This window comes from Lontra canadensis, unplaced genomic scaffold, assembly GCF_010015895.1.
Source record: "Lontra canadensis isolate GAN:19392208 unplaced genomic scaffold, GSC_riverotter_1.0 scaffold52, whole genome shotgun sequence".
NCBI classification, from domain to species: Eukaryota; Metazoa; Chordata; class Mammalia; order Carnivora; family Mustelidae; genus Lontra; species Lontra canadensis.
This window is the reverse complement of record NW_022631046.1, coordinates 5,063,018-5,351,375: the sequence shown is the minus strand read 5'-3', so window position 1 is coordinate 5,351,375 and position 288,358 is coordinate 5,063,018. Positions and strand designations below refer to the sequence as shown.

At 38.8% G+C, this 288,358-nt stretch overlaps 2 protein-coding genes across 8 annotated transcripts; one reads left to right on the top strand and one right to left on the bottom strand.

The window, feature by feature from the left end:
• Positions 1-124,199: 124,199 nt before the first annotated feature.
• LOC116877445 (translation initiation factor IF-2-like) lies at positions 124,200-125,222 on the bottom strand. Its single transcript, XM_032874154.1, has 3 exons — positions 125,161-125,222; positions 124,859-125,119; positions 124,200-124,790 (listed from the first exon to the last, which is right to left on the bottom strand). The coding sequence occupies exons 1-3, from the start codon at positions 125,220-125,222 to the stop codon at positions 124,484-124,486; spliced, it is 630 nt and encodes a 209-aa protein (XP_032730045.1). The 3' UTR covers positions 124,200-124,483.
• On the top strand, positions 124,602-247,590 carry ATP2B1 (ATPase plasma membrane Ca2+ transporting 1). 7 transcript variants are annotated; one of them, XM_032874195.1, is made up of 22 exons: positions 124,602-124,707; positions 179,787-180,212; positions 198,975-199,172; positions 204,957-205,211; positions 205,303-205,428; positions 209,230-209,370; positions 211,884-211,922; positions 212,670-212,831; positions 214,725-214,939; positions 217,367-217,609; positions 218,963-219,204; positions 221,704-221,941; positions 226,336-226,515; positions 227,277-227,364; positions 227,732-227,838; positions 234,535-234,726; positions 234,990-235,203; positions 235,642-235,853; positions 239,502-239,609; positions 241,538-241,720; positions 242,112-242,198; positions 247,120-247,590. In XM_032874195.1, exons 2-22 carry the CDS (start codon positions 180,005-180,007, stop codon positions 247,429-247,431), a joined length of 3,750 nt encoding a protein of 1,249 aa, XP_032730086.1. In that variant the 5' UTR covers positions 124,602-124,707; positions 179,787-180,004; the 3' UTR covers positions 247,432-247,590. The 7 variants fall into 7 exon arrangements, with proteins under 7 accessions (XP_032730086.1, XP_032730089.1, XP_032730090.1 ...); XM_032874198.1 differs by having other exon boundaries at positions 242,112-242,263; positions 247,120-247,242; XM_032874199.1 differs by lacking the exon at positions 247,120-247,590 and adding an exon at positions 244,729-244,755.
• Positions 247,591-288,358: the final 40,768 nt, after the last annotated feature.

Genomic DNA, 288,358 nt, shown 5'->3' with positions numbered 1-288,358 from the left:
AGTTTGCACTCATCACAGTAATCCATCATTTATGAATTACTAGGAGCCACGTAAATGTCCCCAAAATGACCACAACTCATTGAGTTCTCCTAAAAATAGGCATTTGGGTGCCAGGAGTTGATTTTGTAGGCAGTTTGTGATGGCTCTAACCAGGCCAAGGAATGCCTACATTTATCCTAAATCTATTTTTAGAAACCAATTGTCAAAACAACCCACAATGTGTGTCTCTGCTGGTGAACTCCATAAACAGATGTCACTTTAGTTTTCTATCTTAAAAAAAAATACATCAAGCACCTTTCGCTAGCTGCCAAGGAGAACATTACAGAGAAGCAATAAGTAATAGGTAAGCTCACCCTTAGCTTTTGTGTTTAAAAGGAATCAGCTTTCCAGGATGTCCCATTTCCATTCCTTGTAATGCAAGGCCTAAATGTCTTTGTGGCACATTTCTTGTCAAGATTCAAAAGTGGACCTTGAGATGGGATCTATCTGGGAAATATCCGATCTATGAAAATGAGCCCCCAACCATGTTTATTGACAAGTTTCCCCAGTAGCTAGCTCCGTAATGGACCATGGAACCCTAAAGACAGATTCTTCTACCCTCTCACATTCTACCTTTATAAATATGCCACGTAAAAACAGTGTTTTGTCTGTGTAACAGGCTGCTTGGGGAAGGATGTGTGGTGTTAGGAACGGCTGCCACGTTTCCTCTCAGCAGAGTCATACGCTGTGTTAGCAACCAGAGCTGTCCTCTTTTTTTGATGGAATCAAAATAGACACATCATCCAAGAATGAAGATATCTGTGGTGCCTGCGATTAAAGCTAACCTCATTTTCAGTCAGGTGTCACATTCCAAGGGGAAGATGGTCTCTGATGCCAGCTTGTGGCTTCAGGAGGCTATCCGCTTGCTCAGTAAAAGGCTCCCAGGTGAAGATTTAAAGGATCTTTATAAACAGATCCCCAGATCCCTAGGAAAACAATGTGAAGTCATCTGACAAGGTACTGGGTTATGACAACAAAACAGCAGATAATTTTTTTAAAAGAAGTACATTTCTCCCAATGTTTTCTAGCATCTGATTAGAAATTATAGATAGAGGAAATATTTAAACGACCCCTACTTTGACAGTGAATAGACTTGAATTTCCATATCCTAGAAGAAACCAATTTCTTTGTTATGTTTGTGCCCTGGAAAACTTAATCCAAAAGACATTGTTTTCCTGAAATCTTATATGTCAGTACAGCTCAGATCAGTAGGGCTAAGATCAAATAACCTCTCATTCCTTCTCTTCAGTTGTATTCAGAATTGCAAAAAAGTTTAAGCTCCAGATGAAAGGGAATAGTATTTTGCAGCATCAAAATAAACTGCCTGTTAAGTACGATCTCTTAAGTAGTAGAAAATTTCTATAAGCTGGGATATGTGTTACGTGTGACTCAGAGACTGTCCATTTTCCACCAATCCGGTTTTTCGCCTGCTGTTCTGAGGCCATAAAGTCTCAGAGGGAGGTCCTCTGTAATTTTATATGGAATTTGATGACTTAGAGGCCCATGGCAGGAATTATGGAGAGGGAGTTTTCTCAATTCCACAGCTCCTGTAGAGAGACTGAAGCTCATTATCGGCATCTCGAACTAGTTCATTTTACAAGGTCATAAAATAGCAGAAGCTTTGTTAACCCTTCAGTTTCACCCTTTGGGTCAAGTATTCTAGACACCTAGATTGTATATTCAATGTCACTGGGTCGAGAGAAAGGAAGGCTGCGTATGCCCAGAATAGTGGAGGACAGAGAGTAGGAGATCAGAAGTTTTTCCTAGTTTTTCATGGAGACCATCCTTCAAGCTTTCCCAGGAAATAAAAGGCTTCTAGTGAGGGGAAACAATAGACCTGAACAGCAGGAGTGTTTGGGACGGGAGCCAGAGAGCAAGAGTCACTAACAGAGAGTGGTAATTTGGAATGAATTGCTGTTTCTGTTGTGAAGCCCCAGGACGCAGCTGGTGTACTGGCTAACCTGCGGATTTGCAGTGACTGCATTGAAATGGTAATGAAGTTTTTATTTTATGATTGCAGATGTTTGCGGATTATTGTTATTAAGCTTATTAGTGTAACACTACAAATATGAGATTTTTATTTACTTGGTCTCTTATTTATGGGAGCTTTGTTAAAGTCTTTTTAACTCAAGTCAGGAAAACAAAAGCGGGGCAATAACCAAACAGTGCTGAGCCGTCAGGCAATTGTGGAGTGTGTGTGTGTGTGTGTGTGTGTACCTATGTGTGCCAGCACCCTTAATGTAAAGCTCTTCTACATTTAAGATAAATCCAAAGGTTCCCATTGTGGTTGTACCTTAAGTGATGTTTTCAACTAATCTGTGCCCAGGTAAAACAATCCATCATTAGACTAAGTGTGGTCACTATGCCTGGTACGGTTGTTGGAATGCTCAGCCAATTCTGCCATTTTTAAACTTAACTTCCCCGTGCCTCAGTGTCCAACTCTGTAAAATCGAGGGTAAAAAAATGCTACCTTCTTTCTAAAGTCATTGTGAGATTTAAGTGTGATCATCTGTACAGAGCACTTATCAATGAATGTTAGCTGTTACCTAAAACAATCTTGACGTGGAAGCACATTTAAGCATTTTATTCAAAAGATTGGGACAAAGAATTCTGTTAGAAACTTTATTATCTTGCAGAGTGATCTCTCACATCCAACAATTGAAAGAAGGTGCACACATGTATTTTATATGGATAACTAGTTGTCAAGCAATAAAACAAATAATATTCAGTTATTTTACTGTTAGGCATAGTATGATCTCTTTTAATTATTCAGATCTGAAGAATCTTGAAATCTTTCAAGATATTATTATTGGTGAATACGAGGTAACATAATAGTAAGGATCAACAAACAAAGTGTTTACGATTCCAGTTATAAAAATTCCAAATGATTCTGTTTTCATTATAGTTCTCTTCCTAGCTTGTCAGAAGGACACAGGAAATATATGGGAAGAGAAATGAGCATCTCCAAGGAATTCAATTTCTAACTTGCTAAAATAATTTCCTTAGGTTAGAAAAGTCGAAATCCCCCAAAATATGCCATCTGTAAAAATAAATTCATTACCATTATCCATTTCAAAATGAAAATGATTACCAGTTGAATGATTAAAGAGAAGCTTCTTTCATATTGACTCTACAGCAATTCCTGCCAGTATCATGATCTGATGTTGATGATTTAAAACCAATTTGGGACACTGATGAAGAATCCTGGGATTCACAGTCAAATATGTCTGGAGTCTAGTAGTAGTCAATAAAGTTGACAACTAATAAAAGTTTTTAAGTGGATCTATCTTCTGTAATTTTCTAAGAGTTGCACTAAAATAGGTTCATGGTCAGAGATTAAAGAGTAAGGGCTTAAGATATTTTTTAAGGTTCCATTTTAAATACTATGTTATGTATTTTATAAATTGTATGTTTACCTTAATGCGTTGATAACCTATTTCCTTAACTCAAAATGGCTCCTAATGACTCTTGAAGCAATAAGAAAACACTGTGTAGATTATAAAGCATTAATTTGAAACAGGAAAATGTCAGGAAATTGGAAAGCAAACCAAGTTCTCAAGTACATTAATAGTCCTGAAGGGTAGCTTCCATTAGGTTGGTTTCATGGTGTCTTAAACCAGCATGCACCAATACCATAGGCTGTCATTGAGAAGACTTCTCAATGTATAAAAACAAAAATAAAAACTTTGTTTTTATATAAAAACAAAGTCTTCAGAAATTACATTTTATATCTCATTATTATAACTTAATTTCTTAAAATTTAAATAATTCTAAGTTCAAAAACAATTCACTTAAAATAAGTTCCCTTCTGTAGTGGAGATTTCTGCAAATGGAATTTGTAACCATAAGTATAATATAGCCTGGAGCTGCCAAGGACCACCCCGTAGAGAAAGACTTCATGAGATCACTGCCAACCCAGAGGAAGGTTGAGGCAAGAGATGGAAAGACACAGATAACTGTGACATCATCTGAGGCCTCCAGAGTCAGCCATGCCTGGGCTTTATGATTCTGCAAGCCAGTAAACTCTTTTTATGGCTTATGCCTGTTGGAGCTCAATTTCTGTCACCTATGACCAGGAGAATACTCGCTAATAAGCCACCATGGGGGCTTTGGGGGAAATGCTTCAAATTTTATTTGTCTCTTGCAGATTCACAATGTGCACCAACTTGTTAAAAGATCTGAGAAAACCTGCTGGAAAGGAACTTGTTTCTCTTTGTTAACCCACTGCTTCCCAAACTTAGTTGATGGTAGAGTCTCCTTTTATGCAACACCTATGAACATCTATTTCACTGAGCACAGTTTGGGTTGTGATGGTCTTCTAAGGCATGGAGGGAAGAGAGTTGTCAGAAACGACCCCAGCAGTACTCCAGAGACTCACTGAAAAGGAATTCATCAAGCGAAGTAACCTCTAATAGATGAGCAAGTCTAAGTGGGGAGGGAGACAAAGGCTGGGTCTTCTCTATGCCCTACCCTCCTTTCTCTTTAGCTCTGAGATAGGAACAGTGGAGACCATCATCATCTCTTTAAATGGCAAATTACAAGGAGCTCACTGTAACCTGCTAATCCTTCCTCCGCCACTCTGAAATCAGTGGGTTTTCCTGACTTTATCCCTCTCCACAGAATCTCCACCACCTGTGAGATGAAGATATGCAGGCTATTTTAAACTTCTTCATTGAAGGTAGCAAGAAAACTCATCTTCCAGGCTTCCATCATATTTCCCAAGCCTGCACTGACAAACTTCAGCTTCTGAGATGGGTCTCAGCCCTCTTAAATTCTGCCAGGTAATGGCCATCCTTTCTACGACCATTCAAGTCCAAAAGCTTGAGACTCAGGAGAGCCCCTGGAATAAGTTCCAGCCTGAGTGCGGAAGACCAGCGTCTCACTTGGAAACAGAGGAGGCAAATTCTCCCTTACGCTGCTTTTGTTCTCTTCAGGCCTCCCAGGGATTGGATGATGCCCACCCACGTTCGGAAGGACAATCCGCTCTCTTCATCCACTGATTCAAATGTTAATCTCATCCAGAAACACCCTCAGAGACATATGTAGAATAATGTTTAACCAAATATCTGGGCACATCTGTGTCCCAGCCAAGTTGACACATAAAGTTAATTATCACAATAACAAAAATCACATATGCTTCTGTTTCACTAAGTCCTGAGGGTTTGTTCCAAAAGCATGAGCCCTCTGGGAGTTGGACAGTCCCTTCTCCTCATCATGGCCTTCGACATCACCTTAGTTCAGCAGTTACCAGCCTTGCTTGCCATCAAAATATAGAGTATTATGAAAACATGGATTTCTAGGCTTCCATTACAATCTGCTGAATGAAAATCTCAGTCTGAGGCCCATCATAGATCAGAATATGAGATAGAGGCCCATTTCCAAGGGCTTTTAATAATCAACCTCACTGCTTTACTTTTTTTTCATTTTTTCATTTTTTTATTTTTTAAATATTAATTCCAGTATATTCCAGTATATACATTCCCGTATGTTAACATACAGTGTTATCTTTGTTTCAGGTGTACAGTACAGTGATTCAACACTTTCACACAATGCCCAGTGCTTCTCACAACAAGTGCCCTCCTTCATCCCCATCATCTATTTCATACATCCCCCACCCACCTCCCCTCTGGTAACCATCACTTTGTTCTCTATGATTTAAGAGTCTGTTTCTTGGTTCATAATACTCTATATTTTGATGGCAAAAAAAGGAGAGCCTTTTTTTTTTTTGCTTTGTTCATTGGCTTTATTTCATAAATTGCACATATGAATGAAATCATATGGTATTTGTCATTCTTTGACTCACTTATTTTACTTAGCATTATACCCTCAAGATCCGTCCATGTTTTTGCAAATGGGAAGATTTCATTCTTTAGGACTGACTAACATTCCATTGAGTATATATACCACATTGTCTTTACCCATGCATTTATCCATGGACACTTGGGCTGCTATGATTTGGCTGTTGTAAATAATGCTGCAGGGAAATAACCTAATAATATAATATAATATAATTATATTATTATAAAATAAATAATAATTAAAGTACAGAGTCACTGGGTGCAGCGAAACCAAAAGTCAGAGCAAGGAATTTAGTGGTTTCCAATAATTTATGTCCCTGTTTCTCACTCCTTCTGGGTTTTGTTTTCCTCCTGCCTCCCCCACCCTCATTTAGTAGGGAACCAGGAAGATAAAGCCATTTGCTGAGTTACTAATGTACGGCAGGAATCAGACTATGTATTTTATATGTCTTATTTCACTGTAATCCTCTAAATCAACCCTGTGAGAGAAAAAAGGGGTCTATTTTACAGATGAGAAAACCGAGGCTTAAGAGAGTTATGTAATTTTACCAAGAGATTAATTGTTGAAAGAGCTGGAATTTAAACTGCAACTCATTTGATTTTAAAAAACCGTACTTTTCTCAACACATCATATTCTATGATTAGTTTAGGAATACCAGATGGCTCCTGATTGGAATGGATTAAAGATTCAGGAAAGATAACGTTTAAAGCCTCTTGTACTGGTAAGCAATCAATAACAGGCTCAACTAGTTAACCAGATGTAGAAAGAAAGGGAGATGAGTGGTTTTCCACTCTATTTGGAAAATCCGTAACATGCTTTGGACAGCATTGTTCAAACACAGGATCAGGCTCATGGGGCACCAGACACTTTTATGAAATCTCCAATGTCCCTGTTCTACATCTTCATTTAACTTAATAGGTACTCAATAAAAGAATCTTGAACAAACAAATGATGTAAAATTTACACAGTACTTTTATTTTTTTAAAAGATTTTATTTATTTATTTGAGAGAGAGAGAGTGAGAGACCATGAGAGGAAAGAGGACCGCGGGAGAAGCAGACCCCCTGCCGAGCCGGGAAACGGATGTGAGACTCGGTTCTGGAATCCAGGATCATGACCCGGAGCCCAAGGCAGTCACTTAACCAACTGAGCTACCCAGGCACCCCTTTTATTTTTTTTTAAGGGAGTCTTCAATAACTTCTTGATTTGTTTTCACGCTGAGAGTGAGAATACCAGACATTTGCATAATCTATACCTGCAAAGAGCTCTTTAGTATTTGCCATTCAGTTTATTTTATCTTAAGATAAAAGGTGAATTAGTGTTAAGTATTTTAATCAGCAATTCTGAAAGGCATCAGAAGCCTCCATTTCTGAATAACATTAAAAAAATGCCTGTTTGGCTGGAACGCTATCGTTCTGAAGAATATTCTTACTTAAGAGCCTTGTATATTTCATCATTTGGGTGTTCAATAAATGTTTGCTCCCTGATTGACTTTGAGGAGTAGAAGTATTCTCTAACTAGTGGGAAGCACTAAAACTGATTGTCATAGACCTTGTGTTCTGCTCTTATTCCATCTTAAGGAAAAAAAAAACCAAAACCTTATATTTGGTAGTATAGCAATCAAGAAACACAAAAGTTCAGGTTTGGAAAGCTATTACTACTTAACATGCACATAAACAAAATATTACTAAATTGCATACAGTATGAATCTATGATAATGAGTCCAAATTAGTATAAGTAGAACTCGTGAAAAAATGTACTATATCCCCTAGAACCTGGAAAGTCTGGAGGATATCGCTACTGATTAATAAATGTATTCTTCTGCCATCAACTGTGTGAATAATTTGGCTAATCTGGCAATTTATGGGTTGTAGTGAAATGTCAAACACTTCCTTAGGCTCAAAAATCCTATGTGAAGTATCAGCAAGGATACAAGTCTTAGCCAAAAGTAGCAATCATCAATGGACTAACTTTGTGCTCTGTAGTTATTTAACATGTAAACATCTTGGTAGATGTTACAGTAGATCTCTGTTTCTAAGCAAGTATTCAGCATTGTTGATCCTTGACTTTATTTCTCCTAATTCAAGAACTAATTTACTATTTACTTTCTTTCTTCTCTCTCTTGCCTTCTCTTTCTCTCTTTCCATCCTTCCCCCCAACTTTTCCTCCTTCTTCCCACTACATCTCTCACTCCCTTGTTGTCTTTCCATACAAATTTCTTGAATCTCTATAATAGACCAGATCTATACTAAACCCTAAAGATACAATGATGAACAGTATCCCTGAATTTAAGATCCTTACAGAAAAATGAAGGTGACACAACATAAAAAGAGATAGAACTCCAAGTAAGACTCACTGATTACCTAGTGAGATTAAAGGAAGTTATAAAATATTACCATAGTAGAAAAATTCAACAAGTCATAGCAAAGAATAAAGAAATTCCTTCTGAATTTAAACTTAACAGGTGTTCAATAAATTGAAACTGATGAAAACTTACTGAAATTACTCAATTTCTAAGACTAACTACTTTAAAATGGGAGAAATTCATAACGCAGACATTATGATATCCAGGTCCTTGATGTACCTTATATTTGGTTATCAGAAATACTTTATTGCTTAACATATAACAAAGGATTTTACTAATACTTTGTGTAACCATATTTGAGCATTATTTATTGCATTAAATACTTTTTCTTGAACCTAAAAGGTACACTAAATTATTTTCTGGATTCTCAACTCTGCTTTTATTATACCTGTAAGGAAATTTTTTTTTCCCACAGTTAATTCATTTAACAAATAGTTACTAAATACCTCCTATCTGCTAGATACTATGCCTGTGATTAAAAAAACAAACAGACATGGTCCCAGCTCTCATAAAACCTATATACTGGTAAACAGTCTCAAAGTGTAGAATATAAATCATTGGCAAAGTTAGAGTTTCCTTCAGAAAAATGCACTCTATAACAAACTTGGCTAGAACACCAATCTCCCAGTAAATAGGGCATGACTGCCTCTGCTGTTTCAGACTCACAGTTCTGAAACCACAGAGCACAGGCTTAAAGCAAAATGGAACTCAGTTCAAATTCAGCTCTGCTCTTTCTTGGACTTCATGACTCCATCCATAGAATAAGATTTGTAATTCCAACTTCACAGGCATATTGTGAAAATTAGATCATGTGTATACAGGGAGTAAGCACAGTCAGGGTATGTGTCCTTGTAGTAAACACCCAGAAAGTGGTAGCTTTTCACACTGCTACTCCTTCCCTTTGTATCCTATTCTGTAACTAAACCAGTACATTCAATGGTAGGTCCTGTTACATTTGTGTATTTATGATTGACTGAGGGCTATCTGGAATTTTTTATTTAAATTCCTTGGTTTGTAAAGTTTTTCTGGATTATAAGAACTACGTTCTTGCTTTAATACTGAGGATTATGCAGTCTGAGGATAATGCAGTATTTTTGAGTATAAGAGATTCTGGACCCTAATTGAAGGTTGCTCAATTAGTAAATATTTGAACCTATGATTTTTAAGGGGTGTGTGTATGTGAGAGAGAGAGAGAGTGAGTACGTAAATATGTGAGTGTTTTAGAACATTTCAGCATCTCACTGCCAGGATTATGAATGTGAATTTAAGTGATCAGTAATAAAGTTGTTGATGTAACAAGTCAGAATCAAGTCGAAAATGGATTAACTCCCAGGAACACATTCTGATATTAGTGTAATTACTAATTAGAATTCATAGGAAGTGTTCTCTGTGTCTACTGGTAATGGTTAATTCCCTAATTTAACTTTTCCCCATCCATTAAAGAAAACTGTAATCAGTTACTAATTATGGATCACTGTATTCCAGTTACGACTTCACACCACTGACAACTTGCTTCTCCCTTTCCCAAATCATTTGACTTGCTTCACCATGTGTTTGATAGTGATAGAAGGATCACTTAAAATTAGTGTTGGAGTGTGAAACATTTACATGAAAAGAATTGTAGTCTTAAGGCAGTTAAGTTATGAAACTTATTTGGTAAATGTCTAGGAAAAACTAATTTGTGGTAATATTTTCACTATTGTTTACATTATAGAATTTACTGCTTTTTGTGTATATGTTCACATGTCCCTTTCTTTTTATTTCAAGGAAATATTTGTGTTAAACATAACAAAATTTAGTCAATTATAAAATTGATTAAAGGGAAATCTCTAAAATGAATCTAGCATTTTCTTCCTAGGAACAAATATTTAGGAATAAATCTTTAAAATCACATTTAAGAACCTTTTTCCAAACAATAGGATTTCTTTTTCCATTCCACAGATGATTCTATTAGCCAGAGCAGCCACATGTCTGCGTTGATTCTTTGACTCGAGATTCACATTTCATGGATGCTCAGGGACCCTTTTATTCTTAAATAAACAACTTTATTGAAAGATGTATTACTTGTAAACCTGTATCATAAAAGAAACCTTTTCATCTTTTGACCTAACCTTCTCCCACCTTCACTTCCTTCACAAAGAATTTTTAAGAAAAAAGGAGGAAATAGGAGGGGTGGGGGTGCTGGGGTATAATCTTAAAAGAATAAAAAAGTGGTTTATCTGGCAGACACGCTACTAATCTGGCATCTGAGTGGACAGACTGTATCTAAATGTTTTCTCTTACCAGTGACACTTACAACAAGTTTAAGTAGGCACTTTATATGTGGAAGGCATGATTATTAACTCTGAGCAGCTTAAATATAGTGTTTGGCAGGGTTTTTATTTTTTAAATAAATAATTTTAAAAATATTCCTGCAAAGAAACTACAAATGAGAGATCTCTTTTTTAAAGGCTGAGGGAGAAAAGAACATGAGGGGCCCATGTCCAAGAATATGCTCAGAGATTAAGCCCTGGAACAAGAATTCTGTTTGCGCACGCGCACGCGTGTGTGTGTGTGTGTGTGTGTGTGTGTGTGTGTATTTGAATGTCTTTCTGTCCTTACATCTCTCAGTTTTAAGATTTTACTGTTTTTGTGCTTCTCTAACTGGTTTCCCACCCTCAATGACTACATCAACCAGTCATTGGCAAAGCTAATTTTCCCTTCTTTTGCCATATGCTTCTGAAGTGTGCTTTACCAGTGCATCTTACACAAGCCATAGGCTTCATTTCTTGTCCTGAATCTCGGGGTTGACTCTACTGAAATATGGCAGAGTCGGAGGAATGCGTTTGATCTGATGATCCGGAACCCCCAACACGCATGTCAGCTTGAAAGTAAGTCCATACAGCATAGTTGCAAGAGAGATGGAAAGTTATGTATGTTGTGGTGTTTTGTTTTTTTTTTAAGATTTTATTTATTTATTTGAGAGACAGAGATCACAAGTAGGCAGAGAGGCAGGCAGAGAGAGAGAGAGAAGAGGAAGCAGGCTCCCTGCGGAGCAGACAGCCCGATGTGGGGCTTGATCCCAGGACTCTGGGATCATGACCTGGGCCGAAGGCAGAGGCTTTAACCCACTGAGCCACCCAGGCGCCCCTGTTGTGGTGGTTTTTATATAGACACTCTGAAAAGAAATGTCTAACTTCCACCACGTCCAAGACAAAGGTCAAAGGAACGGTAGTGCCTCATCAACTCCTACACAGTCAACAAACACTTACCGAGCCCTATTAAGGCTCCAGATACAATGCTGAATCCATATATGGGTTGAAGAAACAAATGAGGGCATGTTCTACTTTCTTGAATTTTGAACTCCCGTCCAACGGAAAGGATAGGCATGTAAACATGCCTAACTATAAAATAGAATGAGTCGTAGTAAACTATAAGTTTTGTTTTTTTTTTAAGGCATGGGGGTCTGCAGAATAGAATATCCTATCCATTCATAAATGTGAATATCCTCCTCACCCCGTTTGAAAGGCACTTTGGCCCAGTGCATGATAGGAGTGTTTCTCAAACCTGGAAACTCTCACTAGTAATTGTGGGTAGACTTGGCCAGCAGTGTCATAGGTACATTCCTCTCAACAAACACCGTGACAAGTTTGTTTGGTTTGTTTTTTGCCTCTGAGAAACAGTGACAGAGATGAAGCACTAGGTCTGTGGGTCTGTGGGTTGGTAGTTCCCATCTTCAAGTAGTCATTTAATTGAAAAGATTTTTTTTTTTTTTACTTATTAGAGAAAAATGTGGCAAAGTTTTTCACAAATATATTCTCATTAAATGTCAATTTGTAAGTGGTAACATGAAAAGTGGCAGATGATTAATTCCTGATACGGTCAGTGGCACTGGAGTAATCAAAGTTTGGGAGACATTCTGAAATACCCACGGGTGGATGTTAGGGAATTTCAACATCTCCCAGTGTTCTTGGAGTATTTTCACTGAGCCTTGTGCGTGTGTCAAACTGGTTGGCGATATACCAAAATCAGAATGGATTTATACCAGTAAAGTACTAACAACAGAGATAGGTTTTCTTAGAGAGCAAAGATACCTATCTAGTATTTTTCAACTAGTAAGAGATGAATTTCAGCCAAAGGAAAGAGAATTTTATCAGCTCTTGCAAATTGTGGTACCAAGATTAATGCCGGATAACTTTGATTTCATTCCTTTTCCAAAGAAGCTACTTTTCAGATGCAAGTTTCAAGCTTTCTGGCTGAGTTTCTAATTCTGAATGTTTGAGAAGGATTCAAAAATGTAAAGTTATCTACAGAAGGGAAAAAAAAAAAAGCACCTAAGAGAAGTTTTTCTAGTAAGAAGTTTAATAAGCAGTCACTTCGATATCATAAGATGCAATAAATTACCATTGCCTTAAGTTTTTAAGCACTGGATAATATTACCCCAAATCAATATAAAAATTATTTATTATTATATCACTACATGATCCAGCAATTCCATCTGTGAGTGTTTACCCAAAGAAAATGAAAACACTAACTCAAAAAGATATATGCACCCCTGTGTGTATTGCAGCTTTATTTACAATAGCCAAAATATGGGAGCACCCCACGTGCCCATCCATAGATGAGTGGATAAAGAACATGTATATACTATGGAATATTACTCAGCCATAAAAAAGAATGAAATCTTGCCATTTGCAACAACATGGATGAACCTAGAGGGTATAATGCTAAGTGAAATAAGTCTTCCAGAAAGACAAATACTATGATTTCACTCACATGTGGAATTTAAGAAACAAAACAAATGAACAAAGAATAAAAAGAGACCAAAAAATTGAGGTTCCTGACTGGCTCAGTCAGTAAGATATGCAACTGTTGATCTTGGATATTACTTACTCCAAGTCCCACATTGGAGTCAGGGTACAATCTACTTAAAAACAAACAAATGAACAAACAAACAAAAAACAGACTCTTAAATATAGAAAACAGACTGGTGGATACCAGAGGGGGATGGGTAGGGGGATAGAGAAAATAGATAAAGGGGATTAAGAATACAGTTATCTTAATGAGCACCGAGACATGTATAGAATTGTTGAATCCTTATATTATATACCTGAAACTAATACAACACTGTATGTTAATTATACTTGACTAAAAAAGTCTAGTGAATAATTATTCCATAAATTCTTCTTGAATTCCCACAGTGTTCATTATGGCAATAGTGAGAAGGCACTCCTTGTTTTGACATTAAAATCACCCTAATCAACCTAAGAACTATAATCATGTGACACCCCTACCCTATTCTACTTATGGCTGCCAACCACACACTTACGTGCAGCTTGTCTCTTCAAGTCATTAGTCCAAAGGAGCTGCAAGAAAAAAATTCACAATATGACTAGAGCAAAATACACACACACACACACACACACACATCCCTGGTATGTTGAATTTAAGTTGGCCCTAATGAGAAATAACTTTCATACCTTTGAATCTTTCACTAATGAATACTTTAAACACCAATCGAACTCTTGCTAAAATCCATCTGATGCATTATAAATGCACGTATGAAGGATATTACCTACTCATTGATCTAGGTTTTTTTTTCTTTTTAAAGTTTATCTAATCAGAATTTCATAATCCTAACCATTAAATAGTATGTGCACTTTCGGTGGTTATCAGTCTACACAAGAGGGTGAAAATTCAACAAGTTGGTGGTGTATTAGGATTCTCCAGAGAAACGGAACCAATAGGAGGTATCTACATCCATATATACAGCTGAAAATGAATAGATATAGATAGATATAGATACAGATATCTTGGGACTTCTCAGCCTCCAAAATCATGTGAGCCAATTCATATTTTATATATATATATATAAATATGTGTGTTTATATATATATGAGGCTGAGAAATCCCACAATCTGCCATCTGCAAGCTAGAGAACCAGGAAAGTCTACTGTGTAATTTGGTCTGAGTCCAAAGGCCCGAGAACCAGAAGCTCCGATATCTGAGGACAGGAGAAAACGGACGTCCCAGCTCAAGCAGAGAGCAAATTCTCTCTTCCTCCACTGCTGTGTTCTGTTCAATTGGGGGATAACCGCTCACGCTGGGAGGGCAATTCTTCTTTATTCAGTCTTCTGGAAACAACCTCACAGACTCGCCCAGAAATGTTTTACTAGCTTTCGGGCATTCCCTAGGCCAGTCAAGTTGACACAAATCCATCTGACACGCATCACAGGTGGCCCTGTCAGCCTCACTGACAGCATCACCTCTGACATTCATTTATAGCCTTTTGTGGGCCTGGCACTGTGCTAAGTGTTTTATTTGCACGATCACAGTTAGTCCTCTCAGCATAATGTGACAGGTGATGTATCATAATCATTTCCATTCTCCAGATGAGGAAGCTGAGGCTGAGGGAAATTCAGCAACTTGCCCACAATCCCAGGGTGAGAGGAAGAGCAGACGTTGAACAGAGTCCTCTCTGATACCAAAAGACTATGCCCAAAGCCCTAAACCTCTAATTATCCATTTCCAACTTGAAAACGGGTCCTTGGCTATTTCAAAACATTCTATATAAAACAGATATGAAAGTCAAGTGATATTAATGACATTGGTTAAGTAAACAATGTGATTTGTAGACTCTCTTGAATTGAGAGTTTTCTTTTATGATTATGTATATCTTGCTTTGTTTTACAGATGAAACTGAGATTTAGTACCCCCCCCCAAAAAAAAATACCTTTATGAAAAGCAGTTGGTCAGAAAAGCCATCTGGCAAAAACAGTCACTCTACACCTTCTTTCTTCCCAGGACCTAATGGGAAAGCATTAAATTGACCTCAACTCCAAGTTTCCCAGGGTTTGGCAGGCCGTCTCTTAGTGAAGGGTGGTACGACCACACAAGCCATCCAAACAGCTGCTCTGGGACCGGGCCACTCAGGGTGTGGCCGTTTGGGCTGTTGTGGATGGTAGCAGTGAGCAGACTCCAAAGCCAGGTTCTTGCAGGAGTCTCCTCGGCGTCCAGGTGGTCAAGGGAGGTCTCGGCATTTTCTTTCAGCCCTCTCGCCTGTCCCCCGCCTTTATCCAGAAAGGTTGGTTGGATAAAGGGAGGCTTCCACTCCCAACTAGGAGAACAGCTGAGGAGGCAAAATGCCTCCCAGTGTGGGGGAGTGCCAGGCTTCCAAGCAGCCATGTGCCTATTTGCGGGAGCACTTGAGTACGAAACGGGCCTGTCAATATACATGTCAGTGTTCATCCCACTGCTGTGACTCAGCTGGGAGCGCACTCTGCTGTGGGGGTGGGCCTGTCCTTTCCATTCCTCTCAGGATTTCCTGTGAGTTGAAGGATCACGAGGAGCTGCCAGAATGGGCATGTGCAGAAGGCAGGTAAAGTTGGACATCAGTAAGGAACGAGCACTCTGGGTTTTTTTCGGGAGTGGGAAGTCAAAACCCAGCTATTAACGCAGGAGGTTCACTGGGGAAGTCAGAAAGGAAAGCGCACTGGCATTCCCATTAGGCAGAAAAGGACCCACGGAGAGGTTAGAAGACCCGGAGGGAAATAGAAGCTGAAGAACTTTTCCCACTTACACACTAATGATGTTTATCTGCACAGAGCCTGCTTTTGTGTTAGTGCTTTATATACAATTTAGGGGCCATTAAATTTTAATTCAAGATAATTCATTAGAAATGTAATTTATATTGGAAGTTTCAGAATAGTAACTCAAACATTTCAGAAACCTCTGTTTTTACTTACACTGTGTTTTGCCTCTACCACAGAGCCAACAGCTCGGATACAGTAACCCCCCAAAATAATTGACTCCTACCTCCAACCTTGCTTCTGAATATTCAAACACACAGCTGTGGGAGTGAAGTGAGAGGCAGGAAACCTGACAGTGAAGAAAATCTCTCTGTTTCACATAAACTCAGGCGCTTTGGGGGTTGGGAGAGATGTGTTTTCAGGAGCGTTAGACACACTTCTTCCGTCCTAATTGAGAACGTTGTTATCAGCAACCTGTAATTGCCAATGCCAAATTTAAATATTCAATTTAAATCAAATAGGAATGAACAAAGAAAAAAACTCAAAAACCCTCTAATGGAAAAAAATCTTCAAATTCTTAGATTATCCATATCAATTTATATCCCTACCCAGATACTGCATTTTCGGTTTAAAATAAAGGAATCGCATCAATTTAATGATGTGTAAGGACGTCAGTGGGAATGGACATTAGAATCGTAAAGATTACAGTCAAATCTAGACCCCGTCCATTCATATGACATTGGACAAATCATTTATTCACTCTAAGCCTTGGGTGATCGTCTGGAAACTGAGGACAAATAATTCCTACATAATACATGTAATAGAGAATTGAAGTCTCCACCAGTTTGTAAACGTCAGGGGAGTAAAGAATTTGAGGTTTTGTGTTTTTCCCATCAGTTGCTATATCTTCAGTACCTAAGATTTTGTATAGCATGCCAGTATTTGTAGAATGAAGGAATGACTATTATGTACAATAAAGGAGATCCCATATGTGAATGTCTGTCACAGTTAATTCATAAAAATTTTTCCTTCGATAACTCTACCTTACTCCATCTTCATTCCCACCTATTAATTCAAATGTTTAAGGCTGAATTTTGTTTAAGGCTGAAAATTCTTTTGATTCAATTCATATAATAAGTTCATCTTCTGGTGTCCTTACATATCTACACTAAGAATTATCTTTGAGAACTTTATTCTCTTTCCTTATCAAAGCTATTAGCAAGTGCTGTTAATTCAACCTCCAAAATATATCTCAGATCGGTTCACTTCTGTCCAAATCTACTGCCACTGTCTAATCTAAGCCACGATCCCCTAAATGGACCTTAGTAATAACCTCGCATCTGGTCTCTCCAGTTCCACTGTGTTTCTACAGTCCATAGCTGGGTTTCCAGTCTTGTCTTGTATCATTTTCTCTCTTGTCTGTGTTCCACCCATCCAGACTTCCTTTCCTTTCCTCACATATCAATCTCTTTCTGTTCTTAAACCTTCATGCTTGTTGTTCATTCTGCGAAGGACTATTCTTACCCTGACTTTTCTATCGTGGTTCCTGTAGGCCTACCAGGTTTCTGCTCAAACACCTCTCTTCAGAGATACTTTCCCTCTTTACCACATTTTCTCTCCCAGTTATTTCCTATAACACCTGGAATAAAATCCAAACTCCTTGCCGATAGCCCAAAGCATGATCTAACCATGCCCTGCCTGACTCCTTCAACTCATCCTCTGCCACTCTGTTCCCTGGTGCCACCTATGTACCTGACCCTCTTCCCACCGTCCTCACTCAGGCTGCTCCAGTCAGGACGGAAGTAGACTTTACAAATCATATTAGAAATCAATATAAAATTGGAATGATAGCAAAAATACAGTAAAAGGTATAAAGATAAGAAAGCAAACAAAACAAATGAAAATAAAGGATTAAAAAAATAGTAGTGAGAAAACAGGAGAAATGGAAGACTGACAAAGGAGACGAACATTTGCATAGAAGGAGTTCCCAAAAAGAAAAAGAAAAAAATTTAACAAAACAAAAATATAAAGTTACAATTTAGGAAAGTTTTCTTAATTTTTTTTTCAATTAAAAGTATTTAACTTGGGGTGCCTGGGTGGCTCAGTGAGTTGAAGCCCCTGCCTTCAGCTCAGGTCATGGTCTCAGGGTCCTGGGATCGAGCCCCACATCGGACTCTCTGCTCAGCAGGGAACCTGCTTCCTCCTCTCTCTCTGCCTGCCTCTCTGCCTACTTGTGATCTCTATCAAATAAATAAATAAAATCTTTAAAAAAAAAAGTACTTTATTTTATTTTATTATGTTTTGTTAGTCACCATACAATACATCATTAGTTTTTGATGTAGTGTTCCATGATTCATTATTTGCATATAACATATAACACCCAGTGCTCCATGCAATACGTACACTCCTAAACTCAGAAAATGTTCTTTAAATATAGATCTGAGTCTCTATGTTTCAAGGGCACACTATGCCATGACAGAAAAAAAATTAATTCACCATAGTTAATGATTAGTCTTATGTTGTTAGTATAATTATGAAATACTCCAAATACAGAAAGAAATGGACAGCCAGGCAAAACTATCAAATTACTTACAAAGGAAGGAAATTATGTTGGCTTCGGAAATCTTCACAGCAGTTATAAATACCAGGAACAGTGAAGCAATGCCTGCAAAATACTCCACAAAGAAAGGGTACATCAACAATTCTATATTCAGCCAACATGTCCCTAAAGAATAAAAATTTCAGAAGTTTTAAATATACAAGAATTCATGGAATATTGTTCTTAGGGACACTTCATAGGGAAACTACCAGAGAAAAAATTTCAATTCATCAAGATATAATGGGGAAAACTACAGAAAAAAAAGACTGTTAGTGACCCTTGAATATATTTAACTGTACAATTAGAACTATTATACAAATTGCAGTTTATGGTGAAGGAACATAATGTAAATTGTACACTGCCTGATGATAAAAAAAGAACTCAACTTTTTTTTTTTAATGGGAGATAAAAGAGAAAGAATGTGAGTGGAATAGTAAATCTCCCATCTGTAACAGCCACGAGTCAAGCACTATAATTTAAAATGGACTTAGAAGCATATATAACTCTACAAAAGAGAACATTAGAAAAGGTCATTGAATAAAGTTGGGGAGGGAAAGAGAGGGCAAAGAAGTAGAATAGTAAACAAGTTACCTTTATCATTGTTCATAAAGGGAAACTAATAAATTTTTTTAATAAATTTTTAAAGATTAGGACTTAATGGTATATAAAGATATAATTATGAAAATATTAAAATAAAAAAATGTAAACCTCCCTAAATCCCAGCCAGACTTCCCACTGAAAACAATAAACAGACAAAGCAAACAGGTCGTGTGGTAACAGGCCTTATTAAAGAAAGTTATGAAGAGAGGGGCACCTGGGTGGCATGGTCGGTTAAGTGTCTGACTCTTGATTTCAGCTTAGATAGTGATCTCGAAGTCCTGTGATGGAGCCCCATGTAGGCCTCCTTGCTGAGTGTGGAGCCTGCTTAAGATTCTCTCTCTTCCTCTCCCTCTCTCTCTGCCCCTCCCTTCCACATACATGCACTCTCTCACTCTCTCAAAAAAATAATAAAAGTTGTTAAAGAGAAACGTGATATAACAGAATAACAAAATTAAGACCAAGCATTTTTGCCTATCAATAAGTGTAACTTGTCTTGATTCATCTATTTAAAGGAGAACTTTTACAAACTGAATCACAAAATAGAACCTACTTCACACCAAATACAATGAAAAAAATCAAAGATAAAGACTTAGAATAAAAGAGTGGTCAAAGATCTACCAAACCAAAACAGATAATATAAAGCAGAAGTCATCATCTTTATATCAAACTAGTGGAAATCAGAACAAATAGCTAAATAAGACAGAGAAGAGAATCTAATAATACCGAAGCGTGCAATTCCCTATAAAGATATAGCAATTGTGTATATCTATCTGCCAAAAAAAATCAACATGTAAAAACAGAAATTAAGGAGTTTTGGTTTTTTTTTTTTTAAGGTTTTATTTATTTGAGAGAGAGAGCAGAGAAGGAGGGAGGGGCAGAGAGAGAAGCAGGCTCCCCACTGAGCGGGGAGACCAACATGACATGGGACCCTGGGATCATGACCCGAGCCAAAGGCAGACACCCAACCAACTGAGCCACCCAGGCACCCCAAAATTACAGGAGTTATAAAGAGGAATAAACACAATGCTTATCTTGGGGGACTTCATTTCACCTCTCCATCACATGACCAATCAGATGGACCAACAGCAAAACCTAGCCTTGAGAATAGCATCCAGGGACAAGGTAACCCGTGGCCATAGGGAGCACCATTTGCAAAGGGAGTGGTAACATACACAGCCACTTCCGGTTCAGTTTTAATTTCAATCTGCACTCAAGCAGCATCCTGCTGACACAACACATTCATAAGAAGAGGAGAGTTTCCTTTCTTTTCATGAAGCTTAGTAACCTTGGTTTCTGGGACTCCTTGTTTTGGAAAAAAAAAAAAAAAATCACTTCCTGATGATTTCTCTGCTGAAGAAAAATCTGATTAAAGACATAATTAGGAAATGAACATGCTTTAAATAAAGTTAGGCAAGGGATCCTTTTTTTTTTTTTTTGCTTTGAATTCAACTTAAGATTTGAATACATTGTTTTTCTATTCGAGAATGCACAAGGGAAAAAGTAAAACACTATTGCTTGCTGGGTTCTTCTGATAGGTGCTCAGTATCACAAAGACCACACAAACCATGTGATGGTGACAATTACTATGGCAACTAATACAATTTTCAAATTGAAATCCCCACTGTGAAGCCTGCCCACACAAAGCTCTGAGCTCTGGCATTCACTTCCACTTCGATGTACAGTGTGCAGATCGGGAAGCCCCTGCCATCTTGTAACCACAGTGAAGAAAACTGCTTTCATTAACTCTGCTACTTTATTTTCAGTTGACTATTTCACATGTCAGTATTCCATTCAAAACTGGAGACCAAAGACTTGGACGCCCAGTCTAGAATATTGCATCTAGAGCCTGAAGCAAACATGATATTAAATTAGCAATCCCATCCATATGTTTTCGCCTCAGTGCACTCAGAGCCATGAAAATAAGTTCATTAAAAATAACTCTTCTTTCACATAGTGGATTTTTTTTTCTTCTCCCAAACCAGATCGTCATTTCAATCTGTGTGACTTGATTTTCTAAAATCAAGTCCCTCATCTCCAGAGGGCCTTTCCTCAAATAAATGCCACGCAGAAAAGCTGATCCATGATTAAACTGTAAAGGATTCTGTTTAAATTTGGTCCAGAATGTCCCTGTTTTGTTTTCAGAGACAACAGAACTTGAGGAATCTTTCAGCTCATAATCATTCGCTGAGAAGGAGAAGCTCAATGTGGAGATCTGGCCATTTGGGAAAAGCTGGAAAGATGGGGAAAGTGAAAAAAAGCACTCCTTCCCCTGGCAACGGCACCCTCCTAATTGGGGAAAGAAGAAGTCACTGCACTGAATCCTGTTGTGTTCAGCAAACATCACTATGTGATTTTTTTTTCTTCCTGCTTTTGCCTCAGAAGAAACAGGAACTTCTAGGGCAAGAAAACCAGAGGAAGTGACCCACATCTTCTTAGCAGGACAGGTGCAGGAAAAAGGCAAACTAAGGTCTCTTCAGCTAGGACATACAAAGTTAGGACATGTGAATCCACTACTGAGATAGAAATTTTCCTCTGACAGCAAAGACGTCATCATAACAATCACAGTTAACCGGCCAACACTCACTGAGGGCTTCTATGTACCAGGCATTGTTAAAAGCGTTTTTCATAGACTCATTTAATCCTTACTTTCAGTGTACTGCTGTTGTCTCCGTTGTACAGATGAGAAAACTGAAACATCGAGGGCAAAACGTCTCTTGAGGTGTAAGGTAGAGCCACTATTAAACTGAGGCAGTCTGTTTTCAAGTTTTAGATCCTGAAGAGATGTAAGGTATCTGGGAAAGTATACAGCATTTCCCTTGAGAGTTTGTTGGCTTTCAAGTTCTGTATACAAGAAAACAAAACAAAACAAAACAAAAAAACCCTTAATTTGTAAAGGTATGTTTGACGGAACTAGTGTTCGATGGGGTTAATTGTACAGTTGAGGGAAAATGTCTCCTTGTGTGTGCTCAGACTAGGGGACCAGGAGAGTTAGACTCCCACAGCCAGCCTGTGGCCAAACGGCGAGAGCAGCAGTTTGAAAGATGAGTAAGCCTAAAGTTTATAAGACGGGAGAAAGTGGCAAATGGAGGCAAAATACAGTCAGCACATTAGTTCTGATTTATGGCTGGGAAACACTGGCCGTTCAGACAGCTACCATAGCCAGTAAGTTCAGTTTTCTGTCCATGAAAACCTTCTCTTTCTATTACTGCTGTAATACAGCAGACTTAGCCGCCTAAAATGACACCGATTAAGCACCTTTTAATTGAGTAGGTCAGCAGTCTGCTATAGTTCTCACCAGAGGAAGAAAGCAAGCTGTCTGCAGACTGCATTCTTTCCAGGTATGCTAAGGGAGAAGTCATTCTTTGCTCATTTGGGTTATTGAAGCATTCAGTTCTTTACGGTAGTAAGACTGAAGCCCTTGTCTTCTGGCTTCTGTAATGGAGGTCCATTCCCAGCTTCTAGAAGCTACCACATTCCTTGTCTCCTGGCCCCCTCCTCTGTCTTCAGAGCCAGCAATGGCAGTTGAATCCTTCAAATTTCTCCACTCCCCCACCCCCACCCCCGCTGCTGTTTCATCTCTCTGACCCAAGTGGGAAAATCTCTTCTTTTTTAAGGACCTATGAGAATAGGGCGCGTGGGTGGCTCTGTCGATAGGCATCTGCCTTCAGCTCAGGTCATGATCCCAGGGGATCATGGATCCTAGGTCCTGGGATTGAGTCCGGCATCCGGCTCCCAGCTTAGCAGGGAGCCTGCTTCTCCCACTCCTATTCCCCATGCTTGTGTTCCGTCTCTGTGTGTGTGTGTGTGTGTGTGTGTGTGTGTGTCAAATAAATAAATAAAATCTTAAAAAAAAAAAAAAAGGACTCATGTGAGTAGATTAGGACAAGACAATCTCCTGAACTCAAGATCTGTATGTTTAATTGCACCTGCCAACTTCCTTTACCCTGTAAGGTAAAATACTCACATTTCTACAGAGCTCTACATATTTATATCTCCAGGTCCAGAGATAAAGGCATGAGTGTCTTTGCAGCACATTATTCTGCTGCCACGCTTATGAATAGGAACCATGATTGGAAGGTTTTATTTGTTCTTCTTTTTTCTCTTTAACAGCATTATCGAGGTAAAATTGATGTACGTTAAACTGCACATCTTTAAAATGTTCAATTTTATGAGTTTTGACATATGTATATAGTATATACCCATAAATCCATCACCACCATCAAGATAATGAATACATCCATTATGCCTCAAAGTTTCCCCATGACCCTTTGTAATCCACCCCTGCCTCCTCTTTCTCATCCCCAGGCAACCAATGATCTGCTTTCTGTCATTACAGATTCATTTTCTAGAATTCATTTTCTAGAATTTTATATAAATGAAATAACCCAGTAAGTATTTGGTAGGGGAGGGGTCAGAGGGGGTTGGCTTCTTTCATTCAGAATGTTATTTTAAGATTCATCTGTATTGCGGCATGAATCATACTACTCTATGACCTAGCCCTTCCACTCCTAAATGGTACTCGTAGTGTTTCTTCCTGAAGCAATATGTTAGCAAGAAAAAACGCAGCTCTTCTGATCTCCAATCCAGCTAAGAGACAAGTACAAATCCCAGGATAACTTAGATACTTGAAATCTTTGACACTCAAACAATATCCTATTCCATCAGTCAGTTTTTGCTGTGTAAGAAACAAACTGCCCAAAACTGAGTGGCTTAAAACAAGAGTCATTTTTCTGTGAATGGGTGATTCACGGGAATTGACTAGGGGCTGATTCCATGTCTCGCTCAATGTCTGGTGGTTGCAGCTTGCTGTCAGTGGATGCTGGCTGTCAGTAGGGTGACACAGATGAGTGGTCCCAGGTCTCCAGCAAATTTGTCCAGGTTTATATTCGTTTGGTGGCAGTCATGGGGTTCCCCAGAGCAGCAAGAAAGGCAAGCCCCAATGAGCAAGGGCTTTTCAAGTTTCTGTTTGCATCACATTTGCTAACGTCCCAATGATCATAGCAAGTCACATGACCAAGCCCAGAATAAAGGGTGAAGAAATTCACTCCACTTGATGGGAGTAACTATGCAGAGTCATGCATACAGGTGTGGGAAGATTTCTTAACCTTTTCTGTAGTCTACTACATGTATGTCTCTTCTTCCTTCATTACCTCTACTTCCTCACTACCCATTCATACCTTAAGCCATATTTCAAATTCAATGTCCTTACCCATCACTCAGCAGCATCTGGTCTCTCCTAAGTTACCAATGACCTTCTTGTTTTTTGCTAAATCGAGGGAACCCATTTCACTCACCATCTCACTTGGCATCTTGGCATCATTTGACATAATCTCTTCCACTGGCTTTGATGACACTACTCTTTTCCTGATATCCCTCTTAGCTATTTCTTCACAGGTTCCTTTATGTAATAAGTGTTTAACATAATTCCTGGCTTAAGACATACATTTTAAAATTGGTTTCCTGAGTGAATGATTAAATGCATAAATAAATAAGCAAATAAAATGGGATTGTGTTCCTCTACCCACCAATTAATTGTTGCAGTTTGCCAAGCTACAGTTACTATGTTCCTGTGTCTATGCTGATGACTTCCAGTTTTGTCCAGATCTCTTCCCCGGACAGGCATGTATTTGGAAGTTCTACCAGAACTACCTCCCACTGGCACTCCAAACTCTACCTATCCCAATCTGATCTTACTAACCTCACTGCCCGGACCTACTTACTTTTCTTCCAGATTCTTCCACAATCAGCCCAATCACCCAAGCCAAAAATCTGAGTTGTCGTCCTATTGGTTACCAAGTCCTGTTGTTTCTTCCTTTTGAAATCTGCCCCCTTATCTCCAAATGATTGTTTCTGGTACATTTATTTAGGGCCTCATTAGTCCTCACCTAGACTCCTACCACCACCTAACTCAGTGTTTGCAAAATCTCCCTGAGGGCAGGAAGTACGTTTTACCTGGCCTGCCCCAAATCTTCCAAGTCAGAATCTCTCAAGAAGGAGCCTGAGAATCTGTATGTTTAAAAAGCAGTCCAGACAATTCTTGTTATTGGAAAATTGGGGGAAAACCTGTCCTAATTTGCCTCCCTGACTGCAGAACTGCCTCCCACCCTACAGTCCCCTCACCACAGCATTCCCAGAGTGACCTGGGAATTTAAAATACAAACTTAATCTTAACATGTCTTTGCTTAAAACATTTCCATAGTTCTCCGTGGTGTATAGGATAAGATTCGCATTCTTTAACAGAGCTTTCCTATCTTTTCACCCTTATCTTTCAGTCCTCCTCTGTGATGGCCCCCAAACCTTAGTCTTAACTCTTTCCTAAATGCAGCTTGCCTGCCCTTTCCCGCCACTGCACCAGCCATCCCCGCGACCTGGGTGACTCATCTCCCCAAGCCTGTCTTCACCACACGCTTAGATAACCCTTAAGGGAGAAAGGCACTCTTCTGAGCTCTTTGGAAATAACAACTCGCATATTCATCCTTACAACCCTGGGATGGGTAAGTGGTGGGTACTGTTATAATCCCCACTCATGGAAAAAAGCGAGGGACATTTGCCCAGAGTCATGCGCAGTTTCTGGCAAAAATCAAGACCTGAGCCCAGACAGCCTGACTGTAGGATCTACACATTTAGCAACCATGCTCTAGTGCCTCTGCTTCATCTGGTTAAACCCATTCTTATTCAAAGCTCAGTTCACGTGTTCATGCTTTCTGGAAGGCTTCTTAGATCCCCCAGTCTGAATTAGCCTTCTGGGCTTATTTTTGTCACAGCGCTTAAAGCACTATACAGTTAGAGTCTCTTTTCTTGTCTTACAAACCAGACTGTACGTTCCTTAACAGAGGGCGATGCATTTTTTTTGTCCCTAAACCCTAGCATAAGGCCCAGCATGAAGGAAGTACTAACTGTAGGATGAATTTAAAAAAAAAAAAAGAATAAATGAATGAGTGAACAAATGCATTTATTAGCTGATAAGGAAGCAACGGGAGATATCAATAACAGACCATCTGAAACTTCTGCTCCTGAATCAAGTCATCTGTCCATGATTTCGTGGGGCTTTTCAATTTTTGGCATACGAGGTGGCCTACCTTGTATCAAAAATAAACTCTGGAGTCTTCTTACAAATTCTACAAATTTTCGTGGGAATTCAAATTAAACGCATGATTGGACATTGATTTACTTAATCTACTCAGTAGATTTCTTTTATTTCTCTGTGTCAAGCATGAAAGTTAAAACTATTTCTAGACCTTTCATCTTAGCTCAGCTTTCCCCTTAATTTCTTCACTCCAAAATGTTGAACAAAACAGGTCCCTTTTTGTGGTTGGAAAGTTTGGCTTTACATAGAACCTTTCAACACACAACTGTCAGCACCTGATTATGGGTCATTTTTTAGCCTCTGACTTTCACTTCCTTCCTTAAATAGGTCTTTCAGATGAATCATCTTCAGCTACTCTGTGATTATGCAGGGAACGGTATATAAATGAACAGGATGCACTCAGCTCCTTCCTACCTTTATCCTTCTGGGCTCGGATTTCAGGGGTTCATTTTCATTCAGTAAAAAGTTGAATGACTTCTGGGTGCTGGGTTTTGTGCAAGCCGTCAGTTCATTAGGATTTGCAACAAGAGTGAGAGGAAACAAAGAGCTGAAAAAACCCACATGCACTCGTTTTCGGCCTTTTAGCATTTCTGGTTTGAAGAGAAATTTAGTGGGAAAGAACTTAAATGAGCTCTTATAATAGTTGTGCAATTCATTTTCTGCACTCTGTGTCATTATTAAAACAGGTGTGTGTGTGTGTGTGTGTGTGTGTGTAAAATCACTCAACCAGCCCGGTAGCAGAGCCCCATGGCTATTCAAAAATTTCTTTCTCACCCTATACCATGAATACGTCATCGAAGTCATTCCTATAATATACATGCCAACAATTGCAGCTCTCTACTTATTGGAACACTTCTGGAAAACAATATATTTTGGCTGTTACCATCTGTATGCATGTCCATGAATATTAATGGGAAAGAATCCAATTTTTTCCTATACAAGAACAAGAAAAGTCAAAGGACCAAGATCTACAATAATGGAAGATACTAGAATGGAGTAAGGAAAGAGGAAATGTAAATAGGAATTCTTGTCTTCCATATGAATGACATCCTAAATATGTATGATCCTGACCTACATTTCTACAGTGGAAGGCTGTTCCCCAAGTGAATCACAGCAGTGCTTAATGTCCTGCAATGGGACATATGAGGTGTAGAGACTCCAGAACCCCGAGTTGAGTAGGTAAGCGATTAAAGCAATCATATGCAGGACCTCAGATTCAGTTGGTTTTTAAGAGCGATTTTGTACCTCCATAAAGGTGCAGAAACTACTCCTGTAAGTCTTTCCATCCTGCTGAAGAAGATTCTGGATTTGTGCAGCTTCTTCCCTCCCTCTATGTTGTGAGAAGAGAATGCTTTGGGCCATTAGTGATGGAGAACCATCAAAGAATGGACAGAGAGAACATTGCCTCAGAGGTGGTAGGAAGGAGGAAGGACTTACAGAGTCAGTTCTGATAGAGAGCAGGAGAGGGAGGGTGGACAGGAGATGAGGACAGCCCAAACTAGGGGAGAGGAATGGTTCCGAAAAGAATCTAAGAGTGAGGGTAGCTATGGGGCGTGAAGGCAGCTTACATCAAAGAGAAGAGGGGAATTTTGAGGAAATTTTCCAAGAGCTCTGTGTACCCTTCCCAGTTTTTGAGAGATACAAGTAACGTGTACAGAGATTCATTTTGTGCTATTGGTAGCTGATCTACTTTGCACACGATGGTGCCCTGACATTCATGGCTCGTGGCTTTATAAACATTGAACATCCTTCATTGCAGTCTTAGGAAAATCACCTTCACCAGCATCTGGCCAGCAGGGTTTGCTGCCTCTGGCTGACTTGATGAGAACCCCGTGCAGTCTTCAGGCTGACTCATCCGACACGCGGAGCACATTGCCCTTGCTCCTTCCCCAACTTCATTAACTTTGTTTTGTGTCCCTCTTGGTTTACAAATGGCATAGTAGGTTGTAATGTCCTTGATACCAAGAAGTGTTTCTTTTTTATCTTTATGTTTTGTGTTTTATCAGGTGGGAGACCTGGGAAGTGATGAGATATTCAGTTAACTAATCAACCAATTAATTCTAGGCTACATGTGAACTTTTGCTAAATGAGACAGTTAAAATGTGTGAAGACAAAGCCAAGGATCTTCATTTTTGTTGGTGGCATTTCTACTGTTACCACTTTCTGATGATCTCATCAACTATATTCTGATTCTGCAATATATGTGGAATCGAAGAACTAGCATGTATAGGTGTTCACTGATGACTTAATTGCTACCACTGTCCTTACTGACCTTACCAAAGTAGTCCCGTTTCAGCATTATATTGAGAATTCAGTGGCTATTACTACTTTTTTTTAAAGATTTTATTTATTTATTTGACACACACACAAACAGAGAGAGAGAGCTAGAAAGGGAATACAAGCAGGGGGAGTGGGAGAGGGAGAGGCAGGCTTCCCGGCAACCAGGGAGCCCCGGGCGGGGCTTGATCCGAGGACCCTGGGATCATGACCCGAGCTGAAGGCAGATGCTTAACAACTGAGCCACCCAGCTCCCACTGGCTATTACTACGTTTTAACACCACCGAACATCCCACTAACTTAAAACACTGTTCTACCAGGAAGTAGTTTTATAAGTAGCATTAATAACACATGTTCTTCCACCATTCTTGTCTAAAACTTAACTAATAAGCCATTTTTAATTCTCATCATTTTATGAAGGGGCCCGTGAGATCGTAGCTAGGTTCACATACTACGTGTTTTGATTGTCTGGAAATCCTTGTTGTCTCTTAGCTATTATCCATCTATGGAAAAACCCTACCATCTGTGGATCCAAACTAGCGGTGGGCTATGGGCAGTATACAGTACTAAGATCTCATGGCTGGGTGGGAGCACCTGCTGAGACTCTAGAGGGAGGGCACTGTGGTCTAGTAACTGTGGGGAGTTAAAAAGGAGAACATTTGTTCTCTGACAATGAACTTACATACAACATGCATGACATAAGTTGCTGTGATATGAAATGACAAACATTTTTGTTTTTAATCTACATCCACACACTTCTCTGTCATGCATTCCCAGACTTGCATTTTCAGCTGTGTGGTTGCTAAGTGAACACACATGGCCAGATAGGTTTGTTTATGACCCAGTAAACTGGAAGAGTCAGGTTGAGATGACAGGCACGGGCAGGACAGTGGTGAGTGGCTACGCAGCATGTGGTAGGTCCTGTGCCCTCACTGAGCCTCCATTTCAGAGAAAGAGCAGATGTCTACCTCTTGAGTGGGTTGGGAAGAGGAAACTGGGCTAACATGTGGAAGTGCCTAGCAGAGAGCACTCCATAACCATGGCTTCTCTTTCCATTTTGCATTTTACTTTGACCTCTGACTCCTAGCTCACGGTAAAGCCTGCACCTTTTTGACAATTCTGCTTCTCAGATTAAAAAACAAGAACAAAAACAAAAACAAAACACAGCAAGGGCAGGTTTCCTATGATATATACCCAGCAGCTCCACATACTGTTTGCTACAAAGGCATGAAGCCGTACACACAAGCAACAAGGAAGTAGCATTAAATGTATTACTACCAAGAGCTGTTCAGATATACATATAAATACTTAGCTATTTAAAAGATACAAAGAGGGATAAATTTAAAAGAGAGGAAGTTTCTGTAGAACCAGGACATGTAACTTGAAAAGATACTGTAAGTAAGGTCTGATGAAGCAAAAATGTTATAATGTTAATTTTGGATTATGATATAATACACAAGTAAAAAAAGAAAATCTGGGAAGCATAGGAATACAAAAAGAAAAATGCATAAAACCAGCGATAAACTCATACCAGATATAAACTCTGTTAACATTTAGGTTTTCCTTCCAATGTTTTTCTTCATATACAATCTATATTTTTACCTATCTTGAACTATACTATCTACATGGCTTTGCATCTTGCTCTATTCTCTTAGGTTATGTAATAAGCCTTTTCCATGCTATTAAACATTTTCTGAGGAGTGTTTGGCTGGCTTAGTCGGTGGAGCATCCAACCCAATTTCAGCTTAGGTTATGGCATCAGGAGTCGTGGGACTAAGCCTTGCATCAGGCTCTGCACTCAGCATGGGGTCTGCTTGGGATTCTCTTTCTCTTCTCCTTCTGTCCCTCATCCCTCTTCTCTCTCTCTTCTCCCTCTGTCCCTCATCCCTCTTTCTCTCTAAAATAAATAAATAAATCTTAAAAAAAAACAACATTTTCTGAAATCATGGTTTTTAATGGCTGCCTGTTATGCATAAGATACATGCACAATTACTCTGAATTTGACCACTTACCTATTATTAGTCATTTGTATTAATCCAAATTTTTCACTTTTAACAGAATTTTACCTGGTGAGAATGATGTTATTTTAGTTAAAAGTAACATTTTGACCAATATGACACAAACGTTATAGAAGGAACAATGAGGAGAAAGAGTTGAAGGGGAACAGCTCAAAATAGAAAGCCAACATGGAATTATGTTATCTTTAATATGCTGTCAGAAAATACAACAATTCAATTGTACTTCTAAGTAAGTTAAAAACATCTTAAAGAAGTCAGAGAGCATTTACTTACACCATGGAATAGATAGGAATTAAACAGTGAAGAAGGCTATGTTCTTTCCTAAACACTGATGAATGTGTGACTTGAACTGATTCTTGCTGTCATACTCGGTCTCTGGAAAGTGTCCTCTGTAATAACAAGATGCCGTATTTAACAAACACCAAATGGCAGAATGACATCTGGGTAATAAAACAGATAAGGAGGCCATCTCGTGCGCAAGTTGAGCTCAAGTGAACTCTGGCATGACCATCAAAGAGTGTGAGGAGAGTAGGCAGGAGGGGAAGGGCAGAGGGAAGATATCTTCCGTTCCAAACCATATCGTTTCATCTAACTGAGTCTTTCCTGGTCGTCGTCTTCTCCAATGTCTCCCTTCATCACAAGCTCTACACACTGTAGGTGTGCATACACTGTCCGTTCAGAGACTCAACTAAGTCATAACAGGACAAGGACCCTTTGAAGGACAAATTCAGTATTCATGATTGTCACACCTCCCTCAGCTCTTTTGTGAAACACTGGACAGTCTCTTCTGGTGTAGAACGAAAAGGTTGAGAAGACTATTGGATGTGGTAAAATAGCACCCCATTTGACTTCCTGAGGCCCACCAATTAATCTGTCCTTGAGGCGGGGGTTCTCGTCCCTTATCTTCCCAATCTTCTATTCATCAGTCTTACAGGAGGCAGGTCAGGCTCTCCTAGACCCTTATTTTTAATATTTATTTATTTATTTATTTTGAGAGAGAGAGAGAGACAGAGAGCATGAGAAGCAGGAGAGAGAATCTCAAACAGACTCACCTGACGTAGGGCTCAGTCTCATGACCACCAGATCACAACCTGAGCCAAAACCAAGTGTCAGATGCTTATGTGACTGTGCTGCTTTGGCACCTCTCTGGCTCCCTTTGGATTAAGAACTTTAGTGTAAGCTACATTCCTTTGTAGGATCCCTTGGTTTCTGATTGAATCTACTGTCTGTATAGCCACCTCCTCCATCCATGAAGGAGGCATCTTGCTCCTTTCTGTGAGGAAGGAACATGTGCAAAGATATAGGGAAAGAACTGTCTGGCACAAGACCTATATGTCCTTAGCTCATTTTAGACAAAATCAGATGCCCTTGCCATGTTTTCCCAGGGTGGAAAATGGCAGGAGAGTTTGAGCTGCTCAAACACTTCTTGCTACTTCCTTGGAGTTGAGGGAGCAGAGGATATGGGAAACAGTGTGGAGAAGCCAGTGCCCCTGGAACATCCAAAAACATGGAGATCTCCTTCCAGGAAAGTCCACTTTCCATAGGCAGGACTGCACAGTCCTGTATCAACCCCAAGACCCACAACCATGCATTAGTGTCCCCTCTCTCCATAACACTTCTCAGGAGCTTGGAACCTGATCCACTGGTTCTTCGTCTAGCCTTTTAGTTACAACAAAATGCACTTTCAGAGTTTGTTCTCCTCTCCAGGCGTAACTGAAGCTTTCCTCCCTATACCATATCTTTTTATTTAGGCAAAAATCTCATTTTGTGGATTCACAGAACATGTTTACATGTGAAAAACAAGCTCAAGGGGAGTCTGGTACACTTACAACTCTTGAAGAGAAGTATTTATGGCTTAGCAGGAATAATAATGTAGTGCATATTTAATGAGTCTTTAGCTAGATGCCAGAAATTCTAAGTGCCTTAAATCTTATATGCTTACTATACATTATATAACTGACTTATCCCAGTATTTCCAACATATCAAGATTCCTTCTAACACAATTTATTCCCATTTCATGGAAGAGAAAGTTGAGGATCACACAGAATACATCATGGAGTCAGGACTCAAGACCAAAGCCACGCAACCCCAACATCCATGCTCTGGCCTCTATTCCATATGGTTTCTTGCTCTGGATAACTCTCTCATCACTGTCTCTGGCACTTCCCTGTCAGGGAGGGTGGCATTTTCGGACATCCTGCAATGAGGACGTAGCCACCTCACAATATGATACTTTAGTCCCAATAATTTGGCAGCTCTGAAATCATTGTTTATCAGCCTGGCTAGACTAAATTTCCATGCTGGTCCCCTTTTTAAAGTGGGCGTGGAAAGGGAAAACTATAGAACCATCTTTTGACTGCCATCCTAAAAAGTAAAATGGCATTTTGAGTAGTCTTTCCATTTGCCTAGCCTTTGTCTTGGGAATGAAAGTGCTATTTTCCATTGAAACCCTCCTTTCACTTTGCTGCCCCATTTCCAGATCAGCTAATATGTACAGTGAAAGCCACGGCCCTTGGCTGGACCACAGGATGCTGCAAGCTCCTCTTACAGCCCTCACTTCCTTTCTCCCTAGTTGTGAGTTCTCACTGCTCCCAGAGCACCTGCCATCCTTCCCACTCTGCTCATTCCGCCTCCACCCTGGCAGCGCCAACCACCTCAAGGACCACTTCACTCCTCTGCGCCACCTTGGTCCCCGGGCACCCTTATCAGCCCTCAGTCAGCACCCTCTTCAGTCATACTCACTTCACCAGCCCGCCACTTTGTAAATCATCAGAAGCCCATTTTAAATTCATGGATTGCATGTCTCCCCATCTCCCCAGCCAGAAAGTAAGGTCAGTAGGGATCAACATTACAGTCTTCATATAATGCAGGTGTTAATTGCAAGGATGCTGATTCAGGAAACAGATTATTTGGTGCCTGGCACAAGTGAGCATCTATATATTATAACTTCCATACTAATCTCGGTAATTCTTATTTTGGGTGTTTTCATTCTTAAAAACATGGGCACATGCTTAAAAGGTATTGAACTATGACAACCCTGGTACAATTGGGCATGAATTAAGATAAGAAGCCAGAGAAGACTAGTTCACTTTAAAGCAATGATTCTCAACTGGGGATAAATATCTGGAGACATTTTTGGTTGTCACAACTTGGGAGGTCAGGGATCTAGGGGACAGAGACCAGGAAGACTATTAAACATCGTAAAATGCACAAGAGAAACCACCCCACCCCGCCCCACCCAACAAGGACATATCCATCCATCTCAGGATGTCAGGAGTACTGAGGTTGAGGAACCCTCGTTCAGAAAGAAGAGGGTTATCCCGAGCATTGCCCAATTTGGGGGGCAGTTCATTGTCCTGATGCAGAGAATGTTGATTTTATTTTTAAGGTTGGTGTCTCAATCACTTTAGCTAAATATACTGACGTGCAGCTTGTTTCATCTTTACGTCCAAAATGACAAGCTCAGCTTTTAAAATTATTTTTAATAATGTTTTTGGATGCGGTACAAATCAGTTTTCCAATTCTTCAGTATAATCCTCGGGTTAGAAGCGTCCTTAGAAATGATCTGGTTCGGGGCGCCTGGGTGGCTCAGTGGGTTAAAGCCTCTGCCTTCCGCTCAGGTCATGATCCCAGGGTCCTGAGATGGAGCCCTGCATCGGGCTCTCTGCTCAGCGGGGAGCCTGCTTCCTCCTCTCTCTCTGCCTGTCTCTCTGCCTACTTGTGATCTCTGCCTGTCAAATAAATAAATAAAGTCTTAGAAAAAAAGAAAGAAAGAAAGAAGAAAGAAAGAAAGAAAGAAAGAAAGAAAGAAAGAAAGAAAGAAAGAAAGAAAGAAAGAAAGAAAGAAAGAAAAAGAAACAAAGAAAGAAACAAAGAAAGAAAGGATCTGGTTCAACCCATTTACTTTGCACATGAAGAAAGTGAGGCCCAAACTGTTCACGTGGCCATTTCTAATGGAAGAGGCAGGACCAGATCTGAAGTCCCCTGACCCATATTCCAGCGCTCTTTGCAGTATCACAGGACGCAGCCATCATGTAAGTGAGGAGCAAATTCTTTTTCGGGAGATTATTTCTTTCTGAGCACAGATTTTAGACTCTCTGTATCCAGGGACTGTGCTCTATTAACTCGATTCACTAATCTTAAGTCAGAAAATAATGGCCAGAGTAATAGATGCTGAAACATTTGTCCTCTGAAGAAACAAGATCAAACACTAAAATTCCTTTTTGGAAATGAAAATTCTAAAACCATCTGGCATTTTTGACTTTTAAACTCATTTAGGTAATACATTTCAGAATATTATCTGGTTTGCTTCAAGGAATTATGTTTTAAGCCTTTACCTTTGTTAGATATTAGTGATTATTTTCTTGGTAAATAGATTACTATTATGAGCATTGAGATAAGGAAATCATAATAAAAATATTTCAAAAATAATCTTGAAATTTTGTGTTCTATGTAATTAACTCTGGTTTTCACTTCATTGCCAAGGTACTTACTGGAATGGAGAGGTTAATTAACTTATTTATAATCATGCAGTATATTATTGGTAAAGAAAGGACTAAAGTACTTATTTTTTCTGTTTCAGTTTGATTTGCTTTGTTTTGTTTAGCAAAATAAACCGCCCTTAAATGACGCATTCATTGGAATTCCGAGTTTGTTATTCAGCCTACCTCTTGTATAAGGGGTGAGAGCTTCTGAGCTCTCAGACAAATGTGAAAGAAAATGAGTAATAAAAGTTGATGTCACTATTTCTTAATACTAGCTATTGAGCTAAGTTAATGATGTGAAGGTTACAGATGAAATTATACCTTTACTCCCCACCATTCATATTTAAACTTGTGCCATTTGTCCCAAAGAAGGCTCAGTGGAAATGCGTGGAGAGATTAGCTTCAATCGAACACTTCGACTCAAGGAAAAACATAAAACAAGGCTCTGCTAATCAAGAAAAATGTCACTAGTTCCTATTTTGGTTGAAAATAAGGAACAGAAAGGAGGGCAAGCAGACTGGAACTTCTTGCAATGACTCGGCTGGGATTTATAACAGAAGGAGGAAGTTACTTTCCAGAAGTTATGTTTGAAGTATAAAGAAATGTGTCGCCAGCATATGAATACCAGACAGGCTGACAGCACTCTTAGAGGTAGAAACGATGTACAGAATAAATAGCCACTAAATGTAGTGACAACTTTGAGTGACAGATGAAGAATAAAAATCAACAGTTTTTCTGATAACATGTCAGGAGACAAATGCCTCCTTCCTCCAGAAGAAAAAGATATGTACGCTTATGAATGCAGGCAGCCTCCCATCTGGTGAACTCTTTTGCCCTTACAGAGTTATAATTTGGGCCCAAAAATGGAGCAATCCCTTTGTAGAAATTGTTACCTTTTCACTTCATTGAAGGTTTACAGCAGTTTATTCTGACTGTTTCTGCTCAGTTTTAACAATGTGTTTTATACTAACATTGTCCTGTCTGCTGCGTAATAAGAAACCCAAGAATAGGCCAGGCATTTTATCTTCTGTAGACTAAAAGGCCATCGTAAGTTCAGATGTTCTACTCAGAGCCAATCCGTATGAGTTCTTGTACCAAAGATCTGTAACATTTTAGAAATCATCTCTTATAAAATCATAAGACAATAAATTTTTGTATCAATTTAACTTTGTCAAAAGTAAGTCAAGATGATGTTATAGAAAAAACTTAGAAATTATATAGTACATGTCTATGTCCGGCAATCAATAAAGTCTTGCCTTTGCCAGCAAAAGAAACTTGAATAAATATTATTTAAACTTCCCCCAAGAAATTTCTGGTGTGGATCAAAGAGCAGAAAAGAAAATAATGGGCCCGTACCTCAGGCTACTATATGTGTAGGTCCCCGGGATAATGGAAATCCTGTGGTGACAGCCTCTCACCATGATGGCGGGTGTCTTCGATGATATATTCCTATAAACGTCCCTCTGAGCTTGGGGAAGAAAATGTCAATTATATAGTATGATGTACTGTGATCACTTTTAATTATCCTATGCTATCTGAGAAAACTTGAATCTAGTATTAGACCAATATCTGGTTTCAGCTAAGGAGAAATGGAATCTGTTTATATATCACAAAGATCTGTGAGTCCAAACAAATGAAAGAAAGCCTATTATGGAGTTATCTCCCCAGTTATGGGAATTCTCCAGCTATACAGAAGACAGTTTTGATAAGTATCTCTCAGGGGACCTTTTCTATTTTTTTAAATAATTGATTATGGCCATATTAACATACACTGTTATTGAGGGGATTCTCACTTCTGCCAAGATATTCCAAGAAATAAGTTGAAGTGTTACTTTCATATGCTATTAAAATGCACTATTTCTGCATTGAGGTTTCATATTATGCATCATGGCAATTACTGTTCCTCTTAGTGAAATGATCAGAAATGCACTTTGCCCAAATTTCAGTTTCAATATTGGCACAATGTCAAAACTTTTCTTTCAGAAACAACAACAACAACAACACAGCAACTGATGGTTGTTCTTTTATGTTTAATATTCGAGTTAAAAGCAAACAATGGATGGACAAGGCAGAGCCCTTGCAGAAAACTCACCTCTTTGTCCTCAGAGCTTCCCTTTCCTGTCTCATCTCCTCAGCTAGAGTGATTTCTCTTTGATCTTTCCCCAGCTCCCACCTACTCTTGTCTGCTTAGCCTTCGGAAGGACAGATTTGTTTCACGATGTTCATCCTCTTCCTGACCTTTGGGGCGCACTCACAGAGCCCACATTATGATGTCTTCAAGTCTAAAGCTCAGTGTGGATGTAATTTATTGAGCATTTCCCACAGGCTGGGCCCCATGATAAGTACTCGATAGCCATCATTTCATTCAAATGTCATCACAACCCTCTGAGCTATGCTATTCCCTTTGGCCTATGAAGAAACCAGAGCTTAGAAAGGAAGGGAACATGCAGGTAGAAATTCAAAGTCTGGATTCAAACCCAGATCTACTCATTTTTGCAAGAGAAGGATGAACTACTCTCTCCCTTCCACAAGGTAGACACTGTAAGAACAAAGGGCTCGTTCAGAATGGAGTTGAGTATGTACCAACTAGAAGTCTCTAAGGTTCCATTTGTACAACCGGTGAAGAAAGGCCTTAGGGGAAAGGGAGCCAGCAAAGTGACCCTTCTTTTGATCTCAGCAAGCATAAAGGGAAAAGAGGATGGAAAACAAAGAAGGATTCGACTTTACAAAATGTTGAGAATTACTGATTCTGCAGAGGGAGAAACATAAAATATGCTAGATACTGTTCTATGTACTTCATAAATATTTGTTCATTGACTCCTTATAATAACCTATAAAATGGATATTATTGCTATCTTCACTTCACAGATGAGAAAACTAAAATATAAAAATGTTGAATTCCTTGCCCCAAACATGGGATTAGTAAAAACAAAATTAAGATTTAAACCCAGGCCATTTGGCTCTAGACCAAGTACATAAGCATGGTACTATATGGCTCCTGACAAAAAATATTTTCTTCCTTTTTGGAGGCTTAGACCAGTGCTTCTCAACATAAGGTCCAAGATCCCCTGGGACCCTCAAAATTTTCAAAGAGGCTTTCAGGTTCTCTTCAAGAACTTTAAAATTTTATGTTAAGTTCTCTGCTGAAGGGAGGTTTATGCTGTAACTGACACAGTTTTCCCCATTCTTTGGAAAGGTTGGTTGTTAAGAGTGACCTCGTGTTCAGAGGGCCTCAGATTCAGGATCTGCCAGCCAGAGAGAAAGGAGTAGACAGGACTGGTATGGGCAGTAGGATCTGATACACTATTCACCCCGCAGGCCCTCCTCAGTTGGTGTCCATTTCGTGAAGGCATTCCCCAGTACTCCCAACTGCATTTGCTCTCTCACCACGCGTTGTCCTGTGCATGTACCTCTGTTGCGGTCCTTCACTCGTGATGACAAGTGGTACCAAGCTCTTCATATTGACCAACCAATTTCTCTACTGAAACTGCTCTCGGAGTGCTGGATAGACTGCTGGTCATCCCTCTACCCTTTTATTGTAATAGAATCTCTAATTTTAGCTGCCCAGAAGACACACTGCCCAGAAGCTGAAAGACCACATTTCTCGGTCTTCCGTGAATGTATGAGTGGCCCCATAGGACTGAGCTCTGGCCAAATGAGGGGTAAGCAGAAATGTTGAATGAGACTTACAGAAAGTTTCTTTTAAAATGAGAGGTCCGTGGGACATACTGATAAAGGGGAGTAATGCATGTACGGGGCCAGAATGTATGTGAGAAGCCTCTGGGCCCCCCATTCAATTTTGCTATGAGCCTAAAACTGCACTTTAAAAGAAATGCTAACCGAAATGAGTCAATCGGAGAAAGACAACTATCATATGATCTCCCTGATATGAGGGAGAGGAGATGCAACATGGGGGGTTAAGGGGGTAGGAGAAGAGTAAATGAAGCAAGATGGGACTGGGAGGGAGATAAACCATAAGTGACTCTTGATCTCACAAAACAAACTGGGGGTTGCTGGGGGGAGGGGGGTTGGGGGGATGGGGTTATTATGGACATTGGGGAGGGTATGTGCTATGATGAGTGTGGGGAAGTGTGTAAACCTGGCGATTCACAGACCTGTACCCCTGGGAAAAAAAAATATATGTTTATAAAAAATAAAATTAAAAAAATATATATTTAAAAAAAATAAATAAAAGAAAAGAAATGCTAACAATAAAAACTTTTTATATGAGAGGGGTGCCCATCTTTTCCTCCTCCCCTTCTTGCTGCTGACACAGATGGAATGGCAAACTTCCATCATGGACCATGAGGTTCCCCAGGGAACAGAAGCCATACGCAGCAGAAGAGCAAGGGAAAAGAAGCTGGAGATCTTCACCAGGCCTGCACTATCCTCCCCCGCCCCTGTCTAGACTGCTGTATATATGAGAGGGAAATATACTTCTTTCTTCTTTCTTCATTTAACTGGAGGCTACCATGGATTTTCCTGCCGTATGCACCTGGACTTGATCTTCAGTGGTGTGGAAGCACAGAGATGACATTTATTGGTTCTTCATTAAAATATGCAACATAGTCTCAAAAGGGCAGGTCCAATGGAAAAGCATATTTATTGAATGGAACCTCAGAAACCACTCAGCTCTCCACTGAGATATGCACCAAAGTTCCCTCCAGCCTTCTTGCCTACATCTAATTAAACTCATTCAAAATTCCATAATTGGGTTTTTTTTTCAATCTTTTTTGATTATAGGTTGCACAATAGGAAAATATTTAATTAAAATCCTTTATGAATATTCTGTATGCTCAAATATAATTTATTAGCTTTAGAATAAAAGGTGTTATTAAAGTATTGTTTTCTGTCTTTTATTGAAAACTTAAGATTTGAGCTCGGATTAAATCAGCTTTGGAAAAAAGGGCTAAACTGAAAACAAGTCAGCATTTGCAAGACATTTTCTGTAAGAAAATTCTCTCCGAATCTCAAACTTGTGAGTTACAAGGAAACTTTTAGAAGACAACGTATTTGTAAATTAGTGGGTAAGCCTACCTATAGACAAATCAGTACTGTACTTTTTGGATTTGGGGTGACTATGAAACCTTGGGCTATTCTTTAAGCATAACTCATCAGTTGTTCCACTTTTATCAATTTCCATCCTGTTAAAACATTGACCGTTGTTTTAGCATTCTTAAATAAAAATTTTATTGAACTCCGAGAGAAATCTGATGCATATTTTAGACTTCCATGTTATACAGGTTAAAAAAGAAGTAAGTCTTTATATATGTTAAGTATATAGAGTGTAATAATTATAAAACCTCTGCATTCAAATAGAAAATGTTCATTAGTTCAGTAATATTTCTTTTGCAACTCTCACAGAATGACCCAAAAACCTGTATTTTCAAGTTTTAACCAGTGTTGTCTAGTGAGAGCTTTAATCGATAATGATCATTATTCAGAATAACAGAGTCAATATCCATTGAATATTTACTATGTAGTAGGCAGCATTTGAAGAGCTTTACTTAGTTCATAAATAGAATGCTGAAATTCAAAAATAATGGCAGTATGCTCCAAATGATACAAATAAAAAACAGAGAAGAATTTACGATTCAAATCCAAGTGACTCTGACTCAATCCAGTGCCTTTCCACAAGCATGCACTATGCTGTCTTCTGTTAATGACAGGGGACTATAATTTCATTCTTTCTGTCCTTACATTATTTTTTCAAAGAAAAGTTAATCATGTTACTGCCGAAAGATTTGTCAGCTGATTTCCCAGAACCGTGAGAAATTTTAAGTCTTACTAGCATATGGGTAGTAGTACAGTCATTTAGTCCATGTAAGTGAGTAGAAAGGCTTGCATGATCCAAATATTGGGTTCTGCCTGATTTGACTACTTTTATATAAATGGAAAAACAACTTCATTATGTAAAAACTGTACCATCACTACCATTATTTATCTTTGAGCTTCTCAAGAGCCAAGGCAATTCAAAGCAAATATGATGGGCTATATAATTCTTGTATCAAGACTTTGAGATGAAAAAATTTCTCTGAAACCATACTCTAAAATAAATGTATCATATTGGGTTTATGAGAAACATAACCACCACTGTCTTCACTATCAGTTTTACAGCAAAAAGAAAAGTGATATAATCTGCTTGCCTTTGGGGTCATGTCTCTATGAAAGCCAACAAGGCAACAGTAAAGTGTGGTTTGGCAATAGTGATTTTTGCAGAGGTATCACAGTTAATATCTATAAATATTCTATAGGAATAAAATTTTCATTTAAGAAACAGTGACACTAAATGCGTAAGAGGTCAAAATACCAAGTTAACTCAGTGAAGCCATAAAATAATGTAGTCATCCAGATTTTTCCATGATGTCTATTGTCCAAATTAGCTCAGCATTTCTTCGAGTCGTAGAGTATGGCACAAAATTACACAAAGTCTGTGTATTCGATCTTCCCTTTGAGCTCAAAAACCTTCCCAGCTATTTATACATCTAAACAAACCATTCTTTGGCTGCCCAGCACCACATTCCCTTCATATAGCTGAACACGCAGTAAAAAATCATTATGTCTACGTGTCCATTGGTCCTTGCCAGCTCCCAGCTCCTCCCCAGGCCACAATCCCAGAGACCAGCAGCTATAAAGTGCAAGGAAAAAGCCACCTGAATTGACCTATTTGTTGAAAGCGCTCCCTCTCCCCACTTACAGCCACAGGGCCCTGAGAGCGCCCAGAAACCATCCTCCTAGACGGTTGTGCTAAGAACTGCCTTCGCCTGAGCATTTGCTCTGTGAATGAGGTCATTTGAACAAACACAGCAGAGTTGCTGTGATGAAGAGTGTCGTCATTTTCCTCATTAACACATCACATAAAACAGAATTACATATGGTCCCTTCTAAGGAGACGTAATTAGACATTTTAAATTCATAGTTATCATTACACATTCAAAGATCAGCAGCAGCAGCCTTAGCCTGGATATACTGAGGCACAAAGAGAAAGCAGAGCACAGAGAATCGCTTACCTAGTTTACATAGGTACTGAGAAGCTTAATGCTTCTAAAGCACTTGAACCGAAGACAGAAAGCATTATCTTCTTACCACGACGCTGTCAACAGACGTCCATATGGTCCCATCTTCCATTAATTGGACTTAGACGTTGTATGCATTTGATGATTATGATAATGGGTGATGTGATTATAAAAGCCCTTCCATAGGGCATTTTGTCCACAAATAAAATTGTCTTTATCCTATAGGAGAGAACTTTTCTCGGCTTGAAACAATTTTTGTCATCAGTGGGTTACAAACCGTGCCTTAGGCTTGTGGTGTGCAAAAATGTCTTTGAGTCTACTGCCCGTCTTAAGAGGTTTCTTTTTAAAAAAGAGAATGTAGCCTCCATTTGTACCACATGACACTATCTTATCTATTGTCTAGACTGTGTTACCAGTTCAGATCCTTTACTGTTGGGTGAGTTGAGTTTAAAGGGAGATAAAACAAAGCTACAGTTACACTATGTAAGCTGATCTGGGAAAAAAAAAAATTAACAAGCAGTTTACCTACCACGACATTGTGCCCAGTACTTGTGTTCATTTTATTTAGTTATAAAAATCGTATACAATTGATACTCAGCATGAATCTGTGAATGTTTGAATGACTTATTTTTTTTTAAGAACAACAAAGAATCAAAATTTTATGAAGCTTGTTATAGAAGTTCCAGGTTATGCGGCGCCTGGGTGGCTCAGTTGTTAAGTGTCTGCCTTCAGCTCAGGTCACGATCCCAGGGTCCTGGGATCGAGCCCCATGTTGGGCTCCCTGCTCGGCAGGAAGCCTGCTTCTCCCTCTCTCACCCCCTTGCTTGTGTTCCCTCTCTGTCTCCCTCTTTCTGTCAAATAAATAAAATCTTAAAAAAAAAAAAAAGAAGAAGAAGAAGAAGTCCCAGATTATGAAATAAATAGAAAGTTTTCAGGGCTTTTTTTTTTTTTTAACAGTAGTAAAAAATTCTTTAACAATCAGTAAGGGAATAAAATCTGCAATATCTTATGACATTTTCCTATTTAATTTTCCTATTAAATTTTGTATTAAAATCTGAGAAAAATTGCATTGCTTGCAAATCAATTTCCATATAAGAGCTATACACCATTCAAGCTTTTCGTTGCAACCTACTATTATCGCTAAAGTATTTCTGTTTGAAAGTTCAGCATGTCGCAGCAGTTGACTTCCCCAGTGCCACAACCATTCTAATAGGAGGTTAAGAGTTGAATTTAGGTGTCCCTTTAAACAGAGCAGATATCGATGCTGTCCCATATAGCTCAATGAATAACTGATGTAAAACCTCCTTGACTCCTTTTCTCAGCCACTTTTGAAAAGTGAAAGTCAGCCCCTTCTGAAAAGGTGATCCATTATCTTTGCACTGTAAGCAAAAGACAGATACAGAAACCCTCACAGCTCTCCCTTCACCAGCCATCAAAAGAGAGATGAAAGATCAAGAAGATTGATATTATCTACAGCCTGTTCCGTTTTCCTCAAAATGAAAAATACACAGTAGCTCAAAATGAGAACAGGGTAAATCCTATTACTTTCCAACGAAGTAGCACACTACAAAAAGAAATGGAAGGGCTTTTTGTTCTGTTGTTTTGTTTTTGGAAAAATATCTGCATAAATCCAGTAAGATTTTTTTCAAAGAGTTTGAAAATTTGAAAAACTCAAGTTAGCACAATAATTAAAAGATAGCAGCCCTTGATATATATGTAACTATCTGAGGACAAATACTTAGATTTTTCAGTAACACTCATAACTTTGCCTACATTTTTTTTTTTAACTTCTATCAGTTAAATATTCAGAAAGGAATCATGGGGTCGGATTGGAAAGGAAAGATTAAAATTGTGGAGGGGGGCGCCTGGGTGGTTCAGTGGGTTAAAGCCTCTGCCTTCAGCTCCATCATGATCTCAGGGTCCTGGGATTGAGCCCCACATGGGGCTCTCTGCTCCCTGCTTCTCTGCCTGCTTCTCCCTCTCTGCCTGCCTCTCTGCCTGCTTGTGATCTCTGCCTGTCAAATAAATAAATAAATAAATAAATAAATCTTAAAAAAAAAAGTTTTAATTTCATTAAAAAAAATAAATAAAATTGTGGAGGGAAAAAAATCCTCATTTCTTTCAAAAAACCCTTAACTTGTGTACAGTTCTGTGTGGAATCTTCATACTGGTATTGGTTATCATTTGTCTCTCATTGCTTTTTAAAACATACCTGTAGGATCATTCTTATAAAATATTTTCATAGCTACAGAATCTGTTTGTTTTTTTTTAAGATTTTATTTATTTATTTGAAAGAGAGAATGAGAGAGTAGGAGAGGGGGTAGGGTCAGAGGGAGAAGCAGACTCCCTGCTGAGCAGGGAGCCCGATGTGGGACTTGATCCTGTGGCTCTCAGATCATGACCTAAGCTGAAGGCAGTTACTTAACCAACTGAGCCACCCAGGCACCCTCTCCATCTGTCTTATACTTCTCAACTAACTCAGATTTATTATTTACTGTAGGTGGGTCCATAACTCATGAAATATTTCATCCTTTTTGATTTTTTCTTTTTTTTTTACCTTTATCCCCTATTCCCAACTTTATTAAAAATCCATCCATCCAACATTGTACTTACACAGACACCCACAGCCTAGCTAACCAACTGATCCCATTGTGTTGCTGTAGAAGGGAGGTTTTAGAATTTATTAACATTCCAAATCATGCAAATGAAGATTGTTTTACTTCTGGAAGGATCAATCAGTGCAGCCCTTATGTGTCATGTTTAATGAAAGCGAAAGCTCCAGTTCATCTAAAAATGAATAAACTGAGCTTGGGATCCTAGATTACTTCCTTACCCATCAAAACAGACCACTATGATCTGCAAATCTAAGAAAATTCAAAAAATGACTTTAATATTAAGTTTAGTTTTCTACAGTAATCCACCATCCATCATTTTATTTTCAGGTTTTTAATCTTATACAGTGTGTCCCATAGGGCTGTCACACCATTTGGATAGCAAGCAAACAGAGCTATTGTTTTGTCAAATTACTCAATTAATATTAGTACCACAGATAAAGAACCAATGGTGAAAAAGGAGATAAACTTCAGTATCTACTGGTATACTTCTGTTACATTCACCATCAATTATTTCAGTCTTCATTAATTAGTTATATGAGACACAAACATGTGTTCTTCAAGGAGTTGGCCTCATTATAATTACATAAGTATGGCTTCATAGGGACCTATTCAGCGTATTATATGACTCACGTGCAAGATAGTTTGTAATGATTCCACTCTTTATTATAACCTCACTGTATTGCTAAACCTGAATCCCATAAGTCGGGGAATGACAACGAAGTAAAGTTTTCTCAATATAAGATAGATTACTTTGGGGACAAAGAGAAATAAAAGAATCCTGGGAGAGAGTTCGGGATAAAAGAGCATCAAGCGTCATCATTTTTCATCTGATCTAATGGCTTCGTTATAAATTTAGCTGGACACTAACAAACTTTGAAACCTGATGGCAGGTAATTTTTATTCAGCCTTCAGCGATAAGCTGGAGTCATTGCTCTTTTTCACTTTATTAAGTACACTCCAGATGTAGGTAAATGACTTTTTAACTTGTCCAAGCACCCTTTAAGCTCTCAAATAAACAAACAAACAAATCGTAGGTCTTGCTCCAGTTTTAGAATCATTACATTGTAAGTATTACCAGTTAATAGAAAAGGCAATCGGTATTTTTTAATGGGGGTGGGTGCTCTTTAAGAAAATAAGACTTGTCTAGATATTTCTCAAGTCACTCTGTGTCATCTAGAGTCTACTCACAACTTGTATTTAGAGCACTGCCATAGTCAAAATCACAATGGTCCAGGCTATATCATGACTCTTAATGTCTTCCTGCACCAAAGGGAATGAAACTTTATCTCAGAGGCTGGGCTGTAAATGATATCAGCCTCCCTGACTTGGGATACAGCTCTACTGAATTGTTTTCTCTGTTGAGTATGACGCACACCGAAGGATAAAATTGATTGGTAGCTTATAGGAGGGAGTTGTAAATTTCAGGTTGCTTCACCAAACCTCGGAAATTCTCTCTGGAAGTCAAATCCCCTTTGATAGCCTCAGCTACCAATGATTAGCTGGAAGTTTAAAATGTTAGTAAGTTGATCCTAGAAGACCAATTAAACTGGTATTTATTTTTCCTTTTTTGTCCATGAAACCAAAAAATTAAAATGGCTCATTTTGGACTCTCCACAGAAAAATTCATACGTTCTCAATTTATTTTAAATATTTTAAGGTGGTACCCAGAGATACTACTATGTATACTATATACATATCAGATAATCCACATAAAACAATACCCATATAACCATGTTAAAAACACACTGCATTTTGTCCCCAAAGAGCCAAAGAGAACAATATCCAAACTTTTTAGCAGATTTTACAACTCCCTACATGTTTTGGCTTTTGTCTTTGCAGGTTTGTGCTTTATTTCATGTTTTATTCCTCCTCACATAAAATCCAGCCCATTGCTATCTCATTCCTGCAACCGTATGTAACCCTCTTTTCACCATTCCCTCTTAAGAGTCAGAACGGTCACCTTTCTTCTCTTTGAATGGTGGGTTACTCGCCTCTTGGAACTCAGCTTAAGTACCTTCCCAGTCGGGCCCTTCTCCCAATAATCTATCAGAAGTGGGAACCTTCCTTGTTAGCTTTCATTTCAGCCTCTTGTTCGTGTTTCTCTGAACACTTACCATACCATGTCCCTTTTCCATTTATTTGCCCTTCATCTGATCACATGCTCAACGGGAAAGGAATCAAAACGTCTTGCTCTATACTGTATCACGGGTACCTATCACTGCCCAGGCTCTTAGAAAATTCATAATAAACATTCCTTCAATGATGCCGGAAAGCAGGTCATAAGAGGAAAACTACCTTTTTCTTTATGTTGAGATGCAATTTCTTTTTTAACTTGAATGCTGAATGGTAAATGGCGGCCTCTTTTACAACCATAAACACCGAAGTCATTCTGAAGTAGTTCATTCCATAAAGTTAGTATAAACTGTTTCAGGGACTCCTTATCACCAATGAAATGAAGTCTGAGTTCCTGAGACCAACACAGAAGGCCTCCAGAACCAGCCTCTGCAGCCCTGCCCAGTGCTATGTCCCTCCATCCCCTGCTCCCCTCGTCTTGCGCTGACAACGGCAGGCTGGGCCAAGCCCTCTGCCTGGGACCCAGTGGGCATTGGACACATGTTTGATGAATCAACTCCTGGCAGCTCGCTGCCACACCTGCCTCTTTTGGTGGCATCAACTGGCCTGGGGAACTAGTCAGAGACCAGGACTAAAAAGATCTCCATATGGCATGTTAGGGATTAAAGTCTTTATAGCAATGAGAAGCTGAAGGGGCTCTGTGCAACGCAGTGACCTCAGGAGAGGACTGCTCAGAGGAGAGTGCCATGTGCATCCCTCCCCTGTCAGCCTGACTTCCCATGTCTCTGTGTGATCAGCTCTGAGGGCGACTTAGCCCACCATGAGGGTCAGGAGCAGACTCTGGAAAAGATTTCTAGTTGGCAGTTTCCCCTTGAGTTACATCTTGGACACTTTCAGTTCTGTCTTTTATGGAGCACATAAGTTTTGAGTAACTTCCAAAGCCACCCAAGTAAAAATAAATCAAGAAGGATCGTGTTTTACACTCCACTTCCCTGCGTGTCCTGAGACAGGAAAAAAGCCAGCTTGGGGGTCTGTATCTTTCCAAGTCGTTTGTCTGTGGAGCACCCCTGAACTCGCAGGGCTTTTCATTAAGTCATATTTTCCAAAGTAAAATAAACATAGGAACAAACAAAAACCTCCCCTTTGGGGTACAATTTGGGGTACAAGTAGTTCTGAACTTTATGTCCTTTGTTGAAGTATTGTCTACTGATCACGTGTTTGCTAATGTTCGTGTTGGTAATAGTTACATGTATTTGAATAAGAAATGCCAGGGTAAATTTTATTATCATCATCAACGAACTCAGGAAAAAACTTTTTTCTAAGAGTCTTTTGATAATTTCTTGATAATAAATATGCACTAAATTTATCATGGATTGCTTATTTCCTGTGTGGTAAGGACAGTTACCTGATGTCTGGGCTGCTTTTTCAATAGCTTAGGTATTAAAACTTCTTTGCGACTGAGTGTCAGCTGGGATCAGTTTTTGCTCATTTGTCGAAAATATCTCAAGCTAACTTGACAGCGTAAACACAGCGTATAAAAAAGAGGAAGGTACATGGTTCTTTAGAGATAGCAGGCAGCTATGCAGTGGTGATGCATTACATTTCTTCTTCTTTTTTTTTAATAAATTCCTACAACTTTCATAAAATCTGCATTAAAAATCAGAGCTTTCCAAAACCTCATGAAATAATCTGCAGGTGCAGGCACGTCGATATCCTCCAAGCCAAGGAGAACAAAGTTACCATCCAAACAGTTTCCATTTTGGAATGCTCTAACATCCGGGCATCCAGGCGGACACAGTATGGGTACACCTCAGCTCTGCACACTCAGTGCTCAGAAGCGGACCAGCATGAACGAGAACTAGAGGCAATCAGGCATTTGCAGGAGCGGGCCAGGCACCATCTGGGCTCTGTAGGAGGACTGGTGGGGGAAAAGGAACATGAAGGCATATGCTACGAAAGTACAGATTGTAAAGAAGGGTGGCACCCTTGTTTTGCAGACAAGTTACTACATTTATGTTGCAAAACAGCCCTCTAAGCTTTGGGAGAAAGGAAACACTGTGGTTTCAGGTTAGCTGCGTTGCAATACTCTATTAACACCCAGGGATGGGGATGGGAGAGGGAGCGTGCATCTATTCTAGCCCGGGAGGTATAAATAAGTCTTCACGGGTGTAAATCTCTTCACCGTTGAGTAAAGACTCTTCGGGGAGGAGCCATGTCTAAAATGCCTCCTTCATTCCCCGCAGAAATGCGATGCTGGGCATGGGAGAGGGGCAGAAGCACTGTGTTTGGGACTCAACATCTGGGTTTAATTACCATCTGTGTTTTCCTAAGAAAGTCAACCCCTCAGACTAACTTCTCATCTACAGAAGAGAAAAGGGGTGGTGGTGGGGGTGGGGGGCACTTAATGCCAACCCAGCCTGGTTGGGTTTTTTTTTAGGGTTTTTTGTCAGAATTCATAGATGAATGTATGTGAAGAGGCTGCATAAGCTGGAGAAAGCTGCTGATGTTACACCTGGAGCACAAGAGCTGCAAATACTTGTTGATACACTGGTTTCTTGATTAGGATTTATTCATGACTCATCTATGGAAGGATTCCTTTCCATTTACTTCAGAGTTTCATAACCTCAGCACTATTGACTTTTCGAACTAGATGATTCCTCGCCGTGGGGGGAGGAACAAGAATGGGAGGGTTGCCTGTGCTGATTCCCAAAGTTTACAAATGGAACATCCTACTATGTCTACCCGTTAGATGCCAGTAGCAAACTGTCTGCCCCACCCCCACCCCCGCCAGGAGTTGGGACAACACTAAATGTCTCCAGTCATGGCCGAATGTCTTCGGGAATAAGGGTGGGAGGGCAAAATTGTCCTCCAGTTGAGAACCACTGATTTAATTGAGAGACAAAAATCTGAAAAAAGCCCTGTGAGTTTTGTTTGATCTACCCCCGACCATTAATGATAGCCAGTGGTAGTTATCTGTGATAACTCTATAGAAGGCACTTTGTTAAGCTGTTTACCTCTATTAACTCATTTAATCCTAGAACAATGAGGTGGTTCAAACAATCGTCACTTTACAGATGAAGAAATTGAGGCTTAAAGGGTTTAGGTGATTTGCCCAGGTTCAAAGTTATGTAAAGGACAGCTTTGTGTCTGGATCCTGCTCTGTAGGATTCCAGAGTCTTTCCTCTTAACCATTCCTGCTATGCTTTCTCACAAGAGATAAGATGATCAAAACAGCCTCACTCTCTGCCGAACATTTGACAACACTTGCTGGGGCGAACCTGACTCTAGACCTCAGTAGGATTAAGCATGCAGCCAGCTAAGGGCTATCGCTGCTTGGTAAGTATTATTCACATGAGCCACAGAACTAGGCAAGGCAAGAAGAAATCAGGCACGTCGGAAGGAGGAGAGGCAGCAAGTTCTAACATATTCATGCTTAATCATGTAATTCCATAGAAATGAGTTTTTTGTGAGGAAATTATATTTCTTTGTAAATAGTTATAGTTTTTACTTTCATGCCATAGAAAGAGATGAAGCTGTCCAAAAGGAGGCAACATTGGTAAGGATAAGCTAACCAATATGCATCCTGCTTGATAGATACGAGTGCCCAAAGCTTTTCTATGGGATCAATAAGCTCAGGGCAAATTCTATTACTCATTAAGCACCTTTTGCCAGGTGCTTAACAGAAATTCACAACCAGGGACTTAATATCTGAAATCCAAACTCTTTCAAAATACAGAAGCTGCCGCATTATTATTCCCAACTTCTGGATCCAACCATGTAGGCAAGGTAAGCAATATGTGCCAAGTCACAGAAGTCAAGAGAGGGCAAAAGAAAACTTTAATTACAGAATGATGTACACTCAGATCATCCCACATGTCCTGTCAATCATTAATGCCCATAGAAAGAGTAACCCGGGGAGCGAGGTATTCGGTGTCTCAAGAGATCCAACACCAGTGGAGGACTCCTTCGTAGATGACCATGGACAAGATCGCAACTGCTAATTCACAACAAGGAAGCCTGATTTCATTTCCCTCTGACTTCCACCCCAAAACCAACCAGAATTCCCAGTTTCTGCCATTTGATAAACAAATGTTTTTCCTTGAGTAATCATCTTTACTCTTAATAATGGGAGAAGCATTTCTGTCTACCAATCATAACACATGGTATTCCCACCAGGGGCAGAGGACCTGGCACATAACCCACCAGAGCTTTAGTTTGAGCACAGCCACGCTAGGGCACGGTTACCATCTTTTTCTCAGCTTCCGCACTCAGCCTCCCGTTGTCCAGTGGGTTCACACCACACCGCCTCCCTTGTACCTTGAGAGGGTGTTGGGGAAGCGCCTGACCCTGTGCCTGCTCCCCAGAAGATGTTCTATATGTGGTAGTTTTATTGAACTGTGTGGACCACCAACATGTGATTCAGACCAAGCCTGAGGTGCTAAGTCAGGACTTTGTCCCTTACAAAGGATGGAATCCAACCCCATTTGTTTAGGGAAAACAGAGAAGTTATTATCTTCCCTACATGAAAAACTTCAGGCATGAGCAGAACTAAAGTACACTGGGATTCTGGGACCCTCCCAAACCAACAACACAGCCCTTTTAAGTTACAAAGAAATTTCTCCTGTATTGTTTAAAAAAAAAAAAAAAATTTTTTTGAACCCTAAGAGGTAGGCAAGACAGGTGTTCTCTCCATTTTCTGGATGCTAATTAAATGATGTCCTCAAGGTCTCTCAGCTAGTAAGTTCCACGGCTAGTTACCAATTGACCCCAGGAATCCTGAGTCCTAAACAGTGCATTTCCCAATATAGCATATAGCACCAGGCAAGATCCTTATCCTCAAGACACCCAATTAATAGTGAAAAGGGACAAAAAGAAACTGATGTCCTTAAAAGCCCTTTTTTTGTGAAGAATTATACTGTGTTTTGCGGGGTTTTTTTTAAGATTTTATTTATTTATTTGACAGAGAGAGATCACAAGTAGGCAGAGAGGCAGGCAGAGAGAGAGGAAGAAGCAGGCTCCCTGCCAAGCAGAGAGCCCAATGCGGGACTTGATCGCAGGACACTGAGATCATGACCTGAGCCGAAGGCAGAGGCTTAACCCACTGAGCCACCCAGGCACCCCTATTTTGTGTTTTAATACTACTACTTCATTTTCTTTTTTTAAAAAAGATTTTATTTATTTCGGAGAGAGAGAAAGAGGGAGCCTGGAAGGGGGGCGTTGGTGGGGAGGGAGAGAGAGGGAGAGGGAGAAGGAATCTTAAACAGACTCCATGCTGAGCACAGAGTCCAACGAGTCTAAGATTATGACCTGAGCCAAAACCAAGAGTCGGATGCTTAACTGACTGAGCCACCCAGGCGTCCCTGCTTTATTCTCATAAAAGGAATTCTACAGGACTGTTTTCTGGAACTTCTACTAAGAGTATGCACAAAGGAGAATTTGACGCTTTATTTTGTCCCAGCCATAGTAAACAGAAAAATGGACTAAGGACCATGTCATTATGACCAGTACATTACCATCACATGCTATCACCAGCAGTAATCACAGGTATCTTATCTAGGCCCTGTGTGTCTCAAAAGCAAGAACTCCATTTTGCTCACCATCATATCCCTGACACTAAGCATAATTTGGTTGAATTAATGGAAAACAAGTCCGAATGAGTCATAAAATCTGAAGAATGAGTAGAGAAAAAAAATGGAACTCTGGAGACTTTTAGGAGGGCCATGACCTTAGATATTACTCTTTTTGAAAATGTAAAGAAAATGAATTATCTCTTGAATTCTGATTGGCTATAAACGAAGATGACTAATTGACAAAGGATTATGGTAGAGCTGAATGAAGTTTCAATAGAATTAACATGGAAAGGTACTGCTCTGTCACCTGTGCTGTGGATCCCATCCCCCTCCCCCATCTTTGATGGCTTTCTGCCATCAAATATCCACTCTTCACTTGGAGGTTTACTCAACAAAAAATTATAGTCTTCAGCCCCAGTTATAAAACAATCCCGTGTCCTCCATGTATCCCCCTATAAATAACTACTGCTGTTCTTCCTCCCTCTCAGAACCTGAAGTCTAAACTCGTGATCTCCCCACTCTTTGTCCCTCATTCATTTTTCATACTGACTCAGTTTTCACCACCTCTATTCTGCTCAACTTGTCCTGATACCATATACCAATCTCAGATCCTGAAGCATTCTTTTTATTCCTTATCTTAGTTGACCTCTCTCTGGCATTTGACATTATAAACTAGTCCTTCCTTAAAACTCTCCCCTCTGAAGGCCACATTCTCTAGATTTTCCCTGTTTACTCTTTCTCACATAGATTAGCTCCCTCGCTACCACCCTTCCTCCTAAATGCTATTATTCCCCCAAGTTCCATTGTCAACAACTTTTTCTATCTATATACTTTTTTTTTTTTTAGCAAATCTTATCTATACTTCAGCCTTCAATGACTATCAAGGATTTAATGTCTCCAAATCTTTGTCTCCACATTCCTGAGCAAATCCACCAACAATTCCGCTGCCCACAGGCGTTACAATTTCAACATGTCCCAAACCAACTGTACTGGATCAAATCCCACCAACCTTCACCTCACTTAACCCCTGTCCCCGTGAAGACCAGTATTATCCTCTCCATTGCCCAAGTTGGAAAACTTCATCATTCCAGAGAGTTCTGCCAAATCCTCTCTCCACTTTCTAAACATTTCTTTTATTTGGCCCATTTTTCCCACGCTCACTGACACTCTCAAACTTTTTCCCCTAGTTGTTATGAAAAAATTCCTTACTCGGTCCATGTGTAATCCTACCTGCTCACCTGCCCCTTTTTCCCTATCACCACCACAGATTCATCTCTTAAGTAGCTGTCAGAGTCCATTCCAAAAACCACATCTGATCAAGATATCTCTGTGCCTAAAATGTTTCAGTGGTTCCCCATTGTCTTCAGGATGAAATTGTAACTCCCCACCATGTCTCTGTTACAAGGCCCTTCATTGTCTGCCTCCAGACAACTTCTCCTGCCTCACCTCACAGACGCTTACTTTATCTCTGTATATATAGCTTTAAGACAAAACAGGCCTTTGACAGGCACCTACTGAATGAGTAAATGAATGAATGAATTCTGGGAAAGCTGTCTTTAGATCTGAAGAAATGTTATAGGGCTTCTTTTTATCTTCAACAAATAATAATTTTTATATAAAAATTAATTCCATCTCTCCTTTGTTTTGAAGCTTAACATGTATCATCCAAAAAGTAAGGTCTTAAATTGGCTACTCTTTTTAGGAAATACATCTTCTAAAGAGAGCATTTAATGAGGTATTTTAGAACACCCTCCCAAATATATGTGGAGTTCCTGAACTTATAGAAGAGCTATGTTCCAAAAATTCTTTTATAACTTGGTTCTGTGAAGTTTGGAATGCGTTTTCTCATAGAAACAATGTTTTATATATTTTATTTAATTTAGCCTTAAACTATTTTAAAAATGGTTTAAGTAGTACATAATAAAATACACATGTCATAAGCTTTTAAAATAATGAAAGAAGGCCTGTAGCAATATATATGGCCCATGGAAAATAATTATATTATAAATCCCATAAATCTACACTATCCCAAAACCAAGTAGAAATTTAACTGAGAATCCTATCAGCTAGTGCAGTATAAAACAGAGAAAATAATGAGGGCTTATTCCTCTTTTTTTTTTTTTAAATGTTTTATTTATTTATTTGACAAAGAGAGAGCACAAGTAGATGGAGAGGCAGGCAGACAGAGAGTGAGAGAGAGGGAAGCAGGCTCCCCGCCGAGCAGAAAGCCCAATGCGGAACTCGATCCCAGGACCCTGAGATCATGACCTGAGCTGAAGGCAGCGGCTCAACCCACTGAGCCACCCAGGCACCATTTATTCCTCTTTTTTACCTCGTTTTTACTTTTTTAAGCCTCTTTTTTGCTTCTCATTGTCTAATCAAATGGCATATACTAATTCAGCAAGAGAGTTTTTTTGGTACTAAATTCTAAGAAGAAATTTTTGACAAAGAATCTTATATAAGGAATGTTTAATAATCAATAGGCAGAGATGGTTTCATGTGACCCATCCTCAGAGTGACCAATGATAAAACTGATGACATTTGATTATGTTCCAAAGAAGGCATTTTTATAAGTAATTCAAGTAATATATACCTATCCTTCTGATGCTCTAACTTGATATGGAGTCAACACTAGTCATAACCAGCACATATCGCTTAGAATGTGTGCTTCATTTAATCTTCACCAAAACTCTACAAGGTCAGTACAATTACTGCCATCTCCATTTTACGGATAGGAAAACAGGCAAAAAAGTGAATGACTTACAGACTTCACATAACTATGTCCCCTTTTCTCTCTCGTGTATTCATGATCTCATTCAGGATTTTAAAGGATGTTGAACAGGACAAATTTTGAATTTGAGCTTTCTGTTGACCTTAAAATGAGTTGGTCTACTCTTACCTTTCCAATGTTCTCCTACTTTATGTTCCTCCTTGCTCACTGAATTTCTTTATATGCATCTAACCAACCAAATTCTTTCCCCACATTAGGTTTTTACACTTGGAAAAAACCCTCTCCCAAGAAAATATTTTACCTCTTAATGGTACCTCAAAAGTCTTTATGTGACTGATGCTTTCATATAAATCAGGTCTCAGCTCAAAAGTCACACCAGTCCCTCCTTGGCCACCCAATCTAGAGAACCCTACTCAGGCACTATCACCAGCTTTTATTTTTAATCATTTATTAGGAGTTCATTTATTCTCTTTTCCCAACCTCTAGAACTGTGCTAACAGAAATAGTAGGTGAATCAAGCCACTTATGCAATTTTAAACTTTCTCATTGCGGCACCAAAAAATGTGAAAAGAAACAAAGCTAACTTTATAAATTGTATTTAACTCATTATATCTAAAATATTACCATATCAATGTAAAAACAATAGAAAATTAATGAGATATTTTGCATCCCTTTTTTCATGTTGAGGATTCAAACTCCGGTGTATTTTACACTGGCAACACACCGCACATCAAATGAGACACGTTTCAGGTGCTCAGTAGTTTCGCATGGCTAGCAGCTACCATATTGAACAGCGTAATTTAAAATGTAAACTGTTGCTCACTGGTGTATTTCCAGAACCTAGCACAACAGTGCCTGGTTCTTCATGTATTCAATACATTTTTAGAATAAATGAATATTGAATGCGTGGGCTCTAAGTATTCTGTGTCTTAGATTGAAAGAAGACCCATATCCTATGGGTGCCAAATTTGCATGTGACAAAGATTAACATTTTCTTGTATAATCTTAGGTGAATCAGTCAAATTTACTTAGCACTTGTTTTTGTTTTTTGTTTTTTGACCAAGGAAACAAATACGTGATACTAGATAGCCGGACACGATCTCACAGGTATCTCCCTGACACTATCTCACAGGTACCTCTGGTCCTCCAAAAGCCACATCCTGTCCTGAGCAACATATAAATGTTGCCTTATATACTAGAACAAGAGGACTGGACAGATGTAATTAAGTTTTAAGACTTCAATGAAGCCATGGGGCACCTGGGTGGCTCAGTCTGTTAAGTGTCTGCCTTCGGCTCAGGTCATGATCCTAGGGTCCTGGGATTGAGTCCCACATCAGGCTCCCTGCTCAGTGGGGAGCCTGCTTCCCCCTCTCCCTCGGCCTGCCTCTCTGCCTACTTGTGCTCTTTCTCCCTCTGTCAAATAAATAAATAAAATCTTAAAAAAAAAAAAAAAGACTTCAATGAAACCCTATCTTGGAGATGGAGAAATTATCCTGAATTATCCAGGTGACCCTGAACATGATCATAGGTCTCCTTATAAGAGGGAAGCAAAGGGAACTCTAGCCATAAAAGAGGAGAAGGTAATGTGACCCTGGAAGCAGAACTCGGAGTAGCACAGCCACAAACCAGGGAACACCAGTAGCCACCAGAAGGTGGGAGAGGCAAGGAACAGGCTCCCTGGGAGCCTCTTGGGGAGAATACCACTCTGCTAACACTTTGATTCAACCAGGGAAACTGATTTCAGAAATCTGGGCTCCAGAATTGTACAAGAGTCAATGTGTGTGCTTTTAAGCTCATGGTAATTTGTTACAGCAGTCATAGGATACAAATACACCCAACGATCTTTCAAGCGACCTCCATACTAAACAGAACTAGAACTCTCTGATGGCTTGCCAAGATAGCCCAATCTCCACTCCTTCTGTATACCTGTCCCTTTGCAATGTGAATTAGCAGCTGCTGTCCTTAAGAGTTGTAGCTGGTTTCTCCACTCTATCTGTGCTTTGACCAATAGAATGCCATGGAAGCAACATTCTGCCAGCTCCTGGTCTAAGCCTCAGGAGGTCTTGCAGGCTTTCTTCTTCTTGCCTGGAACTCTTTGCACTTCCGTGTGAATAAGCCTGTTCTAGCCTGCTGGATGCACACAGGTGTTTCCCAACCTGACAGTGAACCATCTGTTGGACATGTCAGTGAGTCATCTTAGGCCAGCCAACTCCCAGTTCACCTGCCAACAACTGACCGTCGACAAATGAGCAATCTTTATGTAGACCAAAGGAACTTCCTAACTGAGCCTCACCCCGATTGCCAAACTATTAAACTGGGAGCCTGTCAAATCTTTGTTGTTTAAAACTACTAACTTTTGATTGAGGTAGCTTGTTATCCCCCAGTCATGAACAAATATATTCCCAGAAAGCATATTCCTTCTACGTGTGTTCAGGAGTTTGCCAATAAAAGAGCAGTTTGTAGTCTCCCCTGGGTACACCACCACCAACTCCATTTCCTACTGGAACTCTACAGAGCTAAATTTTTCGTGCAGAAGCAACATGTCATCATATCGAGTATCTCAGTGAATACTTGATTAAGGTCAACTACTCATCATGTGTTACAGTAGTGGTAATACAGCCCTAGAATTTCAAGGTAGGGGTAGCTGACCTAAACATTTAGTAAATACCTTGTTTCCTGCCAACTACAATTTTGAGTGACATTTTAAATCCTTTTTGCCCAGGAAAAACAAATTACTTATAAAATACACCTCTGATAACTGTAAGAACTAACCTGTTGCGTAGGTAATTAGTCTGATCAATCTGAATCCTGAAGAATAGCTATCAAAAATCACCATTCTAACATTGGCACATGTGATAGGAAATTACATTTTCTGACAATAATTAACCACTCGTTTCAGTTAGTTCTTATTCTTAGTCCTAAATAAGAATAAAAATATGTCACCAGAATAGAGGAGGACGCTAGTATCCTCTTTTCGAATGCTGGGAGATATGCACGCAGTTTATTGGGGTGATACGGTGATATTCAGGTAGGCAATTAAGAGACACCAGGACATGACTTGTATACCAATGTTTCCAAATAGAAATCCAGTGAAAAACGGATACTTGACTACCAGCCCAGGCTGCAGACTGTCCCAGGGGCTTGCTAAAACACCTGTAAAGGCAAAAGAAAGACAAATTGATGGCAACAAAAACTATAACTGACAACCATCCTACCACCAGAAACAGAAAATTCCATTAACTGCAGGGACGAGGGAGATGAATCGTAAATCATAATCAGCAGCCACACTGAATAGAGAAAGTTGACAACATAAAGAATATAGGATGAGCTTTCTTTCACTGTTTATCATGCAGATCAAAGACTCCATATCAGTACTTGCCAGAATGCCAGGCAGTGGATGCCATTCAGGACTCAGATAACCTTTGGAAGGAGACATTGTGCTATAGACCCCAAACTGGCCCTTGTCATTACCTTCCTTTCTTTGGGGAATGAGACTCCCCAAACACAAAAGGTGGTGTGTGTGTGTGTGTGTGTGTAGAAAGAAGAGGAAGAGGTGGTGGTTACAATAGATAATGCAATGCATGCTTGAAAATACAGCTTCAACAAAGATAGTACTATGGGCAGAAATGAAGATAAGAACAATCCTGGGGGCGCCTGTGTGGCTTAGTTGGTTGAGCCTCTGACTGGAATTTTTGGTTCAGGTTATATCTCATGGATTCTGGGATCTGGCTCTGCGCTCTGCAGGGAGTCCGCTCAAGATTCTCCCTCTGCCCTTCCCCCCAACTCGGGCACATGCTCACTCTCAATCTCTCTCAAATAAATAAATAAATCTTCAAAAAACAAAACAAAGAAAAAGCCAATCCTGTTAGTGAAATATGGGGATTCTAGTTTTGATTTCCCCCCCCATGTTCAAACAAGTCTTCAAACACAAGATACTTTGAGGGGCATAGAATCCATCTCAGTCCAGCCAACCTACAGCACTTAGAATCTAGGACTTGTGAACATTAATTTGCTCCCCAACTAGAAATCTAAAAAGACAACTGTACTGACAACCAATAAGTCATAAATCAGATAAGAAACAAGCCAAAGACCCTATCTGTTGGCAAACACCTTGTAACGGGGTGAGTAAGCAGAAAACAAACATGAGGGCATATGACATTGTTTAGCACAAGGGAAATTCTTGTCACAATGAAAGAGAAAGAAAACTTCTAGTGTTTTAAGTTAGATAATGGGAGATAAAAATTAAAAAAAAATCCTTTGAATTAGGATTAGAATTCAAAAGGGATGATAAAAAGATAATTGGGATAAGGTGATATTTAAATGATACTAGAAATGAAAAGACTGAATTTAAATAGAAGGCTGTAATAAACCTTCCTCATTAGCAAAACCAAGACAAAAAAGATACCAAATTGGTGACCTGAAGGTCAAAATTTAGGACGCTTTTTCAAAAATGAAAAGAAAAATTGTAGAAGATGGTAGTGATAAAGTCCAGAGAATAGAAATTCAATAAATTGCTAAATCAGTATTATTAAAGAATCCTGAACCAAAAGAGCAAAATCAAAATCGAAAATGTAACAGAAGAAAATTTTAGTGACTGAAATGAAGAACTCAGTCTTCAAATTTAAAGGATTTGTTTTGTATTATAAAAATAATTAAAAAGGAACCATAATAAGACATGTAGCAAATTTTTATTACAAAGGTGAATAAATTCCTGTAATTGTTCACATAGAAAGAAACATTTATAAAAATGGAATAAAATAATTTGGCTTCAGAGTTCTGTGCAACATTGAGTATCTTAAGACAACAGGGTGATATTTATAGTTTTGAGGGGCAAACCTTGTATCAGCCAAGGACTCATTCACATGTGGAAGTAACAGAGGAAATATAGTAAATATAGAAACCACATGGCTTAATTTAAAAACCCAAAAAACAAAACAACAAACAAACAGAAACAGAGAGTGGGGACTAGCTGTTAGCATTAAGTCAAATTAAACATGGATTTATTTAAATAATTATAATTATTGCATAAAAGTAAAAGCAAAATATCAAAAATACTTATTAATAGAAAACAATTCTACTGACATTTAATAATCTATGTTTGTATTCTTAAAAAAACTAGGCAAGTTACTAATATATATCCAGATATATTTATAGTATTATTTTTTATAAAACTAAAATATCTGAATCAACATGAATATTCATCAGAAAACATGTGGTTAAATAAATTGTAATATATCCATGTATTAAATAGTTTAAAAGAAAATGTAGGTCTAGGGCACCTGGGTGGTTCAGTGGGTTAAAGCCTCTGCCTTCGGCTCGGGTCGTGATCCCAGGGTCCTGGGATCGAGCCCCACATCGGGCTCTCTGCTCTGCAGGGAGCCTGCTTCCTCCTCTCTCTCTCTCTCTGCCTGCCTCTCTGCCTACTTGTGATCTCTGTCTGTCAAATAAATAAATAAAATCTTAAAAAAAAAAAAAGAAAATGTAGGTCTATATATTTATTGAAATAGACACGTGTACATAAAATTTTACACATGTATGATTCCGTTTCTTCATTTAAAAATGAGTGTGTGAGAGAACAGAAGAAGCTATCTTAGCATATGTATTGCTAAGTGTTAGCAGTATTTATGTAGAATATGGATGATGATTTGTTTTCTTAGTCATTTTCTGCTTTCTCAGAATTTTATGTACTGCACAGCAAAGCTACATAGACAAAATTCTTGAGAGTATCAAGAAAATCTCTCAGAATTTTTTTCAAGACTTTGTTTACCACATCATGTATTTTGTAAAATCTACTTTTTCTAACCTACCAGCACTCAGATTAAAACTCTGTTATTTAAGAGACTATACTAAGAAGCAACCTACAACTTAAACAGATAGACACTTGGTAAATAATGACAGTGAGAACCCACCAACTCAAAACATCAGATGCTTTCTATAATGTCACATAGAGGCAAAGTCACTACTGTAATTTATTATTTAATAAAAGAATAAAAAAACAACAAGCGTCAAGTTCAAGAATTTAGAACATATGAATCAGAAAAAATAAATAATAGATTCAAAATTATTTCAAAAACGATGAGACTAATTTCTTGTGAATATAATACAAGAAATATACAAACCGACAAAATTAGAAATGCAAAAGAGATACTATAATTGCAGAGAATTTTTGAAACTATATTATAGCATGTACAACTCTGCATTAGTTACTTATAAAATCTTGATAAAGTGAATTACTTTTGTGAAAAATACGAAGTCTAAGGTTAACCCAAGTCATGGAGAAATCCTACCAAGAAGCAAAAGAAAGAAAATGTTTGAGAAACTATTGATTTCCCAAAAACTTTGCTTGTTTTTTTGTTGTTGTTTTTTTGTTTGTTTGTTTTTTGTTCTTTTTTAAGAAAAAGCTATTCCCATGTTATATAGGCTGCTTCAAATCATAGAAAAGTCTGGACCCACTTCATCTTCTGGTAGCATAACTGTCATAGTAGAGTGTCAGTTTGTGAGCAGTTATTGCGACTCATCAATAAATATGTGTGCCCCCATAACTCCTCTCTGTTGCACTGTACTCTGCTCTCAAGTGACCCAAAATTGATGTTCATTAAGGTATATAAAACCCAAAGTCATCGTTGAGATTTATTATAATCCTTTTTAAAAAATAAATGACGTATTTCTTCTACAGCAAGTTTTGGGTGACGGTTTCGTCACTGTATAAATTACTAAAATTCATTGATTTCCAATGGATAACAACATATAGTCTGCCTAAGAGAATCAAGCTAAATAAATAAACTGCTTTTTTTAAGTTTTTAATTTTAATTCCAGTATAGTTAACATACCGTATTATATCAGCTTCAGGTGTGCAATCTAGTGACTCAACAATTCTGTACATTACTCAGTGCTCATCATGGTATGTGTCCTCTTATCTCAACCCCCCAGCCACCTCCATTCTGGTAACCATCATTTTGTTCTATATCATTAAGAGTCTGTTCCTTGGTTTATCTCTCTTTTTTTTTCCCCTTTGTCCATTTGTTTTGTTTCTTAAATCCCACACATAAGTGAAATCATACAATATATGTCTTTTTCTGGCTTATTTCACTTAACATTATACCCTCTAGATCCATCGATATTGTTGCAAATGGCAAGACTTAATTCATTTTTATGGCTGAATGAAATTCCACTGTGTATATATATCACATCTTCTTTATCTACTCATTTATGAATGGACATTTGGGCTGCTTTCATAATTTGGCTGTTTTAAATAATGCTCCAAAAAATATAAGGGTACCTATATCTGTTTGAATTAGTGTTTTTGTATTCTTTGGGTGAATATCCAGTAATGCAGTTCCTGAATTGTAGAGTAGTTCTATTTTTAATTTGTTGAGGAACGGCCATACTGTTTTACACTGTGACTGCATCAGTTTGCATTCCCACCAACAGTCAACAGGGTACTTTTTTCTCTACAGCCTCACCAACATTTGCTGTTTCTTGTGTTTTTGATTTTAGCCATTCTGACAGGTGTGAGGTAGATTTTCATTGTGGTTTTGATTTGCATTTCCTTGATGATCAGTGATGTTGAGCATCTTTTTGTGTGTCTGCTGGCCATCTGGATGTCTTCTTTTGGGAAACAGCGGTCATGTCTTCTGCCCATTTTTAAAATCAGATTATTTGTGTTTTTGGTGTTGAGCTGTGTGAGTTCTTTACATATTTTGGATACTAACCCTTTATCAGATATGTTGTTTGCAAGTATCTTCTCCCATTCCATAGGTGGCCTTTTAGTTTTGTTGATTGTTTCCCTCGCTGTGCAGAGGCTTTTTATTTTGGTAGAGTCCCAATAGTTTATTTGCTTTTGTTTCCCTTGCCTCAGGAGACAGGTTTTTTGTTTTGTTTTGTTTTAAATAAAAATTTTCACATGTTTGAGTATGTTGGTCTACTCAGGCTGCCATAACATAATGCCACACACCAGTGGTTTACACACCAGAAATATATTTTCTCTCAGTTCTGCAGGCTAGAAATCCAGCATCAAGGTGTGACAGAGATCGTTTCGGTGGGACCATTTTTCCCTGTTTACATCCTGGCAGTATCCCCACGTGTCCTTTCCTCTGTGTGCATTTGAAGAGAGCAAGCTCTGTGACTTGTTCTCCTCTTATAAGGCTACCAATCCTATCAGGTTGGGCCCAGCCTCATGACCTCATGTAACCTCCCTCAATACCTGATCTCCAAATACAGTCACACTCAGTTTTAGGGTTTCAGTGTATGAATTTGGCAGCAGGGAGAGACACAGTTCAGTTTGTAACACTGGGTAACTTCCCCAAAGTACGATTTTGCATAATTGACTTTTCTGCCTTCTCAGTGTTCTTACCAAACTAAGAGAGAATAATGACGGACAGTCTCAGTGAACCCTGAAGCAGCTAGGAATCCATAGTACAGGCTTAGCAGAGAGCACGCACCCCCTAAGTTACTATGAGTAACATATTACTACCTGTTTGCAGAGAGTGACTCCTGCAGAGAGCCCCTCCTGCCATCTCAGCTTTCTCGGTCCCCCAGATCTGATCATGCCAGTTATGGGTAGTTTATATTAAGCAATGGTTCTGTTAAGGAAAGAAAAGTAAAGAAAAATGTGACTAACTACAGATAAGTTTTCTGTATCAAAAAAAAAAAAAAAATGAAGAGGGGAGCCTGGGTGGCTCAGTGGACTGAAGCCTCTGCCTCCGGTTCAGGTCATGATCTCAGAGTCCTGGGATGGAGCCCCGCATTGGGCTCTCTCCTTGGCAGGGAGCCTGCTTCCCCTCTCTGTCTCAGCCTGCCTCTCTGACTACTTGTGATCTCTGTCTGTCAAATAAATAAATAAAATTTTCATAAAAAAGATACTTGAAGGATTCTTTATTAAATATTTTATTTATTTATTTATTTATGAACATTTAGACATGTATTTATTTAATAATATCTATTTATAATATTTATATAAAATATTACATATTTTATATATTATGTATTATATATATTATTATTAAATAATAATATTGACCCTGTTGATATGTACCTAGGGCCTTAAAATTCATAAATGTTAGGGGCAACTGGGTGGGAGTGGTCAGTTAAGTGTCCGACTCTTGGTTTTCATGATTCCAACAATTAGTAAAGGAGAATGCATTTTTCTGATTTTCCTGCATTTCCTATTCTGAGTGTATTTTTTGATAACGAAGTATTGATGAAGGAAAGTTCTTCATAGGAGAATTTTAACTAACAAATGTGAAAGGAATGACAGAGTCAGAAAATCCCCATTTTGCAACTACTGGAATGTCTTGGCTGGCTCAGTCAGTAGAGAATGCAACTCTTGATCTTGGAGCCATGAGTTCAAGACCCACATGGGCTATAGAGATTATTAAAAAAAAAAAAAAAAAGACTTCCTCCCATTTTTTAACTACTGGAAAAGAAAAAAACAAAACCCCTCATGGTTGATGAAACCATTAAGGGAGCTTTAAAAAATAGCAGATCAGGATATCACCATGAGAATAACTGAGCAAGCTCAGCATCATTAAACTGGGACCATCAGACATGTGCCTCATGCAGTAATGTAATTGGGATTACACACTGCCACCTATGAAGTATTTCATCAAAAATAAATGATAATAATAACAATAAGTAAAATTGGACTGAAATCCAACCAAGTTTCTAGATCAATCTACCAATTATAAGAAAATGTGGGAAATAAAAGAACAGTTAAATGACATGAGGAAACAATCAGTCAAATTCAGATTGTGAAATAGTCTACAAAGCCAATGACAGGTTTTTCCTCAAACAAATGGCATTTTTAAAAAGGCAGAGGGGGAACAAGTGTTGACTTACAATGTGTGGACTTTGTTTGGATCTTGACTAACAAACCCCACTACAAAAAGTCACTTTTGGGATGTCTGGGTGACTCAGTCAGTTAAGCATCTGCCTTCGGCTCAGGTCATGATCCCAGGGTCTTGGGATAGAGTTCCACATCTGGCTTCTTGTTCAGTGGGGAATCTGCTTCTCCCTCTCCCTCTGTTTGCCCCTCCCCCTGCATGTGCTCTCTTTCTTTCTCTCTGACAAATAAATAAAAATTTGTTTAAAGTAACCTTTAATGTCAATTGTACCTCAATAAAAAATGTTTAATATAAAAAGTTATCTTTGGGGGCACCTGGGTGTCTCAGTTGGTTGAGCATGTGAGTCTTGGTTTTGGCTCAGGTCATGATCTCAGTATTGTGAGATTGAGTCCCACATCAGGTTCTATGCTCGGTGGAGAGTCTAGTGGAGATTCTCTGTCTCTGTCTCCCTCTACACTTCTCCCCACTGATGCTCACTCTCTCTCTCTCTCTCTCTCAATGTGTCAAGTAAAAATAAGTAAATGTTTTTTAAAAATATTTTTTGAGATGACTAGGAAATTTTAAATATAAATTGATACTAGATATTAAAGAATTGCTATTTTAATTTTGATAAGGCTGATAATGTTATTGTGTTGAAAACAAAAGAAAAACCTCATATTTTTAAAAATATATACTGAAGTATTTATGTGTGAAATTATATGATGTTTGGAATTTGTTACAAAATACCATAGCAAAAAAAAGTAGAGGGATGAACAGAGAAGTGAGATATAAATAAAATGTAAGGACAAAATGCTAATGATTGTTCAAGATAGACAATGGGTACATAGACAGTCATTCCAGTCTTCTATTTTTAGGTATGTTTGAAATTTTCTATAATAGAGCTTTTTAATGCACATTTATCATGAAATATGTCTGAGTAAAATAAACCTAAAAATATTAATAATGATTACCAGTAGATGATATCTCTGAATTATGGAATGACTAGTGAATTTTGTTTCCTTCTTTACACTTTTTTCCAACTTAATTTTCCACAAATATCACAGTTATTTCTATAAGCACAAAAGCAGGCAATTAAAAAAAAATGTTGGGTTCTTGATTAGGGATATTGGCTAAGTCTCTTCTATCCCCTGGCATTGCACTGTCTAGCACTTAACAGTATTACATCATGAGAAGTTATATTATTTTTCTTAGACTCAATAAGCATCCCTGAAGTAGTGGCCCAAAGGAAAACCATCTTTCAAATTCAGATGTTTCTGATATTAGAATTTAACAAAAGTATTACTACCTGTAGCATAGAAACATCCTGCAATGCCTATGTGAATTAATAAGTACCTAGAATATAAATATCAAGGGACTAAGGAAATAGGATCAGTCATCCAAGGACTATGAATGTTTTAAATAGAGCAGAGGACAAATAAGCACATTATGAATAGGCTAGTCTTACTAGTTAGCTGAGTTAAAATTGAAACTAATATTTATTATGGGATACTTCAGGTTACTCAGAAAACCACCTCCTGAAGTTAACAGAATTTTATGAAACTGATCTGCATTTCCATGTCTGCTATTAAGTGTCTGGATTTGTTAAAGGAGCCAAAATATTAGAGTGTAAAGGAATCAAGTATTTACAGCCCAGATCTCTTATAAATAATGATGTTAAGGGAAGGGATTGGGAGGACAGGTGAAATAGGTGAAGGAAATTAAGAGGTACAAACTTCCAGTTAAGAAGTAAATAAGTCATGGAGATGAAAAGTACAGAATAGGGAATATAGTCAGTAAGATTGTAGTAACTTTGTATGGTGACAGATAGTGACTACACTTATAGTGGTGAGTGTTTCATAATGTATATAACTGTTGAATCACTATGGTGTATACCTGAAACTAATATTATATTAAATGTCAACCATACTTCTCTTGAAATTTTTTTAAAATAAAAAACAGTTGTCAAAGAACCTCCAATTAAATACGCTAAATAATAGATGTGATTTACCTCTTCCCAACTCCCTTAACCACCCTAAATAAAGGGAGTAGAAGGGCATAAATCTATAAGCACGAAGACAGCTGAAGCTGATAGATAAGTGGTTATTGACATAGAACAGTGGGAAAATCCAGCAATATGTACTTCAGGATCCCCGAAGGATTCAGAAATGGAGACACATGATACCTCTAGAAAAGAAGGTGTCAGTAGGGCTGACAAAATTGGTCGAAAGTCTGCATAAGAAGGATATCTTCTCCTCAACTCCAAATATCCACAGAACCATCCCTCCCTGACTCCAGGAAATAAAGTTTTAGTTACTCTCTAGAGGGGTTAATTAGAAAACCCCAAGTTTGGGGGCACCTGGGTGACTTAGTGGGTTAAAGCCTCTGCTTTCTCATGATCTCAGTGTCCTGGGATCAAGCCCTGCATCGGGCTCTCTGCTCAGCATGGAGCCTGCTTCCCCCTCTCTCTCTGCCTGTCTTTCTGCCTGCTGGTGATCTCTGTTGGTCAAATAAATAAATAAAATCTTAAAAGAAAGAAAGAAAGAAAGAAAGAAAGAAAGAAAGAAAGAAAGAAAGAAAGAAAGAAAGAAAGAAAGACCCAAGTTTGGGGAGGGGGGCGGAATCAGGTTCACCTAAGGACTGGGATACAAGGCATTGAATAAAACTCTAATTACCAAATGTGAGATTAGAATTTGACACCGAGCTAAACTATCATTCAAATGGAAGTGTAGAACAAAGAAATGTAAGGTCTCCCCAAATATGTTGATCTCAGAAAGCAGCTAGAGGAAATGTTTCATCAAAATGAAAGAATAAACAAAGAAAACTGAAAATGTTTGCTCCAGAAATGCAGCATAGGAGAGAGCTGCCAAATGACAGCTATATGACATGCCTGTTCCAGACTAGGGCACAAGGTCTGTTTTAGGCTTTTTTAGGCTTGAAAAAGGATGTCTTACCCAGGAGAGGAGAAAAGAGAAAAGGAAACTAAAAACTGATCTGAGATTTTCTAATATCTTGGGGAAAATGTATTCTTCTGGCAGAGAAGCTGTAGATAAATTAACAAAGAGGTACACAGAAAACTAAGCAAAAGGAAAAGTAAGATAAGTATAACCTCTAGGGAATATAGTCAGTGACATTGTGGTAGCATTGTATGGTGACAGATGGTAGCCACACTTGTGGTGAGCAGAGCTTTAAGCATAGAGAACAGTGTGTTGGTTCTTAGCATGTTTGCCCTCACATTCATTCCTCACCTGTCCCCTCTTCTGCTCTGCTCTGTACTAACCAACAGGCTATTTTTCCCAGAGTCCTTTGTTGGAGTTGACCAATGAGAAATATTTATCAGAGATGTAGAAAGTAGATAGAAGAGATTGGACATTTCTCCTTCTCTGCCTTGAGGATCATTTCTTGCAGCAACTGTATCCCCTCCTTGACTCCATCTACCACTAAAAAACCCATCCTGGTTCCAGCTTCCCTCTGGTAACCCAGGTCACTGGACTCTGATAACATCACCTCCTCCTGTCCTCCAGCCATTGCTAATCTTCCACATGACAATTTTTATTTTCTTGGTTAGACTCTGACTGATAAAAATCATTGTGTTGATCTGCAGTTCTCCTTGGAGCAAGAGATAGTTGATATTTGGCCTATGCGTCTTCTGAGGTAATCAGCTTTAGTAATTTTTTTGAAACTTAAGTTTATTAATTTTTCCTAGGGAGATAGTGGAGAGGGGGCAAGGAGTTCATCTGAGGTGTGAAAAAGAATTTTTCATTGAGGTAATCAAAGGGCCTCTGTAAGTACTTCCATCAGGAGATAGAACCCAGCCACCCTCTTCTGTTTAGGCCAGTGGTCCTCAACCTAGCTATCCATCAGAATCATCTGGAGAGTGTTAAAAATCACCTCCACCATAGAGATTCTGATTTAAATAGTCTAGGATGAATATATTTTAGAGCAGTAGTTCCCAGACCAGCAGCATCAGTATCACCTGGGAACTAGTTAGAAATGCAAAATGTGGGGCCTCACTCTAGAATTACTGAATCAGAAACGTGAAATGGGCCCAGGCCTACCAGATAACCTGAGGTACTTTAAGAACTGCTGTTTCAAAACTACCCAGGCAAGTCTAACGTGCAGCCACATTTGAGAACCACTAGTTTAGGCATAGACAATCAATAAAATCGTAAGTTTTATTAACTACATATTTATTAAACACCTACTGTGTTTTTTAATTTCCTGCTACTCAACAAAAAGCAGAAGTTGAGATTATTAAAATTTGAAACTATACAGAAAGATGATATAGTAAAAGAAAAAGTTTAAAAGTCACAAATCTTCAGCCATGCAGAACATGAAAAGAAAAATGAATCGAGAAAGTTCCTCTTTCTGAATTAAAAATAGCTGATTAGATAATTAATGTACTTCAACAATAAGGCTGAGGTCCACTGCAGGATGCCTGGCCAGGCAGCTCACATTTCTCCAACTTGCCTTCAATTACACCACCTAATACCAGTAATAGAACAAAATCTTTACCGTCAGAAATGACCTTACATATCATGTAATCCAGCATTTTGCAATCAGTAATTCATAGACTCTAGGGCTCACAGAGGTTCTCCGCAGTGTAGCAATTAGGATAATTTCAGATGCAATCACAGCAACTCCAACTCAAGCTAGCATAAATAATCAAATGTATTTCTTGTTCATTTAAGGCCAATAAGTAGAAATAGCTTCAGGTGCAACTTCATCCTGTGGACTCCAAATCCATTTCCCTATGATTCTTTTTGGATTCACTCTACTCCTTACATCAACTTTGACTTCGGACTTAAGCTCCCTCATTGTTACAAAAAGGCTACACCCATATCAAGCCTCACATCAGGATCCTGTACCATCCAGAGAAATTGTCCCTCCAGATAAATCCTGAGGAAAAAAAACAAAGAGGATATTTTCTCTTTTCAGGAAAAAAAAAATATATATATATATCTGTATATATATAATATAGATATAGATATTGTGTGTGTGTGTGTGTGTGTATCAAGTCCCATGAACCCGCCTGGTTCATATATATATACACACATATACATATACATATACATATACATATACATATACATATACAGATGTATATGAACCAGGAGAGTTCATGGGACTTGATCCTGGGGGTCAGGAGGATTCACTGGGCTTTGGTCAATCAGGGCCCATCCCTAGAGCCAGGGATGCAGTTTCTTCTTCCGAGACAAATGGAAAACTAGGATACTGTTGCCATGGAAGAGTGCAATGAGTGCCAAGAAGCCAAAAATGGCAAATGTCTGCTATGCGTGGGAGAAAAGGAGTGTTTTTAAATTGATAAGTGAAATAATTGTCCAGATGTTTTGCCTTAATTAGAAACATCTTAGAGCCTCTAAGAGTTTACTAAATGAACATTCATGGCACTCAATGGGGATCAGATGGATATTCTCATGACTCATCTTGTCGGTTTACTATCCAGATCAATGCTACTAGTTGAATGTTTTACTTGTTCTTCAGCTTAAATTATTTCTATTCTTAATCACTTGTTGTGTAATGTAACACCATAAAGAACCACTGATTAGAGACAGAAAGACATCCATGTTGCATATGTTGCTCATGTTCACCCAGCACCCTCTGAGGATAGCCCCATAATTTCTTCTGGGAAACCACCCGTACCTCTTTCTTACAGTATAGATACCTCTCTCTCCTAAAGCTGGGCAGGGAACATGGAACCCAGATCCGGCCAATCCAAATCCCTTTCCTTGGACTTTGAATCCCACCCTAGCCAAGGACAGAAAAGAATGACAGAAGCTGATTCATCTTTATGATGATACACTGATAAAACTATGAAGTATCTGTGGTCACAAGATCGAAGAACGTCAAACACTCATGCTCTTTCTCATACCTGGTCCTTCAGTCTCCTCTGATGTTTAAGTCACCCAAGGGCTTTCCAGTCAATTCTCTCTGCTTGAGTTTTTGTGAATAGGTTTCTATTTTTCGCATCATATAATCCTCATAAGAAGAATTAAAATGATAATTCTGAAATTTTTCTTCAGGATGGTCAACACTGAATTCATAAATTTCACGTCTGATCAAAAAATGTAGATGCAGGGGCGCCTGGGTGGCTCAGTGGGTTAAGCTACTGCCTTCAGCTCAGGTCATGATCTCAGCATCCTGGGATGGAGTCCCACATGGGGCTTCTTGCTCAGCAGGGAGCCTGCTTCTCCCTCTGCCTCTGCCTGCTACTCTGCCTGTGCTCACTCGCTCTCTCTCTCTGACAAATAAATAAATAAAAATTTTAAAAAAAACTTTAAATCACATCAACATACCTCTAGTACTTTAAAAACCATTGTTGAAAAGGAAAAATATAGTATCGTATCCAATTTGACCTATAATTTCTTAGGAATAAGCATCTTCTAAACGCTCAATGTATTGTTTGTGGGTAAGTGCTTGGAAATAGCAGCTTGAATCCTTCTCTTTTATCCCATCATTTAGAAACAAAGACAAAAATTACAAAAATAAATGAGCTCTTTTTTGAAGTGAAATGTAAGAATTCTAAGTATAGATACAAAAGCAATTTTTAGTTAAGATTTGATGCATAATGAGCAGTTGAATTTTACTATAGGTTTCACTATCCATTCACTCCAAAGTAAAACATGACATATTTTTTTGTTCATTAATAAATTATGCTTTTTCTCATATAACAAGATTCAAGAAAATTAAGCATTTTTAAAGTGAAATGATATATTTAAATATATAGTGATAAATCCACAATGTGTATAAAAAAAAGAATAGGGATTATTATTATTATTATATGATAGTCTTTAAAGACAAACTGATTTGAAAGTTTCACATGCCTTTAAAATCACTTATCATGTATCACATAAATAATATATATATTTTTTAATTTCTAAGGAAGTTCAGTAGATTATATACTTCGTTGAAAGGTGCTTGAGTAAAAAAAAAAAAAAAAGGCTGGGAAACACTGATATACCTCTTTACTTGACAGAAACCAGAGAGGTCACACAGATAACCCTGAGAGGTGAAAGAGAAGCAGGGTTCCTTAGAGTCTCAATGCCCTTCAGACATCTTGCTTCCCGCCATCAGAAATCCTCTTCGGTATCATAGATTGGTGAATTCTCATCAGCTTCTAGGCAATTGGTTACTATAGCCATCTCCAACCCATACATTTCTATGTCATTATATATATGTCGGCTTATGCGCCTCCAGATGAGTCTTGATGCAGGCATTTTGAAGCTAAAATTTAGAGCAGTGACCCAGAACTCACTGCCTGTAAATTGGTTTTGAACATTCTCAATGTTGAATGATATTGCTAAATTAAGGGTTCCTAGATCTGAGTTCACAGAGATTGAATATCTAATATTCCATAGAGTTGGAGTCCTGACTCCCCTTCTCTAATTCTCTGCTAAAAGCTTGCTCTCACACCAAGGCAGACACAATGGCCAGATCTTAACTTTCTGTGTGTTCCCTTGGTTGTTTTGTTGCCCAAACTCGTGGCTGTTGAACAATTCTGCCAACTCCAGCTGTCTCTGATGCCACTGATGTGTAAATTTCCGAGAACTTGGGACCCCATGACATTGAAAGACTGTAAGCAAAAAAGAATAATTCAGAGTCCCTGGACAAAATTGTTCCCCTTGTTAAATCAGCTGCCCTGATAAACAGGGGAGGAATAGCATTAGAAGACTGAAGAAACTATACAATCAGACCTTTAAGATACTTCATAAAAGTTTTGTGTTAGCTCGAGCTAGAGCCTTATCTGACTGCCATAAACATGTTAAATGTCATGTGGTTAAGAAAATCTCATCGTAGACAAAGAGTTTCTATGTTGCTTCAAATAACCCAAAAATCCCAAGATCTTCAGCTACAAAAATTAATTAAGCCAGCAAACAAATAAAAAGGGGAAGAGTTTTCATCACTGTCATATCTGCCAATGTGCTCCAACCCTTTGGTTAGAATTCCTGATATACGTTGTTTTTGAAATCACAGCCAAAAGACAAACTTTTCTTTTTTTTTTTTAATTATTTTTATTAACATGTAATATATTATTTGCTCCAGGGATACAGGTCTGTGGATCATTAGGCCCTCACTTCACAGCACTCACCATAGCAATGTACATAACCTTCCCCAATGTACATAACCCACCTACCCTATCCCTACCCCGCTACCTGCCAGCAGCCCTCACTTTGTTTTGTGAGACTAACAGTCTCTTATGGTTTAAGACACACTTCTCTTGAACACTCTGCAGCCTGGCCTAACCTTCAAGTGTGCTTCTCCAAGTCCATGTCCTATCCTGCAATGCAGAGATAAGCCTCTTGTTCCTCTCTACCTGCTTCCCTTCTGATCAATAATGCCTTTCATTTAAATTCCAGAGCACTGCACTGGACAGTTTTTCACCCCTCAACAAGTCCATCTTTGTTCCTCTGTCAGCATGCAGTTCAAAAGAAGCCGCCAACATCCCCCTTTTGTGATTTATCCATGTTTTACCTGACAGTTAGGTCCTTATGGCATCTCACAAAAATCTGCTTAACAGATAATATCCCTGAACTGTGGTATTAATACCAGCATGCCTCTACATGCAGAGTTCTAGTTCAAGGTGCCAATCTCACATCTTCTTTGGCTACAGTAGAAGCATGAAATTCAAAATCTCTATGAAAGTATGCCTTAGAATCAGGCTCACTCTATAGGTTACTGTCTCTCTACTGTGTAGTAAATACTGTGGAGGAAATAAAATCTCCCAAGATTTTTCTGCTAAATGAGTTCTGTATTTAAGTTCCCTAAGACCACCAAAGAGCCATGACCATTAAAAGAAGTAGGGTTGGGTATGGTCACCATGATATTTGCCACTCATAGGGTGTTCATTCTTCAGTATTCCTATCTTGGTGACCTAAGCGTGGAAGTTAAATGTTAATTGAACCCGCCTTAATCAGGGGATGTCTATGCTTCCTTTTTTCAACTCAAAACTCAGCTCTCTGATCCTTGAAGTTAGAGTTTTTGTCAGGGAAAGCAATAGGACAGACTCAGATTATTCATAAATATCGTGGAATGTATGGAAGACTGATTGGAGCATAGGTAATGCAAACACCATTCTAGAAGGAAAACCACATTTCTGGAAGAGGGAAGCTTTCAGGGAGCAGAAACTCACCAGAACACAGAAACTACAGAAAAGAAAGATAGAATATGCTTCAGACATCTGTGAATAGCAAAGTTAATGTCTGTGTTTCAGCAAACATTTGGAATTACAGAATAAATACTTGTTTTCAGGCTCTACTATTTGTCCAGTTTTTCTTTCCTCCTCCCCTTTTCTTCCTTCTCTTCTATAATCCAGGATTAGATAATATTTTATTGACTTTCATCATTTTAAGTCAGTTCATGTTTCCCTTCCCTTGACTCTATGAGTATCAACAATGGATTGCTTCTCTGATCACTAAATGGAAACTTTATCTTATAAGTGCAGAAACCTTTTGAGTTTACAGTCTTTCACGAAGTCCAAAGTAAATGAGTTGTTTTATTCACCTAAAAGCACTCAAAGTAGTAATGCCGTTGAAAATCTTAACAGATATTTTAAAATTATAATATACCTCTGTACAATGGAATGTCATTTTTATCAAAATGTTTCTGGATAATTAATGTATGAATTTGTTATATTTCATACTCTTAATCCACATGATCACCAAATAAATAAAATTATTTACCCAGGCATTTTGGATTTACAAAGAGAAAAACAAGCTATACCTTGGATACAATTGCTAATAAATTGTCCTGGATACCCTATGTACTCAGTGCATTTTAGCTGATCAGCAGGCTGGCGGATGAAGGTCTATCTCTCTCAGACAGCTGGAGAGGCATAATGGAAAGGCACTGGTCTAGGAGCCAGAAGATCAGATATCAGCTCTGCTGTGTCCCTGGGAAAATCTCTCAGCCTTTATAACTCTCAGTGTTTTCATCTGTAAAATAGGGTAAAAATATCTTCTGGCCTGTCCTGCCAGATTATTAGAAGAGTCAGAGGAGACTGCATGGGAAAGCATTTTGTAAATGCCAGGCATTCGTAATATAATTTGACTTAACTAGTAATTGATATTCTCCTGCTTGAAAACCACTTTTTCAGAAACTAAGGCAATTAGTTGTGGCATTTCACGTATATCCCAAAGCTAAATTTGACACAAAAACATCAAGTTCAAAGGCCCAAACCATGTGTCCTGTCCTTAGGCCTGAAAATTATTCAATGGTTCCCAAAGCTGGGGTCAGTCAGTTGGTGCCTCAGGATGGTAGCAGCAGCCTCCCAGTGACACTCGGCTCTATCTGGGGACCAGTTTTCCCCTGACCTCAATATCACTGTGTTTCAGCTGTCATGTGTTAAAAGCTGGTTGATAAGAAAAATGAGGCAGGGACAAAGACCTGGGGCTCAGATACTCTAGTCAGGTTAAGTCACTGTTGGGAGTTGGGAAACATTTTCAGCTATGGTTCTCATGTTTATTTAAATTGATTTTAGCCTTAAGGTAAAACATTAACCTACTTTAGGAGCGACCAAGTTAGAGTAGCAATGTAGTTTCTCAATTCAGTTATGAACTGGGCCCGCTATGTACGTAGCACACGAATGAATATGTTATCGCTTTGTCACCTCGGCATTCAATCTGGGTGGAAGTTATTTTGCAGAAGGTCATAGCCTCATCTTATGTTTGTTCCATCTTTGATGGATGAAGGGATGCATCTCTATGAGAATGTGACTGATGGAAAGGAACCAGCTTCAACATTAGCATCAGGAAAGCATTCTCATTTTGGGTGGTTAAAATTTCAACTTTCAATCTTCAGATATCAAACATCAAAGAGAGTTTTCTATAAATAAGCTGATACTTTTCCCTGCCACTGCCACTCCACAGCCACATTAGATCTAGAAGCAAAGACATGGGCACAGGAGTTTTGCTGTTTCCATTAACAGGCTGGTTTGTACCTCTAGATAAAGATGTCTGGGGGAGTCCAAATCTCATTTACCATGAGGCTCCTTTTTATTTTTCCACTTGCCTTCTGTATTGTATAACACAACACAGGTAAACAGCATAGATTCCCAGGCTGAGAGCAAGCAGTAAACTAGCCCAAGTTTATAAGAAGTCAAGCAATGGAGAAGCAGAAATTGTAATTAAACCCAGGGAGCAGGAATGTAAAAAAATACTATGTTTTAATTAGCTCTACCTCTTTCAGCCTCCTGACAGTTGTCCACTTATCCTCTACTTCATTACCAAGAGCTTGTTCAAGTAAAACAATTTAAAAAAATTGGCTTTTTAAACTTTTAACTTTCACTGAGAATTCTAAAAACTAATTTTATCCATTTATTTCAGGCTCTTCTCCTAAATGTTTTCTTATTCCTAGTTATTCTTTATAAGTGACCAAATAGCAAAGTAAGTCAAATCAATAAATCAAATACCATAGACAGAAAGAGATGTAGGTCAAAGGGAACAAACTTTCAGTTTTAAGAAGAGTAAGTTCTGAGGCTCTAACATACACCATGGTGATTATAGTTAATAATGCAATATTATTGAGAGTTGCTGAGAGTAGATCTTAACCATTCTCATCATCCATTAAAAAAAAGAGAGAGTGAACTCTATGAGGTGAGGGATGTGTTAATTATCTTGATGCTGAGAAACATTCCAAAATATATACGTCTATCAAATCTTCATATTATATACCTTAAGTACATACAATTATATTTGTCCCTTATTCATCAGTAAAATGGGGAATGGGGGTGGGGGGCAATACAGCTGACCTCTGAGTATTAAAGTACTGGCCCCATAATCACAACTTCACACAGTTGCTTATAAAATCTACTGAAAATTCATCCTGTAACTATCTTTAAGTACATGGGGCCTTAAAACATTCTAAGTCAGATCCCAGATGTTGTTTGCCTTCCAAGTAATGACTTTATTTAACATCTCTGATGGATGTTGAGGGTTTGTTTCTTTTTTTTTTCAATTCCACAGAATAGGGGAAACACAGCAGTTACAGTTCTGTTCCAGTACATTGTGCTACTAGTTGGCCTCAATCCTGACCTAGACAGAACATCTAAAAGCTGAAAATTAATTTAGAGTCTATTCCAGGTCAGGCCTTGGCATCTTTGCTGAGAAGACCTATTAATGCCAACTTCAACAGAAATAAACACAAGCCCATTAAGAATTGGACTAAGACCATCAGTCATTTAACATAAGACAAATAGCAAAGCCTATCAAACCACGAACTTACCAACTCAAAGCGGAGTACAATTAGCAAATCCAAAATGTCATGGTGGGTAAGAATCCATTAAAAGGTATAGAGTTTACACGTTACCAACAAAGAAGTCAATATACTATTAAAGTAACAGACTAGAAAACTCTAAAAGTAATGATTTTATGATACAATTTGAACCAAAAATGCTTCTAAGTAACATATTGTTATTTAGGACATTTCACTAAAAACTCTCCTATGTACTTGGCACAATTTAAGATACGCACAAAGATACATTTCTGGGTTATGTGAAAACGTTATTATCCTAAAAACAACTGTAAACTAAAAACATTAAAACACAAGTAGTAATCTACTAGCTTAATTTTTTAAACACTTTCAAGTATATTCATAGATGGAGAAATGTGTAAGGTTATCAAGTAAGTACAGGATTTTCTTGACAGTAAATCCTAGCAGAATGAAGCTCATTTATACTCATTTTTAAATATCTAAACCACTGATTTAAATTAGCAAACTATATTATAGAATCATGATGCAAGCATGTCCTTCATGGTTTATAAATAAATATTTTAGACACATCTTTGAATCCACATGAGAACTGGATTAGAACACTACTTTTCTGGGGTCTGTCCCACCTTCAGAAGGGGCAGGTCCAGACTAAAAGTCTGTCTTATGCAGCTTACAGATAGGGACACTAGTGTTTTCACTTGGACAAGTAATGCTTCTGGTGCAAGGCGCACTGATATTTCAACATGTGAGTAAATGATAAGGGGAATGAGGCCAGGACTGGGCAGGGACAAAGCTGGGAGAAACTGACCCAGCTATAGGACTGGTACCCAAGGAGGTAGTCTACAGTCAAATGACCAGTCCAAAAGGGCACAGTGATCTTCGTGCTTGGCTGCAGCCGTCATCAGTATCTGAGATCCACTGAACAAGTAAATTCTGGCAATATGAGGTTTTAGGCACTAAGTGATCTGCTGAGACAGATGGGTCTGTCACCATAGAACCTGAGTCCAAGAGGAATGATCCGTCATACTTGGGATAATTCAAGAAGTTTTGATAAAGGAACTATTCTAAAATGTAGGACTAAGCCAAAGGGTAAATGCAATACCACAATACCCAGCTAGGCTGTAACCATCATAGGCTAGGCAGGGTGAGGAGTGGGAGCACCTTGTGGAATCTGGAAGCAGAAGACACCTAGAGAAGGTGTCACCTCCATGGAAGGAGGTAGACAGCTAGAGGTAACCCCAGAGGGAAGGAACTGGTAACATAACAGCTCTTATCTTATCCAGTCCCTCCCTGGGATCTCCCACCAGGGCTCCCCTTTGACCAAACCCAGCTAGAAGTTGGAAGACAAGGATCGGTGGGTCTACATATGTCAGTATGGGAGTGAGGGAGGGGGAGAGATTCAAAGTGGAAAAGGGTGAAGAAGGGTCTGGCAGGACAAACAGAAGAATGACAGCGCACCTGGGAGGGCATTCTATTTCAAACAGCATCCCCCAAAATATCTGAGAGTCTGGGGATGAGGGTCCAGTTTCTGGAGAAAGGGGTCAGCAGAGTGAAACAGGATACTGGAGACTGAGTCAAAAAAAAAAAAAAAAGAGAGAGAGAGAGAGAGAAGAGGGAAAAAAAAAGGTCAGAGGAGGACTCCACCCCCATAGGCAGTCAGGATGCTAAGCAGAAAACCAAGGCAGAAGTATGCAGGCACAAGTTATGCCAGGGGCGTGGGAGGAAGGAGAAGTCTCCAGGCATGCTGGAGGACTGCCTACAGAGCAGAAAACTCATTCTACATCGAATCCACTGATATCTTTGGCATCGAGTGTCCATCCTTCCTGGGTCAGAATGGACATAAAGACAAGTCAGGACTGAGTCTGTCTGTGCCTGGGAGAGCATGGGAAGAAAGGAGGTGACAGTGCCATTGAAGACTACATCACAAGGATCCTTGTAGGTAATGGATGGTACTTTCAAATTGGAAAAGGTGAGGAGAGTAAACAACGGTGTGGGAAGAGCTGCAGCCGGAGAGATATCCTGACCTTCAGCCGAGGAACAGCGCCTGTTGTAGGGGAGGAAACCAAGGGAAGGAAACCAAGAGGACATGTCCCTGGACCTCGCCCTCCAACCTGCTCACACCTCCTGGAGGATTACCCATTGAACAAACCCAGCCAGAAACCAGAGAACCAGGTGGGCATGGGCCACGCTGGTCAACTTTGTGGGCCATAAAGCAGGATGGAGAAGGGCAAGCCGAGCGTGTCACAGGTTAGCAGAAGATATCCAGCCCAGACTTACAACATAGTCTTGGTGAAAAATGACGAGGGCCTCCCCATGAGATACCTACTGATGACAAAGGGGAAAAAAAAATCATAATTTCACAGTAGAGAAATTAGCAGACTCCACCTTGACAAAAGTAATCAAGTTGATATCACTGTTAATGGGGCCAACTGACAGCACATGCCTCCCTACGGGATTTACTGTGCAGAACACACATCACGTCCCTGTATGCTCGCCAGAAATGCATACCTGAATCCAATTGTGAGGAATCAGCAGACAAACCCAAATTGAGGGACAGTCCATGAAATAATTGGCCTGTCCACGTCAAAAATGTAAATGTCATGAAACAGAAAGAAAGACTGAGGAATTATCCTGGAGAAAGTTGGCTGGAGAGGCAGGACCACTGTATGCTGTATGTGATACAGGATCTTCTTCGGCTGTGAGCAGATTATAGGACAAACTGGTGAAACTTGAACTACATATTAAATCAGATAACTATTATATCGATGTTAATGTCCTGATTTTGATTCTTGGACTGTGGTTCTGGAATAAAAGTCCCTTGTCTTTAGAAAATATACCATGAGGTATTGGGGGTAAAGATGCTCATGCCTGCTTTCAAACAGTTCAGAAAGAAATACAGAGAAAGGAAGGAAAAAAATATCACAAAACATTAACATTTGGGGAATGTGGGTGAAGGGTATGTGGGAGTTCTTTTACTATTTTTCGCATTTTTTCTTTAAGTCTGAATTATGTCAAAATGAAAGAAAAAAATAAAAATGATGAGAACTCTAACTGGACCAATAGCAGTGGGGCTAGAGAGGAGGCCATATACAAGGAATATGTGGGAGGTAAATTGAACAAGATGTAAGTGATGAATTATATGGGAGGGGTCCACGGTAACCACGAGATTTATGGTTGTGTTCACTGCATAGAACAGATGTCATGATTTTGATACTTTTAATGTGCCCTAGCCATAAAATCCAAATATCTATTTCTATAACTTATTTATTTTATTACATCGACGTTGGATTGGCATGTTCAATTAAGTATTAGTAAACCTAAAACAAGATCCTAAATTTCTATCTTATTAATAGTAATAAGAGATTAATGCTTTTCCCAGGAGAAGCAAGCAATTGTAAATTCACCCAGCACAGAAAGAAAGAATGCCCCTGGCAAACCAGTCTTTCTTCTCCAATCTCCCCCAGGGTACAGGAGCCAAAGCTCTTTCAAAATAGCATATGAACATTTAGAATCCAAATGTAACTCAGACCTATGAGAGAGCTGTTAGCTGGAACCGACAGGGGAAGCAAGCTGTGAGAGAGAACATTCCAAACTCTTCTATCCTCATGGAAAACATTTTCTTCAAGTTCAGAGTTGAAAAAGAAGGTCACATATCTTATAGGCTTCCATCAATCACTACCGGGCCTCAGTGTAAGCAATTAACACCATTTCTCTGACCCTCCTGTGTGCCCTATTGCAGCAAACAAGGCCCAGTTGTTTAAGGCATGGTTCATTCAACAAATGTGTACTGGACGCTACCATTAACATCAGCCTTATCATCAGTGTCAGATAACCTACCCTCTGCAGGAAACAGCATTAAGCATACTGCATTTCTGCCGTATTTCTTAAGTTGGTGTAAGCTTTGTGGGACTAATTGTGAATACGGATTTAAATGTTTAATGAATGTGTTATATCATGTCTGTTTTTATTCCTCACAGACCTAGTAAGATGTTAATTATTACTAGAACATCTGTGGATTCTATTGAACAACTAGCCACTAGTACCTAGGAAGCTTAGCCGCACCCACAATCAGCGATGGGGCTGAGAAGGGAAAAACACTGAGGTGAAATAGGCAATTGGTTACTAACTGAGGTTATTTTGAGAAGCTCCAAGAAGGTATCATTACCCATAAATTCTGCTGTATTACCATTAAAACATCCCTGCCTTTGAAATAACCACACCTACAAAGGTCTCCATTAAAATACCACTACCTGGGTGCCTGAGTGGCTCAGTGGGTTAAGTGGCTATCTTCGGCTCAAGTCATGACCTCAGAGTCCTGGGATCCTGTCCCCAATCGAGCTCCCTGATCAGCCTGGCGTCTGCTTCTCCCTCTGCCCCTCCCCACTGCTTGTGCTCAGGTTCCCTCTCTGTCTTGCAAAAATAGATAAATAAAATCTTTTAAAAAATAAAGTGTTAACTACCCTTAGGTATGTCGATAATAGAGGGTAAATCAGTTTTAATATTTTATGTTTATTTTATTTAATATTTAGTATTTTATTTAATATTGTAACATTTAATATTTAGTCGATATTAAATACTGTTAAGGGCAAGGGTAACATAGAGTATTTTGGGGTCTGAGGGTAGAAGATTTTGAGATGGAGGAAAGAGCCAAGAATAGGGAAGTGCAAAGTCCTAGGAAAAAGGAAATTTGCCTACTTTACAGCTTTCGCTCAGGCCAGCCCTGGAACTAAGGTCATGAGTGTATGGGTGTGTTTTCTTTAACTTTGTCCAGCAATTTTTTTCCAAGGCCACAATCTACATCCCCAAAGTTAACACAAACACACTGTATCAGAGAGAAAATTGAGGAACAAGAATGTGGAGACTCAAATAGTTACTAAAAAATTCAGAGCACATGCCCACTGACATCATCCTTTGAATATGGAAAATAGCACCAAAATCATTAAGTAACCAAGGATATTTGCTTATCTTCCCTATTTGCTTACCTTCTTATGACCTGCCATTTCCAGCATTCCTTCTCTATCAAAAACAAACGTTTGTGTTTTTTTTTCTAATTGCATAAAAAGACATCACTGAAGTCTGTGGCAGTTTGTAAAAACCCCTTCAAGTGTGGGGCTGAACATCTTCAATTAATTTTCAAAGGACATTTTCTTCCATGGAAGTATGTTTGGGATTTCAGGACTCCAAGCATTATACCTTCAGCCTTATTTTCAAACTGAGCATTCTTCTTTCATTTCTCTCATCATAGAGAGTGTGCCTATGGCAGCAGCTCCCTGGGACCCGTGTCTGATCACAGCCCACAGGCCAGCAGGAGGGATCTTCCAAGCCAAACTCCAGAGGTAAACTGGATGTGCATATTCTCATGAACACCACTCTGGGAAAGAGCTCACATTTAATCACTTTCAAGTGCTGCATCTCTTGCACTCTGATAACTTCCATTTTAATTTTCTTCTTTAGCAATCAAAAAAAGAGCAAAGGAAAACTTACAATCATTTTCTCCTCCTACTTGGCCCCTGGAACTGTATTTCTCAACTTTTCCTATCTTGACTTTTTCCTGAAAGCAGATAAACCCTTAGAAATACACATCTTGCCTGAAACTAATATAAGGTTATATGCCAATTCTACCTAAACAAAAATGGTTTAACTTTAAAAAATAAAGAAGAGAGATGTCAATTTTATAAAATCCAACAGCATCCATTTCTGGTCAGGTCCCATGTATACAAAATGGTGTGATGCTTTCTATCTCATAGGGTCATGGTACTAATGAAATTATATCATACATGTTGATTATCTTGGACATAGTAGATGCTCAGTAAGTGGTAGCTATTGTTGTCTAAGACCTGCATTTTTACACTTGGCAGATCAAAAGCAGGATAGAGCCTGATTGATGGTGAAAACATCACTGATAACAGTGAGACTGTGTACGCCACTTTACAACGTACAATATATTTTTACATCCGGGATCCCACAGTACCCCCATGAGGTAGCTGGAATGGTATTGTTGTATTACTTCTCTAGTGTTGCGAACAAATTGCCACAAATTTAATGAACTAAACAATACAAATTGATTATCTTACAGTTCTGTGAGGCAGAAATCCAACAAGGGTTTCGTCAGGCTAAACAAACATGTCAGCAGGGCTGTGTTCCTTTCCGGAGGCTCCGGGAGAGACTGTTTCCTTATTTCCTCGGGTCTTTGGCAGATTTTAGTTCCTTGCAGTTGCAGGACGAAGGTCCCCATTTCCTTGCTGGCTATCTGCGGAGAGCAGTTCCAGCTTCTGTAGGCTGCCCCATTCCTTGGCTCATGCCTCTCCCCTCCTCACAGCCAGCAACATTAGGGTCAGTCCTCGGATTTCCTCCTGCCTCATCTGTCATTTTTCTGATTTCAGCCAGGAAAAGTTTTCTGCTTTAAAGGGTGTATGTGATTAGATTGGGCTCACTTGAATAACCTTAGAGAATCTCCCCATCTCAAGGTGCACATCTGTAGTTACATCTGCAAAGCCCTTTTTATCATGTAAGGTAACATATAGACAGGTTTCAGGGATTAGGACATGGCCATCTTGGAGAGGGGTGAGGGGTTGATCATGAATTTGCCCTCCACAGTTATCATTACCCACATTTTACAGAGAATGAAGATCAAAGATTTAGATAAGAGTCTTGCAAGGACACACAATAAGTAGCAAAGAATGGATTCAAATCCCAAAATTGCTTTATTCCAAGCCCAAGTCAGTGTTCTTCCAATAGACTATCTTGTTTCTGGAAGGCAACTCAGCATTTACCCTCTTGCATTTTTCCCCCTTCCCCACCCCCATGTAAACCCACACTTTCATTAATTATATTTCAAGCTGGCATTCTTGGGGAATTAACACACTTTCCAAAGCTTCATGGAGAAGCCAAAGTTCAGAGGCATTCCTACTCATGTTGTAATTTTTTCCAAGGCTTACACCATGTTGGAAGTATTATTTGCCAGCAATTGGACACTTTCATCTACAACTGTAAAACGTTTCCTGATTGGCTGAGTACTAAAGGAAGTTTGTATCATAGTATATGTGGGTTATTTCAATTTTTCTCAAAACATATACTTAGAAATTTGATACCAAAATGTTTAATATTCATTTAAGACAGTACCAGTCACTTTGCATTTTCTAGAAAATATCTCTAGCCGTTTTTCTTGTTAGTGAAATTTAGAAGCCTTTGTTTTAGGGACACCTGGGTAGCTCAGTTGGTTAAGCTTCCAACTCTTGGTTTTGGCTCAGGTCATGATCTCAAGGTCCTGGGTCGAGCCCCTCTTCAGGCTCCATGCCCAGTGTGGAGTCTACTTGTCCCTCTACCTCCCCTTTTGCCCCTCTTTCCACTCATGCTCTCCCCTCTCTCTCTCTCTCTCTCTCTCTCAAATAAATAAATAAATAAATAAATAAATAAATAAAACATTTAAAAATATATAAATAAATAGATTAACTTTAGTGTGATTTCAGTCAACTAGCAAGTGTTTATGAAGTCCATTAATAAATACAGGAATGTCAGTCAGTAAACAATTCAAGGGAATACGTGATTAAGTGGCAAATTGTGGGGCCCAGACTGTACTTTGAGACTGTCTTCCTGAAATACAAGAAGATTCTTCTGATTTGAAGAGAAGGTGCTCATTAAAGAAAGATGGACAATAAGTTCCGCTTGGTTGTATGCAGAAATCATAAGGGACCCTTAAAGTCTGATCACCATCAAACATATACAAGGATAATCATAAAATGAAGGGTTTTATTTAAAAAAATCCTGAGCTATAAAAGTCATTAGCTTAATGCATTTTGAAAGAATTATAAATAATTACAAAATAAAATTAGTAAAACTCATTTTTTAAAAGGACCAGGCCTAGGAGTAGATGCAGAACAAAGAGACTTTAAGATTTTTGAGACTTTGAGGAGGAAAGTGGGACTAAGGAAAAGTTAATGTGACAACAGTAACTAGTCTGAGCTGTAAGGTCAAGAAAATAAGGACAGGGAAACAGCCAGGTGCTTTCCCACTATCTAAGTCTGTGATAATGAAGGCAGTGTATTCTTACAGTTGATGAGCTCTGGGAGCAGACAAATGGTTTAAATCCTGGCTTTGTCTCATACCAACTGTTTGTCTTTAGGCAAGACACTTGATGATTCTAAGACTCAGTTTTTTCGTCTGTAAAATGGGGGCAATAATCCCCCTCACTGACTTGTCATATATAAGAAGCACATAGCTTCTGGCACATAGAAAAAACTCGATTTTCTTGTAGCTGTCATGATCATCATGACTATTAAGAAGAATAGCAACGGAAATGGAAAGAGAAGAGACAGAGGTCATTTTGAATGCAATGTGATGAGGACACAGTAAAAGACTACAGACTTTCTAACTGATCATGGAAGCTGAATTATTGAGGAAGTTGGTGGGGCCTGAAACCTGCCTCGAACTGGACCTTCACTCCAAATGCATCGCCCTCAATCAGTTCTATCCACAAAAGGCAAAATAAAGTCAGAACCATACTCAGAAGACTTTGGATTTAACAGCATTGTCCAATAGAACTCTCTACAGTGAAAGAAGTCGTCTTTATCTAAAATGTCCAATATGGTAGACACTAGCCACACAAGCCACATGTGGCTATTGAGCCCTGGAAGTGTGGCTGGTGCAACTGAGAAACTGATTTTTTTAAGTTTAACTTCATCGTATTAATGTAATTGACAAATCTAATTATAATTCCATTTAAACAGCTGCATGTGGCTAGTGGCTACCTCCCTAGTACTAGCACAGCTGCTATCATATCCCAGACAGTCTGAAGGCACACTGGGTATTGCCAACTGCTGGGTCTGAATACAGAAGATATATTTGAAGGATCTTCTCAAAAGTAGGAGTAAATCACAGCAAAAGCTGAGTTCAGCCCTGATTATCTCAGGGCCAGGAAGTTCAACTCCGCATTTAACAATTCAAAGATAACTATTAAATATGTTCACATTATCCAACAGTTTACATAAATTTGAAGGATGGGTAGAGAAAAGGAACTGAGTTAGGAGATAAGAAAACATGGGAGACACTGAAGACAAAAGACCATCTTCCAATCAGAAGAAGTTTGGGTCCATCTGCTCCTCTCAGTCTCTGGATAGAAACAGAGCTAATGGTGAAGGAAAAGAGAAGTAGTTCGATTTCACTTCCTCTTTTTGCCTTCCCTATCTATTCTTCTACTTCACTTCCAAACTTAACCGTTGGACTAATTGCTTCCCTCTCCTACCTCCTTCCACAGTAGTGATAACACAGAAAGAAACGGAGGCATTTTGGGAAGCTTCTTTTGTCTTTCATCAGTAGAGTAGAAGAAACAGAACTGGACAGATCAAGAAAGTGAACTAAAATTTGCAGTTGAAACAAAGGCTTCAGCTGATCTCTAGGGGAGCACTTCAGCTAGAATGGCCCTAGCAGACTTGTCCTGAATTGAGGCAGAGAGGCTCGTCCTTTGAATTCTTCCTGGCCCCAACATCAGTCAATCACTGAATGTAGGCTTTCTCTAGGGAGTACTCATAGACTTGGACAAGACAGTTGCCTTTGGCAGGGGACAATGCTCAGAGAGAGAGGGATTCCTGGAGAAGACACTGGCTGTTTGTCTCAGCAACCAACACTCCCACCAATGGACAGACAGAATGAGACCATATTGTGGTGAGGGCCAGAGGTCCATCTGGGCAGTGTGCCACAGTAATCACTAAGGGTCTATCCCTGACTTTGCCATCAGCAACTGCACATGAATAATCCACTGAGCTTTCTTAAGCTCTCATCTCCTTATCTGGATGCAAGGGAAGTGGAAGAGCTGAGTTCTAACTGATATATTTGGCACTCTGGCTTTTTATTTTAAGATTTATTCTGATTTTCTATTTTATTTACAAATTTGTGGTTTTTAAAGTGATATTTTCAAGGCAGGGCAAAGAGGGAAGATTTATATGGAAATTTTTTCTGATTTTCATAGAAACAGATGGTTCTATCAATATACTGCTTCATTTAAAATAACCTCAAAGTCAGTACTTAGTTTCCATAAACTGAGAATTTCTGACTTCCTTCGCCACTCTGCATCTTCACAAGGTGTCTGAGTTTTACTCTGCGACCTAGCTTTGTCACTGCACTGTGGAATCTGTCACTTTTGATCACATTTTGTGATCATGAGTTATATCTATTCACCTTTAAACAATGCATACATACACACACATACACACAAAGACTGACTTTCACTGATGAATCTAAAAAGGACTTAGGAATACAGTCTTACCAGTGTCACTGTGATTGGGTGGGACTGCTTTTTAACCATCCCTTGGGAAAAAGCGTATACGCCACTCTTAAATGTCTCCAAGGAGCTCTTTAAGGTTGTGATATATCCTTTATTCAGTGATCGGCAGTCCTCACAGTGAGGAAGTTCTTTTTGATATCTAACCCAAATCTCTTCTACTACAATTTCAAACCACTTCCTTTTCCATCCCTACTGAATTAGGAAAGAGGCTGGTAATCATTGTCACCTGCTTCTTTTAATTTTCAAATGTTTAACTTTGTTAGAATTTATTTAGACCTAAACATTCCCCCCATGTGACATTTTATCCCACTTAGCTAATGTCTGCTTTTTAACTCTTGAGAAAAATCATTTAATCTTTTTAATGTATTTTCTAGCTTTATATATTCCATAAACTATGGAGACCGAATTTAATGAGTCTTTAAAACACCATGAATGATGAAGTCTTTGTTATTTTGGGGGTTTGGCACCGTTACAGTCTAACATGGGTTAGCTTTCACGTTGCCTTACACTATCCCTACATTAAAAATGTATATCAGATTGTTTAACCTCAAGGAAGAAGCAGTTTTCCCACAAGACCTATTTATAAAGTAGGATAGTATCTTCCCTTATATGGGAAGCTAATGTAAACTATTAATGACATGTATCAGGTGCAAAATGTTCTTGGTGCTAACTCTTTCCAAATAATATTTAAAATAACAAGACTTGTTTGGTCTGTTAGAGTTTGGTTTTGAAAGACAAATATTTTAAGTCTTACAAGTCAACAATCAATACTGGGAAAGTAACTGTTTTCCCTGAATGCAGTCTTCATGACATCATTGGCTACCATGGATTTCTTCACATGGTTCTTTGCATGCGACAGTCTGTGGCATGTAACATCTTTCCTGATATCTACAAAATCAGAAGAAAAAAATGAACGGAGCTGCTTAGCAGATTTTTCTCTTAACATATAAAGTTAAAAAAGAATTATCCACAAGTTCCTGGGTGGCTCAGTCAGTTGTGTGTCTGGCTTTGGCTCGGGTCATGATCGAGATTGAGCCATGTGTCAGGCTCCCTGCTCAGAGGGCGTTCTGCTTCTCCCTCTCTCTCTCTCTCTGATCCTCCTTCTGGCTTGTGCTCTCTCTCTGTGTTTCAAATAGATAAATAAAATCTTAAAAAAAAAAAAAAGAATTATCCATGCAAAGATGAAAAAAATCTCAAATTGTATATTTTGAAGAACACATGAAGAAAGTATAAAAAATTATAATTTACTTTCTACCTGAATGCCAAATGTGAAGACAGTGTTTAAACAGTGGTTCCCATATTTTATATAAAACTATACTGTATACTTCATAGAAAGTGAGGATATCATGTATGCTTGGGTTTTAGGATACAGCTCCCTTTTACAGACCTCTGCTTGGTAACTTTACCACCTCCTTCTAAAAGTTGGCTACCAACAAACACATGTCAACAGGAGGGTCTCGTGACAGTGTAATTCAGGTAACCTCTGGTTAGTAGGTTTGATAACTGGCACCTCTGCCTCTAGGATTCTTATCACCTGACCTTCTCCCAGTTTTGACTGATGAGCACTGGGCTGACCCACCTGCTGCTGCTGTTACCAGTTTCCACATGTACCAACTCTATCTACTGGATGAGAAGGGCAGCTGAATGGTTATACAAAATCCCTTTGCACAAAAGTATCATCCCCATTTCCAACCAGCTGTACATCGACCCACAAAGAATGCTTTATACTTTGGTGGTAGGTGTTTATATGCATTAATTTATTTAATTCTACAATACACTTTTGGTGTTTTACTATTGTCACTCTTCTACATCACAGACAATTAATTTCAGAGAACCACACAACCAGTAAGGGGCAGAGACAGAATTTAAATAGGTATTTCTGACTCCAGTGCACAGGTGTCTCCCATAATTCTCTGAATGTCTCCTCACCCCATGTTTAGGGAGGATAGTTTGGTGGTTCAGAGTCAGGACCACGGACTTAAATGGTCTAGTTAAAAATCACTTCTCCGTTGAGGACCTACTTGGCATCTCTAAACTTCAGTTCATTTATAAAGTGGGTATAATGATAGTATATAACTCATAGAGTTGGTATAAGTGTTAAAGGCACTAGTATGTCTAAAATGTTTATAATAATTCTTGCCATGTAGTAAATGCCATTAAATTAGCTCTTATTATTTTATTTTTATCATACTGTAAGAAGATTCTACTGAAAAGCAAATGAGATACAGGGAGGAAGAGGGGTAGTAATATACTAATTCAATAGTCTGTTGTACAGTCTCAAAATTGGCAACTAGTCACTCAGTAAGTAGATCCACAGGGAAATGGAGACACTGGGCAAGTGTGTCAGACTATTGGGCAAGGGAGGTGCAGCAGGTCACAGTGGACAGTAAATACGGAGCAAAGGATGCTAGAAGCCTAAGGAAAGTCAAATCAACAAGAAGAAAGCACACAGATTCTGCTTTAAAATTTTGCTGAAAGTCATCTCTGGTTGTATTTTATAGTATGCTGTCACTGGCAGCTTTATAGTATCATTTTTGGTCCCTCTATTTTAGATACGACAATTGTCTTATGTTGATTCACTACTTTCCCAGAATGCCCATTTAGGACCAAAAACAACAACAACAACAAAAACAAAAAACACCTCTTTAACTCAGGCATGCTAATGGAATTTTGAACATTACTGTTCATTTGTATTTAACATTAGATATATGGGGGAATAATTATAAAACTACGTGGAGTTATAAATAGGACCTCTATTAAATCTAGGCCTTAAATATTCACTAGTTTCTAATTTGGGTCAAGATCTGGTATCTGATAAAGTCCATAGTATGTTTGACAGCATTCCAAGTATCCTTTATTCTTCTTGATTTGATTTTCAACTTCTTTATTTAACATTCTACTTCTTTGTCAGTGCCTCAGAGAACAGTATCCTGCCTAAGTAGCAGACTTCATGGCAGCTTTCAACTCTGTATTGTGCCTGGTACTAAGATCTTAGAACACTCTAATCATCTTGTCACATTTTTAAAATTAAGGTGTTAGTGGCATGATCAAAGGCTGGGATTTCATTGAGAAATCTACCCAGGATTTACTCTGACTCTGACTCTGTGTACGTACAAGTCGCAAACATATAACAAACTTTATTAGTTTGCCATTCATTGTTATGCAAAAAATTGTATTACGCAGAGGAAAGGGTCATGAAAGTTCCTAAATCATAAGAGTAAAGATAAATCTATGTATAGCTTCAGTCCTCTGTTGCACAGAGAAATTCAGATTTTCTACTACCAGTCCAAACAACCAACTACTATGTTAGAATAGTAGGAACCTGAATGCCTACTTCATGACACGAGACCAATGGGAGTATACCATATTGTTATAAATGCTTTGTGAATGTTTAATGGTGTCTAATATTCACTCCTTTGTATCCTTCCAATAAAACAAATCCTGAGTATGCTATAATTGCATGTGTGTTTGTTAGTGTATCAAAGATACAATATTAATTTAATCCATTTTTTTAAGTTTGTAATAAGCCTCACAGTAATTATCTTTGTGCTAGCACTTTGGTAGATACAAAGAAGTAAAAACTAAGATATTTCAAGTGTATGTGGCTGTCACCATTTACAAAGCGTTTTCAGTGAAAAAGTTTCATTTGTCATCCATAAGAATCCTGTGTGCTAGCTTGAATAGGATCAATATCATTTTCCTCATTTTAGAGTTAAAAATCAAAACCAACTAACCAAGGGGGAAAAAGTTACAATTATTTGCCTAGAGTCACAACTAATAAGTTGCAGAGCTGAGACCCAAACTTTGGTCTTCTGTCTCAAAAAATAACTGTTTTCTGCTCTTAATTGGCCTATAGGTTCATTGCTGTGGCAAGAGGTTCACAGAAACGTTGCCTTACAACCTCTTGAAATAAGACAGACAGTAAATAGGAACATAGTTGCCTGAATGAAAAGACAGCAGACATTCATCACGTGAGTAAGAAAAATCCTGGTGGCTTCTTTTGGTGGGAAAGGAACACCTTCCTAAGAGTTGGCATTTCATGGGTTCCAATGCTTCGTGTATCCCTAAAGTGTGTAGAGACAGATGAGGAAAAGCCTGGATTGCACAGTGTGGCCAACACAGGTGAAATTGCAGCTTTAGGCATCTTGTGGCTGGGCACTCCCAACCAGGCTGGTGTGCCAGGGGAGAGGAAGGAACATATTGGAGAGTAACAGGTAGTAGTGGGAGATAAAGCAGAAGAGATGAAAAGGTTTTAGAAAGCTTTATGTGAGGCAAGAAGTTTGGCCTAGATCCACCAAATCACACTGAGTTGGAATAAAGGGAAAGATAATCCAGCAGCATGGTGTCAGGTGAATTAGAAGAGCCATCAAAATAAGGTAGGCACAGTGAGGCTTCACATTAGGAATAACACTGAGACATTGATAAAGAAACCAAAGACTGTTCGGTACATGGTGATGAGTATGTGCTAAACGCAAAAAACACAGGACAAACCCGGATGGTTCCAGTTACCCAGCTCGATGATGGTGCCATTGACTCAAAAGGAAAGCTAGTTGGTAAAGCTACCTCGGAGTGTATTGAGGACTAAAGGGGAATATATTGATAATGTTTGCAAAATGGCTTCCCTTTTACTGAAAACAAGCAAGTCTCTTTAAGTTGAAGACAGGGGAATGATTGAGCCATGATTAGTTTGAATCTTTTATAAAACATCATAGTTCCTACTGTATCCTTGCGCAATAACCCTGAGGCATATTTTGAAAGTTTTGAAATTTGCCATTGGCAATGGTTTCAAGAACATATAGACCAGACCGAGTACCAGAGGCTCTGGATGGAACTATATTTCCAAGGATTTCTTCTTGCAGAAGAAAGAAGAAAAGAAATTCACAGATATCAAGGACTGATATGCACAAGCATTATGTATGCGGGGCATCTAAATTTTTCTTCCTTTCCACAGCCCTAGGGAGCTCTTATACTCACCATCAATAAGGATGTTAATGGTGTGGAAATGGAACCTGAAAGACGATGAGTAAAGTCAGAATGGATGGAAGTGTGAATTTAAACCTCAGTCTTCTGCTTTTTTTTTCCTTTTTTTCTTTGTATTTGGAAAAGAGTATCATTCTTCCTTAAATACATAATGAAAAAGGGAAAAAGACCGGCTATAAAGTGTCCTTATAAAAGAGAAAAGGAGGAAAAGGTATAAGATAGAAAAAGGACACCACTATCTTTAAAGTGCAAAATCATATGTAGAAAATAAGATTAATTTTAAGGTAAAATAATAAAATATAAGCTAGATAAGTTAACACTAAAATGATATCAAAGAAAGATGCATTCAGTGGTGTAACATTATTTTTAATCTATTACATGTTGACACAGAATCTAAAAATGATCTCATATCCTGTGATAACATTAAGGGTCCTTCCTGAGGTTAAAAAAAAAGATTAAAATAAGTGATAAAATGTTTTAATCTGAAATTTTAATTTTCCCATATTACATAGAAATTGTATATGATTTTTTTCCATCTCTGAGTGTCAGACGCCACATTTTGCCTCTCTGCCTCAGCAGACGTGTTACTCTCTCCAGCTCATACCTCAGACTAGCGCCATCATCAAATCACACCTCAGGAAGTTCAAGAACAAAAACTCAGGGAACTGCTCACACAAAGGAATACGCTTGACCCATCCAGCACTCCAGAAAACAAAAATGTTTCTTTCTAATGGATGAATCACAAGACAATAGGGACCGTCCCACAAAAGAGCCAGATTCTTTTCTAACTTGCAATTTTAAAGCAATTTCATAAGCACAAAAGATTTCAGTTAATGTTGGGTGTAGGAGAAGAAACACTTCACAATAAAATCCCTCCCTGAAACTTGACTCACTTTCAGGAGACTTCCATGTTGGCCACGCATCAGAATCACCCATGAAGCCTTAAGAAAACACTTGAAACTCTCAAGGTACAGCCCGGGCTTCTTGACCTGGGGAAAAAAAAACAAAAACAAAAACAAAACAAATCAAAAAAAACTCCCCAAGTGATTCTAATGCATGAGTGAGATGGAGAATTCTGATACAAGCAATACATAAATAGTTCTTGGTGAGCTTTCTCTGAAAGGAGTTAGTCAGGATACGGCCATACAAACTTAAAAAAAAAAAAAAAGTGCCCCCTTATAAGAAGGATTGGACCACTAAGAAGAGTTACCTCGGTTTTCTTGCTCCTCGAAACAGCTGTTGCTGTACAATGTGCTCACCTCCGGGCTATTCCCCTTTCAGCAGCTGCAGTAAATTCCAAGCATATTTCCACTGCAAACCAACCCAACCTTTGAATCTAAATCCCTCCAAGTCTTTCCTAAAGTTTAACTGTAAATGTTCACTTCGGTTTAACTTTCCATTTGCCTTATATTAGTCAGCTGGTATGGTTTAAACATTTATAGATAGAAAAGTTCAGAGAGGATCCATATTTTATTGCGACCAAACGTTTACTGGGTTGCTCATGCTACCTAGTATTTGACAACTATGGACAGTTGAAAATAATTGCTGTCAGGGAATCTTGGATTTTTCTTTTAAAAAAAAATGACAGTGGAACATATCCAATATTTATCGGGACTCTACCGTTGCTAGATGCCGGGATATGCACTGGGGATAGAATAGCGGCCTTTATTTGCTCGTATTCTAATCGGAAAGCACTCATTCGACAAATGTTTATTGAATGAGAGCAAAGTTGAACAGGATGAACTCTCTGCCTTCTGGGACACCACAGTCTCCACGAAGAGGCAGACATAAACAAAAACTTTCCCTACGGTGTATCAGGATAGAAGTAATTACAAAGTGCCATGTGATCCCAAAGGAAGAGCAACCTATATGGGGAAAATGAGTAAAGGTCTTTCAGAGAAAGTCACATCTAAACTGGAAGAATGTATGGAATTTTCCAAGCACAGAAGAGAAGGAAGAGGATTCCAAACAGAAGTACATGTGCGAGTCTCAGAAACAACAAAATCATGGCACATTCGGGAAAGAAGGAAATGAACACATGAACACAAGACTCACAGCCTTGGCACCTCTCTTGAGAACTTCATCAGACCTGTAGCTGTCCGTCCCGTTGACTGGCCTCTAGGCAATTCATGGGCAATCACCAAACAAAAAGGCAGAGTGAGAGAGAATCTGCTCTCTCCGCCCGCCTGTCTTCGAGCTGGAACATCCTGTCTTTGGCCTTCTGACTCTGACTGAACTTCTACGATCAGCTCTTATGCTTCTCAGGCTTTGAGACATGAACTGGGATGACACCGTCAGATCTCCTGGTCTCCAGCTTGCTGACCGCTGCTCTTGGGACTTGGCCTCCATAACTCTCTAAAGCAATTTCTTATACTAAACGTATATGTACATGTATACATGCGTGTATATCCTATTGATTCTATACCTGTATGGACAGTTGAGGAATACAGTAAGAAATCCATAAACAATCCATAAACAAAATGGATGAATTAAAATGCTCTGTGTAGCTAAAATATGACAGGGGGATTAGAATATGAAGCTGAAGAGACAATCAATAATAATAACAAGAGGGGTGTCTGGGTGGCTCAGTCCGTTAAGCAGCTGCCTTCAGCTCAGGTCATGATCCCAGGGTCCTGGGATCGAGCCCCACATCAGGATTTCTGCTCAGCGGGGAGCTTTCTTCTCCCTCTCTCTCTTTGCCTGCTTCTCTGCCTACTTGTGATCTCTGTCTGTCAAGTAAATAAATAAAATATATTAAAAAAAATTTTATTTACTTGACAGAGAGCACAGGCAAGGGGAATGGCAGGCAGAGGGAGAGAGAAACAGGCTCCTCGTGAGCAAGGAGCCGGATGCAGGTTTTGATCCCAGGACTCTGGGATCATGACATGAGCCCAAGGCAGACACCCAACCAACTGAGCCACCCAGGCGCCCTGTCAAACACTTTAAGTGAACCCCCTCATGAGAGATGAGTACTTCTTTTATCTTCATCCTACAGAAAGTCATTGAAGTTCAGAGAGATGAGGTAACTAGAAAGTCACATTGTAAATGTTTTGTCTTCATTTCCCAAGTAGAAATATCTTTTTCATTACTTCTGTTCTTTCAAGTCAATCAGTTAACCAATTAAGCAACAAGAACATCATTAGCTTGCTCCCAGGTGCCCAAGGTGATTTCCTCTAAGGAAATGAAGACCCTGATGGTGAATGCAGGCATCTTCCTGGCTTCAAGAAACACGAGGTCAAACCCATTCCAAACACACGATGCCTTTGGACAGCCATTCTATTCTTCAGTTCTGTAACTTGTTATTTGCCATAGAAAAAAGTAATTATAAAAGCAAAATAACTACTAATTACAAGCAACTGTAACTAAGGAAAACTGAGTTCAGTGAAGCATTTTAAACCATGTGTTCCAGTTCAGAAATGTGGAGTCCTGCTCATTAGTAATGCGGGAATTATGTTTTACACCAAAAACTAAAAAAATCTGTCCCAGTAGAGTTAATTTTTAAAAAAAAAAGAACAAAACCTTCCCCCCCCCCACACACACAAGCCATCTAGATTAGCAACTTGGCAAACTTGTCCTGTAAAAATCCAGGTAGGGGGGCGCCTGGGTGGCTCAGTGGGTTAAGCCGCTGCCTTCGGCTCAGGTCGTGATCTCGGGGTCCTGGGATCGAGTCCCACATCGGGCTCTCTTGCTCGGCAGGGAGCCTGCTTCTCTCTCTCTCTCTCTCTCTCTCTCTGCCTGCCTCTCTGTCTACTTGTGATCTCTCTCTGTCAAATCAGTAAATAAAATCTTAAAAAAAAAAAAAATCCAGGTAGTAAATCTTTTAGGCCTTGTGGGTTATATAGTCTCTATCACAACTGTTCAGCCCCCCTGCCATGTCATGAAAACAACCGTAGACAATAAGTGATGGATGGATGTGCTGGGATCCCATAAATCTGTGTTTCCATAGTGGCTGGTGGATTGGATTTAGCCTAACAGTTGTAGTTGCCCAATCCCTGATCTAGAATCTTAAGTATCATATTCCCAGACTAGAAAACATAAGCAGGGAAAGATAAGCTACTTGCTCTGATGCGAATTACTTTTTGATCAAGTCTAATCTGGTGAATACTAGGACTTAGGAACAAGAATGGGTTGAGAAAGGTCGATGCATGCCATCATAGTTACAAGATCAGGTACCAATATCTATCATAAATAAACAATTGCCAAAGATTCAGAGCAGTTACCACTTTATGACAGGAATCCATCATTTTGCTTATCATCACCCTTCATCGGCAGGCTCTTAAAAACATTATGTATTTATTCATTTATTTATTTATTTTAATTTGACAGAGAGAGCACAAGCAGGTAGAGTAGCAGGCAGAGGGAGAGAGAGAAGCAGGGTCCTTGCTGAGCGAGGAGCCTGACATGGAGCTTGATCCCAGGACCCTGGGATCATGACCTCAGCCAAAGGCAGTTGCTTAACCAACTGAGCCATCCAGCCTCCCCCTCTTAAATATTATTGTTTCCCTCACATAAATTCTATTTTCTTACAGGTATCAGCCTGCCCTGAACAGAGTGGTTATTTCCGGACAATTATTGTGACAAGTAAGCCCAGGCATAGAAAACCATTGGATAAAACTACCTGCTAATTACTTTTTAGGTTATTTCTAATTATTTACCCAACTCCTAGCCAGAACAATCCATTAAATGAGAAATTTTCCCAGCCCCAAATTTCAAGTTTGTTGATTCAAATTGAGTTCCAAATCATAATAAATTGCTCTGGGGGATCTACAGCACAAATCTGACAAATTGTCTTCCCAGGACCCATTTCTGAGGATCAAACCTCCACCCACCTACGTGGTTCCCATTGGTGCTACATAAAAAATCCCATCCCAAGCCACCATTAGATAGTTTTGTATTAGTTTGCTAGGGCTACTGTGACAAAAGTATTACAAAAGGGATGGCTTAAAGAACAGAAATGTATTGGCTTATAGTTCCCAAGGACTAAATGTTTAAGATAAAGTTATCAGCAGGGTTGGTTCCTTCTGAAGGTGTGAAGGAGAGTCTGCTCTGTGCCTCTCTCTTATGGTTGTCTGCTAGCAGTCTTTGGCATTCTTTGGCTTGTAGATACATCACTCCATCTCTGCTTTCATGTTCCTAGGGTGCTCTCCCTCTGTGCCCATTTTTTTCTGCATCCAAATTTCCCCTCTGTGTAAGAACACTAGTCCTGTTGGATTAGGATCCAACCCAGTGGCCTCATCTTCACTTGATTATCTGCAAAGACCTTATTTCCAAATAGTCACATTCACAAGTGCTGGGCATAAGGACTTCAATATTTTTTGTGGAGACACAATTCAACCTGTAACAGGTCCCGACATCTCCCAAGCTGGGCCAAGAAGAGTCCTTCTGGGGATTTTTAGAAATAGAATTTAGACGGTCCAGATGGCTGAAGGGGTCATATGTAAAACTGAAGAGCTATTGGCAAACATGTTTTCCACCACACAGGAAAATCTCAGCAGCAGCAGGAGATAATAAAACTAACACACACAAGGGGTGCCTGGGTGGCTCAGTGAAGCAGCCAACTCTTGATTTCAGCTCAGCTCATGATCTCAGGGTTATGAGATTGAGCCCCATATTGGCTCCACACTGGGCATGGAGCCTGCTTAAGATTCTCTGTCTCAGGACACCTAGGTGGCTCAGTTAATTAAGCATCTGCCTTCAGCTCAGGTCATGATTCCAGCATCCTGGGATTGAGTCCCGCATTGGGCTCCTTGCTCAGTGGAGAGCCTGCTTCTCCCTCTCCTGCTGTTCCCCTGGTTGTACTTTCTCTCTCTCTGACAAATAAATAAGATATTAAAAAAAAAAAAAAAAAGATTATCTGTCTCCCTCTGCCCCTCTTCACCCCACTCTCTCTCGCATATATGCTCTCTCTCTCTTTCTAAAAAAAAAAAAAAAAAAAAGTAACTTACACAAGAAATGCAAAACATGGAGTTGATGGCATTTGGGTCCCTGGTGCCAGCTAGGGACTGTGTCTACAGTTCAACCTCAAACCCTCTACCTGGATATCCATATACATCCCGGGGATCCAAGTTCTTGTTCTCAAATTGGAATTGCTGTATTTCATGTGACAATATATTTTAATAGAGCTCCAGGCTTGAATGTAAAGTGGTTTCATCCTACAATTCAGGTGTATCTGGACAGACCTAGAGAACATGTAGGGCAGAAATTTTAGTGGGTTCTTTATTTGAGAAGTGAGAAGTCTTCAGAAAAAGAGACCATTCCAAGAGCAGAGAAAATCAAAGACCAATCAGATAGCAGTGCTCACTAACACTTTTCCTCCAGGTCACCCCATAGAGTCCTGAGTACTATGAAGGGTAAAAACTGAAAAGAAGAGGCATTTTATTAACTGAAACCTCTACAGGTCATTGAGAGTACCCATCAACCTCATTATCGTTGTTTGTGGCTTTCACAATGGCAGGACAACATAGCCATCAGCCATCCACATTGAACAACAGCAACATTGAGCAGCCAAAACAGGATGATAAGATTCCAACACCCATGACTTTATGAGTAGGGGTGACATAATTGCCACTTTTGGTGGGATCATCCCAGTGAGCCCAAGAGAGAGGAAATAGAGAGCCCCACATGGTATTTGGGAGGAATAGTTCCCAGTTTCATGTAAAAACATTTCCTAGGGATGCCCAGGACTATTTGAAGAAATGTATGAGGACTGGAATTCTACAAAGAAGAAAAGAAAAAAAAAAAAAAGCAACAGAGGATTCTTGTTTTATGACTGTTATTGTCATCTCACTCTTGTCCCTCATTTAGTTTAACCCAGACAAGAGTCGATGGAAAAAAATGCGTATTTTTCCAAGAAATATTGAAATAACTTTTTCTATATTTTCAACTAATCTAGAGCATTTATGCCCTTACCAGCTCCTTATATATTTTGATTATAAAGTAAGACCATTTTGGCATCTAATTATAAAAAAAGTCACAGTAATATTTGTTAATGTTTCATTTGAATGGTACCATAGGTTTCAAAGATAAGATCTAGACATTAGGAAATCTGCAATGGCAACTTTTGACCTTTTGTTGGTTTTTGATTACAAAAGACTACAAAAGAATGTTTTTAAAAATTATAACCAAAACATGAGTCATAAACCCAATAAATACTTAGGTTATAATAAAGTATTCCTTCAATTTAAAATGTCATTTTAAACCATACAATAAAATGTCACATAACTAAAACTCATCATTTTAATTTCCCTTAAAATTGTACGAACGTTAGTAAACAACACATTTTTTTTTCATTTTACACATTCATTTTTTATACATTTATAAAATCAATAATATCTTATTAACACTTCAGGTTGACTATGAGATCTTGTTAACACATTATGCTGGAGTTTTATTGTTATAAGAATTGAAGGAACCTTCAAAAGCTATCTGGTTTAGGCCTTAACCTCCAATACAGAGTCATTAAATTTTAATTTCCCAAGTGTATTTGCAGAATACAAGTGCCACCATTTTTTAAAAAACACATGTTTTTTGTTGTTTTGATTTATTCAGTAAGAGGAATAATTTCCAGGGTCAACTAAATTTGGAAAAGTCTTGGTTAATCTTAAACAGGCTTCATAGCTGATCTTCAGATAATCTGTTCTTCTGAAATGTAATTTATTCTCTTTGCCCAAATTTCTAGCAGCAGAAGGTTTATGTAGGGAATGGGTTAACATTTGGAAGAAAGTAACATTCCTTTTCTGGAAAAACCACCTGGCAGATGCAGGCCAAGGATGTCCCCATAGGGCAGAGCAAACATCTCCCTCAGTTCTTTCTTTCTGAACTGCTGAAAGAGATCGACAAGCAGGTACATGCAGGAACGGCCAATACAGAGAGACCTTCTTCCCCCATCCCTGCACATATGCCTCAGCCTCAGCCCTAACTTAGTTTCAGAGAATTAAATTTAAAATCATATAAATCGGGGTGCCTGGGTGGCTCAGTGGTTTAAAGCCTCTGCCTTCGGCTCAGGTCATTATTCCCAGGGTCTTGGGATCGAGCCCCACATCTGACTCTCTGCTCCGCAGGGAGCCTGCTTCCCCCTAGCTCTGTGCCTGTCTCTCTGCCTACTTGTGATCTCTCTCTCTGTCAAATAAATAAATAAAATCTTTAAAAATAAAATAAAATCATATAAATCAATAAATTATGTTTATCAACTTAAAACTATGCCATACACTATAGTAGTGTTATTATTATTTTGAGTTATAAATTATTCAGGAAAGAATTTCTGGAACCTGGGGGATTTTTTTAAATAATAGTTAAAGTACACTGAGACAAAAAAAGAAAATCTTTACTCTATTTAAATTACAAACTGGATCATTAAAATAATCTTTGAACAACCAAAGGGTTATTCATGGGACAGATCAGTGCATTAGAGAAAAACCTATTTGTATTTCTTGCCATAGGAACTTGATGTTTGGAAAGTTAAATATACATTTTCTCAAATGTTTCATTTCTTTCCCTACTTTGTAAGCATGACTTCTGTACATAACAACACTTGTCACTTGATTATCAACAACTGCTTACATGAAACCACTGTGTAAAATGTGGTTAGAAACTATCAAGAAAACAGGAAAAAAAAAAACTTCCTATTTTTCGGTTTTATGGGGAAAAGAGTGTGATTAACAAAATAATGTATTTTAAAGTAACCAGAATATTGTTGAGACAACTAAGTCCATCAGTGACTGTTTGAGAATGTACTATAATATTTTTTTGAATGAGGATCTTCTAAAATCAGGTATTTTGTTATATGAAGAGTTGAACCTATGTATGTTGTAACTTAAAATTACCTTCTAATTTTTGAAGCCCTCTCTCTATCCTGAAGAGTAGGAGGGATATAGATCAACTAGGAGGAAAGAGTGGAGACTCATCAATTGGAAGATGCAAACTGAGAAAATAGAAAATTCAGAAAGAAATTTTAAGCAGATTTTTGAAAAGAAGAAGACTTCTAGAGGGAAAAGAATAGAAACAAGGAGGAAGAAAAAGAAAGAGGGTAGAGAATAAAAGTAAAGAGATTAAGAATAAATCTTTATCAAATATATGTTGTCTTAGCTCTTTTATCTTCCAAAAAAAAAAAGAAGAAGAAGAAAAGAAAAAGAAACTATTTTGAAGAAAAAGTTGGCTACATTGTGAAAAACACAAACTGTAACCACTCAAGAATTACAGAACTGAAACTCTTCTGTCACCACAGTAACCCTTCTGCTTCACAGTAATATGCCCTGAGAGGCATTTCTGGAACATGGTGAGTCCCCTGTTATCTGATCTGCTCTGTGATCCCATGGCTCACTTCCTGCTCCTTCCATCATTTCATGGCCCTTGTCCACAGGGGACTACACTAGACAGAATGGTCTCCGAACACTGGAAATAAAGCTTCGGAAGTAGAAGATTCCAGGTCTATAGGTAGCATAGGGAGAAAATGGGAATTCTGTAGCCATCAGTGCAATGACGAATGTAGGCAGGTGTCAGTGATGGGAGGTGAAGCCTCCGTCTCAAAGCGACACTCCACAGATAACTTATTATTTAAAAAGGAGAAAGTTCGTCTTTATTATGGAGAAATCTGGCAGTTGCCATCTCCGTCAGGTAATCAAACTAAGCATCTCTGCCAGTGGGGCAACCTGACATTCACCTCTGTACTTTGTCCCTGCCCAAACTATTTTAACCTAAATCCTGTCGTGAGGAAACAATTAAACAGAGAATTTGGGACACTCCACGTGACAAGTGACCTGACTTTTCAAAAAAGATAACAGCATGAGAAACAAAAAGTGGGAAAATTGTCCTGTGCATAGAGGAAGGATACAATACTCAAATGTTAGGCATGAGCCTAGATCAGTTCCTAGATTAAAAAAAAAAAAAGCTATAAAAATTGGGGGGCAGTTACAGAAATGTAGATATAGATATTATATTAGATGATGTTATTTCTTAAGTGTGAAAGATTTGTTACGTAAGAGAATATCCTTATCATTAAAAAATGCAGGTTCAATACATTTGGAGGCGACAGAGTGTCTGCAATTTACTTTCAAAATAGGTCACCAAAATCTGTGCATGTGCATGTGTGTGTGTCTCTGCGCATGCGTGCGTGTGTTTAAGACATAAATCAAATGTGGCATGATAACAATTGGTAGACTAGGTAAAGGGAATACAAGTATTCGTTACACTATTCTAAAAGTTTTGGAGGTCTAAAAATGTTCTAAGTAAAAAGTTGGACAGCGGGGGGCTATGGGGAAATTGTTGGCCTTGAAATCAGAGAACCTAGAGTCTCAGGCTGGTGTTTTCCCCTTGGGCAAACCATTCTGAGCAGGAGAAGGGTAAACTCACTGATGTACCCCTATAAGAGAGTTGTAAGGATGAATACTGTGCACAAAGGGGTGTTTGTAAACTCTAAAGCACGTCGAGTCTTACCCTGGAGTCCAAGGAGAGAAGACAGGGTTCCATGAATTTGGAATTGAGAAAAAAACTACATCTTTGCTTTCAGGAGACTCTAACTGAAATGTAACGTTTCCTCCAAGTATACACATAAGCATGAGTGAACATGTCACGTGTCTAATACGGGGTAAGAGCTCAACAAATGTTAGCTCTGTTATCATTATGGTTAATGTTTTTTAAGTTGCACAAATGCAGGTCATGAGAAGTATGAGTCAGTCACGGAGCTCTTACAATCCTGCATCCGCTTTTTCCTTCCACATCCAAAAAGACACACCTACTCTGAGCCAATACTATGGGACAGATGCTTTATCACTGACTCATGCTTTCCATGGCTCTCATTTGTGCAACTTTAAAAAATACATTTTAACAATAACAGAGCTAATTCAATGTATCCAAAATGGAACTCCTGGTCTCCCCAACAGGACTGAAAAAAAAAAAAAAAAAGAAAAGAAAAAAAAATCTGCTCACCCAGAGCCTCTCCCACAATGGTGTTCTATCTGTCCAGGTGCTCAGATCAAACATGTTGGAATCATCCTTGACTCCTCTTTTCTCCACTCCACCTCTGCTCCTGCAAGAAATTCTGTTGGCTCTCACTTTAAAATACTTCTAAAGGTCCAGCCTCTCTGACCGAAGCCACCATCCCCTCCCACCCAGACACTAAAACAGGGGCTCCCTCAAAGTCTCTTTGCATCTTCTCCTGCCCTCTTTCATCTGCTCTCTATCGAGTTCTCCTTTTAAATATGCTACATCATGTCATTCCTCTCCTTAAAATCTTGCAGTGCTTTCCATTTCCCTCAGAGTAAAAACCAAAGTCCTTCCAATAGTCTCAAGAACATATGTGATCAGATGTCCCCTCACTTCCGTGGCCTCAACTCCTACTGTCTCCCACCACCCCACCCACCCACACTGTCCTAGACACACTGGCTGGCTTCCTCGTGGTCCCTTCAACATACCAGCTGTGCTCCCAACCTGGGACATTTGCATTGCCTGTTCCCGCTGCCCTGGAATGTTTTTTCCCCAGATATTCATGTGGCTGATTCCATCATCCACATCTCTGCTCAAGTCACTTCCTTACTAAAAGCCTACTCTGACGTTCCTACTTAAAATAGCAACCCACTTCATGTTGCCTAACCGCCCTTACCCTGTTCTACTTTTTGTGTCTATAGTGCTTATCACCTTCTAACAGATGAATAATTTATTTATATGTTGTCTGGCTCTCCCTGCTGGATTATATGCTCCACTTGAGGCAAAGATTTTTGTTGTTGTTGTTTACTTATATATCTTTTTAAAGTTATGTTTTCATTTTTTACTTTTGTTGGGTTTTTGAAATTTTACTGTGATAAATCCACATAACACACAATTCACTAGGTTAATCATTTTGAAAGGTACAGTTCAGTCATATTAAGCACTTTCTTATTATTACACAGCCATTGCTAACCTAAAGTAGGAAAAGGTCAAAATGTCTAAAATCCGTCCTGTGATACCCTTTAATAGAAGTGAGGAAGAAAACTCTTTTAGAAAGACATAGGGTTATGTCATTCCAATTTACTTCCTCCCAGTCTCTAGGAAACACCCCCAGATTCTTTTGTAGAACTGCTCATAAGCTAAGAATCAGGCTACACTGGGGTTCAGAGCAGAGCTATGAGCAGTAGTAAGGAGGGACCCCTCCACACCCCTGAGAGAAGCTGGGTGAGGGGAGAGGGGGAAGGACCAGAGCTAGTTGGGAATGGGAGCGGCAACAGGAGCAAACATCGGTCACTGGGGAGGCAGCATGAGCCAGGAAAGGTGGGAAGGTTGAGAGGTCCAGGAGCTTAAATGGGTGTACTTTTTTTTTTTTTTCAGGATTTTATGTATTTATTTGAGAGAGAGAGAGCACAAGCCAGGATGGGTGGGGGGAGGTGGGCAGAGGAGCTGCAGTGGGAAAGCAAGAAGCAGTCTTCCCGCTGAGCAGGGAGCTTGGCCCGGGTCTCCGTCCCAGGACCCCAGGGTCATGACCAGAACCGAAGGCAGATGCTTAACCCACTGAGCCACCCAGTTGCTAAACCCTGGAAACATTTATTTATTCCTCCTGCTCTCCAGGGCCATTATTCCAAGGAAAGAGGAAGCACAATTAGATCAACTCAATGGACTCTCTCTATTTTTAAGTAAAGTTCCAGCCACGAAATGGGTCCTAGAAGGTCTGTGTGTCCTAACTCATAGATATCTCGTATTCCAACATTTCACACTGGTTGAATCTTTCATCAGACTGTGGGTGAAGTCTCTCCATGTGATTAGATCTGAAGAGTTCAAACTGATTTCCGATGGCTGTTGAACAAAGTGATACTGTCTCCTTCATGTCGCAGACCCTTATTTCTCGTCTGGTGCTTTTATTTTTAAAAGCTTCTCTTGTGACACCTAGATGAAAAGCTGTAGGATTTGGGAGGGTAACGGAGTAGGAGATTACGTGGTGAGAAAATTCTGCTCTCATAGGCTCTTTCAACTGGCCACAGCCCAAACTCACAGGCAGCACACAGCGTCTCAGAACCTGAACGCCATGGATCTCAGAAGGTTCACCCAGTGTCCCCCTTCTTTCAACTGCTTCAAACCTCCGGAAGGATTGATACCTCTTCTTACCTAGAATATGCTGGTGTATCTTCTAACTGCTCATCGATATCCCTGGGGGACGCTTGTCCCAGAGTTTCTCCCTTATCTTTGAGGACAGCAGCCTACACCCTGCAATCATGTGGCTAAGTAGGTTTTAGTCTTTGAGCAAATCAGGGAATTTCTCTAAGATTTAACACTGTAATCTGTAAAATGAGGAAATTATACCAGATCAATGTTTACCATATTATATGCTAAGGAAATGGTGGTTTTGTGTGATGATTAACAGAGATATTTCACAAAGCAAGATTTCACAGCAAATGAAACTAGGTATATATTTGATACTCAGAGCACATCAATTTGGACCAGACTCAGTAGTAGCCCTAGTGTTCAGTAGCTAATTCCCATATTGGATAGAGCAACTCTAGAACAATCCCTGTCTATCGCCTGGAGAGAGCACTTTGCCACCCCGATCAAATAAGGTTTTGTTAACAGGGGAGAAGAGAGGTTGGAATGGATATGAATAGAGGCAACTAGCAATGACTATTACATCAATGCAATTACTAAAATTATTACTGATTATCTTGAATTGTCTAAAAAAGAGAAATTAGGTGGTTTCTGTTTAAGAATGCAGGGAAGTCCACAAACTATTATAAAAGTTTTCTGTACAATTAAACTAAAAAGCATTTTTTGTTCTTCAGAAAACTCAGCATCACACATGGACAACATCACACAGGGACTCGGTCCCCAGACAGTACTCACTTAATAAATGTTTATTGATAGCCTTATAGTATTTTTTTTTCAGTTCCTTCAGTAGCCTTTCTCTCTGACCCCTGGGTCTTTGCACGTGCTATCTGCTCTGAATGGAATAGTCTCTCCTCTAGTCCCACTTTCCCATCCCTAAATCTCGTTGACTCTAAGTCATCTTTCAGGTTTCAGATTAAATGCTATTGCCTCAGGAAACCCTTTTTCTAACTCTCTCTGTAATTATATCATATATTTTCATGGCTGCCTGTCATCTACCTATCATTATGTTCATTGTACATTACTATAATTATTTCTTTTATTGTCCATCTCCCTCACTATATTATATGCCCCACAAGGTCTAAGATCATGTCTGCTTTTGCATAGCAGGATCTAGCAACTGTCTGCCCCATGTTTAATATACACATTCAAATGGATAAATGGAATACTGTGAAGAAAGGAAATTGAAGACAGGCCTAACATAAATGAGTAATACTGCATTGTGGCTAAGGATACTACAGAAGCATGAACAAGATGCTAAGGAATATAAAAAAGGTGAGTTTAGCCTTAAAAAAATGTGTTCACCAGGTAGTCAAGGTGGGTAAGAGCATTTCAAGCATAAGGGATAATACTCTGGCAAAACAGAAACAAAAATAAACAAAACAAAAAACTAATAAAATCCCGAATCAAAGAAACTGCAGTGGAAGAAGGTGATTGGAAATTCAAGATATACTTTTAAAGTAAAATCAACAAGATTTGTTGAGGGATCGGTTATGAAAGTTGAGGAAGCAGAAGGTGTTCGAGAGGACTTCTACAGCTAGATTTATGATAATACCATTCATTAAGTAGCGATTAAAAGAGAAGTAAATGTTTCAGAAGACTAGAACATTAGCTAAGCTTAATAGAAACAGAGTTTTAGGCTGGAGAAACTTTCGGGTCTAGGGGTAGGAAACCATAGTTTGACATAGAAGACATATTTGAGAGAATCTATGGAAACAAAGATAATTGAAAACATGGGCACAAATGAAATCGGGCTCAACTTAATAAACATCCACAAGAACATGGCCTGATTATAAAGTAATACAATTGCTTCTTAAAAAAAAAACCAGCATCACTTAAACATCCAAATGAATGATGCTTCTTTCAAATGAGTCACCTCAGGAGGCCCTGAACTCATGCTGGCTCTGCTTCTATTATTGCTAAAAATATATTCAACATTCCTTTTTGGGCCATCCTTTAAAAAGTGAACAAGATATTCTTTTGAATATCCTCAGTATTGGGAAACCTTCCATGTTTCAGGATAAATGTGATGGGGGGAACAAAACAAAATTCAGGGCCAAGTCTGATGAATAAGGGGAATGAATGATCATATTGTATAAAATCACTTTGGCTCAAAAGAGAAGAGTAGCAAGTAGCAAGAAAGATTCTTACATGACTTATATCTGTATCTTAAAACAATTTTAATTCAACAAATATTTCCTACCATGTCTATGGGCCAGGCACTGTGTTCATATGTGCACAATAGCGAAAGGGAAACTCCTGATGTATTTTGAGCAATAGCACATTTAAATAAGCATTATTTGAATAAGTATTCAGCTTCCACAGTTGACTCCTTTGAAAAAACATATTACTTAAAAAAGTATTCTATCTTCCTCTGCCTCCCAAACTCCACATGTATCTCTCTTTGGCACCATATTCATGTGATGCCATTAGTAGCCCTCCATGTCTGTTTGCCTCACAAGACGATAGGATTGTCTTATTCAGCACTTAGCACAGTGCCTAACACAAAGTACTGGTTAACCATTACCTATTTATTGAATAGGGAGAGAGTGAGTGAGTGAATGCATCATTTTAAGACTTCAAATTTCCGTTCGAATGAACCGTCCTCAGAGAGCCCCTTCTTAATCAGTCTACCTAAATATCCACAACCACCTTCCCCTGTCAGTCTCTGCCTTTTCCTTCTTTTTTATTTCATAGTGTTTACATATATATTGAAATTATATATGTACTTACCTGTTTGCATTTTATTGTATGTCTCCCTCAGTAGGACATAACCTTCATGAGAGTAGCAGCCTTGCCTGGGTTTTTCACAGATGCATCCTCCAGTGCCCAGAATAGCGCTGATACAATAGTTTCTTTTCAGATAAATATATGCATATTTCAGCTACACATTGCTATGTAATAAATTACCCCCAAACTTAGTGGCTTAAAACAACAATCCTCTTATTGTGTGACTTTGTGATTGTATGGCTCAGGAATTAGGGCAGGGCTCAGCTGGGAGATTCTTCTGGTAACTGAGGAGCCTCAGTGATATTCAGCAGGTGGTTGCATTGGGCTGGGGTATCTAAGACAGCTTTTCTCACACTTCTGACTCCTTGGCAGGGATGACTGGAAGATTGGGCTTATGTTGGGCATGATGACCAGCATGCCTACACATGACCTCTCCAACATGGTGGTGCCAAGGCAGTCAGACTTCTTCCTTGCTAGTTGAGAGGTTCCAAAGTGAGCATTGAAGGAGGTACAGGCAGAAGATGCCAGACTTCTTTGTACTTAGTTTCAGAAGTCCCACCCTGTCATATTCTATTCACCAAGCATGTTGCTAAGTCTCACCTGTGTTCAAGAGAAGGAGAATTAGACTCCATCTCTCAAAGACAGGCTTAGCAAGGAATTTATGGCCATGTTTTCATCTTCTGTATTGCATGAAGGGAAAAAATTACTACGTAAAATTGGGTGGGATCTAAAACAAAACACTGATTGCTAAATGAACCAGACATAAGTAGCCAAGATGAGAAGAAATTACTACCCAGAATTGTTTTCTCTACCCACAGAAAGTTCAAACTCTTGGAAAATCATATCTACTAAAACTTGCAGTATATCGACCACTCTGCTGAGCATGTTATATGCACTCTTATTTAGTCCACACAAACCACCCATCTGAGTGGATATTACTGTAATCACCCCCATTTTACAGATGAATAAGCCGAGACACAGAGACATCAAGTAATTGGTCAAAATTACCCAATTAGGGAGTGATAGGAACAGGTAGTTCAACTCCAGAGCCCACATTCTTAACCCTCAAACTATACGCCTCTTGAAGCAGGCATCATAATGTATCTCAAGGCTGATATTTCTCCCTAAGAATGAGCTGGAAGGAACTATTTTAAGAAAGAGAAAGGGGCGTGAGTTTTAGAATCAGCCATGTCATAACCCTACCTCTTCCTAGTAATAACTGTAACTCTGGGTGAGTTATTTAACCTCGTTACTCATCTGTAAAATAGGACTGGTGATATCAGTTTGTAGGATACAGTGAAGATAAAAGTGAATATTTTAAAGTACCTAGAATAGAGCCATCACTTAGACTTTAAAAGTGTTAGTTCCTTTCTCAGCTACATAACGAGTGCCCTACTTATAGGGGAATCAATCCCATCGTATGTCACAATTTTTCAGAATTTCTTCTGGCATAATTAAATATTTATACCAAGAGGAAAAAAAAAGAGAGAGAGAGAGAGAGATATTCCAGAAATTTAGATCTATCTGTCTCCCTTAGCTGGTGCCATTTCTGCCCTATCTAGTGTGGACAATAGGATCGATTCTAACAAAAGCAAGGTTGCCACTGACAAAGTAGTAGGGAGCTGTCAACACAATTTTTCATAGGCAATAGAAATAGTTTTAGAAAAGGCTGACTTTTTAGTTAAAATTAGAATGAGAATGGCCTATAAAATAATATTGGAAAGAAAAATGTTCTAGATTTAGTATCCAGTTCCATGTTCTACTAAAGTATCATGGGATGGGGAGGGAATTGTGGTATTAAGGGCATCAACATTTCTAACTTTTGCAATCTTACCATGATGCTTTGCATGAATGTATTTTATTACCAATAGTCTATAGTCACAGTTTTGTAAGAAAATTTTCTTCTCTACAGCTAAAAGCACAAGATTGGCATCCAGCCACTTATGACTGTTACGTATAATAATTTACACTACTATTTTAAGGCTTACATTAGCTACTTGCCTGACAAATAACAAAGAATATCGATTGCATTTCCCATGCTCAAATTCCATATTCTCTGAAAAACTTTGAGAAATAAGCTTGAGTGCAAGCATACAACCCAAGTATATAGAACATAAATGCACCATTAGAGTAGAGAAGAAGTAGGATAGCTTGCAGTAACCTATGGGAAAAGCTTGTAACTAACAGAAGAAAGAAGAGGGAACAGTAGCTGGAGGTCAAGTGCAGAATAATTTAGCATAGAGCCTGGACTAACACATGGCAAACACAAAAGATGAAAACATTCTTCAACTCTAATAATACTATATTTATAAGCACCTCATTTGAAGACCGGAACTGGGGTTTTGTATCCTAGAGTAGGAAGATATACTCTAAAGCCGTAAGATATAATTGTAGAAGTAAGAGAAATGGGCAGGGAACAAAGTCTGATTATTCCAATCTTCTTGAAAATTCTGAAGCTATTTTTTACAAATGGGGAGACCAGCAGAAGCCCTGGGATCTTGAAGAGAACAGATTTCAGAGATAACCTGAGGAGGATACATGGATGACGGAGGACACTGCTTAGGCTCTGAGAAAGGAGTCTCTGAAGGTGAAATTGCGCTGTTGACACAGTGTTAGGTTGGGGGACGGGCAATTAGGAAACGAAGACTTCTATGGCCAGTGACTTACAAAGGTGGCACAGATCTCTGTTAATTATACAATAAGTGCATTTCTAAAAGCCTCCTATCAATTAACCAGTGGAGACAAATTAAAGGGATAATGGTTTACCCTTTGCCCATTAAGTCACTACCACCAAGTGCGGCGGCCAAACAAGAAAATAAAAATCAAAAGAAAGTGGGCTTTTTTTCATGGATGGTATTCAAATGCTGTAAAACTCTATGACTCTTTACAGTCACGGAAAATTTTACAAATGATTGCACTAAGAATTTTTGTGATGAGCTCACGTGCTAAATGAGATACAGTGGGAAAGCTACAGGGAGGAAAGTCTGAAAGTCACATGTGTATCCATACCCTGAGTCATCATTGTGGCAAGAATGCAGACTGGCTGATTGCTACACATCCTGGCGGGGTTCTGCTGTTGTTGTTGTTTTTCTTCTTTTGGGGGGCCAGAAGAGTGACACACATTTGCACAAGGGCAAATAATGAATGGCAGCTCAAGTGTAATAGCAGAGCAGGCGGTTTTGGAAGGGAAGTGTTATGAATGTAAATGTCCGCGGCTCTTTGTGTGTTCTATGATTTGAGACCCACCCAAAGGGGTGCCTGTTCTCTGACCAAAACTGTCTCCTACTTACTGAGGTGTGTACGGTTCACACCATCACTTATCGCTTTCGGTTTAGAGGTGGAAAGGAAGACCCTAGGTCTGTTGGTAAATGAAGCCAGGATGGAGAACCAGTAAGAAGGGGTCTGGGCAGCACAGAAGGGTTTTGGATGCAAAAGATGATACAGAAAGGTCAGTAGACAGGAATGGGAAGGCACCCCAAATAGTTCTTCCTAATATTGTCTAAGAGTTTGGTGCAAAGAGAATAAAAGTTTCATATTTTCTTTTTGTTTTTTGAGATAAGTTTATCTTATTATTATTCTTTTTTTTACCCATAATATATTATTATTATTATTATTATTTTACCCATCCCAGGAGTTTGATAATTTTTGTCTTTTTATCTTACTCACTGAATTGGCCATTTTGGCCTCAATTATTTTCACTGCCAGAGATGTGTTTTGTGTATTTATTATGAAGGCTTTGTTTCTTTTTGGAAAGTAATTCTGCAGTTTGGCTCCTTTCCAGATCAATTCTTTCGAATCACCATTAATGGAGATTGACTTCGACAACTTTCAGCTTTAGATGGAGTAAATGCTTTAATCTACAGAGATTTATATCAAATCCACAATATATTTTTATCTAAATCTTTGGAGTGGTTCACGTAGAGTGATTATTAGAACCATATGTATATGCTATAGAAACTTTTATATACATAGAACTTTCAAATTTGTTTTATGTACATATGTATATGTGTGTGAGACAGAAAGAGACAAAGACATACATTTGTACCTTTTAAAATTTAATTTAACATCTTATGACAATCTGTCTACATGGCTACTCTTGTCTAGATGAGAACTTATATCTACAGGATTATTGAAAAAGCCCCATGGGCCTGTATAAGTTACTAAAGAAATATGAGGAACCTATAGATTTCATTTTTAGAGAAATTATTCATTGAACATGATGCGCTGATAGTTTAACTTTCTAGTAATACAAATATAAATAGGACTTTTCTTAGAATTATAAGGGTCCTTAGAGATCACGGAATTCCAAGTTTCCACTGAGTGCAAAAATCTCTGACATAATCATGCAGATTTTGCTTTAAGAATTCTCATTTCTAGAGATGAGGAACTCACAGGTTGTTTTTTTTTTTAATTTTAATTTTATTTAATTTATTTTTTTGACAGACAGAGATCACAAGTAGGCAGAGAGGCAGGCAGAGAAGGGGGGTGGGAAGCAGGCTCCCCACCAAGCAGAGAGCCCAATGCGGGGCTCAATCCCAGGACCCTGGGATCATGACCTGAGCCAAAGGAGAGGCTTTAACACACTGAGCCACCCACGTGCTCCAGAACTCACTGTTTTGTAAGCAGATGCATTCCAAGCCTAACTGGGAATGAGTTTGAATTATTTTTTTTCCCCTCCAATTTAATTGACTTTGGAATCCTATAGAGTCCAATCCCTTAATATTTCCCCTCACCTCCACCCCCCAGGACCACTTCCCTCATTTATGTTCTCATCACTTCCACTTGTGTTCCTGAAATGGCCCAGCCTTCTGGGAGAGTTGTCCCCATTCCTTGCAATGATTAATTCGCAATGCTGTCAGAGTAACTTCTTAGAACACAAATCTGATCCTCTCATCCACTGCTTAAAACCAGACTTCTTGGCACTATATTAAAGACTCTGATGCCAGCCAACCTCATTCTCTCCACCCTCATTCTCATATCCACCTTTCAGTTGTATTCCACACTCCAGCCGTTATGAATAACCTGTAGTTTGTAAAGAGCTAGCATTTCCTCATACTTCCCTATCTTTGTATCTGTTATTCTTCCTACCTGGAGAGGCTTCTACTCTTGTCTCCTATGGCTAAGTTAATTTCTAAAAATCCGTGTTGATACAAAAGTTGTGTATTCATCCTTCCTGATGGACGCTACAGACGAAGGGCTGATATGCAAGATCTATAAAGAACTCCTCAAACACAACACTCAAAAAACAGATAATCATGTCCAAAAATGGGCAGAAGACATGAACAGACACTTCTCCAAAGAAGACATACAGATGGCTAACAGACACATGAAAAAATGTTCACCAGCATTAGTCATCAGGGAGATTCAAGTCAAAACCATGCTGAGATACTATCTTACACCAGTTAGAATGGCCAAAATTAACAAGACAGAAAACAACAAGTGTTGGAGAGGATGTGGAGAGAGGGGAAACCTCTTACACTGCTGGTGGGAATGCAACTTGGTGCAGCCACTTTGGAAAACAGTGTGGAGATTCCTTAAGAAATTAAAAATAGAGCTATCTTATGACCTTGCAATTGCACTACTGGGTATTTACCCCAAAGACACAGATGTAGTGAAAAGAAGGGCCATCTATATCTCAATGTTCATAGCAGCAATGGCCACAATTGCCAAACTGTGGAAAGAACCAAGATGCCCTTCAACGGACAAATGGATAAAGAAGATATGGTCCATATAAAAATAATTTTTAAAAGATATGTAGAAAATTTCCCTTACATTTTCCCCCTGCTTTCCTTAATCTGTTAAGCATCAAATGAATTTATAAATAGAGTATATATAATATGGGGATTTATTTATCAGTGTGAAGCATCTACTTAGGCTGCTGTTGATTTTTTTCAGAATGAGTTCTACCTGCTACATCACAGATACACAAACTATTCAGCTACTTAAAAGCTGTTATTTTGTTATAGTGCTGAAAGTAATGTAAAGTAAGTGTTCTCTCTCTGTTTTCGACCTGAGCGGATAGGGTTGTAATGAATTCACTGACTTGCTACATGTCTTCTTAAATCCCAACAATAAGGTGCCTGAAATGATGTAACAGATTTTATGGCCTCCAAAACGTTTCCGGTCATTAAATGTCTCTATACCTTACTTCTACCCTGACTGGCCACATGTAATAACTTAAGTAATGACAGCTTCTAGAATTTACTGATAAAGTAGTACTTCTGTTTATTATTTAGGTTTCTAGATATACATTTTAAAGCCCAGTTATGAAGATTAATTAGAAAGTATTTTACTTCACAGTAAAATATTTAATTAAACTATTCTTTCCTTACAAATTCCAATTATTACTGATTTATTTCTGAGTTAATGAAGTACAGCATTGCTACATATTTTACATGTATATCTAACTGTTAACTCCCAGTGCATTAGCAGTCATCAATCTGTCTTTCAGAATCTTAGAAATCATCATATAGAGTATAAATTTATTATTGAAAGTGCTCTCAGGGTTTCTACAGTGCTATTTTTGGATTTAATGTCAGAGGGCAATAGCCTCATTATTTTGCTTAGAAATTTGTGGCTTAGTTTTTGCCTCTATACGAAGGATCTCATAGCCTCCATCTATAAGCAGCTTATCCAGTATGTTAATTTTTTAAATGCTGCTCAAAAAAAGAGGCTGCCTTCTTCTGATAAACCCCAGACTTTAATAACACGTCCTCTGAATTAATTCCGTAAATGCAGTACTAAAGTTCAGCACAGCGGTCTGGGCTTTTTAATTAGCTCGCAGCTGCACGGCCGGGATAACATTTCTTGTTGAGGAGGTAGCTTGGTGTTCATTATTTCGGCCCCTGTTCAGAGTTCAGTGGTCATTTTAAGCTTTCTTAAAGAATTGCTTGTCTTTGTTTTCAGGGAATGACCATATATCTTTGCTTAATCATTACCCAGAAACACTTACCAGTGTTCTTGCCATGACTGTACAGCCATTGATTTGGCCTGAGTGTAACAAATGGTGGCAATCTTCTAAGCATGGAAGGATTCTGTAGGATCCAAAAAAATCATCTGAGTTATTTGTTTAACTAGTATATAAGTCACATAAATGAAACCTAAATCTCAACTCCTTTACCACTTTAAAATTCTTTACATTTTTAAATGTTCCTCTTTAATGATGAATATGGGTTATAAAATTTAAAAATTCTTTTGAAGCTGTATAAAATTTAACTATATTTTCTACAGTTTCTAGTCAATTGTATTATTTTTGCATGCCCTAGAGAATATGAAGACTTAATAGAAAGTGTAGCAGATTATATGGGACAATGAAGAATATTTAACACCTGTTCATCGAATGAATGCCATAAGAAACTAAGCAATTTAATTTCATTCTCATGGCAACACTAAAAATCGTCCACAATGTAGTTTGTCACCCATGTAGATTGTCCCCTATGTAGTTTTACATAGGGGAAAAACTAAAGAATCAGAGCAGTTAAGGAACTTGCCCAAGATCACACAGCCAGTAAAATTCAGAACTGGGGCTTGAATCCAGGCCTGCCTTACATCAAAACTTGGGCTTTTACTAAATGTTATATTACCTCCTCCTCAAAGCCAAGTTTAAGAGTAATCTTTCTTATAATAATCTTCCCAGTGAATTTTAATTCCCTCAGCACGAAATCATGCAGTATGTACTATACCATCACATGTTTATATATTTCTTCAGAATTGTTTTTCTTGCTATTTCCGTAACTTGTCAAGGCTACTAGACATCCGTATTCCCTAAGTCCAGGCACCATATCCTCTACTTCCTTTTATGCCCTCACAGCAAGAACTACTTGGAACAAATCATATAACCTTTTACACTGGTTATATCGGGGTGTGATTACACAATTTTTCACTTTAAAAAAAAAAGATTTTATTTATTTATTTGGGGGGGGAGAGGCAAAGGAAGGGGAGAAGCAGGTTCTTCCCTGAGCAAGAAGCCGATGGGGGGCTAGATCCCAGGACCCTGGGATCATGACTTGACTCAAAGGCAGACGCTTAATCGACTGAGCCACCCAGGTGCCCTCTTTCACTTTTTATACTGTACTTATCCTTATTGTTTGAATTAGAAAGAAATATACAGGGGAACCAGGGTGTCTCTCTTAGTTAAGTTTCCTGCTTGATCTTAGGTCAGGTCTTGATCTCAGGGTCATGAGTTCAAGCCCCACATTGGGCTCCATGCTGGGTGTGGAGCCTACTTTATTTTTAACATTTTATTTATTTATTTGGTTTATATTAACCTACTGAGCCACCCTGGGGCCCCTGTGGAGTCTACTTTAAAAGAAAGAGAGAAAGGAAGAAAGGAGAAAAGAAAGAAAGAAAGATAGATGTAGGTAATTATCTATACCTAGTATTTAAAAAATCTAATGGTAAATGTCCAATGTGGGAGATATTAGGCAAAAAAAATAATAGGAGTATACACACTTATATCACACTACATCTGGTTTTCTGTTTGAATTCTTGCAGATTAGAAAGAGTTAAATGTGAGAGGCAGCTTTATTATTTTTCTGTTTATAATAGTAATGGATAAGGTTCCAAATATCTGGGAAAAGATGACTAAGGCTCAAAACAGGAGGAATATGAAGCTATTAAATATCTAGCATTTTATCTTTAAAGACATGAAAGGAATTATAAAGGATAATGATAATATGTATCACTGAAAGGGATAGCAAGATGTATGGAAAATAAGCATTAACATGGTGATGGAAAACAAAGATACACCATATTTAAGAAAATGGGAGAAATAAAAATGTTACAATCTGTAGTTAGACTAGAACTACCCCACAAAATATTATCATGAATACAAGTCATATATGAATGCTATTGTATCAGTAGAATAATGATAGCTCAAAAGGGATTTAACATGACCAAATCAAAATTATTAAATCCTGATCCTCTTTTGGCACATTTAGTGTAGACATGATCTTGTAGTCCTATAAACAAGGTACAATTACTTGGGAAAAACAAGTTTGCTCTGATAAACTCTTTGTTCAGTGGTGGTGTGAACTCATATAGCTTGCATTGAAACAAGGCATTTGAGAAATGTAAAAAAAAAAATTAGATGAATAAAATAAGAAATAAAATGATAGTGGACAAACACACTGAACTCTAAATGCTGGGATTATGTATGATAGCAGCAAAGCAAAAAAAGGGGTTAGAATTTGGAACTGGGAAAGCCAAAATTGCCCAGAAATAGGGAATTTTGACAAGACGAGGGAATTAGCCATTAGGACATTTTTTTTTTTTTCTGAAACGGGCATAATTAAAGTTCAGGATGAGCCGATGAGGTCAGAAACTAAGCAACAAGCAAGCAGAAGTGAGTATAAATAGATGGAAGAAGTAAGTCTATTCATTGGGTCAGAAATTAGTAGGCAAGCAGCAGATTAAGAGGACAGAGTTACTGGAGTTCAGGGCAAAGAGTGAGAACCTGGAGGACATAAGTTCACAAAGAGAAAGGCAGGAAAATAAATGGTCTGCATGTGGCTGGTAGTCTGGAACCAGAAAACTCACAATAACCAGGCAGGTAGAGTAGAAAGAATTTCTACTTTGTCAAGTTGTCTCCAGAAGTTTCTCCATCATTACCATAATTTCATAAATATTTAAGTATTTTTAGATCGCAAGAGTAGAACTAGGAAGATGCATCTGACCAGATGTGGCTTATTGCCAAGTTTTCATGGTGATAATAATTTAGCAGTTTTATCTCCAAAATTGCAAAGTTGGTGCTCCATCCCTGTCTCTACCCCAAAAGAACTCCTTACCTGTCACCTCAGGCCTATATCTTAAAAACCACCTAAGCTATTTTTCATTTCATCTAACTATGATTTGAAATTGCTTTCTCTCTTTCAACTCCCTCACTTGATTATTCTTTTTCTGATGACATTTGCCCACCTACGCAGTTATGGCCTCAACTCAACTCAATGAGGTATTTTCCTCGAACTAATTTCAACCGTGATCTAATGAATCCACCATACACATTCCTTAATAATATCTGGAGCAGATTTTAAAAACTTTTGTGGACCTTTCAACTATACAAACGTAGCCCACTACCGTTACAGAGTTGACTCTCCATCTGAGTCAACGGTAACTTCCTTCTCCCCATGACTCTTTGCATTTTTATTTCTCCTCTTCTCTCCCTTCTCCAAGCTATGGCTCTTTCAGTGTTGAGGATGGGGAGTAAGGAGGAGAAAGAAAGGACAAAATCTTTTTTCTTGGCTAGACCCCACGGCAAGCCTGTTTGGCAGTTGATGCCTTCAGCGTGGCTGGTGTCCAAACACTCACTCTCTTATAGGTACATGTGGGAGTTTTTGGAAAAGCCCAGCAAGGCCGATGGTAGGAACTGGTACTAGCACATCACTGTCTAGAAGGCAGAATTTTTGGCTTTACACAGGGTTCAGTTCCAGTTCCTTGCTTCACTCAGGTCTAGCCACATCCCCTCTCATTAAAACTTCACACTAACATTGATGACTTATTTCCAGGCTGAATAGCCCCATGGGCTGACATCTGCTTATTATATACTGGCTATTCTATCTTTGAGGTCTGTATTCCCAGCACTGTAGGTTTCACTGCTGCTGCTGCTGCTATTGCTGCTGCTGCTGCTGCTTCTTCTTCTTCTTCTCCTTCTCCTTCTCCTTCTCCTTCTCCTTCTCCTTCTCCTTCTCCTTCTCCTTCTTCTTCTTCTTCTTCTTCTTCTTCTTCTTCTTTCTGGTACTTTTTGGTATTCTTTTCTTTTTTTTTTTTTTGTACTTGTTTTATACTGTATTTTGACATTGTTGGCTGTATTTCCCCCAGTATTGGTTGGCTATATGCACCCCCTGCCATGCATACATGTACACACGCATTTGAGGAGTGGGGTTGTGTAACACAGGAAATCTGATCCAGTAGATCTGAGGAAGGACCTTGAGACGGGATTCTGAAAAAATGTATACCAGATGAGTCTGTATTATGCATTGACTTGTGTCACTTCCTAATTCCTCTGTTGGAGCTGTAGCCCCTAATGTGATTGGATTTGGAGAAGGCATTTAGGGAGGTAATGAAGGTTAAATGAGATATTAAGTTTGGACTCTAATCCCATAGGACTAGAGTGACTGGAAAAGGTCTTTTTCTTTTTCAAAGGTCTTTTTTTCTTTTTCAAAGATCTTTTTCTGCATGTATACACACAGAAGAAATGTGATATAAAAACACAGCAAGAAGGTGGCTTTCTACAAGTCAGGAAGGGAGGCCTCACCAGAAACCTATCCTTAAAGTACCTTGATCTTGGCCTTCTGGCCTTCAGCACTGTGAGAAGGCAAATTTTTGTTGTTTAAGCCAACCAGGCTGTGGTATTTGTTAGGGTAGCACCAGAGAACTAATACAGCGTGGATATCAATGCCATGTCCATCCCTACTGAGAAGCTCTGTTCCAGACTCTCTTGAATTCTTAACAACTGTAACCGCAATGGGAAACCCCAACTCTGAGTCACCAGAGAATATCATGCAAACCTCAATTGCTGTAAAATCATACTCTACATTTATTTGGGCCTCGGATAACATTTTCTCTATCCTTTGCTTATCCTTTAGTTTCTTTAATCTTCCCAATCCAGTCCTTAGCCTTACTCAATTCTGGCTGATCACCATAAGCACTATTATATAAGGAATATTAGGATGCCATTTATATGCCTATGTCATCCTTCCTCTAAACTTCAATTTTTACTTTTCCTTCACAGTTTTTTTTTAATGCCTCCTTCTACACCAGAGAAAGAGATGTTCTTTTTATTTTCAAGGCAATACCCTCTATCCACTTTAGATCCTACCTTCATCTGACCTCTGCACCCGCTCCCCAGCATTTTCATCTTATCTCCCATGCCCTCCTTTTCTCTGCCATCAAAAATACATAAGTCAAAAAGCAGAAAATTGACTTTCAGTAGCTTGGTTTTTGGTGACTGATAAATTGGCTTCTTTCCAACATTTCTATCAGTAAGAGAGAAAAAAAAAATGACACTGAAAGAAGTTCCCTGGAGTCACCGGAATAAAAGAGCAAGGCAGTGGATATAAATTTAGAATTCATCGTTGGAGAGGTGATAGTTCGCTTGCTTATTCATTCATGTCAATCTATTTTTATCTTAAGCACCAACTCTGTGCCTGGTTCTGTTAGTTTGTATAAATGGATAGATGAACTATCACCTTGGTGCTAATGCCTCTTAAATAGACATTTTCTTTGTTTTCCTACCTTAGTAAGCTAAGAGGGCATTTGTCAGGGTCAACTACTGGTTAATGAATAAATGAATGAACGACACTGGTCTTTTCTTCAAGGGGCTGAAGTCATGAAAATAGGTGAGCTCTATAGAAGTTAGGATAGAGAAAAATGCTCAAATATAGGAATTTAGTATTGGAACTAGCAAGGGAAAGAGAAGGAAGAACTAATGAAGGACACAACAAAAGAACATTGTAACAATGGAGAGAAAAAGATGATAAGGTGCTTCAAAACTACCTAAAGGAACTGTCCAAACCGTGTTTTCACTGGATCCACTCTGAACAGATTTAGTCAGAAACTCGGTATGGCCCCGGGATCTGCACTGTTAAGCTCATACAGGTGATGCTTCTGCACATTCTAAAGTCATGAAAAACAAGAGAGTCCAAGAAAAGGTGGGCAACAATGAAAAACTGTAGAAATATAAGCACTGAAAAACCTGGGAAATGTAAGATTCTCCCTGAATGTGAAAAAATCCAGCTGATTTTCTTACTATTAGCATAAAACGATAGCGAGGTAAGCCCATACCAGGGATGGTGGGGCAGAAACTTGTGAGCGTGGATCCTTGATGGCTGTGTTGGGCAGCTGAATCCGTCATACCATCACCTACCTCTGGACTTCTAATGTGAGAATAATAAACCCCTATTCATCAAAGTGAAGTAAGTAAAGTGAAAAAGTACAGTTTAATTTGCAGTACATTTATTTAGTAGTAAGGGATAAAGAATGAATGCTTATGAGTACCAATGACAACATTTATTGGGCATTGACTATGCATAAGCATTCTGTTAAGAGCTTTGTATAAATATCTCACCAAGACCTCACAACAGCGCAGTGATACACCATAACTCACCACTATTAATGGAAAAATAAATGAGCTCCTCATATGGAGGTAAAGAATATCAAAGGTAGTAAATATATGTTTCATGGCTAATGAAAGGATAGGAATATAATGGATGTGGTGAACTTGTTAATTGCCAGGTACTTTTCCGGACATTTCTCCTGCCCATCTTCTTTTGCATTAATTTAAATCCTATATGTCTTTTGTGGCACAAGTCAAGTCTAAATCCTCTTTTAGGAAAACCTCCTTAACATTTAAGTATGAGCTTTCCCTTTCTTGATCTTTGGGAACTTAAATTTAGGACCACACTCTATGACCTAGATTATATAATATTTGGGGTAGAAAAAATGCCTTATAACTAGAAGAGTACAGGGTGTTGAATAACTCCTGTCAAATGATGACAACTAACCATTTTGCATTTTTCACCTATAAAAATTTTCCATTATGTGACTTGAAAATGCTCATTTTAGGCTTACCCGAAGTCATACTTTGTTTAACTCAGCAAACGTAATTAATTTGTTACTAATAGATAAGAGTTCTCTGTGGTTTTCAGCTAAGTAATATTTCTCTCGACATCTTTCTCTGGTGATCCAGGTTAATGGAAACTGGAGAAATACAACTACTTTTTATGAAGCATTTAATATTTCTTCTTTCCTGCCTCTTTATATGTGTCAATTCTCTCCAGCATTTTGCAATGCTCAGAACTAATACATTCATATATGTATAAACTGGAGAAATTATGTGCTTTTAAATACATGCTGCTGTTGATAAATATTTTGTCCTACTGCTAGATGCTTGTGACAGAATTCTTGGGGATAAAGATCTTAATGTTTCCTTTTACTCATAATTACATTAAAGATTTTAGAAAACCGTCTCTATGAATTATACATGATTAATTCATGTTGATTCAATTGACATATCAGAAAATAATCAATAGTTTAGATTTGCTCCACTAAATGGAATATACTTTAATAGTTTGCAAAATATACTATTTTGAAAACATGGCCTATCTTCAAATCATGTTAATATCCCAAATAGTGACTTGCCATAGGATTTAAATACCTTTATAAATTTTGCATTGTAACTAAAAAAAAAAGATACTCAGATATTCAAAGTGTATTAAAAGAACTTTGTAAAAGTATTCAACAAAAATTGCATTATTTTATTGTTATTATGCACTGATATATCTTTAGTTCAGTTAAATCCATGGGACAAGTGAGGTCCAAGATTAGAGAATATGGCTATATCTTATACAGAAGCATCTTTGAATTCAATTAGTTCCCTTTTAGGAAGTGCTAATTAAGCAATATCTTTTTGATTTTTACATTGAGAATTATGTCACTAAGGTGGTCTCGGTAATGAACCTTTCGGAGATAAAAATGAATTTCCTTATGTAATGTGTACAGTTATTTCCGTATTGTTTTCAGGCTCTTTTGCTATTTGAAGAATGAAAATATAAAAACCAAGTTACACAGTACAATCGTCTTGACTATGACAGTGAAAGTATATCAGTGTGTATGACTCACATTTCATTAAAATGCATATAAATATGTTCTAGGATATATATGTATATAATCTCCATAAATGAAAACTCTTTGGAAATCACATCTTAAAATGAAGATGCTGAGTAATTTTTCATGACCACAACACTTGAAAAGCATATATTTTATTATTTGGAATTGGAACAAACCCACAAAATGAACACATTCTAGTTTAATCTATTATCCATTTTGCTAGTGTACTGTACCGATGATTCATATATTACTTTGTCAAATTCTTGATTAAAGTAGGATACATAATTCAATTTTCTATTACGACTTCCTTGGAGGAAAATTTGGACAAAAGCCAATGATTCTTAAATTTCTCTAAGCCGTTTTGAAAAGTTAATCTATTCTTCTGTTACGAAGTCTTGAAATAGTGTCAGGAAGGGCTAGTCTACCACACCAACCAATTCCTTAACAGTGATTAAAGAAAGGAAGAACTGTGTCATTTTGCCCAAGGGCTAATTTTGCATGTCGAGGGCACAGCTCAAAAGATAATGTCTAACCTGGCAAGATACATAAATTGATGGAAAAAACCCCCATCTTTAACAGGGTTAACCTGGAGTTTTTTGCTTATGACACTTTTTATGTATTTTGTTTCTAAGCCTTTATAATATTTCAAAATAAATGCTACCAGAGAGTGAACACACGTAAGAAAGTCTTCTGCATCGCCTGTATGCTTTTAAGAAGACGTTACAAATATTACATTTTCCAGTCCTGGAGTTAAGGGAGGTGACTCTTCAGATTTTATCTCTTTGTTTTGATTAAGTGATACTGAAAATTGCACTTATAAGTTTCCTGAAAGAGCGTCGATGGTTAATTCAAATAGAGGCGATTGGAGGAAGATGGGACACGCTGTCTAAGGCAAGATACGAATCTTTACATCCATGTGTGCATGTTTGTGAAGGAAGGAAAAGCCATTTTATTCTCTAAGTAGATGTCTCTACAGGTAGTTTCTTTTTTATTAACTTGCAAAATCTCTCTTAGTTTGGAGCAAAGCAAGTTACCTTTTAGCATCTAAATCCCGCACATTACCCCGTGTTTTTTCATTTTTCACCCACACGAAAGAAGGGTGCAGTGTCGAGATGCTACAAAGTGAACTAAAAGAGCCAACGGCTGGGTACAGGGAGAAAAGGCAAACCCAAAAGGAAAACATGGGGGTTTTAAGCCCGGATCCTAAGGCACGCCAGCGTTAACCCCTTGGGCGCTGCAGCGGGGATCCCCGGTGTCTCGGGCCCGACGGACAGGAACACTGGCGCCCCGCCCCCGTCGGGGTGGGGGGGGGCTCTCCTTCTCAAGGAGGGAGCAAGCTGAGGCATTTCTGTAGTTCGGAGCGTGCGTCACGACCTGGGACAGGCAGCGAGTCCAGTACGCAGTGGAACAGAGACGCGGCGAGGAGCCGCTCAAATGTACGCTGGCGCGCGGTCAGCCTGAACCTGTCCTCGCCAGGGGCGCTCGCCCTCGCCCGCCCGCCCGCTGGCCCGGCTCCCAGGCTCTGGAGGGGCGCAGGCCTGAGGATGGTTCCGGCGAGGCCTCAGGTGAAGAGTGCCCGCGTCCCACTGCGGCACTCACCGCTGTCCTGCCTGCACACTCGCGGTACCCTCGCGGCCCCGCGCCCAAACAGCAGCTGTGAGTGACGGAGTCACCGCCCCGCGCGCCCAAGCCACCCCCTCCTCCCCCGCCGCCCCTCCCCCGCCCCGATACGTCATGGAAACACGGACGTCAGAGATCCTCAGCCAATCGCAGGCAGCAGCAGGAGGAAAGGAGCGAACGGGAGGGGGCGGGGGCAGCGGAGAACCGAGGCTCTCGGGGAAGGAAGAGAGGGAGGGGCGAGGGGAGCCGTGAGTCCCCCGCCCCTCACTCCGGACACCCTTTCCCGACCCGGCGGCAAGTTCTAATCGCCGGTCGCGCGCTCGCCAGCCGGGGACGCGCTCGCCGGGTCCTCCCCTTAAACGCCCTCTCCACGGCGCTCGGGTCCTAGTCCCTGTCCCAGCCGCGCTTCCTCCGCGCGCGCGCGCGCTTGCCCGCCCCCAGGCTCCCCGCGGGCTGCGTCACGTGACCGCGCCCAGCCAAGGCGGCAGCAGCGGCGGCGCGAGCTTCGGCGGCGGCGGCGGCGGCAGTGGCAGCGGGAGCAGCTGCGCCGCCAGCGTGGAGCGGGAGGCGTGTGGGTGTGGAAAGAAGGGAGCGCCAGACCGGAACGGGTGAGCGTTCACCTCCCCCTGCCTGCCCGGGCAATCTTGCTGGCCACCCGGTGCAAACGGGCCCCCTGCCCAGAAGCTTTGCGCATCTCCCTCGTGCTCGGCCGTCCGCCCTCGGGTGGCCGCGGCCCCGCCCGGAGCGGACAGGGCTGCGGTGCTCACGAAAGGGGCTGCACCCCGCCCGCCGCTGCTGTTGCGGACGGCGGCGTGAGGCTGGCGGAGCTGCCCGTGCTGAGCGCGGCGCGCCCTGTGTGCGGCTCTGCGGAGCCGAGGAGGCGGGTCCTGCGGGGACGCGGGCGGCCACTCGGCGGGTGCCGGGCTCTGGGCGGGGGCCGGGCTGGGCGCCGCCTCCTCCGCCGCCGCCTCCTCGCAGTGCAGCGTGAGTAGGGAGCCCCGGCTGGTAGACGCTGAGCCTCTGGGCTCCGCGGTCGCCTCATCCTCGAGGTGTAGCCGCACCTCCGCGTGGCGCCCCGAGCCCCGCGAGTCGGCTGCGGACGAGCAGAAGACCGAGCCCCCATTCTCCGTGCTTCCCGCTGCCCCCAACCGCTCCCTCCCACCCCCCGACCCTCCCGCAGCCTCCCCTGCCCCCCCCCCTCGGAAAATGGTTCCTGCTGCCGGGCGAGGTGAGTGGCGGCTGCCGCCCGCCCGCGGCGGTGGTGGCGGGTCAGGTCACCTGCGGGGGAGGCCGGGCGGAACGCCGAGGTCTGGGTGTAGCGGCGGGGGTCCTGACCGCTGGGCGCTCAGCGGACTGCGGCGCAGTCCCGAGAAGTTGGCGCGGGCGTTCGGGGCGCCCCTCGCAGGTTGTCTCCTGCCGCGCCCGCCCTGGGAGATCGGAAAGGTGAGCGGGTTCCTCGGCGTGCGCCTCAGCGCCGGGTCCGGCCAGGAGTCCCCGCCCAGAGCCCGAGGGACGGGGCTCCGTGGGGCTTCGTGTCTACACCCGCTGCTCTTCGGCTTCTTCCAGCCGCCTCGGCCGAGCCATAGCCCATCCTGCTGCTGGCCGCCCCCGCCCCGGCGTGTGGTGACCTTGAGGGCAGCGGTGCCCGGCACTCTTTCCCCGCGCCCCGGGAGGGTCACCCTCTAATCCCCTACTGGCCCTTCGCTGGCTGAGGGCGGGGGCCCCTCGTCGGCCCCTCGCTGGGGCTGGTTGAGTGATGCGTTGTCACACTGGACGGTGATTCCTCGGGAGTTAGCCGCCTCGCTTCTCTCCTGGTGTCTCCTGCCTGGCCCCCCCAGGATGTTCACGGCTGCTTCCGATTCAGATTTTTGGACTTAGTTGAAAAGGAAAAAATAACAACAACAACCAAAAAACCCGTGCGTCCTCCACTCCCTCTTTGGAAAGGGTCAGTAGAAGGAACCGCATTATAGTTGCGGGGGCGGAGGGTGTGCTCCCTTTATCCCATCCTGCTGGAGAATCCTTGTGGTAAGCTAGTTAGCGACCCCTGGTTCTGCGCCGCGGTCACTAGCTAGGTTGGACTCCGTGCGCATTTCATTCACCAGTTTTCTGCGGGACTCGCCGCGCTGGGAGTGCTCTCATCCTGCGCTGTGCAGCGGTGCTGGGCGCCGAGCGCGGGGGAGGGGGGCAGGGGGTCCTGAGGGACGTTCGCGGGGGGGGTGTCTCTGAATCTGGGGAGGGCTGGACCCTACTCCACACACGTATTTTTACCCTTCCCTGGGGTTAGAGCGCAGCCAGCAGTCACCTTCGGCTGTTATGCATGCTACTTTCTGGGTTTATTAATAATCTAATGGCTCGTTGGTTGGTATCGATTGCTGTTCATGATGAATTAGTTATATGGGTGTTTTTTTCGTATGTGTATAGTTATATGCATATGTCTGGACTGTCTTACAACATGGAAGCCTTTGTTGTGTTTAACCTCCCCCACCTGGGGACAATCTTATTTTAAAATAAAGCTCTTGCTCAACGTGGGTGTATTTTATAATAGAAGTACTTTTAAGGATCTGCTTTGTACGAGGCTGTCCTCGAGCAGAGGGTGTGTAACCCTTTGGATGGTGGCCCACGTGAGTCAGTAAAGGGCCTTCACCGCCTGCCCTGCTGCCAGCCTTCTCCAGAATCCCTGTCCTCGCGTGTGGTAGAGGCGGATTGGGGGAATTAGAGGGATTGGAGGAGAATCTGCTTTTTGTACTTGTGCGTTTCGTTTGGGCAGCCCCCCCTTTTTTGTTCTTTTCCATCATGATGCGTTCAAATTTGAAGTAAATAGAAACGTTTTTCTTACAAGGAATCTTTATAAAAACTAGTGTGTGAAATGGGCTTATTTAACCATGATTTCAGGGGGGCGTTTTAGTTTCTACCTTGCTTTGGATGAGACAGTTAAATTGCTGTAATTAAGGGTGGAACTCTGTCCTGATTTTGGTTTGGGTGTAACTGCAAAGATCTTTGAAAAGTAACTGTTATTTCCTACCATATAGTCTGCAAAAGTGAGTCACAATCGGGTGAGTTGAGGACAGAGCGCCACCTTTAATTTAAAATTTCGTGATTTTTTTTTTTTTTTTATTAAAATGGTGAAAATTCAGAGTATGCCTTCTTGATTTTTATGGCAGCGGCTATCATTAGGACATCCCCATTTAGATGCATAAGGTGAAATTGTCTGTTTTTCTGCATTAGTGGGGGATTCCTGCAATTATGTGGGAAGTCTTGGTTTTTTTAATTGAAGCTTGAGATTTAATGTAGAATTCTGAGATGAGGTGAGAAACTAGTTTTGATTTGTGCTTATATGATCATAGTAGTAATGATAGTCTGGAAAAGAAATAAGGAAATAGCTGCATTGTAAATAGATATTTAAACCTACCTATTGCCACCAAATCGAGGTACCTACCAGCGTGATAGTGGTTTTACAGTTTCTTTTGAGCTTTTTTGCTATTAACAGATTCTGCGGGGAACATCCAAAATATCTGTAAAATTATTAACCTTGAGTAAGGTTATAGTAATCTTTTTGCTTTTCATTTTCCAACAGCCTGCCTTTTATGGCTTTCCTGCGAGTTTTATAATTACTTGTTTTTAAATGATACAAATTTGAGGACTTCCAGCAGGAGTACATACATTCAAAGTTACTGAAGACCATGTTGGGAAAAGTGGTTTCTATATATGGCTCCTCTCAAATGTAGTTTCATACAAAAATAAATGGAGTTTTTAATGCTTAGAAAATAAAGGCTGTAGCTGACAGCTGAATTGGTGAGATTTCCTTCCCTGGCCACTTGCTCCCTTCTGTCCCCCTTTCTCCCAAATAAAAAATTTAAGGTACATTATCTCTTTAGGCACAGGATACTTTCTGATAATTGTGACTACGGATATAGCATGAAGAAACAAAAATTTTAGCTCTCAAGGAATGAATGTGTCCAAGTTACCAAATACAATTTTCATTACTGACCACAAGATATTATTGCCCTTCTATCTGCGTTTAAGTTTTAATTGAACACTTAAGATTTCTTCATAGATCACTATGCAGCATAAGCTATTAAGTTATAGATGTTGTATTAAGTTAAAATCGAATTACAAATTTGCTTGAGATGAAGAGTGGCTTATACTTTTTCAGTCTGTGGAATATGGCCCCATGTTCAGGACATTATTTGAGCAGTTAGGTTGATGTATGCAGAGTAATTATACACAGTTGTGCATAATTTGATAGAAACTGTGATTTGTGGGTTAAATGCCTTTGTTAGATATGTTTAACTTCATTTTGAAAGAAACAGTCTTTTATCATGGGAACTGAGTTGTATAGCTAAACAGGTTTTAAGAAGAATGGCCCATTACAACTATCATTTTTTTCTGTACTAACAACAAAAGTGTTTGCCCCCTTTTTTCGTACTTTGTTACATATACAAGCAGTTGAAATTGGTTGTTTTCACTTTTTTATTCTTGAATTTTGTAATGAATGAGCAAAACAATAAAGGAATAAAAATATCAGGAAGCAGAAACTTTTTAAAATTTTGCACCTTGATTAAGACCTTACTTGTCCAGTTGGAAGGAAATACTATTTTCTAGAAGGTAAGGTGATTAAATAAAAGGGTACCACGAGTAGCTTATTTTAGAATATATAGAATCTTTGGTAACATTGAAGGCAAATGATTCAGTGGTTATGAGAAAAATTTTTTTAAAGATAAAAAAACTTTAAAAGATTTATTTTTTAGCGTTTACAAATGTTTTACATAAACATACACATACACTTGCTTTGTTAAAAATTTTTATTATGGAAATTGAGAGAATAGTATACTTAGTGACTAGTTTTGACAGTTATCAATTGGTGGCCCATCTAATTTCATTTCTGTCTTTATGCATGAAATATGTCATTTATAAATGGGGACATTGGTCAGGTAACTGAAATGAATTCATGTGTATTTTATTTGTAATTTACGGAATACACAATAATGCCTAATATGTAGTTGAAGCTGAAAGGTAATTTTTATGTTCTTCGTTGTTTCTATAATAGTCTGTTTTACAGCAGGCTCCTAAAGACAGTGTCTCTCAAATTTTGCTTGTTTAGTAATAATGCTTTTGTTTTATAAAGTTCTTTACAATATTTCAGAATATGTAACATACTGCCTTATTTGAGTCTCATAACAAGTAGACCTGTGAGATGAGTAAAAAGATAGTTGTACTTTCCCCCCATCCACCCCAGGTTAGTAAAAAGGATTTGTCTAGGCCCTAAGGTCACATAGCTAGCACTTAGATTAGCCAGAACTGGACCCTAGGTGCCTTCTTGCTTTTATTCCATTGCTCTTTCCATTATACATGTTTTTATGTGCATTTGTGAAAGTTACATAGGTTTATGAAAAATCGGTTTCTGACCAGAGTAAATTTAATACTCAGATACAGACAGGTTTGTTTATACTGTGTAAATGTAATCTATTGCTTATATTTGGCATAATGGAAATAGTTCATACCCTGATTTACTTATTAACAGATGAGTAAAATGAATTTGAATGCATATGAAACCTTATATTTTTAATATTGTGAATTGGATTATCTTTAAGTAAGGAATTTTGTTTGCAAAGACCTCTTGGTCTTTGAAATGATTAAGGTTGTCTTAAATCTTGTGTCAAAAATAAAGTGGCCTGTACTAAAAGTTTCTTCTTTCAATTTCGGCTCTAATTTTTTTAATGCACTTGTTTTTCTGCCAAACATATGTATTCCATAAATCTTTTTGAAATGTTAATTTGTAATGACATTTAGTTTCCAAAGTCCCCAAAGGAGGAGATTTTTAGTTCCTGAAATTCAAAAGCTTTCTATAAAGCTCACCAGGAAGGTAGTGGTTCTCCAGCATCCATGGGCCTGAGGATCACCTAGGGGAGTGACTGACAGGGCAGACCTCTGGCATTGCCCCTGCAGTCCCGATTCAGCAGATTTGGGGTGGGGCCCAGCAGGCCGCATTTGGAGAAACATCTTCAATTTATGACCAGGTTAAAATTATATGATGTGGTAGAGATGTAAAGATTTATTTCACTTTGTGCACAGAGTTAGTGCTTTCAAATAGTTTTGACTCTTGTACCCAGGCTTGATTTGTGATTGGTGGTTTTTGTGACGATTGTAAACCTGGTAAATTGAAAATACTTTTGTTATCTGTGTTCACTGTCTTCCTGTAGAAGATCTGTTTGTGGTTATTTGTTAAGTTACTTATTAATCTTTGTGAACTCTTAAAGAATGTTCTTCTCTTTTTGTTTTCATGCCCCCTGTCTGCCATTTCCAAGTGACTTGAACATAGGGACTTATTTTGGTAAAAATAATGAATCCTATGTCAGTGGAGAACTGAATATTTGTGCTTTAGTCTGGCTCTTACATTTTGTTAGAAGGAAAAACTTTAGATGTTCCTTCAGACTAAAAAGACATTAATTGGTGGATAAGTGGTGGTCCTTATCAATTTCAGTTAACAGGTAGCTGTTCTTCAAAAGCAGCAGGTTAGTGCCTAATGACTTTTCAATAATATTAATGATATAAAACTAATTGATAACTTATTCTTCTGGGCATTAAAACAGAAGTTACTGCTCTTTTACTTAGATGCTAAATAACAATTTATTTAACAATCTGCTCTGAGGTCCAGTTGATGTAAACTGGTTTGACTTTTTAAACTATTTTATCTAATACTATATGCCACATGTGGATTATTTAAGTCCTAAAATAGTTGTTTCTGCTTCATTATAACACTGTAGTAAATAGCCTTTATTGTATTTAAAGTATATTTTATGATGAAATTAATTTCAAAGTAAATCCATTTAAAGACTGTGTTGAACATTTTTTTTGTTGTTTGTTCCAAAAGCTTTGGCTTGTTGGCTGTGCTTTAGGATATATTTAGGAATCATGGGTTATAATTTACAAATGACTATGGAAATCGAAACTAATAAAGATTTCTGGCAGAGAGATCCAGATACACTATGGGTAAACTTTTCACCGTGTTCTTTTGAAACTTTTTTTAATTAAATTTTTCCTAGGATAGTGTTAACTATTTTAAACAGTATGCCGTGTTTTTAGTTAACTCTTTGGTGAAAATATTACTTGGTACTTCTAAGTGCAATAACTTCCAACAGTATGGTATCCCAACCTCTGGAGTAGCTGCTTTGTATTATTGTCAGCTGGGCCTCTGGGGGAAAGAATAAAGGTAGTTTTGAATGGACCAGTGCTTGCTTACATTGTGAAATCTGAGATTATACTGCCTAACTATAAGCTGTTATGACTACTGTAAAGACCTGGTAACTTTAGAAGGAAAAGTTGTACTTTCTGAAAAATAGATCTGAGAAAAGATTTGATTGTTTAAAAGATGCTTTTTAAATAACTCGATTATTAACAGTGTGAATTTATTGTTCACTGTACTAACTCAGTGAATTTGCTTCCAGAAGGAAATTAAACAGTCTTCTACTCTCAGAACGCTCAGATCTGCTGCTTTAATCTATCTTTCATATTTGTGCCAGAACTTTTTTTTTGTTGTTTTTAAATAGCTTTCCTGCTGTCCTTTCTTCACTAAAAATTCTAACGGTTCCTCATTTTTCTCTTTATCAACATGCACCTTAGCTCTGAAGGCCTTTTATAAAATCGCTCAGTATTTTCCAAAGCGTGTTTTAGAACACTGGCTTCAAGAAATATTAATGGGGGGGTTCTTTAGGGGAAGAGGGGCAAAACTAAAATCCAAGATTGCTGGTTTCTGCAGTTTTCCCATTTGGTTCTTCTCCCATCCTTTGATATGTTAATAATGGGTGGAATCTGTGTAAATGTGTTTAATGCTTTGCTCCCTCATTTCACAGAATCCCTTTCCCTGGATTATCCCACCTGTTACTTTTCTATATTACCTAACAGGATCACCACTTTTCTGCATTACTTAATGGGATTAGCACTTTGCACACCTCCAGGGGGTGCTATTCCCATAGGTCAAACTGTTAATCACCTTTTTTGGAGTTAAGAGCAGTGCTGCAGTAACTTAGTGCTGACTGCTGCCCACTGCGGGACAGTCACGGAGTCTGGCCATCTTCTGTGTCCACGCTGCTCATTCCTTTTGTTGTGACTTCATTATGTTTTTCCTTTCACCTGATGGGACCCTTGATCTTGTTTATCTAAGTGTTCACATCCTTCGAAACTCAGCATTAGTCTACCTTTCTCCGTCATCACTCATTAAGTTTTTTGTCTGAATTTCTCTGTGTAGCCTGGGTCATACACTTCCATTAATTATAAATCGTTTTTTGTCGTAGTCATTAATTTCATTTGGAGGTAATATAGAGGAGTTGAGGTAAGAACATGGGCTCTCCGGGATACATAGAACTTTTTCTAGCAAATGTCCAGTCAGCGTTTTTTGGCACATTGATTAAGGACTTAGGTATTGTGTGGCTTGCGTTGTTAAGGTAAAGCAGATAACATTGAGGAATTTTTCTTGGTGAGTTTCTGAAGCCTTTCTAACCTTTGCAGTTTTAACTGAGGTGGACTCATAGGACAACCTGTTTTACTTTCCATAGAAAGTTGCAAGGACAGTAGAATGTAGTATAGGAAATCTTCCATTTCTTAATTTCATTTAGTAATTAATTTGTCTCTTAGGTTTTATTCTGATTGTAATGAGTCATTATACTAGCTAAAATTCATTATACAAGTAAAATTTGTATCTTAAGATGACCAGTTTCATTTTTCTGTTAGTTCTTTGACATCTTTTCTTTCATTGGGATGGAGGTTCTTACGACGTATTTGTTGGATCTGTAGTCCGTTAGCCTGTTGCATGATGTGAAACACCATAGTTTGAAGCATATATTATGGTTTAAAGTTTAAACTTTGATATTATTGTTTTGCTCTTTATTGATAGAAATACCGTTGGGACTAAGTTCTTAAATGTATGTTTGCCGAGGGTTCCGATTTTTGAAAGAGTCCTTTTCTATGAACTGCGAATGAACTGTTTGCTTGTGACCTGGTGTGGGATCATTGTAGGCATCAGGAAGAAGGGTAGATATATGGTCTCTGTTAAAGTTTAAAGCGTAGTGTAATATGGTTATTCTTCTAACTGCCTTTCTTAGGTCAAGAAAGGAAAGCCTAGGGGCGCCTGGGTGGCTCAGATGGTTAAGCATCTGCCTTCCTAGAGCAGGTCATGATCCCAGCGTCCTAGGACGGAGTCCCTGGCCAGGCTCCCTGCTCAGCGGGGATCCTGCTTCTTCTCCCTCTACTGCTCCCCTGCTTGTGCTCTTTCACTCTTTCCCTCTCAGATAAATACATAAAATCTTAAAAAAAAAAAAAGAAAGAAAGAAAGAAAGAAAGGAAAGCCTGTATTTGACTTTATCAGTTATGTTAAATGCTTATAATACATGAGTCATAATTTCAGACATTCAGGCAATTGATTTATATAGATAGTATGTAAGGTTATATTAAAAAACACTTGAGAAAAGTTGCTCTCTAAAGCTCATTCATTTTCCAGTGACTGTTTTTCCAACCCTTTTAAACTGTGTGGACTTAATTGTTGGTAAGGGATTATTGTAGAAGAAACTTAAGACTTGCTCCTGCTTTAAGCTGGCAGTAGTAATCATACTTAAATTTCTGAGAGGAGCAAAAAATGAAATCTCTGAACGCAGAAATCAGTGAAACCAGGAAAAGTTGAAATGGGTTAGGGTATGCTGTTTTCCTATGGGGACACATGTGGATGACGTTGGCACATACTCCATGCTGCCCTGCTAATTATCTAGGCTTATGCAAGATTTTCAGTTTCTTTGCTATCATTCTTCCTTACTTAAGCCTAAAATTAAAGGAGTGCTGCTTGAAATACTCTCTGTTTACAAAGCGAATCACAAACAGGGGTCTTTAGACAATCCCGACAGCTGATACCATTGTGGAGAGCTATAGAGTTAGGAGGGCAACAATGCAGGTAAAGGACTGACTACAAGGAGGGTCAATCAGTGACATGGGACTGAGATGACGGCAAAGTCTAGGAAAAGGAGATCCCCTAGCATCAAACTCTCTGAATGTCTGGTACCTGAAAAACAAACATCAAGCAGACAACCCTCCCCTGCTTGCAGAGTGGATTCAGGGTAAAATGTCAGTTCTCCTGCCTTTGGGGTCAAACTCTGCTGTATTTTTATATGTAATTGGATGCTGGAACCTACTGCATCCACTTTTGCCTCTGGACCTCTTGCTGCCTCACTCCTTTTGCTAGAAACACCCACGTGTCTTAGAGCCTGTGTGTCTTTTTTTTTTTTTTTTTTTTAAGATTTTTATTCATTTATTTAAGAGAGAGAGAGAGCACAAGAGCGGTAGGGGGAGGGGGAGGGCAGAAGGAGAGAGAGAAGCAGACTCCCCACTGAGCAGAGAGCTTGATGTGGGCTGGACCCCAGAACCCTGGGATCATGACCTGAGCCAAGGGCGGACACTCGGTCACCCGAGCCACCCAGGCACCTTGAGCCTATGTGTCTTTTGGTATGTGTGACTGGAGCTAAAACTTCTGATTTGGGTTTTTACTCTATGATGTTATGTTTAGATTTCTCCAGATTTAAATTTGAGTTTTACCTTCAGCAGTAAAAAGCCAGGTGACCTTGCGTAAATCACTGGGTTTCTTCGTTACCTTTCCCAGAAGTGCAAAATACAAGGTCGAGGAGTTTTATTAATTTTTTTCTTGAAAGTTTGGACTTAAAAATTTTTTATGGCTATTGTAGATCTTCTCTTCCCACCCTACCCCAAATTTTCAGCCATTTAATTCTTTATTCTTTCAGATTTGCCTTCTAATTTTGTCTTTTAACCCGTTTATCAAAATTTGATGTTTCATCTGTGATATGCTGTGTTTCATTCATGAAAAATTACCTAGTTTTTCAATAAATGTATTTATCTAAGACTTCCAGTTAAAGAAATGGAGTATAAGTGGCATTTAAGTCTGCTCCCCACTGAAAGTATACTAAAATTTGAGAACTTGTTGAGTTTACATATTTATGTTAAGATTCCCGGCTGCCTTCCCTCTCTTAGCTTTTAGGCTGCTGGCCAGAGTTGAAGTGTCTTTTCTGAGGATCCTGACCAGCTCCAGGGGTTGGGGGAAACTTAAAGATTCTGGCATTGGCTCTGTGTTTGTGTGAGGAGTTTGTCTGGAAAAAAAAAAAAAAAAGTCCCAGTCTGATCACCCTGCAGTGAACTCCATAGTCAGAAAGTCCCATATGTGAGTTCAGAACTCCTCTGTAGTGTATTTGTCCTATTTTTTCTTTCATAATTAAAAAAAAAATTGTTATAGCCCTATTAAGGAGTGATTCACATACAGTAAAATGCACATACTTAAAGTGAAAAACTTGTTACATTATATTAAGGTGAACATATCACCATGGTCAGGTTAATGAGCACAGCCATTCCCCTAAAAATTTTCTTGTGCCTTTTTGTAATCTTCCCTCCTTTCTCCTTTTCTGTCTCCTTCCTTCGCTAGGCAATCACTGGCCTGCTCTCTGTCATTATAGATTAATTTGAACTTTCTAGAATTTTTTTGTGAATCATGCAGTGTGTGCTCTTTTGGGGCTGGCTCTCATTCAGCATAGTTATTTGAAATTCATCCATGCTGTGTATATAGTAATAGTTCAGTTTTGTTATCATTGATACAAGGATTTGCCTCTGTGGATGGATATACCATAGTATGTTTGTCCATTTACCTGTTGATGGACATTTTGGGTTCCAATAATATATAGTGTCCATTCAGATCTTTTGTCCACTTTTAGGTTGTTTGCCTTTCTATTAGAGTCGCAGTTTCTTTGTATATTCTAGATAAAAGTTCTTTAGGAAACATTCCTGTTTGTGTTGGGAGTGGGAGGAAGAATGGTGATGATAGCCATTGATAACACCTAGAAACGAAAAAGCAAGCAGGAGCACTGTAGTATTATTTGTAGAGGTGGGCTTGGGTACTAAAAGAAATGACACCTATTCCCCATTGCCTCTGAGTGGAAAATGGAGTAGGGGAACTAAAAAAATGCTAATATTAAAAAGAAAAAAAAGTCTTGTAAATCTTACTCTAAATGGATGGTATGCACACATATGTTCGTCAGAACTAAAATGAATACATACATGGACTAAGTTTATTTGTGTGGACAGCCCAGGTATGCCTGTAAGTCAGTTCTTGTGTCTTGTTTACCATATTTTGCCACTTAGATGCAGAATTCAGTATTACTTTGGGTAAAAGAATCAGTTTTTACAAAAACATAAGTGAGCAATGTGGAGTTGACAAGAGACTTCATTTCTTAGGCAAGTCTTCCTCTACTTTGCAAGGTCAGATTCCCTATTCCTTTATTAGGTAGAGCAGTTTGTCGCTATCTTTGGTTTCTTGAGTTTCTCAGGGATCTTCCATACCACCACCACTCTTCCACACACAACCCAAGCAGCTTATAAAAACCTATATTTTTCTCCCAGATGGTTACATACAGTACTCTCCCTATCATAGGGGTCTGGTATGTGATTTTTCCATTTCTTCGTCTGGATAAATGTATGTTCTTAGTGTTGAGAGTACAATCCCATGAAATGTTGATATGTGAGAGACTATAAATCTGTTAAGGAATACACTTTTGTAGGTGTGTCTTAAGGATTAACCATATTTCAAAATTCTGCTTCATTAATTTCCTGTCTTCCCTTTGAGAAACTTGGTATTTGACTGAATTTCTTCCTCTTGCTCTTTTTGGGAAGGAAGTAGAATCTCAAAGGGAGATAGCAATCATCTCTTAAGAGAGGCTAGAATTCAGAAAGAAAGAAAAAAAAAAAAAAACAAAACTATTTTTTTTTGCCAGGGTGCCATGAAGAATAGATCAGCTCTAAAATACAGTAATGACTTTGACTTAGAGAAAGGGAATTTACAATTATTGAATAAAATGAACACCTGTGTACTTGCTTTCTACCCACCAGGTTTTATTCTATACAGTTAATAAAAATTAACCTATTTAAATCCATGGGTTTTGTGGGATTTAGGGGCAAGGTATTCACTACTGAAAATGGAAAGGATTATTAATGGTTTTAAAGGGAGATCCTAAAATACAGTGACTTACATAACTTTTACCAATTTAAGATGTAACAGCACTGAGGTACAATGTCTGGGGAATGTAGACTAATGTAAAAATGAAATAAAATCACTCATGATCCTACTTCTGTTTATTTTTGGTCCTTTAAAAATTTGTATACCTATTAATATGCTTAAGATAATGTAAGTATAATTGCGTGCTTTTAAGAAAACTATCATTTTTCTCGTCATATTTTTCATTCATATCATTTTAATGACTGTGACTCCATTCTGTTGTCTAATTTCCTTGTTATTAGATGTTTGGGTTTTGAGATTTTTCTCTTATGTTAAATAATTCTCCAATAAACACGCTTATCTTTATCCATGATTATATCCTTTGTAATTATTGGGTTTAAAGGATTTTGGTAGTTTGTTATCTCTTCATTTAAATTTTTCTTCTAACCTGACTTTCTGTGAGGCTGGTTAGGTATTTGGGATTCTTTGTCTTTTCTTGCTATGTGTACAGTTTATGTCATTCACTCCTAGGTCTCTGCTTTACTTTTTGAAATTCTCAGAGCACTTTTAAAATTTCATATTTTGTTGTTTACTTTTTTGGACACCTCTCTGTGATGTTCACTTTGAGAGCTGGAACTGTTAATCTTCTGTTGCTTCCTCCTGGCCAGTGCCTTATACCTGTGAGGGTCATCATGACTCTCGAATGAGCATCTTGTGTCTAGTCTTGAGCATGAATCCACTGACGTTGGGCTCCAGTAAAATGCTTGCTTTGTTTCTTCTTAGAAAGTGTGATATACTTGTGGTGAGAATTTATCACAAGACACTATTCCTTTGAAGTTCAGTTAAATATGTCAGCTGAATGACCCTATTGAAGATGAGAAATATTTTGTTTTAACTGTACTATATAAATTTAATTCTTTCTGAAATAGTTCCACCATTCCTGCTTCTAAAGAGTAGGATAGATTTTGCTAAGTGGAATAGAATACTAAGAAGCCCATAGAGATAGATATTACTTTTATTTCACTAAATGCCAATGATACATCATTTTTCTAAAATGCTTCTTTACAGATTAATGTATTTTTTTTTAATTAGAGAAGAAAACTACAAAAATTTAACCTTAAAGTTTTAAGTGCAAATCTGACAGTGAATGTTCCATAGTGTTTAGGAAGGTGTCCTACCTAGCAGGCTCTAGTTATGACATTATATCTGAGATTTTTTTTTTTCTTCCTCAGCCTTTTTAAGATTTAAGATTTAAAATTTAAGATTTTTTTTTTCATCCTCAGACTTTTTAAGATTTAAGATTTAAAATTTAAGATTTTGGATGAATATATCCTTTCAAAAAATATCTATGTGTTCACTGTGCTAGACAGTAACAACTGTGACCTACCAAGACACGCCATTATGCAGAGCTTTAAGTCGGCCTCAGCCAGTGTCCAGTGTTCCTTCTTGGTTTCTTTTTTTATGCGGTGATTCATCAGGTGCTGTGTGCTTCCAAGGAACCCGTGTAAGTGTGTGCACATGTCTGCTTCCTGATCTTTGATCTCTTCCTATAAAGAATGAGGATATATTGTTTCCAGTTATTCTTACACAAAGAAGAAAGGCATTTTGGAGTCTGCTGTCACATTTTCAAACCTTAATAGTTTTGTTGCCGTTGTGGGCTATTTTTAGAACTCTTGCTAGTGATCTCTGTCCTTGTGTCACTATTGCTTTTGGAGGTTTTTTTGAGTTGTGCTGAGCTCTGCTTGTAATTCCACATAGAGCCAGGCTATCAGTTCTGAATTGTGTCATAATCTTGGACTTGCCCACACTGTCTCCATTCTTGACGATATCTGTAGATTCAAATGGAATGTTTCGCCAAGGGAGGCTATATTGGTGAAGGTCTATGTCCTGCAGAGAGGGAAACCTTTTTTTGAGATTTTTTTTGGCCCTGTCTCTCCACAATGTATTTTCAACACTAGGTAGCCCCATAAGGTAGATGCCCCAAGGAGTTGAAAAGGAAGAAATTTTGTGTGGTTTTGGGGGTATAGAGCAATGATAGTTCAGCTGAAATTTGTATGTGTACAGAAAGAATTTTGAAGTCATCATTAAAAGATGCTAGATTATGGTGGTGTTGAGAACTTTATGACAAGCTACAGAAGTATGCAAAGGAGGAAGAATAGGACAGTGGATTGTAACTTCTTAACATTTAGTAGCTATGTATCTATCTATATGTATTTGAATGTTAAAAGTAGGTGTTATTTTTTTCTCTTAAATACAGCCTCTTAATTGCTTGGAAAAGTTATGTGTGTAAAAGGATAAAAATGTACCAGAATAACTTTATCATGGCATTCTATAATGTTGAGGTCAGCGAGTAATGGCAGTCTTGTTGTGGAATGCCAATCACTGGGCTAATTGCTGTCCAGAATGCCTCTGAGAGGGGAAGGAATGAAAGAGGAAGGAGACTAGAAGAATGGCGAGAGGTGTGGAGTCATTTCCCTCCTAGCCTGAAGGCTATTATTTATCTGGCTTCCGGAACCATGTAAAACAAGCGGAGAACCAGGAAATTGGCTGAGGTGGCCTCTAAGAAGCCAGAAGTCCCTGCATCAAAATTCCCAGAGCCTCACCTGCTTGTAGGTGTTTACTGGGTGTGTTCCCTAGCATTTTACATTTTACATTTTGATAAATGGTTTCCCAGTATACTACAGATGAGAGCAAAATTGGAAAAACTGGACAGGTTGTTTAGAGGCAGGTGTAAGTATCCCAGGAAAGAATTGAAAATTGACATTTGACAGTGGAAAAGGAGATTTTTTAAATGAAAGAGACGAATTCACAAAACTTAGGAAGAACTAGTCATGGAAAATTTGGTTCAAAAACAACAGCTCTGTGCTGGTCTTCCCATCTAGGCTAGTCATCTTTTAGGACTTCTTATGAAACTCCTTTGTGAAGCCTTCCCAACCTGTCCAGAAAATTAGATGCTTCTTTCCTGGCACCTACTGAATTTACGTGTGTCCAGTAAAACTGAGTGCTCTGTGCCGCCCCATCTCTGCTGTCAGAGTGATTACCTTCATCATACCAGCAGTTCTTACTGTGTACAGATATGGCCAGCCCGCACATTATTCTGTGACATACTTTGTACATCCCACTCCCCTTGCCTAAATTCCTCACATTACGAAATACAGCTCTTCTTTCAGTTCTTTGATGAACCATTTCCCCAGCTTCCCTAGGCAAGGTAATTTGCATGTCTGTGGGCCATTACTTTGTATTAAGTAAATGTTTCCTTGAATCTGAAACATGGGTTAGGAAATAAATCGATTTAATAACAGTTGTGGGGGAGCAAAATGAAAAATACACAGAAACACTTTCACTTACTGATGGAAGCATATTATAGGACAATTTCACTTTATTCAATATAGAAAAATTTGAGTCTAAGCCTTTTCTGAATTACAAGTCATGTCAATCATTTTAGCCATTGCTTGAGGATAACAACATGGTGGGGTACCTGGGTGGCTCAGTCGGTTAAGCATCCGACTCTTGGTTTTGGCTCAGGTCATGATCTCAGGATGGTGAGATGAAGCCTTTTAGACTCCTCAGTAGGCATGGAGTCTGCTTAAGATTCTCTCTCTCTAAAAAAAATAAAAGTAAATAAATAACAACATGGTCACATGTTGCTTTTTATAACCTGTGGTCTAAGATCTTAGCCTCCTTAACATCTTTGCAACTGACTCGTAACTTTGAAATTTAGTGAAGTATATAGGTTTTGTTTGCATTTCTTACTGATTTAAACTCAAGGCCTTTTTTTTTTTAATCTTTATGTTTTTAGGTTTTTTTTTTTTTTTTTTTTTTGTCCTTCATGTAATAGTAACTTGGAGTGCTAATGCATTAAAAAAGAAACACTACCCTTTTCTTTGATAATTGTGTGATTTTTCTGAGAGGTGGCAAATTCTGTTCCTTTTAATTGCTCTGCCTGGTGTGTGACAAGCAGTCTGTGTATAAACCAGCTTTTGCAGTGTTACTTTTTAATTATAGATTTTTGAAAGATCTTTTAAAAAAGCAAAAATTAGGGACTCAAATTCCCATCAACTCAACATGGAAAAAAGGGTGGAGTTAAAATTCTTGGAAGTAGAAAGAATGATTCCTGAAATATATTTGAGCCAGGTAAATATGGCCTTTCTAAAGTATTATTTATTACCTGTATCTCTTTGCAAGTCCATAGATAGAGTTCTTCAAGGGAATGAGGTCTAGGTTATTTCATCCCCAGCACTCAGCACTTGGTACATTGTAGGTCTTAAAAAGAGCGGTACTCTTCAGTGATTACTTGCCAGTTTAATTATGCTTGACTTTTTAAAGTTGTCCAAGAGAATTTTGTGGTATGTTGTTGGAAGCTTTTTATGTAAAATATTTAAAGTTATTTCTTTCTAAGGCTAAGTTTCAGCTTAGGGCAAATATCTCATAACCTGATTCTGCTGCATAATTAAGGGCTTTTGACATAAAGAGTGGGAGCACTCAGTTAACAGTCACAGACTTCAGACCACTGCATTAGGTAAAGAAAATGGACTTGGCTTACAGGCTTTATTTGAGGTCATGAAAATAAAGCATCTCAGGACACCTGAGTAGCTCAGTTGATTAAGCTTTTGCCTTAGGATCCGGTCTTGATCCCAGGGTCCAGGGGGTGGAGCTCCGCACTGGGCTCCCTGCTCAGTGGGGAGTCCGATTGTCCCTCTGCCCCTCCCCCTCTGCTTGTGCTCTGTCTCTTGCTTTCTCTCTCTCAAATAAATAAATCTTTAAAAAAGAAAAAAGCATCTGATTTTCTTTTATAGTTAAGAGGATAGATTGTGTCAGAAGTGTGTTGCGCGTAGCAGTTGGTGTCATTTATTTTGTATAGCAGCCCTCCAAATAAGCTGAAGACTCCTTTTCCCTGTAGGTAGACGTGAGTCAGTTTACCTGCCCAAATGCTGATGGCCAAGAAGGTATGTGGGCCCAACTCCAACTCCCTAGTCCCCTCACTTTCTGCTGTAATACACTGTTGGGCTTTGACTTGTTAACAGAAGTTTAAAGTGACGTCAAGAGGTACTTTTTTTTTTAATTAAAATGTTTTTAGATGAATCTTGAAGTGCTTATCTGTTCACCTAAGGTTTGATGAAAAATGTGTAAGAGGCTAGGCATTCGGTTTATTCTTACTCTGAATATTGACTGCAAAAAGCCAAATTTAAATCTTAGTTTGCTTAGGTTGTGGGAAGGTGGTGCCATGGATTTAGAGTGACAAACAATGAAGACTTGGTATCATCCTGATGTCAATTAAGCAGGAGGTTTTGTGCTACCAGCAATAGTGGGAGGAAAGAGGAATTGTTGATGGAACGTGGTATATCTGATGCTATCTAGGAAGAAAGTTAAGGTCTATAGTAGAAAAATGTTAACCCTCAAGATCCAAGAAAGCGCTGATGTCAAATCAAAACTAATAAGTGATAAATAATGAGTGGTTAAAAAAAAAATGTTTACTAATTTTTTGAAACCTAGTTCTGTTGAATTTGTGTCACGAGTTTGAAAAACTCATTTGGGCTTAGGATGTTGACATTCTGAATTGATACTGGAAATTCCATGTTAAAAAATACCTTTCACGGACACTTGCCTCAGTACACGAGTTGCTGTGATACAAATTTTCAACCAGTGTCCCTAGAACAAATAGTGCGTGAACCATCCACCTTATTAATGAAACTTATTTACAAAGTTATTCTTGATGATCTTTAAAAAAATAAAGCTTTGCTGCCATTGAGGATATTTTCTTTTAAGAGTGACCTAGGCTCTAAAGGAAATTTAGAATAAGAGTGCTTGAAATGTTTTTAGTATTGGCAGCCTTATTAGAATGAGATAAGGTCAACAGATCTTGGTAAAAAAATAAATACTTTTAGGCTATATCTATTCTGATGCATATGTTGATAGATCAGTTATTTTATGGGCATACTGAATAGTAAGCAGCATAAAGGGCAGAGTCTGGATTTATTAGATGTTCAGTAAATGCTTATGAGAAAAGAATCCAAATATTCAGAAAAGTTCATAACTGGAATTCCTATCCGTTTCATGCTTACACTATAGAAAGTCAAGTAGTCAATATGAATTGAATGCACAAAGTGAATTCCGGGTTTGTTATGGGATCAGTACAAAATGCGGTGTAGTGTATCACAACTTCTGTGTTTATATTATTCTACAATGGCATTTAGTATTTAGAAAACAGTTGCTTAACTTCTGTGTACATAACACTGTGTACACTACCTGAGGAAGGGTAGGAGATGAAGATGAGGTTCAAAAGAAGTTATCTCCTTAACTGGTTTATGAAAAGCTAGGTAAGATAGATGTTATCTAAGTACAAAGATAGCAGAGTTAATAGGTAGGGATTAGAATTATGTTGTGTCAAGCGTAGTTTCAGGTACCACACTGGGTGCTGGAGTCAATCTTGCTTAAAGTAAGTAGCCCCTGTCCTATATAAATGGAAGTTTATTGTCTTTCAGTCTTATTTATTATAAATAGTGATGCTAAATGAGCAAGATTTAGGATTAAACGCTTTCATGAACTTGAGTAGCCCAGCTCTTGACCTCTGACTTCTAATCTTTGTAGGTCACATCCCTGTTCCGCAGTTTGTAATAGTTGTGCAAAAACTTGTGTCTGTCTTCAGATATTTTATAATCTAAAAGATTTGATAGGCTCTAGCTGTTCCTTTATAGGTCACTCAGTTATCCTCAGTAATGAAGAGTAATATGAAGTGAGCCCTCAGTGGTCAAATGAAAGAAAGTGCTAGAAGTTCATCCTCTGCTACAATAAACAGATAAAAATGACCTTCTCTGAGGCTCTTCTTCTCCTTGGGTTAGATGCTTGCCAAAGATTTTGACCTGATGATGTCTGTAAGAAGGTGGGTGCCTTTGGGGGCTTATTACCAGAGCTTCTCAGTGGGTCAGCAGTATGGTCCTTGTTTTCTTCTCCTTACTTGGAAGAACAGTGTTCTTACAAGTTTTTAGACGTTTTTTTAAAACACATCGGACTTAGTATTCTTCATATGACTAACTTGATAGAATGATCTTGCATACACTGTGTGAGTTTTGCCTCCTTATTTTGACATCTTTCAGTGGTTTCCAGATAGGCGAAGCATTTTTGTTTTTGTTTCAACATTGTAAAAGCAAGTATTATCATAACTTGTAATACCTAGCAAATGGAATTGCTGTAACATTTATTTCAATCTGTTGAATTTATTCCCCAGATATTAGTATTTTTCTCTCTTGGCAAATAGAGTATATGGAATAAAGCTTAACATTTCTTTTATTCAGGTGCCCCAGTTATATAATTTTTATCATCCGTTCTTTATTGGATCATGTACATTAAGAGGAAGAATGAGCTAAATTTATGCTTTTCCAAGGATGTTTGGAATGTATTTTTAAAGGGGGTCTCATTTAGAAACCTGACTGCTTCTTTAAATTGGAGCAGAAATTTTCTCATTAAATAAATATTGAGGTTAAGTTCTAATTAATGAGAGTTTTATACCATTTTAGAAAGGCATTCTGTGTGGTAGTATCTTTATAGGAAAATCATGATATTAGTATTAGGTAGGTGAGGAAAGGACTAGGTGATCAGATAGGCCACTTTCTTGACCTCATTACCTAATATGTTCAAAGAGGCTAATTTGTATTTCCAGAAAACATAAATGACCCCAGAGGATATAATGTTAAAGTAATTATGGGTATACGGGTATATGGTAGAGACAAGTTTATGTTTTTATTTGGGTGTCCAGTTGTTTTCTCGTAGTATGTGGGTGGCCACTGTAGTGGCACTGGCCGTCCATTTAGCTGATGTAAATTTGCTACATGGATCTACGTGCTCACACACATCACACATGGGGAACATGAAACCCTTCCCAGTCATGTACTGCTTCATGTTGGGATAGAGCATTTACACACTATGCACCCGTGTAGGCAAAGTAAAGCTCGTGGAAATGGCCTGTACCTGGAGAGTGTTCTTGGGCTGGTTTGGTGGTTTATGAGTGTGATCGGTTAGCTCGTGTTCCTTTATTACATGTCGGTAGTTCTTAATAAAGACTGTATTCAGTGAAGCACTGTTTTTGCTAAAATTTCCTTTTAGGAGATTATTTGGAAGGTTTAATTATGTGCTCCATTACATTGGATAAAAGAGGAACTACAGTTGTGATTTTTATACCTTAACTACAAACTAAAAGTGAATGTGCTCAAAAGCGTATTTGTTATCTAGCATTCAGCAGGAGGATAGGGGACACGAGAAAGGGCTCCGGTAAAGAGGAGACCAAAGTCAACCTGGGATGGATTGTAGATATTGGAAATAGCACCATTTTGTACTCAGAAATAGACTTCTAACAGCTTAAGCTGGTATAGGCTTCTGGTTTATCTTCTCATGGGAGTTAAGGTATAAAATAGTCCTTCTTATCTAAAAAGGGTGAAAGATTGAGTTGAAAAATGAGTTTTACAGATGCTTAAGGGAATTTCAGAGAATTTTCTTTTAACAGTGTCCGGTGTTTTCAGTTCATACTTGGAGAGAAAAAGCATTAAAATTAAATATTGCTTGAAGTAAAAGGGAATATATTAGTCTGGTAGGGCCACTATAACAAAAATGCCAGAGTCCGATGACTTAAAAAAAAAAAAAAAAAAAAGGTTTGTTTTTGTTTTTGTTTTTGTTTTTCATCAAAATTCTGGATGCTGGAAGTCCAAGATCAAGGTGTTGGCAGGTTTGGTTTTCTCGTGAGGCCTTGTTTCTTAGTTTATAGATAGTTGACTTGCTGTTTCCTCTTGTGGGTTTTTCTCTGTGCTCACATCCCTGGTGTCTGTTCCTCTGATAAGGACACTAGTCCTGTTGGAATAGGTTCCCACCTTTGTGACCTCATTTAACCTTAATTACTTCTTTAAAAGCCCTATCTCCAAAGACTGTCACACTGGGGGTTAGTGATTGAACATAATGAATTTGGAGGAGGCACAATTCCGTCCATAACAGGGAACACACAAATAAATTGACAGTTAAGTGTTACTTTGTTGAAGAGGACATGGCTGTCAGGCTTAGCATGTGTCAGAATCACCTGGAAATCTTGTTCAAACACACTGCTGCTCCTCCCCGCCCCCACCAGGATTTCTGATTTAATAGGTCTGGAGTGGTCTGAGAATTTGCATGTCTACAGGCTCTTAGGGATGCTGATGATGCTGGTCTGGGGACCTTAGTTTGAGAATTCGTGATGTCTTATCTTCCGTTTGGATTGAGAGAATTGCTGAAGAATGCCCCTGAGATAGAAGGAGCAGCCTTGGGGATGGGAATGATGAGATGGGCTGCAGTGGGAAATCGAAGACCAGTGAGAATGTTGAAGAAACTGTTGGTTTTGCTTATCTGCTATTCTGTTTACTCTCAATTCAGTGAATTAAAGAGATGGTGTTTGATTGGAGGTTGAAAGCAAGTACTTCTGTTGTCTCTTATGGCAGGAAAACTGACTTCAGACTTCGTAAGGAATTCAATTCCCAGAATATTTATCATCTCCTTCAAATCTTTGCTGAAATGTCACCCTCTTGATGTGGCCTTCCCTACCTACTAAATTGTATCTACGAATTTGGAAGACTATCCCAAGAGAAGAGGGCAGACACTATAATGAAAAATCTAAATTGGGTCGAGTGGTACCTGAGGCTCGGAATTTAGTGTTCACTGTGTTTAAACAGACTTTTGTGTTAAAGTCTAGGCAGTGCATAAAATTAGGCTATGCTTCAAAAGTTCATTTTTGTTGGTATAGAACTTGAAACAAATTTTCCCATAGAAATGGGATTATAAACAGTTGATCAACAGAATTCTGAAATGAAAGCTCAGTTGCTAGTACTACTAGTCTGAGATCTGGGAGTCCCCACTACATTATTATAGGGTAGCAGGCAAGAGGGAAAGAGAGGGAGGGGCACCAAGTTACCTTCTCCTATCCAATTTCAAATGGACCAACAGAAGATTAAGCTTTAGATAGTGAACAGGAGTTCTATCGTCAGGTGCTACAAAATAACCAACATTTCTTTTAAAAAGTGCTCTCCTCTTGGCATTGCTGATTTTTGCTGAATAACAAGAACAGTCCTAATTCATATTATAGTCTTATATGAATGATCAGTGCTTCCCTCATACTTAAAGATTCTTGTATTGTAAGAAGTGTATAAGCAATACATGTTATTGGTGTGTGTGTGCACATGTTTCATATATATGAATATATATATATGAAATTGTGAATTCATACTGATCGCTCCCTTCCAGTCCGTATATGTCGTACTTCTTTGCCTTCCCCCCATTCCATTTTTTGGTCTCTCTTTCCACAGAGAGAACTCTCCTGTCGTACACATGATATAATTTGAGAACTTCTGTCTTCATACTGCTGTGATAAACACAAGTACTAAGAGAAGTTTAAGGTTTGTTTATACTCCCTTCCCCTGCACCCAGACTCTAAGGTTATATAATAAAAATAAAACTGTGCCTAAAAGTTACTTGTATTAGGTTCTCCCCTACCCCTTTCAGTGTGGCCATTTTACTCATTTAAAGTACAGTTGGGTTTTCCTTCACTTACGTTTCCAGTTTTATCTCCTCCCCAACCCTTTTTGTTTCAATTTTAAATTTTGAATATGTAGAACATTAGTACGCTTTCAGAAGTCAAAACTACACATAAAAAATGTATACTCGGGGCACTTGTGTGGCTCAGTTGGTTAACCGTCCGCCTTAGGTTCAGGTCATGATCCTGGGGTCTTGGGATCAAGCCCCGCATTTGGCTTCCTGTTCAGCAAGGAGTTTGCTTCTCTCTCTCCTGCTGCTCCCCCCACTGCTCATGCGCTCTCTCTCTCTCTCTCTCTCTCTCTCAAATAAGTAAATAAAATCTTTTTTTTTTTTTAAGATTTTATTTATTTATTTGACATAGATCACAGGTAGGCAGAGAGGCAGGCAGAGAGAGGAAGGGAAGCAGGCTCCCTGCTGAGCAGAGAGCCCGATGCGATGCGGGGCTCAATCCCAGGACCCCGGGATCATGACTTGAGCCGAAGGCAGAGGCTTTTAACCCACTGAGCCACCCAGGCGCCCCAGTAAATAAAATCTTTAAAAAAAAAAAAATGTGTACTCAGAATTCTTTTTTTCTTTCAGCAGTCCCCCCCTCCTTTGTGCAAGTAACTAATTTTCTTGTTTTTTGGGTGTATTCTGTTTATTTTCCCCAAAATAAACAGACTTATGTATGTTTTCTTATTTCTTCTTCCTTAATACAAAACATGGTATATGTTTGCGCTCTGCTTTTTTCCCCTGCTTGATGTATCTTGCATACCCCTCCATGTTGGCTTGCAGAACTCTTCCTTTTCTTTTCTTCTTCTTTTTTTTAATAGCTGCATGATTCTCTGCTGTATGTGCTCTTCTCTATGCAACCACTCCTCCTGTGTTTGAACATTTAGGTAGTTTCCAGCATTTTGAAGTTATAAATAATGCCGCAGTGAATAGATCTGTATATGTGTTTTCCTGTCATTAAGGTATATCTTCAAAGTAAACTTCCGGAAGCAAGATTGCTGAGATGGAGGGTAAATAATAGTATTTTTATTAGCTATTATCGGATTCCTTTCCATAGGGATGTGCTATGTTCTGCTTATTTATTACTGTTTAACAAACCCACACCAAACCTAATTGCACAGAACAGTCCTTTTTATTACAGTCCTAGATTCTAGATGAAAAATTTGGGCAGGGGAGAGCAGGGTATCTTGGCTTTTCCGCACATGGAGGTTGCACTGCGGCGGGGGGGGGGGGGGGGTCTGTCATCACTGGGTGATAGGGCGGGACTGTGATTATATGGCAGCACGTTTCCTCAGCCGGGACTGAGGTGGCTGAGGTTGGGCTCAGTTCAGACTGTCAGCCAGCACGTGCACATGTGGTCTGTCACAAGTGCCGCTGTAGCTTCTTCACAGAATGGGCAGCCTGGGTTGTCTGAGCGTCTGTCAGTAGAGTGAGCCTTCCCGGAGAGCCACAGGAGCTATGTGCACTTGTATGACTTGGCTTGGTGTCCATTGGTGTCGCTTTGGTGGTATTCTTGGCGGGAGCATCCCCAGAGTCTGCCCTGTTCAAGGGTAGGAATGCAGACCCCACTTCTCCAAGGGACTGGTGTCAAAAATTTGGAGTTGTGGGGTCCCTGGGTGGCTCAGTGGGTTGAGCCTCTGCCTTCAGCTCGGGTCATGACCCCAGGGTCATGGGATCAAGCCCCGCATCGGGCTCTCTGCTCAGGGGGGCCTGCTTCCCTCCCCTCTCTCTGCCTGCCTTTCTGCCTACTTGTGATCTCTCTCTCGCTGTCAAATGAATAAATGAAATCTTAAAAAAAAAAAAAAATTGCAGTTGTGTTTTAGAACTGCCCCACAATCTTCTGCATACACTCCTGGTGAATTCATTGTTTCCCCGGAGCCTGCCTAGATAGTGTTATTTCCCAGCTTTTGAATTTTTGTGAATATGTTTGATAAAAGATGGTATTTCACTAGAGTTTTCATTTGCATTTCTCTTATAGGTGACGTTTCCCTGTTTTTAACGGGCTCTTTTTATATTTTTGGGAACTGTCTGTGACTTTTGCTCATTTTTCTATAGGAATTTTTTTTTTCCCACTTAAAACATTTCTTTTTAACTGGGGAAGTAGCCCTTTGTGACCTTGCAGATACTTTCTCCATGTTTATTATTTATGTCTTGACTTTGCTTAAGTTGTGTTTGCCATGTAGAAGTTTAATTTTGTCGTCATATTTATCATTCTTTTTTAATGCCTCTGAATTTTAAGTCATAGTCAGGAAGCTTCTTACATTCCAATTATGGAGGGATTCACTTAAGTTTTCTTCTGGTTCTGTTTAGTTTTATGTCTTTGATCCATTTGGAGTTCATATGGTATTAGGGATGGATAGATAAAACTTTACATTTGTCTAACTGTCCAGTTGTCCTGACACTATTTATAAAACATCTCATCTTGGCTTTCCCTCCCTGTCAAGTAATCTGAGTTACAACCATTATTATATACTAATTTCAGTGTGTAATTAGGCCTGTTTCTGGACTTTCTTTTCTAGTCCTTTGGGCTTTTCATGTATCAGTACCTCACTCTTTTATTCATAGAGGCTTTACAGTATGTTTTAATACCTGGTAGAGTTAATCTCCCTATCATAGTTCTTCCTTTACTGTGGTTTCCTGACTATTCTTGTGTGTTTATTTTTCCATATAAACTTTAGTATCAGTTTGTCTAGTTCCAGAAAAGAGCTTATTGTTTTTATTAGGATCACATTGCATTACACATTGATTTAGGGAAAATGGAAATCTTGATAACGTTGAGATGTCCTAATCATGACTAAGGGATGTCTCTCCAATTCAGGTCTACACTGCTTTCAGGAGTGTTTTTACAGGATTTTTTTTAAATGTAGATTTTGAACATTTCTTACATTTATTTGAGTATTTTCAATCTTTTTTGGTTGCTGTTGTAATGGGGTTTGCATCTTCTACTTGGTTATTAGTTATGTATGTGGAAGGCATTAATTTTAACCCTTATTCATTTATTTCATTGTTAAGTTAGGGGTTTTTTTAGGGTTTTTTTGTTGTTGTTTTTGTGAGATTTATTTATGTGAGAGAGAGAGAGAGAAAGCAAGTGGGAGAGAGAGAGAGTAACCGTGACCAGGGGAAGGGAAGGGGTAGCGGGGAGAGGCAGGCTCCCCACTGAGCAGGGAGCCTGAAACGGGGCTCGATTCCAGGACACTGAGGTCATGACCTGAGTCTAAGGCAGACACTCAACTGAATGAGCCACCCAGGCGCCCCATTAAGTTAGTTTTCATTGATTCTTAGTTCTGGAGTCTAGGGTCTTCCAGATGTATTATCATGTCATGTATAGAGATTGTTTTACTTTTCTTTTCCCATTCTTTGATTATTTTGTCTAATTAATTGGCTGATACCTTCAAAATAATGTTAAATAGTAATGGATGTGGTGGGCATTTGTATTTGACCATATATTGAATGACTCTAGTATTTACCCATCAATTTACTGACCTTAGGATCTATATACATCATGATCATGGTAAGTATGCATTTGTTTCTGCTTGCTATTAGCTTTTCTAATATTGGAGTATTCTTGCATTCCTTGTATAAGTATCATTTTATCATGGTGTATTTTTTCCTTAATGTGGTGTTGGAGTCTGTTTGAAGAAGTCCTAAATAAAATAACCATAACCAGGGTTGCCTGAGTGGCTCAGTCGGTTAACCATGTGACTCTGGATTTTGTCTCCCAGTCATGATCCTCAGGGTCATGAGATAGAGTAGTGTACTGGTCCCTGTGCTGGGCAAGGAGCCTGCTTAAGCTCTCTCTCCCTCTCCTCCTGCCCCTCCCCCCTGTGTATCCCCCCCCCCTCTTTCAAAAAAAAAAAAAAAAAAAAAAAAAAAAAAATTTGTAAGTGATACTAGTGTGTGGTCTTATTCTGTCTTTATTAGGTTTAGGCATCAGTTTTATACTTGCTTCATAAGAAACTTGGAAGTTTTATTTTCTAGTCTCTGAAACAGTTTATGTAGTCTTGGGATGCTGAGCTCCAAAAGTTTAGTGGGATTGCTCTGTGAAACCCTCCGGACCTGGTGCTGTTTTGTGCAAAGTGGTTTTTTTTCTGCTGTGGTCAGTTTTGGTAAGTTGTGTTTTCTTGAGGAAGTAGCCATTTCATCTAGGTTTTCAGATTTATTTATATAGAAGTCCTCAGCCTTTTTTTTTTTTTTTTTGAAATTTTTTCTGCACAACGTTGTTTCCTTTGTTGTCATTTATTTAGTGTATTTGTATATTTTCTTTACTTCGTCAGCATGTGTAACACATACATTCTGTTATTTTAACCATGTTCTTACCTTTGTCTTTGTTCCACAGTTAAGTCTGTTGAATGCTCAGCATTAGTTCTTTTGCTTATGCTCCTTCTGTTATCTCTTGGATCAAGTTCTATCTTCCAGTAAATTCTTTAGTAAAGTTATGTGTATATAGTATTCCTGGGTTCTTCTACATTTGAAATTGTTTCTTTCTTTTTGTAGACTTAATATTTGAAGGAAACCTTGGCTCCTACATTGTTAATTTCTTGAAAATATTTTTTATTTTTTTGTACTTTTATTTGAAGTCTAATTTTATTACTTTTAAAGTAATTTGATATTTCCCCCGCCCCTGAGGATTTTTTCACTTTGTCTTTAAACTTAAGTATTTTTACTAAGACATGTCTTGAAGTAGATTGTTTTGGGTCATATTTCCCAGGTATACATCGATTGCTTTCTATATGCTTATTTAGATTTTTTTTTTTTTTAATTTCTGGAAAGACTTTTTGGGTTATAATTTTAAGTATTTTTCTCCATTGTTTTCGTAAATGACTCCAGTTATACAGTGTTGGACCTCTTGGACGTATTATGTTTCAGACACTTTTTTTGAATCTTTTTATTCATTCATCTCATTTTCATTCCTTTATTTTCCTTCCTTCCATGTCTCTTGTTAGATTTTCATTCACATCCATTCTTCATCGAACATTTTGTAATTTGTTGTTCATTTCAAAAAAATTTTTCTTTTTTTTTTCTCTTATTCCATCTCTGAGCTTGATCAGTTCTCATTGCATTTCTTCCTGGATTTTTGTTTCATTTCTGTTTTTAGTTTTTGTGTTTTAGGTTGTAGGTAATATTTGTTTTTAATATCAACAAATACTTGCTTGAGGGTATTTAACTCAATTTGAAGTACTGCTTTACAGTTTTCTATTATTTCATGGTTTTTTTTGGTGTGTGTTGTCATTGTTGTTTTGTGGAGTGAATGTTTGTCAGCTGAAATGTTGTGATTTGCATTTTTTGTTTCCCTTCTCCGGTAGCTTTGTATGGAATTGGTTTGATTTTTTTTCCCCGTCCCTATTCCTAGACATTTTGTGGACAGGGTTCTTAGTTTGTGAATGCCTTCAAGTCAAAGAAGGGAAGTTTTTTTTTTTTTTCTTTTCCTTTTGTTTTTGTTTTAATGGATGATGGTAGTAGTGAAGAAATTGGGTGGGAATTTGTATGTCTTTTTCTCTGGTTTTTGCAGGATCCTTAATTTTCCCTTCTTTTCTTCATTGCCACATCTCCCATGATGCACCTCCCTTCTCTTTTTCTCTGCCTCATCTTCACAAGCACTGCTTTCCTTGAGCCTGCATTTCCATTGCTGGTCCTATTCAGTCTCCTCCTAGGTAGCTGATGATATCGAACTTTCTTTTTTTCTGGGTGATTTTTTTTTTCTGTGCTTCATCTGTGTCCTCTGGTCCCTTCTCTTTTCCATTGTGTCTCTTAAGCGTCTCCTCTCCTGTGCCTTGTAGCCGTAGTTTGCAAGGCACTGGGAGCTCTGTTGGATTTGGTGTTTATTTCTTTACTTTGTAGGTAATTCAGAGTTTGTGGTATTCTGTCTCCTAGTAATGCTGACGGTTATGTGGTTTTATTTGCACTCTGTGATTTTTGTATTTTGAGAGAGAGATTGGTATTGAGGCTGCTACCATTATCCTCCTGACTTAGACATTCTAGAGGAGCTTTTTAAAGTTAAGATTCTTAGGCCTGGAGACTGATTCTCCGGGTATGGAGTGAGGCCTAGGACTCTGTATTTATATTGAAGTTCTTTAGATTATTCTGTTACACAGCGAGTTTTGGGAACTGCTTGCCTTTGACCGCACATCACCAAACGTGTTCTGTAAAAGGATCAGATGTGAAATATTTTAAACTTTCGAGTGCATGACCAGTCTTTATGGCATTTTTTTTTCCTTTTTTTTTTAAATCCCTTAAACCTATTTAAAAAAAAAAAGTACAGTTCTTAGCCTTGGGCCTTGCAAAAACAGGCTGTAGGCAATTTAGGCTGACTCCAGTTAAAGAACATCTTCATATACCCTCTTCTGAGCTTGGTTTGAAAGTTCGAATAGTGTTTACTTTTCTCTGAGAGCCTGAAACAAGGAGTTGTTGTTGTTTTTGTTTTAATGGTGTAAGCAGCTTTGGATCTACTTAGGAGTGTAAACCAAGGCAGGGGTGGAAGTAGCCATATGCAGTGGGAAGTGTCAGTGTGGGTGGTGCTGGGTAGCTGCTTCAGCAAGGGAAGAATTTGATATATAATCCCCGTAAAACACCTGATTTGAGGGGCGCCTGGGTGGCGCAGTGGGTTAAAGCCTCTGCCTTCAGCTCAGGTCGTGATCCCAGGGTTCTGGGATGGAACCCCGCATCAGGCTCTCTGCTCAGCAGGGAGCCTGCTTACCCCCTCTCTTTCTGCCTGCCTCTCTGCCTGCTTGTGATCTCTGTCAAATAAATAAATAAAATCTTTAAAAAACAAACAAACAAAACAAAAACCACCTGATTTGACAGAATACTGTACTTCGATCACTGCCTCATGTATTCACCACAGCACGTGTGTAAATGCGTGAACAAGGCGCCTTTGAAGAATATGTAAATTGCAGATGTTTTTTTCCAGAGTTGTTTGAATTTTAAGAATTTATGCCAAAATTATTTTGACTTTTTGCACTGCTGATACTGAGTTTTTCTGGCAGGATACAGGTTCATTCGCTTCTTAAGGCAATTCTTGATTTGTGTTAGTAAGACAGACACAAAATAGCTTCCTATTTCCCGTGACCGGAGGGCATGCTCTGAGTCCTAGAGCTGTTATCATATTGTCTTAAATGGATTGGAGAAGGTACACGAAATCTTTACTGTATCTTCACCACTTCTGATTCCCTAGCAGTACTTTTAAACAGGCTTTGATGTGTAAGACTCACGGCAGGAGCAGAGATCATTCTGGAGGGTAAATAATATGAATGCCAACATAGAGGTGAGGAGGAGTAAGGCTTAATTAGCAGGCTCATTATTCATTGAGCCATTTCTTCATGTCAGTTACTGACAGGTTCTTTTTCCACTCGCTAGATGAAAACAAGAAATGGAGGTCAAACGGCCACTTTTTTTAAAATAATGGCTTTTTTAAATCTCGAGAGTCACATCATTTAATCCTGTGTTCTATGAAGGGATTGATTTCCATTTTAGAATCTCTTTGCTTTGAAACATGGGGTTAAAAAAAAAAGCACTCCTGTTAGTCACCTTTATTTTTGGTCACAAGTCACCCTATTTATCTACATTATTCACTGATGAAGTCTTTCACATAAACTCTTACTTTGTGTGGGAAGGTGGGGCAGTTAGTAGGTTAGTAATTTTGCCTGGTGCAATGGCCTTAACTCCTCACTGTTTCAGAGATGTTCTATTTCCACTTCCTCACCTAATGAGAAAAAATGGATAAAACTAGTGAAAAGTTTCATTACCTCTCCCTGTACCAGGGTCCACTTTTAGAAGATGCAAAAGTAATCTCAAAACACATATCAAAGCATAGCTCATTGTAATTAATGATCAGACTCTTTGCCATGGCCTGCAGGCCATATACTCTGTGCACGAGCTGCGTTGGCCTTCCCTCTGTCTCTCTTGGGCATTTCAGCCTGGTTCCTACCTCAAGACCTTCCTGTTCCCTCCACCACAGATGTTCTTCCTCCTCACTCCTCACTGAATTGAAGCTGTTTTGTCATGGTTGGTGACACTCTCAGATGCAATTTGCTACCCACGTTAAAGTAGTGCCCCTTCTTTGCACACTTTCTTTCAGGCCCTGTCATTCTCAGAAGACAGAGGAGACCCAGAATTGCTAGAATTCAAGGTTCATTAGGACAGGAACATGGCCCTATACACTTCTGATTTCTGGGTTCCCAAAATATTGCCCGGCACTCAGTAAGCACTCGTTTGGAGGAATGAATGGAAGTTTTTACCAGTCTGTGTAATTTTTATTTCAACTGTAATGTTTCATTATTGATACGAACAGCAGTGTAACTCCCCCACCCCATTCCACTTCTCTCCGTGAAGGGCTAATTCAGCGGGAAATGTAGCGGGTGTCACCTCTTATCTACGGCATCTTGATCCATGGGTTATAGAAGTAAAGTTTTTTAAAGGAGGAACATTTCAGCGTAAGGATAAGTACATAATAGCCTCTCTGTAACTATAACTAGGAAAGTTGTTTTCTAATCAGTTACCTTTTTAAAAATAAATTTTTAATATTCAGTCCTCTGAATTAGGTAATGAAGAGTTGCATATACCTGTACTTTTCTTTGATTGCCAGAAAACATGAAGATGGCTCTTGTCTTTTAATAGTATGGTTTGTGTGCTTTTCCATAAGAGTGTCTGTATTTAGATTTCTTTAGAAATGACACCGTGAAGTTTCCTTGACTCTTGACTCACACAAAGAGGGAGCTCTTCTGGTGCTGAAGCAGCCCAGTGTCGCATGAATATATAACCAGGTCTTCTGAAACTGGCTGTTTCTTCAGTATCAAAGACTTCTTCAGGCAAATAATGCTTTTCCTCAGTTGGTTTCTCCAGGAAATGTTGAAGGTCCACTGCTGCCTTCCCTCCTTACTTAATATAATGGTAACCAGGCAGGGTTAGGTTGAATTTATAGCGAACTAAAACCTTAAGTTTTTTGTTTTAAGGTTTCTCTGTTCTGTATCTATATATGGCTTTTCTCCCCCTGAAGAAGTCTAAGCACAGGATCTAACATTTATACACTTTCACCTTGTTTCCCTTTTCTGTCCCACACACAGCATGTGTAGTCTTCCACCTAGTATGAGATCTTGCCTAGTTGTGGCATTTGAAAATTGTGTGTCTTTTATGTTTTCATGTAGGTTTTTGATGGAAAAACAGTGAACAGGATGAACATATAATTTACTTGATAGTCTACTCCTGGTGAAATTATGAATAGCCACATCTGATTTTCTGATAGAGAAGAAGAAACGAACACTGGTGGGGTTTGGTACCAGGAGTGATAAGTAAGTACAAAAAGAATTGAAGGAACCGCTTCATGTATTTTCAAGGAAGTGTAAGTAGTATTCCTTCCAGTACAGTTTTCCTTCGAAGATAGTAGAGGAAGTACGTTCGTTCTGTGGCATTTTCAGTCTTAAAATGAGTACAGCGTAAGTTTCGTTATATTCTCGGTCCTGCATTCTTCCATTTAAGGTATGGTGAATCAGATATTGCCATTAGTGAGTTAGGAGGAGAATATTTGAAGGGCTAATTAATCTCAGTTGGAAACTATTTCTTAAAATGTTCATTAGTGTGCTAGAAAGATTTGGGGAGGGTATAATCACTGCCTCCCACTTCCCAGCGCACAATTGAAATTAAACTCCTGTGGATAAATCACTCAAAACAGCTCAGAAGCGGGGCCCTGAATCCATGAAAAATACAAGGTGTTTAATATCCTGTGGGGTCTGTATTCAGTATCATTTGGCAGTGATAAAGAAAGCTTCTATCTGCTGGTTCTTGTATTGCCTTCCTGGTCTATTGGGTGTATGAAGTAGTTGTTACTATTCAAAATGGTGAAATACTTTTCCGACTAGTGCTGTGATTGGGAGGTTTGGTTTGGTTTGGTTTGGTGGTGGTGGTGGCGGTGGTGTTTGGTTTTGAGTGTTGCTTCTGAGTATTTCTTTGATCCATAATGGATAGTGGTTGTTGCAGAGTTTTCTTTTAAGGAGAGATCGTGATTCAAAACCGTAAAATACAAAGCAAAGCAAAAACACCTCACTTTGGTTTCTGTTCTATAATAATAATAATAATAATGAAAAATGACTACTGTGTAAATCTGGGGATTATAATTATTTTAAAAATGTGAATTTAGAAGGGTAATTACCTTAAAAATGTGGGAGCCAAAAAATTTTGTTTTATGTGTATGTGGCAACAGGTATGAAAATGAGTAAGTTGCATCTGTTTGCTACTTTTATACTTCTGGTCAAGTAAATGTGGTGTCCTAGGGAAGACTTGGTGTTTCCCCAAACTTTGTGTACCACTTTGTTACTCTTTTAATGGAAATCGTATCTACAAAACAGCCAAGTAGAAACACTCTTCTCACTTAAAGATTGAAGTATAATAAATGCTTATTTTTCAGATCTTTTCCAGGACATTGTAATTTTTAAATGAGTGTCCCAAGTCATACACAGTTATATCTGATGCTGACACACAGCCTGATGAAGTAGATCACCAGTAATTGTGCCCACCATAAGTTGTGTAGACCGTGTCTGTATTTCTTTTGCTGTGCGTCTGTGCTTCTCGGGTGAATTCAGGAACTATTTATTGTTGAGAGTCAGTGGAATACGTTTGGTTTTAGCCTTTTTTTTCTGTACTTTCTAGAACCTCCTGAGAGCTCCTGCAGTGGGAGAGGGGAGACTGGGAGGTTCTCTATCCTTGCACTTCTCTCTCTATCCCCAGTACCCACCCACAGCTTGGATTTCGTGTTTTACATGCTAGACACCCACAAGCAATGGGTTAGCTGCCTTAGAAGTCAACAGCTGTTAATGAACCCCCCTCCCCACAGTGAAGAAACGTTTTGATGATGGTAAATCTCTGAGGTTGTAAAAGTAACTCTTTTAGCATATAGATTTAAGTGTTCTTAAAATCACATTTTCTGAGAGCCTGTTATCATTTGTGAGATGATTATACCTAAAATTGAATCCTGGCTGGGGCGCCTGGGTGGCTCAGTGTGTTGGGGCCTCTGCCTTCGGCTCGGGTCGTGGTCCCAGGGTCCTGGGATCGAGCTCCACGTCGGGCTCTCTGCTTGGCGAGGAGCCTGCTTCCCTTCCTCTCTCTCTGCCTGCCTCTCTGCCTGCTTGTGGTCTCTGTCTGTCAAATAAATAAATAAAATCTTAAAAAAAAAAAAATTAAATCCTGGCTAGTTAGGGCTTCTGAGATAAAAGTAGTATCCTCCCCGCCCCAGAAGATAAATAGTATACCTACCACTAGAATCGTAATGGAGTCTGGGCAATCTAGAAATGGCTTTTTTTCTTACCTGTTTGTGATGTTGATAATCAGTGGTTGGATCATGTGAAATATTTTGATGATCATGAACTTGTGGTGGCCACTTTTCTGCAGTGTGGTAAAAGGTACTTCATTGCTTCAGTTATAAATTACCTAACAGTGGTTGGTGTATCAAGTGAGTATTTGCGTACTTTTCCTAGCATGATAGTTAAATAGTACTCTGTTCATTCAGTGAACATTTAAGTGTCTGCCTTGTGCCAGACGACACTCCGCTCTATAGGTAAAAGGTGCATGTACTTCTTAGAAGGCTCATTGTTAATATAGCAGTAACACAGATATTCTCAAAGTTCAAAATAACATCTTTGAAAGAGTTCCTAGTCATGCTACTTTCAGAATAGAAGTATGTCATTCTTCAGAATAGATGGGTTGGATATTTTGACTTTGAAGGAGATAAATTGGCATTTTTAGGTAATAGTATTCACTGTATACTGTTACATACATCTCTTACTTGTGAAAAGTGAGAGCATAAGCCAAATTGCTGGAACAAATTGAGGTTTTTCTCTTCTTTGAAGAATTTTCTTCTTGGTAGGTAATCTGGACATTACCTTTCCTTTTTTAGCCTGTTTTTATATTTTTGTAACATAGTATGATTTTTTTTATCATGAGCTTCAGTGAATATTGATTATAATGAAAATTCCTGATTTGTTAAACATACGATCCTTCAGAATTAAAATTCCCAGAGAATCTTAATGCTCTCTAGTTGTTTGTGCTGCATTTTTGAGTGGGTGAACATCTCAGGAGAAGTCAGGTACCATGCCTCCATGGATATATATGCACAGATAGGGTAGAGTGGTGAGAAGCAAACCACACTGGCTGCGTGTGAATTCCACCTTTGTTATACAAATTACTTAATCTGCTTCAGTTTACTCAACTGAAAAATGGAAAGTAATAATACCAGTCTCATAGGACCACATAGTAAACCAAAACACTGCGGAAGTATTAGTTATTGTTATTATCTTCATGATAATCATTCAGCTTCATGTAAAATTGATAGCACAATGTTCTCTATATAGTAAACATTCAAAATTGTGTGCTTTTTCTTTTACATTTGGCAGTAAGCCAAAGAGGTAATACTTTGAAGTGTTTTTGCTGTCAGATACACTTCCAAAGTATTTGGTTTTAATGCTACCTGTGGCCAAAGGTTCCCTCCCACCCTTGACCATCCATCCTTGTCTTCCTCCAAATCCTGTATGTTTATTTTGCATTTTCTGGCCAGTTCTGACATTTATAATGAGGCATGCAGTTCTGAGCCCTGTATAAGCTTAATGCCCATTTTTTTCCCTCCTTCCTACCAAATTATGAATAACCAAAGGTGAGAAAAGAATCAAATGATGTATATTCACTACATTTATGATTAAATAATTGTATAATTATAGTTTAATATATATCTCCTCCAGAAGAATGTGTTCTGTGGAGAAAGGGATGATTCTGTCTTGTTCACTACTGTGTCCTCAACATCTATCACTCAGATACACCTTGAATGAGGAAGCAGTGTTTGAATGTCTGTTCTTTTCATGCCAATCCCAGCAAGGTCACTATACTCACCGAGGAGTTACGCAGTGTATAGATAAAGAGTTAGAAAAACCCACCTTTGAGTGCTTGAATACATGAGAAACTAGGTATAGGCTGTTACCTATTCTGTACTTCCTAATTATATTTTGAAGGGCGTGGAGACCCAGTGCTAGATATGACACCCACTCTGCCCCTGTTATTACTCATGCCATATTCATACTATTGGCATTTCTTAATGTGTGTCATTTAAAAGTTCCCAATCATTTATGCTAAGTGAAATAAGTCAGAGAAAGATAAATACCATATGATATCACTCATATGTGAAATTTAAGAAACAAACAAATGAGCAAATGGGAAAAAAAAAAAAAAACACGAGAAGAAACCAGTGGTTACTCGAGGGGAGGAGGACGGGTGAAATAGGTGATGGGATTAAGGAGCGCACTTGTGATGAGCACCTGGTGTTGTGTGGAAGGGTTTAAATCACTATATTATACATCTAAACTAATATACACTGTATGTTAATTGGAATTTAAATAAAAGCTTTAAAAAAAAAGTTCCCAATCATGGCTGATATGCATAAGGCCAGTTCTGCCCTTAATCATGGAGATGGCTTTCCTTAAGCTTTGAATTAAATTTACCCTAATAAAGAACAATTGCAACCAACTTTTAGGGAGAAATTTTGGATGCTTGTGAAAGATGTGTTATGCAGGATGTTAGACTCATTCTTTTTTAATCTTCATGCCAGCCTTAAGGGGTTGATAGCAACATATCTGATTTTATTTCTAGACATGATCTATAACTCTTATGTATGACAGAGTCTGCAGTTCAGTGTTATAGAGGGAATAGGAAGGATAAATATGGTAAGATTTGGAAGGAAAATATTTAGCTACTGATTGGATATTGGGGAGAGTGAGAATTAGGGGTGCTTTTGAGCTTAAGTGGTTGACACTTTGAAACAGGAAAGAACAGAACAGTGTTTCCTAAAGTATTCTGTGAAACACTGGTTCCAGGAGATATTAATAGGTGCTCCATGGAAAAAAAGAGTAGTTAAAAATAAGTTCAGGAAATACTACATATAATATTTCCCTCTTGTAAATTCACAAATGTGCAAGGCTATGAAAAGTCTCACTAAATGGAAACCTATGTACTGTGTTGACCTTTTCACATCATAGCTATCAACCTACTATAAATTAGCCTTCCCTAAGACACCAGTTCAGAAAAGGCTGGTCTAGAGGAATTTGGTGTTTGGTAATAGGAATGGAGCTTTGAGGTTTGAGCTTGAGGTTAGAACTAAAAATTAAATTACCATCAAGGTTTTGGAGATGAGAGAGAAATGAGACTTGAAAGTATAGTTTCATAGGCACACTGAGTAGAAGCAGGAGAAAAACTTGGAAAAGAAAATACTAATAACCATTTGTAACCCTGACCCCTAAAACTGTTACATTCCATGAGGGTCTTTCCAATAAAGGCACAACTGTTCTGTGTACCAGGCGTATACAAATACCATACTAGAGTCTATATAATCCATAGTAGTCAGATAATGAGGACACAGGCAGTGTTTGTATTACAGATCTACAGTCATAAATGTGAGTGCTGGTGAGGTCAGAGTAGCAGACCCTAGACTTCTCTAGGATGGGTGCAGAAGCAGAAAGTGAACAGCAGGGCCAGTCAGAGCGGAAGGAACACCCAGAGATAAAGGGGTGGAGGGAGAGAAAACTAGAAATTGATAGGCAGCCACAGGTGTTAGATAAGAAAGGAATAAGATCATAACAACTCCATTTATACATAAGAAAATGAGCCCAAGGAATGAGAGAAGTGATTTGCTCAGGATTAAATGTTAACACAGCAGAGTCAGGATTAGAATCTTGTCCCTTCCTTGTTGCCTTTTTGTATTCTAGAGATTTCAGAAAGGAGGAGACTACTAATGATGGTGTTGAGGTATCTCCTCTTCTGCCATAATGAGGATTGACGGTCCTTCAAAGGGCCCTCCCAGGTTGGGGATTGTATTAGCCCTTAGTAGTTTTACCATGGCAAAGAGTCTGAGATTTTCAGGTTTTGAAACCCAGTTCATCTTAACTGTAATAATTGATTTTTGGGGTCAGACTCATATTATCAAGGCTCATGAGATTGATATAAAAATCACAATGTCAGTTTATTTAATTTATAGTAAAGCAAAACCAGGCCTGCGTTGGCAAGCAGATTCCCAGAGTCCTGGCTAGCACGTTCTCTTCCCTATAGATTTACCACGTGGGAAGCCACATTATAATTAGAAGGTTGCTTGGTGAGGATATAGGCACCACAAGTAGTATATAGTATGTTTGGAATGTTGAACGGAGTCAGGCTTTTTCTTAACCTCTCACAGACCAGTTACTTTCTCTGGCAGTTGGAGTCAATAATAGTATGTTGTCTGGAGGGTGTTGGGAGGATTAGGTAGAGTTATATTGTAAATTGCTTAGCTTAGTACCTGGCATGGGTGTTCTACTCTAATAACTAATATCAATGTTATAATTCTTCACAGGATACAAATACTATTGGAATTTCATTGTGGCTTAAAATACAGTGCTTAATGAGAAAGGCTACATTTTCTTTTTCTGTTCTAGTGATGTTCTGTGCCTGTGTTTTCCTGGTTGACCAGTCCATTTCTGAATGTTACGTGTTTTTTGTTTTTTGTTTTTTTCCCTCCATGAAGTTAAATGGACTTTTTCTGTCTAGCTGTGTCAGATCTTGAGTTCTGGGTTCCATTTTGCTCTTTTTAGGATGCTTGATGTGGATGCTTAGCTCGATCAGTTCGATCGAGCCATATGAAACTGCTGATACTCTACTGGTTTTCATCTATAAAAATAGCAGTCTCATATGGCTTAATCTAATCTACTAGTTTTAAAAATTTAAAAATTTAATTCCTCCCAGATGGTCGAAACAGTTCTTATGATGAGAGGCAAAGTCTGTTGACAATGTATGAAGCCTTTCCTTTCAGTGCAAACGGCTGTACCATTATGCTCCTTTTCTGGTGATGATGTTCTGAGAAAGTTCTGTTATTTTATGTGTGCTTGTGTCTTTTGTATAGTGTGCTGTTTTTTCTCTTTACGTTTAGGTTCTGCCTTTTTTTTCTTTTTTTCTTTCTTCCTGCTCAGGCCAGCACTGAAGGTATGAGAATGATCATTTGTACTTGATTGATAGTTTTCATAGTGCATTTTAAAATTAAAGTTATTAAGATTATTAAATCAGTGCTTGCTGCTCAATATACATTTTGTTCATGATATATCCTGGATCATAGGTATTAATTTTAAAACTGTTCCTAGTTTTGGTTAAGGACATTGTGGGTCAATATCAGAGTTGGCAAATTCCTTGTTAACTGGAATTTTAATATAATGCTGATCGATCAAAGTCAGAGTGCCTAACAGTTGAAGAGAAATTCTTCAGTGTTATATTCTTAAATAACATCCTAAGCATTTAGGAAAGAAAATAATCTGCAGGTTACTCTGACAAATTAGCTCCTTTTCTCCTCTTATTTTCTGGTTCATTTCTATTTATTTAGTGTGTGAATTCTGCATGGTTATAATAATTGGATAGATGTGTATTTTTGTGTTTCTCCATGAGTATTGTGTCACAGAGGGTTTTCTAGGTTGGTGTTTAATTTTCTTAATTGTTACTTTTAGGTCTCTAAGAATCTTCAACAGTTAATCATCTAATTTTAATTGTAAGAAGAAAACCCTTCCCTCTCTGGGGTGTCCCTCTCCTATTCTTTTTAAAAATAGACTAAATCTAATATGCGATACAGCCCTCTTGCTTTTTAATTCTTAAATACCGTTAGATGTCATTAAATGTTAGGAAATCACATTGAAATATTGAATTAAATGTCTCTGTTCATTTAACAGATGTCTACTATGTGTCTTCTGTATTGGTGGGCTAACTTAAATATTGAATAATATGTGCTGAATATGATAGTTTATTGGAAACGAATTTAAAATCTCCTACTGCTAATTATAACAAATAGTTATAGTTTATTGAGTGTTTACTATTAAGTGCCAGGCACTAAGACACAGGGATGATTTTAAGATATTTCATGTATTAATTCATTTAAACCTCTAAAAAATGAGGAGGGTAGATGGTGTTATTCCCATTTTACAAATGAAGAAGCTGAAACACTGGGTAAATTGCCCAAGGTCAATCAGCAAATACAGGAAAGTGCTGGAATGAACATCTTAGACGTTGTGGCCCTGCCGAATAGTTACTGTTCGGTGGTGATCTGGGCATCCACTTGAGTGCTGGCGGAGTCTGTGTCTCTGGAGTGGACATTCCCATTTGCAGGCACCCACATGGGCCTTACTGAAGGAGAACTCTTTTCAGTGCATTGCCACACATGCTCCAGTGTAGTTTCCACAACAAGGTGATGTTGCTGTAGTGGTCATCAGGAGACAGAGAAATGAGCGAAGAACCATCCTGCCCTCAGAACTGACTGTTCAGTCAGAAGGAAAGCCATGCACACAGGAAATTGTGATAGTCCACACTGAATCCTGTAGTATCTGAAAAAGACTACAGATGCAGAGAGAAATAGACTAATTCCATGTAATGGGATCCCAGCAGAGAGGGCATTTTAACTGTTCCTTGAAGGAGAGGTTCATAGAAAGGCAAAAGAAAGAGGCCAGCTTTTCTTAGGGAAAATTCATTAGGGAAAATGACAGTTAGAGACTGCTATTTGAAACTTGTCCAAAGCAAAAAGGAGGTAGGGAGTCTGAGAGCAGTATGGCAACAAATGGATGAGACAAGTTTGCAGATTTGGTACAGGACATCCATGCAGAAGCTGTCCCCATCCACGCCTCTTCTGTTGAAGACCTCTGCAGAAGGGAGATGCTCATAGACTAGACTCTGCCTGGGATCTTTCACTGTCTTGAAAGTACTCCTTCCATCTAGTCTCCTCCTTTGTCCCTTCATTTTACTTTTTGCAATTGCTACAAAAGGAAATTAAACATGTTTCCCACCCCAGCCCCATTCTGCCTCAGTTTAGATGTATGCCAGACAGTGAAGCCTTTCTTGAGGCCACATACCCCTTTAACACTTTATCCTTTGTGTATTCACCAAATCTCTTGTGATGCTCTCTCTGTAACACTTAATTCTGTTTACTTATATACTCGTCTTTATCCCTTATTTAGTCGGTAAACTTGAAGAAAAAGTCTTGGACATAGGGCTTACTGAGACATGTTTGGGACTAACAGGAACTCCACAGAGAAGAACAGGTTTGGGACAGACTGTGATAAGTTTAATATTGGTGGTTGAGTTTGTGCTGTAAGATACTCTGATAGAGATGTCTGTTAACAGTTGAAAACACAGGCCTAGAGCTTGATCAAGGCCTTAGATGTAGGTCATCCTGTGGTATCAGCTGCCAAGAGGGAAGAGAGGTCTGTGGATAGATCCCGGCATGATAACCTCACTTAGGGCATAGTAGTGATTTTAAAAAGCCAAGGAAGGGCACCTGAGGGCAGCCTTAGTGGGACCTTTGTTTTGGGGCAGGGACTGGTGGGAACATAGGACAGCTGACTTAGTGGGGAGCATGGCCCATCACCCTGCACCCGTGGTCAGGAAACTCCCCTGGAAAATGAGAGAATCTGGTTTTCACACCCATACAGATCTCTCCCCTAACTGTCTGAGGCAGGTGTGGCTCCCAGCTGACCTTCACTCCCAGAGTTCAGAAGGCCCAGGGCGCCTACATTTCATCGGAGAGAAAGAAATCAAGGAACAATGACTAGAAGGAATGAAAAGAGAGGAAAGGGAACTGAAGCACAGAAAGAGGTTAATGTACTCTGCCCATAATCACAGCAAGTTGTAGCGAGAGGAGCCCCTATAAGTGAGCCCAGTCCTGGACCAGGGCTCAGAAGAGACCGTTGAGGACACAGCTCTTGAGAGGACATCTGTCCACAGGCCAGGAGGAGGGCCCTCCCTCCACCAGGAGCCAAGTTGCTGGACCTTGATCTTGGACTTCCAAGGCTCCAGAATTGTGAGAAATCAATTTCTGTTGCTTAAGCCACCCAGTCTGTGGTATTTTGTTCTGGCAGCAGGAATGGCCTTTTTCTTCCTTCTCAACTAATCACAGTCTCTGAGAATTTCACACCCAAGTTTGGTCCAGTTCTGGTCTACAGTCATTCCCTGGGTGTGTGATCCAAGCCCCAGGTCTGTTTGGGGTGCTGGGTATCCAGAAGTGCTCACCCAGTTCCTGCTGGGAGGAGTCATCTCCTGGTGAGATAGCAGGCAAGTTGGTAACAAGGTTGTCACGGGGGGGTGGCCTAGATGAGCCTTCCGGGTCTGTGAGTGCCCTGCCCACGGCCTTGTCTGGTAAAACTGGTCACAGGGAGGAGTTCTCTCTCCCAAATTGCTGTGGGTTGAGCCTCCTGTAGCGTGAAACATCACCCTGTCATCATGGTCCCATCTCCTGGCACTGGCCTCATGGCCAGACTTGAACCAGCAGTAGATGAGGAGATCTGGCCTAATATTTCTGCATAGAAAAGAATGATCATTCAGCCAGCCATAAAAAAAAAAAGAGGGGGGAATGTGGGCTGAGATTTCTGGGAGGCCTAAGAGGACAGAGTAAGCGACAGAAGGGAGAGAGTGAAGAATACTAGCAAATGACACAAAAGCATATGTAGGTGGATGAGGGCTGAGAAGAAGCTGGAAATCAATCACCACAGGCAGCCAGCTCAGGACTGTTGAGGATGGATTCGGTTTGCTAGGGTTCAAGGTGAAAGGGTGACCAGGAAGCAGTAAGAATGGACCTTATCAAGGGGTGTGGCAAGGGGGTGGGGTGGGGAAGGATCACTTGGTTGGTTAACAGAATCCAGGTGAGGCTTATTTGGGGGGATGAGAGGGAAGCACCTTTTTTGTGATGGAGTGTATCTGAATATTGGTTAGGCTAAGTGAACGAGCCGGTGCTAAGTGGGTAGCCGGGGCTTGCAAAGATGAGGAGATAAGGTGTCCGGAGGAGACCTCTCCTGGCCTGGTAGAGACAAGAGCTGGAGTAATTGAGGAGACTTGGAAGAGAAAGAGGAACTTGCTAGGGAAGACAGAGATGTATCAGTGGATCATATGGGACTGAAAAAAATAAGTTTCCAGTGGAACTAAGAACTCAGTCTTAAAAATTTCAACCAGGTTACTCAGCCAGACGGTCTTTCTGTTCAGAGGTAGCTAATTAACGGAATGGAAGTTAGTGGGAGGATAAAAGAGTAAGTGAGATTTAGGAGCAAAACCAGAGTCACTGACCATTGGGAACTTAGCTTTTTTAGGGAGGCAAGTATGATCAGAAGGGGTCTTGACTGCCTTTGAGCCTGGAGGTCAGAATGTGTTCACAGGGTTCTGTGTAAATGAAAAGAAACAGAGATAAGTTGTACTAGAGAAGAATCTTGAAAATAGGACAGTTCCAAATGATAATGATTTTTTAATGTGTGGTTCTACCCTTGAAGAGCAGTCACAGAGTACAAATCAAAGTCTTGGAATGAAGGTCAGGAACTGTGTGAAACCAGCTTGAAGGATCATTGGGGTTCATCGGGGTGATGGGATGGAGTGCTTGTGATTCAACACGTTCCTTGATCTCCACTATTCTTTGCACTTTGGTGAATTAACTCTAAGATTCTTGCCTAACACCCTCTTAAAATACAGCTTACCTTATTTTTCAACCAGAATCTTTGAAAGTGTTGCAAAAGTGGGTATTGATTTACTGCTCTGTTCTTTAGTAACTACAGCTGGAAATTGCAAAAGACCATCAGCTCTCAGACCGTGTAAATAGAGAGAAAGAAGATAAAGAAATGGGAAAGTGTCTCTCCTTATTTCTGCGTTCAGTTGTTTAAATATTGGGATAAAAAAATCCTTGAAATTTACAGTTTTTAATTAAGAAAACAGAAAGCTCATGTTAAATTTACAGATAAGAGTTCTGCCTCCCTAAATATTGCCAGCTTTATTTCTGTGAGCTTGTTCAGTGACATAATGAGCATCCTGTTTCCTTAAGCATTTAAGTGTAGGTTCTTGTGAACTGACAGGATAGAAGCTCGGAAGGACTGAGTAGGCTGAGAGAGCAGCTGGTGTGACATTCAAGTGTTCATACTGCCTTCTTGCTCCTGAGCAGAAGGGGGGAAAAACTGTTTTAATTTAGAAATCTCTTCCTTGACTATAGCTCAAATTCTCAAACCAGTGAAACTAGAAAATGATAGAACATTTTGTTCTCATATGTAACTGGAGATATAATATGTTCTTACATTTGGTGGTAAGCTGTACAGGATTATATAAAATTAACTTTCTGTAATTTTGAGCTTTTCAGAGGCTTCCCTTTTACTAGGAAACTGTCACTGTTAGGGTGAGAGTTCTTGAAATGCCTAAATCGAACAGTAGAACAGGAGAAGACAAAGGATAGTTTTACTTAGGAGGGCAGTAGGAGAAGGTAGGTATGTAAATTATAGTTCTCTGTAAAATGTCTTAAAATTTAATACTTTTAGGTGTTTAAAATCATTTTACACGCTCAAAATGAAACAATATGAATCTCCCTTTTTCTTTGAATGAAAGAAATTATTTTTAGTGGCTGTCAGTATACTTGGTATTAAAAATCAAAGCAATTTAAAGTAACAGCTCACAGAATATTTTTAGAGTATGGTCTGCTTTCAATTATTCATGCAAATTGAGAATAGCATAGCGAGGAGCCGTGAGTAATTTGCTTATATAATTTAATTGACAGGGAACTTTGGATGGTGGTGATAATCCAACAGTTGGTTCCTCAATCGTAGTTCAGGGCCTGGTGGTCCACACTGGTGCAGCAGTAGCATCAGGATCTCCGTTGCCCGAGAAGCTGTTGGAAATATAAATTCTTGGGCCTCCACCCCTGATCTACCACTGAATTGAAACTCTGCAGGGGGCGGGGGAGTCCAGCAAATCACGTTTGAACAAGTCCTTCCCAGGATTCTGAGGCTTGCTGATGTTTGAGAACCACTGATCTGAAGTCTGTGGAATTAGCGTGGAAATGATCTTAATAATCCAGTATGTGACCCAGCACTTTCCAGTTTATCCTGGCTGTGGTGCGTTCAGAAGGACTGTGGTTTCTGACTGTGGAAGTGCAACTTTGCAAAACTAGAACAACCTTGTACGAGATACGGGTATCCTCAGGGTTTGGGATATGACGACTCCAACAGACTTGACCATAAAGCAAAAATGCCTAGAGTGAACGTCAAGATATCTGTGTTTGGGATCATTCACATTAAAATTTTATCACATACTCTGTTTAATTAAGTACTTTGTTGGCATAAACAAATAATCTGTGCTATCAAAAGCAAGAGTAATTGTCTTACAGTCCCAGGGAGGGGGATGAATCATCAATTTATAGACTCTCTTGTGCTTTGGGCTGACATATTTCTTTATAAACTAAAGGCTGTGGGGAATAGGAGTTGTGTTTCAGGCTAGGAAAAGGAAACGAGGTGATTTTATTCACACCTGCACCGAGCCAGACGGCTCTAGTGTGGTTTTACCATTTTAATTGAATTGTGAAATTCTAAAATATGAGAGAGACAAAAAAAAAAAACCTTGTAAATGCCCATGCAAATAAATTTTAACTATTATCTCTAAACTGATCTCATGCTCTCACTAAGAACAGATGAAAGCAATTATGGTCAGGCTGACAGTACCACCCAGCCTCTCGCCATTGACTCCCTTGACACTTGTTCAAGAATAGGACAAACAGTGGAAAATGAAAATAGGCAGCCAGAGATGGCGGTGTGGTGGGGACGCAAATGGAGCATCAGAGAAATTAAGGCAGCAGAACATTTCAGGGGGTGAGGGGGAGTGGGGAGGGTGGTTACTGGTGGCAAAGGTTGCCGGTAGTTTAGAAGGATGGAATATGTCCCTTAGATTTAGAACAAGAGGAGTCCCTGGTCACCTTGAAGAGTAGTTTCAGTGCAGCCCAGGAGAAGAAGCTAGAGTGAAGTGGGTTGATCTTGAAGATGAAGTAGAAGTTGCAAATTTCAGAAAGGATGGTAGATTCAGAGTTGAAGATTTTCTTATCCAGTGACCCTAACTGGGTAAGATTTTTATGTGTTACTTAGAGGTAGTTGCTGACCTGATTTACTATATTGATTTGGTATTACTTTAATTTAGTATGGATAATCCTAACAAACTATTTCTCAAGTAAATGTATCACTCCAGGCTTTATGAAAAATTGAAACTCAGCATTATTACTTTTCATAGCCTCAAGGGTCTAGGACCTTGGTTAAGAGTCATTGCTATGTAGCAGTCCTTGTATAGCTCATTGGAAAATCTTAAATACCTTTTAACTAATACTGTCTGAAATGATTTAAAGGAAAGGAACGTTTGTATATGTTACATATCAAGGTGGTTTGAAAGTCCTTGAATGCCGTGACTTTCTCTTGACTAACCCTGCATGCCTTGCATATTATTTTAAATGTAGGGTTATCAGGTTTTGTTCTATTTAAATTGAGCTTGTTTACTGTTAGAAAACCTGTTTTTCAAATTGATTTTTAGCTTAAGGATCAAACATAGACATTAAGCACCTACCATATTCCAGACAGTGCTAGGGGTTAAAATCAAATGCCACAAATTGCCTTGAGTTCACAGTTCATTGGTGGAGGACAGAGAGGTAAACCACATTGCTGCTGTGCAATAAAAGCTATACTAGAAGAACAAATTAGTGCCTCCCCTCTTCTAATCTACTTGCTGCCTACCCTGAGAGATTTGCCGAAGTGCTGGTGCTGAATTGATCACTGGCAGCATCTGGGGCTTGCCCTTCAAAGTGGTGTACTTAGTCTGTGCCTCTGGAAGAGTCTAGTAGATGGTAAGTAATTTACTGAGAGGAGAGAGACTAATTTCAGTCCACTCAGACGCGGTGACGGTATTTATGAATCCTGTGAGACTAATAAATTAGACACTGGAGACAATGTTTATTTTGTTTTATCAGTTATATAAAACTGAAATCATGTTCGTTGAATTTAATCTTGTTTATCATTCTTTACTCACCTGATATAAATAACTTTAATAAACAGGCTTTAAGTCTTTTATGTCCCTTTGTGCAGTGTGTATGCTTTCTTTAAGCCTCTTAAAGTAAAAAATGTGAGTTCAGAGAATATTCAAATTGAGTTATCCCTTGGTTCTTTGGAGCATTTTAATGAAATAACTTGAACATGACAGAACTTTGTGAAAGAAACATGACCATTCATGATCTTGATCTATCTACTCTTAGATATGCATAGTATTGATAGCCCATCCTCTTTTTTTCTGCCATTAATCTGATACTATAAGGCAGTACTTAAATATTTAGTAGTTTACCATACATTTTTATCATTCCTAATTAAAAATTGTTTTACTTGTTGGAAGACTTTACATTTGTAGGGTGTGAATCAGGATAATGGTTTTTTCCTTGGTTTTTTTGTTTTGTTTTGTTTTTTTTAAGAAAGTGACTATATTTTGAATGATCATAGTACCTCTTGGTAAGATATGGAAATCAAAGATGAATAAGGCATGGCTTTTGTCTTTAAGTAAAATTTAAGCTTAATGGGCGGAAATTTAGGCTTAGTTACACAGCAGTTACGCAGTTCAGGCTTCCAGGGGATATTTAAGGTGGCGAGTTTTAGGTTGTCCTGCCTGAGGACTGAAGGTCACTGCTATTATCTAATGGGGTAGGGTGGGGCAGTGTGGGCCCAGCTGGATTTCTTAGTTTATGAGATAGTGCTGATAATAAAATGCTAATAGCAGCCACAGTGAAAAACAGCTAAAAAAGCTGGTTATCCCTCTCCTCACAACTGCTTGTCTACAAAGGAAGTTGGATTAATTTTTATGTTTAAAAAAAGAAGAGACTAAGAAAATGGAGATTCTTGAGTGTTCTTTTTTGAAAGCTGCAGTCCAGAACAATTTTTTAGCTTTTTGTCAGTTAAATGTGGTCCACTTTGAAGTACAGTGACATCTTTGTCCGTGCTAGTAGCCTCTTTACAACATGTACATTATGATTTACCCCATGACTTAAATTTGGTCTTCTGCTCTTCTTTTTAATGATTTTGTGAGTATTTAATGTTTGCTTTCCTTTTTGATAAGCATCTTTTATTCTTTTTGGAAGTAGATTATGTATATTTGGTTTCATTGGCTATAAAATGAGCAATTAGATTTGGTTAACATCCCATTCATCCATTAAATTCTATGATTTCTTGCCTTTGTAACCATTTTTTTTTTAAAGATTTTATTTATTATTTATTTGACAGATGGAGATCACAAGTAGGCAGAGGGGCAGGCAGAGAGAGAGGGGGAAGCAGGCTCCCTGCTGAGCAGAGAGCCGGATGTGGGGCTCCATCCCAGGACCCCGGGATCATGACCTGAGCTGAAGGCCGAGGCTCAACCCACTGAGCCACCCAGGCGCGCCTGTAACCATTTTTTAACAGAATGTTAGCTTTTTAAAATTTGTTATGGTTAGTATTTTATTTTGACATAGAAACTTAAACAATTAATTCTCTTATTAAGTGAATGAAAATAATCTGTCTTTTAGCTTTAGCTTTTTAAAACCCCCGATCTATAATTTGTGATCTTATAAGTCATTAAGAACCTTTGTAAATATTGATTTTTTAGTTTTTAAAATTTACTGAGATGTATTAGAGCTAGTAAATGGAGATTTGACTGAATATTTTAGTATATCAAATGAAAACCCAAAGACATTCATTGAGATATTTCAGTATGGATACCTTAAGAAAATTGTTTGAATATCTTTGGGAAAGAGTATATGAAATCAAAGGTAACTTCATGTACCGAAGTAGTTTATGTATCATTCTTTGCTCCCATGATAGAAGTATTAGAAATTTGAAGAGTAAGATTTAGGACTACCAACTTTTTATGTTTTGAAATTTCATTGTGAATTGGGAATGATTTGAAAAAAAATTAAGAATACTTGGGAATCTGTAGCTAGTTGATTCAGAGGACATTTTAAGAGAGAAATTAAAGTTTAAATGAAAGGATTCGCTTCTAACAAATATATTACTTTTGGTTTATAGCCAGTTTGTTTAAATTTAGGGTTGAAATTAATTACATGATTTTCTTAAGCTTGTGAACACAGTTAGCAGATCTTCAAATTAGAAGGTATCTTTCATACATTATATTCAAGGAAGAATTTTTCCCCCCTGGGGTTTGTTGTCTTTGAAGTAATCTTGCCTAAAAGGAGTCTTTATTTTTAAAAGCTAAACAGAATCAATGGAGAATGGAGTGCCGAACAGGAAGTCAGTTGTATATGTGTATAAAACATGCTTACTGCATTATTAGGCCAGTGGAGTCACCTTTTAAAGTAGGAATGGGTTTTTGAAGATTAGAGTTGTCACAAAAAAGGGCATGGGTTATCTTTAGGAATTGAGTGCTCTTCCATATAATTCTTCCTGTATCTTGCATGATCAGCTCCAGGACTAGGGAGTGTCCTTTGACCCAGAGGCCCTTTATTAGTTAGGGTTCTCCGGAGAAACAGACCAATCAGAAATAGACACATAGAGTGATTTATTACAAGGAATTTTCTCAGGCATTTATGGAGGCTGAGGGATTCCACATTGTGCCGTCTGCAAACTAAAGCCCCTGGAAAGCCAGTGGTGTCACTTTCAGTCTGGGGGCAGAAGATTGCGGTCTCAGCTCAGAGGTGGTATGAATTCCCTCTTCCTGTTTTATTCCATTCAGGCCCTATATGGATTGGGCGATGCCCGCAGTCTGCTTCACTTGGTCTACCTGTTCAAATGCTAATCTCATTTAGAAACAGCTTCACAGGTACACACAGAAATAATGTTTAACCAGGTATCTGAGCTCCTTTTGATCCAGTCATGTTGCCTTAAAATTAACTGTTACTGACCTTTTCAAATTTTGATAACTTGTTACAGAGTTCTGGTTTATGTAGCCAAAGACTACCTCTCTGTAGCTTTCTTTATTTTCATTCTACTTGTGTTCTTCAGTGGGCCACAAAATTCATCGGGTTCCTTTTCTGCACTGTAGAATGTCACATGTTTGAAGTTTGCTGTCACAACTTGTCCCTCCCCTAGACTAGATTTCCTCCATTTCTTCAATGCACTGGTTTCCTAACTCTTCAACATTCTCTTTATTATTAACTGTGTTATAGTACATAGACCATGGCTGTTCACTCCTGACCTAGTAGGCCTGTTACGTATAATACAAATAAAAGTCTTTCATTCATCACTCTTTTTGAGACATTCAGTCTTTGTATTCTATCTGTATAGCAGTTTCTTTTGTGTTAGAGTATCATGAGAATCCTCTTTTCCTCTAGGTTTAGAAATCTTCTTTAAACATTCCTCATCTGAAATGTCTGGGCAGTCCTCATCTGAGGAGAGCAGGGTAAATATTCTTAATAAAAAATAGCTAACGTTTTTAAACATTAACTGTGTGCCAGGCTAAGTTAAATAGTTTTATGGATATTAACACATTTAAAGAGGTGGGTATTGTTTTGTAAATGTATTTTTATAGATGAGCTAGTAATCTTATTCATGTGTGTTCGTCCAGGGTGAAGCAGAATAGTCTGTTACCTATCTTTACGAGTGTTAGGCTCCTGTCACTGATGCCTAAGAACATATTCTCTTTGGGGGCCCAGTGAAAAGCACTTACATCATGTTAACTAACATCAAGTAAGTGCACTTTGTGACAATGCACTTACTTCTCCGTCCTACCTGTCTTTCTGAATCCGGATTCTGTCATCTAACATTTCCTGGCTTACCCGGCTTTAAGCCATCTACAGATTGGGGAAACATATCTTCTGTGTTTATGAATCATCAACAATGATTTAGAAGTCAGGAATTAGAAACCTAGTAATGCCTTGCAGGTTGTTCCTCTTTGCTATAATACATTTAGTTATAGGAGCATTCATTTTGTATCTTTATCTGCAAAAATCTCATGTTACTATATAATACTTTCAGAGCTCTGAATTTTATCTAGCTTCGTATTTCATCCCATACCTTCCTTAACTGTTGCCCTGTGTTTCTTGGAGTTTTTCTGATGCGCAGCTTTTTGTGGTTATCCTTGTTGAGTCTAGATAACGTCCATTCAACCATTTCGCGATCCACAAGTCAAGTGTTCTTGTGAAAGAAGGAACTGAACTTGTAATTAACAAAGCTGCCTCGTTATAAGCTTCACCCATTACTAGAACCTCACAGTCATTTTTCGGTCTTCAATGGAGGGCCCTGCTCATTCCTACGAAAAAGCTTATGTGTCAGTTGGAATCCATCTCAATCCTTCTTTTTGAAAACTGTTACTGTTTTTGCCTAACTGCAGTCTTAAACTACCTCTCTTCTTTTTTCATAATCCCTCAAAGACTCCAGTAGTGGTTTGACCAGAGATGTCATCTAGTGATTTAGGGATAAGTTATATAGACCAAGAGAACTCCCTAGAGCCCCTTTCTGTTTTCTTTAAAATCCCTCTCTTTGGGGTCCTTAGCTTCCATGTAACATTTCTCCTTAAACTTTCCAAAAGGAAGATCAAAATCTTTTAGACAGCACAAAGAAGCAAAAACATCTTACACATTCTGTTATATCTCAGTCCCAAACAGTGTGTCCCCATCTTGATTGTCATTTTGTAGCTAACAAATAAAAAACTAAACTTTTTTGTTGTCCTAAGCATTTTTGTGAATCCACTAGTTCGGTGAATGGAGGGTTGAAAGTGGATAGGGAGGAAAATAGCAGAGGAGACGATAGACAATCTAAAAATAGACAATAGCCTGATAAATATAACATTTAGGTAATTATAAATTCTAATAGTAGACTTTTGGAAAGTGGCTCATTTGCATTTGGCGATTTCACTTGGATTTCTCTTTCTTTAAACAGTGGGGGAACTGGACATAACTGGTAATCATGTACTCATCAAAGCTATGTGGCTTGCGCAGTGGCACAAAACTCAACCCCAGAAGGAAGTTTATTGATAAATTACCAAAAAAATCAAGGGCTAGGACAGGCTCGAGATACTGATTGACCAAGGGGCTCAAATGATCCAGCACTGACAGGCACATTCCTTGCCTCTCTCCTTTCCTCCCTCTGTCTCACCTTCCCTTTTGGATCCATTTGCAGAGGCTTTCTACATCTTGGATTTAAATTCAGTAAGAAGAGACAAGTCTCTCCCCCAGAGTCACAGCAGAAGCCTCCTTCCTCCCTTTTGGCCTTTGTTGGGTCATATGCACATTCCTGAACCGGTTACAGTTGTGGCCAGGGGAATGTTTGGATGTGGGAGGGAACCACATGGGGACTGCTTTGAGAGTCTGGGAAGGGCAGATCCCTAAACAAAAAGTGGGAATTATTGCTGGAAAGTGCGGGAAAGGATGCTGAGTTGGCAGATAACGAATATCCGCTACAGTGTCTAGAATTCTTGTATTATATACATTGGCACATTTGGCATTATTTGACTGTTTTTGACCTAGGACAGTTTCTATTTGAACCTAATAAATGTGAAGACACAAAGTAGAGGCAGTATAGTGGAAGGAGCATGGCTTTCGAGTCAGAAATAGAAATTCAGATCCCAGCTCTATTAGGTGTCCTTATTGTTGAGAAGTTTCAGAGAACCCCGTAAGTAAGACCCGTTCTCCTGCTTGCATTCTGTCGAAAGAGGATTGGCAGAGAGGAATAAAAATACTAGTTTTAATATTGTCAGAACCTGACGTGGAGGATTTGGGTTTTGTGTGACAGCAATAAAGCTCTACAGTTGAATCAAAACTAATCGGTTCTTTACCCCCCACCCCAGGCACTTGGAGCAGGAGCAAGTTTTTGTGTTTTTTGTTTTTAAATCTGGGGGTCTGCCCCTACCCTAATAACTCAGACGGGAATGTATGAGTTTTGCAGAAATCTGGCTCCCAAAAGAAGGTAGAAAGGTGAAGAAACTACATATGTCCAGTGGCTCTTGGAAGATCTGTGAGGCAGCTTATTTTACTTCAGTGGTAATTGATGGGATAGGAAGCTACCACTGAGGAAAATTCCTCTTTGTGGAGGAAACCAGAAGACTGATGACATACACACAGACTTAGTTAGGAATCTTAATTCTTTTTTCTCTTGTACAATATATAAGTTACTTTAAGATTGGTGTGATAACTCAGATGCCAGCAAAGTTTGGATTTGGAAACTCAGGGAGATTGTCAAATAACCACCCTCTCTAGTTTTTAGAGTCAGGTTATTATAATAATTGATATGTGAGTAGGAGGCAGCCCACTTTGCTTCTGAGATAAGTAAAATTGGTAATAATTGGGCAAGCAAGAGAAATTTTTGAAGTGGGAGGAAGCGGGCAATGAAAAAATGTCTAACAGAATCTATAGCTATCACATCCTTGCACATTTAACCCGAGGCAAGCAAATTTTCCTCAACCATCTAGTATGAATTCAGAGTTTTTAACCCATTTTCCTATCCACTGGTTCTCACAGTATGCTCTCTGGACTGATAGCATCTGTATCACGTGGGAATTTGTTAGAAAAGCAAATGATGGAACCCATCCTAATCCTACTGAATTTAAACTCTGGAGACGAGACCAGCCATCTGTATTTTAATCACCTGTAGATGATTTTGAAGCATATTGAAGTATGAGAACCACATACCATGATTTGTAAATATCCTCATAACAGTTTAATAGATGAAGATTAATTGCACTTGCCAGTAATCTTTTCTGGTTCCCAATCATTGAACATCTTATTAAATATGGGGGAGTAGGGTATTTGAGGAAGAAGAGAGATTGAATAGGTAAATTAGAGCTTAGGTTTCAATGCTAAATAGGCATGAGCAGTGGGACTGTTTCTTCACCCTGTAAGTTTAGGTATGTGAAGCCTGTTGTAAAAACTAAATGTAGCCGCAAAATGCACACCTTTGGATAAAGGAGAAATTAGAATGAAAGAGAACCTGGGGGGTAGTGATTATAACTTGTGAAGGAGGGACTCGAAGATCAGAAAGAAAAATGTTACATAAAAAGAGCTTTTCAAAGAAGAGTTTGCTCAGTGACTGAAGCTAAAGTGGATGGAATCAAAGATAACTTAGGATTTCAAGCCTAGGTGATGAGGACAATGGTGATTGAGGAAGGAAGTTCTCTGCTTAGGGGAATAAGATGAATCCAGTGTTGCTGGGACCCCTGGGTGACTAAGTTGGTTAAGCATCTGCGTTTAGCTCAGGTCATGATACCAGGGTCCTGGGATTGGGCCCTTGCGTTGGGGTCCATGGTTAGCAGAGAGCCTGCTTCTCCCTCACCCTCTGTCACTTCCCCTGCTTGTGAACATGTTTGTGTGCGTTCTCTCTCTCTAAAATAAAATCCTTCAAAAGAAAAAAGAAGATGAAAGCAGTGTTGAGCATGTTAACATTGAGATGGTTAAAGGACATAGATGGAGACAAGAGCTGAACATACATCTTTAGGTGGCTTAGATTACAAGGAGACCTTGAAAGTATTATAGGGAAAATTAAAGTAATACATCCATTCATTGCTTAAACACTGGTTGTCTGCCATATGCCTTGCACGGTTCTAGCTTCCCAGAATGTACTAATGGGCAAGCCTGACAAATAAATGAACAAAGTAATTTTAGATAATAAAGCCTGGCAAAGAAGTAGAGTAATGACAAAGAGTGATAAGGGGTAGAGAATTTCTTGGGGTAGGTGGTCAAGGCAAGACCTGAGGTGATGACATATGACAGAAATCATGGTGCAAGATAGTTTTAGAAAGCCAAAAGATGGTGGTGCTGCAGAGTGGCCAAGGAGGACTTCAGGAAAGCATATTGTTTGTTGTGTGTTTTGTCTTTTCAGGGTCTATATTGTATGAAAGGTTTAGAAAGAAGGTTCCATGTATTAGAAAGAACATGGGTTTGGAGATATCCCAGCTCATCCATTTTTTTAGGCATTCGTTAGCTATGCAGAAGCTACTGAAATTATCTGAGGCTTATTCTTCTCAGTAGAGAGGGAGTAATAACAACTCATGGGATTAAATTGTGATGATTAAATGAGAGAATGAATTTAAAGAAATAGTGCTTGGAATGTAAGTGCTGAGTGATAACTGTTAATAACAGTGATACTGAATGGAACATAAAATTCAGTCATGTGAAATGTGTTTTCATTTAATAATGGTGAGATCTAGTGTCTTGAAATACAATTTTATTTAGGAGTTATATTTGGATATTTTGTCATGCAAAACACTTTACAGCCATGAGACTGCAGTTAAAATATTTCTATAATTAAATTTGTACTTTGATTAGCTACTTGAATGCTATTTAGAAAATATACTTGTATGAATAATGCTATTAAAGAGGGATTGTATTAACTTTTAAATATTTTCTTACAGATGTGTACATCTCATGATTGATATGAAGAAACAAGTCATGGGCCAAAGGTCAAGATACTTCTCTGGGAAGTGCTGTTGATGCTGCTCTATGAAATCATACAATGAGTGTTTGGTTTAAGAAAGACTTTCATATTTAAAAGATTTTCATCTTGAAAATACATCAAGTGAAAATTAGAGTCTTTTGGGAAACATTTTCCTCCTAATAAATTATTCTTGTAATGGGCGACATGGCAAACAATTCACTTGCATATAGTGGAGTAAAAAACTCTTTGAAGGAAGCTAATCATGATGGAGACTTTGGAATCACGCTTGCAGAGCTGCGGGCTCTCATGGAGCTCAGGTCTACAGATGCATTACGAAAAATACAGGAAAGCTATGGAGATGTCTATGGCATTTGTAGCAGATTGAAAACATCTCCCAATGAAGGTGAGTTGTGTTATGTTTGTTTTTAGCTCTTTGTATGGGGAGCACTAGGAATTTGGCTCATAAATACACCTCTCTCTATATATATTGTATGATTATATCATAATTTTAGTGACATTAAGGTGGGTGGGTTAGCTCTCAGATTGGTGCAATTAAAGTAACTTTAGATCAGGAAATAATATTACAGATGTATATATTTAAGTTGGTGGGAGGAAATGTTTTATACTGTTGTGCATATTGCTGCTGCTTGTTTACAGTAACAAGATTGCTTTTCAACTGGAGCTATAGAGAATGGAACCAAGCTGGGTAGCCCCCAGGGGATTCAGTGGAAATAAACCCTGCTCACTTAGCCTTCATTTTATAAGGTGGCTTGAAGTAGTTGTCACTGCCAGTAGCTGACCAAGTTGTTTTTAACCTAAACTTTAATAAATTAGTTCAGAAGGTCCTAAAGCAAATGGAGTAGATTAGAAGCCAATTTTTTTTTTTTACCTAGCAGACAGTTCCTTTGATTAAAACTAATTTTCAAGTCTTAGAATTATGTTCAATTTCCCTGTGTTCAAAGAAATTTGGTTTCATAATTCTCAATTTGTAGTAAATTTCTTTTTGAGAATCAAGAAAAGTCATTATAACTTCATTGCATTATGGCCTTTGAAATGGTTTGAGATAGGTGACCTTTTTTATACATTCATCATGTTGAAAAGAAAATTACGGTTAGGAAGTTTCAGAAAGGCTTTTCCAAATTACAAAGGAGGATACATAATGATGACTGGTGATTGTACTTTAGTAAGGATGGGAAAGTATTAATGTTAAAAGTTAAAGTATATTAGTACATATTCCAAAGCAAGTTCCAGAGAAATTAGGCAGAGGTTTTTTTTTTTTTTAGTCTGTTTATTTTTTAAGTAAAAGTAACCCTCTACACCCAACGTGTGGCTTGTGTGTGACCTCACAGCCCCAAGATCGAGAGTAACATGTTCTTTTGACTGAGCCAGCCAAGTGCCCCCCAAAATGTTTTTCTTAACTTTTTTTTTTGAAACATCTTATGCCATGCCATAATATATGTGATAAAATTTAAAGTAATGGCAAAAAGTTACTTCCAAAAATGTTAGAAATTTTTAAATCACATCAAAAATTCTTTAAACTTGTGTGTGCGTGTGTATTATTGCTGTTTGAATTCTTAATTGTTTTAATAGTAGGTAAATATTTTTTCTGAGGTGGCATAATCTTGAGGAAGCCAGTATCCATATTCACACATGTCTGAAAAGGGCTTCCTTGCACTTGGAATATGTTCTTTTTCCTGCAAGGCCTGTTAAATCTTTTGTATTTTCTGGATCTTTTCCTTAAGTCAGAACTACTAGAAATGTGGACTTCTTAGTTATTTCTTAATATGCTGTACCTTTAAGGTAGCAGGGATCCCTGTTGGTGTAAATTCTAGGAATCAGGAACAGACCCATGGACTTTAACAGATAGTAATTTGACAAAGTTTGTAGCTTGTTCATTATGCAAACCCCTTTTGAAATATTAGCTCACTTTATATCCCTTTTAGAGATTTGTACATTGATACGCTGTTCTCAGCTGGTAGATTCATTAATTCAACTATATGTACTTTCTACATTGAACCTAACACCTAATTGTTGGATGTTTCATGCTCACCAAATTGTTAAGAAATGCTACCATTAAAAAGCCCTCAATATAACAACATAGTTTGTTCATAAAAAGTGATACTGAGCTTCAGCTTCAAACCACTTAACTGTACTTCCCTCAGCCATGTTTTTGCATTTCTCTGCTACTAGTTAATCAGAATTCTTGTCTTCTAATAACTAAACACCCCTGTATGGTCTGTTCTCATTTTTAATAGATGTGATTCTCATTTGTTTGCACTGGAGTTTCTTTTGTGTTGTTATTTGGGGCAGTAATCCTACATTGATTTTGGCTGTTTATTTAACTTAACTGAAAATTTGGGGAGGTGATGGTTATGCACCTTTCTTACTGCATGATGGAAGCTGTGAATAATCTTAGAAATAATTCACTTACTGCTCAAAATATGATGTGCATTGTTGCCACTTTGAGCTATCAAATAAATACATGAAATATTTTCCCCTCTTTTATTCTTGGGAAATTCTTGCTTATCTTCTTCCTCGTATTACAAATTTTTGTTAAAATTTGCACAAACTTTTGTCTTCACTGGTTAAATATGAACAGTTTGTCATTTTGAAATATTCTTTTAAAAAATGTGAAAAAAACATTTTAAGCATATTTGTGTTTACAGTTGTAGGGTGAAAGAAAAACAGCCACAGGCTTCATAGGAATATTGTTACCGGAGGAGTAGTTTTAGTTTAATTTAGAAATAATTTATTCAGAAAGTTAATGAACATTTTGTCACTGATCAGCTAGGCAAATGATAATAAATAAATCATCATCAGGGATAATCAGCTAGGAGTTTGTAGGCCCAAGAAAACGATCCAGACAATAAGTACTCCTGTGTTACTATAACCTGCTTCTAGTCAGGGAAAGTGAGATTAAAAGGATTCTTTAAAGAATGTAAATTTGGGGCGCACCTGGGTGGCTCAGTGTGTTAAGCCTCTGCCTTCAGCTCTGGTCATGATCTCAGGGTCCTGGGTTTGAGCCCCACGCTTCCCCCTCTCTCTCTACCTGCCTCTCTGCCTAGTTGTGATCTGTGTCAAATAAATAAATAAAATCTTAAAATGTAAATTTTGATTAAGTATAAACTGAAGTTTATCTGTTTCTTTAATACTTAATCATTCATTGACATAGAGTCTTTATCAGATCTAGGTTGTTAATTGCCATATGTTTTATATACCCTCTAAAAGAAAAGAATTAGTGTTGGCAGTTTTAACTGTAAGATAATTGTAAGTGTATAATTAAATTACATCCCAATTTCAACTGTGTTAATACAGTGTAAGAATATGTGCCCCTTAGAATTGCTGGGATAGTCCTCTCATGGAGGCTACTACTTTTCTCCGCTGGGCATACACTTTCGTGAATAAAACCATCCCTGACTTATTTTTACAAGGGGGAGACAAATTTACAGGACAGCTAAACATGTAATGTATTAGCAGTGTGTGCTTAAGAGAAAAAATGAGTGGAAAAGGAAAACCAGAAATATTGGGGATGTGGCTGTTAGATTGTTATCCAGTCTGGAGGAAGAACAACTAAAGACATTTCTGAAAAACAGCTAAAACAAAAAGAAGGTAACACATACGTAACACTTTTTGTGTCAGATTGGCTGTTGCTAGCAGTTACAAATATTAACTCATTTTATCCTCAAAACAACCTTACCCTTTTTTACAACCAAAGAATCCACAGCACCAACAGGTTAATGGGCTTACCCAAAGTCTCACAGCTCTTAAGTGCCACAGTAGGGATTCAGACCTTGACATTGTAGCTACGGAGAACATGCTTTTAACCCCTATACCGTGCTACCTGTTTCAAAAGCTCCGTTCATGCAACTTGCAAAGCAGTTTTGAGAAAAAGGTACCTGTGTTCTGTCTTCTCAAATAGTAATTTTTGTTGGCAGGAATTTCATGGTGAAAAAATTTTTGAGTTATTTAATAAAGCTTCTGTTGATCAGTTAGTCCTTTTAAAATATTGCCTGTTCAGAAAGTTTGGTATTTGTGAACTTCCCCATTTGGCCTGCTGATTTACTGCTTGTCTTCCAGCAGAGTACCCCTTTAACTGGATTTGAAGCATACTTTATGTGTAATGATCGATAGAAAGTGTTTTGAGCCAGATGTGATTTTCATATTAAAAATTTAACCATCTTTAACTCTTAAAAGAATTGGAAGTACAAATTTTGAGGTTAACTGAAATGGAGACTGTTATCTCTTAGAGTCCTCAGAATCTGAGAATATACTTTACAACGAAATTACTTACCTACAGCATCCTAACTGCATGCAGTTATCCTTGTGGTTTTTTTCTTCATTATCTTCATTGTTTTCCTATAGTGACTTCCTTATTCCTGTTGTAAATCCTATTTCTTGATCCTTTTATTTCCAAACTAGCTTTTGGGATTTTTTTCCATTTTAATGTGTTCCTGTGTTATTTATATTATATTTTATATTGGATGGTAGAGTAGACTGTCTAATGATGAGATTTCTAGAATGCAGATCTCTGCGCTGGTAGCATCTTTGTCATTCAGTACTGCCACACTAAATAAAGGATAACAATGAGGGCATACCAATTAAAGTCGGGTACAGAGTGATAACTCTGTAAGAGGCATGGGTGGCTTCATGGCCTTCTAAAGGGTCAGGAAAGTAAATGAGACACCAAGCTTTTTAAGTGGTAGTTGCTAAAATTAGGTGCAAGAGGAAAGAAAGCGAAGGTAATAAGAAAAGGAAACAGGGGTAGAAAGAAACAAAAGAGTTATGTGGTAGGAAGCAGGGTAAAGTCAACAGTAATTGCCCTGGCTGACTAATGTTTCCATAATGTTTCAGATGGCAGTTGATATTTGCCCTCCTGGAAGTAAGGCTGTTAGTAATGGTGTGCTTTGACCAGGTCTCCATGATGTAACATACTAAAACTAATACTCACATTTGGGAACATATTTAAAAAAAAAAAAAAAAATCAGCCCTTTGCCCAGCATGAATCATTGTTGACTTAAAGGCTACCACAAGAATCCTCTGATGCCTGATGGGTGTGCTTGGTTATACAGGTTGGCACAGCTCTTTCAAGGCACTCAGCAAGGATTTCCATCACCACAGTATGCCAGCCACGTGTACTTTAATACTTACGTAGAGTTACCTGCAAGCATTTTATGTTGATAATCCTGCGTGACCTTGTCCTAGAAATTTATTGCTGCTCTAATAGAGAATTATACATTTAATTTAATACCTGTTCAGGTCACTAGTTTTCATTGCTTATGAATTTTTTGAAGGTAGTAACACTGACCACTTGTAACTTTGTTCCATATACTTAAAGTTGTCCTTGATGGAGTCTGAAGTAGCATAGCATTAGAGTTTTTTTTTTTTTAAGTTTGGTTTTCTGAGTGCAGTTGACATTTTTCCTTTTTATTTTTTTAAAGTTTATTTATTTTAGTAGTCTCCATACTCAACGTAGGGCTCAGACACAGGACCTCAAGATCAAGAGTTGCATGCTTTTCCGACTGAGCCCCCCAGGTACCCCTGTGTTTCCTTTTTAAACCATTGTGTTCTGGTTTTCATGATGCTAGATTCTATGGGCTTTCTTCCTCTCTGGCCAGTTATGTAACAGCCTGCTGTGCTTTCCTTTAGATGTTGGTGGGCCTCAGGTTTCAGTTTCTCTCCACACATTCCTCTTCATCGACACTCCTCTGGTAATGCCATGTACTTCTACGACGGCACACATCATCTGGATACTGGTGGTTTCCACATCTGTAGCTCCAGTCCAGATTTTTACCCCAGACTTCGGGCCTGAAAACTGGATTCGTTATAGACCTCTTATTTTCTTAACCTTTCCATACTTTCCTTTCTGAAAGCATACTCTCTTTTTCCCGTTTCCACTGAAACCATTATCCATCTTTTAGGTGGCCTGGACTTGAGCGGGAAACTTGCACCCACTCTCGTTCTCTTGGTCAGCAAGACCTAGAAATTCTAACTCCTAACTTGGTCTTAACCCAAGGGTGTCTGCTTGTCTGCATTCCCATTCCTCTGTTTGAGGACTGACTTCATTTATGATAATTGAGGTAACAGTGGACTTGGGTGTTTTTTCCTGTCTCCCTGTGTGTTACCTGGCACTTCTCTGCCTAAAGCTAGTAGTGGTTTTGGTTAGGCCTTAGGATGAAGTTCTGACCTCTTGCTTAGGTTAACAGATCTTTTGGGGGATCTGACCCCTGCTTATTTCTCTTATCTTGTTTCTTCTTTCCAACTCTTCTCTTCAATGTTTGAGCATAGCAGAATTGCAGTTTTCTTAAATACTATTGTGCCAAGGTGTGACTCTTGTTTCTGGGTCTCTTACATACTTTCTTCTTCTTCTTCTTCTTTCTTCTTTCTTCTTTCTTCTTTCTTCTTCTTCTTCTAAAAGAACAAAGGTACAGAGTAGCCTAGTGGGGTTCTTACTACTCCATTTATTTACTTTAATTTTATTTACTATTACTTTTTAAGTAGACTCCACACCCAGTGTGGGGCTTGAACTCAGAGATTGAATCGCATGCTCTACCCATGGAGCCAGCCGGGTGCCCTATGTCTTAATCAGTCTTAAGACCTCAAATTAGATACCTTAGAATTTCCTCATCTATCCCTAACCCTTTAAATTTTGGATTCTAGTTCCCTGTGTATATTCCCATACTTCCTCACCACCCCTGTCATAATACTTAATACAATTTGCCATGATTAACTGGTTACTTGTCAGGTTGCCCTACGAAACTATGAGTTCTTTGAGGGCAAGTGCAAGAGAAAGGCATGCTGTCTGACTCATTTCCCTTTGTGTGCTTACTTAGTGCCCATCACAGTGCCTGGCCCATGGAAATGAATGTGAATGTTTCACTTTAGACCAGTGATGCCTCAAATGAGGAGCAGGCTCCTTTTTTGAAATTGAGCATATTAGTTTGTTTCCCCCCCAAAAAATGCAAGTAAACATAAATTTTCACATGCTTTCTCGGTCTGCATGTTTCCCTGCAGTCTTTACTTAGACGAGTTGGGGCGGTTGCTACCACCACTGCGTCCCTCTCTCTCACACACACATACACACACACACGCACGTGCACACACGGAGACACGTACAGTAATTGATAAGACTGTGGTATTTGCTGTGTTGTAGCCATGATTGTCAGTAAAGCCCTTCTGCTTCCTACATTCCAGTACTTTTCCCCTTTCATTTCCTAAACTGAGACATGATTTTATTAGTCGCAGAAGTTGTGGTGCTTCGTTTTCTTATAAAACATCAAGTTTTGATAAAGTTTGAATTTTATGTCTTTTTCAAATATTTAGACAATACTCCTGAGCCGTTATCTACTCATAGGATGAAAATAGACTCCCCTCCCCCCTGCACCCTTCATTTCCCACAGTGGTGAATCCAGACCCCAAAAGCAGATAATGCTGAGACTATCAACCTTAAAGAAAAAAAATGGTACTTTAACTAAACAGAGATGAGTCTATTTGAGAGTAGCAGGGGAATTGGCATTCGGGACAAGCAAACTATGGCAAACCATAGCCAAGTCTGAGGAGACAAAGCTGGGAGACTAACTGTTAGGAGGAAATTGAGGAGGGTTGTTTTGAATATAACTTCACTGGAGAAGACAGGAGTTCGAGGTTATGGTGGTTTCTCACTGGCTGCAAGTGGTGGGCAGTTTGCTCTTACTGAGGCATGTGGAAATCTTCCTCCTTCCTCCTGGTCATGTAAGTTGAGATGAGTGCTACGTGCATGAGAACTCTCCCTTCATGGCTTCCCGACTACATTTTAAATTAGATTTTCTTGATTCGTTTTCATGTTTTCCCCTTTTGATTAAGATCTTTCTCAGAAAGCATCACTGATTAAGCATCAGGTTGTTCTTTTTGATGGAAATATTTTTGTCTATTTGTGTCTTTTGGTGCTTGGAAGGACCTTTTCCAGGAGTCATGTCCCATATGAGGGTGAGGGAATGGGGGCTAAGTAGCGAGTGGAAACCATGGAGGCCACATTTGAGTAACAGGGAAGATATGAAAGAGGGTCTCTCATGCATTTCCCATTCATAGATTCATATCTTATCAGGTCTGTAAACATTAGATCATCCGAGAGCCTTGAGCTAGCATTCTGTTGGCTACATTATTTTCATGGCCTTCAGAAATAGCAGGAAGGACTGAACTCAAAAAGGGGTTTGAGGGTACCACACTTGTATTTCTCATTGTCCCCAGAGCTGTTGGAACTCTCCTTTGGTCCTGCTGTCGCCACCAAATCTCCTAGTGCTGACTAGGAAATTCCAGGTTGGCTGGTCAACGTGCTTTTTAAGCCAAGTGGTTGCTCAATGATCTTATGTAACTGAGTTTTAACTTCCCCAGAAGTGTTAATCCAGGTGCAGCAGGTGGTGTTGGCCACAGCACAGACTCTTCCTTGCTCAGCTAAACGATTATCAAGGTCTGTCATGTTATCAACTTTGGCCAGAGAGTGTAAGGCTCTTTTTTGGGGCAGCTATTGTCTTGGCGACTGATTCTGTAATATCTCCAAGAGTTAAGGAGAAATTTCTGATCATATTCTTGTTTACATGTACTCCTGACTGAGGAAATACAGCCCTGCTAAAGGAAGTGAATCCTAAATCATGAAAGCCTCCTGCTAGGACCTTTCTCATTTGACAATGTAAATACAGGGGATTTGACCAAAGAAGGTGCCTTAGTTGGATTGTCAGAAGTTAGGGGCACGGTCCGATATCTTAAAAGGCCTTGCCTTGATATGCACTAGTTGTTGAGGCATTTATAGGCCCAGGGAGAATGCTAGCCACCACAGACAAACATAAGTCCAGTTGGGGCACAGATCACTCTCACTCAGATGGCACTGTTAATAGGGTAAAGATTTTAATGTTAAGTCCAACAGTCTGAAAGGCAAACCCCTCCTTTAGCAGTGGCCTTGGAGAAATCGATGAAGGTATATTCTTTCCAGGCCAATGCCAGAGTAAAAGAAAGAGAAGGAAAAAAAAGTTTCCTGTTTAAACTGTGAGGTTTTGATTTGGCATCAAGAGAGTAAGCAGTCAGCCTTTATGTCAGCTACTTCTTTTTCTAGTCTGTTTGATTTGGAGGTCTCTAACGTCTGTGCAGGACCAGGTGTCAGATGGAGCCTTCTTCATCCATGAGATACATGTTCAAGGTTTAAGTCCCTGAAGTTTGTCTGCCATCTGGGTAGTGAGGAGGACCTGGTATACTCCCTTCCAAGTACAGTCATGGGCAGTCTTTGTTCTTATTGATTCCAGATCAGAAGTGTGAGAGAAAATTGGGAATGTTCCTTTGAGAATTGTAGCTAGATTTTGAGGAAATTAGAATTCAGGATCCAGTCCAATTTGCAAGTTTATAACAGAAACTCCAAGACAATTAACAGGATTAAAGAAAAATGTAAACATAATTTTTCTCTCTCTGTAAGTACCCTCATTTTTTATAATAAAACTATTTCTTTGCATTAAACTTTGCCTGGTTATGTACATTAGTGCAGCAAGAATAGTGATTAACCATCCAAACTCTTTAAAATTATTTTGCTGGAATTTTGTAAGCAAGGTACCAGATTGATTTTTCCTTCAAAGGACTTCATTGGCTGTGTAAAGTCAAACTTCACTCCTTAAAACTCTCTTGTTTTATCTGAATCTATGCACATTTCTCAACTATGATATTCCAGCCAAAGCTTTGGTAATATAACAGATGTTTCTCTGTCCTGATACAAAAAGAACAGATCCTTATTGAATTTATTCAGGTAGTTGTCATGAAGATAAAAATACTGTTTCATATTCTGGAGGCATCATGTGGAGAGAAAAAGCAGATGTTTTATTTTATTGATGAAGGTGCGTATGACCAAATTGTTGATAGCTTAGGAGAAAGGAGAAGGTTTCCTAAAATCTGAAGAAGCAAAACATTAGAAAACCAATAATGTTTTAAACAAGAAGTCACAGAAATTATAGTCACCCTACTCCGTTCATTCAGTGTTGTGTTTTTAATTCTTGTTCTGCTTGAATTCAGTTTGCCACTAGTTCTGGAAATTCTTACCCAGCTCAGTTTTATTATCTTAAAGTTATCAGAGAACTGTCCTTTCCTGAATCTCTTTGACGATCAAGTAGTTTTTCAGGAACACTTGTAAAAGCGTCAGAATAAAACAATAACTGTCTGTAAATGACCAAAAGACTTCAAAATGGCCATGGCTAAATGCCCGATGAGAGTTCATTATAATGCAGCCAAGATAAAAATTTGGTTATTTTTGTGACAGACACTTTAAGTAGTAACTAGAATTAGAAGTGTTAACATAATATCAGGACAAACAAGATCTTTAGAAATTTCATGCTATTTTTCCTTATTACATTAATAACATTTCTACACAAATATATTCTAAGAAGGTTTAACATCACCTGTTTGATAATACTTCCCATATAATTTAACATACCAGGCAAGTCTAATTAATTTAACATCTCCTTCTTTATAAGGAAAACAAATCCTTTGAAATGTTCCAAGGACCTTCTGTAAAAACCTAAAGTTAGTTCAAGATCAAACTACTACCTTTAGAATTTGATTTGGGAGAAGTTTGTCAAAAATACCAAAAGGCTTGGACACTTAGGATGTCGGGTCACTGTGAAACAATACTTGGGTATTGATTTAACCAAAGCGACAAAGGTTTTTGCAGGAAAATACAGAAAGTTACATAGTCGTAAAAAGCCTTAGCTTCTTTAGTACTGAAAAGAATCAACTTTTTTTTTTTTTTCTCATTACAGGATTTTTATTACAGCTTTACCAAGATCTTATTCACATATCATTCACTGATTTAAGGGTACAGTTCAGTTGTTTTCTGTACATTCACAGAGTTGTGCAACTATCACTATAACAAACTTCAGAACATTTTCATCAGCCCTAAAAGAAACCTTGTGTCACTCCCCCTTTTCTCCCATCACCTCTCCCCAGCCCTAGGCAACCACTCATCTACCTTCTGTCTCTGTAGATTTGCCTTTTACAGACAAGAATCAACTTTTTAAAAAAGTAATCAAAGATCTGATGAGGACAAAACATACAATGTTTCTTTTTCTAGGCAGATTACATTAAAAGTAAAGAAAAACTTGTTTACAATAGCTTATTAAGGGCAGATCAGTAATATAAGAAAATATTGTGCTTTTAACAGAGGAAAAGAAAATTCTAATTTTGTACCCACTGTCCTTTTGATAGTAAAACACTTTTACTTTTTTTAAAGATTTCATTTTTAAAGATTTAAATTTTTTTAAAAGATTTAAAAGATTTTCTTTTATTTATTTTAAATATATATATATATATATATATATATATTTTAAGGTTTAAAGAGAGAGTGAGCGCAAACAGAGGCCGGGGTGGGGGGCGGAGGGACAAAGGGAGAGGGACAAGCAGACTCCAGTGAGCAGGGGCCTGACTATCCGGGCTGGATCCCAGAACCCTGGGGTCATGACCTGAGCCTGAGTCAGACACTTAACCCACTGAGCCACCTAGGTTCCCCATGCTAAAACTCATTTTTAAATAAATTTATTTTAATCTTAACCAGCTGGACCACACATTAAAATTTCCAAATCTTCGTTTTCCAAAGACCTGCCTTTCTTTTTTACATTTAGATTTTATCCTGTCTTTGCTTGTTTCAAATAACCAGCCTCTTTTCTTTTTTTAAATAACCAGTCTCACTTTGTAACAGACTTTCCCTCAATAAAAGTGCATGTCTGGGCACCTGGGTGACTAAGTTGGTGAAGCATCTGCCTTGGGCTCAGGTCATGATCCCAGGGTTCTGGGATCGAGTTCCACATCTGGCTCTGCTTCTCCCTCTCTACCCCATCCCCCTGCTCATGGTTCTCTCTCTCTCTCAAATAAATAAAATCTTTTAAAAAAAAAAGTGCATGTCTATTCCTTTCTATCTTCTTTTTACCAAAAACCCCCATCCAAAATTTTTTGCATATGGAGATATTTCTCTTATTATTCCTAGTAGTTTTAAGCACACATATTAGAATCCTTAACCCTTAGCTTAATTAAGAAGTAAACAGTTCTGAACTGGCCTTTGCATTAGCTTTCTGTGAATTGAAGGATTTACAAATACTTTCTTATGATTGCTGGAAACATGCCTTTTTTATAGAATATTTTTAAGCATGCCTAAAACGTATATACTCTTAGACTCAAGTATCTATAGTTCCTCTGTAAAATGAAGCAAAAAGCTTGTATGTTCAGTAATATATGTTTCAGTATTTTATCTTATTTGGAAATGATCTGTATTGTTAATGAATTTAACTTAACTCATCACTTAATTTAGCAAAACTTTAAGGTTTCAGATTACCAAAAAGATTTGGGACGATTATTTGAAAAGTTTACCTAAAACCTTTTTATCCTACTTACATTTATTTAGTTTACTCATTCTTAACAGTTAACGTTTAGATTACCCACAAAGCTTCATGATACATTAGACAAAATCAACCATTTTCCCAAGCTGCTTTTCTTGTTGACAGATTTTGTAACAGATATAATATGGATTTATTTGATTAGTAAAACCAGTAGAAGTTGTTTGTCTACATTATATTTAATGCTGGTAACTCTGAAGACATGTCTATTTTTGTGGAACCAAACTTAAGCTAGCTTTTATTTGCCACAGATTGTGCCAAATCATGGAAACCTGAAAAACATTTGGGTTACTTTCTATTACATTTTTGAGAAAATTTCTCTGAATACTTAATTCACATCTGAGTCAGTTAAATAGAACTCTTACAAATTAATTTTAGTAATACTTTGGAGGTAGAAAATGCTACATGTTTACAACACATATAGATAAGCTTAAGCATAAAACAGACATAGAGACCTTATTACTTTACTTACTTATTACAGACCTTATTACTTACTTTATTACTTTATTTATCACTTTATTACCTTAATACTTCTTTACTCATTACAGAAGTTGGGTCTGAGTTTTCTAGTAGATAGAATAAGTTAAGGTTATCTGCTCAGATGGCTGAAGCGAAGTTTCAAAGGACCCTTCCACCTTTTGTTTTTCTTCTGATAAGAATTACTTCCTTGGGGCACCTGGGTGGCTCAGTGGGTTAAAGCCTCTGCCTTCCGCTCAGGTCATGATCCCAGGGTCCTGGGATCAAGCCCCACATCGGGCTCTCTGCTCAGCAGGGAGCCTGCTTCCTCCTCTCTCTCTCTTGTTCTCTCTCTCTCTCTCCCTACTTGTGATCTCTGTCAAATAAATAAATAAAATCTTTAAAAAAAAAATTACTTCCTTGAAGTTTGTACTTTAGCATTTACACCTCAGGGGCACAAGGAAGAATGGGAGTTACAAGCCTTTAAAGATCAATAGGGAAGGTTTTGGGATTGGGAAAAAGAAATGGGCAGACTTTGAATTTGCCTCTAGAGTTGCATTTCTAGTTTTACAAAGATTTGTGAGATGAGGATAGTTGCTCCCAATTCCTCAAAGAATTGGGTTGCCATTTAAATGACATCATAGCTTAATCCAACCATCCAACTGTATTATCCTCAGTACAGAGGAGAGCACCTTAACAAAATTTCCTCTCAGTCACCAACCACTGCCTCCAGTCATGTTTTCTGCCTTTTTGTGTATTCACTAATCTCTGGAGTTAATCCAGTTGTTAAAATGTTAGAGGATTTTTCTCTGAGTTCAAGAAGTTATTTAACTATAGCCCTTCGTTTGGTCTTTACTGTGGCTCTTGACCAAGAAATGAAAGCTACCTGAGGAGAATTGCCTGTAGCTTCAGGTGGTCTTATTTGAAAAGGTAACTGTTTAATAGTCTCTTCGGAGTGGAAAGGCAATTCAGACAGGATTACTAGAATGAATATTCAAAGAGGGGAGCTGTATGAGAATTTTTGTCAGTCTTATAGCCTTTTGTTTTAGGTAACTCTTGTATCTTCACATTTTCATTAGCCTTTTTACAACAAATCTTCCATTAAAGCTATTTTGGAATTTTGAGGTTTGGAGGCTTCTGTATGCCATTAAAAATAGGTATTCTGTTTAATTTGATAGTCCTTGCTTTCAAGTTTACTTCTTAAATGATCTTATCTAACTGGAACATTTCTCATAACAGCCATTGTAATTCTACGTTGTCTTTAATAAGATTTTGCCATTTTTACAGATATTTACAGCTTCTGGAACCATAGTGTTTAGATGTAAAATAGGTATGCCAAAAGGTGGCTTGCTTAACTTTCTGGATTTTAAGGATCCCATTACTCAGAGTAGAAGTACATAAAACAAAAGTGTATTCACCAAGAAGGGTAATATCTTAACAAAAGCAGACCTGAGATACAGCTGGAGAGCTAAACCAAAAGAAGGGAACTTGAATCCTAGAGGAGACTGACTGAACCCAAGGGAAGAAGACACCTCACAGAAATGAAGAGTGCAAGGGGCTCAAGGAGTGTTTTGTGGGATCCAGAAAACAGTTGTGAGGGTCATTAGTTCCTAGGGGTTCAGCTCCTTCCGATCCCACTTCTGACACCAGGTAATAACAACCTTAAATGAAACAAGTGGTAATTTAATTAAACAGTTTAAAGATAAGCATATTCAGGAATAGCAGTGATGTTGCAAGTCAGGGCAGGCAGATATGGTGAGCCATAGGCAAGTCTGAGGAGACAAGAGGGGAAGCTAGCTTTTATTAGGTTCTGAGAGGAGATTAATAGAGTTGTTTTGAACCTGACTTCATTAGAGAAGAGCAAGAGCTCAGTGTTGCAGCATTTTCTCACTGGCTGCAAGTGGCAAGTCGTTTGTTGTTCTTGAGGCATGTGGAAATCTTCCTCCCTGTTTGTCATTTAAGTTGACATGAGTGATACATGTATGTATCACTATGAACTTTCCCTTCATAGCATCTACCTCTATTTTATTTTATTTTTTAAAGATTTAAAGATTTTTTAAAGATTTTGAAGATTTTATTTATTTATTTGACAGAGCGAGACACAGAGAGAGAAGGAACATAAGCAGGGGGAGTGGGAGAGGGAGAAGCAGGCTTCCCGCTGAGCAGGGAGCCCGACCCAGGGCTTGATCCCAGGACCCTGGGACCATGACCTGAGCCAAAGGCAGCTGCTTAATGACTGAGCTGCCCAGGTGCCCCCAGCTCCATTTTAAATCAGGTTTTCTTTATTCATTTTTACGACTACCTTTGATGGTTTTTTAAAATACATTTTCTGTTTGTGAAGGTAACTGGGCCATGAGGAGATCAGTGCTAAACATGCTCTTTGCCTCACTGTCACTACACTACCATCAACTAAGCCAGTGATACTAGGCAGAAGATTTGTTGTTATATTTATTCATAAGTTATACTTAATGATTTCATGTCACATGTACACTGTTTTAAAAACTCAGACCAGGTAGTCTCCTTACTAGTTTCTTCAGCTTAGCTCTCTCCCTTTGCCTAAGAACTTTGCTTTCTCTCTCCTAACAATGGAAGCCTCCTCTTGCACTTCGAGCAGGCTAACACTTAAATCCTGGATTCCATTCCCCTTGCCTCTTCAAAGGCTCTACTCTAGTGTTAGCCTGTGTTTCTTGTGTTGTCTTCTCTATATGATTATTTACACTGGTAAATTACTTGCCTTAATATCTATCACTCAGCTTTTTAAAAACCTAATGGGTTTTATTTACCCACTTTAAATTCACTTTTACTGTTTTATTTTTCTCTGCTGTATCATACTCCTGGAAGAAGTTCTGTGACCATAGTTTCCACTCATTTTCTAATTCTTGTTCTCTCTTCAGTTCTTTCTAATCAGACTTTCTTTACAACACTCTACTGTAAGATTTCTTAATCAAGGTTGTCAGCCTCCATCTAGTGAAAGTCAGTCGTCCATTCTCTGTCTTCATCTTACTCATTTGACAGAATCATCCACATGATATTCATCTTTGTTTAAAAAAAAAAAAATTCTTCTTTTCTAGACTTCCATAGTATTAAATGAGCTTGTTTTTGAGCCCCTCCCCCTCATCCCCACCTGTTTCTTTGGGTTGCCTTTGGCTTTTCTTCCCTTATCTGACCTTCAAATGTTGGGAGCGTTCCATGGCTCTTGTCTCAGACCTTCTCTCCCGTCTGCTTTGTGGGAACTCTCATTGGGCCCATGGCTCCAGAATCCTCTATAAACATTGATGATTTTCTGATTCAGGCCTCTCCCTTGAGTTCCAGATACGGCTAGCTAGCTGTCTCACAGACATCTCCTCTGGTTTATTTAATGGGCATCTCTTGTGTAAATCTTTAAAATGAAAACCATTAACTCTTGCCTCTCTTTTCCCACTCAATTCTGCGATTCCCAAAGCCTGCTCTATCTTGGTAAACGTCTTTAGTATCCATCCATTTAAATGTATAGACACCCTACCCCCCATTCCCCACCCCTAAAATACTGATACTGTTCTTTATTCTTTTTCTTTCATCCACATCTAGTCTTTTAGCAAGTTCTGTCAGATCTTTTTGCAGGATAATTGGTAGATCCAATTAAAAACTCAGTTACAGGCCACCATCATCTCTTACTTTGTATAGCAACTGCCTCCCTAATGGTCTTTTCCCTCCACTCTTGAACTCTTCAGTTTATACTTTGTACAAGGATTAAAATGAGATCAGTTATTACTGCAGTGCTTTAAAACCCATCCATTGTAGAAAGGTTTCTGTTACAGGTAGAATAAATACTAGTCTTCTCTGTGTTACTTAGTCTCTTTGTTTCGGTACTATGTAATATAAGCTTCTGAATGTATAACTTGTTCATAGTGATTCTTCCGGATGTAGAGTCATCCCTTGAAGTAGCAGATATTTGCTGGGGAACAGACTATATTAACTTCATTATATTTATATTATATAAGTTTATTATTTTATATTTATGGAAATTAATTGCCCCCCAAGTGTAATTTAAACTTGTACTGTTCATTTTGTAACTTGTCATCCCCTTACTTAATACTGTTATTCTAAGTTTATGATTTGATACTTTGTACCTTCTTCTTGGGCCCTTCTAAACAGCTTTGGAAGTTAAACCAACAAATTTTAATACCCCTCCCCCAGCTGAAGAAGTTAAGTCCTATGTGCAAAATTTCAGTAGGTGAACTGGAATCTAGGCCTTCTTGTTCCTAAACCAGATAACTTTATTGATGTTAATGTCCTAGGTGTGTGCTTGGTGGTGGTACAGAAGAATTACAATAACCCTTAAGACCAGCTGCATTTTTATTTTCTAAATTTCCTCCAGTTACATTTTTAAGCTGTCTTTAGTTCTTTGGCTAAAGACATGTTTTTATCAGCATTAACATAAAATACTGGCCTCTGTTATAACCAATATAAGTTTTGGCCAGTTATTTTTATAGTTAATAGTGGTGATATTTAAAACTAGTAGGTGTTAAAAATATGTAATTAATGATAGGTCCTATTAAGTGATAGAACCGATATCTTCAGATGAGTTCTTAGCAAAAAAATATCGGTGATTGACACAGGGAAGGAATGCAGTCTTTTATTTTTGCTAGTGAGATCACTGAAATACAAGACAAACTTACTATTTAATATCTTTATATGAAAGAAAGGACACTTAATTCAAAAAGCAGCAAGCACATAATCTCAGAACATTGCAAGGTTTAGTTCTTTAAAATAAATTTTGTTTTGTGGAAAACATCACTACATTGATTGTCCTATCCCTCAGTTAAACCAGAAACCAGTACTAACTGCTTGTAGCTAGGTGTGATCTGGGAGCATTGCTCTAGTCAGGAGAAACTGTGTAGCTCCTAAATTATAATTTGCAAGTTGCTTCTCTCATACTGTCTTTCCCCTGATCACAATTAGTATAGTCCTTTGATTCCTTTCTTTCTGTTAAACTCTGTCTCAAAGCCTGGAGCTTCTGTCATCAGACAATCTGAAACGCTTTTTGCCCAGAATGGACTGACCTTGTTACAGTTGCTAATAAAAACATCTCTGGAATCTTCTTGATAATGTTAACAAAGTCAATAATTACTTTAAAAAAGTTTGTATTCATTTCTTATTGTTTTTTGTAGCAGCATAATTTCTTTGTTCTCTCTTCCACTCTCTGCCTGCCTCCACATTGAGATCACCATCTGAAACACTGAAAACCAAGAGCCTTCCAGTAATCTGCTGTTTTCCTGTCTCCCTCCTTTCTTGTTCTCTTAGAATGAGCTCTTACAACAACCCCCCGAAAAAGATTAAGTTAACTAAATTAATTATAAATTTAAATTCATGATGATAAATTGAAAGTGGTATCATTCGGGTACCTTTGCCGCCTTCTTTGATATTTTTAAACAGACTAAGGGAACAAATCATTTGTCACTGCTACCTGTGTTTTCATAACCCCCCAACAAAAATGTAATTTTGTGCAAACTTTGCTTTAGCTAATGGGAATATATTTAGGTTTGATAGGATCAGCAGGGTTAAATTAGAGGAGGACCTGCTAGATGGGGTGAAGGAAAGGCAAAATTGATGTTCATCCAGCTCTCTCTTAACCTCTGCCCTCGTAGCTTTCCACTTCTACACTCAGGCGATCAATGCTATGTGTCCTGTGATGCATCTTTTCCCTTGCAGTGACTGTGGGTGCAGTCAGTGGCACTACCTATTTCTTAAGCTGGAACTAAATCCTAAAAATAAAATTCTGAGGAAAAATCGTCCTAAGTTTCTGGTTTTTGTGACTTGCAAATCTTTTATCAGTACCAAGTATGTAGTAGACATTTTAGTAGAGAAGGTTTAGTTTAAATTAACTTTTCATTGTTCTTTAGTAAGTAAGAGTGAGTTAACCAAGATTCTGTAAGTAAATCAAATAAATACATAATTCCCCATTTTTGGAGTGAAAACATCATACGTAAAGGTCAGGGAGATGTTTAATTCCAATATAAAACTCATCCAGCTGTCACATCACTTCTGGTCTCTGGCAGTCCACAAGATGGTATAAATTAATTTGATCAAAAATAAGCAGTTTGGAAAAGTGAAAATTCTTAATCCAATCTTGAGCTGTCTACCTGAAATGTCTTTTTAAAGTACTGTACACATTTTTCAGGGATTTAAATTCTGTATATTTGGTCTAATGCATAAAAATCCTATCAAAAGGATCTTAGGAATTGTAATCTAAAGTGTGATGAATATGTTTTGAATAAAATAGGTATTTTCATTTGTAAATATGAAACTTTTCACTGAAATTTGTTTCTTTTCACTAGGTTTAAGTGGAAACCCTGCAGATATAGAGAGAAGAGAAGCAGTGTTTGGAAAGAATTTTATACCTCCTAAAAAGCCAAAAACCTTTCTTCAATTAGTATGGGAAGCATTACAAGATGTCACTTTAATTATACTAGAAATTGCAGCCATAGTATCATTGGGCCTTTCTTTTTATCAACCTCCAGAAGGGGATAATGCACGTAAGTAAATTGGGGAGGGGAAAAAGAAAAAGACTTTAATGTGTGATGTTGGTAAGTTCAGTTCATTTGCATACTTAAAATGTAATAATAATAGCAGGTCAGCATTTATTGACCATGCTAGACACCATTCTAATAGTGCTTTTAATAGTTCTTCAAATAGTCCATCTCAGATAATTGTATAGTAACACTATGAGATGGTGTCACTTCTAAATGAACTGGTTAAAAAAACCTGCCACACTGTGCTGTACCATGTGTTGGCAAGGAGCTAAGCCATGTATCAGTGGGGTTTGTGCCACTTCGAACACTATATTGAGATAATTACAGTTTTAATTTTGGTGTGTGTTTTTTTTTTTAATGTTGGGAAGCATTATGAAAATAATATTTTTTTCTCTTATCTAATCCATTATTTTTCAAGTTCTTAAGTTGTGTTATATATGCATGATTTGGGTAATTGTCTTGACATTCTAAAAATGTTTCTACTCTGAAGTTTCTTGACCAGTAGAAAAATACATCATATAATGGTAATGGTATATCTACTTTAACTTATAGCTACAAATGGTTTTGTTTTTCTCCCACCTGTGTTCATTTCTTTTTAAAATTTCTTACCCTTTTTAAAAAGCTTATTTAAAATAGATATTCTTTGACGGTACATCCTATAACTGCTGAGAAATCTAGCTTGGGTTTTGCTTGCTGTATTTAAAACCGTAGAGTGAACACATAGTAGTTTTTATATCAGAAGAGTGATGGACCAATATTTTTGTTTGGAAAAACTTTATTCTTACACCTTTTAAGTTATGAAAAGTTTGATAAGTATTTGCTAACTCTAAAAGTTTGGCTTAGGCAATGATTTAAAGTAATTCCATAAAAGGTGTGCCTGGAGCTCATTTGAGAGTTTTGTTTTTTGGGTTTTTTGTTTGTTTGCTTGAGAAAGTTGGTCACAGAATACATCATTTTATCTGAACCCAGTATGGATCAGTAGTTTTCAGCAGCAGTAGCGCTGTTTATATTTTGCACCAGAACATTCTTTGTTGCCCTGCATGGCACCACCTTCCAGTGGAGGCAGCCAGAATGCATCCCCATATTGCCAGTTTTCTCATAGGGGGCAAAATTGCCTGTGGCTGAGCATCACTGATCTAAATAAGAAAGATTTAGGCAGTATTCTTGTCAATATTGAGCCAAATTATTTTTGAAACTTATCTTTATTTTTGTTAAATAATACATATTTTACTATAGAAAGATGAGGAGGGAAAAACAACAATTCATAGGAAAGAATATTCACCCAAAATTTCATTTCTTAGAGATTACTGCTCTACCATTTTGATACATAGTCTCCCAGATTTTAAAAGTACGTTTGTGTGGGTTACTTACGAAGTTATATGCGTACATGTGTGGGTAGACCTGAGGGTCTGTAAATGCGTGTCTTATATGACAAAGAAAGGTCATACCATATTCAGCAACATACAGCTAAGTTCTGTAGTGCTATTTACCCAACTAGCATTATGGAATATTGGGAATTGGTATTCTACATTTCAGTGAGTTGGCAGATTATTAATTTTTTTTTTAACTTTAAACATTTTTTACTCCCAAGTTTATAAGAAGACTAAAAATAAATGTTTTCGGTGGGAGTGGATTTTGTTACCAGGACAAATCGTTTTGGAACTTGGACTGCTTTAATTTGTAGGATATAGTGACAAAGCCCTTTCCCAAATTTACTTAAGGAGAATACTGGCATTAGGTCCAACTGGGAAGATAGTCTAGAGTTGTCAGTGTCGTAAGACACTTCAAAAAAGGGTCACAATCTACTAGAAGGTGGTGAAAAGTTAGTGTTACCATTTTTTTTTAACATTTATTAGTGTACTCCTTTATCTTTTCATCATGTTATATTTTAACATGATGTTAACATATGATGTTAAGTAGTAATTTACTTGAAAGGAAATCCATTAATTGTCTATCTACAGTCCTGGAACTCTAAATTCTCAAAATTTCTTACTAGTGCTATTTGGTGTGAAAATAAGCACTGTAACCTACTCTGTAAACAAATCTTTAGTCACTAGCATAATACTGATGATTCTCAAACTTTTTGGTCTCAGGGCCCCTTTACACTCGTAGTACTAAGAATTCCAAAGAGCCTTTGGATTATATGAGTTACATCTGTAGATATCTACTGTATTCTTAATTAAAATCGAGAAATTTAAAAATACATTGCATTTAAAAATTACAACCAGCCTGCTTCCTTCTCTCTCTGCCTGCCTCTTTGCCTACTTGTGATCTCTCTGTCAAATAGATAAAGAAAATCTTTTTAAAAATTTTTTAAAAAATTATAACTAAGTGCTTGTTATAATAGAAAATTATAAATACTGAAATTATTATTAATGAGATTTTTAAATGAAATAATGAAAAGAGTAATAGTAGTGTTCTTCATTTCCTTGTATCTCTTCAGTGTCTGCCATAATTGAGGGTAACTGGATTCTCATCTGCTTCTGCACTTAGTGTGTTGTTAGTACATGTAATGTAGTCTTTGCAAAATTCCACTACACATTCCTGAAATTTAAGGCAGATTACATCTTAGTATTATTATAAACATAGTTCTGACCTTGGGGGTTCCTCCTGGGGTTCCTGGATGACACTTTTGAGAACTCCTTCTTTATACTGTTAATGTACACACTCGATGCACCATCCAAGAAATAGCTCAAGTGGAGAACTTTAAGAATGGAGTATTTGCCTTGCAGTAGAGTGTAGACTGAATTTAGACTCTGCGTCTCTCTCAGGTGAATTTACAGGGGACCACTTTGGGAGAGATAGATTTGTCTTACTATATTTGTACTTGGACTTCATTGAAAGCATTATCAAAATACTTTATACATACATATATGTGTGTGTGTGTGTCTGTGTGTGTGTATATAATTGGTAAACTATAATCCTTTCATGATTTTGATTTTGCAATTTTTTTCATTGCAGCAACTCTAAAAATTTGTGATGATCATCAGGAAAAGGATTTAATTTCTAGAAGTATTTTACTACCATCTGTTTCAAGATCATTCTAACTTTATCTATATAATCTAAAGTAGAACTATATATGAAATGAAATATGGCACCAACTTGTTTCATGTTCTCTTTTGAAATATTCAGTCTTCTATTTCTAAATATGCATGCGAGATTTAAAGCTGAGAATGATATAATTGCCTCATAATTCCTTACCCCCGATCTCTTTCGCATTGATCTTTAAACTTTTTTGGTTATATACCTTATTGGGAAGAAATCTGAGCATATATCTGCAAATGATGCATTTGTGAATTAAATTTATTTAGAGCTGTCTACGTAAAGTGTATATTTATATTATGTATACTGTATTTTTATAATGTGCATAGTCTTACATGCAAAAATATAAACTGAAATATTAAGATGAAATGAGGTTTAAAATTTTGATGTTTAATAACCATAAAATACCATTATTGATAGCATGATTGAATATACATTATTATATTTTACAACTTTGGTTTAACCTTGATTTCCCTTGATTTGGGTCTGAGTTCAGTTTATTTTAGAACTTGGCTTTAATGTTCCTGATAGCTGAAAAGAAACTTACAGCGTTATGTAAATCCAAGTGCTGGAAGTGTATTCACTAATGGTATTTATTTTCACTCCATCCATCAGTTACATAAACGTTTCTGTTGACATATGACTGGTAAATTCCATCTTCTGCTTTCAATGTGTTGTTTTTGTACACTGTGGTAACATTTTTCATTTTTACATTTTTAACCAATGAGGTCAAAGCCCATTGAAATGCTTCATTTGGAAGATGATATTTTACCTGCATTTCAAGTTGGTAAAAGTGGTCAACATGGTATTTCAGCCTTCCTCTGTTCTTGAGTCCAGACTTGGGCTACTTAATTCAGAGAGCTGATCTATCTTCTGGGCAAGGGAAAGAGGGAGGAGAAGCTGTCCTACGGCTTGCTTCTACTGTTCAGAACATTGTAAACCATAGACTAGTTATTGTGTACAATGATAATGGTCATTTCTTCAGCTCAGATGTAATTCAAAGAGAAGTTTTGATATTTAGATGGGGAAGCTAGCACGCTTGGTGGGTTGTGCTGCTGTCTCCTTTGGAGAACATGCTTTTGTACCCATTGATGGCTGAATCCTGTTGATGGTCCTTGGGTTTTTGTGTTTGTTCATTTGTTTGTTTTTCATTCACATCATCCCTTTTATTTCATCACCACCAGTTGATTTTATTACAGTCTCTGTGTTCTGTCTCTTCATCTGTCCCACATACCTCTCCTGGATTAATCTTTATTCAGCATCTTTATACATCAAATCATATCTTTGTTTCATGCTCATGATTTTAGAACTTGCTTTAATCACTTCTAGTATCATTCATTTACTCATTCTCTTCTTTGAATAATCTTTTTCCTGCTTTACCTGTCCTAAGAGAATAATTGACTTTCTTCAGACTTTTCAGCTCAATCCTCGGTAAGAAAGAACTTTTTTATATAGGTATATATAGAAGAACATATGCCTTCATGTGAATTTATAAATAACCCAAGTGAACTTTTAAGAAGCAATGCTTACCTTTACTGTGTATATATCCCCTTTATTTTGCTGTGTTTCATTTTTTGAAAGGCTGGTCATGAGCCACTTAATTGATTTTAGACTCACAAATAGATTATAGCCCAAAGTCTAAGTAGCACTGTTTCATTGTTCTTTCTTCAAAATTGTTGACCTTCAATTTTGAGCCTTTGAGGTTCTTTCCTCCCTCATTCTTTTGTAAACTTTTTTGTGCCATAGAGCCTTTGTACTGATTTTAATCTTTCTCTGGAATGCTCTTTCTCTAATCTTTCCCTGGAATGCTCTTCCTGGAACGCTCTAAAGCAACTATATGGCTAGTTCCCTTTTTATCATTTGGCTCCTAGCCCAAATGTCATTGACACTTCAGAGAGGCCTTCTGTGTTCACACAAACCACAGTTAGCCCTTTCTTCACTTGATAGCACATCACCCTCCTTTATTTTCTTTATGCCACTTGCTATATCTGAAATTAATTATTTGTGTTTTATTATCTGAATTCTTCATACACTGTCCACATCTTCCAATCTGAGTATGGGTTTCATGCGAAGACAGTGCTTGTGTATATTACTTACTGCTGTATCCCCAGCCCTCAAGTACTGTCTGGCACCTAGAGTAGGTGCCCAAATAGTTGGGTTAATGAGTAGCCCTTGGCTTACTTTTTCATGTTCTGGAAACCAAGTGTTGCTTTACTCCTGTACAACTGATAGAGTAAATAAGCATGATTCATGGGTAGCACGTAGTATTTAAGTTTTCCTGTACATCTTGTCTAATATATGTAATGATTAGTAGCATTAACCATTAGTCAAGTGTGAAGGAATTCTTAACCACTGCTCTGCCTGCGTTCAAGTGTTCTCTCATTTAATCCTCACGACTCTGGCGGAGTAGGTGGTATTATCCTAATTTGACAGATGAAGGGACGGAGTCTCACAAGTAGGTAACTTGCCTTGAGGCTGTGATTCCATCTTCCCCAGTGTCATTGCTCTTAACTAGAACTCTAGAGTAGACTCTAGACTCCATGCCCTGAGGGTGAGAATCTCCTGCCGCAGGAACGGACAGTAAGCGTTCTTCTCACCATGGCGTGCTTTGGGTTTAGAAAGGTATTTAGAGTAAAATTAACAAGGTATGTAAACATCGTAATTAACTTACAGAATGTCTGTTGTCATCAATTCAGAATCTTTTTTTTTTTTTTTTTGATAAGCATTTTCTTTCTTTCCGTATAGTGTGTGGAGAAGTTTCTGTTGGAGAGGAAGAAGGTGAAGGAGAAACTGGTTGGATTGAAGGCGCTGCAATCCTCTTGTCAGTAGTGTGTGTGGTATTAGTAACAGCTTTCAATGACTGGAGTAAGGAAAAACAGTTTAGAGGTTTGCAGAGCCGAATTGAACAAGAACAGAAGTTCACGGTCATCAGGGGTGGTCAGGTCATTCAGATACCTGTAGCTGACATTACTGTTGGAGATATTGCTCAGGTGAAATATGGTAAGTAAACAACGAGTGGCACCTCTTAGGCTAGAGGTAAAGTTCCTGTAATCCTGTTGGCAGTTTAGTATACCATTGCTTTTTGTTTTAGGCGATCTTCTTCCAGCTGATGGCATATTGATTCAAGGCAATGATCTTAAGATTGATGAAAGCTCATTGACTGGTGAATCTGATCATGTTAAGAAATCTTTAGATAAGGATCCCTTACTTCTATCAGGTATGAACTTCTTTCTTATCTTTGCACTTTTTCTCTTCCACGATTGTATCCCGTTGTCAGCAAACACAGTTTCTCTAAGAGCCTACAACTGAAGGATTCTGTATTTTATGTTAGCTTCTACCCTGTAATCCTTAGGGACTTTTTTTTTTTTTTTAAGTTGGCAGAGATACTAGAGATCTTTGAATCCAGAGCCCTATTTAACAAATGAGGATCCTAAGTTAAAAAAAAAAATCCAAATAAGAGTTTTTTGAGTCAGTGTTAGTGTCATGATAAAACTGAAATATAAGCCTAATGATTTCTACTTTTCTACTTCTGCCTTATGTTAATTCTTTTGGCCTGTTGATGTATAAAATTAAAGAATGATTATTTTTAAAGCAAATGAATGAATTCCCTTGGATGTACTACCAAAGACAGGTTTTTTGGGTTTTGTTGTTTTTTTTTTAATTCTTTTTTAAGAACTGATATAGTCCTTAAAATTTATCTAATCCGACTCCCTCATTTAACTGCTGAGGAATAAATCTGAGACCTAAATTATGTATCAAAGATTACATGAGTGATCAACGGTAGGCCTAGCAGCGGCACACATCTACTAGGGAGAAGTGAATTTTCACGTAGGTAAGACGTGCTGAGAACAAAGAGTAGGATTTGTACAGGTAAGGGCACTGTTTGAAATGGGGACTTGGCTGTCTACCTGGGAGGCTTTCCTAACAGTAACTGTGGTAGCTTGACCTGAGGTTAATTGGAAAAGAAAGGGAAGGGATGGTGGGAAAATTTGCATGCAGCCTTCTAAAATGTTGAATGAGAGGGAGCCCCACAATCTCACACTTGACTCCAAAAGCATGCCAGTTCTTTCACATTTGATTTCCAGGTTTTTACTCTTAATTTTCTAATGTTCTTTATAGAATTAACAAAATTGCCTCTAAGATCATTGTTTATATATGTTTGTTAGACTGAATTATACTGGAGCTTGGAGTGCACAGAATGCTGCCTGTTTGTCCTCTATTACCATTTTCAGGTGTTAATAGAATGCTAACATTTTACACGTCATAAGGAGATTTCTGCCGATTTAACTATGTAATAATTTGGCAGCTATAATCGTTCAGTTCTTCTCGGTGAACCTTAATATTTTAATTGATTGAACATGGTTTTTTACTGAAACCAAAGTCAAACTGGTGACAAGTCATTTAAGTCAAAGCCACAACTTCCGGGCATATACTTCAGTGTAACTATTACCTTTTTAAGATTTGCAAATATGTGCCTAAAACGCTGATTGCAAAACATCCCACCACTAAAAATCAGAGTAATTACATAAACACCATTATTAAAAGGTAGAGGTCCCAGTTATAATATAGACTTACTTCTTAAGAAAAATCTTGGGATCTGTATACCTTCAAAATTCTGCACTACCAAGAACATCCTGTTTTTCTTCTTTACATGGGTGTGCTTGTAATTCATTCCAAGCAGACATATCTTAGATATAGAAGTTTGGTATATTTAAGTACAACGTATACTTAACTTTATTTATTCCTTGCTGTAGTTTTGAGAAACTGTAATTGTTAACTGGATAACATCTATAGTCTTTCCAAGGACAGGGAAGCAATCTAATCAGACCTTAACCCCCACAGACTGTCTGGGCCATGGTATTTGGCGGACTGAGGCGGTATTCTCTTGCCTTTTTGCCATATATACTGCCGGACTTCTGTGTACATCTAGCTTATTTACAGAGTGCTTAGCTCTTCAGGTTGATGTCCTTTACCTGAACTTTGGTTCTTTTCTATTTTAACGGAGATTGCTAGTAAGTTTTGTGTAGACTCAGGTCCCGGACACACCAAGTGTACCACAAGAACTCTGCAAATTTTCCATGGCTAAGAAAAGACCGAAATAACTTTGCAGAGTCCCTTATCGTAATGTGGGTGGGAAAGTTTTTCTCCATTTATTTCCCTATTCCAAAAATGTACTAAAAAACATAAAATGCATTTATTTTTAAATGTATTCTCATGATGCCATTCCCTCACTGCTGTTCTTGGCTTTTTAAATTTAGATTTTTTTAAAAGCAGTTATTCAGTTAGCAGAGGGGATATGACCAGAACAAAAACTGTTTACTTTGCCTGAGCACATTAACCACCAGCATCTGATTACCTGTGGTAAGGAGGAATAGAATGTAAAAAAGTTGAAATTTGCCAAAAGCCAGAATCGTTAAAAGAAAGAAATTGCCTTTTACATGTAGAAGTTGCTCAATAAATACTGTTTCACTATCCTGAAATTCATTTCTTGTTTGCTTTGCCTGTTCACTGACAGAGAAGCTAATAATCAGTGAAATACTCAGAATATAGAATTTTAAAAGCAAGAAAATCAGGGGCACCTGGGTGGTTCAGTCCCTTAAGCATCCATCTCTTGATCTCTAAGTTCAGGCTCTGCGTTGGGTTCCATGCCGTGTGTGGAGCCTACTTAAAACAACAACAACAACAACAAAACAAAGAATAAAAGCAAGAAAATCGAAGGCCTAAAATACTCACATTGGATAAGTTGCTCAGTAATTAGAAGACAAATATAATTTTTTAACTACTGGAATAAGTACTTATGCCTTATGACATTATTTAGCAAATAACCTTTGTGCATTGACTTGGCAGATAAAATGGTGGTGTGGCAATAGAACCTGCCCATATGGTTGTAAACTAGGAGATCAAATAAATGTGATAACTGTAAAGAAGGCTTTATTGGGAATTTAGAAAAAAGAGTTGCTTTTGAAGCCCACTTAAAATTCACAACAATATTACACTAGAGAGATGCGAAGCCTTTTAATTAGGAAAGGTGCAGAGGTAGCTGTACAAGTTGGAGAATGGTCAGCAGACTTACCGGCATTGTAGTAGAAGAATATGCAATTTGTCCCTTGACCAAGCTGGATTGAATCTTTGTCTTGCCACTTAATTGTTGTATAACCTTGGGCAAATGTTTAGAAAATAAGAAAAAATAATGCCTGCCAACTTTCAAGATGGTCGTAAGGGATAGTCAGAATACAATCGACGTCCCCATTTCTGTTCCATAGCTTTCCGTCATGGCATTGTATGTTAGAGTAATGGATGAAAGGTTTGAAGGGTTGATTGATCTCAAGGTGAAGACTTTGGATTTAATCCATTAGTTAGCATAGAATCAGAGGTCTTTGAGCCATGAGACATTAGTGAAAAAATTCACGTTTTAGATTAAAACTGACATCAGGACAAATTGGAAAGACAGACTAGCTAGGAGGCTGTTGCAGTAATGTAGGCTGGCTGGGTTGAAAGCTGGTTTAGGAAGAGATACGGGTTTGGGTGCGGTAAATAGGGCAGTTTGTTGCTGTGGAGTCCTTTTGGTTATAAGCACATTTCTTTTTAAGCAGTGTGTTTCTCAGAAGTGTCAATAATGATCATTGTAATAATTTTACAATTAAAATTAATGTGTATTCCTTGAATGCCCACAGATCCCAAGCAGTATGCAGAGGCACTTTACATGTGTGCCTTTATTTGAGTCTCATTGTTTTTATTAAGGGTAGGTACTCTTATCCTCATTTTATGGGTGAGGAGTTGAGATGTGATAAGCTCACCAATCTCTCATGATACATGAGTGGTGGAGTGCACTTTGAATTCAGATGAAATGGATTACAGAGTGAAACCCTTAAGCCCAAGAATTTAGGTTATTTAATGTCTTATTGAAGTTATCTTACTGAGTACTATATATGAAAGACAGTAGGACTAAAGTTTGAAACGTGAAGGTAGGAGGGAAAAACCTAACAATTTTAAAAAAGTAAATTTTCTGTTGCTGTAGGTACTCATGTAATGGAAGGCTCTGGAAGAATGGTCGTTACTGCTGTAGGTGTTAATTCTCAAACTGGAATTATCTTTACCTTACTTGGAGCTGGAGGTGAAGAGGAAGAAAAGAAAGATGAAAAGAAAAAGGAAAAGAAAAGTAAGATCAGCAATTTTCTGTGAGAATTGGTATTTGGAAATAGAGCAACTGGTTATAAGAACGGGCACAGAAAAAAATATACTTATTTTATGAGGTTCTGATATGAAATGTTCTATAAAAAGTTACTTATTGTAGTCCTTTCAAATGGTAGAATTAGTGGAGTCTCTTCCATTTCCCAATTTTTCTTGTAGACGTCACAGTCCATCAAGGGCTTTTAGCAAATGCATCAGTCCCTTTTACCGTGGCCAGACAAATTCAGCATCTCCTCGAACACTTTCATTGGCCTTTATTGTTTTTCTTTAGTCTTAGTGTCTTTCCATTATCTGAGGAGCAAAGTGAATTAAACTCTCACTTCCAATTTGCTTATCTCTTCTGCTTCTTCAGTGATAATTTTGTCAACCATATCACATTTTGGTCTCCTTGAGCTTTTCATCTATTTCAAGTTTTCTACTGTTCACATTTTCCCCATCTATACTTAAGTCGGTGGTTTCTGGACTTAAGACAAAGACTTCCCGTTGACACTTACTCTCTTTATTACATTTAGCCCAAAGTATTAGATATCAAGATTTTAGAAATTTGATCTCAACCCATTGTATCTGCTATCCCTGCAAGTGATCTGTCCTCAGCAAAAATTGATAACCATAGTTTAACCACAAACATCTTACCAGAAACGGTCATGGGTAGGGAGACAGCTCAGAATTACACAGCTGGAGGCATGTTACTTTTCTTAAAAAGCCCTCCCCATCCTGCTCTAAGTATCTGCTGTACCACCCTTTTCTCCCACTCAGGTTTGTGCCTACACAATTCTTTTTCTTTAGGGTGACAGCAGTTTACTGTGGTTTAGCCACTTGGATTTACTTAATTTTACTTAGGATAGTAAGTCCATATTTCTCTCTTACACTAAGTATTTTGAGATCTTCTAAAATAAAAACCTTGCTAAAATCTTGGTTTGCTTTAACTAAAACCACAATTTTAATATTTGGATGTTTTATTTTTTTGCTTTCATCTTCAGCTGCAAAATTTTTAGTGCAAACAAAAACATACTTGAAAACTGACTGCAAGTGAAGGTTAGCAAGACCCCCCATTCTAAGTTCTCTTGTCTCAGTCCTTCCATAGCCCTCCGGGGGCCTCTTTAGGTTTCTTAAGGTGGAGTGCAAGGCAGTTTGAAAACCAGTGATAATGATACCACTTACTCAATACTCTGTGTGTTATCTCCTTAATCCTTAAAACCCTAGGACGTAGAGATGAGAAACCTGCTGAGATGCTGGGCATGCTCCAGGTCAGAGATCTTGTAAGTGGCGGATCAGACCTGCTTGTCTGGCTCTTAACCAGACACTGTGCTGCATCCTAATTTATAGGAGTCAAAGGTCAATGGACCCTATTTAAAAAGGAAGGGGAGTTTGCATCATGACTTGATTCTTGTTGACCCCACTGTGTCTTTTCTAACAAGCACTATTTTTTCTAAGATCTTATATCTCTTTTTTGATTAAACCAGTCAAAAATATTCTCAGGAATGAACATATAACTCATTGTCTATCATTTTTGATTCTTGGGGTTGTGTTTTTTTGTTGTTGTTGTTTTTTTCCTTCATGAAGTAGGGCATTTTTCCATCTGTGGACGTCAGCCCTTCTCTCATTCTCTTGACTGCTTTGGCTATTACCCAAAAGCAGTTGGGGGTAATCTTTCTCCTTTCCTTCCTAGTCTAGAATGTGGCTGTCTGGTTCCTCTGAACTCAGAGCCTGTTGAAAGTAGCTAGATACTATCTCCTCATCTATCATGAACAGCTGTTCCCTCTTGATTCTCTTCCATGTTTCCCAGTTTGAAGATAGCTCTTCTAGATAGAGAAGGTAGGAGAAAAATTGGCTGAATGGGCTCTGCCTCCTTTCTCATTTTCAGTATTCCACTGCCTGCTCCAAACAATAGATGTATTCCCTCCTTGATTATTTTATTGCTTTAGACTGTTCCCATGCTTGTTTTCTCCAGATTGAAACTAATTTGCTGAATTGTCTTAACTGGTACTCCTACCGGCCCATTCTTTTTATTCATATTCTAATTTTCCTTACTTGCCTCTCCTGTCTTTTCTGTGTGGGTTTTGCGCCCCTTCCCAACACAGCTCTCCCCTTCCCAGCACAGCTCTCCTGTATGCCTGTTATCTTCATGACATGTCTCCCTTCCTCCCTACCCCTGCCCTTTTCTCCTTAGAATTACATTTGTATTTATTTTGAGATCTTCTGGTACCATATTTGGGTTCATTGCAGCATATAAAAGAGTAAAGTCTTATGTAGAAATAGCAAAGGTATAGACGCCCCAAATTATTTAGGAGTATTTTCCTTAGTGAAGACCTAGGAGGTGATCGACCCAGCAGGTCATTGCAAGCCAAACGCTTTCTATCTGTACAAGCACATACCATTGTGTAACAATTCTGTTATAGAAATGTGAACTACCTCTGCATAATTCATCATGGCTGTCTTTATTTCCTTTGGAAAGCTTTAATTCCCATTTTGTTCCTACAGATAAGAAACAAGATGGAGCTATTGAGAATCGCAACAAAGGTAAGTTCACAAGGATAAGAGTACAGTAAGCTTGTTTTCATTATATACAAAAGTATATCTACTATATACTGTATTCATCCAAAAGTAGGATACATGTGGCGGGGTAAATCAACAGTTTATGTTAATGTGGGTTGACTTCTCTTCCTGCCAGTGCCTTAGTCATTTTGCCTTTACAGTGGCAATAAGATTTTAACTGTGATTTGTGGTAGTAAGCTAAGAAAAATCCAGATGTAGATAGCTTTCAACTTAAGCACTTCAACTTTTTTAACATTCATTATTATAATATTGCTAGGAAAAATGTGTAAGAAATAGAATATACAACTGAAATGGTTTCTTGCACTTAGGTCTGCAAACATGTACATTTTTCTATATGGTTTACACATAATGTTCTACAATCTGGGAGGGATTTATAGCATTTGGAAATGAACCTTATCAAACACAACACGAGGGGAGAGAAATGATTTTGGTATTTAGTTCTTACTTTAAGGATCCCACGTTTCTTCTTTTCCCTCATCCTTATTACCTGGCACAACATTCTCAAATCTGGTACAGAGATTCACAACCTAGTATCACTGTTGTCTTATTTTCTTTGGCTAGACATAGATACCCATGCACACACAAAGCCGAATATTTAAATCTTTTCTAGTTTCTATAAGAAACTAATACGTTTCAAAAATCATTTCAAAATATTAATAGTTTTGTGTGTGTTAAAAAATGTAGTGAGGTTTTATTTGCTCTTCTATGTAGCGAAAGCCCAAGACGGTGCAGCCATGGAAATGCAACCTTTGAAGAGCGAAGAAGGTGGAGATGGTGATGAAAAAGACAAAAAGAAAGCAAATTTGCCAAAAAAGGAAAAATCTGTCTTACAAGGGAAACTTACAAAGTTGGCTGTTCAGATTGGCAAAGCAGGTATGATATACAGAAGAAAATAAGGTGTTTTGCTTTTAAAATATGCTGACTTTCTGCTTGAAAATGGCCTTTAGACCCACTTAAGTCTGCAACTTGTTGCTTTGTGAGTGGAAGGGGGTTTAAAAATATTTTCAGTTTTATCCACAGACTACCAGGTCTTTGAGTTTTGAAGATCCTTGTGATGTCATTGCAGCTGAGGGGCTCTTACCCCATTATACATGGAAGGAGCTAGCAGTAAGGGGTGAGGTTAGGGTTAGTGCCAAAGACTGCCCATACTCTCATGTCTGAATTTCTCAGGATTTCTGGGAGTAGTAGAGAAAGTGCTAGTAGTGCCATTGGTTACTCGAAGCAGATTACCCAACTATATTTTGTTTTATTTTTTTCAAAGGAGTGATTGATTGAAGAGAGAGAGAATCAGGGAGAGAGTGCTTGTGAGGGAGGAGAGGGGCAGAGGGAGGGAATCCTCAGTCCTCCCTGCGGAACACAGAGCCTGAGGCAGGGCTCATCTCAGGACCCTGAGATTATAACTTAAGCAGAAATCAAGAGCTGGACACTTAATCGACTAAGCCACCCAGGTGCCCCCCAGCTTTATTTTAATAAAAAGAAATTTCACCACAGATTTTGCTCATCTTTTTATTGACTATGAAGAAAACGAGAGACATGTTTTTCTGAAAATTACACTTTACTTAAATTGAATGGATTAGCTAAAGTACCATCCTGGTGAGGCCAAAGTTACTAAATTGCTATCCTCACTAGAAATACCTGTTAATACAACCACTTTGAGGTGGAGAAAAGAAGCAGAAGCAGAGCTCCTAGCTAAAAACATAGCATGCCCTCTAGCAATATCATGTATGTGAAAGAACATGCGGATAAATCAGCATATACTATTAAAATCACTTAGATTGGGGTACCTGGGTGGCTCGGTCAGTTAAGCATCTGCCTTCGGCTCAGGTCATGATCCCAGGGTCCTGGGATCGAGCCCCATATGGGCTCCCTGCTCAGCGGGGAGCCTGCTTCTCCCTCTCTAGCGCCCCTGTGCTTGTGTTCCCTCTCTCGCTGTCTCTCGGTCATAAATAAAATCTTTAAAAAAAAAAAAAATCACTTAAATTACATAATTCTACTTGGGAGTATGTTGGGAAAAGTGAGGTTTTTGCTCCCGTTCTGAATAAGTTTATCCAGCAGCAAATACCTGCTTTCTGTAATGTGTAGCTAAAGGGTGAATACTACCTCAGTTTTGGGGAAGGGGTAGATTTAAGGTAGTTGGAGTATTAGGTGCAGATATGTGGACTGGTCTTATTTTTCAGTACTCATCTGTAAAAGGCTGAGTCATCAGCAAAATAGGTAAATGGTTTGTAGAACGTGAAGAACTGAGGATAGATAACAATTGAAAGAATTAATTTTTTAATAAAAAACATAGGGTTGAATATTTAATTCCAAGTCTCCCCATCAATCAGATTTCTACCAGCTTCATATTCAGCAGTAAGCAGTTGCCAGCATATGAAGTACCCATTTATTCTAAGCTTTTGGTATTTCTTTGTCATTACCTGTTATTTTGTCTTAGCTTTAGTAGAAGGCCGAAGATACAAGTAAGTCTAGGAAAGAATCATAAACACTTTTCTGCCAGTTCTCCTGGGGACAGGGCTATACTTGGAAGGAGAAATTAAATCTGACAATGCCAAATGATGAGTTAGTTGCAAAAAAAAAAAAAAAAAAAGAGGTAACAATTTCTCAGAGACATTAAAGTAAGTATTTTCAAACCAGTGGTAATTTCTTCCAGTGGCTAATATGTAATTGACAACAGGGAGTGTCTGGACTATTGAAATAATGACATTTTTTTTCTTTTTCTTTCTTTCTTTTTTTCTTTTTTTTTTTTTTTTTTAAATATACGGAAAGGTTTGTTGATGTCTGCCATCACGGTTATCATTCTAGTATTATATTTTGTCATTGATACCTTCTGGGTTCAGAAGAGACCATGGCTTGCAGAGTGCACACCAATTTACATACAGTATTTTGTAAAGTTCTTCATTATTGGAGTCACGGTTCTGGTGGTTGCCGTTCCAGAGGGTCTCCCCCTGGCCGTCACGATCTCCCTGGCTTATTCTGTCAAGGTAAGCAGAAAACGGTGAAGTCGATTTACTAAGTTTAAGGCTTTAGTTGGTGGAGAAAATTGACACCTGTGGTGCCTCTTTTCTTTCTGATTCTGAAAGTAAGAGTCTTCCAGAAATGCATCGTCTCCTTTAGAAATGCTGTCACAGGTCCTGCCCCTGCCCAGAGTTGAAGGTCTCAAACACTTCGGAACGTATATGTTTCCTCGTAGGCAGCCTTGACCCAAACTGAGCACAACCCTGCTAGGCAGTGTCTAGCTTCAGTTTCACTGTATGGCAGCTTTGTGGCAAGTCATATCACCTCCCTTTTCCCCGTCTGTAAAATTAAAGGAAGAATGCATCGCACTGACTTGGAGGAACACAGCATAGACGCGTCTCTTAAGCCCAGCCTTCTCGGGCCTTCTTGTTTCTGCTCATCTAACCTCATCACAGCAAAGCCACACTTCCGCACAGTAGGCGGACCCCGGTTCCTGGAGTAGGATTCAGCTCTATCATTTCCCTGTGTAAAATGCCAGTGACTTCTCGTCACACTTACAAAAAAACCCAAGCTCCCTCTGGCCCGCAGGGCCCAGCCAGTGTGGCCCTGTGGACCTCTCGGTGCTTCTCTGGTCCAGCCTCACCAGCCCCCTGACATTTGTCACATAGTCCAGGGCCCACTCGCTCTGTCCTGTGAATCAACAGCTCTTCCTGTACTCAGTCTCTTCTGGCGTCAGTTCCCAGTTGCCGAGTAGAATGCTGAAAATGAGCTTTGATGCCTTTGCTCACTACGGTTTACTTAAAGTTGTAATCTGGTTGAAAATTACTAATTTATTTTAATTTTATATCTTATATGGAAAAGGTGAATTGGATTTTCAAAGAGGTTTAGCTTTTGGGGCAATTTGGATCTTTCAAAATGGCTTTGCAGGTAAAATCATACTTAACGGGCAGAATGCTGCTCTTGTCGATTTTCTGGTGTTAAATTAGCAGTTCTTAAGTAGGATTCCTGATGGTGCTGAGTCACGGTTTCCGCTGGCGCCCTCTGATGCTGCAAATTCCAGCGTCTTACACAGTTAACCTGTCAGGATAAGAATATTTTTTGCTTATTGTTTGTTTTCTTTTCAGGCATTTAACATTTTCATTTCAAATGGCAGATGTTTCAATATGATGAAATACAGTGTAATACCTATTTGTCTTTTTTTTTTTTTAATGTTTTGAAATAATTAGAAGTAATTGGGAGAAACAGTTATTTTATCAATACTGTCCCTTCATCTTGAGTAGTCCTCAGTGACATTAATTTTTCAGTGGATCAAAAAGATATAGGCAGAATTAACTTACATTCATAGGAAATGAATAAGAGCATTTTAGCTGCTGTTCTTTAATCTCTTTATTAAAAGTATTTAGTCCAAATGTTACCACTTAACGTTGTTCATCTTCTTGGAGGTGTGTAGTCTTTCTGGATCCTTTATTAGTACTTTGTGAAATTGAGCACTTTTTTTTTCACTGTAGAACTTCATTCTTTTAATCTTCAATATTCATGCAAATCACAAGTAATCTGAGAGGTACACCTCTTCCCCATATTTACGTCTTCAGAGGAACCAGTTTCTGCAGTATCTTATGTATAGTCACAGGCCATACTTGTGTATCTTGTGTAGTCACAGGCCACACTTTGTAAACTAGTTCTGGAGTTTTTTAACCCATTCTACATTTTTGAAAATGAATTATCAAGCATTTTAACTTAAATGCCTTTTGGGGCTGCTGTGAAAACTCTTCGGAGTTTTTTAGAGACTATCTTGTTCTTATAAATAAGAGGAAGAAATTATCCTAAGGATGAGAATGCCAGGTGTATCAGCATATGGAAAAGATAAAAATGACCCATTCTGGTTTTGATACATTATATCAGTCTATCAGAGTAAAAAAAATCAGATAACTGTATGCCTACCAGTTCTGTATTTTAACTGATAAAAGCTACTTTTTCCTTGGTGATTTGTCTTCCATCTTATAAGGAGAAAATTTAATCCTTAAAAGTCATATACTTTTACGATGCCGTAAGTACCTCTGTAAGTGAAATACAGATTGCCATTGCTTTTACATTAGGTGAAGATACTTCACAGAAGCTTTTGGAGGCGTATAGTCAACATAATTTGCGTATGAGTACAAGTAATCTGTATTCATGTACTAAATTATGTTATGCATTGGTTTAAAAAAAATGTAACCCCAGAAAGCTAATACGCTCTTCAGCTTATTCAAATAGGTTAAATATACTAAAATTCTTCCAGTATTAAATTTATAAAATTTATAAATTTATAAATGCTTTATACTGTATATCTGTATATAGCTGGGAGTTTTAATTCTTAATTTAAAGTACTTTACAATTTTATGTAATGAGGTGATTGGTTTTGTATGTAGATTAACTAGGTTGGGTTTTTATTTTTTTTTTTTTTGTCTCTATAGAAAATGATGAAAGATAATAACTTAGTAAGGCATCTGGATGCTTGTGAAACCATGGGAAATGCTACAGCTATTTGTTCAGATAAAACAGGAACATTGACAATGAACAGAATGACAGTTGTTCAAGCTTACATAAATGAAAAACACTATAAAAAGATTCCTGAACCAGAAGCTATTCCACCAAATATTTTGTCCTATCTTGTAACAGGAATTTCTGTGAATTGTGCTTATACATCAAAAATATTGGTAAGGTTTCTTTAATAATTAATTTGTATATGAAAATTAATTTTTATATAATAATAGATTATGTGTAGCTCTTGAGACCTACCCTTATTATATATAAATTGGAGAACTGAATGTGTTTTTTGAAGTTACATAAGTTAGATAATGTATGTAAGTTTCTGTAATACAATTTGTGTCACAAGTAAGACTTGTTGATCAACTTACACCTTGTTTACTTGCATTTTCCTCCTCCTGTATTTTGAATTTTCTGTGTTCAGAAACTCTCAAGCCTTATAATAAGTTCTTAATTTTAAATACTTACTAAATTTATTTTGTGAAAGACCAGGCTATCTTACTGTAAAAAGTCAACTCTCAATTTTCTAGAGAAAATTTTGAAGCCAGATTTCAACTTAAATGAATATGTTCTTATATATGCTTGCTGTATGCTCTGTTTGGTTTCTCAGTACATCCTGCCAATGCCATCATCCTTAGACTTTTTGAAATTAATTCAATAAAGTAATTCTAGACTTTGTGCTGCCTTAGAATAAAATATTTTTAACTTTGCAAGTTAAAAGTCTTATTTGCAATATAAAGTATGGAATTGCTTGAGTTGATACGTGTTCTAGTGATTCATGGGTGAAGACCATGAACCGAATTAATACTACAAATTGTCTAGTGAAAATGTGCATGAATTGGATTATTAGACTGAAAAGTTATGAGATCCTGGTTCTAGATCTAGCTTTGCCTTTTACTAGCTGAAAGTCTGAGCTTTACTTTCATCAATTGTTAAGTAAAGATGATCACATCTGGCCTTATTACTATAGTGATAGTTATATATAAGGTGGTATTTGTGAAGATACTATGAAGGAAATAAAGCTTTTGTATATGTTTAAGGCAACAGTGCTTTATTTTAATGCATATACTTTTAAGTTTAAAAACTTGTATAGATTTAATTTTGAACTATATAACATAAATGTTTAATGAAAACAGGAAGAGAAAAGGAAAGGAATTAAAATTTATTAAATCTCACTGTGTGTCAGGAGCCAACTTTAAACTTTACATGCCTTATCTCACTTAATTCTTGGGTCATAAGTGTACCTGTTTTCCAGATGCTGAAGCCAGGGACCACAGCAGTGGGGTAATTTGCCAAAAATTCACGTAGCTAGTAACTGGCAGGGCTGAGATTGGAATCCATGTCTTTCTTGCCCCAGAGATCCTTTCTACCGTACCTTTTTGTGTCCCTCTTTGAAATGCTGATATTACTAGAAGTTTCCTATGTAGTTTTGTTTTAGAATGTCACATTCTATTTTACATTATAAGTTAAACTGTCATAGAGAAACAAGATGATACTAGCTTCTAAACCTTTTTCTCTTATAGCCACCAGAGAAAGAGGGTGGATTACCTCGTCATGTTGGTAATAAAACTGAATGTGCCTTGTTGGGACTTCTTTTGGATTTAAAACGAGATTATCAGGATGTTAGAAATGAAATACCAGAAGAAGCACTGTACAAAGTCTACACCTTCAATTCTGTTAGGAAGTCCATGAGTACTGTCCTGAAAAATTCAGATGGAAGTTTTCGAATATTCAGCAAGGGTGCATCTGAGATAATTCTGAAAAAGTAAGAGTAAAATGCTTAGATGAATAAATTGCTCACTGTAGTTGCTTTATGGAATACCTACTATGTTGTTATTGTTGCTGTTTCCTTTTTTGTGAACATCAAGCATTTGATAGGACCTCAGAGCTTTTCAGCATATTTTAATGGTATCTAGGTATTCGCCCATGGTATTCTGCCTTTTTTGTACTTCCGTTTTTTTTATTTCATAGTATTTTGCTGGAGGGAAAATGTGCCCATTACATTAAGTCTGATAGACTTAATAAAATAAACCTCAATCTTTGCTTTTAGACGTGTTGATTCCATTGTTACAGAGGATCATGAAAAATAAAGGCCTCCTGGGAAGAAAAATTCAAGTCTAGATCTTCAGTACCACATTGTAGATAGTGAGCTCGAAAAATGTGATGAGTGAATTATAGATACATTTTTAGAATAGCAGAGCATTAACACTAGATCTTCAGAATTCTCCTTTTATATCAGAATGAGGTTTTTTATCTGTGCTGCTACATTGTGATACTTAAATATCTTCCTGTCATTTTAAATGATTGTCTTTCTGTTTTACTGTCCTTTTACAGACCAGTAGTTTCAATTTTGACATTACACACTTAAGTGAAATTTCTCTGATGTTTGTATGTTTTTAATAGGTGTTGAAATTAATTTGGTTTCCTTAATTCCAATAGAGAATTTAAAAACATAACGTAAGATCAGCCTTGGAGAATCAGAGCTCATCTGAACTTAGGCATTTAAAGTATTTTTACTTTTAATTTGCTTATATGTAGATTATAATCCAATGTTACCTTAATGGACACTTGACAGATTATATTCTAATAGGTTTACGAGACAGGTCTATAAATGAATCACTGAAACGCAGCACATGACAAATGGTTACAGAGTCTTAAGACGAGATTGTTGTCATATGAAAGATGTAGCACTTCAGCTAGGTTTTGGTATGAAGAACATCAAGGTGAAGGAAGCCACATCAAAGGAAAGGAGGCGGGAATACACAGCCCATATCGGGGAGGTAGCTGGTCGTATAGTTCATCTGGGTAGTAATGGGCCTTTGTGATACACAGACCACATAGAGCCTTCTTTTTATTGAACACTTGGTTATCTGAAGTCAGTGTGAAAGGTTAGAAATCTGTTTCATCCATGCATTGCTGAATGGCAGATAGATGATACAGGGAAGATTTTTGTACCAAAACCAGTCAAGCCTTTTGACCACCAGCTCTGAGACAGTGAAATGAAAGGACGCATGTGAAACACCTAGCTTGGGGTCCAATAGCTAGTAGTCCCCCTGTAATATTTACATTTTGTTGTAGGGGTTCTTACATGTTAGGTTAAGCAGGAAAAATTAAGTGGGTCAGAGGATACAACTGGAGTGTTTTTTTTCATCAGGTGGTAGAAGGAGCAAATCTGTGATGGAAGATAATTCTTAAGTCAGGAAGGAATGTGGGTTGGGGGCAAGGAGAGGATGGACTGGAGACCGATAATAATTTAAAAAGCTATTACAGTAGCTCTAGCTTGAAGTAAGAGCCAGGAGAAGGCAGTAGCAGGGTGGGAACAGAAAGGAGAGGCAACATTGAGGAGACTGTTAAGAGGTCCAATATGTGGAACTTAGGAGCTGATACTGTGTAGGTGATGGGAAATGGAAGCGTGCAGGTGAGATTTTTAGATTTACGTGGAAATGACCGGGGCGGGTGTTGATACGGAGGAGGCAGCGTTTAGACTTGCACGTGGTAGGTCTAAGGTGTTGCTCCAGCATCCCTGTGGAGCTCCTCAGCAGTTGATGGAGAGCTTTGGAAAGCCATCAAGACAGAAGAAGTGGATTTGGCCATCACCACCTAGAAGCAGAAGGAGGTGGCATCACCAAGGGAGAGGGGCAGAGCAAGGAGTCATGAAAAATAAACTTTAAATAGGGAAGTACATCGTGTAACTTCTGTTCACTACATAATTAAAATTGTGTAGTTAGTGTCGCTGAAGATAAAACTATTTTGGCATTATGTCTCTCGTTTCAGTAGAATGCTTACTTTAACGTAAGTTATTATTTTCTTTCATGGCTAAAACAATATAGGTGATGAAATAACATCTCAGGTAAGGCGTTGATTGAATTTGATTTTTTACTTTAAAAGAAGAATATTTATGAATTTTGTGTTAATGCCTGATTCTGTACCAGGATGGACAGTTGTGTAATTTATTCTCCTCTGCCACTAGAGGTTCTTTGTGAAATTTTAAAAGCATTGCATTTCCAAAAGAGAAGGCTTAGAGAATGTCTAGAATAACTGATAAGGCAGAGAACTATAAAATGAGAACCATAAAAACTAGAACTGTTGTATAAAGGGAAGGGTAAAAAGCCAGTGTGATTTAAGTCTGTGGAAATGCAGCATACATAATTCTCTAAATTCCGAGTATCAGATCCCATGATTTCTAGCCCTTCCAGTTCACTTAAATGGCATTAACCATTATTTTTGTTAATTATTGATGTTTGGATTCAACATTTCCTTTTAGGTGTTTCAAAATCTTGAGTGCTAATGGTGAGGCAAAAGTGTTCAGACCAAGGGACCGTGACGATATTGTAAAAACAGTGATTGAACCGATGGCATCAGAAGGCTTGAGAACAATATGTCTTGCATTCAGAGATTTCCCAGCAGGAGAACCCGAACCAGAGTGGGATAATGAAAATGATATTGTCACCGGCCTCACGTGCATTGCTGTTGTGGGGATTGAAGACCCTGTGAGACCTGAGGTGGTGAAACGTTCTGTGTTCTGCATGTGCGCAATCTCTTAACCCTAGGGGATCCAGGCACTGACTGGGACCAGCTTTCTAGTAACATTCTTGGTGTTTGTGATTTTATTGTTTTTTCTTGGGTGAATCCAAAACAGGTAAAAAAAAAAAAAAAAAAACAGTGCTTGTGATGTATATGCTACTTACTGATGGTTTTTATTAGACTACTGCTCTTTGGGATTTTATGTATTGATAGCACCATAACCTAACACGGTGCCTTGAGCTGGGTAGGTTTTCCAGTTGATATTTATATTAAATAACAGATGTATTATTTGTTTTCACGGTCTCTAGACCAGCCCTGTTCAGTAGAACTTTCTTGTGATGATAGAAGCTTTCTATATGTTTTCTATATGTTCTCTACAGTAGCTCTTTGCAACATGTGACTACTAAGTTTTGGAAGCATGGCTAGTTCAACTGAAAAAAATGAGTTTTCTGTATTTTATTTAATTTGAATTTAAACATCCTAGTACCATATTTGACAGCATGCATCTATACACTTTGCTTGGTTTCTTTAAATTGTTTATTTTAAAGGTTATTGAGCAACTGCTAAAGGCGCCAGGCATTGTACTAGGGTAATCTTTATAGACTTAAAGATTTTTGAAATCCAGTCCCTGGCCTCAAAGAAGTCACTCTTGGGTGGGAATGGACAAACATGTAAATATAATCCAGGATGTTAGTACATTGTTAGGTTTATCCAGAGCATGTTATATGGGCACAGAACATGAGCCCCAAACTCTGTTTAAAGCAATAACATCTTTTTAATGAATTCTTACTGTGTGCCAGATACTATGTCAACTGCCTTACATATGTTATTTCATTTAATGTTTACCTCTGTGAAATTACTCTCATTTAACAGATGAGAAAAAAAAAAAAAGGTGTATAGAGGTTAGCTCTAGACCATAGAACTAAACTATTATGTTTAAATCTGGCTTTGTCTAAAACGTGTACTGAAAACACTGCTATGCTCTGTGAACCACTGAAGGGGTCAAGTAGGACTTCTGGGAGGTTAATTACCTGATCTGAGTCTTAATGGATGCGGTGTTAGCTGAACCTCAAGGGACAGTTGTAAGCACATTCTGAGCAAAGAAGCAACATGAGTAAAAGCACAAAGGCAAAAGCAGCTTTTGTTCAATGACTCTCAGCTAACTGATTCAACACCCAGTGTATAGTACTAGGTACTTCTTTTAGGAACTGGTAATACTGCAGTAAACAAAATAGTCATGAAATTTATCTTCTAGAGAAGACAGCCAAACAGACAAAATGATAAATTTTTGGACAGTATGCCAAGTGAAAATATATTCTGTAGGGAATAAGACTTTGTCCCTGCCCTCAGTGGCTTTACATTCTGGTTGGCATATGGGGGTAGTTGGGAGGGTGATACCAGATACGACAATTACAAGAGTGAAAAGGGCTATAAAGGGTATGCTCAGGGAGATGAAATTAGGTGACTTAGACACATTAGGAGATCTCTGAGGATATGATATTTCAACTGAGATCTGATGGCGGAAAGGGAGTCAGCCATATTAATAGCTGCAAGAAGAATATTCAGGCAAATGGAACAAAAAATTCAGAGAGGGGGATGAGCGTGGGAAAGTATTAACTATTTCAAAGTTAGAAAGGAGGCCAGTGTGGCCATAAGTGTGGACAAGAAGGGACAGGTAAGATTATCTTTGGTCTTACAAAACATATGGGTTCTGAATTTTATTCTAAAACTCAGTGGGAAGTAATTAAAGAAATTCAGGCTGGGAAGTAACACAATTTGTGTCATTAAAATACTCTTTCGGGTACTGTGTAAGAAATAGAAAGAGGAAGTAAAGCAGAGAAGGGATTATTGCAGTGATCCCAGGAAGAGATGATCATGGCTTAGCACTACATGCAGTGTGGCAGGGAAGACAAAGAGAGAGGGATGATTTCAAAGTAAATGGAGGTAAAACCAATAGGAATGAATCTGTTGGGTTTGAATATACTATTCTTGACATTTTTGAGGTGTCTGAATCATCCTAATGTATATCCTGGAGGCATTTGGACCTAGTAGCCTGAAAGTAGCCTAGGCTGGGAAAATCACCCAAGGGGCTCCAGGAGCTCTCCTGAGGAGAATCTAGCTCCACAAGTAGATGTCTTACAGAGGAGAGACAGTCAGTCTTCCATTACTAGCTGAGGGGTGGATGATACTACTGAAGGAGGAGGAAAATCAAGCTGCCATCTGTTCAGAAATGAAGAAATACCCAGGTGGGTGATGTTTGCCTTTGGTCAAAAAGAAACCAAAGTTTTAAGCATCAATTTATGGCTTAGCTCTTACCTAGATGTAGTATTAGATTAGGGTGTCTACAGCTTTTGTCCTCTGGAAAGTAGATTGCTGTTCTCATGCTTTTGGCATTGAGGTTGATTAAGAGTTTCATCTTTTTTTTAAACATGAAAGTGGCACTTAATTTTTTTTAATACCACAATATGAGATGGATACTTTGAGACTAATATGAGACGATGTAATATAAAACAGCTTTCTGTGAGTGGGTATTGTGGACTGCATTTCTGATACACAGAATTTTGATTAGATATCTAGAATAAATTCAGCTTTATTGAATTTGCGTAGGTACTTGAACAAGGTAATTGGCTTCCCTTCAGTTTCTTATTGTAAAAGTGGAAGTGGTTTGTGGGCTTTATTTGAAGATATTTGGTATGGTTAGTGGGCCATTCATAAATGTTAGTTTGCCGTTCTTTAATATTATTTGCCACATGGTTTTAACCCGACACCAGTTTCTCTCTTGTATTCATTGTCCCCCTATTCCAAGTGATCTCAGGATACCACCCAATCATTGAGTGCTTGGGTAGACAATTTTAGGTTACTTTTCATCTCAAAAGAGGTATCAGGATATACATTACATTTATATAGCTAACCAGTGTTTTCAAAATCAAATATTGATTTTTTCTAAAATAATAGATGCATGTGCTATACGAAGACACAGTTTTGTCTAGGTAGGCCATGAAAGCTGTTCAGAGACATTACATTTAAGCTGTATTTACAGTAGAAGTCATAAACCATCAGTCTGCAAGGCCAAATTTAGCCTTCAGTCATATTTTCCATGGACTGTGTGTGTGTGTGTGTGTGTGTGTGTGTGTGTGTAAAGTAGTATATATTGAGAGAGCATACACAAATGTAGCTTTCTACTTTCTCTTAAAGTTATAGTTTCTATCAACATTGGGCATTTATTCCATCATAGAAAGAAAAAAAAAAATAGGCTAAAGCCAAGTAGCTTTCTCATTAGGCATTAGTTTTGGGTTACATGTTTTTCTCATTTATGTTACCCACATGGCTCTATATGTGTTTACATTTGCAGCCTCTGCTCCAGAGGAATCAATATGGATTTCCTTATTAGAGAAGAGCAGGAAGTATTCTCTAGGCAAAGGGAATTGCCAGAAGCAGAGAAACAGAAACAATATATATTTAATTCATCCATCAGGCTGTCTTGTAGAGAAAAATTTACATAAATTTAGAAATTATTTTGAGGTTCAGTGTGAAACTCTGTTATACTAAGAACTTTGCGGCTTATAGTGTAACAATTGAGAAATTGTCATGTCTTTTTAAGAAAATCTATTGGAAAAATAATTCTGTCATCAGGTATATCAGATGTTTTACAGGAGAAACAAACATAAAGACAGGGATACCAATTAGAAAGCTATTTTGGTAGTTCAGGCAACAAGCAGGGGAGACAAGGTGCAGGGAAGGTTTGAGGTAGAATCCACAGGACTCATTGTCGTTTAAAGATAAGAGATTGGAAGAGCTCAGACCCCTAGGTTTCTGTTAGGTAGGTTTTAAAAAACCCCTCTTTAGACTCCCAGATTCCACTGTCCACTTCTCTGATGAAATTATGAACTCAGCACTCATAATGAGGTGAGAGAAAGATGTAGATTGGAAAATTATTAGCACAAACATGACAGTTAAATGTACAAGAATAAGTAAGGTAATCCTTAAAAGATACAGAGTGGGAGGGGAAAAGTGAGCCACCTTAATCCTAAAGATCACACCCCAGCATTTTACTCTGGTGTTGTCTGGGCAGTAAGACCAGAAAGCCAACCAAAAAAGAACTGCATAATGGTTGGGGGTGGGGGAGCATTTTAAGAAGCCTTTGGTAAATAAATAATGCAAACAAGTTAAGTAGGATCACAACTGAAAATGAAGCCTGAACTAGGACTGTGGCAATGGAAGGGGATAGAAGAGATTATTGGGAGTAATTCAAGAAATATTGAATATCTTGAGATGAAAGTAAAATTGTCATTGTTTGTGGAACTATGCAGTAATGCATTACTTGGAAATACTAATTTTCTTTCATAATACGAATTTTTTCTTTGTAAACCAGGTACCAGAGGCAATAAAGAAATGTCAGAGGGCTGGAATTACTGTGCGGATGGTTACTGGTGATAATATTAATACTGCTCGGGCTATTGCTACCAAATGTGGGATTTTACATCCGGGGGAAGATTTTCTCTGCCTCGAAGGTAAAGATTTCAACAGAAGAATACGAAATGAAAAAGGAGAGGTAAGAGTTTCTTTAGTTTTTGTGTTGATATATTTTTCATATATTAGGAATTTCATTCAACAAATAACATGTTGAATATGCACTGTGGGTTATGTATCACAAATGAGGGAAAGCAGCCTACACCTAAGAAGCAAAACGTTTTAGGAAGTGAAAGAGATTAGTGATAGAGAAATTTGTCCTAAAGGGAGTGAGCACTTCTTTTTTTCCTCAGTCTAGGCCAATTTCAGAAGTATAATATATATAAGCGAGTATGGGAGGAAGAGTTGGGAAAGGCTGATACAGAGCATGTTTTAGGACACCTCAAATTCTGTGCTTTTCATACTATTTTAAGGTGTTTTTATTTTCATAGGCAGTGGGAAGATTTTTAAAATTTGATCTTATAATGGTGTGTGTGTGTATGTATGTGTGTATATATATGTGTATATATATGTATACATATATACATATATATGTATATATATGTATATATATTTTATATGTATATAAAATAGTGGTTCTCAACCTGGAGTATGCATTAGGGTGACCCAGAGAGCCTTTTAAAAACATTGATTGCCGTAGGCCCCCAACCCAGAGGATTTGATAAAATGATAGGCTTGGGGCCTTGCTAAAAAAATTTGCATTTCTGACAAGTTCCTTTGAGTTGCTGATGGTGCTGGTCTGTTAACCACGCTCTTGAGAACTGCTGATACATATGCCAGATAGCTAATTTGGGAATTATAAAACTAATTTGGGTACATTTTAACTTCCACGAATATTTATAGATTGAGCAAGAGCGGATAGACAAGATTTGGCCAAAGCTGCGAGTACTTGCCAGATCATCTCCTACTGACAAACACACACTGGTTAAAGGTGAGTGGATTTTACGGCTAATTCACCATTTGTTCATACAGAAATGTGTTCTGTTTCCCAAAGTAATAATAGATACTGAATAGTAGATTGGATCTTAGATATTATCTCTTCCGATAAAATCTAAATACATTTCCTTTTGACACCTTCCATGAACTGTGTTTATCCTCATTAAAACAGGATATTGCTCTTAGTGTAACCTTAGTTTCTGGACTTGGTCCTTGTCCAACACCTCAGCAGTTTCCATTTCTCTGTATTTGTTTATTTTTAACATCGAGTCTGTAAAACTGGCTGGTCAGGGTACTCTGCAGAATCACCTTGTTAATTAAAGGGGATATTTTTACAGCACAAATATTTACTTTTTTTTCAGGTATAATTGACAGCACTGTGTCAGAACAACGCCAGGTTGTAGCTGTAACTGGTGATGGTACAAATGATGGCCCAGCACTGAAGAAAGCTGATGTTGGATTTGCAATGGTATGAACTTAACCTGTTTAATATTCAGAAGTAACTTACTGGCTAAGTTGTTTGTTACTAGATTGCAACTAACTTTTTTCACTTATTTGAGAGTGAGCACATGAGTAGGGGAAGGGCCAGAGGGAGAGGGAGAAGCTGACTTCCTGCTGAGTGTGGAGCCTGACACAGGGCTGGATCCCAGGACCCTGAGATTGTGACATGAGCCAAAGTCAGGCGCTTAACCCACTGAGCCACCCAGGTGCCCCACTGTTGATTTTAAACACTGTCCTTCAAGATTTGAGTGAAAATAGTATGTGCCTAAATTAGTTTATAAGTCTGAATAGTTTGTAACCATGTTCATCTGATGCAGTGAAATCTAGCTAGAAGGTGACTCTTGAAGAACTATAACATCATGCATTTATCTTGTACTCTGCAAAATATATAAATACCTGTTGTCTGATCTGAACCTTACAATAATCTTCTTAAGCAGGAGACAGGCTTTGAATAAAAGAGAGAGAGAAAGTATATGTGTGTGTGTGTGTGTGTGTGTGTGTATGAGTTAAAAATATAATTGAGAATCTTCTGTTCCACTGAAGATGTCTGTTAAGAATAACTGAACGTCATCATTTCATGTATAATAGCTATAATCCTTTTTTTATTGTAAAAAACCTGCCCTCCCAAGTCTTCTATTTAGATTCGATTATTTAAAGTGCTAGAAAATTTCAGCATTTCATTTTTATATTCTTTTACTCTAGCCATAGTACTGATGAAGTATTTATTATAAAATTAGATCATGAAATACAGATGCTACATAAATGTTTAGTGCCTGAAATTAGGTTGTTTTATATTTCTGAATTGATTTCTTGTAGCTTTTCAGTGTTGGAATGAATCTTTGTACCTTCAGTGCCATAGAAAACAAATACTCTAATTTTAACTTAATTTTTTGAACAGGTCTATAATCACAGTTCCCAAATCTAAAAATCTGAAAACTGAAATTTCTTCCCTAAATTTGCAACAGACTCTTTTGACTCAAAGACATAATTTTGAATGGATGTGAGGACTTTTTGTCCCACTTATCATGAACAATCATAGCCATTGTTTAGATATTAATGTTTTTATGGGGTGCTGATCCCCTCTGGGAAAATTTGTGGTGGGATATAAGTGCGTCATTATCTTTCTAAAATGTGGGAGACTTGAATTCCAAAACATAGTCTGGGCCCACAGGTTTCAGATACAAGAAAACATGTGCGTACCAGGATTTATTTGTCTAATTTGTCCCCCTGTTAGTGTGTTAAGGTAGGGAGGTAGCAGAACCATCACCATGGTGGCAGGCTTTCAGCAGGCATGGGAGGGATGGAAAGAGGAAATTATGTGGGTGAAGTGCTCTCAGCCCCTAGCTGTGAACCCAGAGCTCCCCACCCTACCCTACTGCAGATGCATTATGGCTGGGAGCACATTTGTCTGAACTTGTGAAGACTTGTGCAAAGTAGCTTAAGGGAGAAGGAATACTGAGGTCCTGTCCCTTTGGCTGTGGGCACGTAGGATTCTTGTTCATTGTAGGAACACACGATCACTCTCTGCTGCTCTGAGCACTTAGCAGGACTCTGTGACTTTCATCGGGACAGCTGACCAAGAGGGCATTGACTTACAGTTCATTTTAAAAAATAAAAAGCTTGCTTCCCAGACCTTCAGTGTTTTAAGGCAGATGCTAAGGACTTTCAGTGCACACAGGTAAATATAGTACTACAAACAAAAACACAGTACAGTGACTGCTTTGTTTCACTTGGAAGCCCTGAGGTTTTAGGCCCGTGGTACCACCTTTTTTTAAAGTAGCACGTCAAAAATCTAAATCTGTTTTAGAAGACAGAAGGAATGACTTGAATGTCAAAGCACTCAGTCAAGCCTGAGTTTACTTTGTGTATTTATTCAGTTGTCCAATTTCATATTTTAAAACTGCAAGACAAAATTATTTGACTTGAGTTTTTAATAGATACCTGCAAGAAATTGCTACTGATTAGTCCCTATTAAATTTCTCTTCCCTTGCAAGCAGAAATAGCATTTTAGAATACTATCTGTATATCCTCTGTGTGTGTGTGTGTATGTGTCTGTGTGTGTGTCTGTGTCTGTGTGTATATTTATACACACTCTATATATACTTAGAAAAGTCAACATTGAAATAAAATTTTCAACAATAAAATAAGATTTGCAGAAGGACTCTAATATAAGTATTTGATTAGGTTGCAAAGAGGTCTGGCTTTATCTCTATATAGCCACTCGCCATAGATTTCCTTTCGATTTGCAAGCCTCTATGGGTACATTTAAAATAACGACTATATTATGTTATTATATTACATTATTCTTAACCAAAATTCAGCAAACCATAACATACAGGTATCTCTGTGTTCAAAGCCTGAATTCCATGATGGATTTCTATAACCAAATACATCTTTGGGAATAAAATCTTCCCTAAGGTAATTAAAATACTGTCTTTTTAAACTTTGGATTAATAAAGTATTTGTTTATTCTCCACATATTGAGAAGCTGTTCTCAGTATTCTGGTCCAGAAACATTAGAAGTGAGTAGTTGTCTCCTTAAGGTTCGGCACACAGGGGAATAAGTACTCAGAGCGTAGTGGCAGCCAGGGAAGAACCAGACACAACACAAGGTGTGTGTCAAGGAGGGAGGCTCTGCCTGGAGAGACTGGGAAAGGTTAAGGGACGGAGAAGAGGAGATGGAGAAGTACAGTGCAGGGACCCTCGTGAGCTACAAGAAGTTGAACTTGTCTAGAAGGGGTGTGCTCTTGGGGGAGAATGGGCTATGAAGTCCGGTGGATCAGCAGGCAGCACCTGCAAAGAGCCTTGAATACTGAGATAAGGAGTTTGTTCTTTCATCTGGTACATCAGCCCCACCCAGACAGACTTCCGATGGAGTAAGGGAAGTTTGGAGACTCCCATGCATGGTGGCACACAACTCAGAGAAGCTCATTAAAAAAGCTATTTAACTTTTTCTGGTGAAAGTTCCCCAGACTTACTTGACAGTGGAACTCATTTTTATTTGGACACCAATTAACATCTCAAAATTGCTTTTTATATTTTGAAGGATTTTGAACAAGGGGGTGATGAGATTTGCATATGAAAAAGATGGGAAGTGATGAGAGGCAGGAAGACCTATGAGGTTTAAATGTGTTAAATATGTTGTACATTAAAAGTAAAATATTCTGATTAGAAGCTAGAGGCTAAAATTTTAAATTAAGATTGTTCCCTCATGGAATATTTTTGAGAAAAACTTGAACTTTGTTTTTGTGTTATCAATACACTAAATGGATTTAAAAAGTCAAGCCATTTTATAAGACTTATTGCTTAAGCCCCCTACTTCTTCCAGCTCTTTTTTTTTTTTGACAAAAGGAAACCAACTATTTTAGCTCTTTGTTTCCCTTGTTTGCCTCCATATATTTAAATTACATGATGGTGCTTTTTTATTTGTTTACAATAAAGCACTTGCTACTGACTTCTCGCTGGCGAAGATAAATATTTGACACTTCAATGGGCACACCAGGCACACACCACTTCCCCTCCGTAATGCATACTACACAGGACCTACCCTGTCATTCTTGCCCCAGAATTAGATCATAATTTCCGATAGACCAGTATACAGCCCTTATTGCGACTATAAATGCTGTTCTTTTTTCTTTTTTTTAAGATTTTATTTATTTATTTGAGGGAGAATGAGTGAGAGAGCATGAGAGAGAAGGTCAGAGGGAGAAGCAGACTCCCCAAGGAGCTGGGAGCCCGATGTGGGACTCAATCCTGGAAGTCCGGGATCATGACTTGAGCCGAAGGCAGTTGCTCAACCAACTGAGCCACCCAGGCACCCTATAAATGCTGTTCTAAGCTGAGCTGTGTAGTCTACCATCCTGACTCTTACTTCCTTGAACAACTTCTTATATTCCCTATAAATTGTCTCATTCCCTTTTTAAATCTATTTCTTTATTTTAAATGAGTTTTCTTTTTTAAATGTGTTCACATTTGTGCTTAGTTTTTGTAGGTGCTTAAAATGAATTCATCACCAAATTCTCCATTCTTTACATCAGGATCACCTAGCACTTCTACATTTTTACCTCCTTAGAGATTCCTCTCCCAGACCTTCTGACATGCTTGAGTGTGGCCTCTGCCAGGCCTACTACCCAGCTGTCTTGTTGTTCTCCATACCTGAGGATTTCCTTTTCCTCTGTCATGTTGGATCTGGTATTTCCTGGACTCGATGTCATTGTCTGTTCTGATTTACTCCCTCGTGGAGTAACTCTGTCTTCATTAGCTTTCTGAGAAGAAAAGTTTATGAGAGTTAAACATTTTCGTAACTTTTATGACTGAAATCTCCACCCTCTTTTTACTCTTGAGTCTTAATCTGACTTGGTATAGAAGTCTTGTTTGAAAATCAGTTTTTCACTCAGAATTTTTAATTCATTCCTCCATTATTGTTACATACCATTCTGAATTCTGAACCTCTTGTGGGTTTTCTTTTTTTTCCCCTTTCTGGGGATGCATACGTCTTTCCTTAGTTTCCAGTCTTTTGAAACGTAATGATGTTTTGTCATAGAACAACTCTCTACTATGAAATAAACTCATATTCTTCAGTTTTGTGAAATTATTTGATCCTAGGCTTACTTTGTCTCCACCATTTCTTCTTTTGGAACATCCACCACCATCCCCAATCCCAGTTCTTGAACTGCTTGGACTCATTATCTTGTGTTTTTTTTCCAGCTTACCATACCTTTATCATCTTGCTTTATTTTCAGGGACATATCCTTAGTTTCTGAGTTGTTGTTGTTGTTTTTAAGTTTCTGTGATCATATATTTAATCTCCAAGAGTTATTTTTAAATTTTTTTTTTTTTTAAGATTTTATTTATTTGTCAGAGAGAGAGGGAGAGAGAGCGAGCACAGGCAGACAGAATGGCAGGCAGAGGCAGAGGGAGAAGCCGGCTCCCTGCCGAGCAAGGAGCCCGATGTGGGACTCGATCCCAGGACGCTGGGATCATGACCTGAGCCGAAGGCAGCTGCTTAACCAACTGAGCCACCCAGGCGTCCCTCCAAGAGTTATTTTTAGATCACTAACTTTTTGCCCTTGTTTTAGTATTCTGTTCATGTTTCATTGATGTGCCTTTTACCTCTGTAAGGATTTGGCTTCTTAAATAAGCTTTCATCTCTGCAAAGTCTGTTTTGGTTTAGTCTTTCCTCAGATGTCAGGTGGTTGATTCTTGGTTGTCTCTGCGTACTTACTGGTGGAAAGCTGGAAAGCCTTGGGGCTGTGTGTGGGATTTGTCAACGAGAAGCTTCTCAGTAAAGTGATCTGGCTTGGCTATTTCACTTCCTTAGTGTACTTTGAATTGTAGTATTTTCAGGTCTTTTCTCTTCAGATGATCAAATTTCCCAGAAAAGAAGCTTCAAATCTGTTACCTAGGGGGCACTCCTGAATACTGGTGTTCTGGAAAACAAGAAGAGAAAGGGGGTGGTGGTCTCAATACTCATTAAGCAGAGTTAGCCTTAACCCTCTCTTTTTTCAGTAGCGCACCCCTATACTCAGCAGTGCTTGGTACCTCCTCCCCGCCTCCCCACAGTCTGCACTGTCTTTGTCATACCCTCTCTGATAGATTACCAGGCAGTCTTCTTCCAGGTCAGAGGGCATGGCAAATTGCCACTTGGTTGCATGGACCTGGGAACAGGCCTTGAGGACTTAGCTGCCTTTTCTTCTAATTTTGTTGTTAACATAAAACACACATATAGAAAAGTGCATAAGTCATAAATGTACAACTGAATGGATTATCACAAGTGAGCAAACCTGTTCTGTGTAAGGCGAGAAATAGATTGTTACCTGAAGCTTCAATCGCACTGTCTTCTAAACATTGCCCTGTCTCTCTGCAAAGATAACTAGTATTCTGAAGATTACTTTTGTCCGTTTCCGAACTGTGAACCTAAGAATCTTGTATTTTGAGTCTAGGATCCTTTATTCGTCATTATGCTTATGAAATCCATCTGTGTTGTGTATCACTGTAGTTCACTCATGATTATTAATCTACAGCTTGCTAACCCATCCCATTCTACTCTTGATGGACAGAGTTGTTCTTAGTTTGGACCTTCTGGGTACTTCTTCAGTGTCTTTGGTAGACTTTCAACAAGTCCTTCAGTTTTTATTCACACCTTTACCCCTCCTTCCAGTGCTGCCTGGTGCTGCCAAGTACTGAGCCTTATGTAGGAAAGTCTGTTGTGCAAAGAAAGTTATCCTCTGCTTTCCCTACTCTTGGCTTAGGATTCAGCTCTCTGGGGTCTGCCAGCCTACTTTCTATTTGGTTATCTCCTCTCTGGCCTCTTAAGATTTCCTTGCAGTATGTCCTTTCCCACTAACTTGGATTTTGTACGTTTTTATTTTAATATACCTTTTTGTGTGACTTTTAGGGAGGAAGTTGGGTGATGCATTCTTTTTTTAAACCCAACTTGAACTTTATTTTCCATACCTTACTCTTTGTTTGATTTTTGTTTAGGTAAAATAGCTTTCTGAGAGATACTGTAGAATAACTAAATTACCTTCTTTTACAGTAAATGTGAGTCATTAGTCATTCAGTATAATGGCAAGTTTTGGTTTATCGTATACTGCTGCCCTTTTGGATACTTAAATGTTGTATTTCAAACGTTTAGTCTAATTCACAGAATTTTTCTTATTAGGGTATTGCTGGAACAGACGTAGCTAAAGAAGCTTCTGACATCATTCTCACGGATGACAACTTCACAAGCATTGTTAAAGCAGTTATGTGGGGACGAAATGTCTATGACAGCATCTCCAAGTTTCTTCAGTTCCAGCTCACTGTTAACGTGGTCGCAGTGATAGTTGCTTTCACGGGCGCCTGTATTACTCAAGTAGGTTCACGGTTGTTGTTGTTGTTGTTATTGTTGTTGTTTTTCATTAAAACATGCTTGTTTTAAAGCAAAAATGTGTGTATAAGCTACCATTTTTAAAGTACTTAAACATTTGAATAACTTGAAGCTTAACAATGTAGGTTAATTAATATGAAAATGTTATCCTGTTCTGTTCTTTGAGTTTTTAACTACAAAAGGCTTCCTGAGAATTGCTGAGTCCCTGAATAGTTGTGAATTTCTATTAGGAAACCTATCTTTTCTAGGATTCACCGCTTAAGGCTGTGCAGATGCTGTGGGTAAACCTCATAATGGATACGCTCGCTTCCCTGGCTCTGGCAACTGAACCCCCCACTGAATCTCTCTTGCTTCGGAAGCCTTATGGTAGAAATAAGCCTCTCATCTCACGCACCATGATGAAGAATATTTTGGGTCATGCATTCTATCAACTTGTAGTAGTCTTTACACTCTTATTCGCTGGTAAGAATTCAATGCCTGATAAAGCTTCGGTTGTTTTTGTTCCAAGCTAATACTGTCCCAGATGTTTGAATGTTGCAGATTCTTCAAGAACATAAGTTCTGTTTCTGACTGCCCATGTATCTTTGCTTTCTCCTCTTTGTCAGTGGATGTTGCTTAGGAAAGCACTATGATAGACAGTGGGAGGAAGTAAAAAGAGTCCTGATTTTTTTTTTGTCCTGGCTCTGCCACAACTTAAATATCATAGTTTTGGGGTTTCGGCGTCCACATCTATAAAACAATGGAGTTGTACTAGATGACCCCAGGTTTCTTCCAACTTAACCCATGCTGTTATTCAAGATCAAATAAAGCTCTGGCTAGGTTGTATTATTGCATACTTTTCTTGAAATGTTAAATTGTTTTGTATGATAATTACAAAGTAGTAATTTTTCATTCTTTCAGGAGAAAAGTTTTTTGATATTGATAGTGGAAGAAATGCTCCTTTGCACGCTCCTCCTTCGGAACATTATACTATTGTTTTTAATACCTTTGTGCTGATGCAACTTTTCAATGAAATAAATGCCCGGAAAATTCACGGTGAAAGAAATGTGTTCGAAGGAATCTTTAATAATGCCATCTTCTGCACAATTGTTTTAGGCACTTTTGTGGTACAGGTGGGTAATTGGAAAAGATAGTTTCGAATTTAATGATCACGTAGGAGATATTAGATAAACAGCTTGTTCCTAGAAATTGTTCGCTGCATGTGTGGGGCTTCTATATATTGCCTTAATAACAACTTAAAAGATTTTAAATACCATACGTCGAGTGAAAATATGCAATATCCTGAAATCCCACGTTGAGCAGAATATATAAAGCTAATACTATTTTAATTGCACTGCTGATTCCGTGGTTGTGATACTTTACACATAAGCTGATACCGATTGTTTATATCATTATCAAAACTCATAATTTTAATGTTATTTAAAGCAAATCCTACTGTTTATCAGTTTCTAGCCTAGCTAGAGTGATCACTTAATGGCTTCAAGCAAGTGATAGTAATTGTATCTACGGTTACGTTTATTAAATAATAGTACTTGAAATGAATATTCTAAGATTCACGTGATTCTGAATGCTGCTTCCTGAGTTGGTACATGCTAGTTTTTGATTTTGTAATACAGCTGACTCTTGAACAATACGGGATGGGGGACCAACTCCCACCCCCTCCCTGCCCCAGCCTACCCCTGCACAGGTGAAAATCTGAGTATAACTTTTGAACTCCCCCAAGACTCTTAATAGCCTACTCTCGACCAGAAGCCTTACAAATAACATAAAATAGTCAACACATATTTTACATGTCGTATATATATCCTTAGAATAATGGAAGCTAGAGAAGAAAATGTTACCAAGAAATCATTAGGAGAAAATACATTTACAGGACTGTACTGTGTTTACTGAAAAAAATTTATGTATTAATGAACTTGGGCAATTTAAATAGTGTTCAAGAGTTCCCTATACCATCAAAACAAGATTTAAAATTAAACAGTGAGCTTGAAGGAGTCAGACGGTGATGGAGCTTGTTTTGAAATGAAGACTGAAGAATTTTAAAGTTTATTCAGCCATGGCTTATGTACTCTAGGTACCAAAACCCTAGACTTAATTGTTTCTGTAATAATTGTTTCTGTTTTAGCTTTCAGTTTCCATAAACTTTAGGGAAAATGTTGCTTACTTGCAACAAGTATTTTCTGGAAGTATTTTATTCAGGTTTGTAAAAAAGTATCGTTCATGACATGTTAAAATTTTAGCTTTTACTTGCTATAAAACTGGATTTATTTTATCTTCCTAATATATGAGGACTGCAGAAAATTTAACTGCCTCTCTATCAAGCAAATCTGGTAACTTGGTTCCCAGCAAAGATTGATATACCCAGAACAGTTTAATGGGAGGGTATCATTCATCAGTGCCTTATAAATAAGCCAGTACTACTCAAAAGTATAGTCTGTGGACCAGCTCCTGGTCCGTTTATTACAAGTCCACAGTGAGGTAAGAAGCATGTGTCAGACTATAAATCAGCAGCTTCATTAATCACCCTGTGTTTCAAGGGAGGGTGGTGTGTGTTTGTAAGTAATAGCAGCGGTGATTCTGCTATGCAAACATGCATCGATCTGTACACTAGTGCCTGTTCCTTATCTTCTTATCATGGAGTGGCACTTTGAATAGCACTTTTGTAGCCAGTTTTAGCTGGGTAGGAAAACATGGACCTTGATTACACATATCTCATTCTGTTTACTTCTGAAGCAGTCTAGCCAGAGTCTTGATGGTAGAGCAGAGGTCCTTGAAGGGCTTCCCATTATAAATTGTATTCAATTTCATTTCTGTCTCTTTCACTTACTAGCTGATTTTTCTTCTTGCCTTTTTTTTTTTGACAGATCATAAAGTACATAATAATCCTGAATTCTTTGTAAATACTTTATCTCCTACTTTCTAGCGATTAACACAGAATCAGTGTTTTCAAAATAACGTTTCACGAAACATTGGTTCCTTCGGTTGCTCTTACATCCTCAGATAAGTATAGGAAATATTGCCTATATTACTACCTGTTGTAGTTTATTAAAGCAATATAACATTATAGTTACAAGTATAAACTTACGAGTCAGTCATGGGGTCAGTTCGTTGCCTCTTAGTAACTGTGTGACTCCCTGACAAGCTGCAGCTTCTTCATCCGTGAAATGGGGACAATATATACATGAGGCCGCATCACAGAATTACTGAAGCATTAAGAGAGACCATGCACACGGGAAGCTCTGAGCTTACTCCCTGGGAGGGAGATATTCAAATGATGGCTGCTTTTTTTCTTTTTTTTCTTTTTTCTCTTTTCTCTTTTTTAAATTAAATCAAAGGCTTTGGGAAATCCTATGGTTAAGAAACTTGTTGAACTCTGTTTAATGCCACTACTTCCAAATTTTAGAAGGTAGCACCTGATTCAAGGCTCCCTCAGCACTCATTTTGGAAAATGGATCTGTGCACAGTTACACAGTTCTGTAGTATCCTGTTGATCTGAGGGATATATTAAAGAGTATGTGGAAACTTACTCTCTTGTTCTTAGAAGTAAGTGCCCCAAGTAATTAGGATTCCTTACAACTCTAAAATAAAAGGTTATTATTTCTTACAAAACTGAATTAGTACAGTCATATCAATCATTGATCATTTGCCCAGCATGTTAATACACCTTTCACGTCCTTATTAAGAATACCAAAAGATAAAGTTTAAATTAAAAAGAAGAAATGGAAAACACTCAAATAAATGTTGAGCTTTTGTGCTTGTTTTCTTGGTTTACCAAGAAAAATTATTTTAGTTTGATATCTCTATTAAAATCCAAGGAAGACTGCCAAATTAGTTATGATTGACTGGGAATCCATTGGTACAAGTGTAGAAATAATCCTGACTTAGAAGAACAGTGGAATTGCCAAATACATATCACTTGAATTTGAAGTCTAATACAGCTACAAAGATCGGAGTTCATACCTTAAGAAGTTTTAAAATGTTAATACCAAATTGATTCTCTTTTACTTCAGTATTCGGCAGCTACTCACTGCCATGTCAAAGAGAAGACTGTCAGACTCACAAGAGGGTGAATATTGGTACTTAATTCTTAATATTCCTATGTATGTTCTTAGGTCTTTGAAAGTAAGGAGAGAAGCATAAGCACTGTATTGAGGATTTTATCTATGCCGGTCATTGGACTTCTCTCTTATTTATAAGGGGGAGCAAATTTCTGAGAGTGTACCACCTAAGTAAGCACCGTGTCTCATAGAATTTCGCAAATCACTTGTCCTCTTCTACCATTCCTATTTGTCCGGACATCTAAATGTGAACTAAGAATGAACAGCTGTGTAGGAGGAAAACAAGAAAGATTGACTGTCATGTTCACTTTTCATAATATATGGTCTTTTTACACAAAAGTGCTGTCTTTCCACTGTCTTTTATGGAAAAGCATAAATTATTCAAAGAATTAATACAATACAAGGGAATATAGTTACTTGGATCATATTGGAAACAACGTAAAGTTACTTTCCTGATCAGGAGAATTTTTTTTTTAACTGAACATAATCATGAAATATACATGCATTTTAAATTTTGAGCAGAGATTTCAGTTTATTTTCATTTGTCTTATTTTCAGCTGTGAATATGACAATACACGTCACCATCAGGATAATCATTATTCAGCTTGAGTTTTAAAGGATACACATTTGGGTAATTTTTGAAGTGTATGAAATGTCAAGTTTAAAAGATTTAAATAAATTTACTCTTGATTATTCCTCCAGATAATAATTGTGCAGTTTGGTGGAAAACCTTTCAGTTGTTCAGAACTTTCAATAGAACAGTGGCTATGGTCAATATTCCTAGGAATGGGAACATTACTCTGGGGCCAGGTAAAAAGCTCATCATTTTTTGTTCAAACCTATAAAGTGATTTTTTTTTTCTTTTAAATTTCCAATGTGTATTTTCTTTAATCAATTCTGTTACTTAATTCTAAGTAGTTGCCATTCTGGGTCAAGAAAGGGCATTCAGGGAAATTTTTTTTTTTTTTAATGTAGTATCTGTTCTCATGTTATTATTGTTATGGTTATGCCTATGTAATAAAACACTTCAAATTTCTTACATAGTTAATTTATTTTTTAGAACAAGTTTTACAACAGTTACTAAGAGGATGCATTTTTAACTGCTTAAGATGCTGGTATCTCTGTCTTTTGCTCTATGACCAATTTTTGCATTTTCAGAGAAAATATTTTTACAAAAATACTACGATGTTACACCTGAGACGTTTCATCATTTTATTATGTAATTTAACCCAAAATATAGCTAAGAAAAAAAAAGCTCGAGTTTCAGTTCACTTAGAGAATGTTTCCATGAAAAAATAGTGGTATCTGGATAAATGGGCCACAAAATGACATTTTCAGCTCTTTGGATTGATTGGCTGTAACTATATATGTATAAAATACAATGCATGAAAAATAAGAGAGTTCATGTTTGGTATAGGCAGCTGATATGAAGGCATGTCATTAGTTTAAAAAGATGAGTGGTGTTGGTGTGTGCAGTGTTCATTTTAAGTCCGTTGCCATTACTATAAAAGTAACTGATCGTCTACTAACATTTTCATAAACGAAAGTTAACATATGTTATGATGTGTACCTGGTGTGAGCTAATGCACTGTCATTCTGCAAGTCGGTCTAAGCGAATGTCCAGGTTTTACTGAAACTTAACTCAGTCTTTATGTGCCTTACCTTTTTCTTAATTAAGTTTCTAAGTTCTGAGGTTTCTCTTCTTACTCCTATTGCATGACTCATTAATAGAGATCTTCTTTTAAGTATTGGGATCCGTACTCGGTCCACCTTTCTTTATTGATTACCATTCTGGTTATTTCATAATGTTCCCTCATAGGCAAAATAGAATCCCACAGCCTCCCAGACCATCTGGCTAATTGCAGGAAGAGGAAATTCAGTACAACCAACATACCCAACGGGGATCAGCCCCTGGCTTTGGTTGACATTGTCTATTGATTTTACATGTGTCCTGGTAGAAGGAGCACTGATCTTGGTTGTCAGAAGACCTGTTCCACCTTTGTGAAATGAGCTGGTTGGACTAGAAGGTCTTTAAGCAGTTCTGATCCAGACCACGTGCTTGTTTCTTCCTGATAAGCCTGACTTCCTAAAGGAATGGCTATTAACACTCACAATTTAGTACATATTTATTACTATTTTTTGTCCTCTTCGTGTTTCCTGGGGCATCTGTTCCTGTTTGGTGTCATGATCAATCAGTATTAATCCAGTTTTAAAGAGTTTCATTTTGTTAAAAAAAAAAAAGTGCATTTAATAAACAGAAAAACTATGTTCAGTTTAACCTTGAAGATTTTGGGGGGGATTTTGGTATGTTTTTTCTCATTGAACTCTTTCAGCACTAATGAAAAATAAACTTGTTTTGCATCCAGTTAAGTCCACCTGCCATTTTGGTTTTATTTTAAATAAATTAATGTGAGTTTGAAACCGAGTATGTATTTCAGAGCATGTTTGTGCACTTGACTGTCTTGAATGTCTTTCTTAAAATATGAAAGCTGTAATCAGGTTATTTCCACTCAGGAAAACTTCTTATCATTCCAACTTCAATCTTTTCTGTAGTTAAGAGGAGAACATACTTTGTTGTTGTTGTTCTGTGAAAGAAAGCCTAATGGACAGGATCTCACTGCTTCGTGGTGACAGTAGTGGGCCACACTTGCGACTTCTTACACCTTTTGTATTGCGGTTGGTTGGTTTAATTTCATTCGGTTTTGATTTATTTCTAAGTTCTTTCCCCTGTGTTGTAGCTAATTTCAACAATTCCAACTAGCCGTTTAAAATTCCTAAAAGAAGCTGGTCATGGCACACAAAAGGAAGAAATCCCGGAGGAGGAGCTCGCAGAGGACGTGGAAGAGATTGACCACGCTGAAAGGGAGCTGCGGCGCGGGCAGATCTTGTGGTTCAGAGGTCTGAACAGAATCCAAACGCAGGTATGGGCCTGGTAGAGAGGTAGGAGCCGTGAGGGGAGCTGGGGGCCAAGGGCTCTGGGACCTGGGGAGGAGGTTTGAATGTGCTCCTTAACTTCCTTTCTAGCCTTCCCAACCCACAAAACGTATTCTTGTGAAAAAAATAATACTGGTGCCTGGAATGAGTGAAAATTTTAACTGATGGTGAAGGAATGTGTCTATATGCCCCCTCAGCTCCTTTTTTCCTAGCTTTTTCCCCCCAACTCCATCTCAAAATGCTACTCTTGCGTATTTATCTGCTCTGTAAAAAGTGCCTTTTTCTTTACTTTTTATATGTTGATAGATGGAATGGTCCTTTCTCTTGTTCTCTCTCTCTCTTGCTGAGCAAGCTGTCACAATCTCTGATTCCTTGCAGATGGATGTAGTGAATGCTTTCCAGAGTGGAAGTTCCATTCAGGGAGCTCTAAGGCGGCAACCCTCCATCGCCAGCCAGCATCATGATGTAACAAATATTTCTACCCCTACACATGTAGTGTTTTCCTCTTCTACTGCTTCTACTACTGTGGGGTGTGAGTGTGTGTTCCTAAGTGCATGAAATTAACATTTCCTACTTCACACACCTAACGTTTCTCATTTTCTCCTTAATGTTTGAATTCATCGTGCAGGCTTTTCATAAAGCTTTCTTTTCGTAAAGTGGATTGAGACCTCAGAGTGTTGTCGTTGTTGTTGTTTTATTTCTTAGAGGGTTAGATAGGAGGTGGAACAGTTCAGCCAAAGATGAGCTAGGAAACCTGTGAGCTTGTCTCTCTGCTAACTCTGATAGTTAATACGGGGAATAAAACTGTAGCTTAGAATTTGTGAAACTACTATAAATTTTTGAGTATATGCCTTTAAACATGTTTGTACTGCATGGTTTCCAAAAGCATGTGATTTGAAACTGATCTGTCCGAACCAAGAAATTATATTTTTAAAGCTAAAAATGATTCTAACATTTTTGACTTTTCATCTTGTTTAGTTGGCAAAGTTAAGTTGGTACCATGAAAAAATGATGTCAGTATATGGCCAGTTGTTTGCCTTCTTAGCCTAGATTTTGTGGCCATGCTTTGAATTTATTTACTTACTTAATTGTTTTTGAGACGGGGTCCCTGTATAAACTTCAAAATTCTCTGGTTTTTAATGGTTTTTTTGTTTTTTCATCTATATTATCAGTTTAATTTAAAATTGCATCCTAGATAAGAAATGTTCTGTTAAGTTTTCCAAGGAAGTAGAGAAAGTATACCATTGATTGATTCTTAAATCCCATTACATGTCATAATTTCTGTTAATTGACTAGAATAATACATTTTCTTTCAGGTTTTCAGTAAATGGCAAATTCCCCAAAAGCCTTCTAACCTCTTGTCATCCTCACTGTGCATGGTAGATTCTCAGAATATTGGAGGCACTAACGATACAAAACCCACCCCATCATTCAGCCCATCCCCGAAATCCACTAGAATACTTATGCTTAATCTTGCATTTGGGCATCGGGTCCTCTCCCAGCTAAGGACTAGGAAACATGAGAAAGCTGGAGAGAGGATAAACTGAAGAAGAAAACAATGCTGTTCTAAGGAGGACAGTTTACTCGGTACCTGTTTGTTCGCTGTTTGCATAAGTAATTGTCATTTGTCATTTCTGACAGTGTTGTAAAACAGGCAGAACAGGAACTGTCCCATTTTGCAGGTGTGAAAACTGACTTGGAAGTTTAAAATGACTGGTCCATGGCTAATAAGCAGAGGCAGCATGATGTAGAGCAAAGAATAATCAAGTACTCCTAAGGACAAAACGACTCTGTTCAGCTGGGCAGGATGTTCCATTTACATACGTGGACAGATAGGAATCTTTCTTTTGAAAATTACCCTGCTTCTGCACCTGACCTAAATGAAATGGTGTATGTAAATTGCCTGGCATTATGCCTAGGACAGCTGATGTCAGTTATATCCCTCCCTCCCTGTATCTATGGGTCTCACATCGTTCCTGGCTCTTGAGGGCTTATTACCATTCATTCTTTCATCTCCTACTATTAATTAATGTTTCTGTAGTTGCGATATGTAAACACATACAGAAGGCCTACCGTATGCCAGAGCTGCGCTAGAAGCCCCAGACTTCGCAGTCTCATATAGGAAACAAGCAAGTAGTTGAGGATTTCTACATGGTAATGAAACATGGAATTTTACAATAGAGTCCTTAACCCACTTCGGGAAGTCAGGAAACAGTACCCAAAGGAAGTAACCCAAGCTGACCTTCGATAGAAGTTTACCAGTTGAGGAAAGCGGGCCTTAGTGACAGGTACTAAAAGTAATAAAATGTCAGGTGTTGGCAAGACTGGAGTGGAAAGCAGGGATAGGGCTTCTCTGTGTATCCTGTAAGAAGGATGCAAAATGAGACTTTGTCCTGAAAGACCCCCTCAGAATTTTCTTTTTGAAAAATTTCTAAGTGACAGACAAGTAGAAAGATGAATACCTGAATACCCTTGCTTTATCTGTCTCTATATATTTATATTTATATTATTGTATACATGTTTTCTGTACCTTGAAAGTAAGTGACAAATATCCTGACATTTCCGTCTCTTAATCCTTCATGTACCTCCTAAAACTAAGTCTCCTGTATAATCATACCGTATTATCACATCCAAGAAATTTAACATTGGTATCATTCTGTTGTGTGCAGTCCCTATTTGGATTTCTCCAGTTGCCCCCCAAATGTCCTCTTTTAGAGCGATTTTGATCCGTTTTCTCTGTATGTATGTATGTGTGTATGTTTTGACATTGACTTTTTTTGAAGAAACCAGGCCAGTTGTCTCATCCTGCATTATGGATCTAATTGTTTCCCCATGATTAGCTTCGTCTTAGACTTCCTAGACAGATGTATCTCGTGGGTGCTGTGTGTTCATTTTTATTTCAGCAACATCTTGGATAATTGACTCTTCATGTGGAAGTTGTCACATGACCTTAGGTATGCTCTCTTTACTGTATTTCTGTATAATTGTGTTCCAGACTTTACATTAACTGTCAGATCCACCGAAGGCCCCTCCTGACTCAGAATCTGCAGTTTAACAAGATCCCCAGGTGCTTCGCATGCACATTAAAGTGTGACAAGCCCTGGCATGACATTGATACTTGTGCACTAACACGGTTTTAAGTTTGTACATGTATTAACTCACTAATGACTCTCCCGTAACAACCCTGTAAGGTAGGTACCACTGTTACCTCCCATTTTATAGTTGAGGAAATCGGTTTATCCAGGGTTCCTCAGCTAGCAGGTAGCAGAGCTGGAATTCACACTCAGACCTTTAACCTCTGTCTTCCTCGCTTCACCATGCTACACTCTTCATAGAGCTAAGTGAGCAAGAAGTAAAGCAGCCTCCAGCAGGCAGGGCTTGGTAAATGCAGGAAGATAGCTTTGAGGAGAGATATTTTAATCAGTTTTAATCAGAACTGAGCATATGTTGTGTTGCAAATGGTAGAATTCCCTTCTTAAGGCTGAACAATATTTCCTTGTACGTAGGGACACCTGGGTGTGGCTCAGTCGGTTAAGCATCTGCCTTCAGCTCAGGTTGTGATCCCCAGGGTCCTGAGATCAAGTCCCACATCAGGCTCCATGCTCAGCGGGGAGTCTTCTTCTCCCTCTGTGCTGTACCCCCCTGCTTGTGCACTTGCTCACTCACTCTGATAAATAAATAAATTTTTTTAAAAAAATTCCTTTTATGTATATACGCACATTTTCCTTACCTGGTCATCTCTCAGTTGACACTTAATGTTTCCATATCTTGGCTATTTATAATGCTGCAGGGAATAAAGGAGTGCACGTATCTCTGATTTTATTCCTGTGGATACACTCCCAAAAGCGGGAATCTAAAATAGTGAAACTCCTAGAAATGGAGAGTAGAATGGTGGTTAGGGGTAGAGAGAAATGTGGAAATGTTTATGAAGGGGTACAGAGTTTCAGTTCATGCAAAGACCCATAAGTTCTAGAGATGTAATGTATCTCATGGTGACTCTAGGTAACAATACTGTACTTAACGTACCTGAAATGTGCTAAGAGGACGGAATCCTAATTATTCTTACCACATACACACAAATGGTGACAATGTGTGGTGATGGATTATGTTAATTAGCTTGACTGTCATGAATTTCAATGTGTATATGTATATCAAATCATCAACTTGTACATCTTAGATATATACAATTAAAGAAAAGAAGTGGGCCTAAATAAATGTTACCCTTTAAAAAAAAATACATTCAAATATCATTTGAAGAAATGTGTTAATTTTTTCATCACCATTGTCTTAGAGATGGTTCCGATGTGATGGTCTTTTTTTCTGGAATACCAGTATTCATGATTTCTCTTAACATTATGATAAATGATGTCTTCATTACTAAACAAGATTCATTAGAATCAATGCAAAAGCAAACACTGTGTTTGAATTGATACTGAGTTAGATGCTCAATTCTTTGGATTTTGTCCCTTTTTTTGTTTTGAAAGTTTGTATGACACTAGGTTAATAAGACCTAATGTCAGTGTGTACGACACTGTTTTTGCATTAATTACCCATTAACCTCTCTTCCTCTGTACAGCAAACTTCTATATGGGGGATGAGTTGTTGGGCTGTATGTTTAAGGGCAAAAATACCAAAAAACCTTGTGTTTTTGCAAGATTGTTGACAGAACAACAGCAGGGGTTTTGGGCTTTTTGTTTTAAATCTGTTCTTCTCAGTGAACTCTAGTATATAAAGTGATTTAAGTTTTAATGTGTTACAGAAAAAAACACTAATGTTTTATAGACAAATGGCATATACTCAAATATTTATAGCTGTTTAATGGCATTTTATAGATACTTATTTGGGTTTTGTCTCTATTTTGTAATTAAGGGAATAGCGGGGTAGATGTGAGTTCATTGTGGCATTCAGCTTATACTTGCTTGGCTTTTTCATAGTTGGTGACACCCTAATTCCTAGCATGATGAATAGTAACCCTCTGTGCTTGACTTTAACTTATTTGAATTGTTTTCAAGACTTATATTTTTTTTTATTTTAAAAATCAGCTAAAGCTTGTGTATGATGAAGTTTCTGTTTCGTTTGTTTTTGTTTTCATAGGGAAAATAGTCCTATAAAATGGCTATTAAATTTTTAGCCAGTGACAATGAGATTTTCTCAGTATTACTTTGAATTCTATAACTCTTAATTCTTAGAGTATGTGGTTTTGTTGTTCTGTAGTGTCCTACTAAAATATTCATTTTTTTTACAGTGTATTGCAAGTTCCACTGCATTACATGCAAATATGATTCACTCATACCTAGCTGTTTGTGGATTCAGACTCATGAATGAACCACTTTTAAATTAAGCGAATAGTATACTGACATCTTTCTGTGTTTTCTGATGTTTACAGATTCGAGTGGTGAATGCATTTCGTAGTTCTTTATATGAAGGGTTAGAAAAACCGGAATCAAGAAGTTCGATTCACAACTTTATGACACATCCTGAGTTTAGGATAGAAGATTCAGAGCCTCATATCCCCCTTATCGATGACACTGATGCCGAAGATGACGCTCCTACAAAACGTAACTCCAGTCCTCCACCCTCTCCCAACAAAAATAACAATGCTGTTGACAGCGGGATTCACCTTACAATAGAAATGAACAAGTCTGCTACCTCTTCATCCCCAGGAAGCCCACTACATAGTTTGGAAACATCGCTCTGATTGTAAGCCGAATGTTAACACACTAGCTGCATTGTAAAGAAACAAATTGAAACTGGGTCTTTTCACATATTGTGATGGACAAGATCGTATTCTTGTCTTTGGACTTCAACAGAAGACACACTTGTACGAATGTAGATTTATTTTTTTAAAAAAAAAAAAGCAAAGCTTTCTGCCAGACTGAGGGTGCTTTTTGGGGGGTGGGAGAAACGAACTGACAGATAAACAGTAACTCAGCGTATGCTGCTGACCTGTGGATCATCAGTATCACCCAAGAATGGTCCTGACCAGTGTATTAGCAGACCTTTAGTTTATTTCAGTCCTTGATGGGAGAGGGGAGGGGGGAGAGGAGCACAGCTGGGCGAGCAAGCAAAGAGCCCTGGATCATTGAATTGATACTTTAATTTCTGCTGTTGGCTGTTAATAATTTCGATTATTTATGTTTATAAATGATACAGATCTGTTTACAAGGTTTGTAGATACTTATTTTGTTCCTGTTCATAGATGGGAAGCTTCCTTATAACTGATGCAGAGAAAAATTAGTCCTTCAAATACTGCTGTATTTTCAGGAAAACAAAAAAAAGGGGTGTTTCTATTGAAACTGTACTAAATTTTTGCCTACAATTTACCTTGTTAAATACTGTAGATAAATTGCTAAGACTCATAGCCAAATAGATAACACTAATGCTTTGTTTAAAAAAAAAACAAAAAAAAAAAAAAAACAAAACAAAACAAAAAAAAAACATGAGCAGTGGTGTTTAATGAAGTTATGGCATCTGTCCTAATTAGTTTCTTAAATACATTTACTACTTAATGGTTTTGAAACAACTGTTTAATTTTTAAAATTTTTGAAAACTTGCTAATAACCTTTGTTCAGAATTTAGTAGACTGTTTAATGTGGGACATCAGCTACATAATGAAAGATGCTTGAAATGCTTTTGTTATTTCAGGCAAATCAAATTAAATCAAACTATCAAACTACAAGAGAACCTTAGTCCTTTTTGTTTTTGTCTAAACATGTTAGCTCAGTGATGTCTTGGTGAACTGTGAGTGAACTGTATTGATTTTTCTAATAAATCCTTAGAAACCTTCATACAGCATGAGGGCTGTTGGCATTTTGAAAAAGGTTAACAGGTAGAAGCATACATGTTTTCCTTTTGTTTTTGAAACTTGTTTGTAAACATAAATATGCCCTTTTATTAAATAAATACATGGCAATTTTTTAAAAAGAAAAAAGAAATTTCAGCTTCTTTACTTAATTCTGCATATATGGTGCATCAGTCTGTTCTCTTTATCCACAATTGGAATCAATTTCAAGATGGTAACAGCCCCATGAAATACCACTTTAATTCCCCTGGTGGTAAATCTAATAGAATCACATTAAGAAAATCATTGCAATTTCACTGTTTGACGTACTCTTCATAGAATTTGGTTTATCTAAAATAGTCTCATGGTCTAAAAATAATAATAATAATAATAATAATGATCACCATCATCTTTGATACATCTATTTTAATTTGTAAGTGGCCAAATAACAAATTAGGTAAAATGAGATTATATGGAAAGGTGGAAACGGTCCTAAAATATGTATATTTAGATATAGTAATTCACCATGTGCTTTCGGAATGCCCATCTCTAAGCCAATTGGGTTAAGTCTTTGTTTCTTTCTTTCGTCTGACTTCTCCCCTTTTTTGCCTCTGTCTTTACCTTTTAGGAACTGGCATTGTGTTAGGGCCCAGATTTCACCAGGAATACAGTCCTCAGGCTGACATAAAGTTTATGAGGACTACGACATCTGAGCATGCTGACTGAGCAAAGAATGTTTAGTTGATGGTGCTTGATATTTTTGGTGGGCGGGGGAAAATCTGTTTCTCTCCATCAGTCCTTTGCAGTAATCCTCTGCAAGTCTTAGAAACGCATTGGCTCTGCCAGCAGTTTGTACATTTATTCATCAGGTATCTATAGCAAACCATACTGTAAAAAGAGGTAGCATGATATGCGGAAACGCATACGGGACTAGGAGTCACCACCTGGCTTCTGGTCTCGGTTTTGCCATTAACGTGCTGCATGACCTTGGGAAAATCATTTACCCGAAATGAGGGTGGTGGACTAGACTATCTTGAAGAACCCTTTCAACTCTAGAAATTGACCCTAGCAACTAGAGAAGCCTACAAGGCATAGGGAATAGAGAAAAGGGAAATGTTTTCAGTTTTCTTTTTTATTTTGGTGATGCTTAAATATGAATGTAATTTCCAAAAGATTTAGACGTGCATGTGCTTTGGAGGATTTGTATCGAGCTTTTACAGTATTCATTTTTCAACTCAAGGCAATGGCTTTTTACACCAACTCTAATCCATAAACGGGTCTTACGACATCCATGAAGTAGTAGCAAGACATGCTTAGTGTGTATTTCTCCCTTTGAGACACTATAATTTCTACCAGAAATTTCCAGAGCATTATGTAAGTAGAAAAAAATGCAAGCAAGCTGTTAAAGATCTTGGATCCCATTATATAGTATGTATAGCTGAAATCAGCATCTGTAATTCAATCACTTTTTCTCTTTTATCCTCTAACCAAAAAATTGTTTAATTTTGCATCCCAAATGTTTTTAATCTTTGTATATTTTTTAAAAATCCTTTTCTCCTCATCATTGCCTTTTTTGTGGTTGTAAATAGACTTACTTGCACTTTGAAGATGAGTTACTCCTTGTCATCTTACAAATATGTGATATGGTAGTTTTCATAACAGATGTCAGTTTTGAACCAAGAAATGGTGATTTGTTTATAAGAAAAAAAAAAACTGGCTTCATTTCTGTGAAATTGCTCTTTGAAAATTTCTTTTTACACGTGTAAGCCAACTGAGATACCGTGATGGTGTTGATTTCTTTCGATGATGCTTACCATCTATTTTAGCCACTGAGCCTTTTATTATTTGTCTATTTGTAAAGTTTATTTGTCTTAACTCATTTAATAAATATACTGTTTATCTGTTTCTGAATGGGGACTGAACTTTTTGAATATTGAAACTGATCAGAACATCATATTTTGGAATTACTTTTTTCTACTTGAAATTTTAAAAATCAGGTGGATGACAATTCTATAATGTACTTGAAATGTTATGGCTGTATTATAGTGAATCGGTGTCCTAATATGCATGATCTTGCCCCTAGACCTAAAGTGGGTATATTGTCCTCCCTTTCTTACCCATAGTCTTTGATCTGTACAGCAACCTAGATCATTTCTACAGTCTTATGAGCATGTAATGTTTTGGTCTTAGAAAAGATTCGTTTTTCACAATAACTGTTAGAGCTTCTTTTTTTTTTTTTTTCCTTCATTAAATGATCCAGACCTGTCAATAGCAATTATCTGAACTCTGTGGTAACAAAATTAATCAAATTACCCTTAGTTGGTTTTTATAATAAATTATTAACATAAATTAGCAACTTTGTTGAAATACTGACTGAATTTAAGTGACTATGAATACCATATTTTTCCACTTAGCAAAAATTATTAGTAAATTATCAAGTCTGTGTAAGTACCACATATATGACATGAGAGATGTTTTCCATTTTATCAAGTGGAGTTTATATATGTATTATGTATTAGGATTAAATTTTGAATGAAGCTCCCTTTGTAAAATTAACTGCATAAGAGTTTCTGTAAGACTTTATTCATTGCCATTTTTCCTTCCCCATGTGTTTAGAGAACTGTCCTATCACAGCTGCTGCTTTCTTCCAACCTCTACCACCGTCCAGACTCTGTTTCTCAAACCCTGTATCAGCCTTTATGTTTTCAAAACACGGTGTTGCCTCCATATACCAAAAATAAAAAAGATTCTTTTATTAGCATAATTAATGCCACCTAACTAAAAGTAATCTTTGAAACATTCTTAAAAAATAATCTTTCTTACAAAGAATAATCATTTTAATAATACCATAAAGAGTGTTTCATGCAGGAAGGGAAGTTTTGACTGTATTCCTGTATTTCTCTCATCAGTACGTGTCAAAAAGGAAATTGTCTTTATCCTTATAATGTAATTTCCTTTTCACCAGACTGATAATTTTGTACCTTAGACTCTCAATTGGGTGTTTACTTTTCATGTTTTTTGTCTTAACTACTTTAACATTTTCCCTTTTTGTTAGAAAAACACTTCAGCCTACAGATGTTACACTAGATGTAGGCATATCTAATCTGTATTCTCTGAATTCAAAGTATATCATTATTGAGCTGTATATTAATAGTTCCAAACTGGAAATTAAAGTAAGAAATGTGCATATATTCTTATACAGTCTTTGACACAGCTTTCTTAACCACTGTATCCTAGGAAGACTGGTTCCAGAATCAGTAACCCAAGTCCCAGTGTGGGTTCCCTGCAGGAAGACCCTGAGATTCTCTTAATTTAAGGCAAAGTTGCAAGGACTGCATACTATCCAACATTAAGTGTAAGCACTGATACTTTTCTTAGGCGCTAAGAGGAATATTGTCACAATAAATTACTACTTACAAATTACTTGATACATGCTAACCGCTTTGTGGAGATTATGTGAATAGCCCCGTGTGCTGCTGCTGCCATTTTCTGTACAGGAAACCAGGCTTAAGGAGTTTAAATAGCTTGCTCTGTCTGGGTCCCATGACAAGCTGGGGATTCACACTGACCGCAGACCTCAAGAGCCCAGGCTGGTAGCTACCGGTCTTTTCTGCAGTCTGAGCCCCTTGCCATCCTTAGTCAGGGCCCCGTACCTGAAAATCTCTGCTTGCTTTTAAGCCTCCTTCATTGTGCTTTTCTGATAGCACATGCTTCAGAGAGAATCTGAAGAATCTTCATGAGCTTCCTGGAGGACAGCTCAACCAGTGACTGAGGCAGAGGGTCCCCGACTAAACTGTGTAACCCCGGCTTTCCTGAGACCTCCCGCACCTGAAGTGTCTCGGTTAAACTCACGAGAAGGGTGTTTTTACTAGCATACTTGAATAGAGAATTCTGTGGTTCATTAGTCTTAAAATAGATATATATTTATTCTAAGTTCCATAGATAACCTATTAATTCAACAGGCCGTTACTTTATTTCCTAAATAATTTGGAATGAAAATCAATTTATCACAGGATATAATCTGCATTTTTCTTGAAAATTGTGAAAGAATAGGACCTATGTAGTTTTGGGTTTTTTGAAAAACTAGTTTGTCCTTTTTAAATGTGCAGTAAAAATTGCAGCCAGTATTTCACTACCGTTTTAGTACAGTTTTACATCAATGATGTTTATGGTTTATGAATAGTCAACTGCTTCCCTTATAGTCTTAAAAATGAGATGCTTGCTGACCTGTATAATCTTTAAGGTAAAATGCGCCTTAGTGAATGAAGATAAAGTATATTAAAGCAATCTTTTTCTTTAAGACTACTTTCGAGATCATAAATATTTAGTCTAAGTCATACCTTCACGAATAGCTTGAGAATGAGTGTAAAAAAGTTAGAATGAGACCTTAGGGAGAACTGTGATATCTGAGGTTAGCAATTCAAGTAAAGATGCTTCTTACTGATCTAGTATTTGAACTCTTTGAACCCGTAAGCCTGCTCCTTCCTTTCACTTCAGACCTCTGAGAGGGGTAAGTGTGTACCAACTAAAATTTTTAATCTTTCACTTTCTAGCTGCAGCAGACTTAGACTGGGTAGTAATAGTTCACAACCTCGGAAGTGTGATGGGATAAGGGGGAACAGTAACAGGTGTAGCCACACCAAGTTTCTGGAGTCTGAAGACTCCTACCAACGCTACCTTAGGGTTCCCCTTTGTCCTGTACTCAAAATGACTGAACTGCCAACTGCTTTCATGCCTTTTACTTGCCATCTCTTGTCCTCCATTGATTCGTTCAACAAATACTTGATACCTGGCCTGGGGCATTCATACTGTTCTGGACTCAGGAGAACCAAGCACTGTCCTCAGGGAGTGTATGTTCTAGTAAGATGGAGACCTCGGTCACCTGGTGGAGGGGACGATGCTATGTTATTTAGTGTGGTCAGGGAGGTTCTCAGATAAGGTGACTTTTCAGCAGAGGCATGATAGAAGTGAAGGAGCCAGCTGCTTGGTTGTCTGGAAGAATCCAGAGAGAGGTTCCTGTAAATAATGCTTAGCAAGTTTGAGGGACATTAAGGAGGCTACTGTAGTTGGGAGAGTAGTGAACCAGCAGGAGACTAGTAGGAGACAAGCTTAACTCTGGCTTTTATGCTGAGTGAAACGGGAAGCCAGTGGAGAACTTTGAACAGAGCAGCAACATAATCTGACCTCTGAAAGCATCATGGGCTGCTCTGGAGAGACAGAGAAATTGGAAGTTAGGAAACCAGTTAGGAAGCTAACCTTTTCTGACTCATTTCGTTAGGATTTAGTTTCTTCTGCTTTCTCAGTAACCCTTTTTTAAAGAGCCTTTGGACCCCTTGATCTGTTTTAACTTCATGCTAGTCCTGCTCTTTGAGAGGACACAAGACTGACATTTTTATAGTCAACCCTGAAAAACCTACCTACTCTCATTTGCTTCAGGCTATATGCAGTTTCCCACAGGGATCACAATAGCCTCTGTGTTTGCTCTGTTACTCAGCGACATGGTCCCAAACAGAAGATGGCCATTTGTCAGCTGTGGGTCTCTAGGATTATAGTTGGCACTCTAAATTTTCCTTACTTTTAAAAGGTCTCTATACCGCCTAACTTCTTTATACTAATTGGTATGATTGCTGGTCTCGTGATTTCCTTCATCACCTTCCAGTCTTTGAGCTAATTCCCTTCACTCATTCCATCCTAATCAAGGCACTCAAGCTGGCCCCCTCTTTCCTGTTCTGTCATTGTGGTTTGCCTCCTGGCGTTTCACTACCTTGGTACCCAGATCTGAATCACCATTAACTTCCTATCTGTCAGAGGGCTCACAGACCCGCTGGTGGCCGAAATCCACACGCATTTCCCGGCTTTCCTCACTGATGTTCAGACCTTTAATTTGTCTCTCGTTCTCTTCAGGGTCATTCTTCATTGCATTTATTCTAACCCTTAGCATTTTTCTCAGAACCAGCATTCACGAGCTGGTTTGTCTGACTCTGTCAAACACAGCTTTTCCATTCTACCTCTCACAGTCATTCCTGTGGGGTTTTTTTCACATATTTTATAGGGGACACCTGCCTGTCCTAGTGCTTTTCTTGCTGGTTTTGGGTCCCAAAGAACAAGAGATTACATCTCTTTGCACTAACTATTGCCTTAGCCCCTACTTGACTAATAATTTTTATCATCTAGTTTATTCTTAACCCTTCCCGGCAGTGATTTCCTTTCCTTCTGCCCCTTATGGAAACCGCTATTTCACAACAAAACCAAAAGACATAAATAGGACACTCTGCCAACCACCCTTGGCCTCACTTTGCACTTTATACTACCTATTAACACACAACAATGTACATTTAATCAGTCATTCAACCAATTAGGGATCACTAATCAAGTGTTCTTCACCTGGAGTGCCTGACTGGTACAGTCGGTAGGGTGACTCGATCTCAGGGTCATGAGTTCAAGCCCCACATTAGGCGTGGAGTCTACTTAAAAAAAGTTCTTTACACACAAATACTTCAGATCTAGATGTCCCATTGAAATGCCTACTATCTCTCCTACTTTGCTATACATAGTTTTTCCTTCTTGCAAGTGCTTTTTTTATAGGTTTTTTTTTTTGTTTTTGTTTGGTTTTGTCTTTTCTTTTTCACTCTTGCTGTCCTAGTCTATTGCTCTTTACCTCAGATGCACAGCATACACTTCGGTTTCTCAGTGGTTCTCTCTACATCCCTACCTTCCGCCTCCCCCATCGCCAACACATAATCCAAGCCTTCCCCAAATCACCACTTGCCCACATCATCCCTCCCCTCCTCAAAAAATAGATGAGTAAATAAACTTTTAAATGGCTTTTTATTTGCTTCTTAACAACTCTTCGGCCTCATGTAGTTGTCCCCTGCCCCTCCCTCTGCTATGGCCATGTTGTCTGTGTTCTTCCCTCACCTGGAAATGCCTCCTTGAAGCCCACCTTCTTCCTGGCCCCTCTTGTCTTTCTCCCTCTTCCCAGTGCACGTGCCATGCAGGCTCCCTCAACACAACTGACATGCAAGGGGGAAATGGTGACGTGGCTTATTTTCAGAGGAAAATTGCCTGGCCGGGACCAAGGGCTGAGGTTCAAACAGTGGGTCTCTCTTTAGGTAGGGGCAGTATTATATCCAACAGCATTTGCCTAGGAGTCAGCAGACCTGGGTTCTGGTCCCAACTATGCCCTGTACCAGTTTTTAATACTTCAAAACTTCATTTTCCCAACAGGATTGTATTACAATTCCTGCCCAGCTTTGGGTGTTCAGGTGAGCTTGGAAACGTAAAAGCACTTTACCAATTATAAAGGGCAATGCAAAATGGTACTATTCACTCAATAACAACAGAAACAATCCCAGGAAAATCCGTTCCTGCTTCCCCCCCCCCTCCAAAACTGATTTAAGTAGACATTTTCCAAGTCGAAAGGACCCTTAAGCCCCAGCTGATTTGTAAATACCCAAGGTTTTATGAAGATTACCCTGGAGGGTCATCTCATTAGCAGTAAGTGTTTGCTTCTGTTTCCTTTCTGACCCTGTGTTTTTAGTCAGTAGAAACATTTTCCCTTTTAAAGAGAAGGTTCTTGCTTATCTCTTGCACATCTGGGAAGCGGAGACCAGATGAGTGAGCTAGTAGTGACAGGCACTCGGGTTCTTTAAACTACTTATCATTCAGCTGAACGCACTAGATGCTCCGAAGGTGAGGACTATTACCTAGGTTTTATTTATTTATTTATTTATTTATTTATTTATTTATTTATTTGACAGAGATCACGTACATGTAGGCAGAGGCAGGTGGGGGGGGGGTTCGGGGAGCAGGCTCCCCGCTGAGCAGAGAGCCCTATGTGGTGCTCGATCCCAGGACCCTGAGATCATGACCTGAGCCAAAGGCAGAGGCTTTAACCCAATGAGCCTCCCAGGTGCCCCTATTACCTTTTAATTGCTTTTTTTGTTCCTGGTCATATCTATATCCCCAGATTGGACCATAGGATAAATGCTCATTTCCCAAACGGCCACACACTGGGGTCACCTGAGGAGCTTTATTTAAAACACACAAACTCCAGACTCTACCCCGAGGTGGTGTGGGCAAGAATGTGGCCAGCCATAGGGATTTTTTTTTTTTTTAAACTTCCCAGATGATTCTAACATGCAGCCCAAGTTTGGGAACTACTGATTAAGCAGAGGGAAGCATTGAGAACTATGATGCTAAAATGCAAGTAGTTAATGAAAAACATAATAGTTTTGTAAATTGGCCTACTAAGATGATGGTCAGTACCAGAGTCTGTTTACTTGGACTTCAAAAATCAGGTTGTTTCTAATATTTTGAAAATCAACATTAAAAAGAGTGTATAGCTTGGGGCGCCTGGGTGGCTCAGTGGGTTAAAGCCTCTGCCTTCGGCTCAGGTCATGATCCCAGGGTCCTGGGATCGAGCCCTGCATCGGGCTCCCTGCTCGGCGGGGAGCCTGCTTCCTCCTCTCTCTCTGCCTGCCTCTCTGCCTACTTGTGATCTCTGTCTGTCAAATAAATAAATAAAATCTTTAAAAAAAAAAAAAAGTGTATAGCTTATATTCAATTTAGTTTTTTAAACTTACTTTGATTAAAAACTAAAAATGTATATTTTTGGAAATGTGCTTTAAAGAAACCTCTTTATCTCATTATTTGAAAAACAAATTGTAACATTCTATTATAAGCTAATTGGTTTTGTGAAAGCAAAATGAAAGGATTTCAAAATATTAGGTCTTATTGCTTACCTGTTTTGAAATTCCTAGTCTATACTTGTAGATAGTCTCAAAATCAAGCAATATGTCATTTTAAAGTGTATTTCTAGCACTTTACGCTTTCTGTTTACATATTTGAAAATAAACAGCATGTATCACATGACAGGCAAATGTCATTTATGATGAATATTAAATTATAGTATAATATCTAGGAGTATGCCTTTTTAAGATTTTAACTAAAATCACCTTATATCTGGAAAAAAATAATTGTTTTTTTCTATTTCTAAGAACAATTTCTAAGTTAAATTAGTCAAAAAATTTTGCCTCCAACCATCGTTTAGTTAATCCCTAAAAGATCCTGTAACATTACCCACTTGGTGGTCTGTTCCTGTGCTTGAATATTTCCAGCATTAGGTACAATGCATACATTAATATTGATTGAGCCTCTCTTCAGGGTCACTCACTTTCATGTTTACCTCAGTAAATCACTACAACTCTATTCCCCCTTTTATAAGAAAGAGGTTAAGAAACTCGTCAATGGCCACAAAGTTACTTGGCATCATCTGGGTTTTGAATCTGGAACTGCTTGACAACGAGGCACAAACCACTACATGCGACCGTAAAGCCTCTTCAGCATGGTCCAGGCACTCCAGGTGTCAAGGAATTAGGATCATCTCATGCCAGTTCTTCATGGAGGTCTTCAGATGCCTCAAAGCAGCTTGCGTGTCCCTCACCTTCCAACCTTCCCCAACCTTCCATGCTCAACCATCTCCAGTTTCTAGCACTGTTCTTCACAGTAGGGTAACCGTATGGACACCCCAGGTTAGCAGGGTGTCTATATACGAGCCTGCCAACCTAATGTCAGTGTTCAGAGGCCCCCACCTTTCACTCAAAAGTGTTCTAGCTTGAATGATAAAAAATTATATATTTTCAAGTTGCATCATCATCTTGGTCCTCTCACACTCATGTTTATGTCTACCTGTGTCTGCAGCGTGGTAGCTGTTATTCAGAAATTGTGTTATTTGGGGTTCTACTGCTCTGACAAGTGGAATATTGAGAAAAGATGCAGAGCCATTTTTTGTCCTCCGTAGAGATCACAAAGGGACTGCAAAGTGTATCCTGCTAACAGGATAGCTTTCAAAGTTCAGTTCATGGATCTCCAAGTCTCCTCAAGTTTCTAGCCAAGGAGCCCACCATTGCACATTGTGCCGTTCTTCAAACTAAGCTGCCTGGGGGAGCCTGCCTTCTTCCACCCAGGAGGCTGAAAATGTCATTTGGGACCTAACTACTGATGCAGGTGGAGATTGCTTAAATATCATAAAAATTCACATAGCTGATCTGAATGCTTATATAAAGTTCAAAGAAGCTCTATGGCTTTTAAAAAATATAAAACTTACTTACCGGCCGCATTATGAATCAGAGACCCCTTTGAGCACAGCATCTAGTAAAGTGACTGATTTATAGGCTGTCAGCTGATGATCCTAAATAAATGAATGAAATCATGTGATTAAAAAAAAAATATTTCCCTACATGATTTTAATAGCAACTCAAGTGTTTAACAATAGAGACTTCTTTATGTAGATTATAGCCTATCTTCATGATAGAATAGTCAATCATTAAACATGTTTTTAAAAACAGTTTGAATATCATATACACTTTATGTAGCTGCCTTTTTTTTTTCATTCAGCCTAATATTATAAATGTTTCCATGTCAATATTTTAGACTCGATTCTGTAAGAAAAATAAGTTGTGTGAGTAGGACATGTTATTTGGTCTCTAGGAGCCTTCCTTCAGTCTGTAAAACTGGGATCACAGTATATCTACCTGTCCCTCAGGGTTATTGTGACAGTCAAGTAAGATGAAAAGTCAAAGTCCTGGGCACAGAGCACTGCCTATAAAAAAGAATTTGGTAAAAATTCTGTGGGTTATGATAGTAAGATTAAAGTGGTGTGATTAGCAAATTATGCAATATGGGCTGATCCCAGTACAGTGAGGAAGACAAAGTAGATCAGGTATTGTAAACTGGTAGCCTACCACCCCCTTCTGACCCACCAAGGTGTTTCGTTTGACCAACGGTAATGGCCCACAGGGGGTTTTGTTTTGTTTAATGTTTTCAGTTGATTACCTGCACTGACCATTAGATTTCACTATAAACACCCAAATTCTTGGCATCAGACATTTGACCCTCAGTCCCATATGATAATAGTTCAGTGCTTTACCCTCTCTAGTTTGCCACAGTCCCCACCAATCCCTATGGTCTCTACACCCCTGTCATTTATTAGTATTGGTGACCATTTATTACTGTTTCTTTTATAGCAAAACTAAGAAGGAAATGAAATATTTTTATTGATGTCAAGTGTGAAATAAGGAAAGCTTGATAATATCAGGATTCCCCTGCAAGAAAAATTCTTCTCACTCTATAGTCTTTTTCACTGCTGTATATTACCTGCCTTGACCAGAGGCATTGGTGTGGAACCCTTAGCCTCTCAAATTCTAGCGCTATAAGGAATAAGCATCCTGGACCAGACAATCCTATCTTGTCTTCATTGTATAGATCAGTGAGTTAAGACCCCCCAGGAGATTGTGACTTGCCCAAGGTTCTGGCTGAAAACAAAGTTAAGGCTGAATCCAGCTGTAAAGTGTTCGCTCTCTAATATTGGGCTTTTAAAAGTTTTATTATTGTCTTAATTTTTAAATAATGGAAATGAGTGTAAATTAATTTCCTTTGGAGTAAACGAACCCTCAATACCTCTTCCCTCTACAAAACATGTAATTCACAGCTTTCTAAATGCAGATTTTCAGCATATTCTGTTAACTTCAAGCAACTTTTTATCTTCATAAGCTTTAGTTTTGCTACAATACTTGTAGCGAATTTAATTTAAATACTGAAAAGTATTTGTGTTTGGCATACTGGTTTTCCTTTTTTAAAGAACGGAGAACTTGGACAGAGTTTGTCCCTTGAAGTCCACACAACCTTGAAACATGCATATTGATCTGGAAAAGACTGCAGTGGCCTTTGATTACTTATGGAACTGGAAGACCCAGGAATAACAGTTCCATATATATATATATATACACGAAATTTATTTTAACTATTAATTTCAAGCTTTTCCAAAACATTACTTAATACAAATAACAAATGGCTGAATTAAATCATTTTATTTTTATGCTCTTTTCTTCTCCTCTCCAATTTCTGGAAAGGAAGACACTGCAAAGGAGTTGGAAAGCAGATGACATGTGTAATTCACAGTCAGATCTATACTGAATAAATGAGGTATTTTTAGCCTGCATAAAAATATAAAGGTCTTGTTGGATTTATCATGTGATTGAGTTAATTTGAAGGCAGAACAAAAGAATGATGGCTGGTAGTGTTAGTAAGAAAACAGCACTCATCCTTTTCCTTTTGGAACATTACCTCTTATCATTGGATTGGAAAATGTATATGGGAGATTGGAGATTCTATTTGTTATGAAACATTTGCAAGTACAAATAGCTTTGGTCTTCATTTTAGATCCTGAGAATAATCTACGCTCATTATTAAATAAGAGAAGCATGTAGTGACAAGGAAAACTACCCTTAATCCCATCACCCAGGTTTGAGAACAAAAACAACCCCACGGAGGAAGGCGTGAGGTACGGGGCATCAGTCTCCGTGACCGGCCGGCTGAGGGAAAGGGAGCAGAAGATGCGGGTTCACAGGAGGCTCCCCTGAGGAAGAAGGAAGAAAAAGTGCAAAGAGCTATGTGATCGAAGGCCTGGCAATGAAGCGGTAGAGGGCATCCCTTGGGAGGCCTATAGAGTCAAACAGCAATGGCCCAAGCCGCTCTTCTGTGCGACCTTCTGAAGATGGGAGAAGGACATAAACAAAAAAGCCATTTCTCCCTCAGTCAGAGAGAAGGAGATGGAGGTAGACCTATAGGGAAAGGTTCAAATGATCAGAGCCCCAAGGTGCAAGTGTGGAAGACCCAAGCCGAGCAACAGTGGGAGAGCAGAGCAGAGCAGCGCGGAGCTTACAGGATAAGCAGGCTCTTCGCAGGAGTAACTCGAAGTCATGTTTTCAGCCCAGGTCCAGGAACCTCACTGGGCATCTACCCTACGCAGGGACTCTTCTAGGCAGACTCGGTACCAAGATGAAGAAGACACCATCCCCAGTCTCTGCAATGGACACAGGAACAACAAGAATAATGCAGTAAGTGCAGTAGCCATGCCAGACAGGTGTGTTGGCGTATGGACTCAAGCAAGAATGGGAAATCTGGGATTAAAGAATGCGGAGTGGAGAAACCGCTGGGAACCCGAGACATGGACAGGGCTCTGCCAGAGACAGGCCATCCTGAGAAGGCAGCTTGGGACAAAGGAGCAGTGGAGACAGACAATCTCTCCATGCTCTGCAAGCTCATCAGGTAAGTAGTAGTTCTCGGTTCACTACCCTTTAAGAATAATTGAATTATAGATGTTTAAAATACACTAAGACTCTCCCTAGAACAGGCTAATGGGAAAGGCTTATCTCGATTAACTAGATGCTTTTGAGATGTGGGATTGCATTGCTTTTAAATATGTAAAGGCATTCAGATGAGAATAACTGTTAGATAATAGATTTTTTAAGAAAATGACAGTGAATGCTTCTAAATGCATGCTTTTAATGTGTTCCATTCTACTATTTAAATCTTTCCCCTTACAATCTTGATTATACTATGAATTTGCTAACCCCGCCTTCCTTTTGCTACCACCTAAAGCAAAATAAATCCTGGGTCAGAATAATAAATACTTACTGTACAATTTTGTGGAAAAAAAATTGGGGGAATTACAAAAAGACGTTCTACTCTTTAGAGAATACACTACCTAGTAAATATTTTCTCATGGTTTGATTTGGTGACAGAAAGGACAAGAAGGCTTAAAGATAAACATCTTCAAAGTTATTCCTTCACTGCCAACAGTACAAATTCATGCTGAGATCTAACGTAAATACAAAACATAAATTCTCTTTCTTGTGCCAATATAACTGGTTCCATGAACTTTGAATTATCACTAGACTAAAACTGTTCCATAATTTCTTTTATCCAGGCGTTTTAACTATACAGTACATTTTACTGCATCCTCAGTTTTATGGAATGTGGAGGCAGCATCTGATTTAATATTTTCTATTCGGGCTGTTTACTTTATAGTCAAACATTCTTCAGAAACATTTTAGTCCCCCGCACACCACCCCCCTCCCCATTTTCCATCTACGGCTGTCAGTTCTTATTTAGAAAGGTTAATTGAGACTTGGAGTCTCCAAGCCTCTGATACAGAAGCAGCTTTTTCTGGCCTTAATAGTTTTCTTTGAATTTGCTGCCAGGTCTGATTCCACATGTAAATATTTGCCTGAATTCGTTAAAAAAATTTTTTTTCCACAAGAGTGGGGAAGGGAGTTTACCATAATGCAATTCATGATATGAGAAAACTAACTTTCATTTCTACCCACTTCTTTTTGCTAATTACTTGGTCATCGTCAAATTTGCAGATGTCTTCATTACTGCTTTTCATTAAACTTCTAGCCTCCCTTGCAACTGCTGAATCAACCAGGAAGTAACACAGCACATTAACAGGAGCCCACGCTGTTTTAATTAACTCCTCTTGATGTCACAGAGGAGGCGGGGTCAAGTGAGCCCTTCGCCGTGACCCTTAACTCTTGAAAAGCGAGCATCTTCTTATGAGAGCCGGCTTTGAGCCACAGCACATGGACTGCTGACAAGCTCCTTTTTCACCTCTGCAAAAAGCAAAGCCTGCCTTGGAACGTAGTGGAAATAACCCACCACAGAAGAAAGAGTCTGTGAGCCCAAAAACTTGCTGTGGATCTTGGCTTTTTGCTACAGCTTTCTGCCGGGAAGGAAGAAACCTTGTCTCTTTCCACCACCTCACATCCTCTTTCCATCCAGAGGTCACCCGCCCAAATGAGACAGAGGAAGGGAGCTGATGAGCCAGGCCCTGTGCTCCCTGATCTGGGCCTGCACTGTCTGACAGGCATATAACGTGAGCCACTTTGATCAATTTAAATTATCTAATAGATACATCAAAAAAAAAAAAAAAGTAAAAAGAAACAGGAAATTCATTTTAATAATATGTTCTATCCCAACATACCCAAATATTATTTCAACATGAAATCAATAGCAACTTTATTAACAAGATATTTTGCTTTTTTAAAAAAACTGGGTCTTCAAAATGTGCTGTTTATTTTATACTTGGAGCCTCTCTCAATTCAGACATTAACTCTGCATTGGAGAGAGATGTTCAGTTAACTACGTTTCACAAAATCCACAGCCGAAAAGATAGATTTATAAGCTGTTCCAAGTATACTAGAAATTCTTTTCCAATAACTAACCAAGTATCAGGGTTCAAAAGTTAATTGAAATTAAATAAAAGTATGCCTTCCACTCTTAGCTGCCCTACCCAGCATTTCAAGGGCTCAAGAGCCCATGTGGCGGGGAGCCACCATACTGACAGCACCAAACTCTGACCTTGCTAAAGCGCGGTCCACAAAATGACAGCGTCAGCATCAGCACCACCGGAGATTTTATTGGAAATGAACAATATCAGACCTCATCCCAGACCTAACAACTCAGAATCTGCATTTTAACAAGATCCCCAGGTAATCCATATGCACAATAGAGATTGGAAAGCACGGATCTGTTTAATACGACCAAGAAATTTGGTACTTATTGCATCCATTTTACAGATGGACATATACTGCAGCTCAGAGAGGTTACAGAATATGCCTAAAATCACGGGACTAAGAAGTGCAGGAGCTGAAATTCAAACTCAAACCTTGCTCGTGTTTAAGCCCACGCTCTTTCCTAATATCTATCACCCCGAGCATAGGTTACGTACTTGCAGTGGTGTGGAAGTTAATTTTATACGGCGCCCAGAGGGGCGCCTGGGTGGCTCAGTGGGTTAAAGCCTCTGCCTTCGGTTCAGGTCATGATCCCAGGGTCCTGGGATCGAGCCCCACATTGGAGTCTGCTTCCTCCTCTCTCTGCCTGCCTCTCTGCCTACTTGTGATCTCTGCCTGTTAAATAAATAAATAAAATCCTAAAATAAATAAATAAATGGTGCCCAGAGAGTGTCTTAAAAAATAATAATAAATACAAAAATTAAAGATTTGTCCCTTTTCTACTGCCTTTCAATTTTTCTAAGATCAAGGATGAAGTCTCTGATTGGTGCCTTCATTTGTTCAGTACCCAACCCCCGATGAAGCCAGCCACAACCTCAGAACCTCTAGCAGAGTCTCTAGCTAGATCCAAATGGCTTTGTTTCCCTTCATTGTATTTATTCTTACTTTCACCTGTTCTTTATGGCAGATGATGCTGACTCTCCATTCACAGGAGTCATACAAAAGGTAGATGTATTTCAGTAGAAGAAAGTGGCACGCAGGTATGGCCCCATAGGGGAGGAGGCAGAGGAAGGACTGAGGTGTGGGAACAGCTCTGGCTGAAGGTGCCTCCCCAGGAGGCGGGGGGCCCCAGCAGCTCAAGCCCTAAAGACGACTGGGGATCATGAAGAATTTCGTGCCCTTCTGCATAAAGCCCTTGAACAGTTGTTATTCCTCTTTATTTCCATGTGTCGTCAGTGTGAACTGTATTTGTTTATCGGATTGGTTGCCCAGCATTTCCTACTTCCCAGCACAGAAAACAAAGTGTCTTCTTGTGAGCTCCTCAACTTGACGGCAAGGCTGCAGGCGTAAGGGCAGCCACTGGGTGCTTCTGCTCCTGGATGAAGGTAGAGCAGGTGCCACGAGGAAGCTGGGGCAGCTTTGGGCTCATCGTGGCCGTGGTCCTGTAGGGGCAGCTGCGAGGCCCTGACCCACCTTGGACCTGGCTCAAGAGCTGAGGCTCCCTCGGTAACTCTCTTTCTACGTGCAGTGGCTCTCTGGGTCTCCCGGAGTGATCCGTGGGAGATGCGGCATCATTCCAAAACTGCCTCTTCCCTTTATAGCAACCAGAGTTGGTTTCTTTCGTTTGCAAATAAAATCCCTGATTGTTACAATGGGACTATTTGATTATCCACGGACCCCACCAAACTACCAAGTCCCGTGAGAGGAGAGTCTGTGTCCTCTTGTTCAAGTGGCCCGATCCCTGGGGCCATTGTTTCCAGCAAGGTCGGAGTTCAAAAGTTATTGATGAATGAATGAGTGTTGAGCAGGTAGGAGATGCCAATAAACAATGTCAAAAGGTCATACTGCGCTTTCTTAAAACAAGCTAAAGGTATTCTAGCTTTAATTCTTATTTAAGACAATCTATCTATGAAAAATTCAGCTTTGGAGATAAATGAATAATAATAGCCCTTTACTTCCCCAGCTGATTCACCCAGGGTTCCTTCCCTTACTTTCCTAGTGTGAAGTTTTGCTTTCTAACCATAAACTAGTAGAGGAACTTCAACACAAGAGAGCGTGAAGGGAAAAGTTTGTGCGTCGTGAATGTGTAATGATTACAAAATTAAAGGAAATCATCAAAAAATAACACATTCAGAGCCACCAGCAAGAAGACATGGTTCAGCTATGAAGGTTGCACACATCTGAAATGCAAATGTCAATCACAGAATTTTCAGGAATTGGTATGTGGTTTGCTAAATCACAAAGGCACGCTAAGCCGTTTACCAACATGACTATGCATCACAACAACCGGAGTTACGGACTTCTGTGGCCCTTTGCCAGATAAGGAAACTGAGACACAGTAGAGAAACTAAGCACTTTGCCTCATTTGCCTTAAGTCAAAGACCTAACTAAGAATCACAGTTAAAGAGCCAGGATTTAAACGTCAGCCTGATTCCAAAGCTTAAGATTTTAAGCACAGGCTAACCCCATTGCCTATAGATTTGTGACATGTATTTGTAATAAAGACTTTGACTTCATTTTTTATGTTTGACAGCTGACAACTTTCAGGTTCCCACCCCTCCTGCTTCTTTTTGCCTTGCATCTGGGCAAGTCCTATGTGGAAGTCTGTCCCTTTCCTCTCTTGGTGCAAGCAGGGGGAGATCCCCTCACTCCAGCTGGAACTCCGACCTCCTAATCACACACACAAAAGCCACTCCTTCCTTGCTTCTCTCCAGCCAGTTTCAGGCCAGCTTGGGTAGCTGCCTTGATCCCCCTAGAAAGCCTCAGTGTATGAGTAATAAGTCTCTTCAAATTCTCATCCCAACAAATTTTGGGGCAGGTGGTGTTGATCCCACCCTTCATGGGACAACCACACTCCAGTATTAAATGTCAGTGCTGATCCCTAGGTTGTGAAGTCAGCAGGCTTCATAAAAGAGTGTTCCAAAATAAAATAAAATAAGACTATCTATGAAACTCCTTTTTGCGTTTACTGCACACACAGAGAAATTCATTTATTTCCTTGTCTAATTTTTGTGAATATTACTGTCAAGGGAGGTGTAGTTCTGTCTCCTTTCCCACTTCAAGCTCATTTCTGTTTTCCCCTAGGAAGCTTTCCAGCTCAACGAAATAGGGATTACTTATTGATTATTTATTAAGCTGAAGTTTACTAGTGGGCAGGGTCACTGGAGTGTCAAAGTTAGCCCGCAGGCATAACACTCTTCTGCTTTTAGTCCGCTGAAACATTCAGGGCAATGATCCTACAAAGTTTGTGTTGTCTTTCATCCCTTTGATGTGTCCTCACTACCCTCCCTGCTCAGCTTGAGTTCCATGGCCAGCCACCATAACCCCTCCCTTGCTTACATCTTCAACTCCATTACCATGTCTCACTTCATCATATCCTGGTTACATCCACCTCTCTGACTCCTCACACCTGTCCTTGAAAGGGGGCTGGAGAACCATAAAACAGGTGGTGCTGAGCAAAGCACAGGTTGCTGAATGTAAGACAACAACCCTCAAATGGTCCCCTGGTGCTGCCCGGAATTCCTACCCTATGTCCCTAATCTATTCACTCTCCCATTTGCTGTAAGGTACTTATTCTATCCCTTTGCCTTTTCCTCAAACCTCTAACACACCCTCCCACACTTTCACTCTTGGCTGATGATCTTGTTTCATGCTTCACCAGAAACATTGAATCAGTTGGAAGAGAATTTCAACTGACCCTCAACTGGTCCCCCAGTCCTGCGTTGATATACCAGCATCTGCACCTGCACACGGTGCCTTTCTGCCTGGAATCAGAGGAATAATATGCGCTCCCATGAAAACCCCTGTGCCCCAGACCCCTGTCCCTGTCACCTACATGAAGACACGATGGCAGCAATTTGCCGCGTCTCTCCAAAATCATCAGTCTTACTCTTTACTGGCTGATTCCCATGGGCGTGTAAATCGTCTCTTGAATTCATTTCCCCTGATGGTTGCCCCAAAATTCTTTTTACTCCTTTTTGCACTAAAAATCCTCAAAGAGATAGCCATGCCATCTCTAAACCCTCTCCTCACGCTCTCTCTTAAAACCACCACACTCAGCTTTATGATTCCATCTAAACTGCTCTTGTCAAGAAAAACCAATGACCTCCATACTGTTTAATCCAATGGTCAGTTTCTGGATCCTTCTTTTACTGAACTGAGTGACATCATTTCCTCCATGGCATACTTTTTTCATTCCCTTCCCAGACACAATATACCCTTCCCTTTTACTAGTTACTTCTTCTCTGTCTCTTCTGACGGTTTCTTCTTAATGTGGGAGTACCCCAGGGATTGGTCCTTGATTCTCTCCTCTATCTTTATTCACATTCTTGGTGATGTCATTATGACCTGAAATACAAATCTACATGCAACATATCCAAATGTATATTTCCAGCCCAGACTCCTTTACTGAGCTCCAGATGTGTATACCGAAGGCTTTCCTGACATTTCTACTTAGATGTCTAATAGACATCTGGAAATCAGCATTTCCAAAGATAAGCTTCTGATCTTGCCCCCATCCATAGTCATCTCAATTGACGACTTTATGCTTGCAGTTTTACAGGCCAAACTTTGAAGTCATCATAGGTTTTCCTCTTTCTCTGACACTCCAACTTCATTCCAGCAGGAAATTTTGTTAGCTCTAGCTCAGAATCCAACCACTCTGTATTACCTCCATGGCCACCACCCTGATCCAGACCACCATCACTTCTGTGTAGCAGATTACTGCAATAGCTTCCTGACTGGTTTACTTCCTTCTACCTTTGTCCTCTGAAGTCAATTCTCAACAAGATAGTCCTGTTAAGGGAGATCGTTTCAAAATACAAGTCAGATACCTTCATCACTCCATGCTCATTCAAATTCTTGCCATGTCCTCCTGGTTCTTTATAATCAGTCTCATCTCTCCTCCCTTTACCTCACCATCCACCTCTTCTATGACTCTCCAAACCACTCCTCCATTAGCTATGATGGCCCCTTTGCTGTTCCTTTGAAACACTAGGTATGGTCTCATTGTAACGTCTTTTCATTTGCATTAACTATTACCTCCAGCTGGAACATTGCTCCCACAGATAGGCCAACTTCCTCACCACCTCTAAGTTCTTGTTCAAATTTTACCTTCTCATTGAGATACCCTGATCACCTGTGACAACTTCTCTTTTCCAAATAAGGCCATAACAATACTCTCATCTGGAAACTCTTACAGTGCCATCTTACTACTCCTCCATTAAGATATGGCGTCTATGTCCCTTTTGCTTTCAACCTGGGTGGACCTTTGTGACTCAACCAGCAAAGAGAAACTACATGACTTGAGGCTATGTCATAAAAGGTGATACATTTTCCAATAAAAGGAACCAGGGCTCCTTACGGAATGACTGATATTACGGGATAGGGTAGATAAAATACAAGAGGTCCTGGAAACATCCATTCCAGAATGTAAGGAAGTATAAATCAAACAGATACACAAATACACAGAATGCTAAATGCCTCTGACAGAATTAGTGCCCAATAGATGAGTTACCTTGGTCTTTGCCTGGTACTTAGTTTTACTGAGAATATTAGATGGCTGTAGTCCTCTCCGTGTTCTACACTGATGGATTCCAGTAAATGGCACCATAAGCAGAATAAACACTGTTGAATCCCCTATTGCCATTGGTGTCCATTTTAAATAAGAGGTGGGTTCCAACAGGATTTCAAGGAAGCCTTGCCCTCTTTGACCTGGGTCAATATGTTGAGTATACTACAACTGTGAGTATGAAAAACTGGTCTCCTTTGGTATGCATCTTGAAGGGGGAATGAGAGAACCTTGTCAAAATCATACCACCGGTCAGGTTGAGGCTTAAAAGGAGAATTTTTATTTGCTAAATTGCTAGAGTGAAATCTATACATTTCTGTAACTCCAAGCCTTTAGTTTCTCCTAAAACAAATATATCATCAGCTTCAACAATCCCACAAGGTAAAAATTCTACATAGTGGAAAATTCTTGTACTTTGGTCGAGTTGTTTTATGAGAAAAATAAGGAACCTTGCTCAGGCTGTCAGAATAATATAAGACAGCTTGTGGGTTTTTTGCCTTGAGTTTGCGTGGGCAGGAAATTTATTCTTTGCTTGGTACATCTTTGAGCTGCACACAGCTGTGTGAGATCCCAGTTCTTTACAAATTGCTAATAAAGAAGATAATGCCAACATTTGCACTCTCCTCAAAAGTCAACCACTGAAGATTTAAATCAAGATTTCTGGATAGAAAATCTTAATCTTTTGAGTCATGTTGCCATCCTTTTAAATTCGCTTCCTAACACTGAAGTGAACTAAAATTAGAATTTGAGATAAGGCAGAAGCAATGCAACAACTTTCTCATTCATGTAACATGTACTTAGGAGCATCTAGTCCGTGTGTATGCATTTAGAAATTTTTTGAAAATGACAAAATGGATTTGATCTCCAAATACAAGGATTCTGTTAAGTTCTGCCGAAGAAAAAGAAGGTAATTAATATTTGTTTAGTCCTTACTACGTGTCAGCCCCTTTGCTAGGGTTCCAGAACTGTTGTGGTACAAACATTCTTGATCCCATTTTACACATGAAGATACTGATGCTATGTAAGTAGTAAGTAAGCAACCAAGTGGGATTTTACCCTCAGATGAATTGATTCCAAGTCCTGCTGTATCACATTACCTCCTATAATCCCGTTTCATCCTGACTAGAAATTTTTTAAATTTTACTTTTTAAAAATGTCCTCACAATTATTTTCTTTTCACTTAAAGCAAATTTGATTCATTTGAAACCACAGAGAAAATGAACATCTATTTCAGAGTCATTTATTTTTTAAGTTAATGTGATATTGGCTATGGGTGTGGGAAGTAGGGTCAGAGGAAGCAATGAAACGAAGGCCTCTGCTCACCTGAGGTAGTTTCAGCATTGACCCTCCCATCCTTTCCCTCCTCCCTCTCTCCCTCCATTCATCTCATCAGTTGAGCTCCCCTTTGTAGGTGGTGGGGCAGGGCACTGGAATAAAGAGAGGAAAAGAAATGTACTTCAATCCCAAAGAACTTTCAGGTGAATGGGTAGGAAAAACACCTGAAGTAAGCAATTTAAATACAATGTCCTGCTGCGGAAGGAAGGATGAGAGGCAGGGGATCTTGGAAAGAGGTATGCTTTTGGAGGAGTCAGAAAAGGGTATTTGAGGTTACCTCTGAAGGAGGGATAGAGATGAACAGAAGACATTCTGCTTCCATAACAAAGAAGTGGGTTTGGATGAGACCAACTCCTACATCCACGATGACTCATGCGTCAGCGATCCACACTGCATCTAACCTGAGGCTAACGGCTTTGCTTACCTTTCACAATCCCAGCTCACACATCCAGATGCCAGCTGGTAGGACTGCCAATTCATATCTCGTCCAGGTTCAAGGCAAGCTTTACACTCCACCCTTGGGGACTTATTCATTCTTAAATGCAGGCTGGAACATATCCAGGAGCTCAAAAAAATTATGATCCTGGAATATGCCAAGAGTCTCCCAAATTCATGGGGACACCCATGCCACCGAACGTGGTGGTGGTGGTGGGGAAAGGGGAGAACGGTAGAGTTCTGTAGTCACTCTCAAAAGTGATGCTTCTCAGCTAAGTTCTGTGGACCGCCTGACTGTAAACACACCGGGGTGCTTCCTGAAGCTGGAGTGTCCTGGTCCTACATGCCACTGAGGCAAAATCTTTGAGCATGGGATCCAGAAATCTTTCCAGACCCAGAGCATTGTGAGCCTTTGGGTCCCATGTTTCCCCAGAACTAGTATAAGAAGACTGCTCATTGCCACCATGTGAAACTGCTTATTCATATAGAAATAAAGAAATAAAGAAATAAAGAAATAAAGAAATAAAGAAAGAAAGAAAGAAAGAAAGAAAGAAAGAAAGAAAGAAAGAACCAAAGACAAAGAAACTCATTATATACAAAGTGCTGTAGCTATGTCATGGACCTTCTCTCAGGGAGTTTGTGTCAGGGAGCAGACACCACGGCAGAGTCAGGAGTCTAAGCGATCTGTTGGGGGTGATGCCTATGAATGATTAAGGGGAAAGGAGATGGAGTCACCAGGGCGGGCCTTTCCACCACAGAGCAGGTCTGAGGTCTCCAAGTTTGGAGAGAGTATATCGTGGCCTCAAACACTGTGCCAAATCCCAAAGTTGCTGCAGATGGAGGCCATGGCCTGACTGCGCCCCTGGTGACAGTTCCGTCCTGAAGGGAGTTCTGAGAGGGGCACCTCCACAGCTGCCCCAGAATGTGTTCCCAAAATAGAGATTGAGGGTCTGAGTCTAATCAGTGGAACTCCAGGAAGAAGGGATGTGGCAAAGAGTGTGGACTCGGGCATGTCTCTGGAGCTGGGCAGGCCTAGACCAGAATCCTGCAGGCTCTTTGACTTAGTGTGTCACCTCAGGTAAGTGACCTAACTCTCCATAACTGTCTCCTCATGGTCAGAGTGGGCTCGTCTATGGAATAGGGCATTTGGGGCTGGCTAATGATAGTACAGGTAACATCTTTCTTATTCCCTAATGATACACACCCACACACTCATACACACCCACAACACCCACACACTCTCACACACACACACACACACACCACAATTGGCTTCTTCATTTGGATGCAAGTTTTATTTGCTAACAGGGAAGAGAAACTAGAAAACAGAAAAGGCAAGCCCTGAATACGGGCACAAAGCTTCTTGTTGACCTGGTCCAGACTGGATTTGCATCTCCTGTGATTGGCACGAGGTTAAGAGGTTCACGGGCATGGCAAGACGTGGTATTTACAGAAAATGGTACTACCTGTAGGCCACACTAGGGTTCATGATATACAACTGCTCAAAGCTGGATGGCAGTGCTGGGGCTCATCACCCCAGCCCCACCAGGGTGTTCCAAGGACTGGGGGACTTGATGTGCTATGTAACCTGTGTTGCATGGCACAGCTGGGAAGCTCTACCATTAGTTCCTGAATCTCCTCAGGAGATTACAGAGCCTCTGGCCACATGGAGAACTGCTAAATGGCCAAGTTGACACAGAGGGAGAGGAGATTGTCTTTTCATCAAACACAGAGATGTTTGAGCATCCTGAGGACAGAACGTTTGGTACCATTAGCAGATGGACAGTTGGAAACAGCTGTTGTCATTTCACGGTATGGAGTGACGTCTGTGATGAAGAAAAAGAACAGAAGAGACTGTGTGGTGACTGGGGCCAAAAGACTGAGTAATGAGGAAAAATGAGGGCAATGTTGTGACTCACAAGAAATACAATACGGTCATCCGGATGACCAAAGATATAGTTCTCATGTGAGAAATATATGTTTGGTCTTTGTCCATGGTTCCTGGCTCACAACAACCAAAATCCTTGGAATTTCCTGAGTGATAAGAGCAGTAGGAGCATCTTTTGTCATAATATTTGGACTTTTGTGCTTAGTTCCTGAAATTGCTTTAGACAGTAAGGTGAAATGGGACTCTTGTTATCCCCAAGAAGCTCCTTTCCACCACTACTGGGTTTATGTTAATAAGGTGACTTTTGAAAAGCATCTGGAGGAGTGGAGAAGGGCTAGAGGTTGAGTTCATCACCAAAGATGAATGATTTAAACAATCCTGCCTGTGAAATGAAGCCTCCACAAAAACCCAAAGGCCAGGGCTCAGAGAGCTTCATGATTGGCGAGCACGAGGAGACCCAGGAAGCGGCACACTTGGAGAGATGATGGAAGCTCTGTGCTCTCTGCCCAAACATTGCTCTGTGCCTCTCTTCATCTGGCTGTTGATGTGCCTCTTTTAAAATCCTTCGCAACAAACTGGTAATCTAGCGAGAAAATGGGTTTCCTGAGTTCTTTGAGCTTCTGTAACAGATTAATTAAACCCAAGGAGGGGGCAGTGGGAACCTCTGGTTTCAGTCAGAAGTCAGTCAGTCAGAAGTACAAGTTAACCACCTGGGCGTGCTGCCGGTGTCTGAAGTGGAAGGTGACCCTGCAGGACTGAGCCCTCTCTTTGTGAGATCTACTGCTCTCTCTGGGTGTTGGTAGTGTCAGAATTGAATCCCATGGTAGGACACCCAGCCTGTGTCCAAGAAGTGCTTGTTGGTGATACGGGAAAATCTCCCCTGTAGGAAGTTGGCAATCAGAAACTCTTTAATGAGGTACCCCTTGGGGAACACCCAGAAAAAAACTGAGAGGCACTTAGAGGGAGTTATTGAAAAGAACTTTTAAGTCAAGAAAAACCTGGGTCACAAGAAAACAAACTTCTCAGAGTAGTTGCGAACATTAAACGAGCTAAGTCCTATGGAGTCGGGCATACACACCACAACTCTGTAAGTGGTAACTGGGATTATGGGTATTGGGTCTTCTATTAGTTAGGTGTCTTTGGATGTAAGTAACAGAAGATAACTTGAACATGCTTAACCCAACAAAACTGTGTGCTTGTGCATGCATGTGTGAGTGTGTGTATGTGGTAGTTATTGAAGAAAATAGAGGTATCTCGTAGGAACTGAGGACAAGAATCTATTTGGCTCTCAGGAGGAACTGGAACCAAGGACTGAGAAACCATTAAACCACACAACTTCCAGAAGTGAATGTCACCACAGACCAACTGTCTCTGCTTCTCAGTCCACTTCCTGCGCAAAAAATCACAAGTCCTAAGTCCATATGAAGAATTTCTTAAAGCAGACTCTTATAGGATATCTGACTGGTCTAATTTGACTCAGGTGTCTAAACATCCTTCCAGTAAACTTTGGCCTAGAGTGTGGGACCCCAGAGTATAAAGAAAGGCCCTTGATGTCCCTTCCAGGATAGAGGCGAGCAGATGCCCGGTGCATCTCTTGCTCTGGTCTGATGGAGTTCTCACCAGGGCAAGGATAATACTCTTATTTTTTGAAAACTTGAGGAAAATGCAACAAAAGGATTATTTACAAAGACATAGCAGGGTGTAGGGAATAGTGTCAAATAAGGTCAAAGAAGTACCCAAACCAGGCTCTTTGTACCCAACCAGAAGAGGAGAAAGAGCTCAGAACCAAAGGCTGGAAGGTGCTGTGAAATTCTTGTGTGGGTGCAAAAGCCCAGGAAGACCCTGGAAGGAGGAAGCCAGGCAAATAAATTCCCTCTTCATGCACTCCTTTCCGTGGATCTTTTACAGGACACTCTACTGGCCAAACCAACAGGTAAGGAGAAGATCCTTGACACTAGTCTCTACAGGCCTTCCTGCCAGGGAGGAGAGGAGGAGAAGAAAGGTGGAGGGTGTGTCTGGAGGGCAGAGAGATATATCTGGCACTGATACTTTTCACATTATTCAGTGACAGCAAAGAAAATCACCCTACCTAATTTTTAATGGCTCTCTTTAGAAAGCAAACCAGGGAGCTTATAGCGTCACGCTATCATCGAGGCCAGACAGCTGTAATTTCCACTTCCATCAAAATAGGCTATTGCCCATTCTACTTACTCCAAACCCCTACTCCTTGACCCCCTCCCCTGTTACCTCACCCCACTTACCCATACAAGACCAGATCCAAATCCCGCCTACTTTCTAAGGGCTTCCATCTAACACTCTCTTCTCTCTCTGATTTTTTAAACTTTGCATAGCTTGGCCCTGACTCATTCCCTAATTTGTGTTACAATTTTTGTTCAGGTTCATGTTCATTCATTTCTGGATCCTATGGAGAACTTGCACAGACCATTGCCCATAGGAGACGTTCAGGAATGTCATGTGAGTTGTTGAAGGAGGTATGAAGAGTCTGGCAAATCTCATTTTTCCTAGGGCGGCGTCCCTTCTTTTAAGATTGCTTACTGGATCCTTTAAGTTTAAAACTTGGAAAATACACAGTTCAACAAGTTAGAACATTTGTGAAAGGGTTTATGTTTACCTCACAAGGCTGGCACAGTTCAGCCGTTACCCTTGGATTACTCTTGAAGAACTATTATTTACATTTTAACTATTACTGAGAAAGGGTGGATATTAAGTAACACAGAAATGAGTCACTCTTCTATTTCTTATAGAGAGATAAGAGATGGAATTAAAATTATTAAAACCTATGTGAACTATATTTTAAGATTAACTTAAAAGGCAAACCACACAGGATAAAATTGAAGGTAAATATAAAAATAATCGATTTTATATCTTTTAACCTTATTCCAATAATTCATTTGGGGTCTGGAAAACTGCCCGATTTTCCAAGTGGGACACAAGAATCAGACAATAGTTCACCCTTTCCAGTCCCGTAGTCTCAAGATCACCCTTGAGATTTCCATCTTTATACTTAGAGACCCTTCCCTGAATGTGTAGTTATGATTCAAGGCCACACTGGTAAATAGAAGTCTTCAGCCTTTCTTGTCCAACCCGTCGTCTTTCCATCCTGTTGCTTCTGCTTTGAATTCATTAGTGTTGATTCTCTCTACTCTTCTCTGCTCCCACATGCAATCAAACACCACACACATCTCTCCCGTCTGCTTACAAGGTATTGAACTGTTTTGAACCCAGATCTCTTTCCCCAAGTTGGGAGTAGTTAATGAGAAACCACAGGAAAGTCAAGTAGGAGTTCAGTGATGCAGGTAATGATACCTGGAAAGTTTTGTGAAAAGGATTAAATAAGATGAGGAGCTCTTCCCCTGCTGTGGGAGAGGTTTGGTGCAGTCAAGATTTCACTGCACCCATAGCCTACCACTACGGCCAAGGAAGGCATCGCTGCTGAAGGTGTAATGGACATTAACACTGCTGTCCAAGAGATGAGGAAGACCGCCCTCATCCATGACAGCCTAGCACATGGACATCCCCAGACTGCCAAAGCTTTAGAAGAAAGCCAAGCCCATCCTTGAGTGCTTGCATCCAACTGTGATGAGCCTGTGTGTGGCAAGTTGTTGGAGGCCCTCTGTTCTGAACACCAAATCAACCTAGTTAAGGTTGATGACAAGAAACCAGGGGAGGGTATGTGTTATGGTGAGAAAAAAATTTAATTAAAAAAGAGAGAGAGAGAGAGAGAGAGAAACCAGGGGAATGGGCAGCCTTCTGTAAAACTGACCGAGAGGGAAAACCCGGTTGTGTGGTGGTTGAAGATTATGGCAAGGAGTCTCAGGCCAAGGGTGTGATCGAGGAATACTTCAATCCAAGAAATGAAGGAATAAAAAATTGGGTTCTTTTCCCTCAGTAACTAGCTAAATAAAAAAATAAGATGATGCATGCAAAGCAGCAGCCCCTAGGGATACATGGTAAATTCAAAATCGACAGCAGCTCTATACTTCTACAAATAACAAGAAACATGGCCTCCTTCCCCAAGAGTACTCATCAGTGGAGACCAGACATAAAACTGGCATGGCAAGCTGTAAGTGCTGCGATCACTTAACGCCTCCTCTCTACACTTCTGGGCAGGACTGGCTTGGTTGGTGAATAAGCAAGTTTAGAAAAGAACAACCTTGGACTGCGTGAGCTCATGTTCTTTTGCATCACCAGCGATAACATCTAAAAAACAACAGTAGTCACCTCCTACATATCCCCACGAAAACACTTAGCTGTTTCTCACTGACAGATTTCATCTCTCTCCCAGGGTTCTAAATTCTTAAACTTTTGGGGTCAAGCTTCTGCTATAGTCCTAAGGTTTGCCTAGGCAGCCCTACAGAGAGGTAAACAGTGCTTGAATAAATGGAGAGACAGTTGAGCGAGGAAACTCTCTTTCTGGCCTTCGGGAAGCAGTCTTCCTGGAAAAATACCAGACCACTACAGAAAAACTCAATCCTGAATCCCCAGCTTATAAGACATTTTGTTTCTTCTCTTTGAATTCTTCAGTCCCCTTCAAGTATACCACTGACCTTATCTTTGCTCTCCCCAAGCCCTAAAATCCTGTCATGAGTTATAATAATAACAGTATACACCACCGATCACATCATAATAAACTCTTGGCATACACTGTCCCATTTAGTCCTCATATTAACTCGATGATGTAGGTACGAATATTATTCCTATTTTATGGGTGGGCTACTGAGTTTCAGGAAGTTAATATTATTCATCAAATCACTGGCAAATGGTGAAGCCAGAACTTAAACCCATCTCCGAATCCAAAGCTGGTACCTTGAATCTCTGTACCTAACACTTCCTGGTACCTTTCTTCACCCTAACCCTTCATCGTCGCAGGGCCAGTTTGGAGGATGTCTTTGACTGTACTCATTTAAGTATATGCTTCTGTCTTTTAGTCTACATTCATATTTAGTTCAGTTTTTTTAAAATTTATTTTCAGCATAATAGAATTCATTGTTTATGCACCACACCCAGTGCTCCATGCAATACATGTCCTCCATAATACCCACCACCTGGCTCCCCCAACCTCCCACCCCCCGCCCCTTCAAAACCCTCAGATTGTTTTTCAGAGTCCATAGTCTCTCATGGTTCATCTCCCCTTCCAATTTCCCTTAACTCCCTTCTCCTCTCCCTCTCCCCATGTCCTCCATGTTATCTGTTATGCTCCACAAATAAGTGAAACCATATGATACTTGACTCTCTCTGCTTGACTTATTTCACTCAGCATAATCTCTTCCAGTCCTGTCCATGTTGATACAAAAGTTGGGTATTCATCCTTTCTGATGGAGGCATAATACTTCATAGTGTATATGGACCACATCTTCCTTATCCATTCATCCGTTGAAGGGCATCTTGGTTCTTTCCACAGTTTGGCGACTGTGGCCATTGCTGCAATAAACATTGGGGTACAGATGGCCCTTCTTTTCACTACATCTCTATCTTTGGGGTAAATACCCGGTAGTTTAATGCTATGCTGAGCTATGTAATAGACACAAAGAGTTCTGCTCTTAGTTTCATTGAAAACTTAGTTTTCTTTTACCAAGTGAGGTGTGGGTCCATTTGGATAGTAAATCCTGGCCTTACTTCCTTCTCCATACAAAATTAGTGGACACATTAGTAAAGCACTGGGCATGGGACATTAATCCTTTGGTTCTTTAGCTACTAACTCCCTGAAAAGCTCACCAAAATAACCTCTTGGTCAAGCAGAGCCAAATTCATGGCTTATTGCAATAAGGGAGAGTACCATCTTGATAAAATTTTAGTGTGTTTCAGAAAGCAGACTTCAGGAATGAATATTTATAAGGTTTAGGCAGTCGGGTTTAAAGTGGGATTTTCGGCATGGGGGCCTGCTTGTGACTGGGTCAAGTTTGTGATATCATAGTTTAAGATTGGTGAACTCAGCAAGGCTTGGGTTTTGAAGGAACTCTTGATAAGTAAACAACACTTTGATAAGCAATCTGGCTTTCACAGTTGGACAGTCTATTCTTCAGATAAATGAATTCTCAAGATGTTCTTGAAACAAATATTTTGCAACTGTATCTCCTTGGGCAAGAACTTCCCATTATAGAAAGTTATGCTAAGGTAGCCTGTCCTATTTCATGTAGTTACATGCGGCTTTTGCTCAGTTCTTTATGTCTCCTCTCTGTAAATAGAGATGATTATAGCACTTACCTCACTGGGTTATTACGAGGTTTAATGAATTAATGGAGGTAAAGGACTTAGAAGGGTGCCTGGCATCCAGAAGGTGCTATGGATGTATTTATTATCATCTTTACAACCTAGGACATTTTAATTAGTCTTGCTCTTGCCAGACTGAGGAAGACTTTCAATCTAAATGGGTTTTTGAGGATTTTTCTCTAATAAAGTGAGATTTATAGCAATGATAGTCACACAAGAGCTCTGCATTACTTTGATTTTGAAGTCATCTGAATAAACTAAATTCACAAAATGTACTTATATTGCCCTAGCTTTTATCACCCCTGAATTCCAGATGCATATTTCCTGTTGAAATTTAGTTTTCCTACTCTTCTTTCCCACTCTAACAGGACTGAAGACAAAATACAGTTGACCCTTGAACAATGTGGTTTTGAACTGCACTGTCTAGTCTTATGCCGATTTTTAAAAAACGCTGTAAAGTACTGTAAATGTATTTTTCTCTTCCTAATGATTATCTTGTCTCTAGCTTAGTTTATTGTAAATATGGTGTGTAATACGTATAATCTACAAAATATGTGTTCATTGAATGTTTGCATTGGTAAGGATTCTGATCAATAGCAGGCTATTAGTAGTCAAATTTGGGGCAGTCAGAAGTTATACGTGGGTTTTCAGCTGTGCAGGAATGTCATGCCCCTCACCCCCACATTGTTCAAGAGTCAACTGTAATCTATGATTTCTTCTTCATCCTCTCACCCAGCCTCCTGTCCAAGGTCTCAATCATTCAGCAAATATTTGTTGAATACATTTGCATTCCAAGAGCTGTAACGAGTATAGGGAATAAAATGACGGGCAAAACAGACATGGAACCTTCCCTCACAGAGCACACAGTCTACTGGCAGAGATGGACATTAATCTGATGTAAGTTGCGCTGCCACCAAGAGGTACCAGGGAAGGTGTGACATAGCATAGGTATGTTGTGAGATCTGCAATTGCTTGAATGCATTCACCTTCAATAGGGACTAAGAACTAAGGTCACCTATGTCAACATGGCTTGATTATGTGTTTCAGGAGTGCTTGTCCAGGGAGCCGAGGCTAGTAAAGACTCTTATTGTTTGCTTTAGGGACTTTCTAAAAACCGATGTATCTGAACTTCAGGTGCTTGAACAATTTCTCAGGGCAATAGATCACGTAAATGGCAAACTGCTCATTCATCAATTACCTGTTTACTTATCTTCAAGATTTACTTAGCTTAGAGACTCATTTTACCCTAAATTCACCGATCCTAAATTTTTGTTTCAAGAACTTTGCCTGAGCTCAGTCAGATCACCTTAAAACAAAGTTGAGTATGGACCTCAAAATCCTATAAATATCAGCTCCTGATTTCTGAGATATTGCTAAGGTTTACTTGATCAGCAACTTATGTTGGTGGTCTTTTGGAGAGTCTATAGTCAATAACTGGAAACTGATGGGTGCCATGGAATGAAAACACAGGAACAAGAGTGGATAACAAGGGGTTTGATCTAGAATGAGTGGGGAAAGAGAACTCAGGGAAGGCTCTGGACGAAATGATACTGGAACTAAGAATTTAATATTGAGGAAGAAGTAACTGGACAAAGAGTAGAGGAGGAAGTGTATTCCAGGCAAAGGCCTTTAGTTGGGAGACGACTGTATTTTTCTAAGATGAAACAAAGGCTTTTATGGCTAGAGTAGAGGATAGGAGGAAATGAACCCCTGGGATTGGGGTGAAGTCAGACCATAAGGACTTTGCATTTTACGTTGAGGATTCGGACTAGAATCCCTGAAAGTAAAGAGAAACCATTGGAAGGCTTAAGGCAGAAAAGTATTAAGTTCTGATTTGAGACCTTAACAAGATCATTCTGGCTGTTGATTGAATAGAGGAGCAAACATTGATGGGAGAGATGGTTAAGACGTGCTGTAAGACTCCAGAAAAAAAAAAAAGCCTAAAGTGGATATGACACTGGTATTGTAATCCAAATTCATCCTTTTTACACTGCCCAATGTAATATAATTTAGGCTTTTTTCTTTTCCTTTCTCGCTTATTTAGACTTCCTTTAGGCTTCCACCATAGCTTCTTAACTTAGTCCACACCAACCCAAATCTACAACCCATCTGGCTCTCTGCTCACAATATCCTGTTTTATAAAATGGGGTAAGTGATAACACGTATGTTGCTCACTTCATTCAATAAATAGTTTTGAATACCTGTTATATGCCCAGCATGTGCTAAGTCCCAGGAATTTACTCATGAGCAAGACAAACATATACTTTGCCCCCCACACCCATAGGATCAAATAAAATAATGCATATCAAAGTTCTTGGAAAACTGTAAAGCTTTAGGGATTATATAGATTTTTAAATTTTCTGTTTATTATGATGTTTTGACATTTTAAAACAAAAACAAAAAACACCTTTCTGGCTGGGGAAAGCCTGTCCCTTCTGAGGCCAGCCAATTCTTAGAGCTAGCAAAGGACTCAGCTGGGAGCATGCCTTTGGTATACAAGCTAACCAATCCAGACCCATACCTCCTCTATCTGGCCCTATACCCCAGGAGACAATATGCTTTTGCCTTAATCATCCCGGGGCCAGATGTTGGGCAACTTGAGATCATCCAAATAGTTTAGAGCCTGCTGAAGTTATTCAAACATTGTAGCCAATCCTAGACCATTTATATACTTTGCCCAGCCCTTCCTTTTTCATGGAAAGCCCAAAAAGGCTCTAGCCTCAGCTTTCCCTTTGCTTTGGTCTTCCGCCACCTGACCAAAACCTGGCACTTCCTCTGTGACCCTATGTGGCAAGAGGTGACCTTGCTATATAATATATATTATACATATCATATATATATGGTAAATTTTGTTTTCTATATATATGTCCCATATGTATATGTGTGTGTGTGTGTGTGTGTGTGTGTGTGTGTATATATGATAATTTTTTTCTTGTACCTTTTCTGTGTTTCCTTTTTTGTCTATACTTGACTGACCATTGCATAAAAGAACACAGAACACCACATTGGCACTCTTGATTTCAAGTGACAGAAGCTCAAATCAAATGGCACGAACAAAAGGGTTATTTATTAGCTTATGTACCTGAAAAGTCTAAGAGTAGCCTGATCTTAGGGATCTTTGGATCCAGGAGATCAAGCAATTACATCAGGGACCCATATCTTTCTCCATCTCTTCTATAGGTACTTCCACATGGCAAACGAAATGGCCACTTGCAGTACAAGAATGATCTTTCAGAAAGGGTCCTTCTTCCATAGACCTCCAAGAGGAAAGTTCAGATTGGCCTAGCTTCAGTGATGTGCTTATTCTGGCAACCTGAGGCCAATGCCAACCTTGATGTAATATTCTGGCCAGACCTGGATCATGTGCCCACTCCTGGAGGAAGGAATTGGGGTGGGGGGAGTCAGTGCTCCTGAAACATACACCCTCAACATTGTTTCTACTGGTTGATGTGGGAGAACTTTGGATCCCCAGTGGAATGTTTGCTGAGCAGAGAACCACAACAACACATGCCCAGAGCAAAGATGTTCCAAACAAATAGTAGACTATATAATTAAGACCCAAATATCTGACATCTCTCTCATGATAGCTTTTATAGCTCTCAACTCTAAATACAAGACAGGAAGGAAAAAGAAATATGAAGACAATAAGAAAAGTGGAATAAATTCTAGAGGATGACACAACATGGGTCAAGCAGATGAGTTCAGGATGAGAGACCTGAAGATGTTTTTAGTCTGGGGGAGGTAGAGTTAAAAACACCAGAGAGAAAGGAAAAATCAATGGAAAAAGTCGAGGAAGAGAGAATAAAGAACATAGGACAAGGGTTTTAGTCTTGGGGAGCAACAGCTCATCTTTCACCATAGGAAGAAAAGAGGTTCTGTTGGGTGTGGATTACCATACTTAAAATTTGTCAAGTGTTGAACCTTGAAAAAGGTTTATTTTCACCTTGAAACGTCGCTTGTGTAGGAATTGTCTTAATATTGTTTTACAATATTTTCTTAGGGTTATGTGAAATAATGGTGTTTCTTACAATCATCTCATCGAGTTGATGAAATTTGGCCAGTCATTATGCCAGTAATCTGAGCACCTCCATGCTCTCAGTTTTCTGAGCGAATGAAATAGGGGATGAGATGAGGTAGTTTGCCAGTAGGGATGGGGCTGGAATGTGGGCTTGGTCAGTACACTAGTGGGGAGGGGCTGACTCTTAGCTCACCAGTGGCTAGCAGCAGGGGGCTGGGTCACATGGCTTTCTCTCTCTAAGCTTCAGTTCTCTCATCTATAGAAGAATAGTACCTAACCCCTGTGTTTGAGACAAAGACTAACTGAAGTGAATGTGGTAGGGGAGGAGAAGAAAACTAACCTAGCACGTGGGCCTGGGCCATAGAATGTGTGAATAAAGCTTAGTCGTTGCTATTGTTGTTCATATTATTTTTGGCTCAGTGAGGTGTGAATGTTTGGAAGAGCTGCCATGGCAGGGCTGAGAACCCCTCTGAGAGGTGAGACAAGAGATCCACAGTCTGCCCATTGGCAGACATTCCTCCAGCAGAATTCAACGGAGCAGGTACAAGTGTGGGGACGGCAGGTTGTACCACCCGATGTTCGGCTGGGCGAGTGCCCCAACATGACAGTCCTGCTGCCGCTGCCGGGCTTTTGCCTTCCCTGGTCTCTCGCCAGGAACGCCGTTTCCCTGTAGCCACATGGCTCACCTCCTCATTTCACTCAGATTCTTCCTCAAACGTCACTTCTCCAGCAATACCTCCATGGTCAGCCTACCCCAAGTGGCATTCTCCACCCCACCCTGCTTGATATTTTCATGAGCACAGGCTGGCACCAGGGGAGGAAAAAGAGCTACTTCTACCCTCCAGGTCGGGTAACAAAAGACAGATTAGTGAGAGGAAAACAAACAAGTTTATTAACATGTATGTCTCATACATACAGGAGAAACTCAGGGAAGAGTAACTCAAAGAGGTGGATTGGGATTTGGGCTTAAACCGTGTCCTCAACTAGCACAAAGGAAGAAAGATGTGGAGGCAGGGAGAGGAAAGTTATGGGAAAGTGACCAGGATAAGTATGGTAAACAAGGGTGGGTTTCGTTATGCAGTTTATGTTGGTGTTCTCTGCCTGGATGAGAGTCTCTTGTGATTCAGAATCTTGTGATTTTTTTTTTTTTTAAGATTTTATTTATTTGACAAAGAGATAGCACAAGTAAGCAGAGCGGCAGGCAGAGGGAGAGAGGGAAGCAGGCTCTCTGCTGAGCAGGGAGCCTGATGTGGGAATCGATCCCAGGACTTTGGAATCATGACCTGAGCTGAAGGCAGCTGCTTAACTGACTGTGCCACCCAGGTTCCCCTGGAATCTTGTGATTTCATCCTTCTTTTCCTGGATCAGAGAGGGAGACACCCTTACAAATGGCGACATATTTTATAAATGCAAATTTCCCTTAGAAGAAGATAGCTTCTATTCTATTTTCAAAGTTTCTTCTGTATCTGCTGTTTTTCAAAATGATCCGTTCAAAATAATCCTTATGCCAAAGAGGCATATTTGGGGGCATATTCTGGTCACCTAAAGTCATATTTTGGGGTGGCTTATCCTGGTATCCTATAGTACTTAACATTATAGCACATTTTTACTTGTTTATATATGTATTGCCTGCCTTCCTCGCAAGTAAGGAGGCAGTTACTGAATTGTGCTCCTTGTTCTATCTCCAATGTCTGGTACAGAACGGACACATGAATAATTGTCGAACAAACAAATGAATAAATGAATGAATGAAATGGGTAATTAGAGTAATTATCAGAAGCTGAGTTCACAGTGGAAGGGAATGAAGCCAGAAGGCAATTGACATACACGCACTCATTCATTCAAAATTATTGTTTGAACACCTACACTGTGCCTACACTGTTCTAGGTGCCAGAGACAGATCAATGAAGAAAACAGACAAAAGTGGCATTCTCCAGGGTTTCTATTCTGCTGAGGGAGAGCAAAAACAAGCAAGATCAATAATTAATTACGCACTGTGTTAGAAAGGAAAAGTAGAGCAGGGCAAGCGGAATCTAGAATGCAGGGGAAGAGTGAGAGGTTACAGTTTTAAACTGAGCCATCGGGGAGACTTGACTGAGATGGTCCTCTTTCAGCACAGACTGGAAGTCGATCGTGGAGTGCATCTTGAAGCTACTTGGCTGAAGCATTTTTAAACAGAAAGTACAGCTATAAGGGGACCAGGGGCAGAAGCACACCCACATCGTATGAGAAATAGCCAGGAAGCAAGACGGGGAGATGGCCTGGAAATGAGGAGGGTACAGACACCGTTTGGGGCACTGGCCGCTATTAAGGACTTGGGACGTGATTCCGAGCAATGGGAAACCAGGCGGAATTTTAGGTCATAGAGTAAGAGGGTCAGGATTTTGTTTTAAACAAGCTGAGAGATAATTATCTTCATTTTATAACTAAGAAAACTGAAGTTCAGAGGGCAAGGTTATTTACTCAGAAATCACAGAGCAAGGGGCCATACTGGGATTGAAACCCAAGACAGCCTCCATTCACGTTCTTGGTCAACACAGGCGCTGGCTCCCCCGCAGGGTGCGTATAGCACTGGTCGGACGCTGCAACCACCAGGAGAGCAGCATTCCCTCTCTGTGTGCGACCTGAGGGTCAACAAGAACTACCTGCTACAATCTTTCTGTGTGAGTGTGTCCCTCCAGCTGAAAGAGAGCCATTTCTATTGCCCTCCCCTCTACCTGCTGTGTAATATGAAGGAATAAGAAGAATGGCACCAAAGCACTGTCAGCCCCAGCCCCAAACTCTAGATGTCAACTCCTGCCACTCACACACTTGGTGAAGGAAACGGCTTCACTCCCAGCTCCCGATATTTTGTGCTGCATTCGTGCCTTGTGATCCCAGGTACAGGCATTCATGACCAAAGCATAACCCATCCATTGGCTAGGCTATGATATACTACCTTAGCCCCATAACATTCTATAACCCATGGGAACTAGAACATTCTGAGAGATCTGTTTGACAGTAATGTGAACAGGAACAGATGCATAAGCACACTATTGGGTAGAGAGAGGGAGCAAATAGTTGAGCACAGCAGATATGCCAAGACAGCGCTGGTCCAGGCTGGTGGTGTCTCCATTCCTGAGCCAACTGCTCTCTGAGGTAATGCAACGTACTCTTACAAAAGTGTCCCCGCCTTTCCTGAAGTAACTCAAAAACCAGTCGAGCCAAGATAAAGCAAGTTGGCAGGTCACTCTCGATGTGTTCAAAAGATACCACCTTCTGGTCCCCATGAAACAGGTGAGTCTCCGTCTCCACCTGCCAGTTCTAGCCCTGGGGATATCTGCTCTGTCGGCGCTGGAGAGCCAGACCCCAGACTTGAGTCAAGGCCAATTCCCCTGACTTACATTGGTGGGATTCTGGATGATGCCTCTCTTTTCTTACTTGGAAGGTGACATTCTTACCATGAAGAGCATTTCACCAAAACCCTCTTTTTTTTTTTTTCTACCAGGTATCTTCCTCCTATTTTTACCATGACCATTAACCTGGTCTGGAACTAAGGATCCTAAAATAATCTTAGCCAGTTAGAACCACCATCTAATATTCAATTGGATCCAATAAACACTACATGAACACCTATTATGTGCTGGATATTGGGACCAACCACACATAAGGCAGATAAGATCTCAGGGAGCATTAGTCTATCCAAAAACAAAAACAAGAACAAATACAGAACACCACACTCATAGTCTTGTTTTGAGTCCATGGCCTAGTTCTGTTGCATACAGAGATTTGCCTGAGGAACATAGAAAGGTAATGGTTGCTTCCTTGTGAGCTTAAGAACTTGAAGTTAGTCATTTGCAGACCCAGCACTCTCTTAGAATATCTTGCAGGAAAGGCTGATTAAAAAGCTTTAGCATATCTCCTTGTCTCATGGACTGAATACTTCCATTAAGTTTGAATGTCCTCCTTGTTCCTTTAAAAGATGGCATTAAGCCAAGTCATTAACTTTCTGATAGCCTGTCCTTTCCCCCAGCTATCTGCTCCAGATCTGTACTTGGTGACTCAAGTTTCATGGATACTTTGATGGACGTTGACAATGAACAAACATGTAGAGTATTAAATCTGAAAGTATATTCCCTAAACCGTTTTCTATCCAGGAGAAATGGAAAGGGAAAATTGAGTAAAATGATGATTTTCTGCCTGTTTTTTTATAACTCTGTAATCTTCTCTTTTTTTTTCTAGTTTTTTTTTAATTAACACACAATAAAATTTACGTTTTCTGTATGTGTGACTCCATAAATTTTAATAGGTGTATACATTCATGCAACCATCACCAGGATCAAGATACAGAAGAGTTCCATCAACCCCCCCAAAACTCCCTCTTGTTATCCCTTTGCCATCACTGTCTCCCTCAACCCCTAATCCCTAAAAGATCACTGATTATTTGTCTGTTGTCCATCATGGATGATTCTGTCCATTAGAGAATTTCATATAAATGGAGCTATTTCATAAGTAACCTTCTGAGACTGGCGCCTTTCACTCGGCTTAATGCCTTTGAGATTTATCCAAGTTGTTGCATGATTCAATAGTAGGTTGCATGGTATTGTTGAGTAGTCTTACATTATTTACATGTACTACAGTTTATCTGGTTATCAGGTGAAGGACATTTGGGTTGTTTCCCATTTGGGGTGATTATGACGAGAGCCGCTATACTAACAATTATGGACAAAGGGGTTTGTTTTTGTTTTTGTTTTTGGAAACGTATTTATTTCTCCATGGTAAATGCCTAGGAGTGGGATTGCTAGATATAGTGGGTGTAAATATGTTTACTTTTATTAGTCACTTCCAAATTCTTTTCCAGGCTGCCGGTATCATTTTGCATTCCCACCAGCAAAGTAGGAGCGTTTCAGTTGCTTACCACCACTTGGCATTTTATTTTTATTTTAGCCACTCTAATAGATGCATAATTATGGTTTTAATTTGCATTTATTTAATGGCTAATTTTGTTAAACATCTTTTCATGGGCTTATTTGCCATGCTTATATCCTCTTTGGTAGAGTATTCAAGTTTTTTGTCCATTTTAAAATTGGATTGTTTTCTTATTGTTGATATTTGAGGGTTCTTTATATATTTTGGATAAAAGTTCTTTGTTGGAAACGTGATTTGCAAATATTTTCTCCAGATTTGTAACTTGTCTTTTCATGCTCTTAATGTCCTTTGCAGAGCAAAAGCTTTTAATTTTGATAAAGTCCAATTTATCAATTTCTTTCTCTATAGATCATAGTTTTGGTGTTTTGTGTGTGTGTGTGTGT

Excerpts from the sequence above, each read along its gene's own strand:
- LOC116877445 (XM_032874154.1), bottom strand. The coding sequence starts at position 125,222 with ATGGGGGCTCGGTCTTCTGCTCGTCCGCAGCCGACTCGCGGGGCTCGG. Across the intron at positions 125,120-125,160 it reads GCTCGGGGCGCCACGCGGAG|AGGCTCAGCGTCTACCAGCC; the intron begins GTGCGGCTACAC and ends CGCGGAGCCCAG. Across the intron at positions 124,791-124,858 it reads GCAGCCCCTTTCGTGAGCAC|CGCAAAGCTTCTGGGCAGGG; the intron begins CGCAGCCCTGTC and ends ACGAGGGAGATG.
- ATP2B1 (XM_032874201.1), top strand. The coding sequence starts at position 180,005 with ATGGGCGACATGGCAAACAATTCACTTGCATATAGTGGAGTAAAAAAC. Across the intron at positions 219,205-221,703 it reads TCTGAGATAATTCTGAAAAA|GTGTTTCAAAATCTTGAGTG; the intron begins GTAAGAGTAAAA and ends ATTTCCTTTTAG. Across the intron at positions 221,942-226,335 it reads AAGACCCTGTGAGACCTGAG|GTACCAGAGGCAATAAAGAA; the intron begins GTGGTGAAACGT and ends TTTGTAAACCAG.